Source organism: Aythya marila (assembly GCF_965140915.1).
Source record: "Aythya marila genome assembly, chromosome: 4".
In the NCBI taxonomy this organism is placed as follows: domain Eukaryota; kingdom Metazoa; phylum Chordata; class Aves; order Anseriformes; family Anatidae; genus Aythya; species Aythya marila.
In genome coordinates this window covers 36,516,184-36,733,180 of record NC_139045.1, presented here as the reverse complement: position 1 = coordinate 36,733,180, position 216,997 = coordinate 36,516,184, and the positions used below count along the sequence as shown (strand labels likewise).

Below are 216,997 nucleotides of genomic sequence, written 5' to 3'. Positions count from 1 at the left end.
AAGGGAAGTACAAGAAAAATTCTAGAAGTTGGCACTCGGCAAGATTTGTTCCCCAAGCACCTCAGTATCTAACCCTTCGCAGCAGGGGCTATGCCTGTGTAGTGTTGCCCCAGCTTTTGGGGAACCTAGTATTCAATTACCCAGCGATAGTGTAACACATGACTACGTGATTATAAATATGCATGCAAAATTCAGCAAAACAACTTGTGTTGTGACTCACTCCACGTATGTTATCACCAGCTATATAAACAAATTTACATACTCAAGCAAGTTTCCAGGCCACCAGTAAGAAAAAGCCAAGACATAAACAAGTAGATGTCTCCTCTAGCCATCATGGGGAGGAGCAACCCATCATGGCAAAGCTTTTGCAGGTGCTCTAAGAGTAGAAAACTCTGAATGAGGTTCCAGACTGTAAATGCCTCTACGTCCAGAAAGGTATTCAGTGCTAACAGACCTTCCCCAAGCTTTGAGAAGGCAGAGCTTAACTGTAAATTTTTCTCTTTGATAAACCTCACTGGTTTGGTAGCTATAGGCCCAGCAGACAGCCTCACGCAAAATAAAAGAGAATTTTCCTCTCAACCTTCTAGCCCAAGTTCAAAAACTACTTTGGACTTTATATTGACGGTAATAGTCCTACAAAGAATACAAACTATAGGTCTGTGCTTAAGGCACGTGAGCAGAAATATCAAGCGTTGTGTTCTGTTTGTTTGTTATTCGTGCACAGAGGGCAGCCCACAGGCTTTCACTCGTCTTTAACAGCAGAGCTAAATCAGTATATACAAAATGTTGAGGGCCAGTCCATCCCTTCTGCACCTATTTCTCACCCAGCCTCTGGGCAGCTACCCTACGTACAATCCATACAAAAATTCGCAACTCTTGTTAAAGTTATTGTCAAGAGAGAGAAATACTTGACATTCCTCCCCATGCCAATGTGCTGGCTGCTATTGCCATTGTTTCACTGCAACTGCTAGAGTTTACAATCTACAAATATACATGATTTTTAATATTTTTAAACGTCTCTGATGCAAGAGATGCGGCCGCAGGGTGCTATGTAACATTTTGGACCACTTCAGATGGCTCCCCAGACAGTGGAACAGCTATAGTTTGCAGTCTATAAATATACATGGCACGCATAAAATATTGTATTAAAAGTACATCACTGAGGTTGCAGTTTTGCAGTCAATGAGCTTAAAACCACCAAAATCAAAGCGCTTGTGCAATCTTTATTTGGCTTCCTTGTGTAATCCACAGTATGATGAAGTTTTCAAATACACCCCTACCAACTATTTTTCCACAGGATGTTTGCTTCATTCTGTACACAGAATTGTCAGCGCTCACCAGCAAACAGCTATTTAATGCATTTTTTTCCCTTTTTGTTCTGCATATGACCTCATGTCTATTTACTAATACAACCCCCTGTTAGCAGACATTCATTTCCTCGGAATGACCACCACTACTGCTCCTGAGTGCTTCACATATCGATAAACTGATTTTCACAATTTACTGCAAGTGAGAGGACAGGACTCTTAATCATATTAGACACTGGAAACTGAAACATAGAAATCAAGCTTAAATCGTTTGCTAAAATGCCTAATTTGAGCTGATTTTTTTTAAGAGACTTAAAGTATGCTGTGTATTATAAGAACAGCCCACATCGACTTCAGTTGGATTTGTAGGTGCCTAGCATTTCTGTTGGTCAAAACCTCCTTCTCAAGTCAGGTACCTAGAAGATGAGGAACAGAGTAAGTGACCACCTGCAAGAAGGAGAGTTTAAGTGAACTGAGCAGCATCGCGTAAGACAGTTCAAACATTCCATCTCAAACTCACAAGTTCAGTACATTTATTGGCAAAACCAGAAATCAAGGCCTTACAGGGGAAAAAAAAATACATGTTGTTTTTCAGTAATCTTTTAAAAGTCTTCTTGTCCCACTCTTTCTGCAGACACACCTTTCAAGCAGCCTTTTCTGAAGTTAAGTCAAAACATGCTGTGTTTAGAAAGCACTGCTCAGAGAAAGTTTCCCTGAAGCTAGAAAAATGCTAAAGAGGCCAGACATTAAAATAACCTGAAAATCCCTAAAAGCATACAGAAGGGATCCCCATTCATACTCGGTCATATTAACCAAAGTACAATAAACCAGTAACTACTAGCTACATTGAAAACCAAGCCTGCGTCCAGGCTATTTCCAGAGCCACCAAAGTCACTAGACAACATTCATCAGAAGTCTAGGACGCCTCCCATCTTAGCTCAGGCTTGCAGTTAACTAATGGTTTACAGCAAACAACAGCTGATTAGATTCCAGTTAGACTGGAGAAAAATCCCTCTCGTAGTATGAATAGTGAGACTTTAAATAGATGGCTTATGGAGGCTGTTGAGTCTCCATCATTGAAAGCTGCAGGAGCAGGGTAGACAAATTTGTCACTAAGGACACAGATGTAATCGATTCTGCCATCCATGGAACAGGGGAAGGGATTAGGTGACTCCTTAGGTCCCTTCCAGCCCTAACTTTTTGAAACATTATGATTACTTGGGGAACTTGAATGTTATACGTGTATTTAAGCTGTTAATAACTTTATTTATTTAATCCTGACTTTGGTGTAAGGAGGTTATGTATGAACTTCCGCGTTGGTTCAGCCCACAGGCGCATCTATCACAGAACTCTGAATGGACGCTTGGGGGAAACAAGCACAGGGTGAGCACATGCTGCCTCCCAGCCTTCAAACATCCTCAGGGTAGGTTACGTGATTATCTAGTTAGCAGCCTCTTCAGCACCTCTTCCAAGGTTCTACCCTGTCTACTAGTATTCCCACAAACTCCTCAATCCAGAAGGTTCTTTGAAGAGTACTGCCACTGACCCACATGGGTTGCCTGAAGAACCAGTTCCTTTGGTTTGTTGCAAATAAAACTCCTACAAGCTTCTTTTGATATCTCTCATTCTTGTATTAGAAGAGAGGGTGAAAACCCCAGCCCCTTCCACTGCTCTCCAGACCTCTCAGTTCTGTATGTGTCTTCTTACATCCTCCCAGTCCCGCCTCTTCAGAACAAAGATCCTTGGCTATTCCATGTATGGCGCTCCTTAAGTGCTACATGGACATCACAGCGTATGTCTGATCATCCCTGTCATCTCTGAATATTTTTCGGTTCTAGTATGTTCTCTCCAAGATAAAACTTCATGCAGCATTCAAGTGTACAAACGTTGGATTTTTAATGTACCACAAGGACTTCAACAGCAGCATAATGATCCTTTATGGTTTGTTCTCTATTTGCTTCTTAATAATTCATTACCTATTGTCGTGGTTTAACCCGACCGGCAGCTAAACACCACGCAGCCGTTCGCTCACCCTCCCCCCTCCCTCTCTGGGACGGACACCTATAAACTTTTTCTTCTTTTTCCTTTTTTCTACTAAGCCAGTATTTTCATGGAACTGTCTACAGTAACCCAAAGGTCTGGTTCCTGAAGAAATTTGGTCCAGCTTAGAAATGACCCAAAATCTGAAGTTAGGGTTGTTTTTCCCCAAGCGTGTCACTCTACATTCATCTGCACTGAATTTTCCTATCCTTTTACTGTACGGTCTTACAAGATCTTTCTACTGTCCATATAATCTGCCCTTGTCCTTACAGCCTTGCATAGCCTCCTATCAATCACCAGCAAAGCTTTGCCACCTCACCAATTGCTTCCCTTCTCCTGGCCATTAATAGCACAAGGGGTAACCACTATAAACTAAAAAAAGGTAGGCATAGATTAGATATAAGAAATTCTTCATAACGAGGGTGGTGAGGCACTGGAACAGATTGCCCAGAGGAGCTGTGGATGCCCCCATCGCTGGAGGTGCTCAAGGCCAGGCTGGATGGGGCTTTGGGCAACCTGCTCTGGTGGGAGGTGTCCCTGCCCGTGGCAGGGGGTTGGATCTGGGTGATCTTAAAGGTCTCTTCCAACCCAAGCCATTCTATGTTTTAAGACTATACTGAGCAGTACAGGTCCCAACACATATACCATATGAACGTCACAAGTGATCTCCTTCCTCTGCAAGGAGTGACCATTTACCTCCATCCAGTGATGGTCTATCCAGTGTTTAAGTCTTGTAAACCACGTTGTCATCCATTCCAGGGCCTTCCCTCTTATGCAAGCAACAGCCTTATGTTGCTTGGTTTTCCTGAAACACTTCGATAAGAAGTTCTGTCAGAAGTCTTTTGTAAATTCAAGTTGACTCCACATTCACGTCACTGACCCCTTCAAAGAAATCTGAGGGTTTTGTTAACTCTCATTATAATTGGATTGTATTTATTCAAGTAGACACTAATTCAAACTCTTATTACAATATCTACTCATTCACCTGAAACAGATGGCAAGTTTAGGTTTGCTGGACAGCCATGGAACCTTTCTTAATGGCTGACACCACATTTGACACCTGATTTTCATGTACAGAGGAATATTGACAGAACAGGTTACATGCTGCTGTTAGATATTTCACGCCTGAGTTCTTAAAGAATTCTTGGGTGAATTCTTCTGATCCTGGAGACTCATCTATCTTTAGTATCATTACCTCTTTTTAGAGGAATTCTCTGCTGAGTTTCCTGAATGCCCTGAAAGGGTTGGAGAATTCTGGTTGGAGAATTTCCCTGATTTCTTCCACAGTGAACAAGGATGCAGAGAGTTCAGCTTCTCCCCAGTGACTTTGTCCTCCCTAAGAGTTCACTTTATACCATTATCATATCCAGACTCACTGACATTTTCCTCTCCTGATGCACTGGAAGAATGACATTGAACTACTTTTGATTCTTTAAGCAAGCTAGGTTTTGGCCTCATCTGTGGGCCGCCTAATACTATTGTTAATACTGTATCTGTCATTGCTTACGATCCTTTCAGTCTTCTTCATTTAGTTGTGTCTTCAGCTTCTCACCTTCTTTCTAACAGCTTCTCTTTGCAGTTTGGCCACGACAGCATCTTTTAACTCTCTCATGGATGTCCAGTAAATCATGTGCATTAGCACTGTGCTTCCTGTTTGGTGTCCTGTTTGTAGTCTTCATGATCCCTTCACAGATTTAATTGTCTTGGGCACAGCTCTTTGTTTATTCTTATTAAGTCTCCTCATATTGAAATGAACACAACTGCAGCAGCAATTTTGGCCTCTGTAGCTCCCGAAAGATACTAAATCCAAGAGTGTTACAGGTATTCTTAAAGAGTGGTTTTAATATTTAGCAAGACACATATATGGATATACATGCATGTATATATATGTGTTCATTATATATAATCACACAAATTGCAATATAGGGCGGATGTGGCTGTTAAATGGGGAAGCAACCGTGAAAGAACGTCTGGTTCTTTGTGGATATAACCAGACATAAGCGAGGGTTCATTTGGATTTGATCTCATTTCAGATTTTGCCTAAAACGAACGCTGATAATAATTAGCATTTATTGCATGCAGCTCTCAAATCCTTCTAAGCATTATTATCCTTCTTTGCAGAGCAATTATGAGCCACAGAACAAAGAAGTGACAAAGACGAGACAGTACCTATGATTCTTCATTTCAATCTGCTACCTATATTGGTATCTCCTTTATTTACCAGGAACCACTAACTTCGCAGACTATTGGAGGTATTGCTTTCAAATCATGCTATCATAATTATAGTTAATTTTACTGTAGTAAGCATGACCAGATGAGGCGTTTACATGTTTGTTTTCAGCCTTTTTTGTCTACATGTAGCCAGTATTTGTGTTGTAGCAATATAACAAGCATGATTTTCACACAATAGATAATTTAAACTCACTTGTAAGTTGCTTCAGCTTGGTTTACATTTCTTAGCTCAACACAGCACCCTGATCAAGTAAGGTAATGCAGACACAAAGCCCGATGCTCCCATGATGTATGCAGTAAATACCCTGGAGAAATCTAGCACCACAGACCAAGAATACCAAAGCACCATCTTTGCATAAATACACAGTCTATAAACAGCAGCCCTTAAAAGAAGCAGCAAATAACAGCACTTTTAACCTTTCTATGGTGTAACATGGAAACCTATTATACATATATTTTTGCCTATTCTTTATCCTATGAGACACGCAGCCAATATCAGACATTGCTAATTGTCAGTTAATGCAGGGTCACAGACTTTACCTCCATACAGAAGAAAGATTTGTACTATAGACTACCCAGTGGGTCGTGTTTTGTCAGCTTTTCCAGCACTCTCACACACTAAATGGAGCTTTATTTAGTAATGTTTTGATACTAAGTCAAGCTTCGCGTTGGGTATCATCTCAAGCTGGTATACCCCTGAGTTACTCCATTTAATTCCATCTTACCTGTTTTGTCCCAAAATATGGGTTTCTTTGGTGTTTAATAGTGTGATTCCTCTTCAATTGCTATGTTAGTTTCACAGCATTCAGTTACTGTATGGATTAGGCACCTTTACGTGCATAAAGACATCTCATGACCCGTGAAGATTAATGAAATTGAATACCGTAGTTAGGAAAGCATCTAACTTTGTGCAGACAGGAAAAAGCCAGGAAGCCACCTGAAGAGGACTATCACTCCATAAACAGCAAGGATACTAAATCAGCAGAGTGGATTGTTCTTTTGGAGTCTACATCATTTTGTTACTGACTAAACAGCCCAGTATAATGTATACTAATTATATAGACTTAGTTATATAGACTTAGTCTTTCATGGTCCTTCGACATAGTTTCATAGCAGTGACACTGAGGAGCCAGAAACAGGATAGTTTCCCCATTTTTCTGCATCACGACTCAAAAAGAGAACTGTCATCTCTCCCACATTGCCTGGTGCAGTAACTTAATTGGAGTTAGATGTCCAAGACACTGTAACAATAGAAGTTTGGTACTCTACCAATATTTAAAATTCCCTTACAGACATTGCTAATTTACTGACTCTTAGCTCTGCTGAATCAGCATCTCTGAAAGCAACGTCTCCCCTTAATTACTGGCAGAAAGCAGTGCCTCCACAAGGGCAAATTCAACAAAGAACAGGATTATGGTAGACTGACAGTAGCTGTATCAACTCCTATACAATCATTTTAAAATTATCTAAAATCACTAACCTTTCACTTCTGGAGCACAAGGTTCAATTCTCTGTTTAGCCATGCATGAAAATGAGTTCAGCAATCTTGTGTCAGCCTCCACAGAATCATTCATGTAATTTGCCATGATTGGCAGATTTTGCTGTGAAGAAAGAATGGACGTGAACTAAAAAAAAAAAAAAAAAGAGTTTTTGTCAGGTTGAAAAATCAAATGTCAATAATCTGAACGTCAGAATCACTGAAAACAAATTCAGATTTGAAAGTCTGGACCTTTGTGCAACCCACACATAGACAGAACCATGGAGGAACAGAACATAGGATCTACTGTAAGCACCGTGTAGGTAAGCGTGGCATCAATGGAGCGAGCACTCACTGAAACAGTCCTGTGAGTAGGATGGTTGCATACCAATGGACTGACTGCTCCTGGCCTCTACTTCTCAGACTTAATGATGTCTTCTTATCCACAGGAGGTGCTCTCGTTACTGTCCACACTGTATAGATAGTACAGGTGGACTGCTTTGCCCTACGTTTTGGGAATTGTTATTCATTGCTATGAATTCTGGAGCACTGCTCAGAATCAAAAAGCTAACAGTCTGTTTCTGAACAGTGAGGAAAGCCCTGAGTCCTTTTGTCATGAAGGAACATCTCCCAAACAATAAGGAATACAAATAAAATCCCATGAACAAACATGAAAGGGAAAAAAAAATAGAAAAGGATAAAAACAAGAGTGAGAGAGAGGTAAGAATGACAACCCTTTGTCTGTCATTTCTCTCCTCACTTGCTTTGAGTGGCTACTTTTAGACCCAAAATTGAACCTCCCATATGAAATGAACCAAGGTGAAATTCAAAGGACTTCCTCATTAAGGAAAATGGATAGGACTCCGTTTGTACATATAACTGCTCTGTCATTAGCTTTTTCACCTTATGCATCATTCAATTCCTTTTCTTTCCTTTGACAAATACTGACCTTTGCATAGTTAGAAGCCTTTGAAAGTAACTATACAATGATGCACTGTCACTTCAAAGCGTAAACAAATCTGAAAAAAAGATGGTATCTTTTCTCTCATTACCCAAATAGTGACACATGCCTGATGAAGATGTTTCTTGTATTGTACGCACTTTCAAGAAGAAATCACGTCCATGTATCTGCGCATAACATCTACTACAAAGGGATACCAATCCTGGCTGGAGCCCTGTGCATTACTGTAATATAAATACTGCAAAGCTCACTTATACCTATCACCTACTGCTGTCTAAACTAAAGAGCCAAAGTGAAGGAGAGGGAAACACAAGAGGTTGACTGGTTTCACGTAAATATTAACCACAACCCTTTCTGTAAGATTTAACTGGCTCACTTTAATGAAAGCAGTAACAGCACGCATACAGCAGACATTAACAAAGGTGAAGTCTAAACACCCATCACCTCTGCAGCCCTTCAGATTATATTTAGCCCTCCACGGTCACGTTAAGAACCCTGCAAACAAAACTCCATCAAAGCTAACCATCTTTGTTACGCAGCAAGGAAACTGTTTCTGTTTCCAACAAATGACTGGCAAAACCTTGCATGAAATCCTGTCAGATTCACAGCTTAAATCAACCTGTTGTATACTGAATCTAATGCACAGCAACTTGCTGTCTTGCATAATGGTACTCTACATTTAGACCTCTAAAAGGGACACTGAGCTGTGATTTGTATTCAGCTGTATTTTTAAAAAGACTTTAATTACAATTATCCCTCCTCTTGGACATGCCATCCACATCCTTCCCGGGCTACGGAGTTAGGCTGGTGTTGGTGCACGTTTCCCTCGTTGGGCTCTCAGATGATGCAGTCTGCTTTTGGTGGCCACTGCCACCAGGAATGAGATGCCTGGCCATACCCCTACGTTGTAACATAAACACAATCTTTTAGCCCACTTCCCATTTTTCTCAACACTACTTCTCAAACACTCATTTAACAAAAACAAAACAAAACAAAACAAAACAAAAAAAGCAAAAATAATGACAGCAAAGCCTAATTTAACCGTCCTCTGGCTAAGTCTGCCAGGCACATTAGAACTTGATCCACCATAGTCTTATTTAAAAATGGGTGGCTGAAAGGTGCCTCAGGATTTATAAAAAGAAAACAGATTGTCTCTGAGGCTGATGCCAAATAACTCATTGCCTGAGTTATCACTCTTCAATCAAAAAGTGTATGAAGAAACTACATAAGTCATTTAGACAGCAATCACCATGGAGTTATGCTGGCCTCTCATGTCAGTGATGAAACAGCCAAATTCCCTGACAGTGGTGAGTTATTCCTTTTATCGCTGGCAGAGCTGCCAAAAGAATCATCAAGGCTACAGGCATGGAAAACGTGAGGCCTTTCCAAATTCAAGCGATAAAAACACAGCGTGCTTTATTACTTTATTTTAATCTTTATCATTTCAGTTTTTTAAAAAATAACAGTGTTAAACATAGTGACATGATTACTTTAAACTCAGTATTTAATTTCTCTAAGTAGGCCTCCTATAGACCAAGGCCTTTGGGACTCCGTCCCCACTGCCGCCTGCCCCATCTCTCTCATAACTAAGGCACGTATCTTTTAGCCCCGACAAAGCCAGTATAAAACACTGGGTGTTTTATTACTAATGATAATTCAGTCACTTTGGAGGTGGATTTTCTCTCTCTAGTTAGAGTAATGACTTAGTACAGGAAATCGATAAATTTTTGTTGCACTCTGACATTGCCAGAAAGAAGTGACATAGCAGAAGTGAGAGTACAGGTGTTTACAAATCTCTCTACCTACCCTGACTGCCTTTACAAATCCTAAATGAAGTAAGAGCACACTAATTCTCTTGTATGGTTTCAAATACTTGTTTTAAAACCCAAGCAGGTACTGAAAGAAAGCAAGGTTTGTGGGCCTGACTTCAATTTGAGCAGAATTTCAGTTAATAATGTTGCACACATAAACCCTCTTTTAACAGTCCATAATATTAAACTGAAGACAGGATTGCTAAAGAACTTTGTTATTCTTTCTCCCTATTAAATCAGCATTACAGACTTTCAACAGATGTCTTTAATAGACATTGTTATTAAAAAAAGTATTACATAAAATAAATTCAGACCATTTCTCCACCAATATTACTTCTCCTGCCATTAAGAGAATCTCTCCTGTATCTTCAATTATTACATTTACCCCTAAACAAAACTCATCCCCAGACTTTATAAACCTCTGTCAGCATTCATGCTACTCGTTATACTTAAAAATCTGTCACTGCTTCCATTTAGAGTAACATTTTTTTTTTACAGTTTTAAAAGCTCTAAGAATGTGCTCTAGTAGAAAAGTTTCAGCCCAGAAGCACTTTTTTTTTTTTTTTTTTTTTTTTTTTTTTTAAAGTGGCAAAAAGTCCCACTTCTTTTTAAGCTCTTGGGTGCCAAAGAGGTTTTGTAGTTTCAGGGTTTTTTTTGCACTTTACTAACTCAGAAGGAATGTAAGTTGTGTGTTAATTTCTTTCAACATATCAGCTAATAAATATGTACCTTTGCATTTTTACTGTCTGGGAAATGTTATTAAAAGCAATTTTTTCATGGCAAAACCAAAACCAAATCAACCAACTCCACCAGCAAACAGGTGATGCCTCTGGGTCAAACTGTCAATAATACTATATGCCTGAGCTAAGTACCAAGAAGGCACACTATGGCCCTCCCATAAAATAATGCTTGTTGCTCTGATATGCAGATACAGTTATCTCCAGCAATTAGACTACTGATTCAGCTAAGTAAATACAGATTTACAAGCTACAGATTGTCTCTCTTTACCTCTCACCTCCACAAGTAACCTTGACTACACGTAAACTGGGAGATGTTTGATGTTTCTGAGCTCCCAGGTCTTGACCACATCTGGACTCGATGTTGATGTCAGCCTGCTCCCTCTACAGGCTGGTTTCCACAGAAACTTAATGCATTCTCAGATGGGAATAGCAGCAAGTTTTTGGGCAGGCTAATTAGGAGACAGGATCTAGCACAACCTTAAGAAATTTCTAGGGACACAATGGGCTTTGGAGTTAGGCTTCTTCTGGAAGCCTACTTCTCTGGAGCAATTCTACTGAAAGCTGTGAAGTTATTCTTGTGTGTTGACACATACATACAACTGAGTAAATTAAAGCAGACTTTGGGCTCTCAGCAGTACAAAATACTCATTCTTACATATTCTATGAGCGAAAGTGCAAAACAATGTCACAATAGCTAGGCACTACGATGGTTCAGTCCACCTCCTGACCACAGAGCCCTGCATTCACCACAAACCTCTAAAGTCAGCTCAAGTTGTAACTCCCCACTTGCCTCACAAGTGTCCAGCAAGGCTCAATGCATTAGAAACTAGGAGGCATGCAATAACTGTGAACTGGAAATACCATGACACATAGTTTTGTGTATTTGCTCAATGGTGAAATACAAAAAGATGCCTGAAAGCACATCCAGAAGTACTTAGAGCTTTGCCTTAAAGGTCTGAGGACAGCTTAACTAGCTTTGAAGAGCATCATGCCTCTATGAATCTGATCTCAAGTGTTGTGTGAATTGCTCGTGCAATACAGGGCCTTTAGAAGGTTGGTCGCTGTCTGTCTGTCGTGCAAACCTTTACAGAGATGTTCACAATACCTTTAATATCACAACTTTTTTCCAGCAGCGGACTCTTTTACAGCTACTGAAAAGAACAGCTTAAAACGATCATTAAGGGTTATAGGATGAAACTGGAGCAGTTGAGCTCGTTTCATAGATACCAGATACAGGTACTTCCTCACAAGCAGCCGGGTCACCAGCTCCAAGTCATAACTGCACAGCAGTCATTGTTTTCAGTCAAGCTACTAGAGCTACAGGCTCCACAAAAACAGCCTTTTTATGGTAATCATTACTTACATTAAAATGTCAAGGTCTTTAAAAACTGGCAAGGAATTTTAAAGAAACTGAAGGCTATTTTCGTTAACGTCATAATTCTGTTTGGGGAAAATATCAGTGGGAATTTATAATAAATTATGGAATAAAAAAATAAAGTTACTCAATACGTCTGTATGAGATAGCTGCATGAAAACATGTCCACAGCAAGATGTGGCTGCTCTTATCTTCACCTGTTACAGGTGGTCCTCTAGGAAGTTTCGGGACCATCAGAGCACCCCAAACCCTTACTGGTAGGCCTCCTACAATGCTATGTCTTGGGAAGAAATCCCATGAGCTAATCTTTGCAGATTTATTTTCTGTTAGTGTTTTCCACTGGCTTCTTAGATTATCTGACCTTTCTGCAACAACTGGAGAACATAAACACAGAAAAACGGTATGGGAAAACCCATTCCACTTACTGTATAGAACAGCAGCAGTGGACACAGAGCACCTGCAAACAACACGTTAGCTGATCACTGCAGCCCTGCCTTCTGCCTCCGTGCAGCTGCCCAGCCACACGTAGCATCCACACACTGCACTCTGAGGAATGAGGTGTGAAGAACAGCACAAGCTCGTCACAGGAATTAAGAACTGCTGATGCACTTATGCAGCACCTGAAACAATCAGACACTTCAAGAGGTAAGATCATTCAGCTGGGTGGCCCCAGGAAGCATCTCCATCTTGGAAACAGAAAAGAAAATTACTGGTCCAAGCTCAGATGTAGCCCCAAATATTATCTGGCACAGCAGAAAATCTTGCCCACCTTTACATCTTTTCTCTACTATGCACCTTGGCTGCTTTATCTGCTAATGACATAAATCATGGCTGCCTGGAGGGGCCAAAATTTAGAAGGATGCAGCCACAGGCCGGGGAGTTGATGACTGACTCTGACATCTGAGAATAGCTCCGAGTGAGCTGCTGCTTTTCTATCAAGAGCAGGATCAGTTTTTCCCCCCTCTAGGTATACACATTTCATAGCAACACGTTCTGTTGCTATTTAGGATTCACTGGCCACTTCCATTACAAGTGTTCTTTTCCTGAGATTTATAACCCACAGCTTTTGTTACAAAGCCCAACGCCAGACAAAACTTGCCTCATTGTGGGTTTCATTGCAAAACCAGGACCATAGCCAGCCTCACACAAATTTTTGCAATTCTTTTGGCGAGCTTGAGACAATTACTAGGTGGCGTTGGAACAATACATACCTTAAGGTCCGGAGTCTGCAAACACTGCTCAACTCCAAAGTTATCTGGCTGTTTAAAAATTAAAAGTAAGGAATCCTCTGCATTCAAAGCAGAAACAGCACTGAATGGAGGGCTGAATCCAATGATTGAAACCAAAGACAATGTTTGTGTGAACCCCAGTGAGAATCAAAATAGCTGCATTTTGCACAGCTCTATTTATAACTCCATAATTTTAAATGGTAAGACCAAAAATAGTCATTGCAATATGTCAGCTCAATGTAATTTTTCTTTCCAAGAGACGTAAATCAGTCTAAACTTTTTTTTTTTTTTGGTAGAGTAGTAAAAATAAATAATAAATCTCTTTCCAGATAGTTTTAGAGGGTTTTCTGTTATTAAAGTTTTAGTCCTTTGTGACAGGAGTTCCTGGCATGAGAACGTGCCCATTCCCTCATCTGACTTCACTTAGGGTCTACATCTACCAAGGGACTTTCACAACTATGTATTGATTCAAAAAGGCAGCTAGTTCAAGCGGGGGATAATTAGGCTTTCGCCCTCCCCTCCGCTCTGTGCCACTGTTTTCACTCTCTCCACCTCCATTGTGTCCTTAAAAGCAGCGGATCTGCAGCCAAGCACTGCACGCTCCCCACAGCCAGCAACTTCCTCTGAAGCTGCAGTGCATAATTACAACCAGCTGCTGGGGCTGCTCGCAGCAGCACAGGCAGCACCTTCCTGCCCAGGCAGCAGCCCCAAATTAAGGCTCTTTCTGAGCTGCACTTGGTAGCACCTGGAGGTTCAGCTGCAGCGCAGAACTTTATCGGTGGAAAGGAGAGTCCTTGCTCCTGTGTCAAAGCTCCTGGTAAGGAGTCCTGACTGTCACAAGTGGTAATTCCTGCAAAAGGAGCTCCATAAACGTGCCATATGTGATCAGGGCTCTTGGGTAGCACATCAGCATCAGCCCCATCCACATGCAATGGCTGATAGCAGTACATGGAAATATAACAAGTGCCCAAGTGATTTAGGAGCACGGCACAGTCTCAGAATGCATTTCACGCTCTGAATGTATAAAAATTAGATAAGAGCACTTTAATTTTCCTCCAGGGTAGAGTAGCAAAGCCAGCACAGTAAATGAAATTGTCATTCCAAAGTCATGATGTTTTTTATGCCACAATAAAGTTACGTAGCTGTACGGGAATCCTGTCAGGTTCGCTGTTTGCACTTTCCCTGTGGGTGCAAGCACACCTCAGACACCCCAGCTTTCACGCTGTATTTTGCTTTAGCACTGGTGTTGCCCGTACAGCACACACACTGACCTTCCTCTGCTTATTATTGCAACACCAGGGCGGCAGGCAGCAAGAGCTGTGCAGCCTCCCAACTCCTCTGACCGTAGTTCTGCATGTTGGCTTTGGCACTAAAACAGACTTAAGAAATCGCCCTCTTCTGCTTGTCAGGCTGAACGGCTGCAGGTTAAAAAAGTGTGTTTATCCCGATTCATTTCACTGATCCCATTCCAGCTGATCCAAATAACACTGGCAAAAGAGGGACGCAAACGGTGGTAAATTGCGGTAAAAAGAGGAATGAATGAGCAGAAATGAGCAGATGGAAGGAGAGGAGAGTGGTAAACATGAAACCATCTTTACTGTTGGAAAATGCACAAGGAAAAAATGCTCTCAGAGAGCTCAGTTATTGGTAAATCAACTTTTCTCCCTCAGATGCCTCTCTCTATTATACATATTCCACTTCACATGATTTCCAAGTGGCAACAAGAACCCTGGAGCTGTGTGTCAGAGCCTTAAGCAGAGAACACTGACTGGAAGGACTCGTTTACCAAATACAATGTATGCACTACAATCCTTTACGCTGGTTTAACACTTGGTAGAAGAGCTCCAGGTGGCGGCCTGGAAAAGGAGAGATGCTCCAAAGGGAGGCCGACACTGCTGCCTGCTCTCTGACAGCACAAACCCCACTGTAAGCAATGACACCCTTTTTGCTGAATGCCATGACGTAGTCCAAGACCCTGTCGAAATGTGTGAGGTCAGAAACTGCTGTGACCTTTAAGCAGTGGAAACCGGTCATTTTTCAGCCAGGGAGACAAAACTCTTCTCGTATCACACGTGCAAAACACAACATTTGGGGGAGAAAGAGTCACAAACCCATTGCTGGAGAAGAATGTTGTACTGGCTATATGGTAGCCATACTACCATACCAGCTGAAAGTGGGATGAGCCTACCAGGAGACCCTGCCAGAGGAAAAGAAACAAAGCATTTATGGGAAAAGCAACATAAATCAGGGTAAAGATCTGTTACTACTAACTGATGCTTCCTCTCCCTCCTTGCTGGGCAATGGACAAATAAGACTTGTGTCTTTGTGACTGAGCTTCAGAGTAAAAACCAGTAGCAAAAGCACCACGAAGCTCAGGAATGACGACAAGCTGATAATGAAGATGGTCTTACATCTACCAGGAATCCCACAGTGAGATTCCCCAAATATGATCTGCAGTACGAAAAACAAGAACTGTTTTCTTCAGAGGGATTCAGTTGAACCAGGAAATTTAGAGACTATATATGCCCTACACCCCAGGATTTGAAGTAAGACTTTAAAGTTTACATGAGATGAACCGATCTAAGGCCTAGCTTAAGTTCACTTTTTGGCTAAGAAATCTAAAAGCTGGCCACTGATGTGCCTTCCCGGGGCCATAAGATTGAGCTGTGGAGATGCCAGGCATGCTTGTTTGTCCCGTGCCAAGACAAATACAGGTCAAATCCAGGTGGCTGAGAAAGGGAAAAGGAAGAATATTACTTAGCTATAGCTGCCACACAAGTTAGGTCAAAGATCCTCAGGTCTCATTTAAGACAAAGTACAAAACAACAGCACTAAAACACTGGAAAGGGGAGTGTAGGAAAGTCACTTCACTGAAAAAGGGATGAAAAACAATAAAGTGGGCTGTGAAAGAGTTGCAGTCCGGACTCTGTAAGCTCCATTTTAAGTCAAGGCAACTGGGAGAGGAAAAAAGAATGGAGGAAAGAGAAATGCACACCGCACTAGGCAGGGCACATACACTATCTACAGCAATAGAGGAAGAATAAAATACAAACCCAAGGGATTGAGGTATGCAAAGGTGTACACAAGGAAGCATACTTGAAAGAACTGGAGGAAGAGGTGCTCTATGCTACACAAGAGCCTGCTTCTTACTGCCGTGAAGGCTGCTGTAATTTATGAAAGGCACAGGGTAGTAAGGGGAAAGTGCATGCGTGAACAATGCCACTTTGGCAGCATTTTGTACTCACTGTGACCTGGTGTCAGTGATAAGTAAAGGAAGTGGTGAAGCAGCAGGAGAGGCCATAGAGGCATAAACATACACAGTTGGAGTGCCCACTTCTTTGTTCTGCCTTCTCAATTTCTGATAGCCTCATGAAACTTAATTACTTATTAGCGTTCTTTAAGATTAATCCACATTTCCATTCTTTCCACCTTCAAGGCTGGGCTCATACATCTCAAATAAAATTCTAATCCTGATTTTTCATTCTGAATGTTATCTTCAGAAAGAAGGGGCTCAGCTGACCTTTTAATTTGTGGCAATTTGCAGCTCTCAGTGCCTTAGCTATAGGATTTGCTATGGGAAAATTTTTAGGCTCTTAACTATAAATAGCCGTAAAATATAAACAAAAATGTTTGGTTATCATGTCTAGACTCTCACACCACTAACAAAAAGCACTGAGTGTGCAAACTCAGAGGACCTTGTCACATAATTGTCATGCTGTTGGTATCACATCAGTACCTTGCCAACCAAATCACAGAATCACAGACTAGTTGAGGTCAGGAGGAACCTCTGGAGATGACCTACCCCAAGCCCCTGCTCTGAGCCACGAGCTCAGAGCTGTGTTCAGCTGGGTTTTGAAAACCTCCAAGGATGGAAACTCCGCAACGGGTCTATGAATACAAGCCTGAAACACAAAACGTCTCCATTTCAGTTTTTCATACACAAAAATACATCCCATTTCCATTTTGCTTTCAATACATTTAAAGTTGCAGATTCATCCTATAGCTGCTTCAGCCAGGACTGTTTGTGTGTTTTACATGTACTCGTATATTCTGTACGTTCCTCTGCACAGTAATCACTGGGATTATTTGATAGCAACTGAGTTGTTTTCCAGTTACAAATACACCAACCAAAAACTCCTTCTCCTGTTTTATTTTAGTGTGTGAAACAAGAGAGTCCAACCCCAGCTAAAGTCAAGCTGCAGAACTCTCAGGACCATGAATCAGCCAGCAAACTATCTTTTTGAGAATTTGGTAAAAGCAGCAAAAATGTTATTTTAAGTGTGATATGAACTAGGGAGTTGCTCATTTTTAGCAAAGGAACAAAAGGTAAATTTCTATCAAGATTTATACATGTACCAGCAAGTCTCTCCAGACAGTCTAGCAATAATTGTCAACAGTGTTGTCAGACTTCAGAAAAATAACGAGTATCTTATTTCAACAAATGTGATTTGATCGCTAAATCCAACCTTCATAAAAGAGAAAATGCAATTGCAGGTTTGGGGCCTCTTACCCTTTCCCCCAAAAACCTGACAATTGAAAGCTTGTAAAGGCTGATAGAGTGTTAGAAGTCAGAACTTCGCAACTTACAAAACTCCCCCCACCCCCCTCGTATCCCCACTCCCCTGCCTTCAAATTAATTTCTGGAGAAAATGTCCCAGTGGTAATCACGACAAGGATTTCTACTTGAAAGCATGTTTTCTTTGCTACCTTCAAACTCGACAGAACTGTTTACCACACACTCACTGAGAATTTGGTCTTGGCTAACTCTTTGCTAAGAGCAAAAACTAGCAGAGAAAAGTGAAACTGCTATCATAGTTTTGGCACAGCAGAGTAGGAAAGATTTTTTTATGCTCCTTTTGCATCATGAGCCATTATTAACTTACCCTGAAATCAGAATGTATTAGTGTGATGCAGGAGACAGTTTCTGGCTAAATTTGCAGGCCTGGTAATTAGAGATAATCTTTTATTTCTATCTGTACATCTTCAGAAGATAATAACCTAGTGCCCAATGACAGCATTTTTACAATTTTCTTTCAGAGAAAAACTGCAATTTCAGGCATGTTAATCATGAAAAAGTCACTGTCATAAAAGTCAGCCTCGAGAAAATGAACATAAGATGGAAGTGCAATGAATATAGAAAAAATCCTTACTAGCCCACAGGCTAAAGTAGAGGTGGTATAGGGCTGTAAAGACAGGCTAAGCAGGGAGAGCTGTTCTGATTAAGGGACAAAGCATTAAGAAAGAACACAGCCTGTTAGAGATGTCAATATCAAAGAGTGACTGGAATTACTTAGAATGGTTCAAGGTAATAAATCTTCAGCAAATGGAATGTACTTAAGAAAGGAGAAATTTAGGTCAAATCTCAGGAAAAGATTTCTAACGGTGAAGTGCAGAAGGTTATGGAATATTTGCCTGAAGGAAGAGACACAAGGCACATCCCTGGAGACTTTTAAAACTACACTGGAAAAAGCACTGAAGTATCTGGTACACAATAATCTTATACCAGGAAGGAGAAAGGCTAGATGATCTAATTGGGCTTTTCCATCTCTGCTTTCAGTGATTCACTGGTAATTCCACTGGCCAGTTCTAGTACAAAATACAACAATCCAGCATCAGCTGTAAGAATCCCCTACTAAATGCAAATGCTGTAGAATAACTTACCTCTTTACCACAGCACAGAATGCAAATGCTCTTCAGAAATGAAAACAGATACGTTCTTTTTATTTGAATATATATACACTATAATGAGAATAAAAGCCATTAAAAATGTGAACAGGCATTGTGTATGTACCTCTAGCAAGGATCAGATGTGCTCAACGTGGGTACTCACATTAAAATTTCCAAATATTGAATGGAAATTGTACAGATACTGTTTAATTGAGGTAGATTTTGTAGATACTGTTACAATATTGCTCAGCATGAAGAAGAGGGATAGAATCAGATTCTGTGAACTTTCAAAGACAGGCTTACACCTTTCTTACTTTCCCCCCCCCCTCTATCTGACACCGAGGGAATAAAGAAAAAAAAAAAGGTATATTTTACATACAGACATCTGAAAAAATCTTATCCTTTTCACTTAAAATAACCACTACCTGGTCTTGATCTCAGGTTTGGAAAGAAAGCTGCAGTTATCTGCCCTTCTGAAATCCACAAAGACATACTGTTCTTCGAAAGCTCTTGTTCCATCGCAGCTGATCACAGCTGAGTTCCAAGGATTGGGCCAGCAGTTCCTCTAAACTTCATGGAATAGGTGAATTACATAAATGGTGCTGGAAATGAGTAAGGGTTGTAGGACTGGAGGACGAAGTGTCCAGAAAAACATGCACAGGGTACATCTGTGTTAGTTTCACTTCATGTCATGAATGTGCTTTTTAAAGAACTGATCACTCTGTCATGGCTGGTTCATGTCACAGTCTGACACTGGATTATTTTTGAACGAAGCTAAACTGGAAGGTATGTTCCAGCCACAACCAAGTAAGTGTTCAGTCCACTGCTCCTGACCAGCGCCAGTACAACACAAAGCATCCTGAAACGCAGGCAGCACTGTCCTCAGCACCAACTAGATTCCCTGTACAGCCCATGGCCCAGGAAGGCTGTGCTGAGACAGCTCCAGCAGTGGAACAAACCTTGCTGGGAGCAGGCCGAAGGGGTGTGAAGGGTTCAGCACCTCAGCCAAGAGGCTGCTGCAGAGGGAGCGCCCTCCTGGCTGCAAGCAGCATGTGCCAGGCCCCTACAGTGAGCACCCGTGCTGCTGCCCCAACTCAAAGTGTTGTTTAAACACATGTTGCTTCTGAGTTGGCATGATACCTCAACACACTTTAAACCCTAAAAATACAAGGAGAAACAGGGTGTCGGAGAACACACACACCAAGCACTGCATCTAACCTGAGGAGCAGAGCACACGGGGTCCACGAATGTGTTGCGCTCCCCAGGGCGCCCCAGCACCAGACAGCAGCCGTGCCAGCTCCTGCAGGGAAATCGCTGCTTGGTTGCTTAACCTAGCAATCAGTGCCACCAGCCTGCAGCTGTAGCTTTTATTATTTATTTATTTTTAAGGGAAAGTGTGCAAACTCCCATCCTCCTGCAGCGAGCTCCTGTGGCGTGCTGCTCCTGCCTTACAGCCGGGCTCCTCACGGCAGGAAGCCGCACACCGGCAACCTCAGGAAAACTCTGCCAAAGGCTGCATTTCGTTGTGGTGCAGCACCTAGCCTGGCAGCTCACACCCCAAACCACCACCACGGAGCTTCAGCCACAGCCTCGGCCTGCCCTGGGGCACATTTGGAGCCCCCTGGCCTGGCCTCGCCTCACAGCCAGGCCCCGGCCCCGGCCCCGGCCCCGGCCGCCACCTGGGGGCCGAGCAGCAGCACTGCGCCGAGCCGGCCCCCACCTGGGCAAGGCTTCACAGAGCGTGTTTGGAGAGAAACTGACTCACTTCTTCTTTTTGTGGGGCCTCATACTTACGCTTGAGATGGAAGAATTTATAAAATGAATTATTTTAGGACAGTGTCTCCAGTATTAATGCCCCACCTCTCAGTTTTGTATGCTCCTCACCTCTACACCTCCAATACAGAGCCAGGCCAGCTGTACCCCAGCAAACCAAGGGTCTTCCGAGTGCTCTCTGCTGGTGGATGGGATGCACAAAGCAGGAATGAGACGGGAAGAGCCCCGAATCAGCTGTGTGACAACCAGCAGGCTGCCACACAGGCTGGGGACTGAGGGTGGGCAGCCCTTCTGCAGGAAAAGCGGCTTCCACCACAGGCCGAGCAGCATGAACAAGCAATGTCACCCTGCGGGGAAGGCACAGCAAGCACGGTTGGATCAAGATAGCTGGAGAGAGCAGCAGGGAACAAGGAGCATGATCAGAGGGCTAGAAAACGTGACTTACAGTGAAAGCTCAAAAGAACTGCAATTGTTTCAGCTCAAGGCGCGAAGACTCATGAGCGTGGTCACGGTTTTCAAGAGAAAGGGGGTAATTTGTTCTCCATGCCCATCATGAACAAATAGTAATAGATTTAAATTGCAGCAAACTTTTAAAATGATAAACACAGAGAGATGTCGGAAGACTGCCAGGAGACGTTGTGGTATATTTGTCACAAGAGAGGAGGTTAAACAAATGTTTCAAGACTGACATAAACACAGTGGAACTCTTAATGGGGATGAACTTTTATGACTGCCAGAGATCCTTTCCATTTTTTTCCTACTATTTTATGACAGAAAAAAATGCTGTTTTGCTTAAAACACAGTCAGGGATCAGAAGGGGGTAGGGAGGTACTATTTCCAGTTTTCTTACTGGCTTACTGCATGAATTAAGAAGCCACAAAGTATTTTTGCATCTCAGCTCCCCGTCAATAAAACGGAGGTAGCAATACACAATTTATGAAGTGAGTCTGTAATGCATTATTGTAACCTTGTGGATGCTGGGAAAGGAGGTGGTATGCAAATGTAAAATATTTCCAGACCTTCAGTTTCTTTTTCATACTTGCGCTGCTTGGACTAGTGTGATTTGTTTTCCCTTCTTCTCAAAGTTTATAGGCCAAACACACCGTGATCTCTGCCTGGAAGAGAAGTACAGCTCTTTCCAATGAGGAACACAACAGAGCTGTAGTTTAATAGAATACCGGGGTTGAAAAATGTCCCTGGGTTTAAAATAAATAAATAAATAAAAGACTAACTATTACATTTTGTCCTACTGCAAGTTTCTTTCATTGTGTGAAATTTACCAGAAGAAATTTCTACTTCAGAAACAATGATCCTGCCAGCTCACTTACACACATTGAAAGACCTCCTGGAAAAAAAAAATAATAATAAATAAAATAAATAAAAAAAAAATCTAGCTCCTCAAAACAATTATTGAACACATACAGTCAACAGGAGCAGTGAGTATTTTTAAGACCTGTCCAGCTAAAGCATAGCTGAAGTACCTCCTTATTTACTTTCCTTCTGAAATGCAACAATGGCTTATGTTCACTAGGATTTTAAAACATTATTTTTTTGTTAAAATGGTTTATATTTAAAGAAGAAAAATCTGGTAAACATGGTATACTGTACAATCCAGACAGATACCTGCAGTTCAGGTCCACTAAAAACACCGATTCCAAATTAAAATAAATTTTAAAAGTGTTATTCAAACACTTCTTCTTAATCATCTTAATACAAACACTTCCCTGCTGCTGCTTTCTGCAACGACATGCAAAACAAATCCTGTCCCTCCTTGCCATAGCAGGGTCCTGCTCTCCCAACCCCCTGGCATCTCCAGCAACCAGTGCTGTCTCCCACAGCCCAACTTCCCTCTCGTAAGAGGATGGTGAGAGTGTTGGAGAGAAACCCTGCACAGGGAAAACAAAGAGGGCCAGTGCAGGAGGCACAAGTGTGGCTATGGTACACATCAATGCCTATCAAAAGATGCTGGAAAACCCTCCCTGGTCCTCAGCAGGAACGTAATCCTCATGCCTGCTGTTTGCACTATCAAATAGCACTTTCAGGTCCAGTTTGACATATATTTTTCCTGAGCACACGTATACATGTATCACTTACTAAAGTGACTGACATTATTTACATGTACATTGTTCCTCACGTGTGCATCTGCATTTGAATGTTTAAGAACACAATCCTGGAAAAGTAATTTGAAAAATAATTTCCTTTTAGCATACCAGCTGCTGAGACAATTAAGTCACTAATACTTTGCAAGTTCTTGAGCTCTCAGGAGACCTTTTGCATTTGGTAGCAGTTATAGAAGCACAAAATCCCTAATTCTTACCTAGCTTAAGTCAAAACCCATTGCAATCAACATTCTCTCCTAAAAAAAAATCATTACAAAGACATCACATCAGATCTGCTGCTACATTCCATTGCTCCTTTTCATAAAGCACGGCTTTTCAAGTGATTGCTTCTCATTTGTTAAAGCTAAAGACAAACATTACAGAAGACAATTAAAAGCATATTTATATTATTTTAACAACTAGAGTCCTACACAGAATTGGAATTACTTTGCTCTCTATGCTGTACTAGTATATTTGAAGATGCAGAGAAAAGTTTTGCAAAAGCATCATCAGATATGTGCAGAATGATTATAACATGTAGGGATTCAAAGAAAGTCAGGCACTTAGTTCACTTGAGCTTAGCAAAATCCTCCTCTGCAAGATGTATCATATATAGCCTTTGATATTGAAAGCAAAAACAAAACAAAAGTAACCCCACACCACTCGCAATGATAAGCAAAAGCTGTGAAGAGACAATCAAATATATTATCAGTAGATTTGCTGAATATTTAGCAATAATTATTTTCAACTTTTATCTCAAGCAAAATTTTTAACAAATTAAACTAAAGATTTCTGAATTTGTAACAACACTTCTTTTTGGAAAGTTTCAGCCCCCCAACACAGCCATTCCAAAACCAAGGCTAACAAAAACTACAGCCCTCTGTCCGTGTTACAGAATTCTAAGTCTTTGTAGATACCCTCTAAATCTTTCCTGTCTCCAGAATAAGAATTTCATATTTGATAGAGTTGCTGGAATCTGTATTCAGAAGAGACTGCGAGCAAGTCTCTAAGATTTCAAGTGGCAGCACTATCACTGCCTTATCTCTTCTGTTCCTGGGAAAATACTTCAACCTTCTTCAAAATCCCTCAGAGGGAAAATTTGTGGGAGTCAGTTCTCCTTGACTTCTGTTAACTTATTGTTCAATAACATTCTTTGTTTCACAGAGCCCTTTACATCAACAGTTCTTCATTTGCTCACAGTTAGAGCTTGTGATACTTTCTTGAATGATAACACCACATAACAGTATAATTCAACAATAAAACAAGTTTGTAAGTTCTACCAAAAATTTGTAATTCACACCTAATTGAAGTCTTCAGATCACAAAGACACAAACCGGAGTTAGGCTTACTTCTTCAATCGGCTACAGATAAGTTCAGAACAAGGCAAGAATGACTGCAATTTTGAAAAAGGAGCTTGTCTGGGGGTAGGATCAGTCTGAAAACTGGAGTAGGGAAGAAAATAGACAAGGACTGTCCTGACAAGCAGTTTCCAGAGATGGAAATTAAATGTGAGCATGGAACTGGTTCCTTAGGGTTACTGCACTAGGTGAAAGAACAGCACCTGCAATCCAGCAGGAAGAGATGCTTTTAGATGTGATGAGATACTAGAATATCTATGAGAGTTTCTCTCATGGAAGGAGAGGGAGAAACCAAAACTGTACAAGATGTCTAAAGGAAGGAGATGGCATCCAAGAGCAGTAAGTATTAGGAAGCAAGAGCAGTATTAGGAAGTGGGCAAAGAGTGAATGCACACCCCTGAGCATGTACCATAATAAATTCAAGTTCTTGTAAGAGGTCTAAAGTTAAAAAAAATTGTGGATGATGTGTATACATGATAGTATAATATAATAACACTATGTGATGAGTACAGAACAGCATCATCCAAAGACAATGAGAAGTTTTGCCATATTATGTGCTCAAATATTAGCGAACGCCAGAACTACAGTTACCATGCAGCCTTTTTTTTGGGTATGCATTATGACACTAATTATATGATCATGCGCTAATTTTTCCACAATCCTCTTGTTTAAATAGAGCGGCTCTGGTGATAAACTAAGCTCTATAGCACAAATAGCTATTCTCCATTTCCCTTCTGCTTCATTTGTCACTGGAAATAGAAAACAGCATGTGGAGCAGGAAGAGAAAGGAGTATGTTGCAATTAAGACACCTGAAGAATACCCTGGTAAAGCCTGTGCTTTTCTTCCTGCCTCACATATTCCCCGTAATTCCAGTTTGAGTTGGCTGTCATCTGTTTTGCTGTCACACTGTGTATTCAGTCACAGTTTGGTACAGCCAGTGGCACTTGGGCATTCAACTTACGGAAGTGCTATACATTAAGTATTCTAAATCTCAGACCTTTTGCACATTAAATTAGGTGCTTGCAATTAATGGGTAGTTTTAGCATTTTTACACCTCATTTTTTCTCCATAAAACCGTGTTAGTTCATTCACACATGGGAATCCTGCCCAGCAAGTGTCCCTGAAAAGCAACCTCCCTAACATCCTCCGACATAAACTCCTATGCTCCATAACACTCAGGTGTGCTACAGATGCATACCTGTAAGGAAGGCCTCAGGCCACGTGCTGAACACATAAACAGGCAAAACATTTTAAAAACACTCAATAAGTCTCTGTAGCAAAAGGAGTAAGTGGCTGTATCACAGACAAGCACTTCCATAACCCTGATGGATTGGTTCTGTAGCCACGAAAACGTGGCAGACGGCTCAGTGCTGAACTGTACAAACCTTGTAGGGATGCTGGGCACACATCTGGGCCGTGCTGTACCAAAACTGGAACACCTACACCACTGGCAGAGGTACCTGTACCTTTCGGGTTACAAACTCATATCTTGAAGGAAGATTTATTTCTGTATAACACTGGCCATTCTAGACAATGAGACAAATGGGGGGGAGGAGGGGAATACAGTGGTATTCAAATTGCACGCCACAATGAACTAACAAAACTGATAAAGTTAATATAAGGTATTGATTGAGATGCTCCTCAATTCTGTATACTTGACTTTGCAATCATAGTAGGGTTAATGCAACACAGTTGTGTGTGGATAGAGTATGGACAGACACATAAAAATTCTCATACAAGAGTGTCAATAGAAACTGTAAGCTCAATGCACTTGTTTTTAAGAATGTTTTTCAATAATAAATTAATTTCAGTAGTCAGCGTCCTTAAGTCTTTATATTGCATTATGAGAAAAATACTTTTAGTTTGAATAACTGTTAGAATTGTTAATGATAATTTACTAAATATTGACCATTCTCAAAGCTGAAAATGATTCAGAAGCAACCGACTGTTTTATTTGTCAGTGAGACACATTAGAGCAAAAAAGCCTCCTTAAAACAGGCCATTAATCCTCATTAAGTTGAAGAACTGTCAGCAAATATCACAGAAAATACAGGGCTGTTGTTACTAGAATATTTAACAGGTTCAAGTTCTTGTTGTCCCAAATTTGGTCACAAGAGAAGGTACTCTGTCCAATTAGTGAAAGATGAAGACGTCTGGAAGCACAAGTATGTAATGATGCAAACACACTTAAAAGGATGCAGGTTGTTTGATATAACACATCAGAACAGCCATAAAGGATCTAACAAAAATTCCATTCAGCCCAGTATCCTGTCTCCAGCAGCAGCCCCAAAGGATGCAGAGGGTGAGTATCACTATCGACTTGCCATCGCCATAAACTGTTTGTAGTTCTGGGATTTCCAAGAGTCAACGTTAAAGACTTACTAGTTCCCAGTCCCCCATCTTTCAATAATGTGCCCAGTAACTTTTATGGGCACACTAACCTTCCTGTCACATTTTCTGAAGAATACAGCGTGATAATGCAAAATAAGTTGTGCATAGTTTCATGCCAAGTTTCAAGATTAGCTGTGATGCAGAACAGATGAACTTTTGAAGCACAATTAGATAAGCTACTTAATTAATTGAGTGAATTTAGATTCCTTAGAAAAGCTTAGGAGGTTGTTTAAAACCAAGTAACGAATTCTGCAATAGGAGAAGCAGACATGCACAGTGTCGAGTCAATGCTAAAATTAGAAGGAAAGGTGAAAAAGAATGTCTCTTATGATAACAGAAAGAAACATTTAGAATTAGTAAATTATGATTAATTTCAGTAAGATACAGAAAGGTCAACAACTTCTGATAAAAGCAACTAAAAAAGTTCCAAAATCATTTCTTACTTCTGAGAGCTACAGACACCCAATGCAAATACAACTGCTGTAATTTCTGTCCTCCATCTCAAGACAAATTACTTTTTAGACAACATGAGGAAGTTTCTATGATACACGACTCTACAATACCTCTGCAAAACCAGAAATGAGAACTATAGATCCTTTTTAATACATCAAGGCTGTTGCCTCCATTGTCTAGCAGCACGGACTGATAGGAACACATAAAATGAAAGATTTGGCACCAAGAATCTGACAGCTACATCATATACACTTCAGAGTATTTTTTACTTTTGACTAGCTGTGCTGGGAGCCTTGCAGAAGACACTGTACTGAAGGAGTAATTGACCTTGAGCTGTGTCTGCTCCCCTGGGCCTTGTACTTGAGGCTCGAGAGGCCTGTGCATTAGCATGGAGTAGCCTCCGTAACAATGGTGTGCTCTGGGCCAGCCTGTGCTGTGAGCTGGTGGATATTATAACAGAGGTAACGTTTCCAGGCTGTCAGGAGAAGATTGCTGGAACAATAATTTGAACAAAATCAGAAGCACTGTGACACAGGTGGGAAGAGCCCCTCGACACAGATGGATCTGTGCAGCCTGACATAGGAAAAATCCATCCCAGGTCCATCCAAATGCACAAATGCAGGATGCTCAGCATCTGAAGGGACATCAGATGTACCCACTATCTTATTAAAACAGTATTTCAGCACACTGTTTGTTGACAGGCCTTTCTTATTGCAATCCAGAAGGAACCCTGCAGCAGCTCACTCTCTCCCCTGCCAGTGCAGGACACGAGCTCCTATGGACCAGATGCCATTTAGTGCCTGGAGTATATCGAAGCCCCAGTTCACAGCTGGTTTCATTTCATCCCAAAGGAAGCAGGTTTGTACACTCCGAGTGAACCATGCATGACTTGAACAAAAAGCCCAGCAAGTGGGGGTGATCAGTGCATTTGTGGTCTGAACAACACAAATATAAATGCAGCCCTGATTTAAGATCATCACGGAAGTAGAATATCTATATTTAATGCACAAATAATGTGGAAAAAGTTCTAAGGAAAAAATGGTAAAAGAGACAGAATATGGGAAATTAAAGGGAAAAGGCACTTGATTTTTCAAAGGGCACTTTACAAGGCTAGGTTAGACAGCTTATGACAAAACACAAAAGGGAAGTAAAAATATGATAAATAAGAACTAGAAAGTAACTTTCTCAGAGAGCACCAATTGTTTTGTGCAAGACTTGGATTATAAAAGCTGTAGGACAAATTCTGGTTCAGCTTGCACCTACATAAAATCATACATAGGTGCAACTTCTCCTACCCCAGTAATTTCCCTCCAGAGAAGTTATCTCACAAAACTGCTGCTGCTGTTAGCTGCTGGAGACTTTGAGCGTGGAATACTCTTCTCTTGATGATTAAAGAATCCTGTAGGAAACCCACTGTTGCTGAATCTAAATGTGTTTGAATGTTAGGTCATTCTAAATTACAGATGCTAGATTATTGTAAGTTAGAGGACCACGTGCACAGTGCTCCAGCCATGTCAGGCCCTGCTATTGCATTTAAGGGCTGACTGAGGCTGAGTGCTGCTGGCTTCGAAGAATGAATGCTTCTGAACTGGGAGACACACACTAGTTTTATTACTCAATTAACTGAGCTCCACAAGTACACACTTGACTGTCTACAAACAGCGCTGTGCAGTCACAATGCAGGGCTCAGAACTGTTAGGATGAAAATCAAGAGGGGATCTCAGTTATTTGGTTTGTATAATCTGTAACTTAAGTAGTTTAGAGAATGGACCGTATCCCATATATTCAAAACAGGAGTCACTACCAATTACAGTGCTGTTTCAAGTAAATCTTTGAAGTTACATTCCTTGAGAAACATAAGAAAAGGAAATGTGTGGCCACAGGTAGCTCTGGGGCAAGACGGAGCAGTGAAGATGATAAAAACAGTAGAATCTTTCAGACCAGATAAAAGTAACTTCCTGTGAAAAAAAAATCCTTGTAAGCAGCTGTAACGCAAGACAATGAAATCAAAAGGAAAGGAAGGACTGATTTCTCCAGAAAGATGACTGCCTGTTCAGATGCATGAATTTATGGCATGTAGTGAGGCTGAGCAGTAACAAAAGCCACAAACTGCAGTGAGTTGTCAAGGTGAGTCTGCAGGAAGAGACTTTTGTTATTTAATTCAATAAAAAATGAGAAGGAAGGGAAGAAATTACACATGAAGCAAATTTAAAATGCCTGAACAACTGGCAAGAACAAGTACTGAGTTTGTTAACAAAAATAAAGAAGAATTTAAAGAACTGTCAGTAAAATAATTTCCATGTACTCAATCACAACCCAAATATTTTCTTCCTTCATCTAAATATTCAAGGGCCTTGAAAGAAAAGTGGAAAGGCCCTGAAAAAGATAGAACTGAACCTTGAAATAATCAATAATTAGTTGTCTTCATAGGAACTCCATTGCTTTAATTGGTGAAGGTTAATCAAACTGTAAAATAGAAATGAGTAGCTCCAACTCTGTAAAGATCATGTAAGGAGAGTTTGTGAATAGGCTTCTGGAGGGAGGTGTTCCATCTGTTTTTGACTTTCTACCTTGATCAGGGAGTTAGGTGGCTGAGGAAAGGACAGTGCACAGGAAATTGTTCATTGTATAATAACTTGTTAACATGGGTTTCAGTTATTTGTGAAGAGCAAAAAGCCCAGGGAGACCTTTTCACCCAGGACTCTTACAGACTGTCTTTAAAGTGAATTGAAATATAGATAGGAAAGAAATTAGAAGGAACAGCCAAACTTTATTGATTGAAGCTTTTAGCAATCCTGTGATAAATCTTGAAGAAATCTTGCTCTCCAAGCTTACATCAGGCTGTCCTTGCTATGTGATGGTGTTAGGAAAGCAATGTCAAGATTACTGCAAATCCAGGAGAATAAACCAGGAGAGACTGATTGATTAAACACATCATTGCCCCTTCAGGGAGGGCCAAACTGCAGAGAGCAACGTGATAACTTGAATACTTCTATGGGAGGACAGATTTCCCTGCTAAAAAATGAAGTTGCAATTCTGTGAATGCACCAGAATCATATTAAAAAATAAAAATAAAAAAAATCTATCGGTCTTGTTCAGAAATCCTAGCCTGCCTTTTAATCAATCTTGTGCTCTAATGAGCTCTCTTACCTCTCACAAATAGCATGCACTTCACTGGTGTTCTCACTTTCTGCACCTGAAGTACCGTCACTCACATCTGCCATTCAGTGCCTTAGATTCAACATCAGCAGTCAGCAACAGGTAAATCTCTCATCTCCCGTGCCGTTTTTTTCACAGGTCTTTGCCATGAGGACCATGCTACCACAGGTTGCAGCTTCTAGTATTTCGATCCTCATACTGCAGAAAGGAACTCATTCCGTAAGGCTGAGGAAAACATCGTTTTGCAATCTCAGTGATTTACCTATGACTGACTGGGATTTCAGACACACCCCCTGGTGAGGTCCCCAAAAGCCAGTTCTGAGAGTGACTTATCCCCGCAGGATAAAATTAAACAATTCAACAGCTGACTTTAGAACTCATATATATCTACCTATTTTTTATCATAACATTTTCATGATCCAAACCCAAGCAGATTTCCACCACATCCAAGTCACTCTATGGCTTTTTTTCCCCTCCTCTTCTCTCCCAGTTTTCTTTCAGCAGCTCGGGAGAGGGTATTTCTCTTTCATTCATAATGTGGACTGGCTAGACTAGAACACGAACATTTTGTTCTGATTCATTACTAGAAACTAAGTTTGCAAATCATACATTATTCTGCTATCACAGAAACTTTTAACTGCACTAGAGACTAATTGTGATCTCCGTGTTCCTCCTTCCAGGGGATGAGGATATTCCTAGTTCTAAAAAGCAAGAAGGAAATATGACCACCATGCTTTTATCAGCAGCTATATTTCACAGCCATTTCCCTGCTCTCCTACATGGAAATATAACAAAGCACTCACAACGCTGTCTGAAAACACCACGAGCATTATTTTGCGTAAGCCCAGAGCTAATCACAGCAGCTCATCACACCCCTGATGTTCCCAGTCACACAGTGGTATGTCCTGAGAGTTCCTGCATCCAGAGACCCCACCATGGTGATGGCACTTCATCTCCTGCCTCCAGACTTTCCTTCACGCAGCTACTGCTGAAAGCTGACTGCTGTAAACTGCAGATAGTGCAACTAGTTTCTCCATGGAGAGTTCAGATCTCTCTTGCAGCAAGCTGGCAACATCGCTGTGTCCAATGTCAGCCTCTAAGTTGTACAAGTGGAGTCCCGGATCAGAAGGGCTCTGAAACACGAGTGAGCTGAAAGAGCCACAAATTCCCTTTTCAGTGCTGAGAAATGTTAAATCATGCTGTTGAGTCCTGGAATGGTTTCCCTTTTTCATCCGGCCTGTGCAGTCGTTTTGAAATATGGGTAAGCTTACAGATAAACCTCCTGTAATGGGAATGAAGCCCTTTAAAATGTCTGCAGACCTGTGAGTTTGGGGGGAGTTAGTTCTGCAGAATTTCAGGCCCCTGCAACCCCTTTTCATCCAAGCGAATTCTTGTCGCGTTGGTTGTGCGGAGGGTAGTTTCTCTCTTACAGAATAACTGCCATTTATTTTGTTTTCATTTCAGATTGGTAGCCTTCAGGTTATCCTAAATCATCATCTGTCAGAGTACTGATACCTTTTCAGAGGAGTGCTGAGCACCAAGACATCTCCTAGCTGTAAAAAGGCTCCTTCCAAGTCTGTATGAACCTCTGAAGCATGGCCCAAGCCAAAAAATATTAATATTGCCACAGGCCATATCCCGCTGTGAATGAATCTATTTCTTCATCCTTTAAAATGATTTGATCTTCAATGGTCCACAGAGAATCTAAGGCTGATAATTTTTCCCAGAGATGTGCAAGACTCCAGAAACGTCCGACAGTGCAGTTACATTATTCTGACAGATTTCCCCAGTGATCTGAAAAGCTTCTGCCCTCTTTGCAGCTGTTTAATTAGCCAGCCCCTGCTCCACATACCCAGTTTGTGGAGGCCCAGCGTAACACTACTCACATCTTTGTTGTGCTGGGGAAAAATCATTCTGATTCCCAAGCAGAAGGGCCCGGACCATCGTGTTGCACCTCACCTGAGCATTCAGCACGGTGCTGAAGTACACCGAACAGAACCATGACCGTCTCCAGATGAGCATTTTTCTGCCAGCTGGTGCTAGCTCTGCTGGCTCACATTTCGTGAAGTCAGCCATCACAGTTACTTCTTGCAGGGCGGGGATATTCAGCAACTGAACACAATCCTGGTGCCGCTCAGACCTACACGAACTTCAGCAGGTGCAGTCCCTTGAGGATTATTCTTCTTAAAATAAATCTTCTCTCTCACCATGAATCCATTGTAACTTCTGAGCCTTGAGCTTTCACCTGTCAGATCTCCCACCCTAGCAATCAAAACATTCACTATGGGCAGCCCTGTGTATTTGAGAGCTCTCCTTCTCCCCTTCTTCCCTTCATCCTTCAGTTACCACCATTTATTCTGCTTCATTTCATTTTTTCACATTTCTGTGCTTTCTCATCTTTAAGAACAAATCTCCCTATCTGCCCAATTTGCCAAACTAACAGGAATCAGATGAAACTCTGCTTCTGTCTTCCCCTACAACTGCACTTACAAGGCTTACAGCAGTCTAACTCCCTCCTCCCCAGCAGCAGCTCCCGCCAGCCCAGGGTGAACTTGCCAGCCCCTGTGGACTGGCACGGTCCTCCTTTCACTGACCTCAGCCAAGCACAGCCCAAGGACCGTGTCCTTCAAGCTGTGCTCAGCAAAGCATTCCTCAGCTCTCAGTCCCCTAAGAGATGATACGCGCTGGAGGAGATATGCTAGCTTTGGGTTTGACCCCAGGAGACACAGAGCTGATCATATAAATGCTTAGAACCACGGAGACTCGCAGTGTTTTGTTCAATTGGACCCAGAGTAGCAAAACATTTTATTCCAAGTGCATTTTCATACACAAACACACGCTGCACTCCTCCGCTCTTTTAGAGACTTCTCCAATACCGTGTTTTAGTTCTTGTGTTCTTAAATAGAGCTTTCCTTAATTTCAGCATAAAGATCTTGAGAATCCTTCTTCTGGCTTTAGAGAGGGTATTACATAATTTTTTTCAAGTTTAAAGAACCGCACTGTTCAGTAAATTCAGCTCTTCATACTCCAAAATTACAAGGATAAGTGAAGTTACATCATGTGAATTATGAAGTGATAATGTCTTTAGTTCTGCCCCAATCAGAAGTGTAACTGTTTAAGGCTTGTAATAATCATGTTCAAACATATTCAGATTATAATTACTTTTCTTCTGATAATGATAGCCCGTCTGATTGGATGATTACCTATTTGACTTTGATAAGTCTCGAAGGTCAAAGAAGATAATTACAGACATCTGTTTTCTAAGAAAAATAAACTCTTGGAAAATAATATTTAAAGTGACATCTGCAAATAAGTGTTTTAGAAGCATGCTGCTCATGCAAAAGTCACAGGCAGGCAAATAAAACAAAAGCAAATTGTCAAGATACCAAGTTACCACACAGCCTTTGTAAATAAAGTGCAAGTTTTCTTTGGTTACTTACGTAAGCATAAATAACTTGTCTGATCAGAATATAGTTGAGTAGACATTAAGAATAAAAATAAATGAAAGAAAAATAATGCATGTTCTATGCATCTTTAAACCATTCTTGCAGGCATTATTTGTTTGAAAAATACAATTGTTAAACAAGAAAGCATCAGATTATGTACACCGCCTGACATTACTTCTAATGAAAGAAGAGGAATAGTGTTCAGAAGAAATAAGCCACAGTATTTTCATGTCCTAACATACAATGATTAGAATCAACTCACTTCTTTAATTTGAGCTGTCATGCTCTCCAGTGGCCAAAGACGTACTGATTACCCATTAGTACCAAGGCTACTACTGCCTGCTGAAGCATTAATAAGTGCTAAATGACCAGATCTGGAGCAAAAGTCACATACATTTGTCTCCAGAAGAGGTGAGAAAAGAGCTGTAGAACCCAACACAAGTTTTCTAGAAAACAAATGCTCTTCACTCACAGATGCTTTCCGTTTGCTTTGTATTGTCTACAGTAAGTTCCTCTCCTGTCACATGACCATAAAAATGCCATCAAACCAAAATTTTCTACTCAAACCAATGATAAAGTTTTTCATTGCCAGTCTTCACCTGATATTGTCTACATCAACAAAATCCTGCTTTTAAATAGCTTTCCTCCTCAGCAGGCACTCAAATAGACACTTAACAGAAACTTCTGCACTGCTTTCCTTGCTTGGCTGGCAGCCTCAACAGAATGTGGATTTCAACTTTTTTTTTTTTTTTTTTTTTTTTTTTTGTAAATATAAACAACCTACTTAACTTTCTGGATGTTCTCCAGCCATGAAGTGCTGCTTTATGTTGTCCAACAACAACAACAAAAAACAGAAACTACCACAACTTCCTAGAGCCAACTGTTGACATAAGACACCTCCTATTCTTTGTAATAAAGCCATAAGATCAGTTTCAGTAGTTATTGGAAAAAATCCAAGAGATTGGTACACACCATCATCCATGTAAATTCATCTGTAACCCTTGTTGTTTTGTGAAACTTTACCTTGAGGTGAAATTCCTAAATTCTTCTGCTTAGAATATAAACAGTAGAAAGAAACCAAGATATTATAACTTATCTGCCAAACTAGTCTCCAGAGATAGGCTGAAATCACATTAGAATCACCATATCTTGAACAATGCAGTCAGCTGGGTTAGATGATTGCAAGAAGATGAGGATCTCATAAACTGAGAAACATCCATTTTAAAAGAGATCATACTGAGGAAGAAAAAAAAAAAAAAAAAAAGGACTATGCAACAGAACAAGGAAGAACACAAAAGCTTGCATGGTGAAAATGCACCAATGAGCATTCTGTCTTAGGAGGAAATGCAGGAGATAATGATAGAAACTACTGGCAACATTAAACTGAGGATGCGGGCAGCTGCAGAAGGCTTGCATCTTTGGAAAAGCAGCTAGATGGGTTTATAGTTTGTATGTTGAACTAACAAAACAAAAGATCAATGGACTAAACATTTACAATCCATTTCCAAAAGAATAACCGCACAGTTGAATTTAGCTTTAAAGCACCAAAAATGCCATAATCTGAAGATAAAAAAGTAGAAAACATGGGCAAATAGGTGGCTGTTTTATTTTTTTCTTTACTTTTTAAACATTTCTTGAAAATCTGAAGGTCTAAAAACCCTGGAAGCCACACAATAATGGGTAGAGCCTTTTCAGCTAAGGTCTGATTTACAGTATTGTGCTATAGCCCTCCAAATTATAAGACACCTGTTTTTTAAAATGGAAGACTATCTGTTGTCAAGGAAATGAGATGCTGAAGGAAAGTGTGCTCAAACTTTGTTAATATATGATAATCAAACAGATACTCTCTTGCAAGTGGGAAGATTTTTTAAACAAATGCAAATGAGTATTTGATAATGTTTAGATGCTCTTCCTGTTGCAGTACTTACATGAGAACAAACACAGATGAGTAATGGGATGGATTAACCCCAAATAAAATTGGTATTGTACAAATGTACAATAACAAACAGATCTACAGAGAGGTCTGAACAGATGCACTAGACACATGATAGGAGAAAGCATGTTCCCAAATTAGAGAAAGGAAAAAGAGGACAAGATCCACTAATGACCTTGCCCAAACTCATACTAAACATTTTTATTATTTATTTATTTATTTTTAATCAGGGAAGCGGTTTGAATTTGTCTTCCGATTTTCTACTCTCTTATTCTCTAGGAAGCATTCCCATTCTCCTGCCCCCAGAATAGCACTGATCAAAAGAAATAAATAACAAAGAATATTATTTTCGCCACCACAACTCTAGTATGGCAAGACAACAAGGACCTGTAATGCAGCCAGCAGCAGGCTAAGGCTACAGTTTACATCAGCAGAGGTATTGAAATTACACCAGACATCTTTGCGTGCAGTGGCGCTTCTCATTGTATCTGCCCATTTTCTGATCTCACCAGCTTTCATTTAACTAGATCATGACTTTGAGGTAGGTTTAAAAGAGCACCCAAGGGGCTGGCAGACAGCAGAACGAGGGGGAAAATCTTGTGCGGCTCCTCAGCTGCCAGGATGAAAGCAGGAGACAGAAAGAGAAAGAGAGAGAGAAGCCTAGGATGTCATACATCTTCCTCCCTGCCCAAAGCGAGTCTTAAAGCAAATCATTACCTTATTACATAATTAGTCATATTACTGTTATGCCAAACAGTGCAAGACACAAATAGAAAGCATTCATCTGGTATCCCCATGTTTACAGAAGGTTACCAGCTGTGACAATGTCCCCAGGCACACATGTGCACTTTAAAAAATAAAATAAATTAAAAAAACAGCAACAAAAAAACCTCGAGGAGCATTTCAACAAACAAGTACACTGATGTTTTTGTTTCTTTGTACTAGCTCTCAAAATGTTCCATCTGGGCAAAACATTCCAGCACTCCAGCCATGACATGAAAGTAATACACACGAGATCCATCCAGAGATCCGTACTGGGTGTATCTACCTGAAGTCGTATCCAAACCATCATTTTGTCACTGTCGGTGTTACTCTGTCCTATGATTGTATTGGAAAAAACAAACCAACAACTACTGATGCACCTCTTCAAATCACAGCTCAATACTGACCATAAACAAGTCACCTTCTAATGGTTAAACATCACTCAGGGCAAGAAGCCTGCTCACGTTTTCAAGCAGACTTTGAGCTGGCTTTTCAACTCAGGGAGGGGAAAGGAGTTATTTTACAACCCAACTGTATTGTTGGAGCATAAGCCAGGCAGTGGAAGGGAGACTCCTGAATCTGTTTTCACACCTTCTGTGCAAAAGCAGCAAATACTGCAGAAACTAGCAAGAAAATTTAGTTCAAAGTGGGTTTGCCAAAGCCCTCAACACCGGTCCACTTTATGTTCTGATACACAGACATAACTGTATAGTATAAAAATGTGATTGTTTTTACTGACTATCTATCTGTAGGCAAACAATTGTGCTTCAACATCATAAACAACATATTTTAGCTGGCAATAAAACAACACAATTAAAATATACATATGGGAAAGTTTTGAATTGCTTTTGGTCAAAGAAGAATGGCTCTCTGGTAATGAGTAACAAATGGCAAATCCTGGGTCCTGAGGCAGATGGCCATGGCTGTAACTCCACAGAGAGAAAACTGTAATGCACGTACACTTGAACATTGCTGTTCCTGATAAAATTTTTATTGAAATATGAAACCCAGGTATAAAATAACCCCAACATAATTCAAGAGTCAAATGCTAGTGAAGTCTCTCAATTAGTGTTGGAACTATGGGTGAAATTAATGGGCCACTCAAGAAGCAATGGATTATTTTAACTAACAAAATATTATTTCTTGCATGTTTCAGTGTTGTTTTTTTTTCCACAAGCTGTCTAAGCAATGTATAGGAACCTGAGGTCCTTGAAAATATTTGAGAACAGCACGTTAGTCTGATGTAACGCATCTGACAGGAAAGGAATTGCTCCTTCTCTAATGACTGCAGGAGACCTCATCTGATTCCTGGGATTGAAAAAACTTAGCCAGGTAACAGAAAAGAGGTTATTGTGTAATCTATAACCTTGCTTGGCAGGTTAGATGATTTTTGTGTGTCCAAATGAGAGCAGAAGTTCTGAAGCTCCGAGAAGCATTCTGCAGACAGTGACTGGGTAGGGCAGGTCCTGCAGGGCAAAGTCTTTCCTCACATGAAGTCACGGGTGTCCTGGCTTTCCTGACTGCCATGAACAACAGGAAAATGGAAACGATGCAAAAGGCTGTTTGCCTACAGCTGCTGGGAACAAGGGAATTATATGCCATCCATCTCTTTTAAAAATTACTCATCTACATTTGGGGAGCGGTGTGTATATACAGGGCTCCTCATAAAGGCAGCACTACAGGCAGAAATTTTCACGAAGGAGTCACAGGCATTTATTGAAGCTGGTTTTTAAGACCTGTATCTTTACTTCTTGGAGATAATTTGTTTTAGCAACAGATGCTAGACATGGTAACAGTCAGCAAAGTCAAACTTGCCCTGAGAAATGGGAAATATCCTACGAAAAGACGCAGGACTGCTAGTCTCAGTGATACTTCCAGCTGTTAAACTATTTCCTGGAGACAGGACCGTGAGATACCAGGAGTGATGCAATGTGCCACAGAAGACAGAAACAACAGCGGGTACCTCACCGCTGGGACAACATCGCAGCTGTGCTGCAGTGACTGACCCAGGGAGAAGTAACTCAGCCAAACACAGCTGCAATCACTGCCTTCCACCCCTCTGCATCCCACAGAGCATCTCCGTCTGCTCCTCCTCCTGCTTATATCACCCCGTGCTCTTCAAGAACAGAACGAGCCACGCATTTAAGCCAGCCTTTTTATTGTAAAAAGAACTTTCAAAGAGCAGCTGCTTCTCGGCTACCAACACAACCTGCCTGTTAGATTCCTGAGGTTTCCCAGTTCTCTTCCTGCCTCCTCTTCTTGTGCCTCGCCAAGGTGCTCCGTACCGGTCGCACCACGATGCAAGACTGCCTGCCTACTCGATATATTCCTGGGCTTGCTTCCCCTGGTGACTAGGAGATCTCCAAAGATAGCTGCAAGGTATCAGCAATATTACCCCACTACCTTTCTCCATAATTCCCTTCAGAAGGCTCTCCCCCTTGGTGACCAAAAGAAAAGCTTTGACAATGGTCAGACTATCAGCGTGCTGCAAATACCCCCTGGCACGTTGTCAGCATTATCCATCCCACTGCTTCTTCTTGAGTCCTCCTCATTTTAGTTTGTCTTACCTGCACCCTCTTTGGAGCCGTGACCTTTTGGTTCTGTATTTGTATAGCAGCAAACACAGAAATCCCTATCCATGGATCAGGTACACAACATAAATATCAACCATAACAAATCTGCAAAGGCTGAGAGGTTCTTTGAGAAACTCCTGTAGGAGCTGCCAGCAAGCTCAAGTCATATCGGTACGGTGGGCTACATTTATGTAAATGGTGCTGGTGCACCCCCTCATTTCTAAAGGACATCAAAATACTTCTAGGTACCATTTCAGGAAAAACATCAGAGCCATTTTGGCAAAACCTAGATATACTTTAGAGTTAAAAATGTGGAAAAAATCCCCCAATGCATTCTCAAGACTGTTGGCAGAGTTGTAAGAACAAACCTCACAAATTACCACACTCTAGCTCAAATCCAGAGGTAAATTTTACTCTGACAGCAAATATGGTAGTAGGAAACTTTTAGAAAAAAAAGTTTTTAATGTTGTCCCATGAGCTGAAGTATTTGAGTTAAAGAGCTCACCTGTCCATCTGCAGAACTTTTCTTTATTCTTTGTCCCACATGACTTAATTTAATAGACCCAATTATGCAACCCAGTCTAATGCTCACCAGCAGCACATTTCCTAGCATTTCACTGTCTGGGTTATGTGAGCTTCTAGCAATGTAGCAGATATACAAGCTTGTTAAAACCTGACTACAGTTGTTCTGTAGTCAAAACAGCCTGATCTGAATTAAATTTTACCCCTTTAAATTTCATCCCTTTGCTTTCAGCATACCACATAACTCTCCTCCATCCTTGCTACTTGCCTAATCCAAATATCCAGAAGGTAGAGCTGTAAAATCCCTCTAATCACTGCTCATAAATAATATTTCTTCTGAAGCTGTATTTCTTACCGTACATAGTACTGACTAGAACATGGGAAAACGTCCTACTCAAGAAGCATTCCCCGTTCTACTCCAGACTTCAGCTTAAGAAGTTATTCACTACGTCCCTTTCTGTCAACAGTATCAGGTTGTTTCGTAAAGCACCTTGTACTGAATGATGGTATTTGAATAAAAAATGTAGTTTGAGGTATGGGGAAATATCATCGATACCAATACTGCTTCCCTTTTCTATAATCTTTAATTCTAGTTTGGGCACATTATCACAAAAATATTGAAACAGCAGAAAATAAATAAAATGTCTGATTTTTTTTTTTAACATTTGTATTGACTTGGCTTCTCATTATTACTTCCATAATTCCACTCAAAAGCCCAGCCTGGAAAGGACCATTTTGTACAAAGAAGTGATGATCATCTCTATTTATGCTTAAAATCAAGCCTGCTGTATGACTACACTTTCTTGTATGTGTCTAGTTTCTTTTGCCATGAATTTAAATCTTATCTACTAAGGCATATTAGCTGAGAAAACAATTCAAAGTCAACTGAATACATTTCTCAATAAGCTTTGGAAGACATAGAAATCAGAAAAAAAATCTGTAAATCCAAATATCTTCCTTCCAAATCCCTTGCTAATTTCAGCAGCTTTCTATCTTATATGTGATACTGTGGGGCTTTCCAAGATGTATCGTGGCTTTTCTCCTTACCTCTCACTGGTCTTCCTGCATTCCTATTTCCCCCCTGCCCCACACACACCTTGTCACTGCCTGTTTTCATGCAACAGAACAAATTGAAGTACCCAGAAGTACCAAGGCATTCAGAACACCTTTCTCTCACTGAGCTACCGTGCTGAGTTAGGGTGGCTCTCTAACCAGAGCAGCTCATCAGCCAGGTTACTGGGCTCTATTCTCATCCCACTCTTAACAGGTGCAATGTTTGCTTCATCATACTGCTGGTTTTTTTCGGTTTTGTTTTTTTTTTTTCATGAAAGGAAGAAAACTGTAAAAATCACCCTTTTAATTATACTGTCACAAATGACTTATGACTCCAAACGCCACTAAAATTGTTTCCAAAACATAAATTAAGTCCGATTGCTGCATTGCATGCGATACGTAGCTAGTAAAGCTGCATACAGTGCAACTGCCAACATATAGAGAAGAAAGCTCATGCCCTCCTAAAAAGAGGTCACAGTAAAACTATGTTAAAGACATGGCATTTGTAAGATTTTTGCATTAATTATCCCCATATTTAATGAATGCCCACATGCTTGAGCTACCAGAGAGTAACTGCAAGGATTGCCTCAAGTCTGCACCACACTAAGAGTCCTGAATACAGTGACCTTATGTGACTGAATAGCAACTGACCTATCTCCAAATACAAACACGATAGATACTAAGTTCATAAGATGCTAAATGCTAAAATGAATTAGAGGTAAACAACAAAAAGCAGCGCTAGAAATGCTGAGGTTTGACTTTCTTGACTCTGCAGAAGTAAGAATTCATTGCTGAGTTTTATTACTCTGACACTCCTGGAGCCAACCAAACATTCCCTCCAAAATCAGGAGCTTTTATCAATTTGTTCACTTTCTATTCTGCTCAGAAATACATTCTCTTAAAACAAAACAAAAAAGTGGTTTAATTATATCTAAAAAAAACTTTATATAAATATTAGGTGTATTACCAGGATGAAAAGCAACTGAACTACACTTGAACTTCACTGACTCACCTGCAGTAACTGATCATAGAAACACAGCATGGTTTGGGGGTTGGAAGGGACCCTAAAGCCCACCCAGTTCCACCCCCCTGCCATGGGCAGGGACACCTCCCACCACACCAGGTTGCCCAAAGCCCCATCCAGCCTGGCCTTGAACACCTCCAGGGATGGGGCATTCACAGCTTCTCTGGGCAACCCAGTCCGGTGCCTCACCACCCTCATAGTAAAGAATTTCTTTCTAATATTTAATATAAATCTACCTTCATTTAGTTTAATACCAATAACCTTTGCCCTATCACTGCACTGCCTGATAAAGAGTCCCTCATCATCTTTCCTGGAGGCTGCCCTTAAGTGCTGGGTGCTGACAGATGCATTCCTAGTGTGCCATGACTACACCGCAGAACGTGTTCGCTTAACTCACCTTTGTGAACTACCCTCTGAGCGTATGGAAATACTCATTGCCTCATTCATAATTTAAAATCAATGACATAATATCAGGGCAACAGATTAGTAAAACGTACTTCTCCATTTACTGCTGGTAATGGGAGCTAACCGTGCTCTCTGATGACCCAGGCAAGAACTGTCACAGCATCTTCAATTAAAAAAAAAAAAAAAAAGAAAAAAAGAAAAGGAAAGAAAAAAAGTAGAACAGTCTCTCAATCAGACTTCTTTTCCAAACGAACTGCTAGAAACACATTCCTTTTTAAAAAAATGAAAACACTGCCCTCCTTTGGACCAGACATCAACACTCTTCAGCTAGCTCAGAATATAACAGCAAAATCTGCTTCTGGAGGGTCGACGTCTGACAGCAAGGCATTGCATCCTTTAGCTGATTCCTATACAAGGTCCATCTTGCAAATGCCTTACAAACTACGCACCATGTGTTGGTTTAATATACCAGAGTACAACTGTAGTATAAATCACAAGGTGAAAGCTTTCTGGTTTGCTTCTGTAAGACACAGAGAACCATTTTAATACCCCTCACAAAGCTGAAGCATACTGAAAGAAAAAAACAGTAGGTAGCTTTATAAAACAGTATAAAAGTTTTGCCTGTTATTTCTAGATGTATATAAACACAGCTTATGTAAGGTGTAAAAAACAGGTGAAAGCTGGAAGCTAGATAAACCATAATTAATCGAATTAGAAGTCCGAGCACCATCAGTGATCAAAATTTAGCAAAAAAAAACCAAACAAACAAAAAAAAACAACACACAGGTTTAAAATCTTATCTAAAAGATAATACCCTCTATAAAATAAAATAATCTCACACAATGTTTGCCATGGACCTGTAGACAGAACTATTAATTGAATTGAACACTGTGCAGTAGTCTTTGGAACCAGCCCCAAACTGAAAGAATGGGCACACTTTAGACATTTTTGGACATCACTAGAAGGCTTGGCAATGTTGTCCCTACTTTAAATAGAGGGGATAATTTGCATACAATGCAGTGGACTTCAGAAAACATGTAGGTATCCCTCTCAGCTAATGAAACAAAATAGCTGTAGAGATCTGGTTTCCATACACATGTGAAGTATACAACACACAGAGCATGAATAATTAGCATAAATGAATGTCAAACTCATCACTGAGGACAGGCTGTTGATTTGGAAGGCTGCTGGAGGAGCGTGGGAGTCACTCCGCCGGGAACTAATGCACGGAAAGGGACTGAAGTCTAGTGGGAAAGTCAAAGATGAAGGGGACCTTCTGTGAAAAAAAAAGCATTAAGAGAAAAAAATGTGTTTCTTTTTCCCTTTGTCAGGCAAAGACACCCTCTGACAGTTTGATCTGACTAATGAGAAAAAAGTGCTGTTAAAGTCACATTCTGAGAAACTGCTTCATTTTTGAACAGTTCTTCCTCAGAGTTTGTCAAAGGCAAAATTGAGTAGGCACCTCAAGATCTGGCTCTTCATACAGGGGCTGGATGTAGAGAACTAGCAAACCCTCCTTACAAACAATCCACAGAGCTTAGGGAACTTGTTTATCCATTAATTTCTTGCACAGGCAGGCTCGATCTTCACTTTCTGTCTGAAATTGCTTTGCTGGATGCCATCTCTAAAGTTGCTGCATTTCATTACCAAAGGACAGAACTCCTAATCTAATTATAAAGCGATTCTTTATCCTCCACTACAAAGGCAGCATTTCATCTTAAGTTGTTCAGTATAATTTCCTTAAATATACAGCCATATTCTCCCTTCCCTCCCCCAGGAGCAAGAACCAGATTCTTGCCTCGTATTTATGATCCAAGAGTAGGGAGCTGCGAACCACGGCACAGAGGTGAGCTGCTGCCCATCGGATGATAATAATTTGCCCCCGTGGGAAGCAGACTACTACACTGTACCTCCAGAACTCGTCAGGAGTCAGGACTTGCACTAAGTGACTGATGACAGAAACAGGGTCAGGTAAAGAGGGCTGAGAGGGAAAGAAAAGGTAAAGGTACTCAGAGAGAGAGATCGAGCAGAAGCACAGGTGGGGGTAAGCATGGAACTGGGATACAAAGAAGTAAGTGTGCAATATAACGAGGGGAGGAGGGGCGAAACAGATGTCACAGCTCTGCTTTAGGCCACAGAAACATTCTTCCCTAAGTCACAAAAAAACAGGGGTGTTTAGGGGTGCCCTGTATTTGGCTAGGTAAAAAGTTCTGTGACTAATCCTGTGAAACTGCATTAAAGGTCTGATCCCCCTCAGCGGCTAAAACTGCATCTCCTCAGGTGAAACAGAGCAGAGCCAACCCCGCAGGAACAGCTGTATTATTGCCATGCTCCCCGTCTCTTTACTGTGAGAGAACAGCTTTCAGGTCCACCCCACGTCATAGAGGAGCTTCAGCTGGGGCACAGAACAAGCAAGGCTTTCTGCTGCTGCTTCACCCAGTAAACTTTTTGGTCCGTAATTCCACCACTAGATGTGCAACGTCTGAAAACAGCTATTCCATCTCTTACCTTTCGGTGAATATTTTGATAGCAAGATTTGCATACAGCACGCAGTTACTATTGCACAGGGCCTGCAGCTAGCTCTCAGTAAATGACACATTACAATTTCATCTTGGACTGCATTAATACAGTGGGACATTTCTTCCAGTATCCAGTCCTGATCTGGGATGCTTTCATAATATCTTTGCTTTGACTCTCTATAAAAAAGGATTTGCTCAGGTCTGAAGAGATCTTAGAAGCACTAATGCTCATAGTTGAAGAATGCAAAGGCTAATAAAACAATCCCAATATTTATTATTTTTTGAAGCTAAATCATTTACAGAATAGCATTCTTGAATCTTTGGGTTTGGCAATACTATCACAGCCTCATTCTTTCCTTCTTAAATAATTTACTTGGCATGGAAATTGAGTTTGTTCATACGCACTGTTGTCTCCTTCCCCCTTCCAATACTTCCAGCTTTCCCAAATCAAAACTGGAAACCTTCATTCCACTGTGACAGGCTCCCCACCCAGGAAAGCTCACAAAGGAACTGCCCCAAAACCCAAAACATACATATAAAAGTCACTACCTCATAACAACCTCTTCCACAGTCTCAAAAGAATTAACTTTCAAATAAAAGAAAGAACCTTAATAAAGTATTTTTCAAACACTGAGATACAGGAACAAAGTAAGCCCGCAGCCATTTAAGTGTTATGACTCATGAAATATGGCTTAAAATAACAGATTTTTTCCTTAATACTTCCTGATATTTCTCAGTTGTGTTCAGATTCTGCCAGGGTTTACAGTTTTAAAGTTTTTTATCACAAGTCTTGCATTTTTAAAAATGAAATATAAGATTATTTTAATTTCAGGAGCTGAACTTTTTAAGAAAACACCAACTATTGCAAGACTTGCAATAGAACTAAGCTCTGGCAATAATGCTGGATGACACTGAACACAACTCTATTAAAGTCACTGGGATACAGCCCGTTTTATAGGGGCTAAAATGTATCAAAAGATCTCTTCTAGAAACTGTGCTTTTTCTCCCATGCATGAGGTCTCTCTCTGCTGTGATTTCTCTGCTATTGTATTATTATAAGCATTATTGATCATCAAAGTCCATTAAAAACATTTGTCACTTTAAATAATTCATCTCTCTAGCCTAGCTTCAGCCACAGATGCCATCAGCAATAACCTTCCAGGAGACTTGTACTAAAGAAAAACCAGCATAGCTGCAGCTTAAATAGACAACATTCAGGAACAAGCAAGACAAAAATGGTTGAGCAGCCATGTCACATGATTGCAGTATACTGGGGGTTTCTGTGAAGAGCATTAAAGAATCTCAGAGTTTTAAAGACCAGATATGCAACAACAGGAAATGAGAGACCTTCAAATGAGGCATCAGTTGGAGAATGTCAATAACATTTGTAGAATATGTGACCTTGCAAAACAACAACAACAACAAAGACATACAATGAAAGAATTTGTCCTTCTCATTGTCACTCTTAGTATCCGATTGCTGAATGACCAAATCTGACTGCTGAATGACTGACACCTCACTCTGCAGTGCTCACTCTGCAGGCAAAGCGTGGCAGCCTGTTTACTTGCCTTGGCAAGTGTTTCAGGTATGTGGCAGGCCAGAAGGCAGACAGCAGCAGAAAAACGGACAAATGACAAAATTCCCTCAGTGCACAAAGTCAGCAAGGCCAGCATATGCTGTTCCACATGACCCTCTCTTTAAAAGCCTGCAGCAGCAGCAGGCATCCCAGTTAGAGTACTTGCAGTGAAGCTGATCAAGCCCCAGGCAGACAGAATTTAGGCCACAGACCACAGCTGGATTTTTCAAAGTAAATTTGAAATGGCAAAATACTTCAAACTCCCTTATTTTCCCCTGCTAAATGCTAAGATTCATGGAGAAGATACAGAGGAGCCTATGTGCTGACACACTATTGGAATGCAAGCTGGTATCTGTCTTGCCACTGCAGCACAGAGCTTAGTAAAAGCCAACTTGTTGTGCTCCTGCAGCTAGCAGTACTTCTGAAGCCAGCTTCTGTATCGAGATCCACCCAATTTTGTAATACTCTTGCACAGTAAAATCTATTAGTTTGTTGTTTAACCAACAATTAAATTCACGAACTGATTAGATCTCCCTCACCCATTTAACGATGGCAATTTTAATGGCTACACATTTAAAATCTGAAGTGTTTTCCATTTAACTGCCCTGTGGAACAGAGGAAGTGCACAGGTTAGATGGTTACAGACCTGGAGGACTCCAGGAAGGACTGAGAAGAGGGAAAAGTTCCTATGCTCTGATGGGCCACATTCGCTTCAGAAGGATTGTAATGGTCAACCACACCAGAGAAAAGTATAAGGAACCATCAAAAGCCTAAGGAACAGATACCCTGGAACAGTGTTATGTGCTGCCCCTTTTTCTGCATCAGTGTATTGCAAGGTGGTGGAAGAAACATTTAGCATGACTGTAGAGTGATGAAAGAAAAAAAAAATGCTTATTGTCAGTTTCTAAACTAGTACTCTCCAGTGAGCTAACTACTAATTTCCTAGTATCTTTAATGAACACAATGAAACAATTATTACATATGGAGAATTTACCTGAGCCAGCTCTGTTCCTGAATTAGTTCCATCTCCAGAACTACAGGTCAATGGAGTGAAGCAGAATGGGCTTTCGTTCAGAGAAAAGCAGACTGATGATCCCTAGCTGTTCCCAAAGTCCAATGAAAAGTCCTGTTCTGCTGCACGTTGCACGTGCCGAGTCACCTAGTTAAGAATTATGAAAAGCTGTATCAAATGAAAGAGAAAGGAGAGGGAAATGGAACACACAGCTATAATTCACACACTAGCAAAATATAGATTGGCTCGATAACTGCCCATTCACTGCCTAGTTTTACAGGAATTGTAATAGATTAAAACTTCAAGGAGTAATTGAAGTACTCTGGAGAAGCACGTTTTTTGTTTTTATTTTTAATTTAGTGGGCAAATGTTCCCCAAGTCTAGACAGACGCATGACAGGCAATCTGAGAGTAGAATGGACAAGTGTGAAGGAAAGTGGGTCTATTTTAAGACACACATTCCAGATGTTATGAACAAGTCACTCATTTTCAGACGGCAGAGGTCTAGATCCAACTTAAAAAAAAAAAAAAAAAAATCAGGCAGAAAACATCATGTACACATTTATCAAAATTAAACATAATAAGTGAGTGGGTCTGAATGCGAGTGGGCAGTTGTCATGGCTGGTTTCCAGGTGGCCAGCTGTCAGTGCAGCTTCAGAAGCAGCATTTGCCAATGCTGATACTCATTTGCATCGCATGCCCTCGGAGTGCATCTCCAAATTTGCAAGACTCTGACACAACATAGCTCGTGAGTATCCTAAACTGGGGTAAGTGCTGAGGCAGGAGGGGAAGGGCATATACAATGAAGAGACTTGCCGACAAGCATTAGCGCACCTCAGCTTACTGGTTAAATCTACAAATGACACATTTAATACACTTACTTCTGTCACCGCCCTAGTAAACTGCTGTTCTGCAAGTAGGTTACTGTCACACGGTGTCAGTCAGATGAGCTTGGCACATGCTGTGAATTTCCTAGCACTAGCACTGCTTTATTAGCATGCACTAAACACGTGCCACGGTGCCTTTCTAAGTTCATCAAGACAGAAACACACTGGCAGCTGTCACTTCCTAACAAGGCACATATTTTTAAAATGTTGTGTTTTATAGACTGTGTGTAACTGATGAAGCGGATGCATTTTTAGAATGTTTTGTGTAAGAAAAATAACTCCAAACACTTTGTTGTATGCAAGAAAATACTGGCAAATTTATACAAATGTGTATTGCACACAATGCAGTCAGAGCTGGGTTCTCCCCTTCACTCACAAATTCTTACCAGAAACAAATACAATGTTTTTAAACAGGATAAAAGCAGGATAGTGTATCTCCTAAGGATACAAAAATCCTTTTCCTACTGCAGAATCCCCTACTTACTCACTCCATACACCGTGCTGCTTACCTCATACACATCCATGTTTGCAGAACTTACTTTTATCTTGGACTCCCATTCAAATCAGCAGAGCCCACCAAAACATCAGCCACAAGCTGTGTTACAACACGGATCTCCCCTGCCCGGAGGTGATGTCCCACTATTCTCTGAAATTAACATAAACCCATGCCTTCAGCGTTTCTGTGACTTCACCAAAAAAAAAAAATAAATCTTTTCTATTACTGACAGTGAAAAAGCATCAGAGCAGCACCAGGCATCTCTGTACAATTATACCTTTGGAACAAGGGGTCAGGAGGTCTGCTGAGCGGTACACACAGCAAAAACATCTCTTGGCTGACCAACCTCCTGTCTCTGACCCCACTCTTTCCTCTTGGCTTTCCAAGCTAGCAAAATATTTGAAAGAGAAGCCCTGAGAAGTGTTTCTGCAAGGTACCCCAGCTGGGGACTCCCAGAGATAAGAGAGCAGCACTGTGACAGGAAACAACTGCGGGAGGCGGAGGGGCTTTCTGAAAGTTGCAATGTTATAACTCACTTCATAAGAGCAAATTAGTGCTGGGCCCTGAACAGGTTAAGCCCTATTGAAACCTACCTCGACCGAGATACAAGCGCTGTTACACTCTTAGCAGAAACAGGGGGCACGGCGCACGCTGCGTTTCAGCTCAGCGTTCACACATCTGTGCTTAACTCTGAGCCAGCTTCCTTTTCAGGTCACCATTAAATCATTTTAATGAGCAAATTAGTTACATGCCACTTACAGAATTAAAAACGTGAACAAGCCACAACCAGGCACATCTATACACAGGTTTTACACGGAAGGGCCAGGAGCCTCCTGCAATTTTACACAGGGGGCCTTACCGACTACACAGCCCTGAGCTCGGAGAATCATTGCAGGGCCAAAGCTGAAGGCATCCTTGGGCATTGATCTGTTGCTTTCAGCCAGGCAGCAACCTGCTCGTGTGCCTGCTGTTGGTACTCACCATGACAGGCCCAGCACAGGGCCTGACCCCGTCCCGCTCCGGCCCTCAGCTTCCTCTGACCAAGGGCAGCCACGCAGCTGCCAGGTACTCCCCGGCCCCTCCTCAATGTGGTACTGAACCCCCAGAAAGAGGAACCGAAATTTTATAACCAAAGTAACTTTTACATTTCTGTCCACCATTCTCCAGTGAAGGTGGTTTTTTGGCCAAAACTGGCCAAATGGCCAAACTCTTGGTGCTGATGGCGAAGCCCACCACACAGCTCGGCGTTGGTCAGCCCCTCTGCTTGCAGCTGCTCCTTTCCGCTCTTCCTCACCAAACAAGCGTGAGGACAGCAAGGAAGGGGTACTTCTACCTCACGTTTGCATGGCTTCTCCTATCCAAATACCTTATTTCGCTAAGCAGCAGGCCCCAACCAAAGGAAGTGTTCCTGACCACGGCACTCATGGAGCCAAACAAGCCCCAGCTGTAACTGCAGGGCCTTTAACATCACGGAAGACGCAGGTGTGTGTGTGAAACATGAAAAACCTTGTTTCTGGCTCCAGAAGCTGCAGGGATCAGAGCAGCCCACATGAGGCAGCCAAACCGCTCCATGAACCATACCCACCTTCACCCTGAGGAGCCCCTCTTACTTGTTCCTGTTAAAATACCTCTCTTACTCTGCATCACTTCCACTGATGACTTTGATCTAGGCACGAACAGCAGCTGCACAACATCCATATTCACTACGCTACTGCGAGAGCCCGTGTCCAAAACCAGCTAATGATTTACCTGGAAACTGCACCTACCAGAGGGAGGCCGTGTGGCCAATACAACAGAACAATATTGACACAGGTGAGAGAAGCTAATTAAACATTTTAGACGAGAGTTACACAGTTCAGACAAGATACAACACATTCAGTTCTACAGCTGTATGATTTTACAAAATTCAGAGGTACAGAACGTATAATTGCAGGAGCTTGTAGGATATGCCCTTCCAAGCAGAGTTGTTGAAACGCTTCAACCATACAAAACATGTCTGAGAAGAATAAAGGACAAAGACAAAAGAACAAAATGCTTCCTACCTTTAATGGGAGGGCTCTGAAGCATGCTATTGCATCACAGTGGAGGAAGAAAAATGATATGGAATCCTTTCCACCAGAGCAAAAACAATCAAATTTCAACATGAGGACAAATAAGGATTAAAGCAGCTGCAACCAGCAGTGGCAAAGAGCAGAGCAATGAACACCAGCTGACCCCCCACTGGACCTGTGGAAGATTGCATTAACTGCCCATTTTCTCCTTTCTCCCATTCTTCTCTTCTTTTCTCATTTGGAATTTACAGGTCAATTTAAAACTGTATAGAAAATCATACAGGAAGGACCATGCACTCCATCTTTTGCCAGTGGAACTGATCGAGCACACAACATGCAGACTGTTCAGGACCAGTAAGGGAAATTTTTAGCTCCACTTGGAGAAGAACTAAGTTTGAGTAACACTCACCATTACTCTGAAAATTCAAGACGTGCTTGATTTTCAGTAATCTCTGAAATCAGTCATCAGTGCCTTCACCGACACCAACAGAAAAGCTTTATCAAAACTAAAACCACACGCACAAGCAGTTACAGGATCAGAAGAAAAACCAAAAAGCATTGCATTTACCATTTCTGTAAGTTGGGCAATGCTTCACAAAACTAAGTTCATTTTTCAGCAAGACTCCAGAGATGTTCCCAATTAAGAAAAAATTGTCAACATCCTAAACTTGGTCTTTTTCTGAATACAAATTTTGATTAAAAAAGATCCAAGTCAGGTGGACTCTGAACATGCAACCCCCTGAGCAGGAAGTGGTTCCACCGTTCACTACACCCTTTAATCAAGACCAGGGCCATTTATACTTTTAAATTAATTGCAAACAAATATTCTATTCCATGAGTGCAAAAGGAAGCTATTTTTATGTATGTGTATTTCTTCTTTTTTCTTTTTCTTTTCTTTTTTTTTTTTAATACATGTTCAAACCATGTTCAGTTTTCTTTAAGAAGCGAAAACAAACTGCCCTCATAAGCGAGGTTTTCTTTGATCTCATTTTCTCTTCCTTCCTCCCACCTACTACCAGAGAACACCACATGCTCATATATAACTAACTTGTACACGTTAGCCAATTGGTTTTGATGTGACTGTTCAAGTGAAATTACTCACATTCCTAAGTATTTGAAGATTATATTTTAAAATGGTGGCTCCAAAATCTGTTCATTGCGTTTGCTTGGGCCATGAGTAACATTTTTGAACATTTAACGTTAAGACTTTCCATCTTTTCTTATCAAAAGATGGGAAAAAAAAAAAAAAAAAAAAAAAAAAAAAGAAAAAACAGCGAACCACCACATGCAGCCCAAAAAAGAAAACAACAAAACCAACAAAAACCCGATTCAGGTGACGGCACAGCTCCTTCACAGAAAGAGCGTGCAATAATAGTGTTTGCTCAGCACATATCTGACGAAGCTGCTACAGCTCTTCAGCCTTCTGGCTGAACGATTTCCGGAAAGGAGCTCAAGGTTCAGCCGAGATATCGCACAGCACAACGTGTGTAGTTGCCAGCAGGATCGGGTAACACCTCCGTGGTGGACTCATTAAGGATTTAACAGGAGAAGTCACGTGCGCACTGAAAGATGGCTGCAAACGGCCATGCTTAATGCACTTCCCAGAAAACTTTGAGAGAAGGAAGCAAAATGGATTTACCCTTGGACGAGGAGGACGGCACTTTCACCAACATTTCTTTGGCAGATGATTCAGGTAAGAAGCTCTGGTTACCTACTGATACAATACAAATTCCATGGTCCAGATAACAATACCGTGCGAGCACACCGATCTGTAGATCCCAGTTATGAGGTACAATGCGGCTTTAGAAAACACCTTCATGTACCCTCACTTTTCTAATTCTGCAGTTGAATAAGCCTTGTGATTAATTAAGACTTGAGATTTCGGGGGAGGTGGGGCCTGCCAGAGTTTTGCTATAATAACGTATGGTAATATACATGCACCATCTGACAATATATAGCCTTTCATGGTTTAGAAAGTTACAGAAATGTTAGCAGTAGTTACCTCTTTCAAAGAAAATACAGATGTTGCTGGCCCTTCCACCTGAACATAGTGATGATCTCCGACATACTCTAGTGAGAGTTCACAAGAAGCAATGCAAATTAAGTGGTAACTGAAATGAGCAGATCCACTTGAACCCCAACTATTAAGCAGTAACTGTTTTAAAGGAAACTACAAAAAGCAAAGATTGCCTCCCCTTGCCCTTCCAGTTTGTGGAACAGAAATGATTTGGAATGGGAAGTACGATAGCTCTACATACTGGAAAAAATTGAGTTAATTGACAATAATTTACTTAGAAAGGTGCAGCCAGAGTATCAACTTGATCATATCATTGGCCATCATGCAGCTGTGCTAATTTACACCAGCTAGAAATTTGGATTGCTGATTAACGAATGCTACAAGTCCTTTATGTTTTATTTTTCAAACAGAGGACTGTTTTGCTTTGTCTGGTTGTTTTAGCTTAATGAATTCAGTGTACTTGCTGCCTTTACCACGTATTTTAAAAAACCTCAGAGCGGATCTTTAAAATGCCATAAGCTCATCCAGTGCATAGCCCCGTGCTGATGTCATGAGGCTGGCCCTTCACAGTCAGACGAGTCTGCAGACACTGCCACAAGCTGTGCTGTCGGGAGAGCCCCCTGCTTCTGCAGGTCTGGCTCTTTCTGTGCGAGAAGGAGCGGAACGGTGAGGGAAAGCTGCCCTGCCACACGGCTTCATGACTCGCCGCACAGCCGGTAGCGTGGCAGGAAGAGATGAGGGGCAGCACACAAGCTTGTCGAGGCTTCGCGTGGCAGCCACAGTGCTGCATGAGCTTGAATCTGCCTGGTCTCAGCTGTTGGTTTTTTTTTGATGTGTTGCTTGCTTGGTCTCTCCCCCAAGCCTCCTCTCTCCTCTAACCTCAGCATCCTTGCAGGTTGGAAAACGTTAACACGCATGAGAAAACACAGGCAGAAAGTTAAAACCTCTCTCGTTGGGACACAAACAAAGCTTCTTTATGCAAGATCTGATACCAATACCAGAGCTTCCACCACCCCCAAGAGAAATGGGGTGGGGAGAGTCACTCACAAGTACAGAAAGAAATTCAGGGTAACTGAGAATAAGTGGTGTTTTCAGGCAAGCTTCTAACGTGAAGGCATATAGACAGAATACAGTAAGATACGGGGTGAATACGATAGCCCTGGTCCATTTTTTCTGCCAGAGGGCAACACCTAGAGGCCAGAAAGACAGGTGTAAGAAATTTTTTAATCTATATCAGGAAGAGACTGTTATATGCTTTCTAGCAAGCAGTCTTCCTTTCCTCTCCCACCTGAAGTCACAACCAATTACCATGACTTTGGAGCACAGAGGCTAACAAACAGAGTGGGTCTCGCTGCTGTAACTGCCCGCCTGCAGAAGAAGATTGATTCCACAAGAGCAGGGAGGACAACAAAAAGTTTTATACAGTGAGACAGAACATGTTTCCTTAAGATGGACAACAGAATCTCAAACAAGGACTAAAGAAACAGGGCTAACATAAGGCTTTCCCCCATCTCTTGGAGCATACTGACAAAAATACTACGCAAGGACAAGCAGAACAACACGCTATGTATGCACAGTCTGATAACCTAATTGGAAAACAGCCTTCATATCAAAGATCCTTTAGTACACTGAAAAGCTGTTGTGGAAAAGCAACAGGGGTTACTGAGCCTGATTAACTGAGTGCAATCCATGAATGTTTCATAGCTATTGTTCTTTCAAAACAGCAGCATTTTTCTAGTTGTTAAATATACAGGTATTAAAAAAAAGAAAAAAAAAAATCATTCTCATGTAAATCAAGATGAACATAAAAGGGCAGCAAGACAGAAACTTCTCAGTCAATATTTGAATAGCAATATCAAAAGCACTTGAAACAAGGGAAAGCATTCATTAACAGCATTTGTTAAAAGGTGAAAATATTTTAATCTTTAGTGAAAGTAATACCTTTTTCAGTAAGAAACTCAGCACTTGATAGAGTTCCCTCAAAAGAAAAGTACAGCAACAGAGGAAATCAAACCAGAAATAAAACAAAACAGGGAGATGACACCCAACACCTGCAAAGATTTCTGCATTGCTCTTCTCACCAACGCTCAGTAAGTCAAGTTTCTGTTCATTGCAAGGAACCCAAAAATTATCTTTCCTATTTTTTCCCCTCCAAATACAGTTTCCAGAAAGCCAGTTTTAATGTCTGCATTTCTTACACATAACCCTCTTAAAAAGCAGAAACGACCCCCTAGATGTTCAGGCCTAGCTTAAAGAAACGCAAAATAGTTTTTCATCTCCGAGTTACCCATCAAGCCTTGTGGAACCTCACTAAAAAGTCCTTCCACAACCATTTGTACCAAACCTGCAGCTGGTGATTACAAGGAAGATCAGACAGTTCACAGGCCAACATGATGTCATGCACGTTGGTGTTCACAGCCTAACACTGCAAGGAGTTCAGTGCTTCATTCTGTTTAGAAATGCATTTTGGTGGAGTTAGCATAAAAATGGAAACATCTGCACTCCTGCACAACCTTGCAGAAGTCAGGATGCGGTTTCATTGGAAGGAGGACCACTTCAGCATTAAAGAGAAAACAAGGCCTTCTAGGCTTCCTTTCTGTAGGCTTTTCTAAAGAAAATGGGTTTTTTCCCCACAACTGAATGCACACAGGTTACCTCACCTGGCAAGGATCCATTCTCATATGGGGCCTAAAGAACTGCCAAAGCCTGGTCAATAAATAGGGACAGAGATGACACTTAGAGCAATGTAAGCCAAAATAGCTGTTCTTTTTCATAATTTGATTTGGTTGGAAAAAGCGCAAACTAAGAACTACTCATATTCTGCATCTGACAGAAGTCTTTCTTCAAGCTGTACATGTAAATTTGTACAAGGACGTTCTGTACTACAAAAGCCTTTTGAGGGTGCTGGGAAAAAGTAACAATAACTGCACAGAATTCTAGCGTAGAGCAAGATGAAAAAAAAAATCCTCAGAGGCTGTCATTTCTGCAGAGAAACAAAATGCAGATTTGACGCAAAGGGTGTGGCAGGGAAAAAGTATGAAGCCAATTGTCATCCTTTTCATCTTTTTCTTTGTGGAAATATTAAAGGAGAAAAAAGTACAGCTCAAATAGAAAACATCTTAGAAATATGTACAATATCTTCTTCTGTTAATGAGAAGGAGAATACGTTTCTATTCTAATGGTGAACAGTGAAGCCTCTGTCACCAGCCGGTTTACACAGGCGCCTTTGGTGCCTGTAACGGTGCCAAAAAGGAAGTGAAAGGCTTGTTGGTTTGCACTGTGTACCATGGAAAAACAGGACATACACCAGACTTTTAGAAACGAAACATCTGAAAAATGTTTGTCATTAGCAGCAAGGACTGTTGGAATTGGAGTCCAGGGCAATGAGATTGACGGTGTGAGTGAAACCTCCTGTAGCTTTGTAACTGTGCAGATACATGCATTCAGGGTAACGATTAACGATGCCTGATCTCCTAGGGAGATTGTTGCTATTTTAAACAAAAAAAGGTTTTGCAGTGACATTGAGTAAATTAATTCCTTTTGCCAGCAATGTCAACTAGTTTTAGGAAATCTCAATTGGAACTTAGGATATGTGTAAGTATAGATAATTGCATTTGTAAAGTGAGAGGTGCTGTTCTTCTAAATTGAACGTAATATAAGTGACAACACCATGAATGCCCCCTGGCTTTGACAAAATGCCTTAGAAGATACAAAATGAATTAGTAAGACAGAAAGGGATTAGCACTGGATCTTGATTGGTTCAGATTTGACTTCAAGAGCTCTGACACACTGGTAAAAATTACAAGCTTTCTTTGTAACTCTTCAGTCAGCAACCCACTTACCTGAAGCGAGTGACCTAGTGTGTAAGTGCACAAACAGTTTAATAAACTCACCAGCAGAGCATTACTGAGGGCAGCGTTCAGATGTTCCACCAATAAAGAGAATCCTCTTATTTCTTCTTAAAACTGCACTCTGGATGTCTGACAATGGAGTCACGTTGCTCCACAAGAGAAAACAATTAATTTCCAGAGTTTGTTAATATCATTTCATTTTCTTTAGACTGTATTTCCTCTGAAGTAGAAAGCAGTAAGTTCATAAATAAAAACAAAGCAGAAGAGCTCTGTGAACACAGGTTACACCAAATCAGTTTGCCACGCAAAGTGACCCGATTGGCACAAACCTGTGCGTAATTAACGTTTACCCCACTACTGCTGCCCCTCCATCCTAGGGTTTGAGATGGTGTTTTCTGTGAGGGCATAGACAAGAGCCAGGGTCAGCACTGCCGTTCGGGCAAATTCATCAACGGAAGGGGTAAATACAGCTCTCATGTGAAGTGTATGAAGTCCCTAGGCAAGGCTTGCCACGCTCTAAGAACAAACACGCTTCAGGAACAAACAAATTATTGACTGTAACGCCCCCACTGTAACGCAGGCGGGGTCGCAGAGCGGGGCTGAGGGGAGCCCGGCCCCGCTGAGGCGGCTCTTCCCGCCCTCCCCTCCCGTCGCCGCGCAGGCGCGTTGCGGAGCTCGGCGCAGGGCTGCGGCCGGGCCGGGCCGTGCCGGGGGCTGTGTGCGCGGGGCGGCCCGCGGGGAGCCTGAGGTGGGGCGCGGCCGCGGGGCGCGGGGGGAGGCTGCGGGGCCGAGGGGAGGGGGAGAAGGGGCCGGAGCGTGCCCGGGGGGGGGCGTTATTTAACGGGGGGGCCCGGGAGGCGCTTCCAGAAGGATCCGCGCCGAGCCCGGCCTCGCTGCTTGAGGCCGGGTGCTGCTGACCGCCGCTCTCCGCTTCTCCCCCCGCAGAGCGCCGCTGGGGACGACGCCGGCCGGCCGCGGGGACAGCCCGTGCTGCGGGGATGAACGCGGAGATGGACGGTAACGGCGCGCTGCGTGCCTCTCCGGCGCCGGGTCGCTGCTTCGCGTGGCGCCCGGCGCTGCCAGAGGTTGCATTAAAGCTCCTGTGATTTGTTGCAGCTGTGGAGGCTGAGAATCAGGTGGAGCTGGAAGAGAAAACGCGGCTTATTAACCAGGTTTTGGAACTGCAGCACACGCTCGAAGGTTAGCAGTTTGGCTCCTCAGGTTTTTGATAAGCATGGTGTTAAGCAGAAGAGGAGAACCTTGCTGTTCTGCCCTGTCCTAGGCTGAGAGTGCTGCTGTCTGGATGTGTGTCACTTACGTACATGAAGGTACATAAACAAGGTCTCAGAAGTTTTAGTGATGCCAGCCGCTTCCCCCTCCCTCTTTCTGCAATGTATTATTTGCTTGATTCTGATAATACACAGCCTTTGAGTCTGCTCGTCACTGGACTTCCATTTCCAAGTAGCTCAGTTTGCAGTAACTTAATTCAAAAAGTCAAGAGAATACAGGTTAGCAATTAGTTTGTGTGACACGCTTGTCATAAAATACTATACTACAACGTAGTTTAGGGAAAATGGGTTTCAGATAACACCTGAGAGTAACACAGTGGGAATACCTTAAGGTATTCAAGGTAATACCTTAAAGCAGTGTTTCACATATTAAGAGATGTGAATGGTTTGATGTAGGAACATAAAATATATTTGTTATTATATGCAATACTGTCTAACTTTTTTTCTTATAATATCACCTTTGCAGATCTCTCAGCACGAGTAGATGCTGTTAAGGAAGAAAACTTGAAACTGAAATCAGAAAACCAAGTTCTTGGACAGTATATAGAAAATCTGATGTCAGCATCTAGCGTTTTCCAAACCACTGACACAAAAAGCAAAAGGAAGTAAGGGTTGACTCACAAATGATGTCATTGTATTGCTGCTGTCTTTTTTTGTTTTAATTGGCATAGGCTTCATGAGCTAAAATACCTTAGTTTGTGGCTTTACTGGATACCTGAAAAGCATAAACTTCAGTGATAAGCAGAATTAAGAACATCATCATGAACAGGAGACATAAGTTTGTATATTGTTAAGATTAAGCAATGTGCAAATATAGTATAGAGATTTACTAGATTTTCATATTTGTTTTAAATGAGCATATCTTGTTAAAAACTGGATTCAGTTTGTCAGGTTAAACGTGTATGTTGGCTCTCTTTGAGGTCTTAGGGTAGTGTTCTTGACTAGCAAAATAATAGTTATAAAATGGTGTTGAAAACTTACTTGATAAAACTATTCCAAGTCTAATGGCATCACCTTTTTCACCTCGAGTATAGTTAGATTACTGTATAGTACCGTCCATATCTCTGCAAAGTAACTTTAAACAGAAGCCTATAAACCAGTTAGGAATTTTTGTGAAGTAGAAACAATACGACATAGTTTGCAGGGTTTGCATACAAAGTTACAAGATTTTTTTGGAAGGACGAAGGTAAGGGAAGGGGAACAAGGATAAGCAATGAGTATCAGGTAAATACCAAATTGATGCAATATTAATGTGTCTCATTTGCAAGATCTACCCTTCAAACTGTTTTTATTTCTTTGTTTCATCAAAGTATGATCATCTGCATCATAATGTATGATCTTCCTGAAGTTTTCCAGTTGTGTAGTTAACAGATACAAAAAAAAAAAATATCCTAAGTAATAAGCTTGACAGAAATAGAAAGCCAGCAGTGTTCTTCCTCATGCTCATTGTGAACAATGTGCAGAGAGGTAGTAAGAACAAGTCTTTCCTTACCACCTTTTTACTTTGTTCCTGAAGTGCCAAACTTGTCTTTGCTTCAGGCCTTAGAGCAGCTGTTTACCTGACTCAGAGCTAGCTGGAGCTTGTGAAGCACCTCCTGAGGCGCAGCACAAAAACATCCAAGGCACGAGAGGCAGCAGCAGCTGTTGCCTTAGATCTGTGCTGCTCTGAGCAATGCCTAGCATCAAGGTATCCTGTTTTTCACTGGCTTGGTTTTGCTAGAAGGTTTTGGAAAGGAGCTCAGCCCAGATTCTGGGCACCAGCACTTCCCATAGAGGGGTATGTCTAGCATCATCAGTATTAAGGAAGAGCAGAAGCTGAAATACAAAACGTAAGTTTTAGGTCAGTACTCGGTTGCATGTTTCACCTTGCCATATAGCACCACGGCAGACCTGTTTATGGATGTTACCTAAAGCTGAGGTCTGTCTCGTAATGAAGCTGTTTTACTTTAGCTTTTAAAAAGAGGAAGCCATTCAACTTTGTTGTGATGGATCCTGTAAAATAAAGCTGCAGGAAGTGAATCGGTGGATGTCACGGCAGAATAAGTCCATCTCAAAACACACTTCTTGGCAGCTAAGTGCTGCTATTTCTCAACTGTAAGCTGATAGTGTGAGGTCTCCCCCTCCCAAAGGAGAGTCCTCCCATACAGGTCGGTATAGCACTCACTGGAGTGTCAGCGGAGTCAAATGACTGCGAACAAAGCACTAACAGTTTGTCTCAAAGGCTGCTTACGAGTCTGTGTCAAGAAATCAGATTATGAAGAAAGTTTTACCTGCCAAGGCACAAGTGGCTGATACTGTTTTTGTCACAGGGTCCTATAACCATCTAACATTACTTGTGAATGTCTCTGGACTGCTTTGTCACTTTACTGCCAATCTGAAAATTTGATTAAGTCCAAGAACTTCTAGCAGATAGAATAAATTGCATGGCTAGTCCAGGGTTCGAGCATTAAAAAAAAACACCCAAGCACTTGACTTCTAAAAAAATTTATTTCATTATAGCCATCCTAGCTTTAAAGCTGTGTCACTTCCACATCTCCATCTGCACTGTAGGAGATACCCACAAACACCAAGTGGCGACAGAGCATGCACTTTGTTAGACTTCAGCAATTCTCCCAAGATCACGTAATCTTAAAATCACAGTTGTGTATTGTAAGATTGGATAGTGATATTTTATCTATCGGTCTGTATATAGTAGTCATTTCATCTATATACCATTTTACATCCCACTGCTGTGGCCTTCATTTAACTTATGAGCATTTTAAAAGATGTTGTATTTCTGACTTTACACTAAATAAAAACTTGATTTGTCTCACTTTGGTTCAGTATTTATAAACCCTAAAACTTCCTGCAACTATCTGTAGTCAGAAGGTGGAAAAGTAGGTTTGCTATTATCTTAATTGTTTCTACACAGTTGAAGTGTCTGAGAGATGAGATGTAATTATCAAGAGTTGAGATTAAAACTGGGTTAATTACCATTTTCCATAAGCTTCCAGTTCCTGACTCACTTGGTATTTCCACCCATGAATCTTAGTATACTTTGCTGTTCAAACTAAAAGGAAACAAAACAAAACAAAAGGCTTGGCAGACAGCATCCACTGTTTTCAAAACTAAAACTTGCCAATCTCTATGTGGGGTTAACTTTAAGTTGGAAGATTTTACCTTTTCCTATCCAGTTAGCTAGCTCTAACATTAGACAGGAACTGGAATTCTTATTTCACCATGCCTTTATAACAGAGGAAGCTAATAGGAGGAAATCAAGTTGGAAGAAGCCAACCCATGTTCCCCCAGTCCTACATAGCCTCCCCTGAATGTAAAGATTCTCCATCTGGGCCTTGCTGCTGTCTGTAAGGCTGCCTGACTCAGCTGTGGCATAGCTGCTGGGAATGCAGGCTGTGGAGGTCGGCTGCTCATGTGGTTCCAAAGATGACTGACAGCTTTAATAGCAAGGCACCCTGTAAGAGGGTTATCATTAGTTGATTAATTTCAAAGCACTTTCAAGCAACCAGGATCAAGTACTTTTCTTGAAATGTGTTTGGTGATAAGTGAGCTACACTCACAAACTACAGGATAAAATCTCAGAGTTAAAAGTATCAACAGAAGGGTTCCTCTTTTGCCTTTTTTCTCATCTAGAGCCTCAAGTCCACTAAGCTCTGATACTTCTCCCCTAATTACTAGCGTAAGACTAGATTCAAGTAAACTGATGTGCATGAGGATGTCTTTTATCTGCAGGTTCCAGGTAATGGAAGTCATTAAGCCAGTATTAAAGAGCGAGATAGGCCTTACAAAGCCAGTACTGTTGCAAAGAGCACTCTCGAGTCATGACCTCCTAAAACAATTTTACCTGTAATAAATGAGTCTGTCCTTCTTGAAATAAGATACAAAAGATACTGATACGGCATCAATGAAGACAAATCCAAGTTCAAGAACTTAAGGGAAGACTAACATCCCCTATAAGGTGACCAATCCCTGAAGTAACTATATCATTACCAAGAAATCAATGTGCAGTGATTTAAAAACAATTGTCGTTGACTTCATATGCTGAGAAGATATTTCTTTTTAAGTGAACGGACTTCTTGCCAGTCACAAGAAAATTTGTCAGATTGAATATAAACTAATGTATTTCTCTGGTTTCAGCATATGACTGCTTTTGCTAGCAGTTTACATACCACCAGTATAGGCAGCTGCCAAGCAGCAAGAGGATTCCAGTAACTGGTTTTATTGTTTGTTTTAATGTACAGTTGAACTATTTCAATATACAGTTGAACACAGTAACAAAACAAAGTTTTTCTTATGATGCGCAGTTTATTTAAACTATATTAAGAGAATGCCCAGGTACTCACATCTGTAAAAAAAAAAAACAAAAAACTTAATCCATCAAAAATTTGTATCTATGTTAATAAATTTCATGTTAAGCAAGAATTATTAAATATTTTCAGGATGTAATGTACATTTAGCAAGTATTCTATAACCAAAGCCTATACCGTTCTGGCTTGGAACGTGAGAACTATAAAAGTTTGAAAAAAATCATTTGTATTTCAGTTCTGTAGATTTGATATCTGCATTCAAAAAAGCAAAACAAGTCACATTAGTTAACCACTTGTTCTATGAGTATTCTATTTTGAAATAGCTCTTAAAATACTGTAACCAATGTCTAAAGTGAACAGATGACTACCCATGTAACAGTATCAACAGAAATAAATAATGTACAATAAAAATTGTTACTAGCACTAAATCATCATACAAAAACAATTATTGCATTTAGCTCTGCACAGGAAAAAAAACACATCTTTTCTCTTAGCAGTGTGAACTGCTGTAGATGCTACATCTATACCACAATCCTCTTTTAGCTGAAATGTGTCAACAGCTAAAATGTGTGCTAGAGCTGCAAAAATATTATAATTTATTCATGTTTTTAAAAATATTTAGAGTAAAAGTTTATCTCCAACTAATACTAATTTCTAAGAATCCTCAAATCTTAAGAATCTTAATTTTTAAATCAGTTGGCCAACTTTCAATTTCACTTTTATTCTAGATTTGAAGCATCAGCTAACTCATCACAGATGGTATTTCCTCTTAAAAAAGGGAATCGACGTTTGGGAAGGTTAAAAGAGGTTAGGGCTTTAAAAGAGCTTAAGTCGCAATGAGTCTCATTTCTCCCTTCAAATCTCAGGAACCTGCAGGCTATCAGGCCCGCTGCAGTGACATGCCAGAAGTTACTATTCTCTAGACCTAAAAATACTAGCTGGAAATAACTCAGTCCTTTCGTACTCTTCTTTTGCGCACTGATTTCAGTGGACCATCTCCAGAACTTGTGCTTTCATCATCTTCTTTCATCTGAAGAAAAAAAAAAAAAGAGAGACCATTTCAGCACTAGCATCTTAAAGCAATTTTAATTTAATTATTGAAACTGGCATATTACTTTATTCCCCCCCCAGTCATAGTATCACCTGCTACTACACTTAAATGATGGATTTTTTTTTTTCCCCTTCAATATTACCCTAGTGATAAATGAAGTGGGTAAAAGGCTTTTCCTTTCTATATTCAGAAGGAAGAGAATAGTGCATCTAAACTAACACCAGAAATTTGGTTTTGTCCATTTACTCAACAGTTTAAAAGCATGGACTTTTTAATGACTATAGCAATTTCCTTGAAGTGCTAATCTTATGCTAATTTTAATTTCCACTTCTTAAGCAAGAAGCATTTAAAACATTCTAACTGCCTGCCTTGGAGAGGTACAAATAGAACAAACTGTTCTTAAATCGGGTGTTTGTTCTTTGGAGTGATTGGCTTCGAAAGGTCCACAAAAAGCCCTCCCTATAGGAGCTCCATTCAGAGACAATGCATTGCTTCCTCCCTTTCCTGCATCTCCCAAGGGCAAGCGCCTCGTTCAGAAGGCAGCACTTCCTGAGTGACAACATGGCACACGACATCTCCAAAGTAGGTCACTAGCTAAGTGATAGAAACTTGTACACCCTGCAAATGCCCAGATAAGAGCAAGCCATAAGCTCACCGTGATTGATACTATGTAATGGAATATACATGTTCAGATTGTGTTACTACTTTCATAAAGAATCACACGCATCTTAATAGGTTCATCAGACTGTATTCCTAGGTAATGCACAAGAAAAATGAGCTTCCTATGGGAACAAGAGGAAGTACTGAGTAATGGCTAAGTAATGAAGAATTTCAGTGCTGAAGCAATGCAATCTCATACAACGTACACTCTCAGAGAAGTTTTATATAAAAAGGATTTAACATTACATTAAGCAACTCCCGTCATCCGGGAAGACAATTATCTAGGGAGTCAAAAGCACAAGATGACCAACAGAAATACTGCGAGTGAATATAAAGTGTTTTAGACATACTATAGTTTCTAAATGGAAGTATGATAAGTGTCTGATTAGCAAAAAAAAAAAAAAAAAAAAAAAAAGGACAAACTCCATTCTATAATTTTATTTTCTGAAAAATAAATAAATAAATAAAAATCAGACTATCTGGTCACTGAATTAACCTGCACAAGAAAAATGAAACTGCAGGTGCTGAATTCAAAACCACTTATCTTGTTCAGCCTAAAACCTTACTTTGGAATAATAATGGTGATTAAAACAGATAACTGAAGGCTTATGGCTTTTCTAGATCTCACAGAAGGACTATTCTGTTGGAAGCAAATGTCCAAGCAATTAAGTAGCCTGATAAAAAAGACTGGACACTTACCTTGGCATCTGATTTTTCAAACTACAATTCAGTTACCAACCTCTTAAAAACCTCAATCCTGTAAAAACTACACACTTGTAGCAATAGTTCAAGTTTAGAGACCTGCAAGATCACTCCTATACTATAGCTGTATTTGAGAATAAATACCACCTCCTGGCCAAAATGACATGGAAAGAGACTTACGTCACAAGCCTATACAGAGTACAGGAGGTGTGAAATTCAAGTAAGAACACATTCCCATCACATAATATCTTATATGACTCAACAGACAAAAAAACTTCTTATAGGTTAATTGTGCTTTGTTAGAATTGTGATGATGGAAAGAGGCAAGAAGAAAACAAGGGAAAAGAACTCACCTCATCTTCTGAACCAGATTTATTTGACTTATCACCTTCTTCTTGACTTCCATCTGCAACTCCGTTTTCTTCCTCTTCATCAACATCTTCAACACCTTCACCCTCATCTTCTGCAGGACAAATTAATTTTACTTTGTAAACAGAACTATATAAATATGAACTGCAGACACACTAGTAAGAAAAAGAATCATGGAATCATAGAATGATCACTGCAGACAAACTAGTAAGAAAAAGAAGACAGTTTCAGTTTTAGAATGAACTGCTTGTTTGCAATAACCCAAAAAACCATGAGTGATAAAGAGAATAGAATTCTTATGAATTGGTATAAATCTATCACTGTCAAATTTGATCTCTAAATTTAAAATTTTCAGCCTAGTCTCTTTTCACAATAGTATACAGTCTGCCGTACAGTTGATTTCCTTTAGGGAAGTCCTTCTATTTGTCACATTAGACAGTTCTAAGAGCAGACATAGGACCAGATGAAATAGGACAACGTGAATATCCCAAATCTGATTTAATTCTGACTCAAGTAGCCAACTACATACTAGAGTCATCAGTCACCCACCTCAGGGGATACCCACATCCTAAGGGATCTTCCTCGTCAGCATGGAGTTCCTTTGGCATACTGTTTTGTACAGCTGTTGAGGGCTAAGCAGCCTAGCACTTACTCCAAATTTATGTATTGTTCCAAAGCAAAAACTAGCCAGAAAAGCACTGTACTCCCCTGTAGCTCAAGTACGTCCAGCTTGTACTACTAGGACAAAACCATTGACACAAAGCTGTCAGCTTTCTGCGAGACCTGCCGTCAGGTAGATCTACGAATTGAAGAGGACTGGGGTGAGGAGGAGGGGAATAGCTTTCTACTCTCTAACAATTCCCTGGATAAACTATGGGCTAAAACAAAGCAGAACTACCTTCTACTTTCTTACTGAACCTGCGCTACTGCACTGAACTAAAGGGAGCAATGAATGCACCACACAGTGCAAATTCTAAGCTGCTCTCTGATCAACACAGGTTACTCTTCTGGGGTATCTATATTCCATACATTTTGAGAAGGTGACCAGGCACCCAACTGTTCTGATTTCCACTTTGGGCCTCAGTACTTACAAGCTGACACTCCCACGCCTGCATTTTAGCTATCTATGTTCGTTAAAAGAACTTGAACTCAGCAACCACAGCACGATTCAAATAAATGTTACGTGGGTTTGGCATTTCTCTTCCTTTACTTCAAACTGAGAACTCAAAGTGAGAATTCCCAGAAACTGAGACCCGTTTGCAATATGTTCTATCAAAGAGTAACAAGAAATCACAGCTACACCTGACAACAAGGATATGAGATGGCATATTACAACGGAACAGGCTCAATTAAAAACAGTAATTAAAATTAAAACAGCAATTAAAACAGCTGTAAAGGATGACTACCCCAAACATCGCTCAATTCTACTTTTCTCATGTCATGCCCCATCTCATAAACACTACTTAAATGTAAAAAAAAGATAAATATCTGAACTTCTTAGCTCAGTAATGACCAAACAAAAGCATACAGAAACCAAAAAACTTAGCTCACAGTATACTAGTAAATTGAGCCAATCAGTTGAGCACAATTAGTTAAGGTCTAAGAGTTTTCCCACCTTTAAGAACACCTCATACATGTCTACACTAATATGTCCCTACTATTGGCATCAAAAGTAGAAATATGACCAAAAAGTGGAGTCCACAGTCTAAGAGAAATGTAGATAAAGATTTCTGTTCTAAAAATAAATTCTTAAGGGAGAAACATGGCAGAAAAAAAAATATCACAAAACCTTTGCTCATATTCTGGTCAAGCAGTTAGAAATTTTAAGTGATACAAATCCAGAACCTCCTGTAAGCGTTCATTTCAGTAGAGTGGAAAAAGAAAAAAAGTTCAGGCATCAAAAGTACTAAAAGCCCAAATGGGATAACTACAGTATTAACAATTATATATTCTAATTTATTCTAATTTAATCAGTATTTTATATAATTTCATGTCTGTAACTTAATAAATAAGGCTCAGACTATGCCCCTGAAATTCCTTTTCCTGGCAAGATTCTTTTACTCCCTGGGATGTTTTTTCTAGAGGGTAAGGAATGCCAGGAGAATAATACAGATGACTGGACAAGTCAAGAGCAGATCACCTTTTAGCTATGCCACAAAAATTAACATAGAACACAATAAAGAATTCAGTCCCATGGACAGTGCCCTTCAAGAAGCACTCTGCCAGCAATTCATTCTCACTGGAGCCAAAGAAATCTACAAGTGTTTATGAAACTTGCAATTGTGCCATGCTGTTAAAGTCCCTGTGATAAAATGTCTCTCAAATCATCCAGTGTTTCATGGCTCAAAGCCAGTTACCTTCAACTACAGGAAACAAAGAAGCAGATGACTACAAATGAATTGCAAAAGTGATTAGGATCCAAACGAAGAAACTAGTACAAAAATATTGATGACTACAGATACCATGTTAAGAGATCTCACAGGAAACTCACATCCATATCTGATGAAGGCTGGCATCCACCAGCTTGAAGTTCTACCATCAGCAATGAAGCAGAGAAAAAAGAGAAAGGACAGACCGTTCTCAAGTCTGGGCCCAAACTACTTCCCTTTCCCAGTACCTGAAGGAGAAGCCTCCCTTTCCATCTTCTGCGTATCCTTTACCAACTCTCCTTTTGTCTCCTCTGGTTCTCTTCTCTCTGTAGCAAAAAGAATCATAGGAAGACAGAAGACAAATACTCTGTGCTTTGAGATACAAGGAGGCAAGAGAGTGATGGAAAGAAAAAAAGGAAGAATTCAACCTGCAAACATAAGAGGAGGCAGAAAGCTAAGGGAAGCTAAGCAATTATTTTTGAAGACACAAAAACCCAGAAAGTCACCTGACAGCAAAGTATAACCCTTTCCTCTTTGAAGACTGGAATTTACTTGAAAATCTTGGAAGAGTCATACAAAAGCTAGCTATGCTAGTTTTGCTCTGTATTCAGGTCAGTAACCAGAAGTAAAGCTCTAAAATGGAATGTACTTCTTAAATAACATGAACACTGTTCCAGGTGGAATTTTAAAAATGTGGGAGCTGAAGTTTTCCTCTCTGATTGCCTAGGCCTTATATCTAATTTTCAAATGTACCATTTAACATACTACATGACATGCACTGATTTTACTCAAATAGGTAAGTGGAGATATAAGAACTAAGTCTCCACTCCCCCCCCTGACAATTTGAAGTTCCCCTCCTTCTCAAGTCAAACTCTATATTAATAACTAAGGGAAAAAATGGTGATCTAGTCAAGTCTTCTTGCATAAAGAAATTGTCTGTAGCTTAAGGAATGTATGATGCTCTCCTTGGACTGCTAGATGCTTGAGACCAGTCATTTCTACAGGTTACAATGGAAACTACAACAGATGACATTTTGAGGGGATAACTGATGTATCAAACTTCCTTCTGCTCTCACTTTACACCAGAACATTGGTTAAGAATGAGGTCTATGATGTTAGAGGCCTGTAAGTTTGGGGCCATATTTTGACATAAGAATGATTCTTTCTCCTATCCTTCCATTAATGCAAAAGCGAAAGTTAGCTTGAAGAAAAATCAAGTAATGAGGAAAAGGTAGGAAATACACAGCGCAGAATAAGATGCATATATACCCACATTAAAAAATAAAAATAAAAAAATAATAACAATAATAAAAAAACACATCTACCTGGAAGTTCTTGAAAGCTTAAAAAGGTAGGCAAATACTTAATGCAATAAAAGTGAGTGTCAAATACCCAGCAGAACAGGATAAAGGATGCAGAAAGGGCTAAGATGGGATGGGAGCCAACAGCATCTTCTGAAGTGGACTGACAGAATGATTTTGGAATACAGCTATCTCATACAGCCTTGCTGACAGTAGTACATTAAGCACAAGAAGTACCTATCAAGCCATCAAGACTGGGCAAAAGAAAAGAGATTCTTTAATTCATAGGCAAAGAGCATGTAAAGTAGAACAAGATCAAAGGGAAAATGTAGGAAGATAACAATGCTGGAGTGCTGTACCTGCAATTCATGATTAATGTAAAAAATAAATTTAGCATAACTATAATAGTTAATGCCTAGGTAAGGCTCTCTAATGGTAAGGCAGATGAGCTATATTTGGTGTGGTAAAGCATTACGCCAAAGCACTCAATTCTGTAAGTACGGGAACATTTGATGCTAAGTTAAATATTAAGTCATACAGGCAAAAGCCATCAATACTCGTGACATACAGTGCAGAGATGGACAAAAATCTCCAAGTTCCAATCAGTAATACAAAATGAGTTATCTACTAACAAAAAAGCATGAATGAATGTCTGCTAGGTTTCTAACTTTTGATGCCAGTCACTTACAACATTTTTGTTTTTACCAAAGAAGAGTGAGATAAGAGGCAGAATCTTGCAGAGGTCTGAGGCTAAGGATCTTCTCATAGAAGTCAGAATAACACACTATAAGTTATGTGATTCACTTTCCATTCATTAACTAGAGACTTTGGGAAATGCTAACACAACATCAAAGCCATAGCTGAATAGTACCAGTTGTATTTGATACAGTAATGAAAGATGATTTTGTCAATCTTTGAATGCCAAAGTGCATCTTAACCTACTAATCATTCATTTCTCCCTTGGAAGAGCAGGACAGGCCTCTGCAGGCTAGCAATGCATTCCTAGATAGCAATACAAAACAAGCAGTAGACATTAGTATTTCACGTCCACCGTATTTTCAGACTTTAACAAGAGTTACTAAAAAACAGTGGCCAACAAAATAGTTCAGGGTTATTATATATTCCCACAGAGGAATAAGTGAAAAGACTTATGTCTGCCAAAAGCACTTTAATTTCTTGAGAGTGAAGAAATGCTGAGGAGAACCTTACTTTCAGCTTGTACTTATCAAAACACTATTACCATGGAATGCCAATCACTAAAGAGAAGACGACAGATTTTGCAGTCTTAAGACAATTGGTTGCAATTATTGCGATACAATCCATGACCTATTCCTATTCATGTCTTGATATTTATTGAACTGCAGACTGGCTTGCTCATCTTACCATCTTCAACAATATCTTCATTGTCTTTTTCTTCTTCTAAATCTATTTCATCATCTTCTAACTCTTCTCTGTCTTGTTTTATTTCTCCTTTTGTAATTGCCTTAGATATAGAAGATTTTTTGAACTCAATATCTTCATCTGTTTTCTACAAGAAATTAAGAATTAATTTATACTGAAACTCAGATTAAGAATTAAACACAACAGCCACTGTAGGCTAACTAATATTAATGGCCCAGTAAAAGAGCATACTGTTGCACATGTTTTAAAAGTTTTATATAAAGTATTAAGAATGAAAATGAATAAAAATGCACCGAGTTTCTCTAACCTTTGCTGGCCAGCAGAACAACACACCTAGACCAACGGGGAGTGCTAAAGTCAAGATGTAAAGAACCCAGAGCCATGGGTGGTCTTCTGCAGCTGTCACCAGTTGACTAAACATTCCAGGCTACATTTAAAAAGGAAAAAAAAAAAAAAAAAAAAAAAAAAAAAGGTATTTACATCCCTCTGAACACCTTGGTAAGCTTATAAAGTATATATTTTTAATTTTATGTTGCCTAAAGAAAAACATTTTTTCCTTTTGTTTTTTTTTTTTTTAATTACGAAGTATTGGATTCCAACTTCAGAAAGCAACCACTTGTCAGATTGCCCATATGCAAGTCCTAGCAAACAGCATACAGTAAGAAAGAACCAACAAAGCTAGTACTCCAAAACTACTAGGCTGCCCCCTGCTCATTCTGTGAAGTGACACTTGTCTCCACGACCTCACGCTTTCCACCCTCCCCGACTATTCTGCTCTTAAATGCTGTGTTAACTCAGCTGAAGTCTCCCAAAGCATCAAGAACCTCACAGGAGCTGCAAGCAACCTGAAGAGCAATGCCTTGCTCTGTGTGTACTACCACACTGTCTCCTCCAACAGACAATTATTCAGGGAGTAAAGTGTCTTCCTAACCAAGTTCTGACTTATGTAGTAGAAGAAGGTAGGGAGGTAGAGTGCCTAGTCTAGTTAGACTCTGAAAAGGGTACATCTATCTATGTATATTTTGAAAGGTGGTTCATGCTCCTTGGCTGTCTGAGTTCAAGAGATATTTGGACAATGCCCTCATTGATAGGCTTTAACTTTTAGTTAGCTGTGAAGTGGTCAGACTAGATGATCTTTTTTAGGTCCATTCCAACTGAACTACTCTCTCTAAACTGCAGTCAGTAAAGGCGGCCGCTAGAGGGGCTCATGATCCCGTATGTTAGGACAAATTCATCCTACCACAGGGTAGAGATCTAGAAAAGCTTGTGGCTGGCTAACTGCAGTATACAAAAAAAAAGGGGGATACACATAGAGACGAAAGAACACATGCAGCTCCATATACATATGCACATTACTGTCATAGTTGCATAATATACATCTGAGCAGCCAAAGTCCTAAGAGTATTAAACACAAAAAACACGACTATCATCCATTCCTGATAACAGGGAAACGTATCTAAAAATATATATAAAGGAGTTGTCCAAAAGTGAAAAGTTAAAAAATAAAAGGTCTTTTTGAGCAAATAATTCAGCTTTCATTTGCTGACATACTGAATTCTAGTACCACCATTAACAGTGGAAGACTCATTAAGATCAAGTTATAGACACTTGCTAGGTGCTTGAGGAAAACATTGTACCCTTTTAACTTCAGGAAAATAGAGATCTGTGAAAGCTAAACCAGCCAAACTTGACATAAAAACATCATGACTATTCAGTAAGATTACTAATTGCCAATAAATTCTATTGTGTCAGCATTAACTGATAGAAAATTCTTCCAACAGCACTCCTTCTTGGTAGGCAAAAGTAGTGACGAACATAATGAAGTTTATACCTCATTAGCACTTGCTACTAATTTCTTCAAGCCCCAGCCATCTGCTGCCCAACGATCAGCTACTTCTTTTTCTGAACATATAATGAAGTTATCAAAGTAGATATCAGATGTCATAGACCAGAGTTCTAAACCAATAGCACTGACAGCTGTCATCTCAAATGGGTGAGAATCTTCAAAATAGTCTGGGTTAGGTATTTTCCGAGGACTCCAGATTCCCTTTTAAGAAAAAAAGTACAATCACTTTATCTATTCCCCAAAACCATTTAAAAAAATAAAACAAAACAAAACAAACAACACCAACACCGTGAAATACATTTTAAAGTAATTAACGCTTTCTGGTTCTTTTAAATGCATGATTTTAAAAAGAGATGGAGTAGTCTCTGACCTTCAGGAAAACTGAGCTGAAAACAGCCTATAGGATTTTGGCAGATAGGTATCTGATTTCAGGCTTAGGGCAGACTTCTTAAATTCAAAACTTTTTGTCCGCATGGGGTTACAGCAGTTAACTGACTGCACAAAGCACCTCTGTTCTACCTTGTAGTGGAAATGCCAAGCATAGTCTGTGAACTTTCAAGAATAAATCTATTTCCTAATACTGCAGGAAAATAAGACACTGGTATTACTTCTTCCTCTAGCATCTCCTCGTATAATATAGTTTTGGCTTTTGTTCATCAATATAGCATATACATTTTTCTAAGTGCACTCACTGGTCAACATTTTGTGGCCAGAAATGGGCTCTTCTGAGCTAAGTCTCTATTGTCTGGTTACCTAAGATTGCAGAGGAACTACATCCTGTGATCCACGCAGTCCCTTCAGATATGTATAAGTAAGTAAGTTTATTACACTAGTATATTCATATAAATTGACAACTACTGTAACCAGAAGCATTAGGGAAAATTTTAGGGAAGAAAAACTCAGCCTTATGATACCTGTGCAAATTAGTTAAAGCCATATGCTTTTTGGTTTACAAACTTGCCTAAGATCTTAAGCTAAAATAAATCAGATTCAAGTTGTCCCCAACTGTAATTAATACAAAGTAACTCTTTCTAATACCCAGCTTTGCTCTTTTATCTGGAGGGGATAATTTAATTATCTAAAATTGATGCTTCCACTAAAATAGAATTAATAAGTTAATCTGCTTACTGCAGGGTTTCATTTTTATTTTATCAAATAAAATGTATTAATTTATAACTTTCACACTTAAAACCCAGTAAAAAATAAACTAGTTCATTACATGACAATTTTAGTCTAAATGAAATGCTATAGAGCATACTAAATGTGCGGTACCAACTTTTAAAAGAGATTGTTTTAATACAGGAAGTATTTCTGTCTAACAGTATACCTAAATAAAAAAAATAAAATATTATAGGTGAATACATAAAAAACTGAAAATGTTTGCTGAGGGTGTTCAGACACACTGTAAAAAATAAATATACTGTATGAAATACCAAATAAATACACTACTTTGATTTGCCTGCTTGGTTGAAGTCTGTACCTCCTTATCAATAACCTACAATATTGCTAGTACCTGATAATTAGGATTATCTATCATAGGTGCTTTCCATTTTCCTTTATACTTTGGGTTATTCTTCATGGGACGCACCCAGATTCCGCAACCAGGTGCGGTCTCACACTTTGGATTAGGGATCTGAGGAGCTTCCCACTCCCCATCCATTTCTTCATCCCTACAGAAAGAAAGTTACAAACAACTGATTTCAGACTGATCTGAACACTAACTTTCAGTCTAAAGTTAGGTTCCATACATTTTGCTCTAACAACCTCCGAATTTATTAGATCAGCCCATAGAAGTTTACCCAACAGCATAATGCTTCTTTAAAAAAAAAAAAGCATATTTCCAGAGTACTGAAAATAAAATGTGCTAAAGCCACATGTTTGTAAATAACTGTATGTAATTATACTCCTGCAGGTGCAAACAGCTTGCAACACTTCACTGCAACATGCTTTCAGACTACAATATAACTTCATGTATCAATTTATAATGTTGATACCATGAAACAGTTTGGTAAGCCATGAAACAGTTTCAGTCCTTTCATCAAGTTCCTTAATACTTTGTTTTTGTTTATAAATCTTTAGAATACAAGGCAATCAGCAATTATTGACATTTGTGTGTTTTTCTAAAAGCAGCTCCCCAGAACAACAAATATTTGGCCATACCTTGTATGTTTCAACTTACTACATTAAAATACAATGACATTTGAGTTAAGCTCTAATCAACTCATAATTTGCCAGAGAATAGGTGGGCTTATCTGCAAAATATATTAACAAAACTGCACTTATTAAGTTCTTACCAGTCCTTTGGTTTTTTTGCATTAGGGTCTGGAACATATTGTGGTTCATCATCAAGCCATCCCTCAGGCTTAACGGCATCAAGATCTTCTATTTTGGAAGGTTCATCTTCATCCCTTCAATTACAGATTAATGTTAGAAAATACATCAGCTTGACTTTAAAACAGTATTCTGTTCAGAGGACTGCAACTGGCATGAAAGGGATGATATTCAATGGCACAACAGAATTAGACACACCTATAATGAGAATTAGGTATCTGATTAATTGTTTATAAATTTTGAAACTATGTTTAATTTGTTGCAAGTCATTAGTTAGCCCAGAAATTGCTACCATCAACTAGCAGGTGTCAATCGGGTCTCCCCCTTTAAATTTTTCCCTCCTCTGAGATGCTCTATGAACACTACTTGACACAGGAGGAAGTACTTATATAATAGTGGGAAAAAAAACAAAACACAAAAAAAAACCAACACAACTCTTTCTAATCTTTTAAGTATTGTAATCTTTGTTACTAACTACAACAACAAAGGGTACAAATCAGCAAAAAGCGTAGTTATTATTTCTTTCCTTAAAAGATGACCAGATCCTTGTACTCCCATCTCAATTACATTTTGGAAGTATTAGTACTTTTAGTAGTGAAACATATCCTAGCTGCCATTAGCAAAAAAAGCCAGTCAAGTCTTTCAGAAGAATAACCTGCTGTACAGATAAATTTTTGCCCCTACCAGTCATCTGGTTTGACAGCGTTGGGATCAGGTATTTTTGGTCTTTCATCCCAATCATCAGGCTTCTTGTCAGCAGGATCCTCTATTTCTCTAGGAGGGTTTACTGGAGGAACCATATCCTCAAGGAGACTTCCTTTACTGACAACTGTTTGGTCGATTAACATTTCAAATGTATCATCTGGTTTTAGCACTAAATTAAAAAGAAAAAAAAAAAAAAAAAAAAAAGAAGTATTTAAGAAATAAGGGAAACATTAATTTTACAAATTAATTTACCTTTAACCAAAACCTATATAATATGCATAGACAAATAAGAGCAGACAGACTCCTCACTCCATTCAGGTACTGGATTTGGACACAATAAAGTTCCCACTGTAGCAATGTCATGACCAGTATCAGGACTAGAAAAATGATACCTTCTGCAAATCAAGTGTTGAAACACCTCAGAACACATGCTAACAGTTTTTCAAACACCTACCACTTAGTCAAAATTCTGCTTTCTTTTTCTTCCTCCCAAGGACAATAAAAGACAAACCTTCAACCTCAAAATCATCTCTGCTAACAAGTTACAAGTCCACACTTGAAAGCGTGAAAACACCAGAACTGTGTAAATATCACAGCTGAAGGATCATGAAAACAGTATTTTCTTTCCAACTCAAATATCTGACAGCCAGTTCCCTTAATTGCCAGACGGTGAATAGAGAAATTTCTCTTCAAATTTTTAAAAATTTTAGCAAGTACCTGATAAATAATGGTCAAAGAATTGAGCAGTGTCAGACTCAATAACAGAAACTGGATCCAGATCCATGTCTAATGGTGAGCACATTATTAGCGCTTAACAAGTATATTTAAATGTCCATTCAATACAAGCAAGATTACTAATTTGAATACTATTCCAGGTTTATGAAGATGGGTGATGAAAACCAGAATAACACACCTATAATGACGATTTGTTAATACCTAACTAAGCTCTTGCAGCTTAAAATTTTTAATTGTATTAAAACGTCAACAAATGCAAAAATTAAAACCCCATTGATTTTAGATACAATAAAATTGATTTTTCTACTTATGTTATCGGTCACAAATGCATTAGATGGTACAAAGCTGTACCGAGGTCTAGCTGAGCAATTATAATAGCATAAATGCAATTTAAATATCTTTAATCATCATCTCTAATGAACAGCCCAAATACAGGAACACATTCATTCCTTTACTGTAAGAATAGGATGGTGGGAAGGATTTTTGTGTTTTCTTTGGTTCTATTGCTTTGTTTCACTTATTCTTATGATCTAAAAGTGACAGTTTGTTGTAGCACTCTACTGTAAGTTATTTTAAGAACGATACATTTTTCCATGGCACAGCAGTCGAGCACATCTTCCATTATTATTCCATTACTATTATTCAATGGAAGTTCTAAAGTATAGTCAATTCGGCTGGATTTGCAGTATGCCACAGATTAGCCCATTTTCTCTGACTGCTTGTTCTTTTTCAGAAATTAGAACAAGGGGGGAAAAAAATAAGAAATTAAACTTCCATTGCTGCTATACTGTTCATTAGAACAGAAACAGATGTCACATGGATTAAAACCAGACCAAATTTCATCTTTTTATCTCCAGTGAAAGCAGCAACCTATCTGTTCATGCACACCTTTGCTGATGCAGGCACTACTGGGAATTCAATGCGCAGAGGAGAGTGGTGTTCAATATGCTGCAGATCTCACTGAACTCCAGTAAACTCATGATCCTTTCCTAGAATACTGGACTTTTATATATATTTTTATATATATATATATGTGTGTGTGTGTGTGTATGTATATATATATCTATATATCTATAGATATAGATATAGATATATATGTACATACATACACACATACACATTTCTTAACAGATTTTATCGTAGTATGTACTGAAAGTATTAATCAGTTCTTCAGGTTAAAGGCTAGCCAAGGCTGGTAATGCTTTTTCCTGTAATTGAATATTAAACAGCAGCATTTCAAAGCCACTTACGCCCTGCAGTTAAGCTCAGTCATTAAATCATTCAAGCCCAAATCATTAAGCAACCATCCCCCAGAATTAACAGACTATTACAAACAAAAAGCAGAGTCAAATACAAAGCTTCAGTGAACTAAGTTCAGAAACTAATTTTTAATCTGTTTTCTGATTTAAACTTGTAAGAATTAAACAATACCAAGCGTGTATAGATGAGTCTTCTTGTCCAAATAGAACTTTTTTAGGTCTACATCAGGGCGTTTTGCATGTTTTTCATCATATTCTCCAGTTTTAGGATTCTTATGTCTGAAGATAAAGTGTAGTTTGTAATCTTCTCCACATTTATCTGGTCCAAACATAATAGTATAAGGTGTTTTGTCAAAAAAGTATTCCTGTAGAAGCAAAAAAGCTGAGCATGCGTTACACCGTACATTTTACGAAGTCATTTTAGGTACTACTTTTCCTCGATACTGTGGCATATACACAGTATAATTCCCCTTTTCTAAAAGCTGTTTCATGAAGCATCGGCTCTAACACTGACAACTGGTAGGGTAAATCATGAAAGGAAATGAACAGTCCCCACATGTTGTTAGATGCTTTCCATTCTCAGTGAGCAGTCTAACCACAGAGATCACTGAAGCTTCTTCAGGGAAGAAGAATATGCTTACTTAGGCCTTATTCGTACACATCATGTGGAAATCCCTGCCACAAATCAAGGCATCCAAATATCCATACCCTTCTGCATACACTACACTAAAAGCCAGAAGGGAACTATTGATCTTCATAGCAATTTACATTTCAATAAAGACTGTAAACAGGGTATTATCCAGTATTTCAGCACTGTTTTCTTGCTCCACACTAACAATAAATAACCCTGAAAACACCAGATATAGTTTCCTTCAGAGTATGGTGCATTAAGGTGTTCAGATTTTATTTTTAACTAGATGATTTTTGTAGTTGGAATACACAGTATCATGCTCTATTCTTACGCAACTGCTTGAAGAAAGATCACGATTTCTGAAACTTTTAGTCTTTCAAGAAATATTCTAACAGAGATGTATTGTTTGCAATGAGTTCATATTTTCAAGTATGCAGCAGTTATTGAATACAAAGTTAAACGTTTTCAGTTTAGATATAAGCACTACAGAAATGAACGCATTTTAAGTTCGGTCCTTTTCTATAACTTTCATCCTCATTTGAAAATGTCACTGTTAAGAATTAACAAGAATTAATTTATTATTCCAGTATGTTCAATTTTGAAGTTAAAAGGATATGAAAGAGAAAATGTTGACTCAAACCTACAAAAAAAAAATAAAAATGTATAGGAAGAACCACGAGCCAGGTCATAAAAAGATAAAATTTGCATTTGCAGTCTTTTTGTTCACTTTCTAGAATAAGACAACAGATGTTGGAGAACTTCAGTTTCATGTGTAACTGAGCAGAGTGTCTTGGTCTCACAACTTCTTTTACAAAGTAAGATTTTTCAGTTTTAGTATCATTTACATATCTTTCCATCATGAAAGATGCCCTACCTCTACTAGTTTTCCTACCATCTGTATTTTTAATACAGATCTATTAGTACTTAAGTTTGAGTACAACTCACGCTGGCATACAAATCTGAGAAAAAAGGAAAAGCATTTGGAAGTTGCTTTAAAGCTTTTACTTAAATATTTCACGAATGCTTACAAGAAACTTCTTATACATGCCATCATCTCTTAGACTCTTGCAGGCACACATATTACCCCTTACACGTCACAAAAAATCCCAGTGTTAAGAGGTTCCTTCTGACTGCTGATTTGCAGGTGAGGACAAGCAATGCCTTGAGCCTGTCCAAGCAACTTTCCCTTCCTTTTGCACATAAACAAGGCATCACACTTCACTGCAATACAGTATTGGGTAATCCAGCATCCAAACAGGTTGCTGATGATGCCACCTCCACTCAAGCTAGCAATTCTATCCTTTCAAGTTTGCTCAATAAGCAACTACAATGCTGTTCTGCTCAGTACTTACAATGTTGTAGCTTCGTGGGTCATGGCAGCAATGGTAGATACGTTTAGACAGCTCAGGAATAAAAGCACAGATGGAAAATCTCACCCAGGGAGAAAATTATGAGTTCTGCCCACACTTCTGTTTCCAAGTTTTTTTTAAGACTAGTCTCTATTTTTTCTTTTTCCATTAAGTTGCCTTTCCACCTTACCAAATCTTATTGAGCAAACAGGATAGCTTGATGCATCTTAAGATCAACAGTTTCTAAAGCCAATACTAGCTGTAACTGTGATTGCCTCATCAACTTCTGCCTGAATGTTGTCTAGTACTGAATGTTGGGTCAACACCACCAATTAGCTTCAAAACTAGCGTCGGAACTAGCAGCTTTTGAATGGCCAGAGCAATCTGCTTCATGACTGGAAGTACCCTTACCACTTTTGAATCCTGACTGGTCATTTCAAGTCTATCCAAATATGTAAAACTATTCTGTAACTGCTGCTATGTATAGCAAAGCATCAACTTTGCACCTGATCACTGAGAGCGTCCCTGGTAAGAAAAAGTCTTCCCCATACAGAGACACTTCATTACTTGCAGTTTCTAAATCCACATTCTACCCCCCTCTGAGGTGACACGCTGTATACCATGCAGTAAAAAAAATTGTTTCACAAGTTATGAGTTGAAATTCTATGGCTTGTGTTATTGCAAAAAGGCAGACTAAACAGATATAAAGCTCCATTGTCCTAGATATAAGACTAATAGCTAAGGTAGTATCACTCGTAAAGAACTAAGAGGAATATGTTAATCCATACACTGCTCTCTCTGACCTTTGGAAGTTCACATTTTGAGATTTCTTGTGTGAACACAGATTTTAACAGTGTACTTTAAATTTCAGACTACCTGCATTTTTCATTAAAATAAATGATAACTTTAACAAGAATAATGTTATCAAATATTCCAGTAAAATGCACAACTATGAAGGCTTTGTAATATATATAAACTATAATATATATATGGTTATCTTGCCCAATCTCCTAATGACACTGCACAAGAACAATTACGCATTGCTCAGATGAGCAACCAACAGTAAACATTAAGTAAGAGGACATACCAGATTCAAGTCATTACTACTGGAGAGAAGTTTAATATATGCACCACCACAGTCAATGCCTTCTTGAAAATTCACTTCGTATCTGAGCAAAGAGCAAGTTAAAAAAACATTCCACATCAGACAAATACAAATTCAATTCTGATCTCCAGAATGAGAAGAATACAATAATATCATCAACTAGCCACTTCATTTTTTTTTTATTAGTCATTACTGTCAAAACGTTTCTACATGACCAAACAGGTTTTAGTTGCCACACAAACTAACACAGCAGTGATGTCAGCCAAAAAAAGCCACGGTAACATTAGATACTGTTGGTATCACCAGTAAGAAAAGTTTCAAAGTGGTATTGACCAACATGCAAAACACCAAAGTGAAGCAGAAATCAGGAATAGTTCTAAAACTTTTGTGCTGTCTTTGAAATGGCCAATATAACCCACTCAATTTAGCTGAGGAGTTACCTGGATATGTCTGTAAGTACAACAAATCTAGTCTGTTGTCAGAAAAAAAAAGTCCTATTGTCATGACACTCATCATCACTAATACTGCTATAATACTTGCAAGATTCAGGTTTTACATGATTTAGATCTTTTAGATCTAAGACAGAAAATTAATTAGCTTTTTAAGAAATTTCATAAAGTATTAATTTCTGTCCAAAATATTCTATAAGAGTTTAAATACTACTTCTTAACACTTGTATTCCAATTTTACTTGATTATTATATCATTCATACTTACAGTTCTGGTAGCTCTGGATATGAAGCCAATGCTACGTGAAAGACAGGTGTTCTGTTGGTTTTTTTTGTTGTTTTTTTTTTTTTTTTTTACAACAATTTACATTATTTTCTTGACTTAATGAATAATAAAAATTAAGTAAAAAGTCTGAGAGAATACTTACTGAACAATCAAAGGTTTATTATCAAAAATAAATGCCTTTGTTAGCATAGTTGATATTGCATGATGCTTTGCCACCGATTTTAACACTAATCCTCTGTCTCCAGGTACTGTGTTTTCTTTCAGCTCTTCTACTTCCCATCTTCCTAAAACAAACAAACGTACAATCTTTGAAAAAAAAAATTAGAAGTCAAGAAACTGTAGCCTTGTAGAAAGTAAAAAGTTAAGAGCATATAAGACTAATTGCCGAAGTAGAGAAGTCATCTTGACATTTGATGTCAAAGTTAGAAGTTAAATAATAATCATCCAATTCAATACCAATAATTCTACTCTGGATACAAACAATTATACATGCTCAGCCTACCCATCTCCAGACTTTAACTGCTCTAAACATTAATAAACTAAATACAAAAAGAATGTTCATGGCACACAAATCTGATGCTCACACCTTTCTACTGAAACCCTGATCCAGTGTTTTAGGCAGTACTTTTCAAGAATTAGAAACCATCAGAATTCCAATTCACAGTTAAGACTGTAAAATGAGATCCATTTAACGAAATGGTTTGGTTCAGACAGCAAGGAAGGAAGAAAGCTTAGGGAAAAAGACTGTAAGGAATATGGCAAGTAGAACAAGCAACAAGTAATGACAAGGTTCTGCTTTCAAGTAGACATTTTCAACATAGAAAACAAAACACCCTTCCATAACTGCTATAACCAAATGAAAGAAAGCTATCAAAACCTCAATTTCACATGTAATAAGAATTTTTGATTAAAAAAAGCTGGCCATGTACCCCAAAGTAGGAAAGAAACATGTCCTTACCGTAATCCGCCATGTAACAGTGAAATTAAATAGAATAACTTATACATTTAACATAGGATATTTTTACATCCCAAAATGTATTTTCTTATTACACAATCCTGTAGCATGTGTGAATATCCACTGAATTTCTGATTAATTGCAATACTGTACAAAGGAATCAAGAATACAGTTCAGATAGAGAGAGACCTACATTTTGGATATGCATAGCTCTACACAGAGAAGCCCACTCTCTCATTTCACCAAAAAGGTATTGCTTCTAGCCAGTTAAGATAATGCCAGCTTTCAGTATTTTGGAGATGGTAAATGTGTAGCACACACATTCCTTGCTACTTCCAGCCTAGGAATGTACAAGTCAAATACAAGCCCAAATGACAAAAATCATCCAAACAACTTCCTCATTTTCACTTTCCATTTATTTTTTATTTTCTTTAGAAAACTGTAAGAATAAAGTGTACAAGAAACACTGGAGAATCCTACACTTAAGCACAGACAATCTGACAGAAGTATTCCAAAGAAATAACATTCATTCAGTTTCAATTATTTTTGGTTCAGAGGCTAAGCTTTGAGATCAATTGCTGCATCGGTAGGAGATACAAAGACATAGAACAGGCTACTTTAGAAATGTGCTTAACAACTGAAATTGAAGTGGTAAATACCTGACAATTTCAGGAAAATGTAGTTTTCAAGAGGCACTGTTCATAAACAATTAATACTGAATATTCAGATTTCAGAACGTGTATATCACAGTAAAATTATTGCGATGACAGAAATATTTATCTCCATGGTAAGTAACCAAACAAGCAACCTTTCATATCTCACTTTCATATCTCAGTAACAGTCATTATACAAAGTAAGATATTGTTGATCCATGTCATCTAGGTTTTCAAAGGTAAGTTCAGTGCAAGGGATAGTTACTTCTCAAAAAGCAAGAGAACATCAGAAACTATGTAGTGAAAGTAAACACTAAAAAGGCTTACCATCATATTTAGCAATGTTATCATCTGTGTCTTCTTTCTTGGTTTTAGACAATATCCACCTAAACCAAGAAGGGTACTAGTCATTTAACTACATATGCAAAGCTCTATTATTCAGCAAGCACAGGAAAAACAGATTTAGCTGCTAGGATGTGAATCTGTGACACTGATTTTGACAGTCAGCATTACAGAACTTTGTGTAATTTAAAGAATGTGAAACAAAAAAAATAAGTGTTAGTCTAATACAACATTGATTTTGAAATATTTCCTAAGAATCTAAATGAATATACAATTATAACTCTAAAGTAATTCACATTTACTCTGAATAATCTTCAGTTTTATCTACAAGCTGAGGCTGACGATGTAAGACTATTATTTGAGCATGTAACTTGAAATAATATTTGAAGTAATACTTGAAAATAGCAAAGTTCATGTGTAAAGCCTTCAATGTGATAAAGAACAGCAAAAAATCACTAAAACCTTAACGCTATCTGATATTAACAGTAGCAGTGCACAGAAGAGGGAGGGAAGAAATAGAAGTTTCCAAATGACAAGTGCAATTATGCAGTAAGAAGACTCGAATTTTATCGCACACGGGGATTATAACAGGACAAATTCCTGATCTCCTTGAAAGATCTCCTTGAACAAGGCGGATGCAGCTTACCAAAATCAGCTCACCAAAAATAAAGATATGCACACACCCTGTACAAAATGCTCATTTGGAGAAAAAATGAAAGGCAATCCAGCCTCATTCAGTCATACAGTGGTTCTATCCCGAGCCATGCACAGGAATATCTTAAGCCAACAGTGCTTCTGAACTCTTCCTTGTATCAACTACAATGCTATATTCTCATAGTGACTTCTGTAGAGAACTAAGTTCATTCATTCTGAACGACTCTCTGCATGGAGTATGTCAGGGATGAATACTTTATCTTTCCTGCTTGAATTTCAGCCATATCTGTGTTAATAGAGATGGTAGAAAAGCACCACAGTGTAAATGGCAAGCTAGATCCTTGGTCTTCCTCTGGAAAGCCCAATGCTAAAATAACTAATACTAATCAAAGTTTCCAGTTGTTTGTTTGTTTGTTTGTTTTTAAACCACCATTTTCACCTTTTCCTTTTAATCATTTTTCCTACCATCACTGGTACTGCTTTTGTATTGCGCTTCTTAACATTTAGAAGTGACATGCTGAAGATGAAAGAAAATTTTATAGAAAATTATTTTCCTTCTACATGTGGTCTAAATATGTAACAAAAATGAAAACAAAAATCGAAGAACATAATGTGAAAAACGACAAATCCATGTTCAGTGGCCTGAAGTTCCTTGTAACCCTGCAGAAGAGAACAGTAGGAACAATTGGAAAAAGGGAGTAAGATTCAATCTTGTGAAAGTTTCTGGTGCCTGCTACCATTCTACTTGGTTTCAAGTTCATGTTGTGCATCCTCATCAGACAGGTGTCTTATGATAGTTTACCTCACACCTACAGCTGTTGCTTCTCAGTCTTTTCACAGGAAGACAAAAATAAGCAGCTTTAAGTTCTATGATAAAGATGCATCTTACTGCATCTCCTTTCACCTCTGGCTGGCTGCCACTTCATGAGAGCTGGTTTTTGTTCTTTTAATTTTAGTAACATACAAATATACCTTTTTCATGATCACTTGCAAAACAAGGTATTTTGTCCACCCACCAAGTAGTAGTTACACCTTACATTGCTGTACTGGGTGGGGGAACAGAAAATGCAGACAACTTGAATATTTCTGGCTTAAGAATTGTTGACCTAAACCTTAATATTTTTCTGAAATATCAGTGCAGTGTGGTCAAACTACCTAGGAACATTTCAGCAATCATATAAATATCTAATTCCCCTCGATAGTATAAAAGCACAATGGGAAGCAGTACCATAAATCAATTAAATACAGTCCTCCCCAACAGAGTTTTTAATCTGTAATGTAGAAAAGTGCTGCCTCCTTCTTGCACATAATCTAAGTATACATGAAGAAGAAGAAATAGTCTGCTAACAATTTCTGACTCTGTAAGCTACTGCAGTGCAATGCGCCTCACCTTGCGGTTCACTTTTAATTCAAGTGGCATTGCATTACCTTTTAACGTCCATAAATCCAAAGTCTATTACAGGTTTCATTATATCACAAAATATAGCTACATGCCTGAAACGTCAACTGTTTAGCTTAAGCTTATGAAGAATTTGGAGCAAGTATGACCACTCTTCTCAATTCTAAACTCTGAACTTTTTGTTTTGAATGTACTAGCAGAAAAATGAATAAAAAATAAGTCCTGCCACTGTAAGTTAAATTGCTGAAATGAAAAGTTTGTAAGTTTAAGGTGCACCTTACCCTGTCAATACTCCATCGAAGGTTTCTGTAAAATACACTTCCCCAGTTGGCTTTGGTGTCTGGTACACAATCTAAAAAACATTTACAAACATAACATATCATAAATTCATTTTTTTCAGTAATTTCTATTTTTCAGTTGAAATACACTATCATACCTCGGGAAGCAGCCCACCCAGCCAGACCACAAGAGTTACACCTAAGGGAATAAAACACTCTTTCCCTGGGGCCCTCTCATTTCTACAGTTTGGGTGCATTCCTCTACCAGTGTGCAATTTCATACCTGTGAAGCATCGTGCGACCAGGGGACAGCGATGAATAGCACAGAAACAAATCAAGACTATGATTAAGAGCTCTTAAAAGGCAGGAGGATCTCATGGTTTCATTTCTAGTGGTATGTTTATGATGGTTAAAGAGACTGTTAGGTTAGTTTTAGACTCACTTTCAGATATCAGAAAAACACTTTTCCCCAGTTTTTTTGAAAAGTAAACAGTGGTCCTCCTACTAAACACAGTACAGAGCTCAAATGCACACGCGGTTATCAGTAGTTGTTTTGTCTCTGTTTTTGTGCCCTAGCAGCTTACCATCTTTGAAAGCACCTGCAGAAAGTTTCAGATACTATGATAAAAGCATAGATACAGCTTACAAATTTGCTTTCTGTGGTCAAAACTCATAACTGAAGTACCGTTATACATCTTGTGCGTAACATGAAAACAGAAAATTTACACAACTTGCACCAGTTATCTGCTTCCTATTTTTTAATACACATGGTTCCATTTTTTTTGTTTTCCTATCTACTTGGCACATTACAGTTGGGCTACACTGTTAAAAAAAAAATAGAAAAAAACAATCTACGACTATTGTGCAAACCTATTATGAAGCACAGCAAGACAAATGCATAAAGATTTTCTAGGAACAAAGACCGTGTTAAAAGGCAGATATGACTGATGACATTAAGAAACCAATCTAAATGAAAAATGTCAATAAGCATAAGGTGCTTTCTTCTCTAGTAACAGCATGTTAGGCTACAGGGTATGTTATCTATCAAGGAGGGCTTCAGACACAAGGTTCCATACCTAGATTGATAAACTAGCAAGACCTTCTTCATGACTATTGGCCACAGGTTGCAGTTTGATATAGGAGGATACTTAAGGCACACACAACAAATGAAAAACTCATTCTGGTGAGTTTGACACTCACCAAGTTGTCAACTGTATATTGACTTGCTCTTTTTAAAATAAATTTGTGCACCGATTCTTCTACTAGTTACAACTACGTAACCTAAATTACACAAGCTTTAGCTAAAGGCATCTATAATCTTACCCCTAAGGAAGATTCATCTTCGTCAACATCAGCTTCCTGAGAATGTTTGTCAAAATCCTCCACTTCAACATCTGCACCCAAAATTTCTTCATTTTCAATTTCTGCAGTTACCGAGCCAATTATCAGGACACCCAAGCACAGCCAGTCCCACTGGAAATGCATCCTGGTTTATCTGAAGAACTGAAAGTTTTAAATTACAATTATTGTTGGTGGAATATTATCAATATTAGTTCAATCTTACCCATGATTTTATCTAGGAAAGAAAAAAAATAAGAAATGATGACCATTAAGCATTTGCACTACTTTAGTACAGTGCTATATTTATGAGCTTTTAGAACCAAGTAAAACTGCTTGAATTTTTCTCAATCCTTATCAATCCAAAAATAATTCAAACTGAATCAATCTCTACAGTGTAGCAAGAAGCCTGGAAAAGACCCTTCAGATCATCAAGCCCAACCATCACCTAACACTGCCAAGTCCACCACTAAACTGAGTCCCTAAGCACCACATCCATACATCTCAAATACATGCAGAATGGCAACTCCATCATTTTCCTGGGCAGCCTGTTCCAATGCCTGACCCCTTCACCCCTTCTGTGAAGAAATTCTTCCTACTGTCTCATCTACACCTTCCCTGGCACCACTTGAGGCCATTTCCAGTTCTATCAATTGTCGCCTGAGAAAGAGACCAAAACCCTCCTCACTGCAACCTCTCTTCAGGTAGCTGTTGAGAGCAATGAGCCTCCTGTCAGCCTCTTTCTCTCTAGACTAAACAGCCCCAGGTCCCTCAGCTGTTCCTCCTAAGCCTTGTCTCCTGGTCCCTTCACCAGCTCTGTTGCACTTCTCTAAAGATGTTCCAGCAACTCAGCATCCCTCCTACAGTGAGGGGCAAGTACCCTTCTAATTGCAGGGAAACACGCAAATCACTGATCTGTAAATATTACCAAAAGTATGAATATCAACAGCAGGTAACTAACTCAACCTCTCAATCTGTACTGTTATGAAAAAGAAAACATTGTTGCCCCGATGCATTTGCTTCACATCCATAAGCTAAAATACATGCAAATGCACTTTTATATTGAAGTATGGAATGGTTTGGAGCAATGCAATTCCAAGCATGTGCCTATGCAAGTCTTCTTAAAGGTCTTGCCAAACATGCTTCTTTCTGAACTTGCTTTTATCTGAATTTGGAAACAGAAGGAAGACAGACTCCAGATACCATTGTGTAGGTGTTTATCCTTTGATTGTTAATTTCTATCCACAGAAAGCTTAAAAAGAAAGACAAACAGTGACATTTAGCCTGTTGCTGTAATGCATTTTCAAGACTTGCATTATTTTGGCCACCAGTGCTCACGCTAAATATTCTGCTACTGGGACACTTTCTGTGCCTTAAAAAGCAGTCACCCTTTTAAGCTGGATCACTGCTCTCCAGAGATTGCTTGTTTACTACTACAAACCCTAAGTACCACAGCAACTCCAGATACTGTCTTATATTCTGGAAATCTTAGATCCTCTCTTACTGGCTTTATCAGATTTGCTAAGCACTGCAAACATTAGAAGCGCCCTAATAATTATTTATCTATTGACAACATCTACTAATTCTATCAAGCAATAAATATAGAGATCAAATAGTGTCAAGGCAAAAAAAAACTACATCCCAATAGAGCTATCCAAAAAAGAAAACTAATTTTTTTTCCTTATTCATTTTAAAATCTATTCACTTAATATTGACTGTACTGATTACATCTAAAGCCAAAAGTAAACTGTTTCAGGTACTAGTACTAGACACTATGTCAACATCTCTTAGAACACAAAAAGCCTCACCTCTTGGGACAGACACCTATTTTCCACAAAACTACCAAATTATGTTACCATTCTTTTTTTTCCTTTTTTTTTTTTTCCAACTAATCTATGCCATTCTTTGCTTTGGATCCTTTCCATCTGTTTTGTTTTGAGGATGGTAAGTCTATGGTTCCCTCTTTGCATCATCGTGTTAGTAACTGAGAAACCTTAAGTCTTCCGAAAATTTTACTGTTCTTTTAAGAAAATCTTAGTTATAAAACTACAGAGATTGTTAATTCATAGACCTCCCTGGCCAGTTCTAGAACTTAAATATTTGTGTCCTGAAGATTTAAAGTCATTCAGCTTGTTGCATGTAAACATTCAACCTCCAAGCACGCTTTAGAAGACCTCTGTCCGGAGGCTATTGCACTCAGTTTTACCATGCCCATTTTCTTGTTCTTAATCATCACATTAGGACAAACAGTTAAGGAACGTCACATCACACATTACTGTTTCACTCCACTACAGCAGCATGTATTAGGTATTAGAATTAACTTTTTGCATGAACTTGCCCTACCTTACTTAAGGTAGCTTGTCATGCAGTTCTGCTCCTCTTCTCCTAAAGCAGATGAAAATAAAAAGCAGACACACGTTCGTCAACACATTTCAGTTGCATTTTATGTATGAAGCAAAATGCCTACTCCCACTTCCATAGCTGTAATTTATTACAACTAGCCTCTCTCTGTTATTTTCATACACAGAAAAGTGAGGGCATCCAAGAAACCACCTTTCTACACAGTTCCCTTCTAAAACTCCCGATGCCTACAACACACTGCACTTTTTCAAGTCACTCAAGCCTAACTACATAGCAACTCCCTGATCCTAGCCAAGGACATTCCTAATGTCATTCAGTCTTCAATCAGATCTCTTAGTTTCCCTTCAACAAGGGAAAGCATACTTCTTTGACTCATCCCAAATTAAGATATTCCAGAAACACTGAAATCCAATACCATGAACAATTAAGTTCTTGCTTAATTGCCAGATAGGGACAAACCCAAACAAAACCATTAAATGTTTTAATTTTTGTGAATTGTTCATAACCACAGTCTTACAATGATAAATCTTTAAGCCTAAAGAGCTTCTGGACTCAAAATATTGCACATTTAATAAGAAAGTCCACTAGATTTTAAAGATTAATTAGCACATGAACGTCCATGAAAATCTTCACACTTGTAATTTTAAGCTATTTTGTATAGCTTGGTCTCCTCACTATGGGAACACGGCTAACTACAGCGTTTCTATGCATCAGGAGAGACACTCGAGCCCAGGGTACTGCTGTAGAGCAGGCTCCTGGGACCGGCAGCAGTGCTGCAATATGTGCCTCTGAAGTAATCAGCCACTGTCTGTGGGACGTGTGCTAGACGACGGTCCAAGACAACAGGCACCAATTGAAGGATAAGAGGTTCTGATGGGGTATTAGCGTTTCTGTTCCTAATGAGAGCAGCCAGGCAGTGGGTCAGGCTGCCTCGGATGCAGCCTCAGCCCTTGGTGCTCTCCAGCACGGAGGGGATAAAGCCCTGAGCGCTCAGCCTGAGGAGCTGGCCCTGCTGCGAGCACCTGGTCTGATTTCTACAGCAGGCACAAGCATGGCAATTTGTGCCATGGTCTTTACAGTGCTCTATGCGTGCTGTTAAATTAATGGCATCGCAGGTCGTTATCCCACTCGATGCGGAACTAAATAACAGCCAGGATCTTTAATGTGACTGGGAACTCACGCTTAGAATAGGGCCAAGCCTCCCTGCAGCCACCTCCTCAAGCAGCAGGCAGCAAGGCTGCCCTCAGCACCCCCCTCACCCAGCCCAAAGCTCCCGCAGCCCCCAGCAGCGCAGGGCGGCCACATACCAGCTCCACACGGGGCAACGGCCAGGGAGGCGCCCAACGGTCCCCAACGGCCACCAACGGCCGGCGCGCGAGGAGCCCCCCCACTCCCCACACGCGCGCGCCCTCCCCTCACGGCCGCAGCCCCCCCCCCCGCCCCAGTTACAAAGCGCGTCCCCGCGCCGCCGGCCCCTACCGGTGTGCGCGTGCCCGCGGCCGGTTCCCGGTTCCCGGCTCCCCTCCGAGCCCCGCCGCCGTCCCCCAGCGCATCCCCGGCCGCGCATGCGCCCTCCCGGGCTCCCCTCGCGGGCGGCCGGCAGCAGGTGCCGCGGCTCGCGGCGGCCGGGTCACGGGGCGGGGCCACCGGCAGGTATAAAGGACCGGCAAGATGGCGGCGGTGCGCGGGAAGCGGCTGAGGGGAAAGGGGAGCTCCGTGAGGTGCTCTGCCCTGGCTGGGGGAAGGTGTTAGGAGAAACGGCGGATTCCGTCAAATTGGTGTTTAAAATGGTAAATGCGTGCTCCGCTGTGGAGTTTTCAAGGGCAGCCGCCGTCATAGTCACTGGGATTTTAGATGTACTCGCTGTGGTAACCACGCACCTCTGAGCATTTAGCAGACTGCTCAAAGCCAAGCCTTTGTTCCAGTGCTAATTGAAACGATTTAGGTCAAATTAACAAAACCCTTTACTGACGTGAAGACTCAGTCAAGCAATCCAACCCAGATTCCAGGAATAGTAAAGCGGAGGGACTGCCCTGTGATTCTGGAGACTGTACAAGTTGAGAGAATTTACAACATGACACATGGCAGCAGTATGCAAAATGGGGAGATGGCACAGAGAAAAGCAGTTCCTTGAGAGACCACTAGAAACTTCTTGGCACTAGAGCTGTGCAGCTAGTGACAAACCAGATCAGGGTTTAGGGTGTTTCCATGTAACATTGTGTCATTCAATTCACATCATCAAAGAAGGCCTCCTCACCAAAAGCTGTACCGGTTCCATTTTACATTATTTGATTCTTACCACGTTCAGGAAACAGTCTTACGGATGTAATAGTTATGGCCCACACAAAATACTTTATAACTTGAGGTAATTTTTATAGATGTCTCCATTTGGTTATTCTACCACATACTAGTTTGCTAAGTAGCCTAAATAACTCAAGTAACTCAGAACTGTTTGGAATTAACACTAGAACATGTAATTTGAACTGTCAATCCAAATGCTTTTTGCTTTTTTTTTTTTTTTTTTTTTTTTTTTTTTTTAAGATATTCCACCTTTCAAGCATTATAAGGTCATTGTAAACTAATGCAAAAGCTTCAAACTTGATTACATTTCTTCTTTGACAACATCATCAAAACTTACAACCACTACAGGTCATTTCAATTATGAGCTCTAAAGATCAATGTAAATACCACAACAGTGTATACTTATGTCATAGAAAAGCCATACCATTTCTTCTCTTGTTAAGGTGTAGTAATACTGATCAGAAGGATCTTTTAAGCCTCAATTCAAATCCTTATTTAATGTACTTTTCTGAAACAGCACCATACTCCTACAGAATCTTCAATCTTTAGACACCTCCAGCTTAAAAGGAAGTGGGGAATGTTCTTGTGCATTCCATCATGAAAAAAGACAGATGAAAACTATCATTGCAGCTTGAGATACACATACGTCCTTTTAGAAGTAATTGGAGAATTCAAGAATTCTGCTCACTGAAGAATTCATTTTTAATATTCCTACTGTTTATTGTAAGACATCTATGAAAGATACATCTGCAATTTTCCATTAATGAAAATAAATAATATTTATTTAAAAACAACCTGAAACACAGGACTCTCAGAGAAGACAGTTTGTGTAACCAATAGGACAGCTAACAGATGCGTGACAGAGCAATGCAAAAAATAAATGTCAGGGAAAATTAAGATCCTTGTGTATGGGATGCTATACGCTCAACATTCATGCAAATGGGAGAGAAAATTTCAAATTCAGTAAGCAAATCCATCTTCAACTTTAGATTAAGTCTCTCCTAATTAATTTTAATAGATATTCCTGTTGAGTCTAGTCTCTTCCCAGTGTAAATCTATCCTCCATTTGCATTTAGAGGAGATGTGTACTTGTATTTAGCTGCACAAAGAGTCACAGTAACACTGATGAGATTAGAGCTCACATAATTAATGGAAATAAAAACATTAAAAAAAAAAAAATCAGTAAAGCCAAGTTCATAATTGCCTTTTGTATCAGAAACAAATGTTACCAGTTCCCTTTCAAAAATCCCTCAAAGGATTTAAGACAAGAATAGAGTCACACTTCTCAGAGAAAGGAATAACTTCACTTCAGTAGAAATCAAAATAGGTACAATAAATCATGATTCATATTGAATTAGCTTGCAAAATGGGCTTTCTTCCCACATATGCATTTAACCTAATTATGAACATGTAAAATGAGGTAGCCAGTATTTTGGAGACTGTGTATTAAACCACATGAAAATACTGAAGTAGAATACCCTAATGAAAGAGGTCAGTGATATGATAGGGAACCTGGAATGCCTCTTAAGAGAGTTGTCTTTTTAACTTACTGTCTTTGTTTTGTAAGTTAATCAGAACGCCTATGGCACAAAAACAGTCACCTGCAAAGTTAAAGGATGTTCTGTATCCCATAGGTCAGTTACCTGAACTGAAAATTCTCTTGAGGAGCCCTTAATCTGGCCTTAGAGACGTGGTGTGGGAAGGTGTGTGCAGGTTCAGTACAGCTTATTAAATGGGAAACCACAGGTAGGAGCTTCCTTTCAGGATCAAAAGGCTATATAAACATACAAATATTCTGTAACCACTCCATGCATAACAGAGATTGTTATGAACACACAGAGCTAATTGTTGACATTAACATGCAAAAGTACATAAGTATACTTCTATTACACTGTTCTCTCAAAATTACTAGGGCTGTAGAACTCATAACTTAGTTATCATTTCTTCAGTGAAAATCCACAGTTCGTCTCACAAGGTTCCTTCAATTTTGTAGAGGAGCTGAGGTTCTACAGACTGGCCAAAAGCCCTCTGCACTCCATAAAGCACCAGGAAGAATGGGGACTACGCAAAATTTGACTCAACAGTGCATAAGCGAGCATTTGTTATTTACTCTTTCCACATCTGCAAAGCTCATTTACATCAAAGTGTATTCAAGGATTGCAATGGTTAGGTAAAATAAGTAAAAACCGAAACATCATAAATGAAGTACATAGCAGGATGTACAGAATGAAAAAAAAAATATATGTATACAAAAGTCCAGTCACTTCCTAATATAATTTCAGGTACTCTGATAAGCTCTTTGAAATTATCCTTTAACAGTTAGAAATTTCATTTCACTGTGAAAATAAAAGGCTTTGGTAACAAAATCTTTTACCTCTGTACTTTGTGTTTTCTTGATTAATAATTGACCTGAAATTTCATCCTATACAATATCTCTTACCTGTAATGACTGGCTGCTAGACAGTCCAAATGCAGACATTGCTCCCAGCCTATGACTGTTCCAGTGAAAGCAATAGCAAAAGATTTAAGTTTCTACTACATATAGTACTTAATTAGCAAGATGTTCAACAATAAATGCTCCTTGCTGTTTGATTTCTACTTCTTTCACATGTTGATAACAGGTGCATCATGCCTTATAACAGGATTATAAATAGGGGTAAACCCTATTCAGGTCAGTTTCCCAAAGATGCTAAAGCATTTCAGGTTAAGACAAGAATGACTTCAAAAATCATTTGTTTCCCCTTAGTGTAACGTAAGTTGTGTTTTATTCCCTAATACAAGTTTTCACAGTTATATACCATTCTTACTCCTGTATCAGCAGAGAAAAAAAAATAAAAATCTGAAAGGCTATTTTGATCCTGGTCAGAGCTCTGCCCTTCGTGTGCCACATAGCCGTATGCAGAGCCACCTGGTTTCCCTTCAATCCCTAGCTGTAGTTTTAGCTAGTGCATTTTAATGATCCAGTGTTCTCAGTGTTATTCAACCTTCCCTTTACTGTAAATGCTTATGGAAAATAAAGGTGTCTCTCTGTGCATCTTCAAGCACCTCACATTACTACAATAATTCTTAACCTGCGTTAAATTCTTATCCAAGTGAAGGCTGCAATATTTGGTCCAAGAAATAACACATTATTTACACAATCACATGCATATATAGCATCACAGCATATATTTTGAGTACTGTAAATTATCAAACTATTATTGGAGATGGTCTTTTAAAAAACTTCCCCTCTGAACTGTTTTAATGTATGCAAAAGAACTCATTTTATATTATTCTAAATGAAATAATCTAATATTAAAAATACTGTTATGCATTAGTTTTACCCATTTAACACAAACCCATACAAAAGAGTACAGTGCAGCTTATAACGTTAGGGATGCAATGCTTGTGCTGGCGAATGAGGGCGCACTCGTGCCTCAAGTGCTAAGGAAGCAATACCGAATGCTCCACATCACAGGTAGGTATCCAAGGCGCAATTTCCCGGCAACACTTCAAATGAGGTTACAGTGGTTTAGCTGTTTTTTCAAACTTGTATTGAGCAGGATTGAAGTATCAGGACAGACCGATCAAATAACAGGATCCAAAATTTTATTTAAATAGATTTTCTTTCTACAAAAATATAGTTACATGTGATACCCTGATTATTTCCTTTAGTTAATTCAATGCACGATTCACAGAAAAGTTTTACACTCCTCTCAACAATACGTATTTAATTTTCAAGTTATTCAAATGGTAACTTGTAGGCACTTCCCGTTTAAAGAAATATATTAAGTATCTGTTATGCTACATTAAGGCTGAAACACATGGTAACTTTGGGATCCATTTTCATGTTGTTAAATTGTTCCTTTCTCCAGTGGACTGCTCTAAGTACTTGCAAGGAATATGGACAACTTTTCCTGCAGTTCTATTTTCCCTCCAAAACTGACCAGTGTTCTTCCTGGAGTTACAAACCATGTCCTTAATATTTTCCCCAAATGCCCATATGTTTAGTTCTAGTGAAACTTGTCCTACTTTTATGTTTTAGTCCCTGAGACAACCTGTAATGCCTTATCAATTGTTTATAGTAATACATAATCAATGTTGCTAAACTAAGACGGGATTTATTTTTTATATGTATATATATTAACAGCTTAGTCAATAACAGTTTATGGAACTTTCTAATGTGATCATTTTTTTCACAGCTTTTAATATTCTTTATATTACAGAAATATTTAACAGTTATCTCCACTCTTTCCCAATACACAGTATTAAGAATGAAATGGGTCTGGATTTATTCTTTGTACCCACTCAGGTTTTTGTTGCTGTTAGCCTGGTTTCAAGCAAGTCCATTAACAAGTGACATGTCAAAAATATATTTTTTTCCAGTTTTCAGTTTTCAGATGTCTCGATAAGTACCTGGGAAAAAAAATACCAAAAAATATATATATATTATTTTCTAAAATGTGCAGAAATGTTTCCTAAGACATTAGCTTTTCCTTCCTTCCAAGTATGACTACAGTAATTCTCTTCAGTGATTTCTGCTGAATGTTTTCTATTTATGGGTTCACACACATTCAGGCATTTCATTCATACTTGAAAGAAAAAAAGTCATCTGTTTGCATATAGTAATTAATATCCAAAATGGTGACTGAAAAATGCTAGAAAATCCTCCTTCAGTTGGTTGATATATCATGACCCAAATTCTACTGGCCATATTTACAGCATTGCAAAAACTGGAGAATTATCCCATTTAAGCATTGTCAACACTTTTTGTATGAAGAAAATAAGTAAATTCTCCTCCCTTTAGTAATCAATATACTTCTCCACTTGTGTACTTTTTTTTCCCCGCACAGAATCCCACTCAAAATTAGATAAAAAATTATGACCATCAATTCCTATATGATAGGAGGAACTAAAACTGATTTAATGGAGCTTTTATTAAAATCCTTTTATTAACATGCTTACCTCACTAAGTATTACCCACACAGGAGAATCAGAATTGACTGACAAACGAATAGCCTGTATTTTTTTTGGCAGGTTGATGCTGCCTTCTGCAATTCCATTTACAAAAGCCCCTAAATGAAAAATAAAACAACATCAGTACAAGCCTATATTAGGATGAAATATATTTCCAGGTGAACTTAGTGAAAGTTCTAAATTACAAATTATAAATTAACACCAGCGATGCACCAGTAGAGGAAAAATGTCTTTTGAAAAAGTTCAAACTGTAGCTGCTGAAAAATAAAGGTATAAACAAGACGATTTCTGCTGTACACGAGGATTCATTTATTCAGCTAAAATGATTAGGAACTGGAGAAGAGCACAAGTAAATAAGGAACCTGCAGCTACAAATGTTAGAAAATAAATACGTTAGTACTGACTGTACACATCTGACCCACAGGTCACGTTAAAGAATCTAGAAGAGCTTTTCTGATATACACAACTATTTCAAAAAGAGATATAAGGGATCATGGATCAATTCTAATATATTCCTTCACTAGTTCTACGCTTGTTAGGTACCCTTGTCAAACTGGCATAAAATCAGCACAGACAAAAGAAAAACACTCATTGCATCTGATATTCATTTCCTAAGAACTTGCACATACAACTCGGAGTTGACAACATTTGGTTTTCGATCTCTAATTAGAACAAAACAGCCAAGAGGAGGTGGGGGGAAATTAAAGCAAGCAAGAAGTGATGGTGAGCTGAAAGTGGCTCACTGGGGGAAAAAGAGCAATTATATGATAGAAGAGACAGAAGAAAAGTGGCAAGCAAAGCAGATCTCCCAATAGTTCATTTTTATTCATGTAATGATATTTTAGTTTAGGTTACAGTAGACAACAAGCTTTGGCAGGTTTGTGGAGAATCTGCAGTTCACTTACAGAAGTCAATTGCTACCCCGAGGAAGGAAGAAGGGGAAGCTGGGGTTGGGCAAAAATGCATTGTGTTATGCTTTATCTCTTGATTTCAGGGGGGAGCACAAGTTAAGTCTGTCGTAATCAATAAGGAATCATTTTCTTTAGCTAAGGACGCAAAATCTAAACCAGAATCAATCACCCTATTAAAACCTTGCAGAGGCCAAGTTTTTCCTATCAAAAGATGTCCTGACTTTTGCCACCAGCATCGGGGTTTTTCATTATTTAAAACAAAATAGGATCATCAATGGTCAAACCACGTACTGCAACAAGCAGCAGTGCAAAATATTTGTTTTCCTTACTAGTTACTACATTGAAATGGTGCGTTTATTACAGAGTTAATGAAATTCTCAAACACAGAAGCATTTTACATGGAAAATCAAAATTTCTGGTTTTGAAGTGACAATAAACAAATTACCTATCTTTAAATATCCATCTTTGGTTGCTGGGTAGTTAAATTTACTTCCATTGTCAAGCAATCCTTTTCTTTCAGCTTCCTGTAACAAACAAAACAATACTCAGCAGTGTTTTCTAGGACATGACCTTCCATGCCAAATATCATTCTTAAACTGAAATAGCATTGTGTTGCGGGTAGAAATAAGAGACTTACATCAGCTAGCAACACTTCCACAGTAGTGTTATGTAGTATATCACCAGGGTGCTCTATGTTTCCACTTCTAAAGAAGTACCTGATGAAAAAAGGTATATTATTTGCAGGTATTTCCTTTTCTGAAGGAAACTTTTAAACATCTTCACTTTAATCAGTTGTGGGCTACAAAGAACATAAGTAGGCATTGATGTGTGTGACCAAACCACATTAAAACCTTTTTGTTTTAAATGAAACAAGCATTAAAGTCATCTTTCTCTGGAACTGTGGACATAAGCATTCCTCCCTTTCAGTGCTCAAAATCCAAAACAATTACTTTGTCCAGGTTTAAAATGCTATGGAAGATCCACTTTAAAACTCTCTCCTATCATCCTAAGGCCTAGGTAAAACGGGATTCTGAAATACAGTGACAGAAAAAATCCCTGTCTTTAGAAGATTATATACTACATGCCAAGAGACTCCCCCTCTTTATCAATACTGATCAGTTCAGGAGCTCTAAATGAACTCCAATTGTTGCCAATGAGCAACAGCAATGTCACAGAATGACTTCAATTATCAACATTGAGCAAAAACACCTGTGAGATTAAAAAATCAATTTGGTTTTGATTTTCTGGCATTAGAGTTCTTAGTTTTTATGTCTGAAAAGAGCTACAGAAATGTAAAGCATTAACCTTTCTCCTTCAGTATGAATCAAACAATGGAGACCTAAGAAATCCACCAAGTATTATAAGGTTAGCTGTACATTTTCACAGGTTAGTCATGGGGGTAGATCTCTTTGAATGAGAAAATGTTTAAGGTGGAACTTAGCTACAGATACAAACACCTAACTCAAAGTTAGATGTCTGGCCGTGACCCAAATGTTTACCTGTTCATAGGCAATACAAATACACTTAAAATAGTCAGTGAAGTCCAGCAAATGACTCAGATGACCAAATGGATGATGAGATGAATATCTGTCTTGCTTCCACTGGCTGTATCAAGCAGATTGCTGTCAAGTACAGTGGGAGCTTATGTAGACATCTCTGCTGTAGATACTACATTCATGTTTCTGAATCTGCAACTGAATTCCACCTTTATTAATTCACTCTTCAGTTTCCCCACACTTGCTCTGTGCTTTCACCTGCACTGGGAAGTGACCTTTGAGCTGACATTATGCCAACGGCCTTTCTGTTGGCAACTATACAAACAAAGCTTTCACTGGCTTCATTGATGAAACTCGTTAGTTAAAACCAAATTCATTTGAGAGCTACTGTAAGCTATTTAATATTTTAATGAAGAAATAAAAGGAGGAAAAAAAAAAAAAAAAAAAGCTCTCTAATTACCATGGAAGAAATGTATTTGAGGAGTGGAATTCAAGAAGGGGAGTAGGTACATAGCAAATCACAGCAACTCCTCAGTAACCAGGCCATGCTTTATGCAAACAGTTGAGCACTAGTGATTTTGAACAGACTCAGTCATTTCCAAAGTGAATACATGTAAGCTACCATATTCCATACCAAGCAATACTTACTTTTCTATCTTAAGTGGTTTTAAAAAGGTGAATCGGATATAGTCCCCAGCCACTGGAGCCGAAGCCCAAAAATAATCTTTTCCTTCATAAATTTTTTCCAGGGTATATTGCTGGTATGCTTTTAGGCTTGTATACACTTTTGCAGGCGGATTATTATGTGCTTTATATAGCACATTACTGCCAAAATCTTTATCCTGTTGGATACAAAGAAATGCAAGTACACTCATAAAAATACAATAAAAAGAAGTGCTCCAATATCTTGAATTATTACAGGTAATTATTCCAGAAAACATACTTGTCAAAAGTGTCAAAAAATATACCATCTATTTCTGATAGAAATAGGATATTCATTTCAGTGTTATCACTGAAACTCAGTGTTATAGTTTGTACACTGAGCTTTACTGATTATTTCTCAGCTGTCTAGATTGAAAAAGAAACATCTCCAGGGTAGACTATTTTGTGGTTGTCTCCTATACCTTCTGCCAGAACATCCAATATTGGCCTCTGCTAGAGGCTACCTGAACATCCAGTCTGATCCAATGGTGCATTTCTAATTATCTCACGAGTGGTCTAAATGGCACTAACAGAACATCCCTGAAATCTGGTGCTTCACTGCTCTTTAACTTATCAGATACTTGGCAGATCTACTGCTTGCCCTCCAAACTCTAACAACCTACTGCCATCAGCAGAGCTATACCCGTATCTTACCAGTAACCTTTTCTTATTAGTAATCCTCCTTGTTGGTATCATGGACTATTCAACCAAAACAGACCATCATAACCCTTCATGTTTGGATGGTGCATGGCACACAAAACCTTGCACTGTGCGGAGGATTCCTACACGCCATGAAATACTACTGCAACTAGTGCAATTGTTCGGATTAGAGATTCAAAGATGTTTCTGCAGAAGCAGTCTGTCCTATCTGTAACTCAGATGTTAGATCGATACTACACACACAATCTGTAAGCCATCATTTCTTGGAAATGCAAGCCCCAACTAATGCCAAAGATGAAATGCTTGATACCAATATGAGAAACAAGCCAGAACATAAGCATATAATTTAGAAATACAACAGTAATTTCTTATCCATACTTTCAAATTCTGTATCTTCCCAGACAATGATGAATGAATTCCCATATGCTGAAAGAGAGATGGTTTAGCACGGATACGTATCTTTGCCTTTTCCTTTTCACAATGTGCCTGGAAAGAAAGAAAAAAGGGTGAAATTTTACTTAAATAAAGGAGATGAAAACTAATCAGGTGAATTCATTATGTCATTGAGGGTATGGGCCAGGTTTTTAACCATATTTACATGAGTAATCCTCAGATTAACAGACACCTTATTTCACATACAGTTTCCAGACAAAAGCTCATAATTCTGCTCATGGTGCTATGTAGACTTTCAGGCTCAACCACCACTAATTCAGGGATTTCTGTGCTGTGCCCATCATCAATCGCATTTGGAACAACAAAAATGCACTTCAGATCTGAAAGTGATTTTTTTGTGTGCGCTCTGTGTTTGTTTTTTTTTTTTTTTCCTGTTTCTGTCAAATTTAATTTCAAGTTTTGGCCTTGCCATATCATTCTATTTTGACCAAAACTGGCTGTCTTGAGATAGGAGTGTAACCAGAATCCATCTTTATCATTTGGCTCTTTCTGCTATGTTTGAGAAGGTTATAATGTAATATACAGTACCATATTATATGTTACATATATTGTACCCTAAAACTAAGTAAATCCCCTAGATACTGTATTTATATCCCCATTTTCTGGTTTATATACACTTTGTGACATTATATATACACCAAAGAATTAAATATACATTATATATGTATATGTATATTATATATAATATACATTATATACACACCAAAGAATTAAATAACTATACTTGGTACTAATTTGGGGGTTTCCTTCTTTTTGTATGATAGCAAATAATTTCTTTAAATGCAATTTTTGCTCTATATGCATAGAGCATCAATGTTAGATACAATGAAGCAAACACACTACAATATTATACTATATTATGTCTTATTCACATAAGACATGTGAATAAGACATATTATAAGATATAATGACATAATTATAAGACATATTATAAGACATAATGAGGCATAATGGCATAGAAGAGTGCAGAGTAAAAATTAGACTCCCTGAGACTCTTGGTTCTGCCACAGAATAATTGCATGAGTTTGGAAGATCGTTTAACCTCTTATATCACAGGTTTCACATCTTTAGATTTTAGAGGGTAATGTGTTTATGTCTTCAATAACACATTTCCAGTTCTATAAAGAAAAATGTTACATAACTATATCAATGCCTTCTAAAGCTAGAAGTGATAATCTTCACTCAGCTGGCTTAAATAGCAAAATTCATAGGGGATTTATGGTTCTCACAGAAGCACTAACTAGAAGTACAAAACCACCTGGAAGAAGGATCTCAGCAGAACTAAGTATTTTTATATTTGTCCACAGCAGATGTTCAGCAAAACAACATAAGAACATAACACATGAAAATTGACTTACTGGCAGCTTTTTCTTTGGAAAAAGTGCTGTATATCTGCTATGAAAAAAAATGTAGTCTTTCTCCTGACTGGGTTGCCGGTTCATCCTCTAAAATAATGTAGTCTCTAATACATCTCTTTTCATGCCACAGCAGCAGCTGAGCACACTTAGTACAACGGGATGACCCATTGTATTCAGTTGTACAGAAAATGAAACAAGGCTCCTGAATGAGCCACGGCTCCCATCTTTGCAGCCCACTAGTCCCTGTGCTCCACTGGGTAGAGATATGCCACTGCTAGTCAAAGTGGCAGATGATTGTTCACAGGAGGTACACATGATAAAGTTGTTGAACCACACAGAGATCTGAGGAATCATCTTCCAACTTGGTGGACAGAAGTGGCTGGATCTTGAGATGTGACTACTCAGTCCAGACTGAAAACATGCCAGGCACCCATCATCACGGAATGGCACATAAAAGACGTGAACAGGTACCCGCTGACTCTCCCATGAGGCATATTGTGCAATCACTCAGCGACACACTCAGTTGCTTGGAAGAGGGAAAGCATGAGGACTTCTGTCATCTCACCTTTTCTATAGGAAACTCCAGCTTTCAAATCATTTCGTTAATCTATATGGGAAGAAGATCAGCAGGGATCCTTGTCCTTCTCCCAGCCTCCGTTTTCTGTACCCTTATGAGCAGCTCCAGTAGGTTTCTGTCCCTGGTCATTCTTTCCCAGCAGAAAACACAAGGCTGGCTTGAATCAATGTTTGTTTGCTACCCACAGCAATTGAAATTGCAATTGCAGAAGTGAAACTCACTAGAAACTTGCTGGTACTGGTCTGCTTTGGTTTGGCCAGGGCAGGCTCGCGCAATCCACCTGCCTGCCTTTCAGGAACACCACATTGTTTTAGATATGATTCAGATATGATTTATATATGAAATAAACTAGTACAGTCGTTTAAAAATGAAAGTAGAATGTTAAATACACAGGAGTTGAGGTTGGCACACATGAGACAGATCTGGAAGGGGGGATATTAACTTTTGTTTTTTAAAGTTATTGCAGGTGGGCAAGAGCATATATTAGAGGTACTTATGGATCACTAACTCCTATAAGCCAGCCTCAGAAAAGTATAATTTCAAAGCTTAATCCTATCTGCATGAATTGGGAATGGAGACTCTTCAGTGGCGTTACTGAAGTGTAAAACCAGGCAACTTCTGCGGTCCCCAGGAGTTACCTCCACTACACATTTGTAGCAGAGGAGGCCCCTTTTGTTCAACTCTCCTCACTCTCCTGCTCTGCACAACTCCTATCTATCTCCTCCTCCTTATCAACACAAAAATAACACACATGCAAACAACTGGTGTGGGAACTCACTACGCTAATCAAACAAAACTCTTGAACCTTAAAAAAACAAAAAAAACAAACAAACAAACAAAAAAAAAAAACACAAAAAAACAAGGAGAGAAACTCTGTTAGTTCCTCTGTGGCACAGCCTGTTATACAGGAAGACTGAGTAGTGACCATCGCCAAAAGCTAGTTAAAGAAGTCAAAGGGATATAAAGTAATCCTTAACATGTCAACATGTCATCGGGTTCACCTACAATGCTACAAATGTGTTTTTGTTTGTTTGTTTGTTTTTACAATTCAACACAAGCCTCTCTTTCATTTTGAGTGAAAAGTATCATTTCATCCTTTCAGTCTACATATTTCCCTCTTTTCTTTGTTAAGCAAAGAATCGAGTTTTTTTCCCAGGCAGTAAATGATTTAAAACAAAACACAAGTTCTGCTTCCTGAAAGAAAGGAAATGGTATGTAAAATTCATAACTGTGATCTTAAGATTGTATGCTTTACGAGCTTTCATATTAGAAGGTCAGTAAAAGGTTATGAGGAGTGCCAGTCCCATACAGGTTTATATATTCAAAATTTTCTTTGATGATTCAGTATTGCATAAAATGACTAGTTGCAGGAAGATGAGCACTTGCACTTGACCTTGCTCTGAGCTGACAGATGTAAAACAGCTCTGATGTGGAAATTTGAATTTCTGTGAATCAGATCTCTCCATACGTCCCAGTGGGTTCCAACAAAGTTACACACTATGAAGGTCTATATCAGCTCTTGAGTCATCTGAGAGATTTTGATTCTGCTTTTTCAAAATGTTGTGGGGTTTCTTTTTGGTCACAGAGACTGCTTGAATGTTATATGTATTCATAAATTCATAGGCATACTTACTGCATCTTTTTCTGGATTGCACACTTTGACCCAGAGCAGGTGGTCCAGAAGCCAGTCTATGGGCTTATCTTCATAGAACATGAGAAAAAATTCCACTATGAGTGGCAAGTCTTCTGATTTAAACAGTTTTCCTGAAAGCAAGACAAGAAGGTGCATATTCAAATATGTTTATTGCTGCACAGTAATCACCATTTTATCTTTATTTCAGCCTTAAATACACAGATGCAATTCTGATATTTAGTGGAAATTTTACACAGACTCCAACTTTGGTACTTAGTTGCTTGTTCTCCAACTTGTTGTAATTTTGAAAAGATTTCCATCCCATACTTGGAGATATTCTCACACAGTCAACCAGCTGAGTAATCAAGCATGCAATTATGTCCTAGTTCAAACACAAGTCTGCCCATCACTTGTATCAGCACGTCAGATTAAACAAAGTCTGAACAATCTCTCAAAATGCTAAGCATACAGTTTCAATGGTAATAGTATACTAATATATTTAAGTTAAGACCTAGATATAAAATACTTTGCCTTTAAAATACTATCACTATTAATTTAGTTCTCTTGCTATTTTTATTAGCAGATCTTGTTAGATTTTTTGTTTAACTTAACACTTATAAGGTGTTATCACAAGTCAATATCATGTGTAAATCGCATTATAACCTAAGAAAAAATATAATAGGAAACTGACTATTATAAAAATAGTATAAATAAATAAATAAATGTGTATATATATATATACACACACGCGCGCGCATACATACACTACCAATATGGGATGCATGTTCTCCAGAAAAGAAAGGAAACATTTTATAAACTGTGGAAATTCCACTCTTGAAAGGAAGGCTACGTGTTGCATGAGCATGTAGCACCTTGATGTGGAAGAATTTGCTTCTTATGGGAACCCAGCTATAGATCCTATATTCCGTTAAAAAGACAGTGCCAAAGAACACAGAAAGTAAAGGGCTTGCAGTGGGAGTTTTGCTGAAGAGCCAGGGAAGTTTTGATATGCAAGTCCTTCCATACATGAACTGTAATTCTGAATGAGACCTACTCTACTTACATAGCTCCAAATCAATTGACCTTCCTGAGGCCTTAGTACTTACCAATAAATCCAAGCTGGGAAAACTCAAGAATCATCCACTCTTGGGACTGTTCAGCCGCAAACTTTTTTATACTTTGAATATAATCAGGTTTGGCTATAATATCATCTTCCAACTGGGAAAAACAATAACAACAAAAGGCAGCTGGTGGCTTTGTTTGCAGAAGAGGTGGTGATGTTGCTACGTGAATGATAACCGCACTGTGCATGACTGCTGCACAGTTTGTACTGAAGCTGTGCCAAACTACACTGGATTGCTATTTAGCTTCTAAATATCTCTCTGTTCCAGTATCATTCATTAAATATTTATTTACAGGATTGACTACAACACCATGAGTGCTTCTCATTTTTTCTCCCTACCTTATAGGGCTACCACATACAAGAAAACTTTAAGCGAGAAGACAGAGGTTAAGGAAGATGATAGACAGTTTGTACTGAAGTTGTATAAGCACTGATAAGCAGCAGGAGCTAATTCTTCGGAAAGAAAGACGCCTAAAGCAGATGGTCAGAGGCTCTGCAGATTAGCCTGGGCAGACTCTATCGTACCTAAAAGGTGACAGAGGAGAAGAACTGGGGATGATTACTGAGAGGGGCTAGCGGAAAGCAAGATGTTTCAGGGAATACTAGTCATGGAAGAAGAAAAACGCTGTGAAACACTGAAGAAGAGAAATACATAGAGCTCAACACATTGTAAAGGCTGAAACCAAACACGACAGTAAAGCCAACTAAAGGACAGTCAGAGAAGGAGAGTGATATCCATCAAGGAAATGGGAAAGGACTTGGCAGCGTTTTTGCACAGTTTTCAGAGAAGAATGGGGGATATGAAAAGCCAGAAGCTATGCTAGTTACCAATACTGTAGATAATGATTTCAAACAAGGAGTTTAAAGTCAATCACACAAATAAACAGATTCCAGAAATAACTAAGGAGCAAGTAGTACAGGGTTTGAATTTGGTATGGAGGTGAAAAACACAGGAAGAGGAGTCTAAGCCTTCAGAAAATGTTGTTGGGTACAGCGAAACAATACAGTTAATTTGATCTAACCGCTGTACTTTATTGGCCCTGGTGTTTGTCTGATGGCATTGAAATCTAGGTCAGGGAGCTAAATAGGTAGAAAACAAATGCTATAGGGAAAAAATGCATGGTTTCCTGCAAGTTTTACACCCTCAACAGATTCAGTGCAGTGTCAGCAAGAGCAGTTTGAGGGAGCAGGCCTACAGCTTTTAGCCGAATTTGGCCATTACAAGCATGTAAGTGTAAGGCTGGTGGGGGAGAAGTGTCAACACTGAAACAAGGAGGAAGTAGAACAAAATTCAAAGACACGATTAAGAGATTTGTTAGCTTGCTGACAGTAAGATATCAAAAAATGGAGATGAACTGATATCAAGATGAACTGTTCTTACCAGACTCTGAGATCTGAGGTTTGAGTTGAGAAGACAGTTAAGCAGAAGAGAACAGCAAAACAAACAAACAAACAAAAAAGCACCAACTTGCAAGAAGTGTTGCGTAGAATTATATGAGCTAAGAGGATTATCCAGGGGCTACGTGTAAAGGGAGAAGGTAAAGAATCAGAAAGAGTTTCAAAGAACCCTCAGAGAAGTTGAGGGGACACCCAAAAAAGGAGGAAAAACAGAGCGCGCAGTATCTTAAACATTTGGTGAAACTACTGTACAAAGAAACACTAAAAGAAAGCATACAAAGGTTCCAGGGATGACAAACATAGAGGTTCTGACGGCTGCAAGTGTGGCTCTGAACTGCACGTAGTTCTGACTAGGGAGAAGTCTGAAATGGTCTCTGCATGGCAACAAGGCCATGCAAAGTAATGTGATGAGCCCTGTGCTGAGCCTCATGATTTGCATTCAGCTAAAGCATATCTTCTTGAAGAACATTTGCCATTGCTTGGGGATTTCAGTATCAGGTATTTTTCAGTAACTTACACTGTGTGCAGCTACCATTAACATTCAATACACTGTACCCACTTGGAATTTTTCTGGTTTCAGCTTACAGCCACTTGTTCTTTATATGCTCTTATCTGCTAAAGGAAGTTATGCAGTGGCTGTGCACAGCTTGCTCAGGAAATTTATGATAAGAACTGTCTAGTCCATTAGCCCAATTGCCTTCTAAAGACCAGCAGAACATGTGGCCACAGCTAATTTCCCTTTACTCATCAGTGCTTTTTCATGAAAAAAAGATACATACACAATAGCAAGCCGTGTCAGTTTCCTAAAAGACAGACAACTAATATCTTTCTTTTTTTCTCTCTTTTTTTTTTTTTTTTTTTTTTTTTGGTGTGTGTACTATCTCCATAGAGAAAACAGAATAAAGAAGTGACAAAAAAAGTGGTAGCATACAGTGGAAGTGCAGGCATCAGACAGGAACACATCTTCCTTTCTAAACTATACTAGTGTATTTTTCTGTTTTGAATCAGTGTTTGACAAATCTGTGAATGAAAAATCTTATTCTCTCATTTTCCAGACAACAAACCCCTACTAGCTCATTCCATTAAAATCCATTTTATTTTTTGTTGCATATAAAGAATTTTTCAGATAAAAATGCACTTTCATGAAAGTTATTCCTTCTAGAGTTCTACTAAATAGAAGGCTTAACTTACAGTCTACTGGGAAAAACATATCAATAAAAAGAGTCCTAATGACTTAATTGAGCTTTTGCTCAGGCCTTAAAACCACTAGAGAGAGACACAAAAAATGACAATAAAGGTGAAGAGATGCAGCAATAACTATCACCAAACCATTACAACCCAGGCTTTACTCCAAATGACATACTTCAGTCCTTATATGATGTCCCAGGTAAGAAAACACACATTCTTTTTTTTTTTTTTTTTTTTTTTTAATTTTAAAGGAATTTGAGAATACAGGGGTCATTTCCAGGCAAATATGAATGCTTAGAAACTTCATAATTCTACAACATCGGTAACAGAAAGAGATAATATGTGTCTGCCAGCACGCTTAACATTTGTCTTCACCATGTTGCCTAGGCCTTAATACACTAGGCACACTTACTAAATTTGGGTAGGGTTCTTAAATATACAAAAATCCCAGGAAAATACCTCATCTTCTAGTAACTCTCATGTGTTTAGCAGACAACATCTCTCTTTGTTTTTTGTCTCTTTGTCTTCTTAGTACCTGTACCTAATTTGAAAGTGGACCATAGACTCTCGAGTAGCCCAGCCCAAATATGCTTTTGCTAACTTCTGAAAAGATTTGTACAAGATTCCTGCTCTTGTGGTTTCCTCTTCTGCTTCTGGGAATCTTGTGAGGTACTTATGTGATACAGAGCCTGAGGACTGTTTGAGCTGCAGAAGACTCAGGAAAAAATTAAGAACTAAGCAAAATGCTGTTCTGAGCTTTTTAAAGACTGCTGACATTCATGAGCTATGAGAAACGGTACGGATCTGTTCTATTATTAAACAATCATGATAATTTTTGAAAATTCTAATGAAAGAAAAAATCCATATTCCGATTCAAATTTCATCTCAGTTCAGGAGAAAAAAAATTAACATTGTCAGATTTCTGCACCAGGTCCCTTCTGGTTTAAATTATACTGAAACCAAACCAGACATTTCTTTACCTGATTTTATTGAAAATGAGTTGAAAACTCACTTCCCAGAATTGCCACTGTTCCTTTTATCACATGGGTTCTACAAAGCTGCCCAAGTCACAATAGTGTTCTAAAACTTCATCATTATGGAGTGCAAATTATAACAAATCCAGAACGATGGTTAAATCTAGCCCTGAATGCTTGGGGATCTTCTTAAAATCTTAAATCATCTGGAGAATTTAGGATCCGTACCAATTTGCAGTATAACCTTGACTCCAGTGTCGCTATACTGGTACATTTCCCTATCTGGAAAAGTTCTTTATGGTATTTTGCTTCATGACGATCCAGGCTATAATATGGACCTACCATCACTATTCTGTCTTTATGCACCAAGTGAAAACATGTTGACCTCTGACTCGCTTAACCTAAAGAAATAAGGGTTTAATGCTTCAATTACCTTTGGCATCACAAATGTCAGGAAGGAACGTGGATAGATTTATTCAAATACCTAGCTGCAAGATGTATATAAACACAGAAATAGTATGGGTGCTTGTAAAGAGTACAGGCAAAATACATGGAAAATGGTATTTATTTTTTTCTTTTGAGGCCTTAGGAACAAATTAAAATTGCCAAAGCTAATAAGCAGTACAGATGTATTGCAGCAAGTTAATGATAATGTGAACATACCTGTAAATAAAATGTTCCCTTAGGTTGGGCATATAGCATTAAAAAGCTATAATCCAAATTCTGTTTCGTTCTCCACCTAAATATAAGCAGCAAATTCTGAAAATCTTCTTTGGTGGATTCCAAGAGTTATTTGTATAATAAAAACATTAGAATAGTAAAATCATAAGGTTGAGTATTCTAACTCCTTGTTAAGAGAAAAAAAATGAAGAGGTACTCAAGTGGTATTTTTGATCTAAAATTTCCTCTGTAATCAGTGTAAACATTAGTAAATAATCTGACTTTCCCATAAAAGTTAATGTTAACTAAGCAAGACATTCCAATCTGTATCAACTCTACTGAAATGAAATGTTTAATAAGCATATTCATGTCAAATTATTAAGAGTCTACTCACTATATTATGAACAGTAGAAACTAATACACAATGATTATTTAAAGGTGATTCACAACATTATAAAGCTGAATGTTTTTACCGATCAACAACACAGAAACTAGTTGATACACTTCATTTTCTCATTTAAATGTAAGCACAGATTTTTCTCTATGAAGTACAATATCTCATTTTACCAAAGGATGAAGGTGACATTTAATACTCAATGCTAAGACTTGAGCTAGAGAGTTATTTATATATAAAACAATTATTTTTAATTTGTTTTAATTTTATATAAAACAATTAACCTAAGATCATATTCACAATGTGTCTGATTAAAATCAACTCATACCTTAAGTATACAGTGTGTATGCATGTTTATGCTCTGGAAGGTACAGGGCTTATCTATAAATTATACGTGCATAAATACACTTGCTGATTTCACTCAGCCTAAGGTCTAAGTACTTCAGCTCTCTTGATGGCACTGTTTGTGTAGCTCCCAGAGACATTTTATCTTCTGATAAACTACAGTTATTGTTGGTAAAAATATTTGTTTTCCTCCAATAAATTTATTATCCTCCAATAATCAACTTTGTTAAGGTATAACCTGTCTTTGTGAATTTGAATGAAATCACCAGAAGTTAGGATATACCATTTACAGTACTATGACATGTCCATAATCACCACGAGTTAGGTCATTAAACCCACATTAGTTGACGAGTTAGTTAAGGAGACACTAGGGCTTCCTTTGTGTGTTCTTAAAGCTTCTCCCTTATCTGTTCGGTAAAATATTTTCCTATTTTTCCTTTCTCACCAGATCATCTAGTCTATCATCTCTACACATTATCCATCTTCTTTAAAACCTGTGAGATGCCCAGAGACAACTTGAAGCTGATGTGCAGCACCTTTTCTCAAGAGCTCCTTGCATAATAGTTATAAATAAATAAATAAGAGTGCACTTGAAGTCCATTAGCTCTGAAATGCAAAGATCATTATCACCTCAAACAACATTAACTTCCACAGCATTCTCCATTTTTATGCTCTTAGAAAAGAATTCTTAGGTTTTATGCAGCTATCTTACCTTACTCTGTCCTCCGAATCTCCTAATGTTTTCCTCAGATTGGAAAGATCTGGATAATAAGAAGCAGGAGGAGAAATGATCTCTAGGACACCAGACTGGATTTCTTTGGGGAAACTGTGAAGAAAAGTTTAGTGAGACACCATTCCCCAAAAAAGACGTTTGACCGCAACCACATACAGCAGCTCCCAAAAATTTGGTCTGCTCTTCCAGAAGCAGAATTTACAACTAGAAAACAACATTTTCACATGTATTGACAATTAGGGACATTTGGAACCAAGAAGGGATTCCTGACAATCATCAGAACAGGCAAGACAGTGACTCATACAAGTCACAGAAAAACTAGAGAAGTGAATCAGAAATCCTACCAAAATACAGCAGTAATTCATGAAAGCAAATCCACTACCTAGAATTATGCCCAACTGTGTGAGAGCCACCATGTTCCTTCCTCTTGCTCTAACTCTAGTTCTACCTTCCAGCCAAAATGATGCTGTCTTGGAACAAGGAGGATTGGTGTAGGGAGTCTGGGTCTCAGCTCCAAATCGTACATTTTCCATTTTATAAGAAATTGAAAAAACATGTAATTTAGGGAGCCAGACCTGGAAATCAAGTATACCTTACCTTTATAATATGCTAAAAAACAAATACTCTTTAGTTTTTAATTTTTATAGGATCACTGAAATAAGGAGTTCTCAGAACTGAGTACCCCATTCTCTGTAATTAATTAAAAAAGGCTAACATTAAAAGATAAGTGCATTACAGTACAAGCATGTTTATGAAAAGCAGTCTCAATCTTACCATATAACACTGACAAAGTGTTAAACAACACTTCGCAAAACTATTTTTAATAACCACAAGGACAGCATAAAATGATGCAAATGCTGAAGTTGTTGTACATATTTTACCTTGTGGTCCTAAATAGTACTGAGGAGGACTGCATCTTGATCTTGTCCAAACTGCAGTACTCCTAGCTGAGCTAAACCCTCTGGAGGGAGGAAGCTAATGATGCTACTTAGCCAGTAGGCTCAGCTTGGGGAGAAAACTATACGGTCAATACAGTCTGGGAAACCCGGGTGGAGCAGGAGGAGCAAAACCCCAAAAGTGAAGGAAAAGGGCAACCTCTCTGGGGAGCTTGTTCAACTGTTTGTTTTCTTGTTAGTATTCTAGGAAAGCACTGTTAGATTGAGAGCACTGATGCCGTCATTTTAAAGGACAGAGGGGAAAAGGCCGTTCAACTTCAAATGCTGGCCAACTTGGGGCTCTGTCAGAGTAACTAACTCACAAAGCAGCTTGTGCACCACAGAAACTAGCAACGTGAGTGCTGCAACACAATGCAGATATCATCTTGCTTTCTATCACTCAACTGTGCTTTAGGGCCTTAGCCTTATCTGTTTTGTGATTGTTAGCTACACTGTACCATTTCTTAGAAAGCAGTTTTCATAAGACCAAATGAATCCACCAACAAATGTATTCTTTTACCTCAGCACTTTAATTTAGTAGTGTTCTTCTCAAAGTACTTTAAGGATTTTCACATGCACATCATGTTGTAAATATCTATGTCAAAGAATGGTAAGAGCAAGCAGATCTGCATCGGGATCCAAACCTTCATTTGATAACTGACATTAATTTTGCATGGCAAAGAATATCCATCTCGTGTTGCCCATCATTTAATAGTGTTTCACATTATATTATAATCTGATTACTGCCCAAAGTCTGCTGCCTTCATGAAAAAAGAGGCAAACGAGGAAAAAAACACACAGAAAACATGATAAACATCAGAATACATTGTAGGGCTGTGAAGTCAGGAGAGACCTAATACATGGATGTAGCCCCAGGTGCTTTACATTGCATCATTAATTTCACAGGGAAAAGACTTACGTTCAAGTAAATATTTATCAGATGCTTAAGCTGAAACCTCATCTGATTAGCTAAAGCATATTTATGAAAAGAAAAAGAAAAATAAACTGATATATATAGTTGAGTTCTGAATCCTTGTGTTCACACATACTAAGAGAGCACCTCTGCCTCATTTCTTAGCAGTTCCATTTCAGTATGGCAGAGTTGTAATTTATTGCTGAAATGTTCTAATTCTTTCCATAAAAGATCAAAATGTGTTTATTAGCTTTTGAAAGTTACACTATATAGGACTTACCTGCTTTTAACACTTTCTGCAACACTGTTAACGTATTCTTCATTGACCTAAAGAAAAGAAGCAGGTTTTCATTTCAAGTCACCCGTGTCTGTATTAAGCATTAAGCGATATTTTGTAGGAAATATTTACATGCAAATACTTCATTTTTACTTTCTAATTCATTTCATTCCAGGCAAGAGCATTTCAGTATGTTACAGTAGCATTTCTATTACAGGACAGTATAGAATTTTGCTTTTTCATTACTTCTGCAGGTGGCCAAGCCATTTTCTGCATAAACTATTCTACAGCTTTCACTTATGCCAGAAAAGCACAGTTGTACATGTATAATTGTAACTAAAATGAACTGTTTTGGGTTAATCATCCAAAAAGTCACAAAAGAGGCCTGTGACTGTAGAGAAAAGCCACCTAAGCAAAATTTTCTAAAGCTAACAATACCTAAAACATTTACAGAGAGTTTCTTCCTATGGTAACAAACCTAGGACTCCTTGTCTGGGAGGACATACTTATTCATTGCTCATGTTTCATAAATTTAATGATTTTAGTGTGGAAAACGCTTCTGCTAACAACATTAAGCAATTGTGAGTTTAATGGATGTGTGATTTCCAGAGCAATATAATACCTGTCTTGGAAGTTAAGATTTATTTATTATTTTTTTAACACACAAGTAATCTTTACCAATTATACAATAAAATTGTAATATACATATACATCCATATATATATATATATGGATGTATATATACATATATGTATATATGTATATATCTTTTATATATATATATAAAAGAGATATGACACGTGAAGAACTGTGGCAAGAAAAAAATACCAGAAACTTTGTTAATCACTTCCAGCCAATAAATTACTCTGACTTAACTCATGATGTAAACAATTACCTTGATCTTCTAAAGCTTTGTGGGAAAAAGAAAGGTGTGCTATCATGATCAGTGAACATGCCTGCACTTTTCCCATAACTACGTGTTCTTATCACTTCCCATATCAGCACAACCATCCTGTTCTAATTTTACTGCATGGCTGAAAAATGAAGGCTGCATGAACGTGACTTTGAGGATGATAGAAAGGGCAGAGACATTCTTACAGCAGCATTTTAATCCTGAATTGGCTGAATTGGACTGCTAATAAAACTTAGACTGTTTGTTAAAAGTGCACTTTATAACTGTCCACAGTGGGAAACTGTACAATTTCAGAAGTTAACCCCCAGAAATTCAAAGAACTCTCTAAAGGACTGTAATAGAAGGTTTATCCAAATGGCAGCTAGGCAAAGCTCACAGTGCCAGGACTCTTCACTAGGAAATAAACAACGATAATGTAAGTTCATCTTCTGAAATTTTTACTTAGGAGGAAGCAGAGCCAGTAAAATCAGACCTAATTATCATGTTATCCAAACAGAAACCTGAAAGTCATGACCCAATTTAATAAAGTGAACTATGGTCTGTTTGATAGTGTTAGAATTGCAAAAGTTGTTTTAAGTAGTGATTCAACTAAAAAAGCAAGCTTTAACTCCTAATAAATATCTTCATATTTTCACTAAGAATATATTCATTAAGCATACATTCAATTCATTGGTGAAATTTAATGCTGTTTATGGAAGCACAAGGAAATATGAAGAATAAACATGAGTTTTGAATAATTGCACAGTCTTTCACCTGCAAGTAAGTATGAACAGCTAATTCTCTTCTGTAGCTTTTTCCAATGCGCTCAAGACATTTTGGAACGAGGAAAATTTAATTTACCTCTAATATTCTACCTTGAGAAACGTTTACTTTTCCAAACATGGAATATTCATATTTCTGAATGATTTAAAGCGATTTTCTTTTTCACAAGAGTCTCCAATATGTCAAGGTACTTTGCAAGATATGATTTCAAAATGGCAGATAAACAATCCGTATTTTTGTTAGACAGAATAAGTTTACTTTTTTCAGGTTCTATGAAACTTTTCTGTGAAGGACTTACTTTTCATTCTTTCAGTAGAGCACAACTTTCAGAAATAGTAAGTTCATATGATTTTATATCAAAATCTGACTGCAACAACTGTATTTATACACGTAATATGACTTTCCCTCCCCCCTTCAGCCATCTGGGTTGCAGAGTTTTCTCCACATACGAAGACCAAGACATTAAGTGGTGTCTCCTCCAGCACCAAAGAAACTCCTCCCAAAGGCCTGGTGTATTGCAGCATCTCCTACAATTTTATACTAAGACATGAATTTCCATGTTGTATTTCTACTAGTATGCTGTACCTTTCTACAAAAACTTACCTCTGCTACAAAGATGATTATTACACAGTCATTCTTTTGCTCTTCAGAAAGTTCATAGAACAAGGAATGCAGTGTGGTCATCAGGTAACTTTGTTTTTCCCTTTTCACAGTAGGAATACCCATCACCAGTGAGACTGCAAAGAAAGAAATGAAAAGCCACATCGTCTTAAATCAGGTAAAGGGAAACTTTAATTCCATTTTAATTTTGGTCTGACACAACCATGGGAACATCTGAATGTGACTAACACGTTAGAAGATAATTACTACCATGAACATTCATTAATTAGTTTACTTGGTGACAGTTAATATTCCTATATGAATACAGAAAAATTAGTCAGCATATTCCTATATTCTATGACAGCATTTGACTTACTACCTGGAAGAAGAGAGACATTCAGGCAGGTTTAGGTTACAGATACCTGTGTTTGTGTTACAAGCACCAGTCTATACTAGGTAGATGGTAAATATCTGGGAACTCAGATATTACTTCTGGTAAACACAGATGTATCTGCTACTGAGTTTCAGAAGTGGGTATAGCAAGACAAATACTAGCTCTTGGTATGGAGCTGGAGATCTGACTATTAAGAGTTAAAACAATGCTGCTGAAGTGAGGAAGTTCTCACAGGACATGAGTGCAGAGTATCTCAGAAAGGAATCTAACTCAAAAATCCTTCTGAGTAGTTAAACTGACAGGAACCAATGGCTTTAACACAGTCAATAAGAACAAAGAAATGTTCGTATAATCAGTATTAAGAAGAAAGGAAATTAAAGTGACTCTGGCAAAGACATTGCTACTGTTAATATCATTAGCTGGTAAGCAGGACCATTCTTTTTTCATTGGTGAGGGCATTACTGAAGTCAGTGACCACATATGGCTCAATAAACCTATGCAATACTTAGTCCATACAGACTATTCCCATTCACAACAACCTTAGGAGGCTGGCAAGGAAGCAAAAGGTTTTGAAGAATAGGTGCAGTTAGTGACTTGCTCCAGACTTTATCATCAGTGCCAGTGTCAACTCGAAAATACAGAAGTTACAATGTTCTTTTCCAGCACGTAACTTGCTAAACCACTGGGGCTTTTTTTGTTCTTACACGCTGAAGGTCAACCTGTACTTTCTAAAGCGTGGTCTTGCTATTGTGATTTTCATTTACCAATACATTACAAATTAAACATGGTGTGTTCTTTCAGTACTTATTACTTTTCTTCCAATGTTTTTTTTTTTGCTTGCTTACCTGTGCATCTGGACCCTCCCAACCCAACTTTGAACATGCTAGAACTTAATACAAAATAAAAACATGCATAAAATATAAATTGAATTTTATTTCCTACCTCCAGTTCTCTGCTGCCCAACAATAACATTTGGAAAAATGGCATCTTCATATTCTCGAAGATGAGGTAGGTAGTAGTACATGTTTGTAAGGTGCAGGGGAAGTTTTCTGGTGAGGTTTAATACTTTCTCATCATCTTAAAGAAACATAAAATAAGAAGCTGTTAGCCATTACTTTACCTATTTTAACTAGCTATTACTATAGCTGTTTTCCTCAATTCAATATTAGCAGATTACCACAGACAAGGTTATTCAATCAGAACCATTCATCAAAAATGACTATATGCCACATAGTTCATAACGATTAATAATTACCCTGCGTGGTGGTCAAGTCCTGTTTCAGTCTAATGCCACTGTCCTAGTTTCTCCTGTCTGTCTCAGAAATGGGCCTGACAAGATCTCACAGGTGAGCTTACGGTAATGCTGCAGCACATATGTGCTGCGGTCAGCCTGAGCCCCTCCTGTGGAAGATAAACTGAGGATGGCACAGTACAAACCCACCACACAGGAGATCATGCAAAGCTCCATGCCAGAACGTTCTGGGAGCTCCGCCTGCATTTCTCTGTGCCTAAACAGTTGCAGAACTGGGCCATCTTAAAATCAAGTGAACAGTTATTTTAAAAGCAGTGGGGAAATAAAAAAAAAAAAAATCCAATTTTTGCACTTTTTACAAGTTGTTTACTGAAGTTTTAAACAAATATATATTCTAATTAATAACTTTCTTAATTGTTTAAGAAAGTTAAGTGCTTTCCCCAGAATTTAATGCACAGTGGTTTTCAGATTTCAATCAGAAGTTCCCAGGTTATAAAAAGTCCTATGGTGAAAGAGACAACAAGATCCAGGCCTTAAAAAAACAAAACAAAACAAAACCAAACCAACGTGGGAAACAAAAGACTGTTTAGCTTGGAGAAAAATAAGGAATATTTATTTTGCTTTACTAGAGTAAAATGAAGGTGAAAATAATTAGTTTATTCATGTTGAATTAACTGAAGTGTGACCTGATAAAAGTAATATATCTATTTTTTAAAAAGCCATATGAAAACCAGACACCAATCATTTACTAGTTTCTCTTCCTTGATATACACATTCCCAATGTTCCAGCAGTAGTGAAAATTCTTTAAAATAAATTTGTTGAAAACTCAAACAACTTGATTCTTGAATCAATAAAAATTCAATTATAAAATTATATATTCAATTTCAAAAAAGCAAAAAACATAATGTAAGATACCCATAGAATCAGAAAAGATGTGCACAAGTCAATTAAAAAAAATAATTGAATGGATTAAAATGAAGACTACATTTCATTGTAGGAAGAATAAAAAATGGCCTTTCTTATCTTTAAGTAAACTTCCTGGAAACAGAACCGAAGGTCACTCCAGGCTTTATTCTACCAGTTGCCTCAAGGCTGAAATCTCTCTTTCATGACATATGGCTCCCACACTAGGATTCTGGCAGTCATTCTCTGCTACTGACTTTACTAGCTACCTACAACGTGCATGAAAATACAGAAAAACTGAAAGAAAATACAGCTCCTGTGAATTTATCTAGGGAGTCATTCCTACTTCAGTGGTTGCCTCCTCCAGATACTTTATCAGTTGTGCAAAGAGGCTGGCACACTACATGGTATCAGAACAACACCTCAATTAGTTTCAGCCAACAAAATTGTGTTAACAGCCTTTCAGGGTGGTTTGTCATTAAATGTACTCGAATTTTGCTGCACAGAAGCATTTTTCCCCCCATTTAAACATCTTTGCAACTTCCTAGGGACTTCAGTTCTTATTAGAAAGTAGTATCTATCAAGGGCTGGGCTTTATTGTGGAGGACTTTGCCTTTATTGCATACAATAAAAGTATAAAAAATAAATTCAATAAAAAGAAAAAACATTCAGCAATTTTAACAAATTGCTGCTTTGAACCCTATGAAGCAAAAACTTAAACACTTCCTCACATTCATCTGTTTTCAGTAAGGGTAAAAAGCAGAGAGGAAAAACTTGCATTCTCCTCTGCTGCTATTGTACATTAGGCAATAACTCTTCGTCCACAGCATGCGACACTACTGGTGGCTGACAACGCAGTCTCCAGTCTAACACTTAGAAGGCCTACCCCACAGTTAAACATTTGCTCGTACGTATCTGAACAGTCCCACTGAATATTGAATAAACAAACAAAGAGAGGCAGGGAAGACCAGGATTAAAAAAAAAGAAAAGCTAACTACCCCAAACCAGAATGCACCTTGTTGTTTTTTTTTTTCCCTCTCCAACAGTCCTGGTTAATTCTCTATTCTAATCAGATACCACCCTGCTGCACTGAATGCAAACAAGGTTTTTAAAGTAGCAGTTTTCAGTAGCATCCAGACTCTTTTTTTTAAGTCTGAGTGTGCTGTGGAATGCTTTCAGGGCAGAGACACCCCCTTCTGGGTTTCCTCCTCTCCCCAGGGAAGTAGGTCTTGCAGTCTGAACAGGGAGGAAGGCAGATCCTGCACTACTACATCATTTCTTTTAGGGAACAGAATTTCATTGGCTGATCTGTTGTATGCAACTACCAGGGTGCAGATAGGCAAAAATGTACAATAGCCTGTAAGGCAAAGATATAATATGTTTTTCAAATAAATGTGAACTTTTAATTAAACGATGGGAAGAAGCCAGATCACTACAGTGAATTTGATTGCATTTTGGTGTTCCTCTCACAAAAAAAGGCACAGAAACTCCCTTTCAAAGGTTTGTGTTTCTTCTCTTAAATAAGCTTCACTTATAAGCAGTAGCCTTCCTTGTTCACTTTAATAAAAAAAAAAAAAAAAAAAATGCATTTACATTTTCCTTCATATTGTTAACAAACTACTTGCAAGATAAACATAATTTCTAGAAGGAAGATTCCTAGGCTATACCTAGCTAGCAGGACCTCACAGGACTTCTCAGCCCCTGGGTTCAGGCAAGCACCCAGCTGCGTGCAGTCTGCCTGCGGGGATGAGACTGTGCATCCTCCATGCACAACGCTGTGCCTTGGGTTTACCAGAAGGAAACCCAGCACAAGAGAGGATGGCAAAGTACTCGTGGCAAAAACATCCCTCACCTGGAGAGGAGGGAACCAGGATTGTGCAACACATGAGGAGGTATACCTGCATTCCAGAGTAGGTCCTAATATTATCAGCGTGTGGTGGCAAAAGCTAGAAAAAATAGCTTATTCAGTGTTCTGTAGTTGGCAGTAGCAGAGTTCAAACACTGTAAAAAGCTAGATTAACAATATCACAGGTTTGACTTGTGCTTGCCCCTATGACACCACTGCAGTCAGTTCCTTTTATTTTTTTCCCCATATTTTTAAATTATCAACTGATACTATTTAAAGATGGGTTACAGGTTCCTTTACCACCTTTTTGGTTTCATTCCATAGAAACTTTTACCTAATATTGTTATCAACAAAGCATTACTTTTTCTCCCCACACCAATGATAAAGAAACATGAGCACACAAAACTAGAAATTTTTGACACAGTAGATTTTCATGCATACAAACCTGTATGATTTGTTGTCGAGTTCATTCTTTTTGCAACTATACGCTTAATTTCATCCAGGGCACTGCTCAATTCATGGGATCTTTTTTTATTTTCTTTTTCAGCATACAGCAGTCTTTGCCGGAGTTCCAGAAACTGGCTTTGATACATGGCGAGGTCATTGTCTGCAATGAGAACATAACTTCTTTTCAGAGAGGTGAGCATATAAAATACATGATGGTATAAAGTGAAAGTTGAAGAATAGGAGACAGTCCAAAAGAACGCATGACCAAGACTGTAAGACTGTATGAGACCACTGAAAGTTTTTTACTCACAGAATGAAGAAGCCTGGAAGAGCATTCAGAAGTAGGGAGTTTAGGCACTACTGCTGGGTAAAGGTTTGGAATTGAAGCCAAGAACTAGAGTATGACATTAGTAACAAGGAAAAATAATAAATGCAAGACTATGAGTCTCAAGTAAAGGCACTATCCAGTAAACCCAACATTTTTGGTAAGTGTCTAATGCAGATGACCCCTTGTCACACTTAAGAGTGTAATTATGTAGTGTCTTATTTTGCATAAAACATTAGTAAGATTGAAAAAATATATTAAGGTATTCAGTCTTCACTTATGATTTAAAAAGTGTCTGGAGTATACAAACTATTAGTAGAGATGGTTATTTGAACTATATATATATCGATATATACTATATGAACTACATATATTAATATTGCTATATTTACTTCTCTAGATAACAACTGAAATTGTGCTCTGGATTGAAAGATGTCTTCATAATTTATAGCCCGCCTCTAACTAAATACCCTCAAATCATACTGATATTAGAAACACTTTACTCTCTGTAACAGTTATCAGACGCCTCTGCTGTTCTCCATCATTTCAGATGATGTCAAGGTTATGTTTAGGCAAGATCCACATTCATAAGAAGCAAGTACTGTTAATTTCATACACAGGACTTCTCAGTTGTCACAGATGACGTACAAGACCCATAACCCTCCGCTGCCTCATCTCCATGTAAACAAAGATTGTAAGACTTGTTAAAATTAATGTAAGGAAACATTTCAATAATACTACTCACTTAGAGAGCAAAGAAAGTAGAGGGCATGGTTAACAATGGGAGAGGAATAAAGCAGTTACTGCCTTTAGCAAATGATGAAAATAAAATAGATACTGCTTCCATGCAATTGGCAGGTTAGGTAAACCAAATTTTCAAACTCAGGTTAGTGTAGGTCCACATGAAAAAAAAAAACGCTTGTGTACTCAGCTGAGGAATTGAACCCCATGAAAAAATAGTATCAAAAGAATAGGTGAAATTTCAGAACGTTGCTGTTCAAAGCTATGTTATTTCTGCAGGGATGCTCGCATGCAAATTAAACGTCACGGTAATAACCAAAAAGTTATTTTACTGTTTGACAATATAATGACATGCAACTTAATGTGAAGAGATTGTCTCTGCTGCCAGAAAAAACTTTGCAAGGTCAACTATTTAAAAATAGCTTTTGCTACTGAAACACATCAGAAAAAGCACTAGAACTTCAGGCAAATTAAGGATTTTGTGAGAGTTTTAACAGAGAAAAAATAAAAAAAGAGCTTCGAAAAAAAAAACAGTGAAGAATAGGATCTCTACTTCACTTTACAATGTTTTATAATTAAAGCCGGTTCTTTGTTGGTAGTAGTTTTAAGTTAAATGTTTTTATACAGACACTTCCATTCTATTCATGGACTGTGCTGAGTCCGAACCTTGGCAGGAGTGTCTTTCTAGGACCCACTCTTGTCTCCAAGCAGAGTGAGTTCCCAGGGAGTCTAGCCTGCTGAAGAGACTAAGAGCAAAATGTGCATGTAATACAAATTGGTGAGTGTTTGCAGAGGCCTTTCAATCAGAAATGGTTTTGATTTTTGGCTAAACAGTAATTCCATTTGCATTAACTCAAATAGTCAATCAATAAATTAGACAAAATCTGGAAAGATATACGAAGGAAGCAGTTAGGGAAAAGTATTTGAATAGTAAACATGATCTGCATTATTGTTATTATTATTTTTATTAGTGGTCTCAGTTAAAAAGTCAACATTAATATCAGTATGTAAATTAAAGATACAGTAATTGTAATTTTAACCTTCGGCAAAAAATAAAACGTATGTTTGGAACACAGTACTGAACCTTTTGTATTTTGCTTTATAAGAAGAAACTGCCATAATCAGTATTTATTACTGACATAATGTTATTAAACTAAGAAGATAAAATTAGAAGCATTTACAAAGCTCAATACCCTAAATATTTAAATGGTCATTAAGCTTAGATGGATTTTAGTGTGTGCGTGGAAAGTGTTGCTCCTTAAGTTTCTACAGAGGTACACAGAACCAAAACAATGTCTTCCAATAGCTTGCTTAGAAAGAACCAGATGGAGCATTTCCACAAATATAACTCTAGCAAAGCTGGGAGAGCCAGGAGGAAGGAGCCTCAGATGTCTCACAAAGCACTCTGTCTGTCCTCAGTGATAGCCTTACTTAGCAACACCTCTCGGAAGACTTCTTTCTGCAACTGGGACTGTCAGGAGAAAGAGATAGATGAAGACCCACGGCAAAACTACAAAAAATAACTGAAGATAAAGGCTTTATTTCCCCTTGGAGAGCTGAGGATTAATCACTGCGATGGGCTAAGAAAATCCTACCAGGAAATGTCAATGGGGTTATACTAGCTAAAAGCCTGGGTGAAAAACAACCAGAATCAGAAGCAGCATTTAAAGCTTTTGCAATGAATCTTCAGCTCTGCTGCATTTCTTCTGACCCTTCACCACACTGTCATATACATTTTTGGGTGCTGTAGTTCTAAAATGGTAATACTTGAAGTGGTTTTAACTGTAATCTTATCTCCTCATATATACATAAATATAACTTTCTGCACTGGAAACTGAAGTTGTTTAGAAACAATACTAATCTCTAAAACAAATACTGATTCTGAAATTCAGACAATTATTTCTCTTAGCTCCACACACATATACTTCCTATTATCATAAATGCTTCCAGGTTTATTAATAATAGATTTCCAGGTATATATAAGGAGCTCTGGAACAATCATCAAAACCCCCTTCTAATATTCAAGGAGGGGAAAAAAAAAAAAAGGAAAACTGGGGGTGACAGAAACGGTAGAAGAACTTCCCTCCCCATAGTCTAGCAGTTACCCTTGCTCCTATTTCTTTGTGACAAGCTACATTCTCTACCATACCTATGGACACTTCCTTCTGGAAACTGAATTTTGGTTAACGCCCTCTTTAAAGAAAACTATATAAAGCAACTGCAAAAGATCTTGTCCTACACTGCACTTGGAACCACTGCTCGGGTTAATGAAGCATATTAAACCACTGAGGCATGCGTTGCGTTAATAACTGTGGTGGTTTATTGTCTTCCTGTAACCGATCTAAAATAGAATAGAATAACAAGACTTCTAAATCTTGTAAGACATATAACAAGCTGAGTGTTGTTCTTTCAGAATGAGGAGAAAAAAATCCCCCAAACAATGTGTCTGTCTTCGTTCCGAACGGCCCGTTCTTACGCAAACACTTTGATTCAACAATGTGCTAAAGTCTAAGGGTATTTAAGCACCCTCCTCGATAAGGACACCTCCCTGAAATTGTGTATGACTGTTAAATACATTGTTTATAGCATTACAGCACAGTAACTTGTCCCTACCAGTAGGCTAGAGATAACCAAGAGAAACTACCATGAAGCCAGAAGCAGCGTCACCTGCACTAGGTACATTTATCCCTTAAGAACAGCCTGAGCCAGAACTGGGGTAGCCTCAATTGCTGAGCCTTAACTAGAGGACACAGCAGGTCCTAATGCATATCTTAAACTTTCAGGAGCCTTTGAAGTCAGTCAGTGTTCATGTTTTGTCTGCCCCCTGATAGCAAGCAGGTTACAGAGGCTATGGCTACAGTGTATGGTGGAGTCCAGAAGTAGGAGAAGGAGAAAAATTAAGGCACATGCCTCAGCTGGCTGGTTGAAACCTTTGCCCCACTATGATGCAGCAGCGTCAAACATGCAAGCTTGGCAGGCCAAACTATGGGCTTAACATGCAGTGAGGGTTCTCTCACCGTGTTTTTACAGCTTGCTCTACAGGCGTCTAGCTAGGCCGAGTAACCAGGCAGCAGTATGCTCTCCCAGTCAGTCTACTTGTCTTTGACATCCAATAAAGACTGTGCTAGCAGTTTTTGGTGGGAAGCTAGGGTTCCTCCACACAGCAACTAGGAAGAGAATCGAATCAGAATCACTTTCCAATACTAAAATGAACAAACGAGACAAAACAAACAAACTTCATGAAGTTAAAAGCAGATCAAAGATAATAACTGAATTTTAAATATACATGAAATTCCATAAAGAGCAAAGAGTCGCTACTGGTTTTAGCACAGAATAAATTTTACTAACCCCATTTACACTCTGTATCTAACTGAATTAGAGATGGAAACAAACTTATTTTAGAGAAAACACAACTAGAGTTCTGATATTTTCTAAAACACTGGCACAAACAGTCCTCGTTCTATAGCGAAGTCTCTTCCTGTATTAGTACCTAGTGAACAGGGATTTTAAAACATTCAGTCAAAACATTTCTATGTAGAAAGCATTATTAAAATAAGTGGAGAAATGTATGACTTGAATAGATATACTTTGGTGTTTGCCCATAATTAGTATCCATTGGTTTTATCATAGCAAAGTTATGGACACAATAAAGGTTCTTATTAGCAGTGGAAAATTCTGATTTGAATATGGTCTTTATCAGATAAATAAGAAGTACTCATTCACTTCAGACAATTAAATGGTTATTACTTCTTTGTGGTTAGCATTTTATATATTTTTACTGTTCTGCCTGATGTAGCAACAATCACACATTTATATACACATTTAATTAAATGCCTATCAACTAACTAAATTATTTCTGGATAAAAGTGTTTCTCAAGACTGAGTGTACAATGTTAGGAAAGCATGAAGGTCATGTTTACACTTGTTTAAGTAGAGGTCGTGATAATGCACTGTGCAGCAAACAAAGAGTGGTCAGAAATTTTCCTTATTCCTTCCTCAACAAAAAAACAACAGTAACTAGTTTCATTTTTTTACCTGAATCTTTTTAGAATTTATAACTCAATTCCTCTACTTCTGAAGACAAGGCAGCCACTATTACACCTAAATTAACTGCAAAAAGCAGCAGTCTCTTAGTTTAGTAAATGACACATTTGGAAGGCAGTAAAGCCATACAGCTTTTGTAAGTGTTGGATACCAATTTTGGTATAAAATTTGGGATCAGTGAATACTCAGTCTCAATTTCCATCTGAAGTTGTTGTAGTTTGTTTTTGTTTGTTTGTTTTTTAAAGACTGAAATGGAGAACCACGTAAAGAAACCAAATAATGCCCACTGTGCATTTTGGTCACATCCCAACTGTGTGCTGGGGCAATACCAGGCTGTGTATTAACTTCTGTATGCTTTTGGTTCCACTGGAAGGAAACGGATGCAGGAAGGATGATGTAGACCATCATTCAAGCCCCTGATCTGGACAACTGGGCGCCCGGGCTTGGTGGCTGGAAACTGCCTAACAGGCCTAGAGAAGACAGGAAAACTCTTTTCTGCTTGTTCATAAAACCTAACAAGCTGTATTGGCTGAAATGAGATTGGTGTAATTCAAGGCTCCTTATCAGCCCATCAATTTGCCACTACTTAATTGAAGCTTTAGACCACAGTGTGCCAGTTGGGTCTGGATAGGAAACCCACAAAGAGCTCCGTCACAAATAACGATCACACAGGGAGCTCCACTTGGGTGCACAGCAGGGGCTGGCCAGCGGCAGCAATGTCACACCACGTACAGAAGGTTAGTGGAAATAAAGGGAAGAAACATGTAGCCTGCTGTTTGTACTGGCACGTACATTACATTATTTCAACTGCAAACAACTGGCATTCATTAGAAACTTCTTTGTAACCCTTTGCACCCCTTCTTGCTGCTGTGTTAAGCTTTGTGAAATAATGAAACATTTACTATATTAGACAATTTGATAAACCTTAAGTATACTTCTGTGAGTGTGATTAAGCATGAACAGTTCCCTTTTTCTTTCCCCAATCTTAAAGAGATAAATAGAGAAACACAGGTTTCACAATGTTTGTCTCAAACCATATATATTAAGATGCTTACATGTGACATCGTATTTTAGTGTTGCTATCTCCTAACTTCCAGACGAACCTTAATCTTAATTTACTTGGATTAAGCATCCCACAAATTTAGGTAAAGAGGGCATCAACACCTTATAAATCAATTCTAAGGGATCTAATCCTGTTACCTTTACAAGCAACACTAAGAAGCACTGCCCCATGAGATGATTCTATTTACCTCGCTGCCGTGACAAGTAAATAAATAAATAAAATAATCACTGTTATTCAGTTAAGTCACTGAAGTTGACTAGAGGGAAGTTGACTAGAGGGAATGGCCTCAAGTTCTACCAGGGGAGGTTTAGGTTAGAAATTGAGACATTTCTCCTCAGAAAGAGCAGTCAGGCATTGGAACGGGTTTGCCCAGGGAGGTGGTGGAGTCACCGTCCCTGGGAGTGTTCAAGGAAAGGTTGGACGTGGTGCTTAGGGACATGGTTTAGTGGGTGATGTTAGTAGTAGGGGGATGGTTGGACCAGATGATCTTGGAGGGCTTAATGATTCTAAGTTTTTATTTGGGAATAGTCTTTCCAGAGAAGAAACTTCATGTAAATTCATAATGAGAATGCACTCTTGCCTTCTTTACTGTTTATAAAATGGAGGGAAAAAAAAAAAAAAAGATTTGCTACCTGCTTACTACTTTTTTTATACCTATATTTTATGTTGATTAACACTTCCATGGATAAAACCATGTGAGAAAATCACTACATAAATTATAAGTTATTTACTAGTTGCTATAACTACAAATTCATATAAAGAGTATTTACTTGAGAGCAAATACTTTTGGTCAGGTGAACTAACAAGTGGATTGTAATTCGGTTGCATAACAGTAGGAACATCTGCATCATCCTGATAACAGCCTTTCCTATCCTCAGTTGCAAAGTGCTTGCTTCAGACAGGTTTTGCTTAGGGCCTGGGGAGGGACCAAGAAGCTCATGGCAAAACCATGCAGGATGTGGAGCAGGTATTGCTACACCAGTCAAACCCATTACTGGCTAACAACAGCCTGCGTTTGCAAGCACTCTAGAGGATGCTAAAGGAATCACCATACAAGCTTAGATGCAGTATCAAGATTTGCTGAAGATGTGGTGACTACCAATTGTCTCTGTAATTACTTTTTCTGCCACAAAATACAGTCAGCCTATTGAAACTGAAACCTCTGCTCGTACATATTTATTAAGCAATGGAAACAATGAATACACAGCTTTTTAAGGATAGCTAAAACGTTTATAATAAGACAGTATCAAAGTCCAAAATAGCTGAAGTTTAATGACTGTCAGATTCTGTACTTTCATTTAAAGTGCGTAAGTTATGCATGAACATCTTCCTTGCTGTGCCAGTTCAAGTTACCTGTTGTTGAATTAAGTCTCAAAATTTCAGTTAGAATCTCTCAAGCTAGCTAGCCCCTTACTATAAGGCATCTAAAGGTCTCTGTGTTTTGTTTCCCCCCCCGCCCCCACTGAAATCAGGACAGAGCTAATACGTGATTTACACTTCAGGCTAACACCGAAGGGCTGAAAGGCTCTAAGACAGCAGGCACATCAAACACTGGTTTACAGGGCTATTATATACTTCACATATTAGAGTACGTAGCTAGGATGCCCTGTCCTAGCTTTAAAACAATTTTTTTTTTTTTTTTTTTTTTTTTTTTACGATCCCAGTATCAACGCAATCCAAGAAACAATAAATGTCTAGAAACCAAAGTGCATACTACAGACTGCAACTGCTGAGTGTGAAACTGATTTCAAAGATCAAGACCAGCTGGCACATTTTGATAGGTAAGTCAGAGAAGCAAACTGGAGTAACTGCAGATCTAACAAATGCGTAGAAGAAAATGAGACAGAGAAGAACTTCCGACAAACAGGTAAAAGAAGTGGGAGCTGACAAGCATTAGAGACAGTACTTGACGTCTCAGTAACAGGTGAGATAAGTGAAAAGGGCTTTAGAAAAGAAAACAAACGGATCATGTTTGAGGTGTGAGAAAAGTAGGAACTCCAGCACTGCTCTAGGCATGTTGCTTGAGGGGTAAGTTCAGCAGGGAGGACAGGAAGAAGAAGAGAGGTTTAACAATACCTAAGCAGAGCTATATGCCTGCTGTGGGGGAAAGAGATTTGTTTCAGCTCCTTAGATATTGTCATGTCTTAGTCATGATGGAGCAGCATTTGGTTTGCTCCCAATTCTCCTCTTCGTGGAAAAAAGTAACAACATAGGATGGTTCTTGGGGGTTTTCTTGGTATAGGTAGGACATTTCTGTATTCTAGCACCCCTCAGGAACAAAAATTGCACTTTTCCAGTGAAATAAACTTAATACAAACTCATTTACCACGTACACCTTTACTTACAATTATCTACTCTTTGTTGAACACTGTAAATTAATATTAATAATGGTTAAAAGTTTGTTAATTAAAAAAAGGTGCTAAAATAAATAGAAAAATACATCGCTTGAGAAGAATTAGTTACCCTGTTGTGGAGAAGGAGACATCTGTGGAAAGACAAAAGTTAAGTCAATACACACAGAGAAGGAAACACCACCACCACCACCACCCCAAAAAAAAAAAAAAAAAAAAAAAAGGGAACAAACAAACAAACAAAAGGAACAAACAAACAAAACCATAGACACGGAACACCAGCAGAGAAAGGTCAAAAAGAAAGGTGACTGAAAATGGTACTTCAGCAAAGGAGCCAGAAAATAGAAGTCACGAAAGAACATGGAGATACATGGATGTAGGCTGTGGCTGGGACAAACCCTCTCTTTCTATTATCTTTTGAATCTTAGTTTCTTAAGACACACCCTGTTTTTTCTTTGCTTATCATTCCCTGCTCGTAGCAGAACTGCCACTTTAAAAAAGCGTCAAGTGCTGTAAGATCGACAGCTGCCTAGCTGAGGAGAAACAACGGAGGCAGGAGGGTCGGCATTGCCTCAGCTCCATTCAACACTGCATTACGAGGCTGAGGGCTCTACTGGCACCTCAGTCGGTCACAAAACCTACCAATATAAGAAAAATCTAACAGCTAGCACAAGTTCTGTCTTCATCCCAGCAATTACTAATTGGCTTAATTCTTCTGCATCCATCAAGCCAGACCTTTCTGAACGCATATGTAGCAAACTCTTCAAAATCCATTCTTTCTGCCCCATCCCAAGCGAACTGCCACATTAACGAGCTGTCTGCCAGCCTTCACGGCGTTACTGGGAGAGACTATCAATTTATTTTTGGAAAATAACATCAGCTTTACCTTTCCTGTGCCGGCGCAGAGGACCTTAAGGTGATCTGGCAGGTGCCACTTACATAGCCCATTAAAAAGACGCACCGTTTATAAACAGAAATAAGGGTCAGGTGCTTCTCTGCGGACTGAGCATTCCCTCGTAGCGCTGGAAGTGCCTGCAGGTGAGGCACAAACACCACGGGTAGCGCTGCTCTGTCCTCCTTGAGTACCGCCACAAACAAACCCACGTAAGGAGCGACAACCACGGCGCTCACCCCCTAGGAGAAGAGCGCTGTTGGGGGGACCTCGGACAGGACCTCACGGGGCATTTTTCGTGTCACCTGCGCCCACGCCCGACCGCGGAGCCCCGGCAGCGCCCCCGGCAGCGCCCCCCTCGCCTCTCCAGCCCCCTTGGCAGCTCTCACCTGGCTCCCCCGGCCACGCCGCGTACCACAGCAGGGAGCCGGCGGCGCCCAGGCACAGCGCGGCCAGCAGCGGGCCCTGCCGGAGCCGCATCTCCCGGCGGGGAGCTCCCGCAGCCCCGGCCCAGCCCAGCCCGGCCCGGGCAGCAGCCGCCGGGCGGGGCCGCGCCGCCCTCAGCGCCCACGGGGCCGGGCAGCGCCGGGGAGGAGCCGCCGAGGGGACGGGGACCGGGACGGGGACCGGGACCGGGACGGGGACCGGGACCGGGACGAGGCGGCGGCGCCTCAGGTGCTCGAGCGCGGAGGGCATTGGGGGTGAGGGGCGCCTGGGGGGCTCCCGCAGCACCGAACCTAACGGGATTCCTGCGTGCACGGCTGAACCTTAACGTGCCGGCGGCTGCCGTCGTGCCCCCTGATGGCAGGCAACGCGTGGGGACAGGGAGCTGGCCACAGGGCGGCTGTAACGCCGGGGGGGATGCAGCTCTCCTAGCCGCATCCGAGCTTTATGTGAAAAAAGCCCTCCTCTCCCTGCCTTTCCTTTGCTGGGACACCTGCACCAACTGCTCGCAAAGCCACTCAAATTGGGGATTTAAAAAAAAAGTAATTTCCAGTTTGGTATCACAAAGACATAAAGGACCAATTGAGAAATCATACTGGACTTTGTTAGCTGAGAAGAGCAGTAATTTACTAGCTGCTACCTGTTTCCTTATTGCCACCGTATATTATTCATTACCTTTTTTTTACCCAAATGATGCAGTATTTTCTATCGTTTGCTTTATAAAAATATGCTTGTATTATTAACACAATAGCTCCTTTTCTCTAAGCTTACTTAACAACTGCATCTCATCTTAAACCAAAACACTGAATCACTTGGAACAGTGTTGTGTAAAGCAAACCCCAAACCTACAGCACTGTTTGGTGTCCGGACACAACTATGCTGGAGTCCTAACGTGAACACTGCCTCTATGCTCCACTCTATTACTACACTAACATTATAAGTACACCGTCTTTTGAAAGCTAATCTTAGACTATCAAAATTCCCATCACTGCTCTTGCTGGTTAGTGTAATCTTCCCATGTTCGAACTTTTATGTGGATAGGTTTACTTCTCCCTTTGCAATTACTTGGAATTGTGAATGTTACTCATTAATAATGCAGGAGAGTGCTAAGTAGCCTGCATCAGGATACAAACGGAGAGCTACAAATCTCAGCACAGCTCCTTGAATCACTAGGAAACTTGGAGTTAGGCTTCCTATTCCTGATCTGTCCTCATTCAATAAACTAAGCTTCCCCTTTCCTTCTGTTACTGACTGTATCTTGCTTTGATATTTTTACTGAGAAATCTTCTAAACTACACTTACTTTAAAAACGTTTACAGTTCTTGTTGTTAACCAACACAATTACAACTCAGTGCCCTTATGCTCTATTGCCTGCTCCTCAGCATTGCTCTCTCCAAGTTAACACATTAAAAGACCAAGACAATACTCTTAAAGGAAGATCAACGTAAGTTTTGGCACATTTTTAATAAAGTAGAGATTTAGACCTGAGAGGAACAAGTAAATATTAAGTATGTCATATGTAATGAATTAAATACCTGTTAATTGACTGGCCAGTGTGTGTTTGTTACAGAGCCAATGTGAACCAGTATTTGATGTTGTCAAGCAGGAGGGTTATCAAAGATATGAATAATAGAAAGCTAACACACACTTAATTTTAGTCCATTTTCAGAGCCAGTAAGAAAAATATTTTCATCACACACTTGTAGAAACTACATACTGTACAGGAAACATCTGTGGAGACTGGCACTGAATGCATTAGATGTTATTTATTGAGGCTGACTCTAAAGCAGACCCAGTTACTACTCAGCCATGCTGAATTGTGGTGATCATTTACTTAATGCTGACTTAGACTGGTGTATTAACTTTTGATGAGGTAGTACATTAACTGTTCCTCTAAAAAATCAAAATACCAGATCACTGGAAACATAATGAACTTCCACTGCCTTGGGACCTACTTGCAATGAAGCCCTCTTATTTGCTTCATGTTTTCCTAAAATCTTCCTCCCAATGTTCTCGTCATATGTTATTTTATATACTCAAGAAATAACTAATAAATAAATAAATAAAATGTGCAGTATTTTTGTTTGTTTGTTTTTGGAAGGGGCTAAACAGCTCAGACCAGTTTTACCTCCCAGCAGCATTTCTGGCAAACTAATAACCTTAAAAAATAAACAACTGTATAGAACATAACACTGGGGAACCCCTACCACCTGCTAAGCAAGTCAATCATTCAGTGAGATAGTTCCATTGAGACAGCTTACCTGCAAGACAAGGTTTCTACGCTTGTCCTCATGCTTTTTAAATGAAAATCCTTTCTTGTACGTTGCTATGTAACTTGAGCGTCTTGCGTTTTCAGTGTTGTTTTCACACATCTCTGTGTATACAAACATAGAGATAAGAAAGTTCAAAATAAATATTTGACAAAATAAACACTCATGGGTGAAACAACTATTGGATTATTCTGCGTGTAAGTTGTAGCTGTCCTTCATCTACAGGGTACACGAACAAAGCATAGCTACTGGTAACAATAGGTGATAGTCACTGCCATGGAAAGTTTTCTGATAGTGCAGAGATCCAGCTGATATTGCTGGTTAAAGTCCCCTTTTATTTGCCCTGCTATCATTTAAGAAAGGTAACTTTAAAAGGTAAACAGTAGTTCATTATCTTTCCCTCAGCCAAAGTCTCTGCGAAGGTAGCCTTGGAAGGCAACCACTGAACACAAAAGGAATAAGCTAGATTTTTTTTTTTTTTTTTTTTTTTAAGCTACCCCCTTATGTTTTTGAATGTCCTAATAAAAATTATGAATTGACTGAACATGATGATACAGCAGGGTCTTACATGAGTCAAGTAGTAACATTTGGGTAAATTGGCCACATTCTCTACTGGATCACTCAGTCATGTAAACAAGGTTTAAGTCAAGAGTTTACACTTGCTTGTTATACACCAAAAAGATGATCAAGATCAAGTTTGGAACTCAACGTGAAATTAATGCACCCAAAATCACTGATTTATATATAAACACCTTTATCTTTTGTCATATTTACAGTAATTAGGCTCTGTATCCTTTTAATAACTTAGCCATTTTTTTTTCACAAAGCTGTGAAAAAAATGGCAAAAATGTAAGCTTTATTTTTAAAGCAATAATTGGTTATGGAATTTACATTTCAAAAATACAGATTTAAGTATATTGTATGAGTGAGAAAGTTATAAGCTAGATTAAAACTTGCCTCTAGGAAGTTCTTGCATTTCAGAAGCACTTCAAGTAAAAGAAGACCTACAAAATTTTCAAGCTTACCCCAACAAGTTTAATTACAACACAAAAAGTATTTTACTATGTATTGTCGATGCCAAATATTTTTCACATCCATCCTAGAGACTGGAAACAGTAAGAATCAACTGAGAAAACAATAGTGTACTATGCATGTTTACTGTTATAGATTATTGTAAAACAAAGTGGAACAACTTCCAGAACCTGTGGTACAAAAAATGTTGCTTTGGTTGTTAAGAATCCATGCAAAAAGGAAGTTTTATTTAAGTGTGAATAAATAAATAATAAAATAAAAAAGCATCCAAATCGTTAAAAAGCTGTTTAATTAACTAAAAGATGTAACAAAGCCGAACGCTTGAATGAGACAGTATTAAGGCGTTATTTTGGTAGCCATCAGCTAGAAAGTTCCCTCGGTGTTGTTTGCACAGCCCCTCACTTGAAGGATGCACCTGCGGGACTTTCCAAGCAATTCTGGTAGCTAGAGCTCCTCGTCAGCTATCTCGGAGCAATCAGCGTGTGGGCACAAAGACTGACCAGAAGGACCTGACTGCCCTTGGATTTCTTACCAGCATTTCCTCATGTTGTCACAACTCCTCCATCATCCCAAAGTCAAGCCGTAACACCCCACTGCTGCTGACACCAGGAATCTCCTGACAATAGCCATCACGCCCTCCTGCCACCCAGTAAGTTTACTTTTTAATAGAGAGAAACACCTCTTAGTTTATTTTTATCCTGTAGCACGCCAATGTTTTATGACTCAGATTGCTCATTTATGAAGCCACACTCTGGAAAGAGTGATCGAGCGCCTGCTGCCTGTTAGCACCACCCGTCCCCACAGTTTTCAGGAGCTGGAATCAGAGCTGAGGTCAAACATCTGAATTTCTCAGATCAGTGACTCCCTCATGTGAAACTCCTCACCCCTGTAAGTGCACAGATCTGAATGGGAAAACGCTAAATGTGTTGGCCCACCCTCCGAAATCCCGTGGGACGCAGGCCACCAGGCCCTTCATGCTGTGTGAAAGGTACTTCCATTTCCTCCCCTCGGAGAGGTACCTGCCCATGGCCCAGCAAGCCTGCCAGATCCCTTTCCCACCCCTCAAACTCTGAGTGCAGCACAGAAGAAAAAGAATTCTTCCTGCTGCCATCCACAGAACTGCTTGAGCCAATTAATAATTAATAATCACTAATTATCGTACAGCGGAGGTGCCTACCGGGGCTAACTGAAACACTGGTGCTGCACCTATGTGCAACAGCAGCAGAGCAGGATCCATGGCCAGCACCCTCCTCACAAGCACCTTGCCTGACTACACCCACACCTCCTTCCCAATTACATTTCAGAACGTAACCCTAACCAGAGGGACAAACACACCGCTCGCTTTGCCCTCAGACACAGACAAGTGGCCCTGAGCAACGCTAGGCTGGAATGAGGAGACATTTCTCCTCAGAGAGCGGTCAGGCGCTGGGTTGCCCAAGGAGGTGGCGGCGTCACCGTCCCTGGGGGTGTTTAAGGAGAGGTTGGACGTGGTGCTTGGGGGCATGTTTTAGTGGGTGGCAGTGGTGGCAGGTGGCTGGAACTGATGATCCTGGAGGGCTTTTACAACATTAATGACTGTTACTCCGTGACCAGACACGGACCGGGGGTGCCAGCAGCCCTCCCCAGCGCCCTGCCTTGCGCTGTGGGCGCTCGCCTCGCCTCACGACCCCGGCCGGGCCGCTGCCAGCAGGCACCCGCCCGGCAGCGGCAGGAACACGGCCGGTAACGACAAGGGCCCGGCCGGCAGCCGCTTCCGTCGTCCCCCGCCATCACTTCCAGGTCAGGGAAGGCGGCGGGCGGCTTCCGGAGGGCGGCTGCACGGTGGGCGCCGCGGCCGGGGAGCGGGGAGCGGGGAGGGGGGCGGCGGGTGGCCCCGGGGGGTTAACGCGGAGCTTTCTCCACGCAGATGTTGTTGCAGCTGTGGGGGCTCCTGTACAGCAGCTGCGTGCGGTTCTGGCTCAAGTGGGTCGTGAGGCTGCTCACCGGCAAGTGCGAGCTGCAGCGCGTCCTGCACGGCCAGAAGGAGGGGGCGCGGAGGACGCTCGGCATCGGTAACGATAACGCTGGGGGATGCGGGGTTGCACGGCTGGGACCTCGAAACCCCCCTAACGCAGCTTTTCTCGCACAAAAGTAGCTCTTTTTCTAAAAAAAAGAAAAAATGAAACCTGCTCTGCTTCCTTATTCCTCAGTCGTAAACAAGAAGGCGTTTCGAAGAATGGAAAAATGTGCAGAGATATTTCTGTCTTGACACCTCTTCTTTTTTAGTAAATCCTGCTGACCGCTGGTTTGAATAATGAGCCTGTTTTCGGTGTTGCACTCAAGGATGATCGAAAATCTACGTAAATTACGCCTTTCAGTTGCTTGATACAGATTAATTTCAAGTATTTGATACATGTAATCAAAAAGTTACTCAACATTTTACGATACTTACAAGAACACCTATTATCAATTATTAAAAATACACTTCCATCGGAATTTGTTTTTAATTTTCTTTAAATTATTGTTATTGCAGAGCATTCACTGGGATCATCGAAGAACAAGGTAAAGGATAAAGATTCAGCTGTATTATAAACTATTTCAGAGACAGGTGCCTGAAAAGAATACGTGCTTTTTGAGGGAGGGTAAAAGCCGAGGAACAAGAGACAGAATGAAAACAACATTTTGGATTCTGCATACTAGGATTAGTCAGGGTTTTTCAAGAATAACCCTATATCACTCCAAACATTTGCTCACTTTTTTTCCTCTGAAACATTACCTGCTCTGTAGCAGAGTCAGACAAGTCATGGTACGGAGTTTGTGTTCTTGAGAGAGTCAGTTCTCCCTGTCACAGCAGTCTCCTTTGCTGGCTTTGTAGAAACCAGAAATGCAATACATGTAAATGATACAGATAAAGCAATTATATGGAGTATATACAATAGCATCTCAATTCATTGGGGGAAAAAACGTAATGCATGTTTGCAGGTAGACTTTTAACTAACAAACTCCTGCCGATTGTTCCGTAGCAGTTAGACATTGTAGTTAACGCTTTAAGCCCTCACATCTGTGCATCTTGAACGAAACTTTTCCATTCTAGGTAGTGAGGTGATGGAGCATTCTTCCTTTTCTAGCTAATCACTGCAACGTGATTTTTAGAGAGAATTAGTATTTCTGTTACAGTAGAGCACAGTATGCATTTGTTTCAATTAGGTTAGGAAGAACATCTTTCAATTCCGCATTTGAAAGCAAACGAACCTAAACTTGAACTTTTTTTTTAAAAGTGGGTCTTATGCAGAAAAACAATATTTATAGCTGGTAGTTGCAAATAATGCATTTATCTAATTACACAGATTTTTAAAAGTGATTTGAGCATAATTACTATAAGCATTTAAAAAGATATAAAAAGGAGAACAGTCAATTTATTGAAGGAATACACATGGGCCAGGCATCCAGACAATGAGAAACAGCAAGAGTCAAGTAGGTGACAAGTAGGTCACCATTCATCATGAGGACTTTGACTATGTTAACTTCCTAGGTTTTAAGAAATGCTCTACATGTTGATGAAGCCGAAGTGGAGAAGTGTGTCAAAGATGTAATGAAAGAAAAGAAAATTGAACAAAAGGATATCAGGTATGTTTGGAATTCTAACAAAGGTTCTTCAAGGCAGATAATTCTCACTTCTTGGCGTGTTTTTGCTGTTGTTTAGTCAGATACAATACTTGAGAAATTCAAGTCTTTAGAATGAAGCTAGAAAATAAGGTCTGGCTATGTCCTCTTCAGTTCTAGGAAATGCATTGCAAAGTTTAAATTGCAATGGATTTGAGATAACTGCCTCTGTATCTCACAGGTCACTTGTTATTCCTTGCTTTTAAGAAGTATTACAGAAATTGAGACATGAACTATGTAGTTGTTTAGGTATTTTTGAGAGTATAGTGATAGCAGATTGAAGTTTGCATTTCTCTGCAGAAGTAATTATGAGTGATTGAGAGGAAAACTATGAATCATCAAAATTTTAGTTCAATGAAACATTTTGAAGGTATAAGATTTCTGACAAAGTTTGTTTTTGAGGCTTATAAAAAGTTTGTGGGCAGATGTTTGTGGGTACAGTAGTCAGGATGATACAAGGAGTTTTTCTGTGTCACCACAGATTTTAGTAAGGGTATGTTCCCCCATATATTTAAGTGAATAGGGCCTGACTTTGCAGCTGTAAACTCAGAATTAGAAGACCCCTAAAGCAGTATGCTTAACCAATATGGTGAAGTTTAAGATGTAATCATAAAGCACTTTCTAATTCTAACGATTATATTGTGTTTACCTGATAGAACTTTTCTTGTTCAAGCAAGAATTTATAGCTAACGATGCCTCAGTATTTTCTGTTATTTGTTATTATTTCAGGTTTAAGACAAATTTGCATATATCCTTGCTACAGATAACAGGTTATAAAAAACTTTACTTGAATGTGGAAAATCTGAGGAAGGTCCCGTATGATTCAGATAATGAAGAACATGAGGAACAGTTAATTGAGGTAAAAACAATCTTTTAAATACAAAAGCTGTTCCCCATTCCCCACTGTCAAGTCCAATAGTTACTACTAATAAATGAAATTCTTTGCATTAATAACAGATGTCCTAGTTAAAGCTCTTTTCTACTTGTGAACCGCCAAGTCATTATAGAAGTGGCTGATTAAAATAAAATGTCAAAGCGAAACCAATTAGTAAACTAGTGTTGCTTGTACTGGGATTATGTTATGTAAAATCAGATCTAACAGTCAGCAAAATACTTTTTATAACAGGCCACTGAAGGATTTTAACTAAAAAGATATTTAACCTTGTGCAGACTTCTGTAAGTTTCTCAATTAATAATTACTTAATAAGAAAACATGAGTGTTTTTTTTTTACTACATCCTAGGCAATGTCAAAGAGAATAGTTTCAATGGGTCAGTATTCAATTATCAGTACAAATAATAGCAAACATAATTCTGCTCGAGTCTATTTAAAATAACTTCTACTTTGTAAATATATTAGCATGTTATTTTCTTAGCATTTCATAACTCCTCCAACTTGCCATACAAATCCCCACATTGCATTGCTGTCCGTAGGTGTCAAATCCCTATAGACAACAGCATGATGGGCAAGCAAACATTTGTATTTGTGAATTTGTATTTCAGTTTACAGCTGTCCTATTGGAATACGATGCATCAATTATTTTCTGAAATGAACCAGGTCTTGGCTTCTGTAGTGTCAGTATAGTGGCTTTGCCAACGAATGGAAATTATCACTTTTAATGTTAGATGTAATCATTTTCATAACCTCTTGACTAAGCTATTGTAGCATGGCTCCAGATTGCCACTGACAGAAAACAGTGTGCAGGCTGTATCCTATTCTGTGGTGAATGGTTTCTAGCGTGCAGTAGCAAGTGCTCTGAATTATGTGATTTAGAATACTTCAGCAGCTATGCATGACATGGTAGCATATTTGTGCAGCTTTGGAATTTGCTGATGCCTCATGAAAATCTGAAGGCCAGAATCACCAAGCAGTGGTGTGACATCGGCTTCCAAGGTGATGACCCCAAAACAGACTTCAGAGGGATGGGCCTGCTGGGATTAGTGAATCTGGTGTAAGTGAAAAGAACTATGGCGGTTCTGCTGTAACTAATGTTCAGTATCTATGAATTCTCATTAGCTAATGCTATTTTTAATAAAGACTGAATAAAAGCAAATAGTAATGGTGGCTTAGGTACAGTGAAAAACAATATTTGTTAATAAGTCAAATGTTTCTAGCAGCTACACTTCTGTAAATGTGTAGTTGGGTAGAGACAAGAGGTGAGGGGAGAAACAAAGTTGCCCCAGACACCTTATTTTTTGTCACCATATGATCAATTCGATAGGCTATGACTTCGAGAGTAACTTGTTGAAAGCTTTTTAAATTTCTGAATTTATTACTGCAATGAAAAATAAACACATTTGCATACCTCTGCTAAGCTAATTTGTAGACTCAGGTAAACTTCCTGTTTGATGTTCAGATTGCTTGTTTTTTAATTGCATAAGCTGAATATAATCTAATTTTTTAAGAAAATACTTTTCCTTTGTTTTCACATTGTGACCTTTTTTGTACAGAGTAGTATTCAGCTCTAGTTTATAGTTATATGTTTTCATAAATTTTTTTTTTTGTATGAACTTAAAAATAATGAAAGGTCTTGTTTCACACTTACAGGTATTTTAGTAAGCATTACACCAATGAAGCTCGTCAGATCCTCTCTCGTTCAAATCACCCAAAGCTGGGGTAAGTCATTATGACTCTTTTTCACTTCTTCTGTAGAAGAGCACATGAGAATTGTCAAGTACTGTTTCTGAAAATAAAAAGGAAAATATTCGTGTTTCTTCCACTTAAGGATGGAAAAAAAGTAGAAAGGCTTGAGAAACGGAACAAATCATTTTCAGGTTGATAACTTTGCAATTTTTTTCCAAACAGACTTGTTGGGACAAAGATTTTGACTCTGGTTAACACAAACACATAACATCATAGCTGTGTTTTTAATAGATTTAGAAGTGAATATGTATTTTTCATTTTCTTATTGATCCTGTGTAGGGATGGCATAAATTACCTCTTAATCTAATCTTTTTTCTAGACTTCTGTAATAAGTAAATACAAGTAGATGTTTTGCTTGTTTCAGCATTTTACTTCATCTTTGAACACTGTGTATTAAAATGCTTCACTCATTTTACAGGAAAAGATATTTTAAAACAAGTCAGATACAAAAGAGAGCCAGTAAATCTGTATGTGTCATCTGATCCATCTAGTCCCCAGCTGGCTCAATCACCTACCAAGAGTAGGAAACTTCCTTGACTTCAACTCTAAAGAATATTATCTTATGCAACTAGATCATGAATAAGATACCCAAGATACTTCCATCAATTAAATACATACATCACTGAAATAAATTCATATTTTTTTAAACACTTGTTTCAATAGTCCTTCAACAATCTGTGGTGTGATACTTTCTAACTGTGCAGCAGAAAAACAGATTTTTTGATATGAAGAAATAAGTTGAGATGACCATTCTATTGATATTTCAATAGTTGTTTTGATGCCCTATTTTTGATATTCCAGAAGATGTAATGATTTCAATTGAGCAATATTGGGTCAATATTGATTACCCTTCCCATCTCATCATTGCTTAACGGAGGCATTTACCATACTATTGTGTAGGAAATTAGAGGGTTTTTTAATAACTAACTTTCACAGGGTTAGCTACACCAGCAAACTGAAAAAGGGGTCTGTAGGCCAGAGTTGGCTTGTTGACAAGTATTATAGGAAAAATTGATTCTTACAGTTATCCTAATGCCAACTGTTTCTGGGAAGCTTTTAAAAGTCCTTCAATCCATAAGGTAAAAACATGAACTATGATTGATCACTGTTGCAGATATTCTTATGCAATTGTTGGAATTAATCTGACCGAAATGGCATACAGCCTACTTAAGAGTGGTGATTTAAAGCCTCATCTGTACAATGTGGTCTCTGGATTGCCACAAATGGAACATTTCCATCAATTTTACTGTAAGTATCTGTGGATTTTCTAGTACAGATTACTGGGGGTATGCCTACAACATAGAGTGTTGTTTGATTGGTTGATTTATTTTTGGAGTGCACCTCTGCTTTTTTGTCTTTAGCCCCAGCAAGCTGTTTACCTTCAGGACCAGGTATTTGAAATATTTAACCACTGTGCTACAGAAAAGTAGGTTTCAGTAATAAATTTAGGTGAATTTCTGTATCTGCAGTCTGAAAATACAGTACTTGCAGATTTATTATTATACCGTGCAAAAGGTTGCTGCTGACCAGGATAAAACACTTTCTGTTTTAGGGAATTGGACAAAGTCTGAAGGATCATTGTAGGTCTAACTAGCTCAAGGCAGAAAATTGTGGAGCTCATTTTTGTAGATCTGTATTTTATTTTTTTTCTAGGTTATCTGGTTTATGAGTTTGACAAGTTCTGGTTTGAAGAAGAACCAGAAAGTATTATGCACTTCAACCAGTACAGAGAAAAATTCCATGAAAAAATTAAGGGTCTTCTACTGGATTATGATGCGGTATTAACTTTGGGAGATAAAAAGAAACCTTAACTCCTCTGCAATATATCAGGTTCTGCATTAACAACGGAATTACTCATTTGGCTGAAAGTTTTGTAAGTTTCACCAAAAACTGTATAACAACAGAACTTTTTTACATAAAAAAATAGTTTAAGTTCAGTTAAGAAAGCTTGGACAATCAACCTCTGTTTACAGCTCTTTATATGCTACTCTCCAAAGGACAGGGTTATTATTTTTGTTGGTTTGTTTGTTTTTTAACCCAAAAGTCTGAAGATCCCCGGATCACTTGCTCTCTTTTTTTTATACTTCTTGGTGCAGGAACACAAAGCAGATACTTATTCTGCATCGTGCATTTCATTAATAGATTTATCTGTTAATTATCTTTTAAAACTTTTTCTATTTGAAATGTTCCTGGTTTTAAGCTTTTTGTGTCCTCATTCTGTATGCATAGTCAGTAGTCCACTTGTCAATGTTAAGTTTCCACAATGAAGAGGTTGATGAAGGGGATGTATTAGTCACAATTTTGGAAAGAGGCTTTAAATCCATCAACATACTACATGCTACTACAAATGTACTTACTATGTACTTACTACAAATTACTTCTGGCTAAGGAAGTTTCTGTCTGTGGATTTGTACCAGCAAGTTGCTATGCTTGGAAAAAAGCTTAATTTGCAAACAAACAAAAACAAAAAAGACCCATAAGTCAACGGTGTGAGGATCTGATCCTCGGAGTAAAGCTACTCTTTCTAAAAATACTGCTGCTATAAATGTTTTCCGTTCTTTCTGATCTGACTTCAGCTGCTCAGACTGCTTGACTTTGTTGTCAGCCCTTTCTTTTATCAGCTAATGAGAAATTCCCATTGGGAAGTACAAGAGTGAGTTCACTCATTTAAAAAAAAAATATTGCAGATGCAGCCCCTTGGAAATTAATACTGGCCTCTAATAAAAGTGCACTTTGCATGGGTAAGTGCAACTGTGACACATTTCTTAATCATGGCATCCTCAGACAATCTAATCAATAGGACTTCATATCTATATTTTGTCTAATTATTGCTTAAAACAGCTTTAAACAGATTTGGTACAACCATCACTTCATTTTCCAAAACCTACTATTAAATAAGTGCCTTCTGCTTTTTTCAAACAGTGTTTTATTTTGATTCTGTAACCAGATCATAGCCTTAGAAGCTCAAGTTATTTGGGAAAAACTCTTTCAGTATATAAATAGCACACTGGCACAAAACTTGTATGCTAATACAAGCGTTCATGGTTCATCTTTTATTTTTAAATCATCTCAGGTAAATTAGTTAACTTACAGTCAATGACTAATCATGAAGAGGGTCCTGAAGAATACAAATACTGAACAGGAGAGGAAAGGGATGAACCCCTTTTTTGTAATGAGTGATGTTACACTACATAAATAATACATTTCTTAATATAAAATATTACATCTCCCTGGAGAGATTAAAAGCCCAGCTGGATGAGGTCCTGCGCAGCCTGCTCTAGGTGACCCTGCTTTGAGCAGGGGTTGGACCATGTGATCCCCAGAGGCACCTTCCCACCTCGGTAATTCTGTCTTGTATAAATAGTGACTTCTTGCACTGCGTGCACCCAATTACTCTTGGTCCCTTAAATGTTGGTGTTCTCTTTATTTGTGGGAAAGCATCTGGTCACTGTATACTATATATTTATGGAGGTGGTAGAGCAACTCTGTTTACTTTTTTATGATGCCTTAGGTATAGTAACAAACAGTTTTTGAGTTTACCATGCACAGGGTGGAGAGAGGTTCAGCTCATCTATGTTGAACTGACACTATTCTACTAAAAAAAAAAAAAAAGTAACGCGAAGATGCTTGTAGGATATATTTATGGTTATGCTTTGGCTTTTAAGCAGATAGATTTCCATGAGGATGATCAAGGGACTGGTGCATTTCTCCTCTGAAGACAGACTGAGGGAGCTGGGTTTGTTCAGCCTGGAGAAGAGGAGGAGGATCTGGGGAGACTACTTACAGCAACCTTCCAGTACCTAAAGGGGGTCTACAGGAAAGCTAAGGAGGGACTCTTTGTCCGGGAGTGTAGTTACAGGATAAGGGGTAACAGCTTTAAATTAGAAGAGGGCAGATTGAGATCAGATATTAGGAAGAAATTTTTCACTCAGAGCGTGGTGAGGCACTGGCACAGGTTGCCCAGAGAAGCTATGGAGGTGTTCAAGGCCAGGCTGGATGGAGCTTTGGGCAACCTGGTCTGGTGGGAGGCGTCCCTCATGGCAGGGAGTTGGAACTGGGTGGTATATACAGTCCCTTTCAACCTGAACCACTCTGTGATTCTCAGATAACAGAGCTGTCCACAAGTTCTGTAATTCTTACCAGTGGAAGAGCTGAGATCCTGGGGAGAGTGTTCTGGGATTCAGATCCTCTGGTGCAGCTCTGGTTCTGTGACCTGCTGCAGAAACTGAATGTTCCCAGCTGCTGGCTGAGGAAGGGAGTAAAAAGGAAACTCTTTCCCAGAAGCTAGAAAGTTAGTTACTATGTTCTAGTCCCAGCTTCCTTCGTGTTTATTATCTTTAATAATTTTAGTATCGCTTCTAAGTCTGCTTTGCAAGCAACATGAGACAAATCTTTTGAATATCAGAAGTGACCCCAAGATGTCTAGCAGCAGCAGGAAGGAAATCCCATTTACTTCCCCCTACCACTTGCTAACAGCTAACAAAACTGATTGAGCCATCTCCAGAAAAAAACAACCCTCTCTTGTGGTGGAGTCTGCAAGCTTTCCCCTCAGTTGCTAACAATCTCCACGCCAGTCTTTCCACTCTTGAAACTTGCATTCAGCTCCTTGGTCATAAGGCTTTTTGAGCATCATGTTTTAGGTTTCCTGTCACACAGCTAAGACATCTTAGCATAGAACATAGGTTGAGCCCTACATGAAATGCATCTTCATTAGCTTTTCATTTTTTAAATCAAAAAGTGAGCTGGGATTAAACTGTGTCAGCATATGAGGGAAAAAAAAAAAAGTAAACCCAACTATCATAAAATGAGTGAGATATATGGGAACGTATTAGTTTCTGTGCAGTAATTGTTTAAGATGAGTATTTGTTAGGCTCCACTACACTTCCCCAGTAAATGGTTAGAATTTGCATGTAGTTTTGTGTGATAAAACACCCCAGTCCTTCTGTTTAAGTCACTCTTTGTAGAATAGTACCAGGTCTCCCTGTTTTGCACCAGTGGTAGGGTAATTATGGTGGTAACTAGAATATGGGAGGGGAGGGGGGAAGGTGAAGCTGTGTTTAGGGAAGGGAAAAGAGAGTGTTTAGAACAGTATTTTACTTGTCAGTGGTATTTTGTACTAACTCTCTTACAGAATGACAATCCTAAGATTCACAATGGAGGTAGGCCACCTTTCTGCAAGTTGATAAAATCAATTTGTTGAACATCAGAACTTACTGCTTGTAGTTTATTCTAAGACTCTTGTAAATTAAAACCTTGTTAAATTCTCTTGCTGTTATTTATTAACTGTCGTGTTTTCCTTATTAGAACTTGTACGTACTGTTACGTGCTGCATTGTCAAAGCATTCACTACATTGTTTATATGCAGCAGTAATATTTTAGAAAATAATAAAACTTAAGACAAGGCGGTTCTCTATTTTTCTTGTACCTGTAGCAACTGTTTAACAGACTACCTCCCTTTCTGTTGTTTCAGCATATGTCTGAAATGTGGTGTCACTCCATGAATAAATTAATCTGAAGTAGAAACTTATTATAAATAACAATAGAATATAGCCTTTCAATAAACAAGCACATTGCTTCTTAAGTAACTGACTTAACTGGAAAGCATGATTTGAAGACAACGTTACTTAAGAAGAAACAAGAATGTTTTTAAACTAGTTGCGCTTCTGTCATCTGATACTGTAAAAATACGACATTTTGCCTAAAGAAAAGGGGCCAATTTAAGCACCTCACATAAATAGTTTTGGATTTTCACTCTTCGAGGAAAAAAATGTTTTTGAACTAGGATGGAAAACAAAAATCCCATTGGTTAACCTTGTCTTAGGAATTATTGTAACAGAAACATTTGTATTTAGTTATGTGGGAGTTCAGTAGTCAGTATTATTGAAAATACAGCTAGTAAATATTTTTTTTGGTCATACCTGTTTTGTGTTGCTGTAGTAGAAAGGTGATCGGTCTTTGGACTGATGTTTTTGTGCCAGTCTATATGTTGTCTTTTGTGGGGCGGAGGGGGGAGAGGAAGACGACAAGACTGCTTGTGGGCAGTTTCTTCTTATCACACTGTGCTTGGATAGCTGCATACTAATTAGAATTTCTGTTGACCACAATATAAAAGCAATAATGTAAACGGTGATGTCTGTGTAATGGAAAGATGTTTACAATGGTAGCAAATAAAGAATGAGTTATTCTATAACATTGTCAATGTTTGCGTGTTATGGCTTATTAGAGTTGTTAGAAAATTTGCAGTGTACAGTTGGCCATGCTCTCAGCACATACTGTGACATGAGGGAAGGCTTTATCACGCTCTTCTAGTCCCCTTCTCAGTTCTGACAACTCATTTCAGAGTTCTCTAAGGTTCTTCTACTGGGTTTGCATTTTTGTCTTTCCTAGTAGCCTTGTACCACAAGTTGTAGAAGTGGTATGCAGTGGAACATTTGTGTGTGTGGAAGCTGAACTGGCAAAAATCAACAGCAAGAACAAAAGCTAGTTGTCTCACATTTTCTAGTTTAAAAATCAGAATCCAAGATAGGCATTTAAAAATCAAACACCAGAAGAAAGGAACTGGAACAGTAAATCTGAGAGATCTACACAAACTCTCAAGATCCTTCTGGTGCTACAGAGAAATTCTTACACTCAAGTCTGCTTGAAATCTCGTATCTGTTTTAAAAGAAAATTGTGAAATAGGCAAGTCAGTTTGACACATCTGATAAATTTCTGTGTGTTGTGATCTTTAAACACTTCCTCCCTCCCTCTTCATGAACATGAAACATGTTTTTCTTAGCCAAAGTCATGGCTACAGCATATTGCTGAGACTGAACGACACTGAACTGAAAGGAAATGCTTTCTGCTTTATAAGCTGAGGGGCTTCTCCAGCTACCTCCTTCACTTTGTTCTACACCTGACTCAAAAGACTGGCATCCCTTTATCTCTTTCGAAATTCTTTTGGTCCACACCAACAAAAGCAAGCCTTGCTTCCTTGATATATAGTATACACAAAAAACATTGGGAGATTGGGAGGAAGCAAAGAGTTGTTCTGCTGAGTCTCTGTAGCTACAGGACTACATTGGTAGCTTTAGGGGGATAGCACAAATAAGGTTATAGAATATAAGACAATATTACACAGGTAGACTGCCACGCACTACTTGCAGCAGAACCTGGCAGTAGGTGGTTATTACAGCTCCTACCTGTCACCAGGTGTCTCCAGTACCATTTGATAATCGTGTGCAAAATAAAACAATAAAAACAAAAGGGTTTTGTTTGAATGGCTAGGACAAGCTTTCTCTGCATTAAGTGTGCAAGGATTTTTATTCAGGAGAGCAAAGCTCAGGAACAAACTTTGACAGCTGGAACTCCGGCAAACTTTTCCAGAGAAAAAGGGAAACCCTGATTTACATGTATTTTGGTTGTCTGGCTGTTCCCTCTCCCCAAACCAAGAAAGGATCTTTTACTTCCTTTACCCCTTCCACCATGCACTCATCTTCATACAGGCTACGTTAAATTATTTACTTAGTTTTCAAATTCTATTTGTATTTCTCATGGGGCTTTTGTTTCTACTCGCAAATTTTAGAGACCACATGCTTAGTGTACTAAAGTGCCACTACACAAGAATTGCAAGATTTTACCTGTAGGACTCGCCCCACACTGCTTCAGAAGCATAAAACAAGCCTTGCACTGCAGAAACATCCCACTCCCCCACCCCCAAGATGAACAAAACCCCAAATGTGCAGTTGGTCAGTTATGTAAATACTAGCTGTTATAGAAAAAGGGATGAGGAAGCAGGCATTCAGGAAGCTTATACAGATAGAGCATGCTAGAAAAGAAGAACCTGTGGTATATTCTCTTCTAATGGGACATGCTGTGGGAGATTACCTTCCAGCACTTTTTGAGAGCATCTTTCATTGCACTTAAAAATAACTTTCTTTCCATATTTCATTCATTCTATTTCCAGCACTGAAACACTCTTATGCAATGACACTGCTGGTACAAGCATGTAACACATTTTTTATTACTAGCCATATTCTATTTTACTGTTTACGCCATATTTTGTTCTAATTGTTTGCCATCATGCTAATCTATGTTTTCACTGAATCTGTCATGCTGAACTATTTTTTTTTTTAATATATATATACACTGAATAAACCAGCATTTAAACTGACCATTAAAAAGTTACAATGGTTGGACTTGTAGTGCTATTTTCTAGTGGAAAGAAAAATCTTTTCTTTGAACTATGGGCTAAGGCTCAGTAATAAATGCAACTGCTTCAGTTTCATTCTTGCTACAAACTTACGCCTCCACATGTATCTGAACTGGCAGGCTTTTGTTCCAGACCAGCCTTAGACATTGATGTCTCAGACCAAAAAGAAAGCCCAGCACATTGTAATCTGATGCAAAAGGCCAGGATACTGAGGCACTCTCCACAGGTGAGCTAGCCTACCAACTCCTACACTACTCTGTATTATCTCAGTTTCAAGAGGTTTTAGTCTAAGCCCGACTACTCAAATTTTTCTTAAAAAATGGATGCAACAGCATCAAGGTGGTGGTTGTTTGGTTTTTTTTCTAAATGCAGTTAATATGACATTTCTGATAAAGGCATCTTCTAATTACAGCGTATAGTCACATTACTGAATTACCAAGAACATACAAGAATAAACTGTCAGGGACAGCAGCAGAGTAACACCATTGGACCTCATCAACACAACTACAAGCTAAATGGGAAAAGAAATAGTGAGCTGTGCTCCCTACCTGTCAGGCATGGATATGCAGCTACAGGTGCCTTCTCTGATCTATTGCTTCTTCATCTAGGCAGGTTGTAGGTTTAAGGTGCTTGTACACTGCCTTGATTTTGTTTCTTGTTTGTTTCTGTACTGCACCTACTGCCAGGAGGCCCGATTACCATAGTCTTAAAATGCTGCTGCAAAACTACAAGTAATAGAAAATCTGTGATAGGAGGGATCCAGAAGCTTACAGAATACCAAGCACAGCACACAGCTTACCAACCAAAAGCATTCTCTCTTAGTTCAACCAACTGCACTAAGACTATTCCCTTTTGCTCCCATAGCCGACCTACACACCATATATCCTCTGCTATCTTCATTAATGGTGCAGCACCTGAAACATAATGTCCACTGTAATACAAGCTCCAGTGCCACTCTATTGGTCCCTTGAAGATGCTTTTCTCTTTTGAGTTGTTTAGACATCAACTTTTCAGTAGGTTTAAATCCAACACACAAACTTTCCATCTGCTTGCTAAGAAGTTACATGACATAAGCCTTTACATGCCCCCAACAAACACAACCTTTACCTCTAATGTCCAGAATTCAGGTACTGTACTACGATAAAGGAAAGAAGTACCATTCAACTTTCATACACTATGATGAAATAACTTGAAGGGTAGATTCTTAGTGGCTTTTTCCACTCCATCCCTTTAAAGTAGAGCTTTATAAAACAACCTCCTACTCCCCATCACTTGCTGTCTCTTTGCAGGCAGCACCCCCCCTGACCACCAGGCTCCCCCCCAGATCAGACAAGCAGAGCTTATCAGCATCCAGTCACAAGTTTCAGTTCCAAAAAGGAAGGAGATCTTATCCTCCCTTTTTTCTTCTATCTACGAGATTAACAACCTTAACTAAACTCTACAGTTCACACACTAAAACCAGTCTCTATCTCAAAGCATATCAATCAGCTGATTTGCTTGCACAGCATGCCCACGCATACAAGTAAGACTTTAAATGTTCACTCACGATTTCTTGAAGGCCTTCACGTGACTGTGTACTGGTCAAATGAACTCTAGCAACTTTCTTCTCACCAGCTTGCAGCAGACCTTGCCATCAAACAGCCAACTACCAGGTGGCCGTTGGGTGTGCTCTTGGCCAGCTGAACAGCCTTACAAAGTATCCGGAATAAATCAGCTCACCGGGCTGCTTCCTCTAGCAAAGTAACACTTAGAAGATGATGTGGCTTACATTTAGAGACTTTGTTGAGACAGTTGCGCTAGCATGGCAAGGAAATCTTCCACAAAAGAAATCACATTGTAACACCAGAGATCTGTGTGGATGCCTCTCCTTAACAGAAGCTGTAACAGCAACAGAACTTCAGGATAAAAGCTGTGATCTGTGCACCTCTAGGGCTGTGTGGGAGACTGCTGATATATTTTGGGGGTCTGCAAACTGAAAAAGGTTCAGCCTGCTTAAGGAAGTGTTGAAGATTTCTGTGATAACTTATTTAGCTGCCAGGCATTTACAGTCAAGCACCCTGTTCTGGCATATGAAGTTAAAGCACTCAAAGTCATATTCTTCAGAACAGTGATTGCAGCTTCAAATGAATGTCACGATTTGAGATGCACGTAAACCAACTTACTCGCAAGAAATGAAAAGTAAAATGATCGAGACAAGAATATGTGAGCACAGCCATTAACTCAAAGTGCTCAGAAGTTAACAGATTAACAGCTTTTTTTTTTTTTTTTTTTTTTTTTTTTTTCCCAAATTAACTTTATATACATACAGAGAAAGAGATGGTAAAATTCAAAAATAAATCTGTTTACTGAATAGATATGTATTATCAGTTCTGTAACTGCCATGGTTAAGAGGCTGACAGCTTACCCTGTGAAAAACATTCTAATATATAAAAACTTAAAAGCATGTCTAGTAAGCTACAGCAAAACACAGGTGGTTTATAGAATACCTGTGGGTCTTAAAAAGTATTAACAACTGTTTTCACCAAATGTGAGCATAACACAAAAGTGTTTCAAGAAGTTGGGCAGCGTGAGAGGCCTCTACATGGGTTGCTTGTTGCAGATGGAATTAAACACGTTCAAGTGTTAAACAAACAAACCAAGGCACGGAAACAGCAAATGTTTTTGTTCTGAAAACTGGTGTTGAAGATTCAAAATCATTTGCCTCTGTAATAAAACCCAATCACCTATTTTCCCTCTAGCATGACTTTAATAGTTAAAAATCACATCTGTGCAGTGTATTTTATTTGTTCACATTACCCTATTTGTGGTTAAAAACCACTTTATCTGACAGTTTAAAAGCATTCTTTTAAAACAAAAGAATTAAACACAGCTTCAGCTAAAAATCTGCAAGTTACATGGATGCAATATACAGGAGTATAAAAAATCAACAGTATTCTACAGAAAATATTCTCAAAACAGCAAACAAAGATTAGGCATATAGGCATGATCCAGAACTGAACAAATATGAATTATAAAACAGCTAACAAAATACTAATAAAAAAAAAATCCTGAATATCTGTATAAAAGAAGCAAGGATTCAAAGTGCAGGTGCTCCCGTTTTCATTTTAACATATTATTCAGTAAGCTGATACAGGATACTATTTATTTTATATAAAGTGACAGTGTTCTCAGTAAGACTTAAACATTCAGTTACATTATCTTGCAGATTTTTTACCTTATTTCTACTTTACACTGTTGTAAATGAAGACTTATGCAATACAGGCTTTTAACTTCTTAATCTAACAAGGATATAATAGGTTGGTGGTAAAGGTTAGTTTTAAGAGCTAAGCTATTTTTGCTGTAGATTCAGCTATAGATTTATTTTTTTTAAAAACATCTTTCATTTTTTTAAAAGGGACTCCACCGATCTGTTTAGGTACCTGAATACACTGTATTTGGAGCACAACAGCAAGGCTTCCAAGTCTACTTGTTAGGAATACAGACAGCTCCAGTCATGGCCATGCTGGAGAATTTCCCTGGGTGGCCACTGCTGGGGAAGGACTTTCCCTCTGCTGGGTTTGGTAAAGCTGGAGGTGCCTGAACCCAGAGATAGGCAAATGGGCTCTGAGTCCTGTTGGAGCAAAAATCATCACATTTAACCACATTTGCCTGACATGCCAGCTGGACTTGGAATACACTTCTCATTTCTGAGTGTACCATTCTCATGCAGGGAAAATTATGATCCAGGCAGGTATCAGTGAAGTGATTTTTAATGTATTCAAAAAATAAAATTGAAGCATGCATTGAGAAATGTTACCCTCTTAAAAAAAAATAGTTGTATGAAATAAAGTTATACTTCTGGAATGCTGCCTGGAACTTTATTTCACCCCTAAGCCCTATTCAGGTTGACAATGTCCCTTTAAATTTTAGGTACTTTCTGTTTTTGTTTTGTTTTGTTTTTCTCCCAATAACCAGATCTCTACATATGTGTATTTTAAAAATACACATAAATATCGGCATTAAGTTTATATATAGAAGTTAAGAACTAATCTTTACCATTTTATATTGACAGCAAGGTTAATAATACACACACTTCACTGACAACTGTTATTTTTTTTCTGTACTTTGAATAAAATTTGCATTCGTGTAACATTTCCCACAGAAAGAGTGATTATATTTCAAGATAATTAAGTTTGCACCCCAACATTTTCACATTAGTGAAAACAATTATATTTTGAATATACCAGGGCCTGTGCCAGGTACTAATAAATACATAATAAAAAAAATAAATAAAAAACCCAACTGCCCTTTATCCCGACATAGTAGAGATTTCATAGTCACTGGCTGAGGTTATTGGTTTACCCATCATCCTCACATTTTTAGCATTAGTAATCCTAGCCATCATGGACACAGGCTTGTCAAAGTACCTAACCAGTGCTGGCTCAGTCAAAAGGGAGGCTAAAAATTGTTCAAAGGTGATGGCCCAGTCTCTGTCAATGCTAGTGCTTCTACGAAGAGAAGTGGTGTGGTTGCTCCGTACTAAAACGGTGTCTTCACCGATGTCCTCACAATGCAGCTTTTCTTCTTCGTGTGAACCTGCACTCAGTACCGAGTAGGAGGACATTGAACTATCATCTTTTGTATCGTCATCGGAAATGAGCATGGAAGAGCAGGCTCCGTTGTCCCTGGGAGAAGAGTCTTCGAGCTTAATGTCTTCCATCTGCATGCCCAGGGTGCTGTCGGTGCAAGCTGCCTCCTCATCGTTGGTAGCAAGGCTGCCTTGGAACGGCTTGTGCTGCTCAAGGGGGTACTGCTGGCTGTCTTTTTTCTGAAACAGCTCGCTCTGAATAGTTTTGCTGCAATTGTTACTGCTGCTGTCTGTCTCTTTTGTGGGCTGCACCGTGAAGAGCTTACCAACTTCACCTATCTCCAAAAGCAAGCTTGTCACAGCAGCGGTAGCGTGGTACAGATCTTGCTCATTGGGGTCTTCACTGAACATATTATACATTGTCTTGCACAGTTCAATGAACTGTCCCTAAACACAGAGGGAGAGAACATTAATGAGAGAGCAGAAAACAAATTCAGCTTTTGAGATCTAGTATATCAGTTTAAAAGAAGTTTTGAATGGAGGCAAGACACAATTGTTTATATGATTAAACTGAAATTGAAAATACTCTGTGTATAGTCTAGAAAGCACTTTCTATGATTAGACAGCCAGATGTGCTGCTCCCTGCCTGTCTCAGCTATTTACAATAAACTGCTGGTTGTTGCTTACAATATATGACAAATATATCTCTCTGCAGCCACAGGAGGGCAACAGAGGGTGAGCAGTGAGGCACAGCATTAATTTTGGTGGCTTTTCTTGTTGGAGGAATACTAAGTATAACTAGTGGCTTGATAAAACTAATGACAAGTAATGAGAAATGAAGGAAGTGACCGGCAGTACTCTCTTAATTGGCAGTGGTAACTCAGTTCAATGCAAGCCTTTCAAAATTCAAAACTGACTAATAGGAAGGAGATTTGCTTAGGGCTACCTGAAGTAAGAAGTATTGTTCTAGGAGTACACCTTCCCTATATGCTCTGTAAGGAACAGCTGTCCCAATGGATCTTTATCCTCCTTCACTGCAATAAATCTAATGCGAAAAAGACTGACAGTATGAATTACAAAATGCAAAATGCTTCTTGCATGTAATGTGTATTAGACATCATGTGGTAGCTGGTAATACTTGGTGTCCTATCACCCTTTGTCTGGAGATCTAAATAAAAAATTATCATTCCTATCTGTGCATCTCACTTTTAGGATGTTTTGGGAGCTGAATGCCAGTATGTTGAAGACAACTAATGTCTACATTCAGCTGACTGCTGTGTTGTTTTTGTTTTTTTAAAAAAAGCATCTGCCTCAAAATAAAACCTTTAATTAACATGAATGTATGAATATTTGTACGTATGCAAAAAAAAAAAAGTTTAAAGTTCATTAAAAATACGTGTCAGCAGAAGTACCTGATTCAGCCTGGGCAAGTCCTTTGAGTTTTTTGCTTTGGATTTATTCTCTTGGCTCCACATTCTCAGGTAGTTTCGATTCTCTTGTGAACTCTTCTTGCCTACTGTCAACAACGTAACCAGAGATGCAGAAAAGTCCATGAAGAAACCTTACATTAATACTTTTTTCCATTTTCAAAAGGAGTGTTTTGTCAAGAGATGAAAGATGTATGCATACCTTTGTCTGTTTTCAGACTGACTGTAACAAACCCATCGTCTACTCCCTGTTTGTTCCTGCTGTCTAGGCCAACAACTAGGAAGCAAAGGGGTGGGGAGAGAGAGATTAGTGTAGTCTTAGTTGCATATATACATTACATGTGTACAGTGCAAAATAAAGAAAATGTTCACACTACAGAAAACACAGAGTAAAAATGATGAGACTAAACCACAATTTTTGCTTATTCTTAAATGTCCTCACAAATCCCTTATAATAATATAACACAGGGACCATCTTGGGTTTTGTTTGTGTAGTACAATGATTATTAGCTTGTATTACCACAACCCAAACAGCACCTAAAGAGAATCAACTGAACTACATTTTAGTATATCTGTTTGCTCCAATTTTTAGAATTTCCTAAGTTCTGTGATCTGAATATATCATGAAAGCTGATATATTTATTGCCATTCTCCATCAAGAAATATTATGCAGCAGTTATCACAAAATTAATTCCACAGTAACACAGCGATGACATTATTCTGAGAGCATTTCTCGAAAGCACAATCCAGGGGACCCCTTAGCATAAACACACGCCTCTAAGGATACCAAACTACATACAAAGGCCACATACTTCTTTTTACAGAAAATAGTTCATTTACAGTGTATAACCCAATAAAAAAGTAGCTTTTTAAGAAGGCATGGTGTTTGAAACACATTTTGTTCTTTTCAGGCCCAAGACAAAAAATGCCTACCGTGCGTACATTCTGGTGTAATGTCTTCAAAAAAGTACTGTGTGGCTTCAAAAGCAGAGTCTGGCTCTTCTTGCTCAGGGGATGGATCTAAACAATATCACAGAACTTTATTTCATTAAAAACTCAACACTTTAATTAAAAACTAGAACGTATTCCCATTGGTGAGAGTTTAGAATTTCATTTTCTAGAAGCAATAGAGTGAGGATGTGAAAGGTTGGGGATCATCCTTATTCAACTCATGGGAAATGAATCAACTGGATCTACTACTACCTTGTTATCGTTGCTCTGCTACCCCCAAATCCATCTCTGTCGGATTCATTAGTAACTCTTTGCCTTCAGAAGCTGGCTTTCCTGTCTTCCCAAGTCTAACTTTCATTACATTCTTCTGTGCAGCTCAGCATGTCCTAAAAAGGATGTGAACCCTTTCCTAGCTGGCAACAGTCTATTGTGATTTGGTATGAGCTTACCAGCTCCTGAATACCAGAACAGACATAAGATAGAAATGAACCTCTTCTGCTCCATAAATTTTTATTTGTTTGTTTCTAGTCAAACTAGTGAATCACTCAAGCCTACCTCCAGCAAACCCAGCCATGAACAATCAAAGCACAAGGAGTGAGCACACCTGTGAAATGATCTGGATTTTAAAACAGTCTCTTTCTGAAAACATTTGGACCAGGCCAGTGGGGAATGCTAGAAGGGCTGGGGACAGAAACAAGTAACCAGGGCACACAGGGAAGCTTTAAGCTACCTTTACTGTTAAAGAAAGTGTATTATGGTAACAAACCCTAAAGAACACTGTATTTGTTGTGCAGGGTGGAAGTCACCAAGCCCAGGTAAACTTGCAAGAAACCCATACAAATGGCCTTTTTGTGACAGGAGCAATAGAGGAATGCATGGTGCTTTCAGACTTTCTAAATCCATTTCTGACTAAGGCAACAGATCTCTTACTACTGCATAAACAAATAAAATAATTTATACAAATTAATTTTAATTGGGACAGCTAGTTGTTCACAACTCTTCTCCAAATTTCAATTCTCACCAAAAAGCAAGCTATTTTAATATAACTTACTTACCAGGCAAAACATGCATTTTATACAGCAGCTTTAGCTTCTCTGTAAGATCTCCATGGCATGCTGCACCTAAACAGTATTATATACAATATGTTAGTATTCAATATTCAATACCATTCTATTTATTATTGCTACAATATTGCATTTACAAACTACTACGTTCACTCTGGCAAGTGCTATACTCCCTTTACAGCCCAAGACAGATCATAAAGCAATCATTTGAATTCTAAGATCATACAGCCTGTGGTAGAAATACCAAGAAAACACAGACCAACTTACTTTGAATTTTATACTTCAACCTTAGGTTCTTCATTAAATGTCTACTTTGTAACTCTTAAAAATATCCCATGGTCGTCATATTACTACTAAGAAAGGCCTCCAGCTAAAAGTTAAGAAAACATTTTTGTGTGGACTTAAACTTCATAATATGAGGATCCAATAACAACATCACATGACTTAATGAGGAAAAAGAAAAAAAAAGAAATTCAAGCAAACACTACTCATCATCCAGGAGCTGAACTGATGTTTACGCAATACCCTCTATCGAAATATCCACTTCAAATCCTTTCTTTTTGGCCTACACTAAAATTAGATATATGAAATCCAAGCAGTTTGTTGCAGACTATTGTATTAATTAAGTTGATGGTAGTTATTTTTAAAGTACTGAAATGACCTATAACAAGACTTCTTCATAAATCATACTTTTAATGACATACAAGTCATAAATAAATTAATGAAATAACATTCATTAACAAGGTTAAGCAGAGACTTATTTTACCTTACAGTGTCAACCGACCTCTGCTGTGCAAACTACAACAAAGTATGAATTGTACAATCCCAGTCTATAGAAAAGCTTATGATTGCAATAAATACGCTTTAGGCTGAAGAAATAGTTGCATCTACATCAGCCATTTTGCTTGTAACCTGGTGCCTTTTCTAAGTGCAAAACCTCCTTATGTTCATATCTGGTATACCACACTGTGCAGATGATGTTTTCTCTTCTGGTGAAACAATGCCTTAGGTTATGCACACAGGTACCATGTGATGTGCTACACTGGTAAAGGTGACATGAAATAACCCAAGCACAGAACAGGCTGCAGGTCTGAGTCCTCCAGCAGTGGCTAGGGATGCATTCAGCAAAATACATGTAGGATTCAGGGCACAGGGTATCTTGTGACATCTGTTGGCTTCTTCTTCTCCCTGTCCTCAGGTGTGATGAGAATTGAAAAAGCTCAAGAGTCATTGCTTTTTTTCTTTTTTCCTCAAATGGATCCATGTGTGCTTCCTAATATTAGGCCCTTTTTCTCCTCAAAACGTACGTGAATAAAGAACACAGTGCAGGACAAGATGCCATCTGGATGCTCTTAGAGATAACCCTCTGGGTCTCTCCTGGGAATAGGTCAGAAAGTTTTTGCAGAGGGAAGAACAGCTGACTGGCTAGTCTCCTTTGGTTACACTATGCAGGTGTCAAGTCCTTTCTGCACATGTCATATGTGCACAGTTTTTCTGTCTTCTTTGAGACCATTAGCAAAGTAATTAAACAGGTTAGAACTTTATTCTGTTAATATAAAAATGAGTAGCAACATACAAACGTTAGCCTTAGTTGTTCCTCTCATGAATGCATGTAGAGGGCGCAGGGTACTTGTACAGCAGTTAGCTGACACAAGGCTCATTGGAGGAGAGGTGAGGTTAACACACTGCTTTCTCAACATTCTCCTGCCACAAACACTTCATGAAAAGCTTTTCAGAAAAAAAAAAAATACACTCAGGTACTCCTTGAGACACATTTTTCTTGGTGCTGACTTCTTTGTGAGATCAGCAAAAGCTGCAAGCACTAGCAGTTACCGAAAAGCTGGAATGGCCACATGCTCCAAGAAGGGAGTATTGCACAGAACCAACCACTTGACGGGAGGTAGGGCGCCACTTTGAGTCCACGTGGAAATCTCCCTAGTTTACTGGGATGCTGAGTCAACAACAGATGAGTTACAATCCAGCATGGTATGGGGTTGCAGGTGAGCTTCTTCATGAGTAAATATCCCAAACTGCTCATAACTAAGGATGACAGCTGTTTCTGAGCAGCACAACTCCTACAGCAAACTCATCAAGACACCTTTTTTGTTTGAACTTCCAGTAACATGATACAGGGTAAATGTACAGCAAGAAATGCTAGGTTTTTTCATCTTTGCTCAGCTGAGGCCTTAGAAACACCTGAAGTAAGAGGTTCTTGAGCTGTTCACTGCAAGGTTTATGAAAAGGATTCCCAGTTATAATTACAACTCTCTCATATTCCAAGGATTTCATGCTGATGTGGAAGAAAGAACCATGTGCTTGTGCTAGCACATAGAACAGCCCTTCATATTTATGTTTCATGTAGCTGCTGGAAGGAGTCAGTAGCAACAAAGAGAGGCTTTTAGGGAGCAAATCCTTGTGGCTACATGCATTAAAGCCGTTGAAAAACAGTAGTGAAAAGGAAATGTGTCAGAAGCCAGGGTTGCGTCAGCAGGCAATAAGCATCCTCCAACATGGTCCAGGACTAGGAAGCACATGAATAGGATGTTTGTTTAGGAAAGAGGAACTCAACTAAGCAGTGCCAGAGTCGGATAGTGCTGTTTAGACACAACAATAAGAGAGGATGCTGCCACGGGTCACCTTCAGAATACCCATCCCTCTGAGTACACTCTCCAGGGCAGTGACAAAGAAAGGCCACACAGTCCTCTGTTGAGAAGATGGGCTTTCCTCCAGCAGATGCTACCCTGTATTTGGGTAACTCTCCTAGCCCAGGCATATTAGGTGGATGAGGCAGACTGAACCAGCTGTTGTTCGCATGGAAAAATAAACTCAAACAAATCCCCTGCTGTTTTTATTGACCGCTTTCTTTGTCACCATGAATGTGTTGCTTTATGGAAAAAAAAAAAGGGGTGGGGTTGAGGTTGATTTTTAAATTTCAACATATGCCACACTGGGCTTGATTTCCTGAAAACTGTGTTTTTTTTAAATGAGCAGTTTTGTCTGCTTTGCCCATCAAAGGTTTTAGTTCAGTCATGTTGGCTTATGTTTATTTCTGTTCACAATGTTCAATATTGTTCCTTGTTCTCGTTACTCATTATTTGTTCAAAAAATTCTGTCTGAACCAGTAACAGGCTGATTGTTACTAACAGCATCCTGCAAGCACTAACCGTGGGTCATGTCTCAGAAGGCTATTAGGGCTACCTGGCAAACAGTCTCTCAAGTACAATTCAGATATGCATCATGGTGCACTGTTTTTTGTGTGCAATTAGTTTTACTATGACATAGCTATGTTCTGTAGCCGCAAAAGAGCAGGTATTACCACTGCTGTAAAGAGGTTTTATTGCAAGGCTGCATTTGCAGCACTAATGCTTTAATGTTCTCACACTCTTAAAAAAAAAAAAAAAAAAAAGAAAAAAAAAAGAAAAAAAAAAAAAAAGCTAGGGCAAACAATAGGCTGCCTTGAAATCAGCCAGGACTGGGTTGAGATGTTAGTCACTATCAGGGAGTAACACCTCCTGATTTATTAAAGAGGTAGCAGAGGTAGCAAAAGTGTTAGACGGGCAAGTGAGATAACGGTGTGCAGTTTTCTGGCAAAAAGTTGTTCTCCTCGTACAGCTGCAGGCATTCATAACCGCTGCTCAGAAGCAACCTACTCTCCCCAAGGCAGCTCCTCTTGCTTTCTGATGCCAGAGACAAAGAAAGTCAAGGCTTTGGGGGATTTTTCGGCCTTACTGACAGGAGGGGAGAAAAAAAGCTTTCTCCTATCTGCTGACAGGACTGCTTTCACCACATGGTCACCTCTTTCTCCTATGCCTAGCTGGCACAATGCTTCCAAACCCTGTTCTATTATCATGTCAGCTTCTGCTTTACAAAGGGTGGTGGCAGTTTTGTTTTTGAATTTAATGTCCATCGCTCCCTCTCTCCTATCCTGTTTCCAGTTTTCCTACTATATAGAATGCAAAGACTTTCCTGTTTCTCTCTGGCTGCCAACACTGCTTCTTTCTTCAGGGGCAAGCAAAGCCAACATCCTCATTCTGTCCTCCCCCTGCCCCACATATGTGCATATAAACTTCTCAAAATTCATCTTGTTTCTGAACAGTCAGGGGAACAAATGCTGCCTCTCTCCTTTTTCTAAAGCTGGTAGCACTGATAAAAGGTACACACTCCCAAATTTCTGAAAAAGTTTAAGGAGCAAATGACAGAGTGCAATATAACCCAAAGACCAACAGAAAATTTGTTGTTGTTGTTTAAGAAAAAAAGAATTCCCAAAAGAAAATACTTTGATTAGACTTAACCACACCATTAAGCAAGCAAGCTGCAGAACATTTTTGTGAGTCAGTTATCAGGGAAATCCAGACAGGTGTGCACAGAAGATATATGACAGTAGTATTTTGTGAAGTAGTGTTTTTTTTTCATTTCACCTTTAACTATAAAATGCAGTCAAAAGTGAACTTCTACAAAGTTAGAAGTTCACTCTGAGAATTCATCTTTCATGCATCACCACTTCCTTCAGATGGTATCTTGAATTGCTAGCCCTTCTTCAGAACCAAGCCCACCTACAAAAGGTTGCATCAAGGTGGAATAAAGCTACAGCAAAAACAAGTCAGTTGCAGACTGGACACAGGCTGTAAAGGGCTCCAATTAAGCCACAAAGCACTTCGGTATGTTGGCACTGATGATGTCCCACAAACATCCTCTTCTTGGATTAGATCTTTTAGATGCACATGTACTTCAGTGGCAAGCAGAAAGAACACAGCTAAAATGGTCACGTAAGGTATCACTTTCCACCAGAAGCTGAGGAATTAAGTGGAAAAGTAGGCAAGTCTTACCAATCACAACACAGAAAGACACCACCGTCCTTTTTGAAGTTTTTGTTTTCTGACTGTTCTCACCAGCACTCACTGAGTATAGAAAAGCACAAAAGGAGAAGCTGTTCATTACTTCCTTTACATCCTTCTTAGATAATCCTGGGAAATGTTCTGTGGGCAACAGCCTAGAGATACATCCACAACAGAACGGAGGTTTCAGACCTCCTAACGACAAATGGTTTAGCTGCCAATTCATATGAATTAGCTGTTTTTAGAATCCAGAGAGAAACACTTTTTGTTACAGGCACAGACTACCAGAATTTTCTTCTTTGGATTCATAAGGTTCTAAGTGAAGCACTCCCTTACGAATTTAAGGGAGACCTACAGCTGAGCTCTCAGCTAGGCTTCCTGGGAAAGCTGTGAACCTCACGTGAACCACATACGGGGTACAGGCATGAGGCCGTGACCATCACACTGTGGGTGCGCAGAGAACCACAGTGAAATGCACAGTGTGGGCATCGGGTCCTAATGGGTATGTAGTTCTTGTTTGTGTGTGGTCCTTCTCCCAGTGCAATACACCACTGCCTAATTCAGATGCACCTACTGAGTCCAACCTGAACCTCTGTAGGAACCACTGCCACAGGCATGATCAAGTTAACTCCACAGTAGCATGTACAACTCTTAAAGCACAGGTGAGCTGACTTAAGCAAACTGGCATATGTCAAACAAACTCGTTATCGGATGACTAATAAACCATCTGTTTGTGACAGACTGGATCCCCTTTAGAAACAAACTGATTTGGTCAGGTTATTTCAAGAGTGCTATGAATTCTCCTTACTTAGCCCAGACACGAATTCACGAAAGTTGATGAGCAAGTCTCCATTTTCATCCAGAAGCCTGAATAAGCGTGCAGCTAATACATCTGAATGAGTTCCACATGCCCAAGGAAAGAGAAGAGCAAACATCCCCTTGAACTGTTCAAAATCAATACGGTACTGCTCCAGATAAGGCAGGCTGGGATCATGCCGGTCAATAGCATTGCTGTTTCCTCCCCAGTAGCAGCTAGTCAGATGTTCTGCCTGGACACAAGGCAAGCGCTGTGAGATTCTCATCACCTCTGTAAACAACTCATCACTTAGCAATGATAAAAGAACAAATCTCTTACATGCACCCTCTTAACACAAGACTAGCAGATTATTTCCATCTACATAGCCCTTGCATTTCTGCAAAAAGAGATTTCTCTTCTAACCAGCACAAAGTCACTTCCCTCTACAAAAAAAAAAAAAAAAAGGAAAAAAGATAAAAGTTTTTCTGCTTCACATATGGATGAAACGTGAAATACCTGTTCTGAACTGAGCAGTAAGCAACTGTGACTTACGCATATACACAGGCACGTCATGCTCAGTCACCCCTTTCAACCTCATCACACAAAGTCAGGAAGAGGGGAAGTCTCATGAAATCTTTACTTCCAGAGAATATGTAAACCAGTATGTACAACCAATTACTAAGATATCACTACGTGCCACTATATCTCCATACAATACGCTGAAGCATTAACAATGACAAAAATCAGCTAGTGTGACATGAAAGTATCAGTAATAGAATAAAATGTTTCCATGATCAATTCTAAAACTTAGGCATAGAGAGACATACATAAGTTTCTAAAAACTGATCAAAAACCTCTATATTCACTTTTTTGTAATATCAGTTTACATCAGCATATTCTTTTTTTTCCCCCCTCAGACAAATCACTTAGTGCATTACTTCTTTCCTGAGCTTTTAAAACCTGTTTTTGTTTTGTTTTGTTTTGTATATTCAGCAATTTAGCAGCTAACTCAAGTTTGTATTAAGATATCTGACGGTAACTCACACCCTCAGCCTGGCCTTGAGAAACCTAAAATACCCAATCCCATATCAGGTTTAAACATTTGCTTTTCCTGCAAGCATAGGGTCACTTCAGCTTTACCTTGAAAAGTGCATACAGTTCCTCCAATTCATCAATAGTAAAAGAAGTCTCCGTCACAATAGTTCGTACCTTTTAAAACATAACATTAACAGATAGAGATCTGAAACCCATGTATCATGAAAAGCTAATTTCATTTCAGAAACTGACAGATCTTAATCTTTGTCAAGAGTGTTACTTCTGTACTTACCACATTGCGCTTTGTAGTATCTTCAAGGGTTTGAATAACTTTCAGTCTTTGTTTGAATCTCATTTGTTCAATCAAATCTGCTCGGATACTTCCAAATTTCTTAAGACAAAAAGAAAAAGAAAAGGAGGACAGAATGGCTTGGGTATCAGTACTAGGCTTTACTTTGATGTATTCAATATATGAATTTAATTTTGTGAAGGATCGTAAGTGGTACAGTTCAAACTGCTGCTAAGGCACTAAGCTATTTCTGTTTTCTAACACATGATGAAGTTATGAAAACTTCATAAATTTGTCACTAGACAAATTTTTCCCAAATACCTTATTTTATTTTGAAAGTACATTATTAAGTTATAAATCCTCACATTTCAATCTCAGTAGTTAGAAATTTCCATGGCAAATCGCTGTGAACAGATCGTTTCATAACTCCTTCTGAAGGGTTTTATTTCAGCTTACCCTGGAACATCTTATTTGCCACAACACAAAGAAGCTATTCAGACTAACTGGATCTGTAACAGCTATTACAGGACAGTATAGCAGTCCTTACTTTCCTAAGTATCTGAAACTAAGCAATAGGAATGCAACTTCCATTAGGAAGAAGATTCTCAAAAGTGCCTAAGTCTTACTTTCAGGTTTCCCCCCTGCCCCCACAATGCTCCCCTCCCAAGTCTCAGGGAGCTCCTACATACACTACAGAAGCATCCTAGACAAAAGCCTACTGGGAATAACATTCCATGCTCTCATATGCAGAGAAATAGCTACTGTCTAACATTTCTTTTTATGAATTATAAGTTTTTTTGCCACCGAAAAACACCTGTAACACACTTAGAAATGCACAGAAGAGCACCAAAACCAGTAATGCTACCTGTAAAACTAAGAGGGGGTGTGGCAAGATGGATTTATATTGCCAATTCAATTGCATCTAGCACATTCTTGTATGGCCAAGTTAGCACTGAAGTTGTGATGCTACTTGCACCTTTATCATGTACCTTAGGAGTAAAAAGATTTTTTATTTTAAAAATATTCCAAGCACATAAACAAGTCTTCTGAAAAAACGTAATCTAGATAAACATCCAAGAACATCAAGTACCACAGAGGTCACAAAACCTTGAAAAGAGTTTTTTTTTGCCCCTGAAATCACATCTATTCCAGTAATCAGGGAGAATTCTCTGGCTTGGAGGAATAAAAGGAATTAAGCACATGACAACTCTGAAAATCCGAATTTACAGTCCATTGACAATTAGCGAACAATGCACAGGCTTCTAACTCTGCAGTGATTTTGCATTATTTCAGTCACTTCTACGGTAATTATCACAATACCAGGCTCCTGAATTGATTACCAAACTCAAAGAAAACACACAGGATCTCTTACAAAAAATATTTTCAATAAATAAAGAAATCACGGGCATAGTAGAATGTATTTGTTACTTATATTCTTGTCTCAAGAGTCAAACGTTCCTCAGTATATTCTATGCTGAACGACAAACTGGGGCATAGGAAGTGCTTCTTGTGGGAATAGAAATGTTGTTTTTGCAGAGTTACATTGTTTAGAAGGAGGGAATGTGGTACTGAGATATGCTTACAGTGATAAGAAAAGTTTAGCAGGCAACCTTGTAAAATGCAGACAATCAGACTCCTTAGGACAATTAGGTGAAAATCACGGTGTCAAGTCAAGTCAGATAAGTGAAGAAACATTACCACTTCAAGCAGTAAAAATGTCAAAAGAAATTTGAAATTTAACAGGCCGGCGACTGAAGGCCATGCATTGTTTGTGAAGCATCAGATAGATTGTGAATCTGGATTACCCACTCAGTGGGGAAACAGGGGAGGGTCCTGCCATAAAAAGGTATATAAACTGTGTTTTGGAACTAGTAGATGTGCTCTCTCCTGCTTGTGGGGCGCCCGCCATTGCAATCGCGAATAAATTACTACTTCACTGAGATCCTCGCCTGAGCCTAAGTTATTGGCTACGGAGTGTTTCTCACAATTTGGGGGCTCGTCCGGGATCCAGTCACCTACTGGGGAGCCCCACCGCCGCAGCAGCAGGAAGGCATGCCCCGCTGATTTCAGCGGTCCTGTGCATCGACGGTGGCGGTTCTGCGGAAAGCTGACAGAGGGCCCGAGACTGGTTAAAGAGGCAGGATCCGTGAAGTAGTGGGGAAAGGAAGAAGGTAGGCACTCCGGGTTTTTAAGAATCGATCCGGTAACTCTGTGCACAGACCAAGGTAAGAAATATTAAGTATTGCCTTGGGGGTCGGGTGATCTGGTGTATGGTAAGCCCTTGCACGGGGAAGTGCTGGCACTACACCAGGGGAATCTGGTGTACGGTAATCCTTGCACGGGGAAGTGCTTGGAAGTACACCAGGGAATCTGGTAAACTCAGGTGTGCGGTAACGCTGGCACGGGGAAGTGCTTGGCGGTACACCCCCATCTTTCAGTACGTTGGTGTGTGGTACACTGCAGAAGGGAAAATTCTGTAGCACATACCGGCGAGGGTTAGGAAAGATGGGAAGTACGAGTTCCAGGGAATCTGGTAAACTCATAGGTGTGCGGTAACGCTGGCACGGGGAAGTGCTTGGCGGTACACCCCCATTTTTCAGTACGTTGGTGTGTGGTACACTGCAGAAGGGAAATTTCTGTAGCACATACTGGCAAGGGTTAGGAAAAATGGGAAAATATGAGTTCCAGGGGACAGGGAGATATCCCTGGGGGAGTGCCTACTAATAGTTCTTCCTGAAAAATGATAAGAAATTGGAAACATAATCCCAAAATTAGAGGGATTGTAAAAGAAAAGTAATTAAAAAAAAAAAAAAAAAAAAAAGGTTAAACATTGTGTATCAGTCTGGACAAAACAATCAATTAAGGAAACAGCAGTATTTTGGCCAAAATACGGGTCTGATGAAAATTCAGGCTTTAAATTTATGTGTAAACAATAAGATTCCTTTTTCAGAGAAGGAGCCAAGTTATGCTCCCTATAATCTTAATATTGAACTGGTGGCAGCAGCAGTCACTCCGGGAAGGGAGACAGGGACTGTAATTAACACTGTCCCTAAAGAAGGATTGTACTCTAGGCTCTGGCAAGAATTAGAACAAGGTAGAAGATATGTTGAGAATTTTGCCTTCCCTGATACTAACAGTACTAACACTAACTGTGTATCCTCTTAGGTGAACTACCCCCTCCTCCTTACCAGCAGAGAGGTTAGGACTTTTTAAGAAGGAGAGGAAGTCTTTATTCAAGGACCCCAACAGCCTAGCTGAACAATTAGACCAGTTCCTACGACCTGATTTATACTCTTGGGGGAGGGAATTATGTCTATAAGTATGTTGTTTACAGGGAAAGAAATGGGAATGATCAGGAGGAGAGCTGCTATACAAGAATGGGAAAGAGCTCATCCTCCAGGACCAGGGGTAATACCGGCAGGGCAGAAATACCCACTTGCCAATCCTGGCTGGAATAATAATAGTGTGCAACACAGAAATCATATGAGAGACTTCGGGTTAGAATGAGAAAGTACTTGGGGATGAGACCTGAGGACCCAGTATCCCAAGGGCTCTTGAAAGTTCATTGTGTGATTAAAGTCTTGCAAAGTACGCAGAAAATGCTTCAGAAGGTGGGGGAATGTAGTGAACAGTCACTGGGGGACCCTCCTGCGGGAGGCCCTGGAGGTGTGTGTCTGGAGGGGAGATGAGAAGGAAAAAAAAAAAAAAAAAAAAAAAAGAGATCGAAACTAATGGTGTTGACAGTGCAGCGGGTAGTGAGGCAGAGGGTTGGAGAAAGATGAAGAAAATCTTCAGGGGGAGTCAGGGCCAGGATGGAAAGGAGAGGAAGAGAGATGAAGGAATGGCAGGCAAAGAGGGCTGCCTGTATTGTGGCCCGAGTCCTAGCAGAGACAGGCTTTGATAAGATGTTTTAAGTGTGGCCAGGCTGGCCACTTCGAATAGGAATATCTGGAGTGGAAGAAGGAGGAAAGAAGGAAAATGGGATGAAATATGCTATATTGATATGTTGTTTCAGTATCTTGGAGGGAAAAGGTATGGAATTAAGTTGGACTCTGACTGAGCCTTTGGTGCTGGTATTAGAAAAGTGCGGGCTGGAGAAAGATAAAGGAAGTGTTAAAAGTCTTGCCGAAGGTGTTAAAGGTGTGGCATGTAATATTTAACAGAGCTGTTTGAAATTGATGAGCAGGGAAAGGTGATGTAGGCGTTATCTAAGTAACAGTCTAGAAGTTTTGGTATATTTGCATATTTGCTGTGGTGTTTGGTCAGTTTCCCAAGCATCGGGGAGGGGGGAACAGCCTGCTCCACCAGGAGCCTCTCCAGCGGCCGCAGGGGGGTTTCGGCTCCAGCGCCTGGAGCGCCTCCTCCCCCTCCTTCTGCACTGACTTTGGTGTCTGCGGGGGGGTTTCTCGCTCTCTCAACTGCTGTTGAGAAGCAGGTTTTTGTTTGTTTCTTTGTTTGTTTGTTTTCGTGGATGTGCTCTCACAGAGGCACGGACTGTATTGCTCATGGCTTGGCTCTGGGCAGCAGTGGGCCCCTTAAGGCCAGATGAAATTGTCCCTTATCTGCCACGGGGAGGCTTCCGTTTTTTTTTTTTTTCTCATGGGGGCTGCCACTGCAGTTTCCCACCCCCCTACTCACAGCCCCCGAACCTTGCCATCAAACCCAATACACTGGGGAACAGCTAGGTCATTACTGACCTGTAAAGTATCAGGGATTAAATTAACTAATGAAACCCTAAAAAGTGGGGCTGGGATAACAGTGCCACTTTGGGGGGGATACCAAGCTGAGACTAGGGGATAAAATGATCACTGGGCAATTATTGTATGTATCCAAGGCAGAGACTAACTTGTTGGGAAGGGATTTGATGATTAAATTGGGCATTCAACTAGTAAATTATTAGACTGGAATAACAGTGTAATTAATGGAGTGCTCTCAGGCCCTGAGAGCAAACGTATATTCACCTCTAACTGGAACGACCCTGAAATGGGGACGGAAGCAACAATATAGGTGGACAATTTTACCTTGGGGGGTTTACAGGGCCACCTATCTATATGAGTAAGTTTTAAAAAAGATTTTGGAGCAATTACAACCTCCCAAGGAGGTATTAATGTTACAAATATGTGGATCATTTTCTGTTGTCAGGACAGGAGAAAAGAGTTGTGAAGAAAGCTACTAACAAACAAGCTATTCAACTTTCTGGGAAAGCAGGGCTTGAGAGTATTAAAAAAAAAAAAAAAAAGTTACAATATGGAGAAAGAGAAGTCAGGTATTTAAGGCATCTAATGTCTGAGGGAAAATGAAGAATAAATCCAGAGAGGATTCAGGGAATTGTTGAAAATTAAGAAAGAACTAAAAAGTTTTAAAAGAATGATTTTTTTAAGGAATCAGGAGCCATGAAGTCTGAAGGAAAACGGATACTCCCTGATGGGAGAGAAATGCTGAATAAAGTGATAATGAGGCAAATATTAACTGTTTTACATCAAAAGAGTCATTGGGAGGTGCAAGCAATGTGTGATATTGTGCTAAGAAAGTATGTCTGTGTAGGAATATACACTTTAGGGAAGCACATATGTAGAGGATGTACCATATGACAAAAGGTAAATAAAAAGGTGTTCTGTAACCCATTTAGAGGGGGACGGGAGCCAGGGGTTTGACCTTTCCAAAGTATACAGGTAAACTTTACTGAGTTACTTGTTTGTCCTAATTGACCACGTGACTAGATGGGTGTAAGCTTTACTGAAAGGGTTAAAGCAGGCCTTAGAGATTGAGTGGGATTTTCACAGCCCCTGGCACCCCTCCTCTTCTGGGAAGGTGGAGCGAATGAATCAGACATTAAAGAAGCAATTAACTAAACTAGTGTTAGAAACCCAATTTCCTTGGGTAAAATGCTTACTCCTACAGGTTTAAACAGCACCAAGAAAGGATATAGGAATTTCACCATATGAGATGCTGTTCAGATTGCCCTATCTGGGCAGAAGGGATGAGATACCACAATTCAAAATAAGAGAGTTTCCTTAAGAACTGTATTCTGGGGTTGTCTTCTTCTTTGTCATCTCTCAGGACCTGTGGGTTGTTGGCTCAAACCCCACCTTTGGAATTCCCCATTCACCACCATCACCCAGGAAACCGGGTCCTGATTCGGACCTGGAAAGAGTCAACTCCGGCCTGAATGGGAAGGACAATTACTGACCACTGAAACAGCCGTAAGAACTGCGGAAAAAGGTTGGACTCACTATACTCGAGTGAAGGCATCTGTCGACGCTAGTACCTGGGAAGCTGTTCCTACAAAAGACTTGTTGGAAGTTGAAATTGAAGAGAAAAATCTCGTAGTGGACTCTGAGCAGGATAAGAGCTTACAATGTAAACTAACCTTTTATTTTCACAGGTAACTAACGAGTGTGACTTGTGATTGAGAGAAAGGACAGACCTATAGCGAACTGCAGTGCTCCCAAGGGGGGGGTTGTTATAGTAGTAGTGTACATCTTATTTTTGTATCGATAATTATTTGGAAACCTAAGGTTTAAAAATAATGACAGGGAAAAATTGATTACTAATTTTGTTTTTAGTGATTCTAGGCCTCAGAGAAGGCCTTGGTCAATTGGTAACTTGGAAAAGGCATGACCAGATAATAGCAAAAATGGGATACCCCATCAAAATATGGGTGACTGTGACAGAGGGTTATGTACCACAAGCCGTCACGTTTGATGCTTGTGAGGTGTTAGCTTGTGGAGATTTAAATGCCCAATGACAATTGAGCAGAAAGAACAAATAACTGGGAGAGACACAACAGCCAGATTGAGAATAGCTGTATGGAAACAATCCTCTATTGCCATCAGAGAAAGGGAGAAACTCAAGGAGAAAACAGGAGAGTAAACAGGAGGCCCTCTGAAATGTGGCAGTTCAAACATTTGAGATTCAAACAGGGTATGGGGACGTGAATGCCTGGATAGAATGGGTCAAATATACTGTCCAGAGTCTCAACCGTAGCTACTGCTATGCTTGTGCCTTGGGATGACCGATTGCCCAGATAGTGCCCTTCCCATGGGGGTGGACCAAAGACTCCCAAGGGATGCGATGTATGATTGCATTGTACCAAGAAAAGACTGCCTGGGGAAATGAGGCCTGTAAGTCTCTCTTTGCTGTTTCTTGCATGATAACAATATCACAGTTCCCCCTGCATTCTCTACAGCTATAGGTAACCATACAGCTTGCCTCTCACGGCAGGGTGTGAGTGCTACCTGGCATCTGGGAGAATTTGCCTTGTGCTACCAAGGACTTGATGGGAAACTGCTCAAGACTAGAGATCCCCAGGGCAGATCTCTGGTGGTACAGTGGAGGGAAGATCTTACGGTCCACCCTACCATCTAATTGGGAAGGCACTTGTGCACTTGTTCAATCAGCTATACCCTTCACCCTGGCATTTGAAAGAGAAACATCACAAATACCCAGAAGAAGTAAAGGAGGCTTAGGAATATCATTTGATGATAGAGTATACATAGATTCTATTGGGGTACCTAGAGGAGTTCGGGATGAATATAAAGCCAGAAATTAAATTGCTGCAGGGTTTGAGTTACTGTTCTGGTGGGTAACAATCAATAAAAATGTGGATTGGATTAATTATTTCTATTATAATCAGCAGAGATTCATCAATTATACCAAGGATGCGATGAGAGGAATCGCTGAACAACTAGATGTCATCAGCAAAATGGCTTGGGAAAACAGGATAGCATTAGATATGATGCTTGTGGAGAAGGGTGGTGTATGCGTGATGCTGGGCAACTGTTGTACTTTTATCCGTAACAATACTGCCCCGGATGGCACAGTAACAAGAGCATTGCAAGGGCTTACCACCCTTGCCAATGAATTGGCAGAAAATTTGGGAGCAGACACTTCCATCACAGGATGGTTGAAATCTTGGTTTGGTAAATGGAAAGGGATGGTAACGTCCATATTTACATCCTCAATTATAGTAGCAGGAGTTTTGACAGCTATTGGCTGTTGCATTATCCCCTGTGTAAGGGGACTTGTCCAGCGGTTAATTGAAACCACATTATTGAAATAAATGACCATAGATCCACCACCCTACTCAGATAAAATGATATTAGAGGAAATGGAGAGCAAAGAAAGTGAAGAGGAAGATATTTACCAAATTACACTTAAAATAAATAAATAAATAAAAATAAAAAGAGTTTTTGCAAAAATCAACAGTTTATAAAAAAAAAGAAAAGGGGGGAATTGTGGGAATAGAAATGTTGTTTTTGCAGAGTTACATTGTTTAGAAGGAGGGAATGTGGTACTGAGATATGCTTACAGTGATAAGAAAAGTTTAGCAGGCAACCTTGTAAAATGCAGACAATCAGACTCCTTAGGACAATTAGGTGAAAATCACGGTGTCAAGTCAAGTCAGATAAGTGAAGAAACATTACCACTTCAAGCAGTAAAAATGTCAAAAGAAATTTGAAATTTAACAGGCCGGCGACTGAAGGCCATGCATTGTTTGTGAAGCATCAGATAGATTGTGAATCTGGATTACCCACTCAGTGGGGAAACAGGGGAGGGTCCTGCCATAAAAAGGTATATAAACTGTGTTTTGGAACTAGTAGATGCGCTCTCTCCTGCTTGTGGGGCGCCCGCCATTGCAATCGCGAATAAATTACTACTTCACTGAGATCCTCGCCTGAGCCTAAGTTATTGGCTACGGAGTGTTTCTCACATTCTGAAACACTTGTCATATTGTTAACACATAACTAGTATTTTCAGCTCAAGATGTAGGTAAGTCTGTATGTCAATACAGGAAAGGAAAAAAGGAAATTAAGAATTACTCCTTGAAGTTTTTTTTTTTATTATTTTTTTTATTAAAAAACAACATCAGTGTAATCATCAGGGATATTTTAATTGATTTTTTTTTTTTTTTTTTTTAAATTTAAGGCCAATGAAACTCATTTACAAGTTTTAGTTTTTTTGTAGGCTTTCTTCTGTGCTTTACAGGTATTAGTTATTACCAGCTCATTTCACTTGAAAATACTTTATCTTTGTGACACTGGGTCACTAACTTCTCTGTTATCACCAATCAGCACTAGCTGAAAACTTAAAAAGAAAAAAGTTCCACTGATAATGGCAAGGTCTCGTGAAGTCCCACTGATTTCACTAACATTCCAGTTGGGAAAGGCATGAAAAAACTTATAATAAAATTAACAGTTTGTGAATTACAAGTTCAGCCTTCTGTTTGTAAGTTACTTTTTGGTCAGAAGCTGCTCTCCTGTGATGCAGTATGCTTCTATGCAAGACGGCTGGAAAAGTTAAAAGAAAAAAAAAGACTAACTCCCCAGCCTATTTTGGCCTTCTGAGATGAATACTTCTTTCACGTCCTTCCAATTCCAAGCAAAGCCAAACTACAAAGAACCAAAAATCCTCTATAAAGCAGAACTATTGCAGGTTGGCAAGTTCCCTTGAGAAATCCTATCCTACCTCATAGGAAGATCGGATTAGTCTGAAGATATCCACCTCGGGATAAGGCTCTACATCATCACTGAGCAATGAGTGAAGGTGAGGAATAGGTGGAAGAGTGCTGTCCTTATTAGTTACGCTGTCCAAATACCTGGTGAGAAAAAGAAAATTAAATGAGAAAACCAAGATTCATTTGTACTCCTTCCCTTCTGAGGGCTAGTAGAATACAGGTGACCTATCAATTAAATGTAAAAACCATCGTGTAAATTGAATGAATTTACATGACTTTTGACATCAGTGCATGTCAAGAAATTGGAGGTTACCTACAGCAGTAGCAGGTCATATTAAATGACTCAACCAAGCCTGTGTATTGGCCTCCTGTTTCACCAAAATGCATTTATGCCTACCTAACGTGTCTGAGTTCTGTTTAGTTCATTCTCAAAACAATTTCCCTTGAGAGCAAGCCTTTTTCTTAGCAGCATTTATGTGATAGCAAGTAAAATATGATGTAATAAAAACTATGTAATCAACCAAAATAAGTTTCTATAACTAGGTTTGGGAAGTTTATTTGAACATCTTGACAGAAGAATTTATTCTATTGGTCACTAAACATTATTTTAAGATGATGTGAAGAGCACTGAATATGGGTGGAAAAGGACTTCAAGCACGTGAAAGATTTATATTTAGTGCACTGGTTTGAGTATTTCAATGTAGCTGAACACAAATCAGAAAAGCAAGTGAAAAAAAAAAAAAGAAGAAACTTTATTTTCTGTAATATATACCTTCCCAAAACTGTCATGGCTTCTCCATCATCTTTACAGTTGAGCAGCTTATCTACATTAGCATCGAGGACAGCGAGTGCCAACTGAAATATCACCTTTATTCCTTCACAGAAGAAACAATCCACAACCACCACAGCACTCTCAAATGGCATTACGCTGAGAAAAAGAGTGAGGAACCAGGACAGGGAAATAGTGGATATTACACCCAAGTCCTGCATGCAGTCATAAAGCTGTGGAACATAGTCACGAGCCAACTCTTCAAAGACACCCTGATCCACCAATGCTCCTGTTGAAAAAAAAAAGGTTAAATGTCCATCAATTTGGGAACAACTGAACACCACGTCATTTAGAGGAAAAAATGTATCTTTTTCCCCATCTCTAGATACAAAAAAGAATATTCTACATGATTCTTATATGAATTTCTTGCTTTCAGGTTAAGTATCAAATTCTACTTCACTATTAAGCTGTACATACAAATTGAACTGTAGTAAGTTTTTTGTTGTTTTAATTACACACTTACTAAGAGCCAACAAATTGTCAAATATAATTTCTATAGGTCCTAGAGCATATTATGGCTCAGTATTTAATACTGCCAACAGAATAATACTTTTCAGCAATACCTATTCGACGCAGCCAAAGTGATGTGCCTGTGAGGGTATGGATTTATTCTTAAAAAAGAACCCTCTGTGAAACATATCTAAGCCATAACATCAGTATCATAAGCAGACCAAGAAGAGTAATTTCTAAAACTGTATGAATATCTCAAACACTGGTAAGCTACAGTAAAAAAAAACCTTCTACTTTCACATACACAAGGAATCTGCTATCTGACAAACAACAGCTTTCAGGTACTGTAGCTCTTTTGAATCAGATGTGAACAGACACAAAGGTTTCTACTGTAACTCGTCAAAGCTCCTGTTTCCACCTTAGCTAGATACCTGGATCATCTAGAAGTCCAATTTTAGCCTCTCATCTCTTTTGGATTTACCCTGCTTAAGCCCATTTTAGAATTGCATCTAATCCTAAGTAGGTGAAAAATTTAACTATCACAGTATCTGTTTAGGAAATTGCTTCTATCCTCACTGAGCATGCTGCTTTACCATGAGTGTTCACAATTGTTTCTATGCCACAAATGGATCTACATAAACATTTGTTTCAATAGGAGAAGTATCAACTCAGGTAATTCTGTACTGCCATTTTAGAAGATTTCTTCATAACATACCAACAACTCTTGTGTTGTAGTAGTCAGGTAGCATACGTTCACACAAAGCCACCAGCAACCAGAAAGCTTCCTCTTCCTTTGCATAAAGGAGAAGTACTGAAGTGACAATATTCATAGCCTAAAAGGAAAGAAATACAATTTGCTAGACCCATTTCTTCAATATCTAACACAGTTAAGTGGGCAAATAAGTGCTTACTGTAGTTAGGAAATTAGCTAAATATCCCCTTGCAGACCCCCAACTTTTCCCAGTGCTCACAGAACAGCTTGAGAAAGCATTAAATAAACCACAAAAATTAGTTTTAAAAAATAACAAAAACAAATAACAACCACACAAGATTTGTTTGTGTAATTAGGGCCCTACTGAGGTCTGCAAGCATCCAGTTTCACTGCTACTGATATTCTGCCAATTGGTGCTCCTAGGGAATCTGAGTCCAATACTGACAAAATGCCTACTAGAGCACTGATGATGACCACTGAACTCGCAGAGGTAGTTTGCACTCCCTATGCTTTCTGCCAGTGCAAAGTACACAAAAACTATGGACTGAGACAACTGTCTGTGAATAGTGTCAGTCACAAACAAACACAGCGTAGTGAAACATAAGTCTCTTGTTGCTCACTCTCCACGTTCAACTGTTCATCTCACAGTTTTTTCTAGACGTTTCCCTCCATTTCCAATATCACAACATCGTACAATGACCTCTGAATTGTTTGCTCAGACTTCTGCTAGCCTGATGAAATCGAAGTATTTCAGTACCATTTTCTTCTCAGTTTGTCTCATTTCAGATCCTGACTCATTAACATTTTAAGACTCCAGTTTGATCACTACCTATTTTGAAACACAAACTTAGATTCAGAACAACATTACAACTTTGTCAAAGTCTTACTTCCTTTTATCTTGTCTACCGTGTATGAAACACTTCAGTGCCTAAATTCTCACTGTAACCATGAATCAGTATTCTCAATGCCATGGACCAGGTCTCAAGGCTCTTAACAATTACCATGGCAGGTTTAGGAACTAGAAACAGTGTCTTTCTACTGATCCTCTCTTAAGCAACCTTTAAAAAAAAGGGTATTGTATTGTATTAGTGTTATATTTGCTATTAAATAATTTATGATGGTGTCTGTAAGAATTGCTTATACTTCCACTTACTCATATTGCATCTGGCAGTATTAACAGTCAGACGTTAGGTAGGCTTCTTAACACTTATGAATTCAAGTTTCCTTTATACAAAAACAGGTAAATTTTGAAGAAAAAAAAGGCAAAAAATGGGCCCAGGTGACTACTGAAAGTTATGTAGAGAGAAAGAGTGATTTGGGACTGGAAACTTGACTTGCATCACAGGCATAAAAACTCTAAAATGATGTACTGTTCAGCATTAACTGTACCAGTATATGGTTGCAACGTACACTGATATGCTCTAGAGTGTTGTTTTACATTTGTTTTGTTTTGCCTGATTGAACTGCATCATTGAAAAAAGTAGAGGAGGTTTTGGAGGGTTGTTATAACTAATATAATTCAATAAGAAGGCCAAAACTTAAGGCTGAGCAATTAGATTTTTTTTTTTCCTTTTCCTTCTGCTTAACGGAGTTCTTGAAGAACCCTTCCTTTGCGGATCTTTTTTTTTCTGTAGATGCACTTCAGGACAGTTCTGTAGTTATCTTCTGCCCAGCTTCTAGATTTAGAGGCAGAAAATATACCTACAGAATACTATGCACATCTCTGCATGTACTGCTAATACTTATGTTAGAATAGGCCCTTGTGTCAAATCCCTCTGTCCTCAGCACTACTGTAATTCTGCAGTGCTGAGGCTTCTCTTCATAGCATTATACCAGTATCAGTGTACTTACATGGCCAGATACCCAAATGTGCACAGCTGAAGAAGCAGGAATAAGAAGAAAGAACTGGAATTCCAGCAATTGAAAGAGTGCCAAGGTATTTCAATTACCTGACAATATCCTATGTTTGGATTTCTAAAAGCATAAGCTGTCAACACTCTCCTTAGAGCAGCAATACCCATCTCATTCTGGAAAGCAGGGTGTTCTGGGAGGGAGCGATGCAGATCCCTCTCTATCTCTTCTGTAGCAAGGTTATACTTCCCCATCGATCTCTCCACTAGGTCCTCATAATAGCCAGGATGAGTGGCCATTTCATTAATGGCTCCTGGGAGTGGGAGAATGGTATTAAAACCACAAGAAAAAGAAAGGCTTAGCAGATACAATATCTCAACATGATTATCTTCTGCTCTCCTTTCATCTCAAACATCAGTTTTAAAATCCAATACACACTTAGAAACAAATGTGAAACATTAGTTTTGTAAACGTGTTTTTTTTAAAAAGAGTATAATGCTTAAATGATCTTGCCTTCTCCTCTAGAGAGATTTTATATTAAGGTTTTGAAAAATAATAATAATAAAAAAATAAAGCCTCTCTTCTTCATCCAGGATGAAAGAGGAGGCATGAAAAAAAAAAAAAAGCTGTGCAATCACATGGTATCATGAGCTTCCTCTGCATCTGGCTGTGGGTTTGATTATCCTAAATAACTCAGAACATGCATCTGAGAAAGCTACTTGCCCTGAGGAGGGAGTAGATTATGTTTGGTTGCAGAAAGTACAGTATCTCAGCCAAAAGCGAGAGATAGGAACTCTTGAGGTCTGTTCCTTCTTCTGAAAATGTCTTTGTCATCTTGGGCATGGCACTTAGTCTGTTTTAGGGTTACTTATCACACACTCACAGGGTTGCTAAGAGATTTCACTGGCGACTTCACAACTTACCTGGAAATGACAGTCTCAGCAACAAAAGAAATCAAGTGCCAGCACACAGTAACGCACATTGAAAAAGACTGATTAGAACTATACCATGAAAACTAGTCCAAATTATTAGCCAGATGCAGGACAGATCTGTGCATCTTGTGTATATTGTCTGAAAACATCTGTTTAATGCCAAGCAGCAAAAAGATGACTTAAGATCAAACATTTTTAGCAACAAAAAGGAAAACAAAACAAAAAGTCTCCTTATGACATCATATAAAGTCCTTGGTGTGCTCATATCTTTAGTGTTGTAGGTAGCTGTGGTAACTATCTCATGAAGGGATGGAGCTAGAGAAAGCATACAGGAAGCAGAAAGGTAAGAAGAAAACCTGTGGTATGGCCTGATTTCCATTTAAGTTGTAACACAATGAATAAAATCCTTCAGCTTTGAAAAAAGGCCTAAGGGGACACAGACGTAGAGATTCTTCAACAGCATAGAAAAGATGGATGTACAGAAAATATTTTCTCACTATTTTTCATATACTGGGAGCACAGCAACATGTTTAAATTTTGGAATTCCCTGCAAGACCTTATTGTGAAAGCCGAAAGACTAACTGGAAACGATTAAACAAATGCAAAGTAAGCTTGCTGGTAGTTTTTGAACATCTAGAAGCCCCTACACTGCTGACTTCTGGTAACAGAGTATACACTCTGCTTTTTTATATTCTTCCCTAGTTATCTGAGCTTTGTTTGAGAAAGGATGTCTTCTCATCTAGACAGAACTTGTCTAAACTGGTCTTGTGCCTGTTAACACACAGCCTTACTTGCTCCAAATATTTTTGTATGCTTATTAACTACACCCTTAAATACTTCTGAAATCCTCTCTCCCCTCATGCTTTTGCTTATATCCCACAGTCATGTTCTGAATTAATACTTACCTGAAAACAGAAGCCAAAGTTCCCCTCTCATGCTTTCTGGAATGCCTTTCAGCACAAGGTCTCTCGTCTTCTCGGTACGATACATACAGACTCCTTGGCCATATTCAGCAAAGTGAATCTTCCAGGCTTGTTCTTTCAAAAACTCTTTAGCCTAACAGCAATGAAAGACATGCATAAAGATGGGGCTTAGCATTTTTAATAGTGTTTGAAAGAGAAGTGCTAAAAGCCTGTAATGTTCTAACTTTCCAAGGGAGCAAGAAATAACATGGCTACAGTCCAATTCCCTTCTTAATGGGTTGCCTCCTCCCATTTCTTAATTTCTATTCCAGTATTCTAACTGTTAAAATAATACTATTAGAGCAGTGGTACTTGAGAACAGGCATACAAACTCTCACATGTGAAATGTTTTGTTTTTAAAAAAAAGATTGCCACTTGTAGAGACAGGTCTGTGGCAGACTGAAACTCTGCTGGGTCAAAAGGATGCATTTTAAAGATCACATAATTTAACAACTTTTTTCAGTCAGTACAGCACTCAGACATATTTTACCAGCTTGGGGTTGAACTCCTCAGGTGACCTCCGCCGATACATAGTCATTAAAGCTTGAGTTGCTGTTGGAATGCCATTGCCATTGAGATTGAACTGTCGCTCCCCTTCCGACTCAGAGCTGAGGCTTTTATGTGTGCTGGCAGAAATGATGCTATTTGATCTTGTAAACACCTGCAGAAATCAGTCATGAGCAACACAGGCATAGAGTTGAATCAGTCTGGACTTTTTCCTTTCTTTCCTTTCCTTTCTTTTTCTCTTCAAAGTTTCTGTATGCTAACAGCTAACTCAGACTGAACAAATTAAGTCACTCACATACAATCAGAGTAAGAACAAAGCATAATTTAAACCGGTATAAAATAATAAAACTAATTGCAGTTTCCTCAATTATTTTGCTCTCCTCACTTGAAAAAAAATTTGAGTTGAACACTGTCAGACTGTGATTTGGAAGAAATATATTTTGGAGAAAAAGGACTCTAACTTCTCAAACAGCTTTGAAAACTTTTACTACAGTCAAGATCTCATACAGCAATTCACATTACCTGCCTAAAATTGAAATTAGCAGTCATGCTTGTCTACATATGTAGTCATGTTACTAACTGTAATAATGATTGCAATTATTAATTTGTGCTTGTAATTCCACAGGTAGAGAAAGAAGTTCCACTTAGGGAAAAGGCAAGAAGTTTCAGCATTATGCATACATGCATATGTGCCCTGGAATGCAACTACAACACACAGATTATTACCTTACCACCAATAAAGCAAGTCAAAAACTGACTTTTCAGATTTATCTGGCCAGCAGGGTAGGGCTATTCATTGCAATACTAAGGTATGGTTTAGTACAGAGTTGGAACATGAGGTCTACCTACATAAAATCAAAATGATACAGCACAAAAACCTTGTCTGTTTCAAGACCTGAACTGCTAAACTTTGCTGGGTTAAACAGATCTGATGAGGCTGTGATATGAAGCACCTAAATTTACACATAAAACCTAAGAATTCAAACAGAAGCCTTGATATTCAGAGTGTCTGAGAAACATTCATCTAACCACAACTTTATAAACTATTTACTTTGCATAGGTAAATAGGAAAGAATTTCAGAACAGGACCACCGGTTGTCCAGAAGAAGATTGATTTTAGTTCAAATGTTCTGAAGTTCAGGAACAGTGTATTTATGATCTCATGCATCTTTCTCTGAAAAATCAAAGTATCCAATTCAGCAGTTTGGCTTGCATTAAAATAGCTTTATATTAACTGTATTTTGTTTTGTTTTGTTTTTTAAATACTAAAATTGTACAATTATATTTTGACTTGGGTAAGTATTATTAAACAGTATTATTCAACTAACCAGATAGTTAACCATGCTATTTTTCAAAAAAGATACACTTTGATGTTAGAATGTGGCAGCAGGAGTTAAAGTAGCTCTTCCACTTCAACAGTGATTCTAACATGAAAAAGACATTCTAGTCATAACATTTTAACTGTACAGCTTAGGGAAAGCTAACAGCAGTACAAAGTACAAGAATTTCTCTGTACAATGGTATAGCACTTAAAGGTTTTTGTCTTCTGTCTTATCACACCAATTGAAACTCCCTTTTAGAAAACGATTCCTGTTCCCCTCCACATACCTCATCATCAGAGCTCATACAACTTCCAGAAATATTTTTTTCCAAGTATATTTTTGAAGTTGTTTGCTGCAGAAAATCTGAGATCCTCTGTACAAGAAAGTCTCGGTCTTTCAGGTTGGCAAACAGGAATGTCATTCTGTTTTTAGTGCTGATTGATAACGGGCTGGGCAACACACTGGAGCTGTCTGCTTTTTCCACTATTGTCACCTAGGAAGAAACAGTTAGCTACAGCTTAAGATTTTTAAGCAAGTTGCTTGGTTTAAGAAACTAAGTACAATAAACTCTTGTCCCTTCCTCTCCTATATCAACTGAGCATGAACATTCCTCTACTGGGAAGCAGGGTATGGATTCAACTGCTGACAAATCTGAGGATGAAGACTGTCATCCCCATACAACTGGCTTCTACACATTCTCCAGCAAAACTCCTTTGCACTGCTTAGTCTATTTTCCTCAGGCTTTGTTTTCAAAGTAAACTTACTTGCTTACTTTTAATTGCTAACATATGTGAATATATATGTATTTTTTTTTTTAAGTAACACTCCTGTTCTACTATGTTATAGCTGCATACTCTAATAACAACTGTTACTGCAACTCCATTTTCATGACACATAGAAACCTGCAACTAAGGGAACTCACATAGAAACCTGCAACGAAGGGAAACTAACCCCATACCTTTCCTTACAAAGGAAGGCATCCAATCTGTGACGTGAAGGTTCCTGTTTGACCTTCAGTTGTTAGCGGTCTGGTCGCTAATCTAAGTGAACTCCAGCCTGTAAATAGTACTCACATTGCAATCTACCAAATACAGGGCACAAGTTCCCTGAACGTTTAGTAAAGCGTTTACACCAAGAAATCTCAGGGAAGAATCATACACTATGAACAAATTCTGTAACAGCTGTGTGTTCTAAGCATTACCAATTATTAGCCTTAAAAACAAATTAATCCAGTTTGTGCAGTTCATACTTTGAAGAAAACAAGGCATAATTCAAAGCACTTTTAACTTCTATGGCTTTAAACAATTTCCCAGGCAACAATAACTGTCTTACTGCCTTTGGAATAGAAGAGGGCACATTTCGGCTTACCCGAAGTATCTTTTCTTCTGACTTTTTTTTTTTTAATTTAAAGTAGGGATCAATGGTGAGACATTAGTGGGGTAATATTCACATTTCTCTAGCTAAAAGGATAAGATAACTGTTTTTCACACATTTCCTGTGAAGATATAATTTAAAGACCTCAATGAAAAGCTCAGGTCCTAAATCACTTTTCTGTCCTGTCAACTTCCATTTATTTTTCTCTTAACTGCAAATACGTTAGTTCTTCATGGACTTTAAGGACCTTCACCAACAGCACAATTAGCTAAAGAGTGTTCCTATGCTGTTTTTCTATTTCACTTTAAAACTGTTTGAGCATAATCGGCACAAAAAGAAGAATTTAAAGAGGCATGGGACAAGCATTATGGCAAGCATGCTCTGCTATAACGAGAGCTGAAAACTGCTTATTGCCTATTCAAGTAGAGACACACAAGTATCTGAAGTGCTGATCTTGGAGCCTGCACGTACTCACGTACTAGGAGCAGTGAATAGTGCAGGCAGCTGCTGAAAAATCTTTTCCAATCATAATTTCTTAATCAATGCTTTGTTATTGCCTCATCTGTCAAAACATCTCCAGGATGTTCCAGAACACTGGAATTAGGGTCTGAACCAATGCTTTAATTAAATAGAAAGCTCCCCTTATAACTATTAACGGTACTGCTCTGTTGTTCCAATGGCTGGCATTATTCTGCGCGTTACCATTCTCCTTGCTGGTGCTGAGACTTTACCCGTTCAGAAGAAAAACACTTATTCCTTCAATTATTTATTAAAGCTTTGAACCCCATGCTACTGCAGCTGTGATTATCAAAAATAGCATGATTATCAAAAATAGTTCTTGAATTTGTATCCAGGGAAAGAGGTCCAGTTAAATGCAGACCTTATTCCCCTTCTCTAACACTCAAAGGACTGTTGCTCCCTTGGAATTCCAGACAAATAGCACAATCATAACTAAGTGTCTCCCCTCAAGTAACCAAGGTCACTGCAACACACCTTGGAGAAGCTGTACTTCAAGGTTTCCAAACAAATACTATTTGTTTTTACTCCTAATGACATATGGAAAAAAAGTGTTTTAAATATGCCATGGTTCTTCAGATAAACTGAACTGTCCTCGTTTACATGAGCTCTGCAATTATTCCCACGACTTTACGCATTTTTCCATCAAACCACAAAGCAAATCAATCATACAAAATCTCCCCAGTACATCTCATTTTGTTGCCTCAAACTTTAATTATTTTTACTGAACACGTATTTTAAGCAAACAATTTTTAAAAGGGCAGCACAAAAGCATTTCTTAAATGCTGGCAAATATTTTCCATATACAGGAAGAAATGACTGCAAGTTTGTCTGCATGAAGAGACAATACAATTCATTAGTATTATAAGTCTTTACATCTGACAGAAGCAAATTTTATCTGATCGATTCTTTAATAGAAGTTCCACTCATCTATCTAGGAAGTCTTATCGTCCCTCTCTACGAGACACAAAAAATATACCATAGAAACATAAATAACAAATGATGTGAGAGAAAGAAGTATGGGGAAAAAAACTAGGATGAAATTTCCAATACAGTATTGCTTTATTTTTTGCCTTATCAGTCTACATATACAAGTATTTACCTCTCGAAGAGGGATAATAAGGCTGCACAAGTTCTCTTCTTTACTAGTAAAGCAAATGTAGTTTGTAGAAACAAACATCTGACCCAAAATATGCATTTTGTTGAATGGAGTCCACAGAGTACAGTCTGTATGTCCATCTAATTTCTCATCTTTGGGAAGTCGAAACAATGCACGGTATCTCTCACTCTTTGCTCTGGCATCAAGATCCCTAAAAAAAACAACCACACACAACAAAAAACACACCACAAAAAGCTGCCTTCTGTTTTAAGGCAGCTGTACATAATACATCTTAAGGTGTATTTTTATACAAGCCATTGCAAGTTACCTACAACATACAAGTCGGTTAAACACTGAGCATACAATACATGGTAGAAATTGTTTGTAAAGGATGTATAATCTCCCCTGCTGGAAGATTTTAAGACTACATGAAAAAAATATCTGCCACAAATGACTTGGATACAATGACCCTGAATTCTCTGAGGGAACAGACCAGGTGATTTTTTGGCGTTTGGTCCTATTTTCTGCAAGTGCACACAGTGAATCCAGCAATAGGATGCAAGGCAATGGCCTTAAGTTGCGCCAGGGGAGGTTTAGACCGGATATCAGTAAGAATTTATTCATGGAAAGGCAGGTTATGAATTGGAACGGGCTGCCCTGGTAGACCGGAGTTGCCATCCATGGAGGTATTTAGGAGACTTGTGGATGTGCTGTTTAGGGAAATGATCTAGCAGTAGATTTGGAGTGTTAGGTGTATGGTTAGACTTGATGTTCTTAAGAGTCTTTTCCAACCTAAATGATTTTACAATTATAAAAAAAAATTCAAGAGATCACATAATATTATGCAAAAAAAAAAATGTTTCTTTGATGTGGATTTATGAACACAATGGAATCCTTAGGGCTAGAGTCTGTTACTAATTTCAAGATTTAGTCATGCTAATGCAATCAGTGCAGAACACTGAACAGCAATGGGTCTGTACTACAAAACATTAGACAAACCAAAGTGATCAAATGCATGTCAGATATCACCAAGTAATGAGAACTATTGACAAAATCTGACTACAGCCTGTTATATGCTGATCATGTTAGTGAACCATACAATGAAAAAATTAACAAGAAACTATTAAATTGCAGTATGATATCCATAGAAAGAAGTAGATTCCAGACTATATTTCATGCCCTAGAAATTCATTTCATTGCTTGTAGCTTGACTACTTTAAGTAAGTTCTAGATGGAATTCATCATCTAGAGTAATTTTTTAATTGCAGTTATAGGGCCAAGTATGAATGTTAGGCATGTTTCTTAAAGAAGCCTTACAACAGGTAGCTAATGCAGCCAGTGTCAAGAGATGCATAAAAGCTTCTGAACAAGCGAGAATGTGACTCAAATGTGTCTCATTTTGCATATTTGCATATTTTTCTGTTCCTACTTCAACAAGAGACTAATTAATGACACCTAAATACTTCCTCACCTTTTGTCATCACCTAGAATCAATCATTTCTTTTTTGGAATAACACTATGTAGCAACAACATTAGAAAACTTCTAAACAAAATGTTGTAAGTAAAAGGAATAAGAAGAAGGAAATTACTAAGAGCCAGTGCTACCTACCGTTTCAGTGCAGATACTTTTTTGGGGGATTTCTTTTTTAGCTTGGGTAATGACCTGTCTTGTTCAAACCCTTCATTGTCCAAAAGTTGTCGCATAGCAATATTGGCAAGCTGTTCCATTAGTTTAAATGTCTCATTGATATTAAGGAATACTGAGAAAAAGTGTTCACTGGACCTTGTGCTCACTTTGATCATATCGGGGAAGAGCAAAGTAGCATTCTTCTCAAGTTGAGTAATATCAACCCAGCGGATAACTAACTTTGCTGAACAGAAGCAAACAAAAAAGACTCAGTGAAAAAAATAATATATTCAAAAGCATTTATCTTCCATTTTCTATAAAATGGATTCAACTCAAATTTTATTGCATCTTAAAAAGCTGGGAGGACAGCACAAATAGGCACAGCTTGTATAAACAAACTATGATCACCTGACACACAGTACATAAGAGTTTAAATGCCATTTAGTCCTGTACAGAATATCACACATAAGCACTACAAAGCTAGCTGGGCTAACATAACTTATCACTGTTACAGTACTTGCTCATGCTCTGATATCCTCTTTCCTAAGAAAGCAAGGAAATGTAGTCTGAACACATCAGACAGGCTTCTCACTACTCCACAATACAATTAACTGTTTCACAGTTTGTTTATCACTTACAAAAGTATTTTGTAAAAGCCCTAATTTAATCAAAATATTGCATCCCACTTCATTAAAAAAATCAAGGACAAGAATCATGAAAGAGTTTGTGTATATAAGATCAGTCTGTTCAAGGATGATAGATTTAATATTGCCAATGTCTAGGCATTTAGTCAGACTTTCCTACTACACAGACTGCTCAAGCAAATGCTGCCCAATGTTGTTTCATAGGTATTTGTCTTTTATAGTATTGCACAGATGTCATACTCAATATGTTTGGGAGAGAATTAGGTTTTTATTTCATGTCACAGCGTACAACCACAAGCATTTAGGAATCCTTCTAACAATACTACAACAATCAGGATACAACGCAGTATTAAAAAAAGTTCAAACCTCTGTGCAAGAAGCTAAGTATTTCCCCTATGTGCACCTCCAATTTGTCAAAACACTGGCTGAAGTTTAAAAGATTTGTACAGTTTATCACCTGGATCCTCTAGTGTTTTATTTTTATACATCAAAATATTTCAAACATTACAGCAATGACATCCCAAGTGGGTCAACAAGCTAACAGCAACAAACTACAGAAGACTTCCTAACAATTCTTAGATGCACAGACATTTCACTGCAAAACTTACCTTCTCTTCCCATGAGGAAAGAATAAAAGCAAAGGTGATTAATGCTGAGATACACCCAGCCCTGACGGGGCACTTTCCCCTTCCAGTAACTGCAGGAGTAGTAGTTCACTAGTTTCTCCTCTTCTGGCATCCCAAATAGCTTGTGAAACTTCACTATGGCTTCCTTAAATTTTTCTGTATCATCATCCTCCTTGATGCCATTGATTTTGTTGTACTCAGCAATGATGCCCTAGAAGGTAGCGAAAAGACGTACATAGCACGTTAGGTGCTATAGGGTACCAGATATCCTTATTACCATCGCTGTCAGGGGCAAAAGCCACAAGAGTTAACTGTGATGTCAAAGTATTTCACTTATCCTTCTGCCTATATAGTTATTTACCTTATTCAAGGCTGTCTTCTGATTACCTTGCTTCCCACCATGCCTATGCCAGAAGTAATCAAACATCAACCACTTAGCTGCTTTACTAGAATCCTGTTTAAAATTAACAAATTTATCTCTAATCCTAACTACTCTTCAAAGCACCTGTGATTTGTCAACTTTTCCCCTTTCACATAAACATGTTCCTTGAAGAGATGGGGATAGGATTTCACTAGATTTTTTTTTTTCTAAAAAGACGGAAAAAAGAATCTGTTTTAAAAGTTATTTGATATTTTTCCTCATGAATAATCCCCTTTAGGATCTTGAGCAGAAGAAAGTAGAAGAAAAGAAATATTAGATTAGGATAACCATCAGGATGGAAAACCATTCACACTTCTAGGTGCAGAAGATCTTAATCAAATCTGAAGTGGCAGCAGTCCAGTGAAAACGACTACAGTTGTTTCTGTGCTATATATTGAAGTTCTGCTCTACTCACTTATTTTCCTTTTTTTTTTTTTTTTTAATTGCCCTCTATGTTAGAGATAAAAAGAAAAGATACTGCTTGCCTTCAAATAGGTCCATTTACATGGAAAGTGTAATACAAGACAGCAAACCATCATTCATTTGTTGGACAAATTTTTAATGTTCTATAAAGTATGAAAATATTCTACAAGTCTAAAAAGTAACAATTTCCTAAAAGGATTACATTTCACAAATGACTTCTAGCATAAGTTGTTTCCATGAGTATCTATAGTCCTCATACCTGATCAAGTAGTAAAACAAACTACCAACTATGGAATTCTTAAAACAGTTGACCTACTACCTGAAATTATAAAAGAGGAATTTAACAAGGCCAATGCTTAAAAATACACAAAAATTAAGTACAGTGATTTTACTTACAATCAATCTTTTACCAAACTACTTATTTTTATGCAGTTCTTAGTGTGAATGAAGTACGTTTATCAGCATAGCTATTTTCTCTCCTATAAGGAGGAAAAGATATACTGGTAAATCCAAAACAATCAACATCTCCCAACACTACCACAAATGCCAATGCTAAGGGATTTAACTGCACAGAAGAGAAGGTATTACACAATACACACACATAAAAAGAAGTCAAAGCTTTGCAATGAAAGTTACTCAGAAAACTTAAGACAGAAACAACAGTGAGATTAATTTTTATAATGCTTTCATGCTCACAGCCCTGTACATAATATTGTTTTTATTGTACTGCTGTAGTAATGTGCACTAATGCCAATTTCCTTTATACTTACTAACATGTTGCTATTTGGAATCTGGTTTAGCTTTCAAAAATATGGAGCAGCCTTGGAAATACTAAGCCAAATTTCTTTAGAACTTGTAATAGTCTTCCGTCCACAATCACATCTATCATTAGCAATATTTACAATAATATAGCTACCTGTATTTTTCCTCTGACAAATGTATTTATGTCATTCTCATTTTCAAAGATAGAAAGAGTTTGCAACAAATTCTGTTCAAGCCATTCCCAGTGTTCAGTGATTTCCTTCCTTGAGCAACCTGTATATAAAACAAACAAACAAAAAATCACAAAATAAGAAATCAATGTCTATGTTCTCTTAATAAATAAATAAATGGCTTAAATAAAACTTGCCAGTAACTACAGTTGCCATGTAACAGATGCTGTATCCTTGGAAATTACAAAATTCTCCCCTATGGTCCTCTAACTTCATAGTAAGTAGATGGCAATCTTCAAGATATTCTGACAAGCACAAACTGCCTATGTGAGTATCATGACCAAGAAAATCCTAAATTTAGAATTCCAAACATAGTAACGACACTGTGCTGCGCAGCATCACACTGAAGAGTTGGCAAAGGTATTACTCACATCTATTGGGAACTGACAAAAAACAACTGTTGTGTATTCTACATTTGGTTCTTAATTCCTCAACACTACATACGAATACAAACTACAAACCAATGATGAAATTACAACAGCAATGCTCAAAAGGACCGTTTTTCTATTATTTTTCCATTCTAAGTCTGTTATGATGGCTCTTCCTCAAAAGAAGGGTGCTGAAAGAACTCCAAGAAAGCTATTTCTTTTTAGGGATGGGAGGATTGTCAGAGGTAGCTTATTTTTCATGGTGAAAGAATAAACTAAACTTCATTTTTTCTCAGCAAACCAAAAGGGGCCAAATGAGATCTCTTTGATGCTGAGGAAGCAATATATATGTAGTCTGTAAAGGAGTTCTGAACAAGAATGAAAAAGCTTCTGGCATGAGCTAGAACTAACACATGCCAATTTTTACTTCTTTTTTTTTTTTTTTTTCCTTGAGATGTGATTTTAATAAATATAACTTCCATTTTGTCTTTGTTCTCAACAACTTGCAGAATAAAGTTGTTGGTGCTCTTCAGTATCTCTCTGTGACCATCCCAGATTAAAAATAAATTCGGGCACTCAAAAAAAAAGACTCCACCAAAAAAGAAGTTTGAGGTAATTGTGTCAAAATAGGGACTTCTAAGTATTTTCAGAAAAACAAACATTACATGTTTTTATCAAGTTTCGTATATAGATGTGAACACGTCAATCCAACTAGGAAATCAGATCAATACCTCATCAGTTCTGTTCAATCACAGTCTCAGTTCATTTTACTCAGAACTAGGAAGTAAATGTATCTGCGTGCTAACTAACACCTACAGAATGCAGGAAAGCATAGCTGTTCACATGCAACAACCATTAGAAAGTGGTGACACTACAACTAGCTGTTGCTGATAAACTCTCCAACTTAACTACAGGCACAAATCGTCCATACTGGTGCTATACTATCTTAACATAAACGTTTCCACTGTTCATAGAAGAATTCAATGTAATCCTCTTGAATACACAAACAAGTATTTTCCATGTTGCTCAGCAACAAGTAATAAAGAAAAAAATAGTGTTTCTATGGAATACAGTCAGAGGACAAGTCCAGAGGAGGACCACAAAGGTGATCAAGAGGCTGGAACACCTCTCCTATGAGGACAGGTTGAGGGAGCTGGGGTTGTTCAGCCTGCAGATGAGAAGGCTCTGGGGAGACCTTATAGCAGCCTTTCCCATACCTAAAGGGGGCCCACAGGAAAGCAGGAGAGAGACTCTTTGTCAGGGAGTATAGTGACAAGGAGTAATGGTTTTAAACTAAAAGAAGCCTGATTTAGATTAGATATTCAGAAGAAATTCTTCACTCAGAGGGTGGTGAGGCACTGGAACAGGTTGCCCAGAGAACCTGTGGATGCCCCGTCCCTGGAGGTGTTCAAGGCCAGGCTGGATGGGGCTTTGGGCAGCCTGGTCTGGTGGGAGGTGTCCCTGCCCACGGCAGGGGGTTGGAGCTGGGTGGGCTTTAAGCTCCCTTCAATCCAAACCATTCTGTGATTGAACAGCTATGGTTAGCATCCTGAACCTGTAACCTCCTATCTCATTGTCCGCACTTCTCATCTCCATTCCGATTTTTGTCTCCATAACTCTCCCAGACAGTTTCATCTACAGCAGATTATGCAAGCAAGCAAAAAATCAAGATATGATACAGAAAATTTCTAGCCAAGTTCTCCTCACAGTCTAGATCCTTTTCCTTGCTTTATTTACTAAGGATTAAAGAAATATTTTCACTGCAGTATTTTAAACTCTAGGTCTATTAACTCTGCTACTGGCAAGCCTTTGCCCATCTTAACACGTTAGAAGCATTCAATATTTTACCATTATTGGCCTTTCAGGTAAATCAAGCAATACCTCCAAATCTGAGGGAAAGAAACAAAAAAAAAAAAGAAAACAAACATTCAACAGTTAAACCACTTTGGAATAGAGCCCTTCAAAGATAAGATGTGAAGGTACAGAGGGGACATGACTGTGTTCGGGACTGAGAAGGAAATTAATGTGTCATGTCCAGTCTTCTCTCCCAAGTACATACTTACCTGAAATGCTTATTAGTCAACCTGAACTGCTGCAATTTACAGAAGGCACTACAAGAAAAACTGTAACACTTCAGGGAGCCTAAAATTGTTCTTGCCAGTAACAGCAGGTTCAGGAATGGAATGGCAGAAAACTCAATTTGTGCAGAGCGGGAGGAGAAAACATCTAAAGCTCAATATACAGAGACAATACACACACACACACATATGTGTATTATGTATATATATATACACTCTAAAACTTGTAACTCTTTGTTAACCAGAACACATGGGCTTTTCTCAAAACCCTTCCCAATGCATATAATGCAGTTTCAAGATTGGTGCTTTACAATAATCCATGTTCTGTTTTCCACATATGAAATATGGATTTAGAAACTTGTATGGAAATTCACATAAAATTCCACTACCATGAAAAACCTACAGCAATGATTCTACACCTGAAACACACAAAGCCAAAGTAAGGATGACTAATTTTACAGTTGGAATAGGAACTGAAAAACTTGTTTGTTTTCAAACAGGGTATACGTACATACCATCACCCTTTCCCTGAAATTAAGGGCTAGCAGATTGGGGATGGGAACATAGCACAGAAGGGCTATTAAAATATACAAGGCTGATCATGTACAATGTTTTGAACTTCTAGACTGTTACAAAATTTGTGTGTCTTAAATTGTTCTTGCAAAGACATCAATAACATCTTTCATATTATCTTTCCAGTCTAGTTCAATAGACAGAACTATAACCTGTAGCAGACACGTTCAACATCACACTGCACTGGAGAAGTGCTGTAAACAAGCCCACTTACAGAGCTACAAAGCCTCAGATCTAACCAGCTAGCATTCTCATACAGCCTATAATAGAGAGAGTTAATACCAAAGCAAATTCCTATTCCTACACAAAATGAACAAATCTAGGTTCCAAACATCACTTTAAGTCACTTCGGAGCAAACAAAACCCCTTGGATTACTTTTCCCCCAGAAGAGTCTTGTACAGAACAAGATCAAATGTCATGCGGCGTGAATGAACCAGGAAGCAATCACATTTGTTCCAGTCATTCTGTACAGCTACTCACTGAAGGCAGAGATTATTGCTTTGTGGAAGGCATAGGAGAATAGGACAAATCTCCGTAAAAATAAGAGATTACAAGTATCAAGTAAATGGCAGTCTACCCCTAGGGAGCAGGGAGGGACAGCTATACAATGTAGGACAAATCACTCACATAGGTAAATGCAGCAAAATCCCTTCATGCCCTGTATAATGGTAACAACCCTTGATCAGTTCAGAAGGAATTGCTGTAGTTGTGAGTTCATAAAATAATCACAGTGCAGAGCCTTAGGCAACGCTGGGCCGCTCAGCTTCAAGGCTGCAGAGATAAATGATTTGCTCTGTAAAATTTTACCTCCCATTAAGAGTCACGCTATTCCCTTCAGGGGATAAGCCTGAGCTACTGCACTCTTACAAAAATACAAAACAAAAATAATCACAGAATCACAGAATTTCTAGGTTGGAAGAGACCTCACGGTCATCGAGTCCAACCTCCAACCTAACGCTAACAGCCCTCCACTAAACCATTTCCCTAAGCTCTACATCTAAACGTCTTTTGAAGACTTCCAGGGATGGTGACTCCACCACTTCCCTGGGCAGCCTGTTCCAATGTCTAACAACCCTCTCGGTAAAGAAGTTCTTCCTAACATCTAACCTAAAACTCCCCTGGCTCAACTTAAGCCCATTCCCCCTCGTCCCATCACCAGGCACGTGGGAGAACAGGCCAACCCCCACCTCGCTACAGCCTCCCTTGAGGTACCTATAAAGAGCGATAAGATCACCCCTGAGCCTCCTCTTCTCCAGGCTGAACAAGCCCAGCTCCCTCAGCCGCTCCTCGCAGGACTTGTTCTCCAGGCCCCTCACCAGCTTTGTCGCCCTTCTCTGCACCCGCTCAAGCACCTCCATGTCCTTCTTGTAGCGAGGGGCCCAAAACTGAACACAGTACTCGAGGTGCGGCCTCACCAGAGCCGAGTACAGGGGGACGATCACCTCCCTAGCCCTGCTGGTCACACTGTTCCTGATACAAGCCAGGATGCCGTTGGCCTTCTTGGCCACCTGAGCACACTGCTGGCTCATATTCAGCCGACTATCCACCATCACTCCCAGGTCCTTCTCTGCCTGGCAGCTTTCCAACCATTCCTCTCCCAGCCTGTAGCTCTGCTTGGGGTTATTGCGCCCCAGGTGCAGGACCCGGCACTTGGCCTTGTTGAACTTCATGCAGTTGACCTCAGCCCATCGGTGCAGCCTATCCAGATCCTCCTGCAGAGCTTTCCTACCCTCAAGCAGATCGACACACGCACCTAACTTGGTGTCATCTGCGAACTTACTGAGGGTGCACTCGATGCCCTCGTCCAGATCATCGATGAAGATATTAAAGAGGACCAGCCCCAGCACCGAGCCCTGGGGGACGCCACTAGTGACTGGCCTCCAACTGGACTTGGCTCCATTCACCACGACTCTTTGGGCCCGGCTATCCAGCCAGTTTCTAACCCAACGAAGCGTGCGCCAGTCCAAGCCAAGAGCAGCCAGTTTCTTGAGGAGAATGCTGTGGGAGACGGTGTCAAAAGCCTTGCTGAAGTCAAGGTAGACCACATCCACAGCCTTTCCCTCATCCACCCAGCGCGTCACTTTGTCATAGAAGGAGATCAGGTTCGTCAGGCATGACCTGCCTTTCATAAAGCCATGCTGACTGGGCCTGATCGCCTGCTTCCCCTGCAAGTGCTGCATGATGACTCTCAGGAGGATCTGCTCCATGAGCTTTCCTGGCACTGAGGTCAAACTGACAGGCCTGTAGTTTCCCGGGTCTGCCCTCCGGCCCTTCTTGTAGATGGGCGTCACATTTGCTAGCCGCCAGTCGATTGGGACCTCCCCCGATAGCCAGGACTGCTGATAAATGATGGATAGTGGCTTGGCCAGCTCCTCTGCCAGTTCCCTCAGTACCCTTGGGTGGATCCCATCCGGCCCCATCGACTTGTGCACATCTAAGTGCCGTAGCAGGTCACCAACCAGTTCTTCATGGATAATGAGGGCCACATCCTGCTCCCCATCCCCTTCCACCAGCTCAGGGTACTGAGTATCCAGAGAACAACCGGTATTGCCGCTAAAGACTGAGGCAAAGAAGGCATTGAGCACCTCCGCCTTTTCCTCATCTCTTGTAACTAAGTTTCCCCCCGCATCCAGTAAAGGATGGAGATTCTCCTTAGTCCTCCTTTTTGTGTTGATGTATTTATAGAAACGTTTTTTGTTATCTTTAACAGCAGTAGCCAGATTGAGCTCCAGATGAGCTTTGGCCTTCCTAATTTTGTCCCTGCACAGCCTCGCTACTTCTTTAAAGTCCTCCTTAGTGGCCTGCCCACTTTTCCAAAGATTATAAACCCTCTTTTCCCTCCTAAGATCAAGCCACAATTCTCTGTTGAGCCAGGCCGGTCTTCTTCCCCGCCAGCTCGTCTTTGGGCACGTGGGGACAGACCGTTCCTGCGCCATTAAGACTTCCCTCTTGAAGAGCGCCCAGCCTTCCTGGACTCCTCTGCCCTTCAGAACCACCTCCCAAGGGACTCCACCAACCAGTGTCCTGAGCAGCTCAAAGTCAGCCCTCCGAAAGTCCAATACAGCGGTTTTACTGGTCCCCTTCCTGGCCTCGCCAAGAATAGTGAACTCCACCATTGCGTGGTCACTCTGCCCAAGACAGCTCCCGACGATCACGTCCTCCACCAGTCCTTCTCTGTTTGTGAAGAGAAGGTCTAGTGGGGCACCACCCCTGGTAGGTTCACTAACCAGCTGCGTCAGGAAGCTATCTTCCACGCTCTCCAGAAACCTCCTAGACTGCTTTCTCAGGGCTGTGTTGTGCTTCCAGGATACGTCAGGGAAGTTGAAGTCCCCCACGAGTACAAGAGCTGATGATTTTGCAACCTCTGTCAGCTGCCTGTAGAATTCCTCATCCGTCTCCTCATCCTGGTTCGGCGGTCTATAGCAGACCCTGACCAGGACACTAGCCTTGTTGTCCCTGCCGATCCTAACCCAAAGGGACTCGACCTTGTCATTCCCAACCTCGAGTTCTACAACCTCGAAAGACTCTCTAATATAGAGAGCCACACCACCACCCCTTCTATGCTGCCTGTCCCTTCTATAGAGCTTATAGCCAGGCATTGCAGCACTCCAGTCATGAGACTGGTCCCACCACGTCTCCGTGATGGCAACCAAGTCGTAGCCTGCCTGCCGCACGATGGCTTCCAGCTCCTCCTGTTTGTTACCCATGCTGCGTGCATTGGTGTAGATGCACTTCAGCTGGGCCATTGCCTTATCCTCCGGCCTTGCCATTGTTCCCCCTGGCACAGCCCCAACAATCCTAGCCTCAGCCCCATCCCCCTTCCTACCTAGTTTAATGAAGCCAATCACCCAGCCTGATATTATAAGGTTAAAAATTCAAGAAACTGTCCACAAAAAATGGAAACAGATATATTAACTAATTGGTTAGCAATTTCAGTTAGGGTTCAGATTCAAAATTGAAGGGCATGTTTATTAAAAACAGCTTAAATGTTAACTGAGTACCATATTTCTACATTCAAAACTGCAAGATCTGTCACAGAAAAGGAACGAAAATCCCTCACAGTTCAGTAGTGGCATAAGTTTCTACACATATGGTATATTTGTTTATTTTGGGGCCACAACTCATCCACCTTCCATTTTGAGCCCCTTGTAACCTGAGGACGCACACTGTTGATAAAAAATAATTATCTGTAGGTGTCATGCAACAAAATATGCGAACATGCTTAAAAAAATGGTCTACTTCCAAAAATCTCAAAAATTAATTTTTGAATATGCGCATGGTACGAACACCTTTGAAGAAAGGCTCCTTAGAGAGCTTTGTGACACATTATTTTCTTTGGAGGGGAGCCTGCAAACAGCGACAAAGTTGGTGCCCTTAGTTGTTCCCTTTCAAGGTTCTGGGACAGAGGTGCTTACTCATGGCTGTGCACTGATACTCTGGTGAAAGGAAGATGAAAACTCACATACATCTGTAACTAGCTCTGCTTGTGCACAAATAGTGTAAATAGACTTACTGGCAAGCACTTTTCACAGAATCACAGAATCACAGAATTTCTAGGTTGGAAGAGACCTCAAGGTCATCGAGTCCAACCTCCAACCTAACGCTAACAGCCCTCCACTAAACCATATCCCTAAGCTCTACATCTAAACGTCTTTTGAAGACTTCCAAGGATGGTGACTCCACCACTTCCCTGGGCAGCCTGTTCCAATGCCTCACAACCCTTTCAGTGAAGAAGTTCTTCCTAACATCTAGCCTAAAACTCCCCTGGCTCAACTTAAACCCATTCCCCCTCGTCCTGTCACCAGGCACGTGGGAGAACAGGCCAACCCCCACCTCGCTACAGCCTCCCTTGAGGTACCTAAAAAGAGCGATAAGGTCGCCCCTGAGCCTCCTCTTCTCCAGGCTGAACAAGCCCAGCTCCCTCAGCCGCTCCTCGTAGGACTTGTTCTCCAGGCCCCTCACCAGCTTCGTCGCCCTTCTCTGCACCCGCTCAAGCACCTCGATGTCCTTCTTGTAGCGAGGGGCCCAAAACTGAACACAGTACTCGAGGTGCGGCCTCACCAGAGCTGAGTACAGGGGGACGATCACCTCCCTAGCCCTGCTGGTCACGCTGTTCCTAATACAAGCCAGGATGCCGTTGGCCTTCTTGGCCACCTGAGCACACTGCTGGCTCATATTCAGCCGACTGTCCACCATCACTCCCAGGTCCTTCTCTGCCTGGCAGCTTTCCAACCATTCCTCTCCCAGCCTGTAGCTCTGCTTGGGGTTATTGCGCCCCAGGTGCAGGACCCGGCACTTGGCCTTGTTAAACTTCATGCAGTTAAGTTAAGTAAGTTTTACCCTTCTTTCTCATGACTGAGATCCAAGGAAAGCTGAACTGCAATGTCTCATCAATTACAGTCACAGCAAAGTAACTGACAGTACAAAGCAAACAGTTAAATGAAGATTCAGAAACAACCTTCATAATAGACTATTTCATTAATATCTGCTTTTACTATTAGCTGCCATTAAAGGCAAATTACTTTATACAAATTAAAATCATCACGGGGTTGATACTTGTAGGCGTAAAGGGAAAAACATCTGTTTAAATTGATGCCCTCTGTCAGGTCTTACACTATTGAAAGTTTCAAGAAATAATTGTGTTAAGACAAGCTATTCAAAAATTTCTTATTGGATACAGAATACGACACAGCTGTGATACCACCTTTGTCAGATACACGAGTCTCATGCTTCCAAGAGCAGACTCTGCTTTGATCTGCTATCATTTTTAGATCTATGGCAAAGCTTCACCCATTCCTCTTCTTCCTTTCCCAAGAGAGAGGGTTTGTCTGGAGGAACAGTCACACAGAGTATGTCCATGTCACATTTTACTGAGATAATAGGCACAAAGGAGAGGGCAGTGTAAGGCCAGAACTCTACAGCCTCATTAACCAGTATTTTGAATGTCAGGCAGCACCGGGGATGCTAGGAGCTGACAGTCTATTAAAGAAATGACAGGCATGTGTGCATTCCTCAACTGTCCTCTTTCTCCATTTTCTTTCAAATGAACAGTTTGGGCTGCTGCCTAGAATACTGTTTGAAACTTCAGAAATACAGGTGTTGCATTCAAAAATTTTCATTTTCTAAGACTGACAAAGCAATAATATCAAACTGAGAGATCTGACCTTACAGGTTTAGCGAATCAGGGCTAAAAAAAACCTTGACTTTCTGTATTCAGCTTCAGGCACTATTTTTATAGCTGGCAGCCAGAAGCAGAGACTAACCACAGGCTACTTCACACTACTTGCAATACGTACCTGACCCCAGAAATAAGCATTTAGTATTTACAGGGTCTTATGTACACAAACATCCTAGTTTATGAAAACCACAACTTCGTTGATTTACCAACTATGATAATGACAGAAGAAATGGTCTTAAGGTTAGATATGTCAAAGTTTGAGCCCCAACTACCAAAAACTCTTATAGAGTTTTTGCATCCTTCTAAGAATATACACTTCTGTATTTAACTGTAATCTAGCTACTGCCTGGTTGAAATTAAATACATAGCTAGAAGGACAACACTGTCTGAACTAACTGTCCAGAAGGTGAGCATCCCTGGGATCTAGACAGTATTTAACCTGTAGGAGGCTGCGATCCAGGAAATGCCATCCCCATATTCAGCATTCAGGTGAGAGCTGGGTTTTTACTACCTTCCTAGTTTCCGTTTCAAGGGAAGCCAGGTGCCCAGCTAATTTGGGGGCCATAGCCCAGGCACTCCTCCTATTGTACATTTTAGAGGCACCCACCACCCAGGAACGCCGCACTTCAGAAGTGCTGCAGGACTAAGCCATGGGCATGGAGGAGGCACGGACACTAGACTGCTTCCCCAAGAAAATATTTGGGAGACGAAGGGTGGGAAATAACAAGAGAACTCTCCATGCTCCATTACCATTTCTGTTTTTACTTAGTCAGTGTCAAGCATAACAAATACACACATGCTGGCAATCCAGGTCTGAATATTAGACACTCTGGAACTTCTTAATTTAACCACTAGAGCAGGTTTTCATCCTGACCTATTTCTTTGTCCTAAACTGACTGTGCACAGCAGGCAGGATGCTCTGTTAGTTATGTGGCACAGTACCCAGGAAGAATGAAAATCCACATGTCACTGTGTTTGTCCTTACCACAGGCAATAGTCCAATAGACCAGGGAGTCTGGTGCTTGATAGAGGATTCGATACGGTGCCACTCTGGCGCTGGAGTCCAACACGACATCAAGAGTACCCACAAGGAGACCTACAGAAAGGGAAATTATCATAAATACACAGCGATAAATCTTCTAAGACCCCAAAGGAAGGGGCTTCACATGCTCCTAACACCTTGATCCACCATTCACAACTAAAGGCAAACCTATGTATTCATCCCCACACTTGTTCCCTTGCATTCTAAAGAAGAGTGACTTAGAGAAAACATCTTCAGTTTCAACAAGATTTCATCTTCTAAACATACATCAATCCTAGTATGATGGCAGACAAATTGAAGCAAAGAAGATATCTGTTTTATAAAACTGTATTTAAAAGTTATTTAGGTCTTTTCTGCTTCTTATACTTACGGAGCCTTGGAGGGGGAAAAAAAAAAAGGAAAAGAAAAACCCAGATAATACACCCTAGAAGAGTTTTCTAGCTGACATCTGAATTTTGAAAACTAAGACTTCCAGCAAAGATAATTATGCTATTTAATGGTCTGCTTTTTTTTAGGGTAGAAAGGATCAAAATGCCTAACAGTCAAGCTGGTTTTCAGCTGAAAGGATACTGATGAAAAACAAAGCCATACTGTTTTCCCAAAGTAGCTTTGAAAATTCTTTGCTAGTAAGGGGCAATCAACAGTTGCATACCAAGAGCTACCAATAACTCCTGACAATATTTCTGCAAATTCTAAATGGTATTTTAATAAGAAATCACATACAAAACGTAATTTTAACCCCATCAAAACCCTCTCCATCAAAACCCACCAGATGCCTTATTTATTCTTGAAAGATGCAAAAGATTTCTCCCTTTTCACCTCCACACAGAATTTTCATCTTTCCTGCAGAGATGTGGGTAGTAAATTCTCAGCAAATTCACATCTTAAGAACAGATGGATGAACTTTAAAAGATTTTTTTCTGCAAGTATTTATTAGGGCAGAAAATATTTTAAATAGCTGAAATAAAATTATTTTGGTATGTGCAGTTTAAAACATTGATGCTAAAATCCTCTTTTCATTTCAACTGTTTTCATCTCTTCCCATTATAGTTACTAGTTCCCCATTCTGTACTGTCATGACTGGAATAGAAGACTGCTTCCCTAGCTATTCTTCTTTCAGTTTTGTTTTATGCATTATAAAGATATAAAAGCACTACCCATTTTCCATTTTAGCAAATCCAAAAAATTAGAACTGCAACTGACATTTGGAAATACCCCACCTATCACTGACCTTGGATTCCCCCATTTTATGTTTTTTATTTGTTTAGGAAAACAAACCTTATCCATTGATCTTCAGAGGCCAGATCAAATATAACCTATTCCTGCTCGATGCACTGATACTCACCATGCTTTAATTCACAAATTCTGTAATAATGAGATACAAGCCTGGACACGCTATCGGTCATTAGCAAGCAATACTAGAAAGTTGTGTGCTTGTTACAGGATATGAATACAACACATTAATATAAAATATCCCAGTGTTCATTAGTCAAGCTAGCTTTAGTTGTTACTACTGCATCTCTCATGTCTTTTGATTACTGGTGTACGCTGACAAGCTGCCTTTGATCAATCTGCCACCAGCCCTCCTTGTTGCATCTTGACTCCTTTCAAACTCAGCAGACTGAAGCAGGTTAAAAACATTCCTTTCACCTTCCAGCTTTTTGCAATTTGTTGTTACATTCACCCTCTCCATTCAGCCTTCACAGACATAGTGTGGCTCTGCTTCAAAAAGCATACACACGTGCATACACACTTTCAACTACAAGCAAATGTCTCAAATGCTTAAAGCTACTCGTGAGCTTAACAGCATTTCGCAACTGGATCGCAGACCAAGCCAAACACTACACTGAATGTATCCACCGGGTTTGCTGTAAACTCATGGCAGGGCTCGTGCCAAAGATTCTTCATGCTTTGCAGCTCCACGTGTCTACTGACAGTACTGAACACACAAAAAGCCTGATGCAGCCTCTACATAAAGTCATCTGCTGACCAAATGTAATCTTCTGAGGTACGGATACAGTGTTAAGTCACTCTGATCTTTAAAAATATGCTTGTTTCTTTCCTTGTACTGTATTTCCAAGCATGTTGGTCTGAGGGTAGCCCTACTGACTGATTCCATCACTAGATCTCTAGGGGTGCTGCAGCTGTAAAAACTTGGATACAAAGCTGAGGTTAGAGCTAGAATAAACCTGACTTGCGCACTGACACCAAGTTAAAAGAAGTGCCCCATCCTATCTCCTCCTCCCTCATTCCTGGAGACAGAAGGACAGGAACACTCCCCTGCCCCACCAAGCAGAAACAACGTGAGATAGAGCTACATATTCAGGAAAGGTGGAGAGAGCCATACAAACAAAAATAGGACTAGGCAGCACTGAAACAGAGAGATGTTATACATGGAACAAGAGGGGAAAAAAAAAAGATGCAATATGGAAGAGTTGCCCAGTCCCTTTTCAGGAATAGAAACAGGCTGTAGAAATATCCCTGAAGTACAGTTAAAGGAAGGAAATTCACTGAATTCCAAAAGACCCCATGGAAAATTCAAAGTCTAGCTTACCAAGTCAACTGCAACAGAGTTTATCAGTAATATCTTACTTGTATAATGAAATAGTTGTTTTGAAAGATGATACATGTGATACTTCAAAACAATTTATGCATTCTTATATATTAAAGTCAATTAATATTTATTGTTGTCATTATACAATTATCCCTGATTGTTATCCTTCAGGAACTGTCCCACTTTGCACTGGAGGTCAGGTTTTTGTTTGTTTTCAAGGCAGACACATGACACAACCAAACTGAAAGAAACAGCAGTTCAAATAATCAGAGGAATTTCTACTTGAAATGATCACCACTATAATAAAAAGAATATGAATTTATTTTAATATTGCTCAGTAACTCCCCATACAGAAAGAACCTTTTGAAATAGGATTAATAACTGAAAGTTCACATAAAAATGAAACAAGCAACAAAGAATCATATTCTTTAGATTAGACTGGTCTTTGGGCATGAGCCAGTGAATTATGCAGGCATCACATCATGTGACTACACTGATTGCAAGGTTTTTCCCCATGGTTTCATCAGGTTTCTGACTACAGTGAGGTAAGGGAAGGAATTTCCAACGTAATAACATTGAACCTGCAAGCCCTTGTTCAAGGGAGCAGTTTCATGGGCAATGATCTAAAGCACATGTTGAAGTCGGTGGGATTAGCGCCTGACTGACTGGTGACAGCCCCGACCCTGAAGGCACTCCAGCACAAGTAACCTTATATCGAGCAATGGTCCCATCACACACGCCACATTTCTAGAGTAGCTATACCTAGGCATGGGGCAGAAGGGGGAAGAAAGGGGAGAGAGAATGTCCTCATTTTGTTTGAGAGAACTTTTTGAATAAAATCAGCTTTGTCTTTTGCATACTTGTACTCTCCACAAAAGACCAGAAAACCATTCAGCATTTTCTTTCTTTTCTGTAAAATACGAAGCGGTGACATGTAACATCTGAAACCAGGGAAGCCACAGCCACAACTGGCTAGGAAGCCTGGGCAGTTGCTCTTGCGTCACGTTAATGGAAGGACATACAGTGCACTAGTGGGTGTTACTGAAAAGTGGTTTGGTTACCCCATGCAACTCACGCCGAAGGAAGAAATTGTACCATATTTTATTTATCTGACCACTGTACCTCACAGTTAGTCTTGAGCTGTGTTAATGATTATAACTCCCTCTCAAAGTGCAGAGATTAGTGTCTGTATTGTGCATTACATTATGACTTACTGTGCTTGCATCCTTACATGGGCAACCACTTTCTGAAGTGTTTTTCACTAGAAGCATTTATTACCACATGAAGCCTGACCTCCTGTATAACATGGACCCCTTTAAGCCAAATGATTCCTATCTGACCAAACTATTTCCCAGAGAGGCAGGTTATCTTCATTTCAAGGCCAGCACAATTGATTCAGACAGCCTCTTCCAAGCACCACTGCTCTGCACTCTCCTCTCTTTGGGAACCAACATCCCAGACAGCTCACAGTCCAGACTGCTTACAAATTACCAACAAACTGTCATGAAATCAATGGATGTTCTGCAGTAGAAACTTGGTACACGGTAAACCACCACCACGGAAAACACACACACTTTATAGTAGATGAACACAAACAGCTGTCTAAGTCACAGAGAATCACAGAACATCCTGAACTGGAAGGAACCCACAGGGAACGTTGAGTCCAACCCCTGGCTCTACACAGGACCACCCAAAAATCAGACCCTGTGTCTGAGAGTGTTGTCCAAACGCTTCTTGAACTCTGGCAGCTCGGTGCCGTAGCCACTGCCCTGGGGAGCCTGTCCCAGTGCCCAACCACCCTCTGGGTGCAGACCCTTTCCCTATCCCCCAGCCTGACCCTCCCCTGTCCCAGCTCCATGCCGTCCCCTCGGGTCCTGTCGCTGTCCCCAGAGAGCAGAGCTCAGCGCCTGCCCCTCTGCTCCCCTGTGAGGGAGCTGCAGGCCGCCATGAGGCCTCCCCTCAGCCTCCTCTGCGCTGGGCTGAGCAAACCAAGGGACCTCAGCCACTCCTGTCTTCTCCTCTAAAGCTTTCACTACATTTGTAGCTCTCTTTTGGGGTTTTCTAATAGTTTTATGTCCTTCTTACATAGTGGTACCCAAACCGTACACAGTAGCGTGTTTTCAGTTGTTTGAATATTTACATATTACTGTGCTTGATGACTACAGCACAGGTATTTGCTGCAGGTATGTTTCTCCTCCTTTTTATGTCTAAAAATGTAACTAGTGATTACCTTTTTTTTTTTTTAACCTCACAAGAATCTGCAAGGGTGCTTTTATTTTCTTTCTTTCAATTACTGGTGTTTTTACATTAAAAGGAAAAGCAAGTTTATGCACCCTATAAACTTTTTTTTTGTTGCTGTTACAACAGGATTGTCTTCCTGACAAACGGTAGCCATGTATTATCAACAGTTACGCTTTATTTTAAATAAAACACACAAATCAAGTGTTCTTTATCACCTTTCTACCACCCCTCCAACACCAATCTAATAATTATGTTTGTGCCCCCACATTTTACCTGCTAAAAACAAGGCTCTCAGAGTAAATTGGGTTACATATTCAAGAGTGAAGACGTAGATTATGTATCACCTTTAGTGCACCTTATTAAATGTAGTGGGTTTACGTGGCAAGGTTTTGGTAGCAGGGAGCCATAGGGGTGGTTTCTGTGAGAAAGATCTAGAAGCTGCCCCATGTTTGGGAAGGGCCCCATTGTTTTCCAGATCCGAGCCAATAAGCGATGTTGTTTTGCGCCTCTGTGAGAGCATATTTAAGACAGGGAAAAAACGCTGCGCCACACAGCAGCCGGGAGAGTCAAGGGAGTGGGAGAACAGCCTTGCACCAAGGTCAGTGTAGAAGGAGGGGGAGAGGTGCTCCAGGCGCCAGAGCAGTGTCGTGGTTCCGCTCGAGTGGGCAGCCGAGCTCCACCACAGCCGCTCTCTCACTCCCCCTCCTCAAAGAGGAATGGGGAGAAAATATGTGAAAAGGGCTCAAGGATTGAGATAAGGACGAGAAAATCACGCAATAATTATTGTAACGGGCAAAACAGACTCGGCATAAGGAGATAGTAAGATTTATTGCCTACAACTAACAAGCGAGAGAAGTGAGAAAACAAAGGAAAAAAAAACCAAAAGCACCTTCCCCCCCCATCCACCCTTTTCCACCTCCTCCCCCCGAGCGGCGCAGGGGAACGGGGAATGGGGGTTATGGTCAGTCTACAGCACTTCTTCTCTGCCGCTCCTTCTCGGTCACTCTCGTCCCCTGTGCTGTGGGGTCCCACCCACGGGATGCAGTCCTTGATGAACTGATCCGGCGTGGGCTTCCCACAGGCAGCAGCTCTTCCAGAACTGCTCCAGATATGGGTCCGTACCACGGGGTCCATCCCTCAGGAGAAAACTGCTCCAACCTGGCTCCCCTACGGGCAGCAGCTCCTGCCAGATCACCTGCTCCTGCGTGGGCTCCTCTCCACGGGCTACAGGTCCGGCCCGGAATCTGCTCCGGCAGGGGTCTTCCACAGGCGGCAGCCTCCGTCGGTGCAGGGCCACCTGCTCCACTGTGGTCTCCTCCACGGGCTGCAGCGTGGAACCCTGCTCCACCGTGGTACTCCATGGGCTGCAGGGGGACATCCTGCTTCACCATGGTCCTCACCACAGGCCGCAGGGGACTTCTGCTCTGGCGCCTGGAGCACCTCTCCCCCTCCTTCTACACTGACCTTGGTGCAAGGCTGTTCTCCCACTCCCTTGACTCTCCCGGCTGCTGTGTGGCGCAGCGTTTTTTCCCTGTCTTAAATATGCTCTCACAGAGGCGCAAAACAACATCGCTTATTGGCTCGGATCTGGAAAACAATGGGGCCCTTCCCAAACATGGGGCAGCTTCTAGATCTTTCTCACAGAAACCACCCCTATGGCTCCCTGCTACCAAAACCTTGCCACGTAAACCCACTACATTCCACCCCTCGCCTCTGTTAAAAGCATATTTAAGACTACTCACAACATACTCTTACTTTACAATTATCACAACAACCTTCACGAAATTCACTTAAATCAAAACGAAAAAGAATTCACCACACCAAAATAAACATAACATCATCACAGCACCGACAAGGTGGACATTTTACACACACACCACCCCTCGTCCCTTCACCACACTAACATATCACAGTTACTGCTTTCTTAATTCTTCACAACTTGTACATTCCTAACAATCATCCTGCACATATTTTTGCCCGTTACTTCTACTAACTATCATCTTATCTCAAATTCCTTGAGCCCCACGTTGGGCGCCAAAAAAGACTGTCGTGGTTCCGCTCGAGTGGGCAGCCGAGCTCCACCACAGCCGCTCTCTCACTCCCCCTCCTCAAAGAGGAATGGGGAGAAAATATGTGAAAAGGGCTCAAGGATTGAGATAAGGACGAGAAAATCACGCAATAATTATTGTAACGGGCAAAACAGACTCGGCATAAGGAGATAGTAAGATTTATTGCCTACAACTAACAAGCGAGAGAAGTGAGAAAACAAAGGAAAAAAAAACCAAAAGCACCTTCCCCCCCCATCCACCCTTTTCCACCTCCTCCCCCGAGCGGCGCAGGGGAACGGGGAATGGGGGTTATGGTCAGTCTACAGCACTTCTTCTCTGCCGCTCCTTCTCGGTCACTCTCGTCCCCTGTGCTGTGGGGTCCCACCCACGGGATGCAGTCCTTGATGAACTGATCCGGCGTGGGCTTCCCACAGGCAGCAGCTCTTCCAGAACTGCTCCAGATATGGGTCCGTACCACGGGGTCCATCCCTCAGGAGAAAACTGCTCCAACCTGGCTCCCCTACGGGCAGCAGCTCCTGCCGGGTCACCTGCTCCTGCGTGGTCTCCTCTCCACGGGCTACAGGTCCGGCCCGGAATCTGCTCCGGCAGGGGTCTTCCACAGGCGGCAGCCTCCGTCGGTGCAGGGCCACCTGCTCCACTGTGGTCTCCTCCACGGGCTGCAGCGTGGAACCCTGCTCCACCGTGGTACTCCATGGGCTGCAGGGGGACATCCTGCTTCACCATGGTCCTCACCACAGGCCGCAGGGGACTTCTGCTTGTGGTGGTTTTACTCAGGTGGGCAGCCGAGCTCCACCACAACCGCTCTCTCACTCCCCCTCTCCTCAAAGAGGAAGGGGGAGAAAATACAACACAGAGAACTCGAGGTTTGAGATAAGAAAGGTTTAATTAAAGGGAAAGGGAATGGGAGGAAAAAAAAAAAACAGAGACAAAAGAAGCAATCAGTCCGCGCGGAAGCACAGAGAGAGGAAAAATTATTCTCTACTTCCCATCAGCGAGCGGTGTTCGGCCACGTCCTGGGAAGCAGGGCCCCAAACGCGTAGTGGTTGTTCAGGAGGAACAGCCCCCTCCCCCACGAGAGCCCCCCCTTTTATTGCTGAGTGTGACATCAGGTGTTATGGAATATCCCTTTGGTTGGTTTAGGTCAGCTGCCCCAGCAATGTCCCCTCCCCATCACTTGCCCACCCCCAGCCTGCTGGCTCTTGGGGGCTTGGAAGGAGTCCTGATGCTGTGCCAGCACTATGCAGCAATAGACACAACACTGGAGTGATATCAGTGCTGTTCCAGCTACGAGTGCAGAGTACAGCACTGTGTAGGCTGCTGTAGGGAAAAGGTGACTCCAGCTCAGACAGACCCAACACATTAAAACACCAAAACCAATTTAGCTACTGTTTATGAACAATACACAGTGACCATTCAGACCATAAAAACCACCAGCAGCTGTGGCTTTCTTGCCCAGAAAGCACCACCTATCAAAAAGCTCAGGACAATAACTGACAGTGACACTTCCCATTCAGCTTTAACCTTGCAGTCCTTAAATTTCAGGTGCTCTCAGCGCACAGCAGAAATCTGCAACACATCCACCCTTCAGAGTCACAGGCAACCTGCATCAAATCTTGCCTAGAGCTGGAATGAGGTCACTCTGCAGTTGGTGCAACTGCTGTGCCTGCTGCCGCCACCCAGGAAAGCACCCTCCTCTCCTCCAGTTAGCCAGATGACAAGCATGTGTCGTTCCCTGGCTCCCAAAGCTGAGCCCTACCGTGCCTCCATTGCTGTTACATCCTTCTCCCTGCACTACTACTAGCCACAAACGCCGTAAAAAAATGCAAGAATCCAGCAGATGCAAAGATGCTCAAAAGGGGTTAGTCAATAGCTCTCAGGAGTCCCAGTGGAGGCAGAATGGGAGGGGAGGTTGAAGAACTACGCAGTCACAGCACTCAGCGTGTATGCAGGGCAGAGGAGCACCAGCTGCCTCCTACTTGTTATTCCCCGCTCCCCTTTTTTGTACCCTTTCAGCTGCCACTGCTATGGACTGAGCCGGGGCTGGGGACAGCAGAAACCAAGGCATATTTGCTGCCATTTGGCTTCCCACTTACAGAGATACCCTGTGTGTTGCCCTTGTTGAGTCTGTCGGAGGTCTGAATTTTATCACCTTGCCAGGCTGTTTTCCTTTGTTTGTGGAAGCAGCCTGAAATGATACATTTTCACTTAATGCATCTCTTTTTGCTGTGCCAGTAACACCACCACGTAGCCTAAAACAATCAAAAAAAAAAAAAAAAAAAGCATCACATCACTCTCATCATCATTATTACGGAAAATTTTACACAAACTGTTTACAAGAGGAGACTGCTGACAAACCATTACTAACATAATCAACAGCCTGACAGCCTCCCAAGACATCTTCTGTTAAAAATAAACACTTCTTAAACACCTAAACAAACCGCATGTGTTCATCTTTTTAGCACCTAGAGAAAAACAGAAGTGTACTGAACAGAACTAAGATTTCTTACAGGTCACACAGTGACTCGGAGTCATGCTCATGGGTTATTACTCAATGAGTCCCATGGATGTTAGCAGCCTATTCGTATATGAGCTCAACACCGCAAGTAGGAAAGCTGGCAAAGTCACGTGTCATTAGTAAGAAGTTTTCAAAACAGGCATAGCGACATTCCAAGTGAACGAAAGAAATACCGCTTAAATGATTCCCTTACTTGCTGTCTGCTGATGACCCCTTCTCTCTCCACTAATGTAAGATGGACACATAATGAGGTCTGGCCATAAATCTGAAACGTCCAAGGGACCTATTTGGATTGTAGACGTTGGATGATTTCTGAGAAAGCCCCATTCAACTGGGCCTGCTTCAGCCATATTTTCACCCAGAGCATTCAGTTTCATATCAAAATCATGGACAACAAAAAAACACCTCTTCCTAAAGTTTAAATATTACTTCCTGGACTATAAAAACAATTACTCATGGGAATTCATAGCTAAGACGTACAGCACAAGCCATTGTTTTGCCTAGACACTATATGAATCATTTTCCTTTTTTTTTCAAGGCAGTCCACGTGTTTACATAATTAGCTCACTCATTTGTTATTATGGGAGGAGGTCATCCAATTATTTGACAGTCGAAACTCAGCCTACAGCAACAATCTGAACTCCACAGGTAATATTATGGACAAATCCTGTTAAATGGGGAGGGACAAAGCTAATTGACTTCATTTCATGGAATAGACTAAATGAATAGTAAGTATTATACACCACTCAAATAAACTACAATATTAAGCTTCCCATCCTAGTAACAGTATCCTCAAAAGCATGAAAACATCTTCACTGTGAACACCACACTTGAAACATCAGGAAGGTTTATCAGTTTTGCATTGTATGCATAAAATTCATACCAACTAAAGCAAAACAGTACCTAAATACTTGATTGCTGTCTTCCATACGGGTTATATAGCATTGACTTATATGAACATGTTATGTATAACGAAAAAAACAAAACACTCTTCCTCTGGAACCAAAATCTATGATCTGCTAAGTTTTCCTCAACTCCTGGCTTTGTTGCTCTTTCCTTCTACCACTGAACTTCACAAAAGTTTTCAAATATCAGTGAAACAGACACTGAGGAAGTTCTGTCACTCCGGTGACATTTAGCAAGCCAAGCAGCAAACACGGTACTTGCTTCTGTCTTCAGGATGATGAATACAGATGAGACAAAACTGAAAATATCACCTTTTTTAAAAAAGGCTTGGGTAGGGCCGATGTGGTGACCTAGCTTGACTACTGCAGTTTAAGACAGTTAAAGGTAAAAGCTTTCATCCTCCCTTCAAGTTTCACAATTGTGATCGAAACAGATTTTCTTCTAGCTATCTTAAAGTGATCAGCACTTGGATGTTTACTTCAGTACTTGTCAAGGTGTCCGAACAACTGATGACCATCCCTGTAAAAACCTGAATCCTGCTTCTATTCCCAATTTGACTGTTTTTTCAACTTCCTGCTTTCAGAATTTTTTGTAAATTTGGATGGTAAGCTGAAGCACCCTAAACCATTCTCAGATGTAATTACATTTATCAGTGTAATCTACTAAGCATCATTACAAATATTTTAGCATTGTAAAAGTTAGTTGGCTGCTTTTCTCCTCACCAGAAAAGATAAAACAGAATGTGCATTATAATCTATACCAACTGCTACATAAAGATATGGATGCATATACACGCAGTGAAATAACTGCCTTTGTTTACACTGAAGCCAAGTTTACAAACGATTAAAGGTCCAAGTACAGTAACTCACTCATAATACATCCAACGAAGAAGTTCCCAGAAACAAACCCACTAGATTTGAACTGAAAGGAAATCCTAGCCCAAGCATAGACAGGCTGGGTGGAGAGATGAGCAGGAACAGGCCATGCATGACAGCTTCAGGTGTGTGATCGCTTACTGCTCTGAGGATACTGACATTTGCACCAAAACAAACAAAATCTCAAACACCTGAAGAAGTTTGTTATTACTTGTCAATCACACCAGGCTATGAAGCAATGGAGAAACTTTGAGAAGAATATAGATAGAGTCAACAATTGCTTTCAAAGTATGATTAACAAAATACCAAAATTTACTCCTTATGAGTTTGTTTTAACAAGCAAAATAAGCAACTTAGGAAAAGCATGACCAACAACCATTGACCGAAACATCACAGAAGTCACTGCATTTCACTCAAAACTAGCTCTTACGTAGCATCCCACTCTCTGAGTGGCATAAGCAAATTAAACAGATTTCACCCAACAGCAAAACTTAAATCAACTACATCTGCACCAACATAAGCCTCAAGAACAAATCAACTAAGTACAAGCAATTAAATACTGCCAATCTAAGAAGAAAAAAACATTGTAAACTGAATCTAGCCAACAAAACCAATGGTATAAATCAACAACTGAAGTGTGCACAGTAAACTCACCTTGAACCATGGAACAATCCTGAAGCAAGCGTGATCAAATACCTGTTAAATCTAAAGAAAACCCAGTTTTGCCTAAAGTAAGACCAAAAACTGCTCTGACTGAACACCAGTGAGAAAAGAACTAAAATAATTTTAAGAACTTGATTTTAATAAGCTTAAATTAAGGCTGCTGCTTGGTACAGACCTCTAAGTTGGAAAGACTTCAGACTTGTAAGTTACATCTAGAAATACTTAAAACCTTTATTTTTTTTTAAGGAAAGTAAAAGACAGAAGATTTTGAAGAAGCACTCCAAAATCTAAACCCACCTCAGCACCAGATTTGAAAGCCAAATGCAAGTGTAGTTTATTGAATGTCAGCATTGACCAGACATCAGAAGTATGACAGGTAATCAGAAAGCTGGAGAAAACATCAATGGGATGCTTAAAGGCCTTTACATGTCTTGTGTCTTTATACTATAGTAAAGTCAGTGACAGCAACAACCCCTGCCTATTACAGGTCAAAGCTATCCTACAGTGTGATGCTATGAAGGACTGAAAAAAGTAGAGGTTGCAAGTGTTAAGAACATAGAAAACTGAGCAGATTCTGCATATAGCAAATACGTGCATATAGAGTCTGCATCTAAACAATACAAACTTGGGTATAATGCAGAAAATTTACCAGGAGACCTTGACATTGCTTATTACATTAAGGTCCTGTGTGACATTTCCAACAGGGTTTCACACAAACAGATCTCAGGAGAAATAGCCGGTCCAGAAAACATTACTGAATTTGTTTGTCAAGAAAAAAAAATGATGTCAGAAGGCAAAAATGGCAAGTGACAGCTCAGAGGCCTTGATGGGTCACATTACTCAAAGTGTAAAAACTGAAGTGACATCAGGGAAAGTCTTGGGCCAAGACGCATTTTGGTACAGAAACCTGAGCTGCACAAACACCAAGGAACACTGAGAATTTTCATCCCAGGCGCTGTATCTATGCAAAGAGCACATCGTCTGTAAGAACCGGAGATCAACAGAAGTATTAAACAGGAAATGAGACACCTTCCAATTAAGCACCTGTGAAAACACCTAGGGATTCAGCAGAAAGATCAGTGAGTCAATCCAGAGAACCAAAAGGAATTCAGCTCTTTGACATCTGCATTTCCTGAAGTAGAAATCTACTAGTATGAAGAAGCAGATATACCCATGGCCAATCCTTGTAAGAAACCTCAACAATGGGAGAGGAGATTTGATGCAACACCAGATAACAGAGCCAAATGGACATGGAAAGCTAACAGACAGACTGACCACCTACATAACTGATGGTAATTGTGTGTATTTTGATAGCCATTTCAAACATTGGAAAGCAGATTTTCTAGCAAGTTGCATCAAGTTTGACGTGTAAAATCCTAACTGCTTGAGTCAATGAGGACAGAAAGCAACGTGTTTATTACATCACATACCATCTTCTCATCACAAAGACGATACACTGGTCAAAAGCTTTTCTAATGTCAGGCATAAATGATTTTTTAAGTAAGTCCTTCCTCAAACCTCTGAGTTGGGAGGTTGAGAGCATGACAGAATTTCTTCTCCAAATCTGAGCTACTAATTGCCATGTCTGGTGAGGGTGCAGGAAAACGTTCTGACTTAGAAAACTGCACAGGATTAAAAATGACATCAGATTCAATGTTGATGCCTTGTGCTAGTCAGCTGAGCTCAGAACCTCTCCTTTCTGACTTTCCAACGAGGAAATTATACGATAACCTCTTCTGCAAAAATAGCTGGTGAGAAAGATAGTACTTCATCAATTTCTTTTACCACCAGCAGTCAGCAAATTTCCATCTGCTCTCTTCTGCTTAAGCATTTGAATCATCTTTGGCAACATCTCCCAGACTTACAAACTTGTGCTGAATCTCTCACACATGCACTGTCCCAGCTGTAAGCATAAATGCCGTATCTGCAAAATAATTCATTCCTAAAAACAGTTCTTGCAAACTAAGATAAACAATTTATTTGCCTTTGGATTCAAAGGGATTTTATAGTAACAAGATGTTAAAGAAAATTAATGAGAATTTCATGTCCATTTCACGCAGAAATGTACACAGGCAAAAAGCACACAGCAGTTCCACAAATTAACCATACCACACCCTGTCTCTTCCTGTAAGCTGTGAACACATTGCTTTGCTGTCAATTATTAGTTGCACTAATTCCTTGCAATGCTGTTCCCACATAAAAGCCTTTGGCAAGCATTACCACACGATAGCAGAAAGCAGATAGAGGATTTTTTTTACCTTTTTGTTGTATCAGTATGCCACATGCACTTAACATACAAAAAAAAAATGAGCCTTTTAGTTATTCATAAACGTTATGACATGTTCAAGACCCTCACATCCGTGAAAGTAGCACGGTCATACAGTGCAAAATGCCCAAATGATGGCAGGGAGGTGGCTTCACGTTCTGTCCAGCTGATACAGGCTGCCCTACGACACACTGGACCCCCTCTCAAGAAGGAATGGGCCTATAGAGGGAAGGTAGCTGACCACCAGGAAGCAAAATAGTTATGAGGAAGAGGGTTAAAAACAGCTGTCACCTTTGAGAAAACTCAAAAGAGGAAAGAAAAGAATTTTTCCCTGTCGGTCAACAAAAGGAAGATGAAACTCCTGAATGAGTGTCACCCAGAAACAAGATAAAGGAACTACTTGCAAGGCACAAAACAATTTAGTGATGGAGAGCGCTAATCAACCATCAAACATTTTTAAAGTAGGGAAGTACATTTTTCAGTCTTGTCCTGGAAGATTAATGCAGCATGTAAGATAATGCAAGTTCGCAGAACAGCAATGAAAAAAGGAAAAAAAATAAATAAATCCGATTTACAAGTCTTTCCTGTAGTTCTTAGTTCAAAAACTGAAAACAAAATCTAACCAGCCCTTCACTTAAGGCATGCTTACAAAGGAAATCTGCAGTGAAGTGGCTGCTGCTGACACACAATCATTTAAAAGTGTCCAGGCCCTAATTCAGTCTAAAATGGCTTAACACAGCTTAGTAAAAAAGCTGTAGCTCTTAAGCAGACTGACTACTCAGACATCTTGTTAGCAGAGATGACTTCTTCAGACTCAATAATTAGGCACTGCCCTGACACAGAACAAGATGATCATCATGCTTCTAACATGCTACAATCCAATATTCAAGTAAGTGCAGAAAATGCTTCTAATGTCCAGCTGAGTGTTGAGGTAAGATGGCTTTCTCTGTTCTACTAGTTTACATAAATGGAGGCCAAGAAGGAAGGATCTGTGCAGAAAGGGCTGAGATTTCACCACGTATCCCTGAGTGACTGATACTACCTTTCCAGCAAAGGATTGCTGCACTCGGAGTGGATCCAGAAGAACAGGTAATGTGAGTACTGCTCTTCTTCTTCAAAGTCATAAGAATTACTTTCACCCACCCCCCAGGCTATATAAACTACTTGTTTTTAGACTACAGTGTGTGAAAAAACCTGAAAGATGCATTCCTCTGGACTTAGCTCTGGTGATGGTAACGTCCCTGCACAGCAGGAGGGGTAACACTGAGACCTGGCAGCCTTTAGACACATTTTTGCAGTCACAGCATCCAACCACAGTGCTGTCTCAAGAAGTCCACACTGGCTTCTCCCTCATTCCCAGCCATCTCAGAAAGCACTCTACCTCATCCTTCAGCTTTACCTACACAATGGCACCGTGGTGCAGCCCCAATTTACGTTCTTTGAAGTCAGACAGATGGAGAGAAGGGCGTTACACTTAGTCCAGCTCTGTCTGCCTACTGGTTATTTTCACAGCAACCCTGGACTTGAAGGCAATGCCAGAAAATCAATGCTTCTTGTTGTTGAACTATGGTTTAAGTTACATAGGGAAGCCATCTCATGTCATCGAGCTCACATTCCCATCAATTTGAAAGTCAATTATCATTCCACGATTTAAGACAAATGCCTTTAGTCAATAATGAGGGAGCACAAGTCAGCAGAACTTAGATTACAAGGAAAAAAAAAAAAGGTGACAGCTGTACCTGCATCTTCTCTTGAATGCATAAATTCAGGCCACTCGCAACCACAATGAAAATTTTACATAAAATATTTTTAATCAAATTCAGGGACACGTGATCTTGTTTCCCACAGAGCAATGAGCCAAATTTTACACAACATTCATGGGTGGATGCCTTTTTAGGCTGTTATCCGAAAAAAAAAATCAGCACCGTATCACTACAGAATGGAAAATTAAGGAAAAGTAAATTAAGAAGAAAATTAAAAGGTCCTTTTTTTTTCCCCTGTTTCTCTAACGTAGACTGTTTTGTTGTTGTTTTGAACTCTCAGGATCAGTTAGGTCCCCCTAAACTTCTGCCTTTAGCTAGCCTTGTCTATCGAGAGTGAGCCACTTGCTTTCTTTGCCTGCACTGGCCCTCAATGGGCCAACCACAGCTGTTAGAGCAACCAGCACAAAATTCCAGGATTGATATTTCCAGGGAAAACAACTAACCATAAGTTCCTCTTCTTATCGTGCCTACCAAGCTGGGAGTGGTCTGGCTACTCTACAACCATTTCTTTCTTCCTCATCTACCTTTTATACACCACTGTATCACAAACCCATGCACTAACACGGCAAGGTCTGACAAGGTCCCACCCACAGAGGCTTTTGATACTGCCAGCGCTGATAACTCCTACATGTTAGTGCTGGGTGCTTGTTTAGCTATGGTTCTGGCAACATACTAAAAAAATCTCCAGCTCTTCCCCCCAGGCATCATATAAACATGGAAACAAAACACGTAGAAATTATTTAGCTACTTGTTGCCATTACCTCAATCCCATTGCAGCTGCAATACCATGCAGATAGACCCTAAGAAAAGCTACTTGGAAAGCCATCTTCGAAACGTGCTTAGAACTTGTGCCTTCTAAATCAACATTCACTACACAGAGAGCATTCACATGCTAAAATAGCAGATGCGGTGGACAAAAACTGAAATATCAAGGGGGAAAAATGCAGAAACAAAGATAGAACTGTTTCTATATTCTGAACTGCTGCTAAATGCTGTCGGCTTATTTAAGCTTCACAAAACAAGAAGCGTGCATTTATGAATCTTGTTCTCACTCAAAGGAGAAGATCTTCAAAGCAATCTCTGTCTGTACAGGGGTATCATCTATCACACCACGTGTACTGCTGCAACATGGCCTTGATATACACACACTGCGAATATGTTGAAAAGAACATAAAATTCTCAAAATGCTTCTCAGGAACTGAAGTGTTTGGAAGATTGTCTGGGTTTCTCAAACAATCTCTAATTCAGAGGTGACAAAGTCAGAGAGGTACAGGAGTGCCTACTCAAACCACCTCCACTAAAACAGAAGAAAAAGACCTTGGAGGCCAGTAAGTAATCCAAGGAAGGAGTGTCTGCAAACAATTCCTCAGTAAACACAGCAGGGGTGAAGTTTTGAGGCAAGAAATATTTTAAGTGGATTTGTCAACACTGCCCATAATTGCAAAGATTAAAAAAAAATTAATAAAAATACAGGAAAACAACAGAAATCTACAGCCAATGCAAAATGACTGCTGGTCACTTTCTACGCAAGGACAAGGTGGGCTTGATTAACCTTTAACACTGAAGATCTCAAGGGTCTACAAGAAAAAACACTTTGAAGGGGTGCATTAGTTTAGATTATAAATTGTTTGCAGGTCCATAGAGTATTCAGAGGTTGAAGAAACACTTAATCTTCTGGTAAATATACCCAGGACCTTGAAGCAGACATCGATGCAGTCCATGTGCTTATTTTGACTAGCCTAAGTAACTGGTTTCAATGCAAGCGGGGAAAGGAAGAAACCAGTTTTCAGCGAATGAGCTTGAGCATTTTCTACCAAGTCAAGAAGGACCAATGGTAACACCGTTGGGTTCTGTATCTCAGGTTTTATGGAAACGTGTACATGTTACCTAAAAATGACTAAAGGTCTACAATACTGGGTGTATGCAGTTGTCAGGAGACCAACATACGTAGGAGCCAGACACCTACAAAAGTGTTTCCAGTCAACAGTGGCTGAAAACAAAGCATTTGTGGAAGAGGCTTTACAAGGACATCCTCAAGAATAGAGAGAAGCCAAAGTAAATGCGTTACATTAGCACGTACCTACGAATTACACCTCGGTCTCATTTTAAGGAGCACCAAATCACCGAGAGCCTCTCAAGTCACACCCTCACGCAGCAGGGCACGGCCAGCGCTGGCGCCCCCCTCACAACGCCTTCGCGGCAGCTCCGCGCCCGTAACCCTCAGGGCCAGCCCCAGAGCATCCCCTCAGCGCCCAGGGACGCCGCAGGGCCCGTCCTTACCCGCCAGTCCCCCGCCGCCTCCATCGCCGCCGTGCCCCTTCCTCCTCTGCAGGATGAAGTAGGGGTTGGCCCGCTCCGTCACCCACAGCGCGTTGGCCAGCAGCACCTCCTCGGGGTTCACCCACATGCTCCCGCCGCGGACAAAGGGCGTGCGCCCCGCGGGGCCTCACGCACAGCAGCAGCAGCGGCCGCCTCAGACGCCACCATGCCCGGCCGCCGAGCAGCGGCGGGGACGAGGAGGAGGAGGATGGGGAGGAGGAGGCGGCAGCCGCATGCCCTCGGCGCTGCTGCCGCCGCCGGGCGCGGAGGGGCGGCCCCGGCAGCAGCCGCCGCAGCGCCCAGGGCAGCGGTGACATCAACGGCCGCCGCCGCGCGCCGCCCAACGGCCCGCCCAACGGCCGCAACGGCCCGCCCAACCGCCGCTCCTGCCCGAGCAGCTCAAGGTACCGAATAAATTAAGGCTCTAAATCACAAACGAGATGATCCAGCAACAAACTTTCCACAGAGCCCTTGGTTTTACAGGAGGGGCGTCCTGGAGCTGGTGCCTTGTCACGGAGGGGTGACTGCCACCTGAGGCGGCAGGCTGAGGAGCACTCCTCACCTTCGCACTGTGCCACGGTAAATGCTTGCTGGTGTCACTAAAGCAGGGGAATATGATCCCAATGGGAGCGCAGAAAGGCTTCTCCGGCCTTCCAGAATTTATGGTAGAATCGTATTAGTTGGAATTCTAACGTTGGTGAAACGACCTCACCCGTTTCACTGGACAATGAGAAGGAGAATTTAAGAAAAACTCTGTCCAAATTTCTTATAATCTCAGAAAGGAATTTCAATTTCTGCTTTGTTTTTGTTTTGACCAGCTCTATCTAAGACATATTTCTTCTCAGAAAGAGCAGTCAGGCATTAGAATAGATTGCCCAGGGAGGTGGTGGAGTCACCGTCCCTGGGGGTGTTCAAGGAAAGATTGGACAGGGTGCTTAGGGACATGGGTTAGTGGGTGACATTGGTGGTAGGGGGATGGTTGGACCAAATGATCTTGGAAGTCTCTTCCAACCTTAATGATGCTGTAATATAACAACTAAAATTTAACTTTCAGTCTAACCTGGCAAAAAGTAGTAGCAAAAATTCATAGTAACTTCCTTTACTAAAGGCAGGATGTCACGCACAAATGGCTCATAAATGTTTGTGTTGTCACAGAAGCACGGATGGCATTATATTCTCGTACTTTCATCACTGCCAACAACATGTAGTAGAATTACTACGACAGCACTAGCATTTTAGGTCAGTGGATAACCAAACCTGAAGAATAACTGAATAATTCTGCTGCAGCCAGAGCCAGCAATGGAGTTAATCTGGTGTTCCCTTGAGAAGGAAAAGATCAGTTACAGGTGTTAGGAAGCCCTCCTGTCTCCCATGCCTAACTTGGGCACAGACAGTTATGTATGCAGAACTGTGAGCACTGAAAACAACTGCCAGGCACTAATAGCACCAATTAGTCTGTTTTACAGCTGAGTACAATGACATACATTAATGGCATAACGAACACCAAAACCATATTTTTTAATATCCTTTATATTTATTTCTGTTAAGCACTCTGCAATATTTTAATAAATTTGGAAAGAAGCAAGATGTCATCCCTCAAGTAATGACATTTAAAATTATGCTATATTGTGTCTTTTCATTGCTTTGTTGCTGTGTTGTAGATAGCAAAGCATTTTTAAATAGAAATTTGAGCCGCTTTCACAGTAATGAAAAAACAGGTGTTACGCCATCATGGCTGACCTTTCTCTTAAAGCTAATGCAAATATTATCTCCTATATGCCAAACATGCATTTTTATCCCTCATGTAGAATACTTA

The 216,997-nt window shown here is 39.7% G+C and overlaps 5 protein-coding genes across 13 annotated transcripts; 2 read left to right on the top strand and 3 right to left on the bottom strand.

Annotated features, from left to right (window-relative positions):
* The first annotated feature begins 51,876 nt into the window (after positions 1–51,876).
* SCOC (short coiled-coil protein) lies at positions 51,877–60,300 on the top strand. The gene is made up of 4 exons (XM_082758997.1): positions 51,877–52,024; positions 57,145–57,216; positions 57,316–57,399; positions 57,955–60,300. Exons 1-4 carry the CDS (start codon positions 51,961–51,963, stop codon positions 58,095–58,097), a joined length of 363 nt encoding a protein of 120 aa, XP_082615123.1. The 5' UTR covers positions 51,877–51,960; the 3' UTR covers positions 58,098–60,300.
* Positions 60,301–61,675: 1,375 nt separating this feature from the next.
* On the bottom strand, positions 61,676–89,860 carry CLGN (calmegin). 6 transcript variants are annotated; one of them, XM_082760246.1, is made up of 18 exons: positions 89,800–89,860; positions 88,303–88,344; positions 85,945–86,124; positions 84,625–84,695; positions 82,276–82,334; positions 80,483–80,624; positions 79,589–79,670; positions 76,694–76,886; positions 74,507–74,696; positions 73,786–73,899; positions 73,005–73,161; positions 71,477–71,692; positions 69,953–70,072; positions 69,628–69,772; positions 67,192–67,269; positions 64,559–64,668; positions 62,757–62,822; positions 61,676–61,830 (listed from the first exon to the last, which is right to left on the bottom strand). In XM_082760246.1, exons 3-18 carry the CDS (start codon positions 86,104–86,106, stop codon positions 61,825–61,827), a joined length of 1,911 nt encoding a protein of 636 aa, XP_082616372.1. In that variant the 5' UTR covers positions 86,107–86,124; positions 88,303–88,344; positions 89,800–89,860; the 3' UTR covers positions 61,676–61,824. The 6 variants fall into 6 exon arrangements, with proteins under 6 accessions (XP_082616372.1, XP_082616368.1, XP_082616371.1 ...); XM_082760242.1 differs by having other exon boundaries at positions 61,676–62,822; XM_082760245.1 differs by having other exon boundaries at positions 61,676–62,822; positions 64,559–64,665.
* A 4,293-nt stretch (positions 89,861–94,153) lies between these two features.
* On the bottom strand, positions 94,154–133,159 carry MGAT4D (MGAT4 family member D). Of its 3 annotated transcripts, XM_082758786.1 has the most exons (16): positions 133,120–133,159; positions 131,547–131,659; positions 119,424–119,585; positions 115,919–116,053; positions 114,586–114,719; positions 112,311–112,357; positions 110,162–110,275; positions 108,714–108,789; positions 104,474–104,585; positions 103,368–103,498; positions 99,725–99,832; positions 98,633–98,826; positions 97,126–97,204; positions 96,934–97,012; positions 95,566–95,675; positions 94,154–95,016 (listed from the first exon to the last, which is right to left on the bottom strand). In XM_082758786.1, the coding sequence occupies exons 3-16, from the start codon at positions 119,569–119,571 to the stop codon at positions 94,990–94,992; spliced, it is 1,494 nt and encodes a 497-aa protein (XP_082614912.1). In that variant the 5' UTR covers positions 119,572–119,585; positions 131,547–131,659; positions 133,120–133,159; the 3' UTR covers positions 94,154–94,989. The 3 variants fall into 3 exon arrangements, with proteins under 3 accessions (XP_082614912.1, XP_082614911.1, XP_082614910.1); XM_082758785.1 differs by lacking the exons at positions 131,547–131,659; positions 133,120–133,159 and adding an exon at positions 123,509–123,599; XM_082758784.1 differs by lacking the exons at positions 131,547–131,659; positions 133,120–133,159 and adding an exon at positions 129,231–129,366 and having other exon boundaries at positions 94,155–95,016.
* Positions 133,160–134,383: 1,224 nt separating this feature from the next.
* On the top strand, positions 134,384–145,034 carry ELMOD2 (ELMO domain containing 2). Its single transcript, XM_082758702.1, has 9 exons — positions 134,384–134,408; positions 134,494–134,638; positions 135,100–135,128; positions 136,099–136,193; positions 136,959–137,088; positions 138,046–138,179; positions 138,776–138,844; positions 139,986–140,119; positions 140,525–145,034. The coding sequence occupies exons 2-9, from the start codon at positions 134,494–134,496 to the stop codon at positions 140,680–140,682; spliced, it is 894 nt and encodes a 297-aa protein (XP_082614828.1). The 5' UTR covers positions 134,384–134,408; the 3' UTR covers positions 140,683–145,034.
* Positions 145,035–149,677: 4,643 nt separating this feature from the next.
* Positions 149,678–215,452, bottom strand: TBC1D9 (TBC1 domain family member 9). Of its 2 annotated transcripts, none has more exons than XM_082760261.1 (21): positions 215,143–215,452; positions 196,954–197,064; positions 186,695–186,813; positions 184,917–185,145; positions 183,647–183,908; positions 182,041–182,248; positions 179,335–179,541; positions 177,710–177,880; positions 177,163–177,313; positions 175,424–175,638; positions 173,478–173,595; positions 172,256–172,541; positions 171,495–171,624; positions 162,030–162,128; positions 161,843–161,911; positions 160,715–160,955; positions 155,063–155,128; positions 153,990–154,076; positions 153,259–153,333; positions 153,042–153,145; positions 149,678–152,076 (listed from the first exon to the last, which is right to left on the bottom strand). In XM_082760261.1, the coding sequence occupies exons 1-21, from the start codon at positions 215,267–215,269 to the stop codon at positions 151,351–151,353; spliced, it is 3,801 nt and encodes a 1,266-aa protein (XP_082616387.1). In that variant the 5' UTR covers positions 215,270–215,452; the 3' UTR covers positions 149,678–151,350. The 2 variants fall into 2 exon arrangements, with proteins under 2 accessions (XP_082616387.1, XP_082616388.1); XM_082760262.1 differs by having other exon boundaries at positions 153,042–153,142.
* Positions 215,453–216,997: the final 1,545 nt, after the last annotated feature.

Coding starts and splice junctions, on each gene's coding strand:
- SCOC (XM_082758997.1), top strand. CDS start 51,961: ATGGATTTACCCTTGGACGAGGAGGACGGCACTTTCACCAACATTTCT. Junction 52,025..57,144: donor TTCTTTGGCAGATGATTCAG/GTAAGAAGCTCT, acceptor CTCCCCCCGCAG/AGCGCCGCTGGGGACGACGC. Junction 57,400..57,954: donor ACTGCAGCACACGCTCGAAG/GTTAGCAGTTTG, acceptor TCACCTTTGCAG/ATCTCTCAGCACGAGTAGAT.
- CLGN (XM_082760242.1), bottom strand. CDS start 86,106: ATGCATTTCCAGTGGGACTGGCTGTGCTTGGGTGTCCTGATAATTGGC. Junction 82,335..84,624: donor TTCGATGGAGTATTGACAGG/GTAAGGTGCACC, acceptor TTCTTGGTTTAG/GTGGATATTGTCTAAAACCA. Junction 80,625..82,275: donor TAACATTGCTAAATATGATG/GTAAGCCTTTTT, acceptor TGTTTGTTTTAG/GAAGATGGGAAGTAGAAGAG.
- MGAT4D (XM_082758784.1), bottom strand. CDS start 129,321: ATGCGGCTCCGGCAGGGCCCGCTGCTGGCCGCGCTGTGCCTGGGCGCC. Junction 99,833..103,367: donor GCAATCCAGAAAAAGATGCA/GTAAGTATGCCT, acceptor CTTTCTTTCCAG/GCACATTGTGAAAAGGAAAA. Junction 97,013..97,125: donor TGGAAGTGTTGCTAGCTGAT/GTAAGTCTCTTA, acceptor TGTTTGTTACAG/GAAGCTGAAAGAAAAGGATT.
- ELMOD2 (XM_082758702.1), top strand. CDS start 134,494: ATGTTGTTGCAGCTGTGGGGGCTCCTGTACAGCAGCTGCGTGCGGTTC. Junction 135,129..136,098: donor TGGGATCATCGAAGAACAAG/GTAAAGGATAAA, acceptor TTAACTTCCTAG/GTTTTAAGAAATGCTCTACA. Junction 138,180..138,775: donor CTGGGATTAGTGAATCTGGT/GTAAGTGAAAAG, acceptor TCACACTTACAG/GTATTTTAGTAAGCATTACA.
- TBC1D9 (XM_082760261.1), bottom strand. CDS start 215,269: ATGTGGGTGAACCCCGAGGAGGTGCTGCTGGCCAACGCGCTGTGGGTG. Junction 186,814..196,953: donor CTATTGGACTATTGCCTGTG/GTAAGGACAAAC, acceptor TTTTATATACAG/GTTGCTCAAGGAAGGAAATC. Junction 153,146..153,258: donor CAGTCTGAAAACAGACAAAG/GTATGCATACAT, acceptor CGTTGTTGACAG/TAGGCAAGAAGAGTTCACAA.